The sequence below is a fragment of the Pelmatolapia mariae genome, linkage group LG23 (genome assembly GCF_036321145.2).
Source record: "Pelmatolapia mariae isolate MD_Pm_ZW linkage group LG23, Pm_UMD_F_2, whole genome shotgun sequence".
NCBI lineage: Eukaryota > Metazoa > Chordata > Actinopteri > Cichliformes > Cichlidae > Pelmatolapia > Pelmatolapia mariae.
This window is the reverse complement of record NC_086246.1, coordinates 43294427-43581124: the sequence shown is the minus strand read 5'-3', so window position 1 is coordinate 43581124 and position 286698 is coordinate 43294427. Positions and strand designations below refer to the sequence as shown.

At 40.1% G+C, this 286698-nt stretch overlaps 16 protein-coding genes and 1 pseudogene across 28 annotated transcripts; 7 read left to right on the top strand and 10 right to left on the bottom strand.

The window, feature by feature from the left end:
- Positions 1–20676: 20676 nt before the first annotated feature.
- On the bottom strand, positions 20677–32404 carry LOC134620689 (protein-glutamine gamma-glutamyltransferase K-like). The gene is made up of 13 exons (XM_063466953.1): positions 32122–32404; positions 31817–32008; positions 27675–27926; positions 26075–26193; positions 25875–25982; positions 25398–25575; positions 25166–25304; positions 24611–24803; positions 24258–24411; positions 23839–24123; positions 22048–22208; positions 21814–21950; positions 20677–21718 (listed from the first exon to the last, which is right to left on the bottom strand). Exons 1-13 carry the CDS (start codon positions 32402–32404, stop codon positions 21559–21561), a joined length of 2361 nt encoding a protein of 786 aa, XP_063323023.1. The 3' UTR covers positions 20677–21558.
- A 10646-nt stretch (positions 32405–43050) lies between these two features.
- rabggta (Rab geranylgeranyltransferase subunit alpha) lies at positions 43051–52342 on the bottom strand. Its single transcript, XM_063466899.1, has 17 exons — positions 52230–52342; positions 51857–51893; positions 51599–51709; positions 50774–50898; positions 50483–50670; positions 50079–50336; positions 49861–49944; positions 49682–49764; positions 48132–48227; positions 46494–46599; positions 46355–46406; positions 46181–46269; positions 45119–45207; positions 44896–45012; positions 44688–44801; positions 44449–44536; positions 43051–43759 (listed from the first exon to the last, which is right to left on the bottom strand). Exons 2-17 carry the CDS (start codon positions 51857–51859, stop codon positions 43611–43613), a joined length of 1752 nt encoding a protein of 583 aa, XP_063322969.1. The 5' UTR covers positions 51860–51893; positions 52230–52342; the 3' UTR covers positions 43051–43610.
- Positions 52343–58164: 5822 nt separating this feature from the next.
- Positions 58165–65508, bottom strand: LOC134621270 (GTPase IMAP family member 8-like; annotated as a pseudogene).
- Positions 65509–69405: 3897 nt separating this feature from the next.
- On the bottom strand, positions 69406–70264 carry LOC134621267 (putative monooxygenase p33MONOX). Its single transcript, XM_063467696.1, has 3 exons — positions 70180–70264; positions 69790–69881; positions 69406–69594 (listed from the first exon to the last, which is right to left on the bottom strand). Exons 1-3 carry the CDS (start codon positions 70262–70264, stop codon positions 69406–69408), a joined length of 366 nt encoding a protein of 121 aa, XP_063323766.1.
- A 613-nt stretch (positions 70265–70877) lies between these two features.
- LOC134621266 (uncharacterized) lies at positions 70878–84332 on the bottom strand. The gene is made up of 10 exons (XM_063467695.1): positions 84302–84332; positions 83261–83299; positions 82904–83173; positions 81357–81659; positions 80919–81197; positions 74117–74983; positions 72646–73341; positions 71444–72223; positions 71181–71348; positions 70878–71098 (listed from the first exon to the last, which is right to left on the bottom strand). The coding sequence occupies exons 1-10, from the start codon at positions 84330–84332 to the stop codon at positions 70878–70880; spliced, it is 3654 nt and encodes a 1217-aa protein (XP_063323765.1).
- Positions 84333–86218: 1886 nt separating this feature from the next.
- LOC134620700 (capping protein, Arp2/3 and myosin-I linker protein 3-like) lies at positions 86219–132246 on the top strand. 2 transcript variants are annotated; one of them, XM_063466965.1, is made up of 40 exons: positions 86220–86461; positions 89139–89233; positions 92026–92076; positions 92166–92225; positions 94150–94271; positions 94429–94523; positions 94829–94899; positions 95015–95088; positions 95166–95241; positions 95326–95414; positions 99717–99811; positions 100110–100196; positions 100687–100796; positions 100902–100979; positions 101333–101409; positions 101957–102061; positions 102212–102281; positions 103717–103798; positions 103931–104027; positions 104269–104323; positions 104919–105091; positions 105204–105272; positions 105698–105791; positions 106906–107004; positions 107090–107209; positions 107295–107408; positions 107488–107663; positions 107789–107876; positions 107963–108082; positions 117864–117930; positions 118261–118448; positions 118800–118879; positions 127384–127557; positions 128086–128284; positions 128366–129107; positions 129231–129337; positions 129471–129597; positions 131067–131138; positions 131285–131392; positions 131615–132244. In XM_063466965.1, exons 1-40 carry the CDS (start codon positions 86404–86406, stop codon positions 131653–131655), a joined length of 4605 nt encoding a protein of 1534 aa, XP_063323035.1. In that variant the 5' UTR covers positions 86220–86403; the 3' UTR covers positions 131656–132244. The 2 variants fall into 2 exon arrangements, with proteins under 2 accessions (XP_063323036.1, XP_063323035.1); XM_063466966.1 differs by lacking the exon at positions 131285–131392 and having other exon boundaries at positions 86219–86461; positions 131615–132246.
- Positions 132247–148273: 16027 nt separating this feature from the next.
- Positions 148274–154773, top strand: nrl (neural retina leucine zipper). Its single transcript, XM_063466826.1, has 5 exons — positions 148274–148456; positions 150128–150941; positions 151052–151339; positions 152513–152728; positions 152997–154773. The coding sequence occupies exons 2-5, from the start codon at positions 150324–150326 to the stop codon at positions 153156–153158; spliced, it is 1284 nt and encodes a 427-aa protein (XP_063322896.1). The 5' UTR covers positions 148274–148456; positions 150128–150323; the 3' UTR covers positions 153159–154773.
- Positions 154774–155348: 575 nt separating this feature from the next.
- LOC134620858 (GTP-binding protein REM 2-like) lies at positions 155349–164027 on the top strand. 2 transcript variants are annotated; one of them, XM_063467175.1, is made up of 6 exons: positions 155349–155435; positions 156041–156092; positions 159197–159506; positions 159625–159698; positions 161490–161667; positions 163457–164027. In XM_063467175.1, exons 2-6 carry the CDS (start codon positions 156048–156050, stop codon positions 163747–163749), a joined length of 900 nt encoding a protein of 299 aa, XP_063323245.1. In that variant the 5' UTR covers positions 155349–155435; positions 156041–156047; the 3' UTR covers positions 163750–164027. The 2 variants fall into 2 exon arrangements, with proteins under 2 accessions (XP_063323245.1, XP_063323244.1); XM_063467174.1 differs by lacking the exon at positions 155349–155435 and adding an exon at positions 155820–155895.
- A 2444-nt stretch (positions 164028–166471) lies between these two features.
- Positions 166472–177893, bottom strand: paics (phosphoribosylaminoimidazole carboxylase, phosphoribosylaminoimidazole succinocarboxamide synthetase). Its single transcript, XM_063466258.1, has 15 exons — positions 177427–177893; positions 176685–177182; positions 176546–176605; positions 175853–176452; positions 174964–175041; positions 174557–174714; positions 169759–169798; positions 169488–169685; positions 168302–168480; positions 168034–168213; positions 167809–167922; positions 167640–167723; positions 167255–167435; positions 167010–167168; positions 166472–166760 (listed from the first exon to the last, which is right to left on the bottom strand). The coding sequence occupies exons 1-15, from the start codon at positions 177794–177796 to the stop codon at positions 166594–166596; spliced, it is 3066 nt and encodes a 1021-aa protein (XP_063322328.1). The 5' UTR covers positions 177797–177893; the 3' UTR covers positions 166472–166593.
- ppat (phosphoribosyl pyrophosphate amidotransferase) lies at positions 170182–185132 on the top strand. 2 transcript variants are annotated; one of them, XM_063466262.1, is made up of 11 exons: positions 170182–170569; positions 178265–178331; positions 178650–178856; positions 180793–180905; positions 180999–181144; positions 181361–181433; positions 183155–183306; positions 183390–183517; positions 183614–183835; positions 184753–184873; positions 184955–185132. In XM_063466262.1, exons 1-11 carry the CDS (start codon positions 170442–170444, stop codon positions 185125–185127), a joined length of 1530 nt encoding a protein of 509 aa, XP_063322332.1. In that variant the 5' UTR covers positions 170182–170441; the 3' UTR covers positions 185128–185132. The 2 variants fall into 2 exon arrangements, with proteins under 2 accessions (XP_063322332.1, XP_063322331.1); XM_063466261.1 differs by having other exon boundaries at positions 181358–181433.
- Positions 185133–185762: 630 nt separating this feature from the next.
- Positions 185763–190748, bottom strand: si:dkeyp-117h8.4 (uncharacterized protein LOC572032 homolog). Of its 2 annotated transcripts, XM_063466259.1 has the most exons (9): positions 190617–190748; positions 190450–190513; positions 189034–189089; positions 188904–188937; positions 188780–188805; positions 188655–188703; positions 186593–188080; positions 185945–185987; positions 185763–185859 (listed from the first exon to the last, which is right to left on the bottom strand). In XM_063466259.1, the coding sequence occupies exons 1-9, from the start codon at positions 190692–190694 to the stop codon at positions 185847–185849; spliced, it is 1851 nt and encodes a 616-aa protein (XP_063322329.1). In that variant the 5' UTR covers positions 190695–190748; the 3' UTR covers positions 185763–185846. The 2 variants fall into 2 exon arrangements, with proteins under 2 accessions (XP_063322329.1, XP_063322330.1); XM_063466260.1 differs by lacking the exon at positions 190617–190748 and having other exon boundaries at positions 188780–188800; positions 190450–190462.
- A 363-nt stretch (positions 190749–191111) lies between these two features.
- aasdh (aminoadipate-semialdehyde dehydrogenase) lies at positions 191112–201025 on the top strand. Of its 2 annotated transcripts, none has more exons than XR_010092197.1 (14): positions 191112–191472; positions 195208–195328; positions 195835–196118; positions 196203–196395; positions 196472–196713; positions 196804–196910; positions 196998–197170; positions 197942–198278; positions 198375–198487; positions 198581–199280; positions 199378–199541; positions 199662–199791; positions 200198–200329; positions 200573–200684. XR_010092197.1 is itself a non-coding variant. In XM_063467896.1 (14 exons), the coding sequence occupies exons 1-14, from the start codon at positions 191162–191164 to the stop codon at positions 200966–200968; spliced, it is 3399 nt and encodes a 1132-aa protein (XP_063323966.1). In that variant the 5' UTR covers positions 191112–191161; the 3' UTR covers positions 200969–201025. The 2 variants fall into 2 exon arrangements, 1 of the variants encoding a protein (XP_063323966.1); XM_063467896.1 differs by having other exon boundaries at positions 199662–199787; positions 200573–201025.
- An 802-nt stretch (positions 201026–201827) lies between these two features.
- cracd (capping protein inhibiting regulator of actin dynamics) lies at positions 201828–230693 on the bottom strand. Of its 2 annotated transcripts, XM_063467895.1 has the most exons (9): positions 230498–230693; positions 208748–208913; positions 208169–208301; positions 207928–208083; positions 207265–207480; positions 204669–207162; positions 203937–204127; positions 203683–203845; positions 201829–203434 (listed from the first exon to the last, which is right to left on the bottom strand). In XM_063467895.1, the coding sequence occupies exons 3-9, from the start codon at positions 208208–208210 to the stop codon at positions 203274–203276; spliced, it is 3423 nt and encodes a 1140-aa protein (XP_063323965.1). In that variant the 5' UTR covers positions 208211–208301; positions 208748–208913; positions 230498–230693; the 3' UTR covers positions 201829–203273. The 2 variants fall into 2 exon arrangements, with proteins under 2 accessions (XP_063323964.1, XP_063323965.1); XM_063467894.1 differs by lacking the exon at positions 230498–230693 and having other exon boundaries at positions 201828–203434; positions 207265–207477.
- Positions 230694–233954: 3261 nt separating this feature from the next.
- chst14 (carbohydrate (N-acetylgalactosamine 4-0) sulfotransferase 14) lies at positions 233955–237999 on the top strand. The gene is made up of 2 exons (XM_063467059.1): positions 233955–234561; positions 236654–237999. Exons 1-2 carry the CDS (start codon positions 234265–234267, stop codon positions 237479–237481), a joined length of 1125 nt encoding a protein of 374 aa, XP_063323129.1. The 5' UTR covers positions 233955–234264; the 3' UTR covers positions 237482–237999.
- A 101-nt stretch (positions 238000–238100) lies between these two features.
- Positions 238101–247830, bottom strand: cep135 (centrosomal protein 135). Of its 3 annotated transcripts, none has more exons than XM_063467056.1 (26): positions 247587–247830; positions 246510–246661; positions 246216–246406; positions 245931–246098; positions 245686–245827; positions 245491–245575; positions 245273–245401; positions 244960–245175; positions 244795–244860; positions 244551–244701; positions 244244–244473; positions 243996–244151; positions 243771–243908; positions 243602–243679; positions 243340–243491; positions 242469–242584; positions 242228–242382; positions 241282–241337; positions 241032–241200; positions 240819–240929; positions 240522–240707; positions 240173–240382; positions 239852–240054; positions 239664–239768; positions 238642–238797; positions 238101–238484 (listed from the first exon to the last, which is right to left on the bottom strand). In XM_063467056.1, exons 2-26 carry the CDS (start codon positions 246620–246622, stop codon positions 238463–238465), a joined length of 3504 nt encoding a protein of 1167 aa, XP_063323126.1. In that variant the 5' UTR covers positions 246623–246661; positions 247587–247830; the 3' UTR covers positions 238101–238462. The 3 variants fall into 3 exon arrangements, with proteins under 3 accessions (XP_063323126.1, XP_063323127.1, XP_063323128.1); XM_063467057.1 differs by having other exon boundaries at positions 240173–240373; XM_063467058.1 differs by lacking the exon at positions 238101–238484 and having other exon boundaries at positions 238638–238797.
- Positions 247831–248681: 851 nt separating this feature from the next.
- On the bottom strand, positions 248682–261472 carry exoc1 (exocyst complex component 1). Of its 4 annotated transcripts, XM_063466828.1 has the most exons (20): positions 261408–261472; positions 259127–259258; positions 258905–259035; positions 258651–258810; positions 258323–258340; positions 256370–256557; positions 255969–256196; positions 255312–255444; positions 255092–255201; positions 253828–253977; positions 253409–253517; positions 252522–252566; positions 252032–252195; positions 251821–251934; positions 251481–251560; positions 251163–251391; positions 250074–250257; positions 249772–249971; positions 249466–249660; positions 248682–249377 (listed from the first exon to the last, which is right to left on the bottom strand). In XM_063466828.1, exons 2-20 carry the CDS (start codon positions 259248–259250, stop codon positions 249225–249227), a joined length of 2715 nt encoding a protein of 904 aa, XP_063322898.1. In that variant the 5' UTR covers positions 259251–259258; positions 261408–261472; the 3' UTR covers positions 248682–249224. The 4 variants fall into 4 exon arrangements, with proteins under 4 accessions (XP_063322898.1, XP_063322900.1, XP_063322899.1 ...); XM_063466830.1 differs by lacking the exon at positions 252522–252566; XM_063466829.1 differs by lacking the exon at positions 258323–258340.
- Positions 261473–276692: 15220 nt separating this feature from the next.
- Positions 276693–283627, top strand: nmu (neuromedin U). Of its 2 annotated transcripts, XM_063466673.1 has the most exons (9): positions 276693–276901; positions 278393–278448; positions 278525–278572; positions 278813–278866; positions 279478–279507; positions 279659–279709; positions 281605–281658; positions 281761–281803; positions 282227–283627. In XM_063466673.1, the coding sequence occupies exons 1-8, from the start codon at positions 276763–276765 to the stop codon at positions 281794–281796; spliced, it is 468 nt and encodes a 155-aa protein (XP_063322743.1). In that variant the 5' UTR covers positions 276693–276762; the 3' UTR covers positions 281797–281803; positions 282227–283627. The 2 variants fall into 2 exon arrangements, with proteins under 2 accessions (XP_063322743.1, XP_063322744.1); XM_063466674.1 differs by lacking the exon at positions 279659–279709 and having other exon boundaries at positions 276695–276901; positions 282227–283625.
- Positions 283628–286698: the final 3071 nt, after the last annotated feature.

Sequence of the window (286698 nt, the reverse complement as noted above, 5' to 3'; positions counted from 1 at the left end):
AACAAGTAATGAATGTTTTCTGTGAAGGTTTTATCACAGAACTGGCAGATTCTAGAAGTAGCAGCAGAGAGTATGCCTGAGAGTTGAATTATAATCATTTATAAACTGTACATATTGAGCACTGTAGCAGTTGAGTAGGAGTGAGAAGCCCTTTTTTAAAAAAACAAAACAGTTTCCCCCACTCTTTTTCAATGGTTACTGTAAGAGCTTCGGTTAGAGAGTTTTTCTTTGCTTTCATTTCATTTTCTGTTAAGGAAGGGTAGGGATCATTTGAAATGTTTGTTATTCTGGCATAACTCACTTCAGAAGCAAATAAAACTGCTGTGTAGCCTCTCTAATTGCTCTGTACTGGTCTTGGGGGTGGTAGGAGTAGGACTTACACCTCATGCTATGTCTAAATTATTCCTAGGCTGGGGACATAATGGTCATACATAAACTGGCAAAGCAAAGGCAAGGACAGAATGACAGAGCTGGTGTTAAAATGCAAAAGGTAGGTGATTGGTTGATTATATGCAGGTGCTCTTGGAGACCAGTAGAAAGCCACACCTCTATGATAGGAACAGAGAGATGCAATGCAGTCATACATTGGCTGTGTCCCAATCCAGCGACCGCATGCTTCGTAGTACGCGCAGTTCGCGTACTACGTACGGCGCCTACTACGAAGTACGAGAAGTGAGAGGCTTGTGAAATGGGACGGTCTGGCCTTCGTCGCGCTGCTCAGGTTGCCTAGCAACCATGATACTAACCGCGAGAAACGTTTCATACAGCATTGTTTGACAGACATGAAGGAGAAAAAATGTTTTTTTGTTCATTCATTTTTGTATGACATCACTTTGATTAGTTGAGTATCTGAGGCTGAGACCACGGGACTGTAAAAACATGATTGTTGGGCTTCATTTCTGTACTGAACAGTCATTTTAAGATTAGCTAGTAAATAACAATTAGCTAATGTTGTTCATGAGACTAAAGTCATCTCACTTTGATAATGTAAATATAATATGGCCAATATTATAGTTATTGTCAGATTACTATGAGATATTACAGCAGTGAGCTTGAACTCTGTGTCAGTCACTGGGCTTCAGTAAAGATTCAGGTTGCATGCTGCAATGTTTACATATACGTGGGACAAGAAAATGTCCGAGCTGTGATAACTGTTGCTGATAAAATGAAGAGTAGACTGATATATTAAATATTCCTTTATTGGGTGAGAAAATCATACCATGTCATAACTGTTTTAAGTTATACAGAATAGATATCAGAGCCTTAAACAGGCTGACTTCTGCTAAATGGGTCAAACTGGGCAGAAAGTATACAAACACATAACATCCTTATAGAATATGATGTTACACTATAGATCAGCTTATCTCAGAATATATAAAGCATATAAACAATTACAGCAATATGATGCGACAAACACAGCAGAACTACTAATCCAAAATACTCAAAGCTTCATGTAACTGAAACAAACATGGACATTTATTTTTAGGTCCATTCTGCTGCTGATACATACTTTAGGTTTCTGAATATTAAACTTGTTTCTGCCTTTCATAGTGTGTAACTTGAAGGCCCTGAGTACTTTCTCCCACACTGAAAACACTGGAATGATAACATTATTTGAACATTACCTAATAAGACTGATTCAGGACAGACAATTAGTTATGTTAAACTTTTCTTGCAGTCCTTCACAAACAGGGAACAGTCTGTCTATTCTCTCCATCTGTCAGCTGCTGCTGGCTCTTCCTCCTCCTCTTCCTCACACACTGCTGAGTTTGTCCTGGTGGATCATCAGGGGTGCAAAGCCTCACAGATGATGTGCAGCAGTGGGTCCCTCAGTCTGTCCTCACTCTGGACACTTGCAGTTGTCACACATGGAAATCAAATGTGTGATAAGCTGCAGGATTCAAACACAAGTGTAACTTATAAATACATGTTCATACTTTTATTACACAATCAGAGAGAAAGAAACAGAGAGAGAGTGCAGGACAGACAGACAGGTGACAGTCTCAGGTGTATACACTGCTACAAAACAGCACAAGAGAAGGAGGATTTAGTGTTTGTGTTATTACGAGTGCTAAACAAGAAGAGTTCCCAGATGGTACAGTTGACACATGTGTGACTCCTGTGATTAAAGCATCTTTCTTTCAGCTTAACGAGTGAACCGTCAGCTCGTTCAAACACACGTTAAAGTCCGTCTGGTTCGACACCACTGAACAGAGGCAGCAATATAACATAGCTAACATTAACAGTGCAGTGAATCCTGCTTGTGCCGTGATATTCAGGACTGCACACCGAGCAGCATCACTGAATTTCAGCTTGTTGTGTTTGTGGATATATGACTGACTTTAATTATCCATAAAATCATCACATTCTCTGTAAGATTAAGGTCAACTATTGTACGGTGTATATTTTACAGTAAAGGCTTTAAAACCAAGTTAGTACAAACATCGCTAATGTCATATAACTTTGCCGACATGTGGCCAACAGTAATGTTTTAATGTTCTTCATTATTACACATTCGCACATATATGAGTGACATCATATTCAGTACTTACTTTTGAAAGTTTACTCTTCGACCGCTCCGCTTCAGCCGTCTGCCGTATTTTTCGGCAAAATTATCCACACCCACCGCCACGCTATGAATTGTGGGATATATGGGACCACGAAGTGTACACCGGACCACACTTCAAATTTGGGGAAATCGACGGCGCATATGGAGACCGCCCCCGTTTCTCAATATGCGTACTTGTGCGTACTTGCGTTCTCGTGTACTCGTGATACGTCATCAGTCGGAGACCAAGTACTGTTCCAATTCGAAGTACGCATCAAGCCGAGAACGCGAAAAAGTCCCGGATGTGTTCTCGCTCCGCCCGTTTTATCGAGCATGCATCGGTGGTGACTTGTGTGGACTTGGTACAGCTAAATATCCCAGAATGCATTTCGTCCAAAACTCAACAGCGGACTCCCGGCACAACCTGAGTGAAATCCAACAAAAGTGGTATCAAACGTTTGTGCTACGTTCTACAGAGGCACCATTGAGAGTATCCTCACCAACTGCATCACTGTGTGGTATGACTCCTGCACTGGGTCCTGCAGGAAAAAAATGACAACTGGTAGTGAGAGCAGCGGAGAGGATTGTGGGGACCTCTCTTGCCTCCCTCCCCAGGAGATCTACTGCGCCTGCCTCATCCGGAAGGTCCTCTCCATTACAGGTGACTCCACTCATCCCTTCAACAGCTTCTTCAGTTTGCTGCCATCAGGAAGGATACTGAACAGCCTCCGGGCCAGAACCCGCAGACTGAGAAACAGTTTCGTCCATCAGGCTGTCAGGATGCTGACCATCTCTGAATCGAGAAGGGGTGCCCAAGGGTACATCTTTCGCCATCTTACAATGCTGTGATTGCAGCCATTCCCCAACTCTCTGTGAATGGTACTCATGGCCATTCAAGAATCTGTGTCTTTGATTAGTAGTCGTTGATCAATGGTCATAAGAATTTGCATACTAACAATCATGGAATTAACCCCCCAGCCCATTGTTCATTCAGTGGTGCTAGTTTCCTTCACTGTGCAAATGGTTGGGGAAGGTTGGGGAAGGTTGGGGAAACCTGCAGTCAGCTGAGACTGAAGAAGTCACCTGGATGAGTGACAAAACGTTTCTTCCACTGAAAATGTCCGGATGAACAGAATCAACCTTTTGGAATTTACTTCCCTAGATGATTGAGCACGCATCAGGACATTATTTTATTATTATATTTTTGAAATGATAGCAGCACAAACAAAAATGTTTGCGGCACAAACCAGCACAAACGTAGCACAAATGTTTGACATCATTTTTCTTTGATTTGGGTAATGTGGGGGGGCTGGTTGACCTTTTGACCTTTACATTTTCATTAATATCTTTAAAACAGAGGCAGCACAAACGACAATTTTAGCAGCACAAACCAGCACAAACGTAGCACAGTTGATTGACACCAGTTTTGTTTGATTCCATTAATGTGGGGGGGCTGGTTGACCTCTGATGACCCCTAGAAATTGTTATTAATATCTTTAAAATGATAGGGGCACAAACGAAAATTTTTGCAGCACAAACCAGCACAAACGTTTGATACCACTTTTGTTGGATTTGAAGAAGGTGGGGGGGCCAACTTCACTCAGGTCCCGGCACATCGTTTTCAACCCCCCCCCCTGCTCGCGGTCTTCTCACTACTCAGGTTAAAGAAACCCCAGCAGCTGTCTATAGTATTGAGTGTCCACTAAAATAAAAATAGAAGCGTTCCAACATCTCACCTGCTTGTTTTTATTAAGGTATGTACACGTATGTACATGTACACTATTTTTATTAATAGAGGTTTCACTACTGAGGTTAAAAATGATATATAAGTCACTTAGATCACTTCTAAATGTTAATGTTTGGTTTATTTCAGTGTTTTATTTGTTCCTGAGTAAACCGGTTTGGCTGTGATTAAAGTTAAGCTTCATAACATGTTACTCACAGTTAAATTAAGAGGGGACGGCAGTAGAAACTCCGGACCTGTGACATCATCATGTACGCTGGTGTTCCAATTGTACAAATCGCGAGTCCGTGCTCGCATTCTCGGCGAGTCCGTACTCACCGAGAACGCGAGTACGTACTTGCGTACTTGAGAATTGAGAAACGGCCCGCATTTGGAGTACACTTCGGATTGGGACAGCCGTCGTCGCGTCGCTGTGACGTAATAGGTCTCAAAATGCGTACTCCGGAGCGTGCGGTCGCTGGATTGGGACACAGCCAGAGAGAGAGGGGAAAAAAGACAGAGCGACAGAGAGCTCAAGGGAGAAGAAAGACAGAATAGGGGCAAGTATGGCAACACTTTTGTGCTTTGACAGGATTTATTTTGTGAGCTGAAAAAGGACAGAGGCACTTGTCACAGTCTTTCCAAGTGCAAGATACTGTATCCCAAATGTGTCATTGGTGTATATGATAGTTAAAATCACTGTGTGAATGGGTAAATGTGACTTGTAGTGTAAAGTGCCTTAAGCAGTAGATGAGAGCAGAAAAGTGCTACATAAATGCAATCGATTTATCATCTTTTAAACACCCTTGGGCAGTTGAATCGGACAATAAAAAAACAAAAAAAGCAGATCCTATCTTCCTGATGGGGAGCCGTGTGTATCAAACATTCTGGTGTGTGTATATTATCATTTGCTTTCTGTATTTAAGGAGTCCAAAATTAGTTCTGAAGGACACCAGTGTCACATTTTACCTACCAAGGCCATTTGTTAGTAGCACAATACGATTACAGCGTTTTAGATTTGCAGCAACATATTTTTGCATGGAAATACATCAAAGTAGGAAATCATGCAGCTTCTTTCCCATCCTTTTTTGTTTCAACTAAATATTGCTTTGAGGGTACGTTTGTTGATTATCTTGCCCTTAAGTGCAGAGGACGTCTCTGGTTGGAATGATTGGAATGAAAACCTGCAGACAGTTCCCCTGGGGGCACCTTACAGTGATAAACAGATCATCTGCAAGAGTATTTTTGAAAATGCCAACCATTTTGCAAACAATTTATGATCAGCATACACTAGCACCTTCCCTGTAACTAAAACTAAAGGATATTTGTATTGATTTATCTCAGTTTTAGAATACATATATTGTGGAGTCATTGATGTAGGTTTTCTTTCTTTCTTTCTTTCTTTTTTTTACAAGCTTCATTCAATCCAATTAATTGTTGATGATCTCACCAGTAACCTCTAAGTTAACTGCACCAGATTTCAGTACAATGAGTTGAAAATACCTTATGTTTATGAGGTCAAGAGGCTTTCCCCCCCCTAGAGTTTGGCATAGAGATACAGTAATTTTTTCCTCTGGGGGTGCTGTAATCGAAAATAAAAGACCAGCTGAGTGAGCGAATGCTTCTTGCCGATATAACATCTGACACAGGCTGGGAGTTCCAATGCGGGGAGTCTTCAAAAGAGGAAAATGTCAAAAAAAACAACCATTTGGAACATTGTGAAGAAGGAAACCAGAACCCCTGAAGGGACTGTATTGATTCCAAAGCAAGACACACAAAGCATAAATGTTGCTGTTTCGCTATTTGTGCAAACCTTTTATCAGTGAAGAGCATATTGCACCGTTATTGATGGGCGCTTATCACCCACTCTGTGACTCAAGCAACAGCAGGCTGAAATGACTCTATAGCTCCCATTTATCAAGATAAATGATTGCTTGACTGTGTGATAAATCAGTCATCTTCTCAGAGTTAGGATAACAATTACAATACTGACCTTTTTCCTAGTTTAAGACTTTTTCCTCTGTTGTGGTAATGTCGCTATCTTAGTTCAAAGAGAAGCCAATTATTTATAGTCTGCTTTTGAATGTGTGTCTCAGCACTCCATTCAGTTCCTTCTCAGGGAATCCATAATATGATCTAAAGTGGAGATATCAAGCTTCAGGAGCTATAAAACACGACAGGCTAATATCTGAAACACTGAGAATAATCAAAATGTCAAGTGAGCTTTGTGCAATAAAAATGTAGGAAATTCATCATCGGCTTACATGCATTTTTTCTTAATTTTACTAAGAAAGTTGACAGAACTACATTTTAGCTCTCTGTCATGCTTCGCAGCAAATCTGTTAACATACATACTGAAAGAGCAGCAAAGGTATTTGAGGAAATACACTGTTAAATATCAGTTGCATATAATAAAATCTCTTTTTAGGGGAAAATTGAGTTACATAATCTGTAAATCAGATAATTTGATGTGCATTAGGAGTTCTAACCTTTTCACTGACTGTGTTGAAAATGCAGCTTGAGCGCTGCTCTTTAATAGTGCCACACTCTGTCTCTGCAAATGCTCAGGGACGGTCTTTTATGAGAAATTGCTCTGGATAAACAGCAAGGGGTTCATCAGGTCAACAGTGTCTGTAAAAATGCCCTCAAAATACAGCGGACAGGTTTAAGTGAATTTGCTGAACAAAGTGCTACTGTTACACGGAGACAAATAACTACTGTATGTCACAGGTAAATTGATTTATTACTCAGGAGAAACATCAGACAGAAAGATGAGCATAGTGGCTATCAGAAAAAAAAAATCTAATCTGATCAAAGTGCAAGCAACCTGCCTTTTCAAATCACATCCAGTGACTGGCTGCTGTCTAAGCAGACAAAGGTACAAACCAGAGAAGTATTATACCACAGGAGTAAAACTGTATAATATATGCAGTCAGAGATCTACACTTTAAATTCAGTAAATGGAACAGCTATGAAAAAAAGCCCTCATACAAGCGCTGCAATTTAGTCACCACAATATTAGATGCACTTGTTATACCCAACAGCCTTTATTAAGAGTCACCACACCAAGTTGTTTGCTTCATATGCAGGCAGGGCCACCGAACATTTACACACATACGAATTGGCAGAATCAATTTGTTCCACCTTGAACCACTATCAACAGTTTTCCAATGTCTTCCAACTATTAAAACTTTGGCCCTGACTTCCACTTGCCTTTCACACTGTATCCAATCAAATTACTGCTACACCTAGAGGAAACTGTTAGAGACACAGAGATAGATTTCTGTTATTTCCTGTTTTATTTTCCTGTCTTTGCCCCAATCCCTAAAACTAAAACATCAAAGACTTGAATACTGTCAACAGTGTGCGCAGCTAAACTTATTGAGTGGGAGAGTTCACAGGTGCTCCAAAGAATATGAAAACTCAAGTGCAAATATAAACACATCAGGATTTTAGTTTCTTTCTTTCTTTCTTTTTTTACTTTGGTCAAGGTCAGAATCAGAGAGGATGAGAGGTAATTGCCAAATATACGATTCAGTCTTTTCTTATCCAAACAACATTATTAAAAAGGACCTGTAATTGTTATCATTCCTGGGCCTTTATTTCCTGCACCTGTTTTGGATTCCTCATTTTGGACTTTGCTCTTTCTTTCTTTCTTTCTTTCTTTCTTTAAAAAAACAACAACAACTAAATCAGCTTTCCATTGTAGCTTGTTTTTGTTTCTGCACCCTGGGTGTCTCCCTCTTGCAAGCCTGTATTTCAGTTCTCATTTCATCTTCGACTTCATAGAATAAAAATTACATAGTGATATACTGAGCCAAGCTCTCACCACGGACGCCTAAAAACACACCAGAATTGGGCCTCAGAAAACTCATGTGTAGTAATGAATAAATAAATAAAAATGCAGTATTTTTCAAGCTTTTAAATGTTGACTTTTTTCTATTATGACTTGGGGATCTCTGAATTTTAGACTAATGGTTAAAAAAAGGAGGATGAACACATTACGCTGTTCCCTTGAAACTTGTAATGGGCATTTCAATATTTGTATAACTTTTAAAGCTAATGATTTCTTAAGTGACAGATAAATTGATTATACAAAATGGTTTACAACAGTCCTAAGAAAACTAGTAATTACAACCCAGGGCTCCTCACCACTCATAAGCTTTCAATTAAAGGAAGTAGGTCTTGTCTACATTTTGTGTTGCATAACAAATGGGAAACGGGGCTGCTTTAAGTTTCAGAAACAACAATTCAAAATGGAACTTCATTATGTAAAACAGCAAACTCAATTGCACATCTCTGCGGGGGAAGCCACTCACATTAATCAGCACACATCCCATCAGCACATCTGACACACAACAGCCCAACAATGAGTGTCAGACATGAGTCGGAGTCGGGCTCCACAGACATCACTGAAACTTCCTGTATGATCAGGCAATGGGCCAAGGCAGAACGTAACGCTACAGTAACACTAGGGAAAACAATACTTGGGGTCAGTGGCACGAGTTAAATTTTTGCGGCCATCTGCAGTGAACTCTTGTTGCTTTTGGATTGGTTGCTTTAAATATAGGGACCAGGTCTGCAATCATTTGCAGTCAGCTGGCAAAGTGACTTTGATGTGTCACAAACATATCACAAACATATTGCATGCAATATGTTTGTGATTAGCTGTGATAAATTAGTGAAACCTGTTGCCATCTACACACATATTCACATTAAGTACTTAGATTCAGTCCATCCAGAACCACAGATTTACACATTCAGAAAGTCTTCTATATCCGCAGTGCTTTTATACAGGAGTAGAACCAGAAGTTCCCTGATGCAAGTTCCCTAATGCAAAGAGACACATCCCAGATGAGTTGCTCTCTGTGACAAATTGCCATTGAGCAGCAAAGGTCCAATCACTGTATGCAGGAGACAGGATTCAGCACAGCCCAAGTTTGTTATTTTTATTTATCCAAGCCTCAGTTCTACAGCTTAACAATTCTAAGCTCTTTGGAGCACTGGTAGCCTCTGCCAGCATCAAACTAAAGTCTCCCTAATTGGCAGTTGGCAGCACTTTATACCCAAGTGCTGAAAAGCCACATCCTCCTCATAACCTGGGGTGTTTCCACACCTTCCCAAAAAGACAATTGGTGATAATAATGTTTATATGTTATATTTTATATATTAAATCTATTCATCAACCTATATTTACATTTAAAACATATAATTTATTTTATTTAACATTTATTTATACAGGTAGTCCCATTGAGATCCAATGTCTCATTTGCAAGAGATCGGTTCCAAAATGACACAATCAACCTACAAATACCAAGCAACACCCCCACCCAACCCTCCTTGGTCTCTCCCAGAACTTTTAAATAGTGTTCAGACCCTCAGGGACACATTTGCCCAAACATCCTGGAGAACACAAAGGTAAGTGATTGCTACACACACACACAAAAAAAATCTGTTTGCACTAAAACTCAGCACCCATATTCACAGTAATTGCACAAAAACAATTACACTAAAACACAAAAATCAATTAATCTGGGGCCAATCTCATTGTTTTAGCATCTGTCCACCATACACTAAGTAGATGATCAAGTGCCTGGAATGCATAGAATTAAAATTTTAAGTAAATAATCAATATGTCAGAGTTTGCTGTGCGGCAGGCAGTATGAAAGACCCAAATTCAGGACTCAAGACGGAGAAATAAAGTCAAAAGGCTGCTTTTATTGCAGGAAAAAAATAAAATAAAATACAAAACTAAACTAGGAACTTCAAAACAAATCAGAAACTGTAAACCTGGCTATGGCTGGAAACACAGCATAAAAGACAAAAAGCAAAGGAAAACACAGGGCTTATATACACAAACAGGACAGCGAGAGTATGGGGAACAGGTGGTAACACAGCTGGGACAAATCAGACCTAACAAGACTAAGGAAGCAAAGCAGAATACAATGAAAAAAGACAAAAACTGTCAAAGTAAAACAGGAGCTATAACACAGAGATGCGGACTTGACCCTGAGACAGAGGCATGAACTGTGGGACAGGAAAAAAAGCACACAGTAGACATAACACGGACACAGGGAAGGCACATTGACCGAAACTAGAAGCTAGAGCAACAAAAATATAACCTGAAAAGAACTAAAACCATGAATAACAATACTTAAGAAATATAAATTAAACACAAAACACTGGGTCACTTACAAGACACAATAAGCATTTAAGAGTTGTCAGGGTGCTAACTAAAGTGTAAATGTGCCCAGAAATGCATCCAGTATTAGTTATAACAAAGATAGAAATTACTGTAAACAAGTAACGAAACACCTTTGTTACACTCCCATCGTTGCAGACTGACTCTTGTTGGCAATCTGTCTGTGTTTACAAATAACCTAAAGCTTCAGTTGGGAATATCACAAAACTGGTTATCAACTTTCTCATTAAGCTAAAATAAATATGACAAAAATATAACACTCCTACAGATAGGAAAACAGATTAATGCTGCAGAAAATCCTTAATCTTGGGCTCTTAGCACATAGATCAGTAAAATAAAGATTTTAGACTGAGTTAATTATTTTATCACTTAGTGCACTGAGTGCATTTATTTGTAATGTGACAGCTGCACATTAGAACTCTGAAACTTTTAATTGTAATTATTTAAACATTAATTTTTGCTGTCTCATAGCCGAATCAAAGAGATGTTGAAAACACTTTGTCAGCAGATCAAACTAAAATAGATTTTATTGACCGAACAGGTATTCTTCGTAAGTGTGTTCTGTGTTCTAGTAGCTGCAATTTCACCAGTGTAAAAGAGTCTCAGCAGCAGATTTACAATCAAGTACAAAGGTTTGCATTTTTACATTTTCTGCATCACCAGCTTAATTAGCAATACCATTTTGCCGTGACAATGCAGTGCTTCATTCAGTGGTTTTAATAAGGTATGGCTTAACAAAACAACTTGCACACATAAAGCATATTTCCCCAGGAGGAAAGTCGTACCGTGCTTAAAACACACTCTAAATGAAAGATTCACTTCTTGCCAATTTTAAACTGAAAGTCAGAACATAACCTGCTCCTGGCCAGGTAATGTGTTCAGAATAAGTTACCACGGTGATTTAGTAGATAAAAAGGGACCGGCTTTTGTGATACAGAAAACTTTGGCATTGAGGTCGACAAACCTTGCTCAACCATTAATCTATCTTCTTAGTACATCCCTCAGGCGATCAGTGCAGTCACCTTAAGATTGAAAATGATCACCCAGATGTTAAGGATGTTGCATGCTCCACTTCTGAGCCACTAGTTGGTTGCTGCAACTACTTGTGACTGAATGCGAAATAATTCCGTGCAATCACTGGGCAACCGCCAGTTTTTTCAGGTACAAGGAAGTTACAATCCAAGGCTTTTGGTAGGGATAGTGCCATCATGTGGCCATTTAAAAAAGTTATTTTTTTCAGCACATAAACATCAAACACTAGTGTATAAGTTAAACAAGTGTATTTATGTATGTAAAAGCTATTTTATTAGTTTGACTTGACCCTTTTGATTAGCAAGTATTTTTTACAAATAGCCACTACAATGTGTGTTTGGATATATTCACATTTGTTTTATTCTTTTTTAAATTTTTCCTTATAGTTCATCTTTTCTATAAAATTTGAGACAAATTAAATTGTCTTTGTGTGGTTTGGTTCAGCAGTCTGTTTCCCACATTAATGTGTACATTACTAATGTTGCATAGAATACCATTATTCTTGCATGTCCTTGAATGCACGGGTTCTCTACTTGTCTGGCACTACATTAAAAGATTTTTAATGGCTTAGTACAGTGGCCATGGGTTAGTCAACCTTTATGTATATTCAAAACATTTAAAGACACATTTAGAGAACTCTGCAGCCTTATTGAATGCATTTATGCTCTGAGTGCTTTTAGTTCAGTGACGTGTAGGACATTTGCTTTTACCTTTGAAGCTTTTTCCCTGGTGTTGCCCACATGCTGCATGGTCATCAGAACTAAAACACTGGTTAACCATACTATTAGTGAGTAATCATTCACAAAGTGGTGGACTAGCTGGAAAATAGATTGCACTCCTTGCACATACTCACATTTTTCTTTTCTTTTTTTTCAGACAATAGATCATGACAGACACTCAAACACTTTTCTATGCACTTATTAATTATTAACATGTACTTAGTAAAATAAAAGAAAGGGTCATGTTTGAGCCAATAAACATGAGTAGAATAGTCCAGCAAAAAATACACATTTGTATATTTGATCACAGTTGTTCAGTTTTGACGGTGTTGAGCTGATCTTAATATATTAACATGTTGCTTTTGTTTTTGTTCCTTTGTTTCAGTAGGGGTCCTGCTGACATGCATGCTGGCTTTTAGGCACACCTTACTGGCCTCCCAAGTGCAACAAAGCTACTCCTAATGTTACGGATCACCTGGGCTTGGTGACTTTGCAAATAACTACAGTGAACAAAGTGTATTTTTTGCTTTTGTGGGTATATAATCAGTCAATATAATATATGCAGTCGAAGTCCCATTTGTAAAAACCCCTGGGCCATGTGGGTACTAAGTGTATGTTTTCTTTTGTTGTGCTGTGCTTTGTCCTGCACGTGCTAATCAGAGCATGTATAGCTGCATGATCTACACCTGGGCCTGGTGTGTTCAGCTGTAAAAGCTCACTCATTCCTGCACTGTGCATCTAAAAGTCTTGTCCAGTTCTATGACAGCATGTGGTTTATTTCTTGTGCTTTCCATAAGCACTAACCACCACCCAGACCTGCTTTACGCTTCTTTTTCTTTTCTTTCTATACTTTTCCTTTTGCTGGAATCATTCAATCTTTTAGGGACATTTTACCAACTTTATGGTGATGACATTCAGTCATAAATCTCTTTCAAGCTTTGCCAGCAGAAGGTCCATCCTTGTTGATTGCTTAATCCAGGCTGGTTACTTGCAGTCTAATAATGATCTTGTTTTAAATTCCAAGAAGACTGAGACTATGATTATAGCTCCTCCTGAAATACATCCAAACATCAGTCAAGTGATTGCTTCCTGTTGCTCATCTGCAATGTCACATGTTTGTAATCTTGGTGCAATATTTGATTCCTCTCTGGGCTTTGACTTACATGTAAAATCTATTTCTCATTCCTGTTTCTTACAGTTAAGTAACATTTGCAAATTGTGAGCAATAGCCTCCTCAGTGGAACTGGAGAAAATTATTCATAAATTTGTATCATCGTACCTAGATTACTGCAATGCCCGTTACCAGCTCAAGCAAATCATCTTGTTCACACCTCCCCACTATACAAACTGCTTCTGCCAGACTATTAACACTTTCTAGTAAGTGAACTCACATTGCTTCTATTTTATATTCTTTACATTGGCTCCCAGCAGATTTCAGGGTTTGTTTTAACATTCATGTACTTAATATGCAGAGAACTAGTTCCAGTTGATTTATCTTAGCTTCTTATTAAACACACCACTGCTTCCAGTCTTTGATCGCAGGCTTGTGGTAGTCTACTTGAAGAAGATGGTGTGAGTTTTTAGCAGTGACTGTATAAAAGATGGATGACGCGACACCGCCTGGAGGCTGCCATCTTGCATTTTTGGAGCCAGAGTCTGCGCAGTAGTGACTTGAGGTGGAGCGACTGCGTCACGCTCCCGCCCACACACCCGCTGGACATGACCGCAAACACGCCCCCCTACACTTTTTACGTAGCCTGGCTGCTCCATTTTTTTGCTGATGGGCCTGTTGCTTTTACAGTATAACCAGTAGCGGTTTTAGATACGGGCGACACGGGCGGTTGCCCGGGGCGGCATTGTAGTGGGGGCGGCATCACGGGTATCGGCAAAAAAAAAAAAAAAAAATTGCTCGTACTCATGCTGCCCCGACATCAGCCAGCGCAAATCGGGAATGTCGTAGGCACCGATCGGGTTTCTATCGCCCATTTGCTGGGAGTAAGGGCGCCCTCCGTTTGCGAGGTGCGCCTCCTGCGGGGCGGCGCGGGATTCTCTGGCTGGCTGGAGCAGCATCTAATAACCAACTCGCAAAATAAAACAAAATAAAAACAAACCAACAAACACGAAAGCACCAGACATTATGATACAGACTTATAATTTGCACCGATGTTTTTTCAAAATTCTATACGCGAAAAGTGAGCGCGAGAGCCCTCGGTGCGCCTGCTTGCTGCTGAAGTCAAAGTAAACTTTATTGTCATCTCCGATACATACAGTCCAGTATATAGAGCAGTGGTTCCCAAACTTTTTTTGCTGGGCCCCCCTTGTTTTACAAGAAAAATGTTCGCGCCCCCCCCCCACCTCAAACATTTAGTGAACAATTAAGCAAATACAAGTAATCTGCAATAAATTACAGGTAGTAAGAAAATAAACTACTAACTCTTTTACGCTGCGTCCACACCTACACGGGTATGTTTGAAAACGCAGCTGTTTCGTCCACACATAAACTGCGTTTCGAATCACCGAGAACGGAGATTTTTTAAATCTCCTTTTTTGCGTTTACGTGTGGACGAGGAATACAGAGTTCGTCACGCAATGTCAAAGGTATGTGCCTTTTTTCACGTCAGGCTGTGCGCCAGGTTATTGTTTACATGAGATGAATTGCAGAATAGCAGATAGAGACTGTTAATACTGTTAATCTGACTATCTTCAGTTTTTAAACGCTTACATACACACACGCAGTTATTGTCCCTCCATTTAGAAAGGCAGAGGCGTCACGGTGTGATTATTTTACACGTAGTTGTTTTTTTCCTGTGTAATAATATTCAACATTGCTATCAATACATTTTTCAATCCCTCTGCAAAATGGGTTTAAAAACATAAACAGCTGTGGGATACTGTTTGTCCATGATTTGAACCGGGGGAACAAATTGTGGCAGGATCAGCCTGATATTATTTGTATCCCACTGTAACTTTACTGTATAAAGAGCTAACATCTCCAAAATGTCAGGAGTAGTTTGGTCATTACAACAAGTGTTTGTGAACTAAAAATCAAGAATGTGGGATACTGTTTGTCCGTGATTTGAGCAGCCCAGCGCTGCTCCCCACGCAGGGAAAACCAATTCTGCAGGGGAGACCTACCTTGGCACTTGTGCAGGTGAAACCAAAGGGAAGATCTGCTTCACCATATTTTCTAGTCTTTGGCTTAGAATGAAGTTGCTTTTGGAAACATATTCAGCGATGCTTCATCGCCTGCTTTGCGTTTGTGTGGGCGCCCCGTGCTAGCAGTGTCCAAGCGTTGTTTTGGTTTTTTTTCCCTTTTCATGCCGCGCCCCCCCTGCAATGGCTCTGCGCTCCCCCTAGGGGGCGGGCCCCACACTTTGGGAAGATCTGATATAGAGAGACGGGACGACGAGACTCCAGTTACAGCAGTGCAAGTAAACGAACAATAAATATTTAAGAGTAAAAAAATAAATATACACCTTAGGACTCGGGGTAAAGGGATCAATAACAATTTAAAATGTATATTTTGTATATTTGTCATATCATATTTTGTTGATTTAAAGTCTCACACACAACCCGTTTTTAAAGTTTAAAAAAAAGAGAAAAGAAGAGGAGGAGTGTAGCGACTTCCACAGTCACTAGAGGCCGGGGATGGAGCCTGCCTATTCGCCTGACGCGCTGTCAACTTTACGCAATAATGCGAGAGGTGGAATTGCTTGCTTGTTTATTAAAGTGCTTGAAAAGTTTACAGAGCAATGTGATCGGCTCGCGATTCAAACTCTTAAAACACCACAGCTCTAATGCAACAAGGGGAAACTCGTTGTGCTGCGGTCAACAAAAACTACGGCTACCCAGCCCTCCTCTCTGTCAAAATCAAACCAGTGAAAGACAGACTGACAACGCCCTCTTAATGTCACCGCTAGCACCCACGTGACTCCCGTTACACATCACCATAGCAACCAAACAAATGAAAACCCAGTGATCATTAAAATTCAATATATTTAATTATGGCTCCTACAAGGAGAAACGAGCAAAAGATACAGGTAAGCAGATGTGTCATTGGATAATGGCAGGTCATGTATCCTAAAACATTAAGAATCAGAATACTTTCCTAATCCCTAAGGAAATTATGTGGGTTACAGTTCCTCCAAGAAGAAATGGTAAAAATAGTAACAGTAACAGACTAAACTCCAAACAATATATACAATAATATAATATTAATTAGTCAGTGTCAATTGTTGATTTGTCCTGTTCTCATTGTATGACGAATTATGATGTCTGTTTAGTAGCCGTTTGCATACTATGCATACTCTCTCTCTCTTCATATGTATGTATGTATATGTATGTGTGTGTGTGTGTGTGTGTGTGTGTGTGTGTGTGTGTGTGTGTGTGTGGGGGGGGGGGGGGGCACAGGGAGTGTTCGCCCAGGGCGCCAAACAGGCTAGGACCGCCACTGAGTATAACACTTGTAATAAAAGTACAGTAATGGTAATTAGTGACTGAGCAGCCCGGGGCGTTTCTCTTGATTTCTTTAGTCAGGGTAAATTCATTCACCTGCACGGATTAGCTAAAAGAACTTTACAAAACAAGTTTCCCCGACAGCCGAGTGCTCATCTTAGCTAGCTAGCTAGGTCCTGAGACCTAGCTAAGGACGGTAGTTACGGATTAGCTTACAAACACGTTTAACTTACCGAAAAAGTGCAGCGGGGCCTTCTGTCGGGTAGTCCACTTTACTGAAGAACACCTCAGGCTGTCAGATTAAAACAATCAGGCGTGTTTTCGTAACGTAAACGCTGGCCGTCCTCTCAGAGCCTACGCTCTATCTGCTATTCCCGAACAGAGATACGCAAGTTTCTCCGTGACTGCAGCTGCTAGTCAAAGCTGCTATGATGACGTTACACCCCAATTTAACATCACCGCGGTAGGAATTAGAATCAAACTTATGGGAGAGGAGACCCCTTGGACATAAATCAGCGTGGTGAGAACTATTGAAAAGTTTATCTTAGGAGAATTAATTAATTTTAGTCTGACCCCAGTCCCATCCGCTAACATGGAGGAGGCGGGGTTTATGACCTATACTGCAGCCAGATACCAGGGGGCGATAGAGACGTTTTGGCTTCATTTTTGGGGTGCTGTCGCGTCGTCCATCTTTTATACAGTCATTAGTTTTTAGGATAAGCTTAGACAAATATGTCCATTCCCCTAACTGCTTACTCTAGTTGCTGTCCATGGTGCTGATCGAATCTAGAATGATGCTATGGATAATATTGACAATTGCTATATGCTATATATTGCTTTTGCACTTACTGTGTACTGTGTGTGTGTGTGTGTGTGTGTGTGTGTGTGTGTGTGTGTGTGTGCGTGCGTGTGTGTGTGCGTGCGTGTGTGTGTGTGAGAGAATAAGAGAAGCTCGATTGCTCCAGTACAACATGGTGGTAAGGGTCCAATAAGAAAATCTGCCCTGGGGCCTAACTCAGAGTTGTTACACCTGTGGAGAGAAAACTACTGGGAAAGCAAGATGAAAGTAGGCTTTTGTGAAGGAAGTAGTTTGTATACAGGAGGTAACCTTTTTTTTTTTTTTTTTAACCTGTCCCGTTTGGTTCTTTTGCCATCAGAATTATTGTCTAAAGGCGAAGAAAGATGCCCAACGGATTTACTTTACCAAATGGACCATCCCAGCCTTGCCGTAATGGTCCATTTGATTCAACTTTTTATTGTTTATTTTATTTTCACTTGCTGAATACGGGACAGACTTGACTGGAGGAGAGAATGTGGAGAAAGAAAGAGGGAAAGAAAAAAACCTGAGAAGAGGGAGGGGGAAAAAGGGCAAAAAACAAAAACCAACAGAATAAGCAGACAAAAAATACATATATCGATCACCTGGATCACCTGTTGAGAAAGAAAAAAGAAAGCAAGCAGAAGAAAACGAGAGTAATAAACAAGATCACAATGATATATGAGAATATGACAGTAAATACTAAATATTAAACATTATTGTGCAGCACGTGAGATCGACAGCGCACAGTGTGCTTTGAGGTAGGAGCCAAAAAGGGTGTAATTTGTGTGTGTGATCACCCGTGTGTACACCTGTGAGCATGAACGCGCTTGTTTTTAAAAGGTTCCTTCATGTAATGATCTGCTAGAGGGTGTGGGGGGCCACTGCCCCGACCTCCAGGGCATGAAGCAGGTATGGAGGAGATCAAGACTCCAGACATCCAGAGGCCCCCAGAACACAAGAGACCAAGGAAGACCAACAGAGGGGCAGCCGCGCCACTGTCCCAGAAAGAGCTGAGGAGAGTCCCAGATGAGGGGTCACTCAGCAGCCGCGGAGCAGAAGCCAGGGGGGGTTGCAGTGACGTGCCCGTGAGCTCCGCCGGCAGCCAGCTGTGCCTGAGTGGCCGAGCCCCGGGCCGTGAGGCCGAGGGCACCCCATCCCCAAAGTGGCCCGAGCGAGCCCCAGGCTCCAGGCCCCAATAAGCAGCCGCCAAGGAGTGAGCCGGTGGGTACCTGGGCGCCCACCCCCGGAGACAGAGAACCACCAACGCACCGATGTCTGAGGGCGTCTGCCACCGGCAGGGGAAGTGGTGGGGGGAGATGGGCCTCCAAACCTTGGAGGGCCTGAGATGTCCTCAGAGAGGTGGCGTCTGATACCCAACCTGACATATAGACACAGACAAACAGGCACACACAGATACAAACATCTATTCCCACCCTCATGCTCTCATATACAATTGCTCAACACTCACCCAACGTGGAGACAGACATAGAGAGACGCTGTACACACAATCACACAGGAGGTAACCTTAGGAAAAAGACAGGACTGGAGCCAAACACTGTACTTGATATATTTTCACACCACTGCAAACAGCACACTCCAGTAAACAAATAAAACTGGAGTGGCTGTAGGCTATGTCAACACCTACAAGTGGTTTGGCTGTGGAGAGATTCAGTTTGCTTTTACCAGTGTGTTTGGATAGTTTGATATATAAACAGATGATCTGTAACTAATAACAGCAATTTGAAAACTGCTAAATTGGAAATTGATGGAAATACTGAAGGTCTGTGAAAGCAGGGACAGCAGCACCTACACTTCCTCAGAAAACTAAGATCGTTTAATAAAGAAAGACATTGATGAAACAGTTTCATAAACAGACTCTGTCCTTCCATATTATTTGTTGATTTAGAAATTTCTATGTGAAAAGAAAAACCTTCGGAAAGAGTGAAGAACTCAGAGGAAGAGCGTCAAAGCGGGTGACCTCTTCCAACGCTTTTATGTTCACCACTTGTCTGACACATGTTAATTTTACACAGCACAGCTGTAGCTGTATGTACTTATTTCCTGTGTTGTGCCATTACTGAGTCAACAAAGCTTCACTGACTATTCTGGGTCTGTGCTAGCATTTTGTTGTAGTTAATATCAAAGCAATTGACAATGTTAAAGCAAATACACAGTTATGTTGTTGCAGTTTCTTTATGTTGCATGGTGGGATGCTCAGCAACAGCAGTAGCACCCACAGAAAAGAACTCAACAGATAGTTTGTGGGAAATTTTTTGACAGCGACAGTGAAACCCACCCAAATTGCAGCTGCTGATGCCACTGTAAAGGACAAAAGAAAAAAAATACCACACTGATGCATTGCTTCCAAGTGCACATCATCCAGTTTATTGGCAGAGATTATGCAATGCATATCCTCACCTTTATAGCTCTCTATAAGTGCAACAGCTATGTTGTGTAAATGGATTTTTGCCGAGGTTGAAGAGGTAATTTGCAAAAAGAGAAGCCAACGCTGTGTTAGACAAGGTGCTTAGGTATACAGAAGAGCTTGTATGAATGGGTGAGTGTTTGAGTGCTCAGTTAGAATGAAAAAGAGCTATATAAGTACTAGACCATTTACCATACGGGAAATCTGCTCTGGATGTATTCTCGCCAGACATTTTATTTGCTAATAGCAGGTTGGCATAGATTCGACAAGTTCTGTAAACTGCTAACTTTAGTATGGCATTGCTGGTATGAGCAGGTCTGCAGTCTGTGGTGTAAAGGCTGTAGAGCAGTGGACTCAATACACACCCTTGTGGGTGAATGTGAATGTGTGTGAATGGGTGGATGACTGGATGTGTAAAGCGCTTTGGGGTCCTTAGGGACTAGTAAAGCGCTATACAAATACAGGCCATTTACCATTTACAGAAAATTATACAAAAAATGCTAAACTCTAGAGACTGTTGTATGGGGAAAACCCAGTGGATTTTTTAAAATACACCAGCCAGCCTATTTGCCACCAACAAACAACATTCAAGCACATGCTAAATAGTTTAACACTGGCAACTGTTCCATTGAAAAAAATCATTAGCAGAGACACAGAAAACTTTTGACAGCAGCTTCATAACAATGGGCACACACTGACATTAAAATCAATAAATCACAGAATAAGACATCATTTTAATAAGTGGCATTTTATTAATATAATAGCATTTAAGTAGTGATTTGATATTTAAATTATTCTTTTGGCATTGCATAATAAACAAAATAAATATATCATATATATAAAAATAGAATCAAAGACATAAATATTAAGCCAGTCTTTACATAAGCACATCTCTTCCATTAAAGCCGGCAGATGGTCCAACTTCAGAATGTACTGTGAGTCCCCAGACTGTTTCCTAATCATAGTAAGCGCATACTTTCATATACATAGTTTTTGCATATTCCAAGAAAATGTGAGGAGCACTGGTTGGTTTAGAATAATGTTCAATACTTCTTCTATTTTGTTTTTTGCAAGTCTAGAAGCATAGAAGATGAGGAAATGTGAGTAATTGTCAGTTTAGTTCAATACATCAATACATGTCAGTGCTAGCTATAGTGCTTGATCGGCTGTCAGAGCATAATGATGACATTACAATGCTTACATAAGATTTCATAAAAAGTCATGATAAAAACTTTATTCTGGTTCCACAGGGACACCTTTGCAAGAGCAAACATGTTCCAAAGAGGTTTTATGGATGCTGCCTTGTTCACTGTATTGTAGAAGCATGTTGCAAGAGTACATTAAGATGTAAAGAAATTTTTATGCAGTTTAATACTGGTTTTCATATTGTAGAAACAGTCTATTCTCTGTAACAGCCCATAAATGCCACCATGTTATCAAATATTTCATGGTTACGGGTGGTTATAAGTAATTTCAATACTCTACTGCAAAAATAAATCAGTACTGTGCTTTGTGAAAATAAATACTGGCTTATCATATAGAAGGCAAAAAGCAGAAAAAAAGACACAATCGGTGCCTATATAAGGGAAATAACTGTCAGCATTCAGCCTCAAAGTGGCTCTATTTTCTAATCACTATAGAGGGGCGTTGCTTTTCTCCTCCACAGTGATGTCACTCACACCATGAACCTGCGTGAGCTGCTTACAGTCCAGTGAAGCTAGTAATTTTCTCGTTCCAGAAAGGGTGGGGATGAATTGCTCAGTGAGAGACACAGAAGCGTGGCTGCCAATATCTCTGAGGGTAGGACAGGAAATGACAGTAGCAATCACAAAAGAGATAGCTAGACAAGGTATTTAAAAAACAGTATAAAGTATATTATTCCTCCTTACCCATAATTTATCTTTCGAGCAGTCAGAAGGCCAAGTCCTTCCACATGGAATATCACTGCTTTCAGCGCTTGTGGCAGTGGATTAGTAAATGAAATCTCTACTGACATCTTCTCTCCTACCACAGCCTTCCCCAGTGGCTATTTGACAAAAAAATGGAACGAAAACAACTTTAGATATAGATCATATCTTAATCTTCTTTCCTGTAATAATCAGCTGATTAACTATGTGGCTTACCTTTATGATGAGGTCTGGTGTTCTGAGTCGGAAACTGAACTGAGTAGCAAGGATCTGCTGTGTTTCTTTGACCCTGCCTGATACTGTAAGCATCAGGGCAGCCTGACCCATCAATTTGTCCTTGTAGTCTTTGTATTCCAGGGCCCACTCCAGAATCTTTTCTGTAGACAACAGAAGAGTGAAGATGCACTTTATAATTAGTGCTCTATTATCCTATCCTACCCTGTCCCATATATATTTACACACACACACACACACACACATATGTATATGTGTATGTATATATATATATATATATATATATATATATATATATATATATATATATATATATATATATATTAATATATAAAATTTATTAATCCCAAAGGAAATGACTCAATTAATAGTGGCTGGTTGCTCACAAACAGAATAAAAGACATCATTCTCTCTATAAAAAGAAGAGAATAAATCAAATAATTGAAGTAATTATTGGGCGAATGTACTCCTCCTCTGTTCGAAGGCAGAATGCAGAAGGTGGGTGGTATTGTCCACAACTGACTCAAAGCTGGACAGTGATCTCTGTTCTAACATTGCCTCCACAGTGTCCAACTAGAGCCCAAGAACCTGGCCTGCCCCTTCCTGTAGACAAAGTTAGTGTTCAGAGTGTAGTCAAGTTTATTGTATACTTATAGTACATGACTATCTACAGGACATGACAGCCAACCCTATGTTGACTGGCTGATGGAAAAAAGGGATTTCTCCAGAAATCCAGCACCATCTCCTTAGTTTGTAATTATTCAAAAAATATATATTTTGGCCAAAAAAAGGCCAAAAAATATATACTTTTTTGCTTTTTTTTTTTTTTTGCTTTATTGGACAGATACAGTGAAGACTGACAGGAAAGCAGAGGGAAAAAGAGAGGGGGAGACAAGCGACAAAGGGCCGATTCGAACCCAGGCCAGCTGCCTGCTCATCCAACTGAGCTAAACTGGCGCCATCAAGCTAATCTGATAAATTTATACCATATTCCTATATGACGATCCTTACTGGTACTCCATTGGCATAGAAAAAAGCGTTTTTAATGGGTGTGAATGGGTGAATGAGGCATGTTGTATAAAACACTTTCAGTGCTCAGATTAGAAAAGCGCAACATAAGAATCGGTCCATTTATGCAGAAGTTTGCCTCATCAGTCTACATGTGTCCAGAGTTATCAGATCTGCTATAACATGTAATTCAGTTCCTGTCAAACCAGATCAAGAATTTCCTGCAGTTTGTCAGCCTCAGTCCCTCAGTTGTTACACTCACCGGGATTACACCTAGACATCATTGATGTCTTTTATAACATATATGGATACAATGTATGGGCACCGCTGAGGGCAGAAGGCATCTCCAAGTCTCAAGCCAGCTTGAAAAGACTGGATTGCCCACTGTGGGTTAGGAATGATTGAGTTCCTTTCTGGAGTGGAAGAATTCAAGTAATCTAGGGATTTGTTCACAAGTTCGAGAAGAATGGACCGTGTATTGTCAGATATTTCGGTGTCATGTCTGTGTGGTGATGCAGAGGTAACGGCAGAGATGAGCCCAAAGGCTTCCCCTCTTCATAAGTTTAAGACTATGGAGTCACGCAGTGGAAATTGGCTTCTTCATAAGTGTGTCTGCCCTTGCCCATAGAGATGGTGGTGGAGGGAAAAAGGACTACGATCCAGACTTCAGTAAGTAATAGAAAAAATATTTATTTTGCTTGTGAGATAAGCCTTGTGATGCTGCTGATGAAATAAAATTCATCCAAAATGAAATGGTCCACTCACCCTCATTAGGAAGTACTTCTATATCTGTCGTGTCCGTTCTGACTGTAGCTTTGTAGACACCGGTGTAGTACATGACTGACACCTGGCTGTGCAGACTGACACTGCGTTGCTGTGAACTGCTGTTTTTCAACGTGATCGTCAGCTCTGCATCTTTACCCATTTTAGGACCTTCACCATCTAGCGTAACTTCTAAAGAGACATCCTGAGCTGTAGGAGACGAATAAGCTTTTGCTTTGGAGCCATAGCTACATGCTGTTTCCACAGCAATGCGTTCCTCATCTGAGCCTGAGAATGACAAGAAATATTGAGATAATTGAATAAGTTATCCAACAATAATATCTCAGTTATAGCCCTTTTTACATTTTTTGTTATCTCCTTTAAGTCATTATGTAAGTGTCTGCTTTTTTGTTTGATGCTACCTTCAGGATGTTTGTAAAGGTGGGTGATATCACTGCGTTCATCAGAGCCAACTGCTTTGGTGCTGATGGAGATGCCCACAATCTTTTTCTCACTGTATATTTGAGTGAAGGTCCCATCTGCATTCTTCTGCCAGTAGATTTTATCACTGTTCACCTGAAGATATCGATGAGACAGACCATGAGAGAGAGATGGGGTTAGAAAATAAAGTCCCCACCACAAAGGAAACTGTCATGCATATAGTTAATGGGTGCCATATGAATCCTTATCAGTATACGCTAAATATGTTTCATATCTACCATAATAAATGTCTTCTACCTTCCAAAAACACAGTAAAGAAGAATATTTCACAAACCTCAGCAAACACAAAAGATGTGTCATGTTTCAGGAAGACCTGACCATAGCGCACAGCGGCGAGAGAAGCAGGGCCACAGCAATAGGTGCCCTGGCTGGTCTCTTGAGGCGTGGCGTCGACAGCCTGCCATCCTCCGTTGCCAGGAGGTAAGTCCTCACGAGCCATCCAGCAGTCATTCCACACATGGAAGTTCCTTCAGAAAACAATTATGGTTGGTAAATTAAAGTTATAGTGAAAACAACTGAGGAAATTTTAGTTCTGCATAAATCTGTCAAGTACTATGAGGTTTCTGTGGGTAATTTTTACAACCTGTCGTAACAATTTTAAAGTAAATCAACCACATACCAATGTATAAATGAAGACACATGTGCTGATGTTGCCATCTTTGTATTGTCAGACTTAAAATATTAGTCTATACCACTTATCTTTTAGTTGTTTCCAAATACTGGTTGCTTGTACCACTGAGGAGCAACTTTAGATTAAGCCACTAGAGTCATGCAACGCTTAACCTCCTTCTTTGTAACTCAAGGTAAATGTGACATGTGGTGAACATACCAGATTGAGTCTACATTGAGGTACTCTATAGGCTCCAGGTTCTCATCCAGGTACACATCTGTTGTCAGTGAAACATCTGTGTCATGTGCTGAGCTGAAGTTGGTCACAGTTCGGGTGGGAATGCCTAAACACCGTAAAACTGAAAAGAAGACAATGAGACATCAGGGTTTAATATCGTATCAGTCACTTAATTTGATCAAATAAACATATTGTAAGCTGAAAAAAGTCCAACCTGTAGTGACTACACCAGCAAAGACCCAGCATTGGCCATATTTAACAGGGGTTCCATTCTTTTTATGGTATTCCTTGAGGATTTCTACACTTCCACTCCACACAGTTGGAGAAGTTCCGTTCGAATAATCTCCTGACCAGTTTCCCTCCAAAACACCTTGGTCATCAGGGGAGTTTACCTAAGAAATAAAGGAAGTGTTTCATGCTTTCATGGTTGACTTTAAGGACAATACCCGAAATACCTTAAGTTAGCTAGGTTTTTTGTTTATTAATTCAAATCTGGACATTTGTTTTTTGCATTTAATCCATAGCAGGTGTAAGCAGAAGTGTGCAGCCACCATTTGGTCACTTTGTATCCACTCCAGCTTTCAGCCAGTGCCTGTGTTTAGGGGACTATGATATGGCATATGCGGTTTAACACATTTTACTGTTTGTTGTATGTCCGGTGATGTCGTTGTTAGTTAGGATCCCGTCTCACCATTGCTGAGATGATTCGCACCACATTAATTGGGTCACCCCAACCAGATGGAGAAGTTCCACTCTTTTCCATGACAAAGAGGCAAGCAGCCAGAATCCCGTCATTAAACTGATATCAAATGAAAGGAAAACATGAGGAGACCATGTCAGTTTCGACTGCTAAGCTTGGTCATTAAACATTAAGATTCAGAGCTCCCTCACCTGTCCGTAGTTCCATGTCCTCGCTCCAATTTGATCCTTTGTGCCATAGTAGATTCGTCCAGTGTCATTTAGGATGTACTCTTGCCTTTCATCTTCAGAATCCATGTACACAATGTCATCTGACAGAAAATAGGAAAGGCAAAATTTTTAACTGGAAATAACACAAGGTAACTCTGAAGTATAGACTCTACAAGTAGGCTTTATCTTCTAAATTTGGTTTCTTTTCTATCACAGTTTCATGGTATTTTTACCACCCTAAAATGTCTTTTATTAAACTGTCTGAGTCATTCTTGAAGGCTGTCTGTGGAGATTTATTTTGAATTGATGACAAGGGTATATCCATACTGTGCTTGTTGTATAAGAGCACCTCCTACACATATATTTGGAAATGATGGCATACGTCTGTTGTAGTCTGGTGACGCTTGTAATTTTTGTATGGGACTTTTGAGCAGTTCAGTAGTTGTCATTTTAGGGACTGTCACTGCTTTGTATAGGGCATTATTTCAGAGAAATAGTGTGGTATTTTTGGAAAGATACACTCACTACAACATAAGAAGATGAAGCTGAACAGAAGGAGGGATATGCTGGCAAGAAAAATACTCTTGCCAGCAGCATAACCTGAACATGTTATATTTAGTGATAACTGTGGGAAGATACTGCTATTTAGTACAAAAGATAGTAGCACCATAAGTGAGCATAAGTGACCATCCTACCACAAACAACAAAACCGCAAACAAAAATTAACCCTTTAAAGCCTAAACAAAAAACAAATTTGTTTAAAAAATACATTTTTTATTTTGTATTGTGTTTGGTACATCTGGCATTTTTTTCTTGTTGTGTAACTTCTTTAAAATTTTCAGGAGGAAAAATCACACTGATGATTTTGAAGTCACAAAATGCCAGTCATACACACACATCCACAAATGTGCAATAACACAAATGTGCAATAATCTTTCTGGCACCGTTGTATTTTTCACTCTGTTGTATATAGCATTTGTATTCTATTTTAATCCTATTGTATATTTTATTCTATTTTATTCTACTGTATATAGTATTCTATTTTTATTCTATTCTGTACAGTTGTGTACTGTATTTATTCTTATTTTATTTTATTCTAAGTGTCCTTCATAACTTTTGCACTGTCCACTTCCTGCTGTGACAAAACAAATTTCCCACGTGTGGGACTAATAAAGGTTATCTTATCTTATCTTATCTTATCTTACAAAAAACTCACAAGAAACTGTATGTATCAAATATGATACACTAGGTGATTTAATTAATTTTTTATTTGCCATATGAGAATTTGATTTTCTTATTTAACACTATGCCAGAGGACGAAGCACAAAAGCCTAAAATTGAGTAATTTATTATTCCAAAAAACTCCAAGTATGCAATTCAAATTCTGTATTAAATTTACACAATAACCTACACAATAGCCTGACGTGGCCCAACCTAGAAATGTAACTGCGTATCACCATCACCACAACCCACACAGGTATAAATACTGGTAATAGGGTTGGCCACTTGCATAGGCTGCATCATAGGCTCTGCATAGATTCATTCCAGAAGTATAAATTAACCATAAGGTGTTCATATTTACCTTGACACCAGGGGTTAAACAATATGTAGATGTCATTGGTAGGGTCATGTGTGGAACTGGCCGATCCATTTTGATTATTTGTTTCCACTGTGAGTTGATATCGGCCAATGACGGCTGTGGCTGGAGAATTCACCAACAGTTTTATCTTTTTGTCCTCCTGTTTCACAACAACAGCCTCCCAGCGATCACCCTCCAGCTTCGCCACCAGTGGGATGATTACATGAGTTCCCTTTGCCACTACTGCCAATGGACCTTAGTAGGTGAAAAAGAAAAGAAAAAAAGTGTTACTGGCTGTTATTCATAACATGCCCAAACAGTTACTGTGCTTTTTTTATGTTGGTTTTTTTAAGAATCACTTCCCTCAGTTAAAACCACACCTGCATTCCCAGCTTAAAGAGTATGTTTGAACAACAGAAACTAAAAAGAAGGAACACAGAAAGCTCTGTCCTGACAAGCTGTCTACACACACACACACACACACACACACACACACACACACACACACACACACACACACACACACACACCTTGTGTGACAGCATTTGATCTCAGTGCAGCTGTACTATAAAAGTCTCCGTGTTTTCAGCTTCAGTGTTACTGCACTATCTTGACGTTTGAAGTTACAGTGTGGCGTCATCATTATCGAAAGAAAGCCTGATCTTCAAAGACAACAAACAAAACAGTGTTTTCTGTAATATATAAACTCACAATTTCCCACAGTGCAAACAGCTGAAATGTTCAATTTGTTGCCACATTAAGGAGCTCTCCTTCTAAAGCGATTGTGGAAAATAACAGCTTTCCATGGCTATCACTCTCTACCCTCAGTGGGTGTGACCTTGTCTTGACTGTGTTTTCAAATGCCTTAAGAGAACTGATTTGCTTTTCTCCAATTTCACCCTGAGATGTTTATCTGATTCAGTCATGGACAGACAGGCCACTGATTGAGTGTGACAAAAAGGAATCGAAAGCGGCTCGCAAAGACATGAGGAAAATGAATGAAACGGCCATTGTTAAGAAAAAAGTAGTTGCCTCTGCATTATAGTGACCAAGAGGGAGGGAAAAAACAGACAGGAGATGCCAGGACAGCATAATGACTTACTGGCTGATGGGAAAGCAGCAGCTGTGCACCACTAGCCACGAGTGATAAAGATAGCAAGTTCATTAACATGGACAAAGACTACACCTTTACATAACCACTGAGGGACTCTAACCCAGTGACAGCTACTCTAGACTCTGAATCTGGTTCAGGGAAGACTTTATGATTTTCTGCTTTTTTAAAAAAAAAAAGAGAGCAAGAGAGAAACAGAGGGAGAGAAACATAACAGGCGCACAGCTCTGAGTGTGAACACATAAGCCCCTCCCACCTGCTGTCTAAACCTTCTGTTTTCATGAGGCTGCCAATCAGAAGAAAATTGACTTAAAGGGACGTTACCGGAAAAGGAGAAAAGTTAATACAGCTTTTTTGTTGTTGTTTTTTCCCAAACAGTGGATGAAGTGCTGGGGTTCAACATAACTCATGATAAGATAAATTAGGATATTTTAAACTAAGAATCAAGAAAGAGTTACTAAGGCCTCTGTAGTTGAGTCCAGAAATGAAAAAAATATCCTTGGAAATGAGCAAGACTCCTTTATAATTCGACAAGCTTGTTAAATCTAACAGATAAATATGTATGATAAGTGCTGTAGATATTCAAGGAGACCAGTTGATGAAGCCTTCTGTTTTCGGTGGCTATTGCTCAATAATTGGGACATAAATTATACCAGTGCACAAGAAGAATTGTAATTAGCAGATGGCCATGAAATTTTCAGACACTTCTGGGTACAAATGAGCAAAAAACAAAAAAGTCTGATAATTATTGTTGAAGAGTTTACTCCTAATTTATGATTTATACATTCTTACACTCTTGTTTTGTATCTTCAGTTTATGGTTTCCTGCTGCGCATCGCCCACATTTCTGCAAAGCAACAGCAAACAGCTGCTGGCTAAAGATTCTAAAGACAACTATTCCTAGAAATATTCAGATTTGACAGTTCCAGGGAGTATTAACCCTTTTGTTTTATAGAGTTTACTGCCAGGCCTTTTCTCTGCCTTACAGGGGGAAAAAACAGAGGAAAAAAAAACTGTCAACATGCAGTTTACTGTGCCTGACACTTTCATTTTGTCAGGTGTGACGAGAATCACCACCTTAAAATCTTTTGCAGGGCTTCCGAACCAGAAGGTCAGAGCATTCAACTGTCACTCTCTTTCACCTAAAAAATCCTATACTATTTAAAACAGTGTGTCGTTTTAGGCTGTGCTGTGATTAGCTTTTGTGCTGTGTGTCTGATGTGTGTCAGAATACAGTCTTTAGACTGAATATAGGGTAATGTAAGCATGCCTGAAAACAGTGAGTTACGGGGGGGGACACATTCCTGTTAAGCAATTTAGTTTAGTAATGCAGTGCCGTTCTGGAGAGGGGTGGCGTGGTTTTCAAAAGCATAAAAACTGGCATTATCTGCTGCTTTTGTTCTCCTGCTTATTGCTGGTATTACAGATGGCTTTTTAAATTAGTGTTCATGTTGAATGTCGCTGTTGTTTTTGTCTCAAATTATAGATAAAATAGGTTAGAAATATTTTTTGTTTCTCTAAATGCCAAATCTAGAATTCAAAATGTATATATTATTATTCTGTCACTTTACCCAATGAAAACCTTTCATTAAACAGTGCATTAAAAAACAAAAAAACAAAAAAAAAAACTGACCAGGGATTCATATTTTCATTGCTAGTATAGATGTCCACCTTTTCTGTAGCAGCAGCACTGTAATTATTCTACTTAAGTGTCCCTAACTTGCTATCACACACAGCTGTAATTGTAAGATCTATATTGGTTTTCCCTGTCTGACAGCATTCAATTCTCACAAGCAGTGTGCAGAGACAGGCATGCACAGTGGGTAAACAGGTGGCGTCCGAGGCTCATGCAGCTGGCAGTGGCAGCAGTGATAGTGAATTGTCAGTAGAAGGGATCTCTAGTATCAGCAGGACTGAAGACTGCATCTGTAAAACACTCTCCCAGGACCATAGCAACCCAAACTGTTACCATAGCAATCTGAACTAAAAAATCCCCTTCTCTCATCCACAACCTCCCCATATATCTATAAGTATCTATTTCACACATCTATGCAGCCTCAACACACAATCAGCAAAAAAACACAGCATACGATGTGAGCATAAAAGAAAAAAATGTCTTTTTTTTGTAAATTAGAGAGACTCTCCGGAGAAGCTCTCTAATTTTTGTAAATTAGAGAGCTCTCTAATTTTTGTAAATTAGAGAGCTTCTACTCTCCGGAGAGCCATTTATAATGAATGAATGGGCCCTATAAGACCTACAGTCCAAAAACTTTGATGCAATCCCCAGCGACTTCTTGAAATTGGCTCTAAAAGCGAGTCAGCATGTATGCATTCCCATGTTAAAATGCCCAATTTCAGCTGTGAGAACAAGTTTGGAGCCTGGAATTTTAAAAGAAACAACTATTGTGGTTTCTAGGGCTAACTTAACTTTACAAAGCTGTCCAGTGGATTTTTTAATTTAAATACCGTGCCTTGACTTCAGATAACACAGGAATCTGTTGCTGATAGTGATCTCCTATTTTACTGTAATTATTTGAGAAGTTATATCATCTGGTTTATGGATGCATCTTGGTGCTTAACTACTGCAGAAAAGAAATACTTCACTGACCAGGAGAATAAGAAAAACAAAATTTCACTGCATTTCATTGAGTTTCATTTCAGTTCGGGAATATAATCAATACTGTAACTACAAACAATCAAAAATGAGGCTGCTTTGTCTGGAAGTGCATGTATAAAAATTTAAAAAAAAAAAAAAGCAATTTAGCTCCATTCATTCCTATTCACAGAAGACTATATTAGAACAGGCTCCCCACTATATGCACTGTATCATGTGCTGCTCTGCACAAGATTTCAAGAAAACATGTGAGTATGCTGTGACCAGTTTGGATCCTTCCCATCACACTCTGGCTCTAAATATTTCAGGCTAGTCTTGGATGAAATTCAGTCAATTTTGAAATTTTCTGTTGCCCCATAAAACAAAACAAAACTATAATATGTGTTACTTTTATAAATGTCTCCATTCACTTCTCACAAACCTGTTTTAAGGTCGAGATGAAGCTCATCGGAGGTGGGGTTGAAAGGTCGAGACAAGGTTATCCACATCTCGAAACTCTGCCCCCTGCGGATGATTAAATTATCACTTTGGTAGAGATGAGTGTGATGCTCTGTGCGATTCTCCCCTGATTTGCTTTTCAGGAGGTCTATTGACTTCACCTTGAGAAGGACTTCTGAAGAAAAGAAAAGAAGAGAAAAGAAAGAACACAGGACATATTGAAGTATTTCATATTGTTGGCATTTCATTTTTTGGGGTAAACAGTGGATATAAGGATTCTGTAATCACCGTCAAGCTCTTTGTCACCAGGCACAGGTTTCTCACCGTTTCCCCCGTCCTCCTTACTCGGCTCATCAACCCGCGTGACCTCAGTGTCTGTGACATCATCATGCTTGGGACAGCAGCATGGGCAGACCTTACGCAGCCACTCCTGGCATGCATTTCCTTTTTTAACATTGTTTTCCTTTGGCTCTTCTTTTTCTTCCTCTGTGTCCTCCCCAAATCCAAGAGTGACAGATGGAAAGCGACCTACTGCAGATCTGCCTCTTACTGATCGCCTCTCTGCAGGCATTCTGGAGAAATAAATTATAAAGAACAACAAACGAGGAAAATTAGATAATCAATGACTTTGGTATTAATAATAGTTAACATCCCAGCCTTTACAAATGCTTCTATGCATATATTTCCTTTCACAACTGTTCATAAAATGGTCATAAATGATTAAGGCACCACAGTAAGCGATCTAAAAGGTAATCCATTGTCCAGTTACTGTGAACAAAGACAAGAAGGGTCTTTTCATCAGCTAAGTTCAGCAGTATTTTTAATCCATCAAAGCTTCAGTATCTTATGATCTAAGCTCACAGGCTCATTACTGATGGCTTCTATGCATCATGTCTTTGATTCAGTGTGAGAAATTGCTGATTTAAGTCCTTTGAAATAAATATCAAAAAACCGGAACATAATCTTGCAGTGGAACTCTATCCTAACATATTATTTCCCAGAGTGCAACATCTGGGGGGAAAAAAGAAAGAAGAAAAATCAGATTGAAAATACATTCAAATGTAGAAGTATGGTAACCTTAAGAAAGTATTATAAATATTACATATTATTCATATTAAACTGCAACCATTATAGTCAGTGATTTCAGTGTTGCTTGACTCCTTACAGATAGTCTTTCAACCATTTATTTATCTTAGCTAACCATTTCAACGACTGAATGGCTGCTTTTAAATAGAGAATATTCATTATCCATTACCATTATCCATAAGAATGTCTATTAACTGGAGAAACATGTCTGGATTTCTGCTGCAACATTTGCTGTAAACAACATGAAAACATCCATGAACTATTTTGCCTTGAAATAACAATTCATGCTGCTTTTAATAATGTCATAGTGTGCGGGATATTTCCTTAACACACTTCAGGTCCCCTTAATACTGACTGAACATTTTTTAAATGCCAGAGTCTACCTGAGCATATTGCTGACCACGATCACCTCTTTATGACTCAAATTGGACCGTGATTGGACTCATCTCGGACGGGGATGAGTCTGCCTACAGGAGGGAGGTTGAACGTCTGGTATCCTGGTGCAGCCACAACAAGCTGGTGCTGATTGCCCAGAAGACAGTGGAGATTATTGTGGACTTCAGGAAGCACACAGCCCCCCCCCCCCCCCCCCCCCCCCCCAAATCATCCTGATTGACACCCTCATCACCACTGTGGACTCATTCCACTTCCTGGGTACCACCATCACCCAGGACCTCAAGTGGGAGCCCACCATCACCTCCGTCATAAAGAAGGCCCAGCAGAGGATGTACTTCCTGAGGCAGCTGAAGAAATTCAACCTGCCATCACGGACGATGATGCAATTCTACACTGAAATCATCGAGTCCATCCTCACCTCCTCCATCACCGTGTGGTACGCTGGAGCCACTATCAGGGACAAACAGAGACTGCAGCGTGTTGTGCGCTCTGCTGAGAAGGTGATTGGCTGCAGACTCCCATCTCTGCAGGACCTTTACACCTCCAGGACACTGGGGCGTGCAGCTTGGATCACAGCTGACCCATCTCACCCTGGACACAGTCTGTTTGACCTGCTTCCCTCAGGCAGGAGGCTCCGGTCCATTCGCACCAAAACCTCTCGCCATAAGAACAGTTTCTTCCCCTCTGCTGTTGGACTCATGAACAATAACCATATGACTGTTCCCACCACAAACACATGACTCTATACTGTGTTCTCTGCATCTCTTCATTTTTGCACTGATCATCACTTATGTTTATTTAAGTGTTGTCTTACAGTATGTTTTTCACTAAGTACCGCAGCAATTTCCTAATGTTGTAAACCTGCTCAACATTTGGCAATAAAACCCTTTCTGATTCTGAAATGGAGCACCAATGGAGCACTTTGAAAATGTGGTGGAATGGGAGTTTTTAATCACATCCACAAATTTGTAGGAGCTAACGATGCTATCACGTTATTATGAACCAAAAACTATGAGGAATATTCGTTCCTTCATTTATGAATCATTGATTTGTTTTCAAGGAGAAACTCAAATGTGTGTTTTGATAATATTATACAGCCTAGTCTGTCTCTAAATCTTTAAACTACCTTGTTCAACTTAGTTCTGTATGCATTAAGAATGATTCCCCCCCGGCAAGACTCAGGAGGGCTGTTTTGACTCTGCAGTAGGCTACCCTCAGGAGACTTCTGTAGCTGATCCTCTGAAGCTGATTTATGAGTCTGTAAAGCATTTGGGTGGTCCTCTGGGGAGCTGAGCACATGTTCTTATCCACAGCTGTGCAATGACAAAGAATTTTGTCATTGCAAATTTCAAAGAACACAATCGTTTGTCACCTCTTAAGAAGAAACATTACACACAGAGTACATTTCTCAGGTGAACTACAATCATCACAACCATTTCTCTCCCTCTCTTCTCTCTGTGCTTTGCTCACTTCACTCTGATTTGTCTTGCACATTTTTCTTCCTTCAAAGAAATACTATAAACCTTCTAAAAGCCTTTCACACCCACACTTTACATTCCTCGACATCAGCGACTGTTTCATTTTCACCAAACAGGTTCAGATGAAACAATAATAAGACTGACAGTGAGTTCGGTTCTTATTCATATGCCAAGAATCCGAGGGGGTAAAATAAATTGCAAGCAGCCTCAGCATTGGTGACGAAATACCTCCACCCAGGTAGGAACTGTGTGTCATATTTATTGCTGGCAGACAGCCAACTAAAAACTGCTTAACAAAACAATGTAGAAACAAAGACACACATGTATCTACACACACAGAAACTGGTGTATTGCCTAGCAACAAAACACTTTTTAAAAATATATGTATGTATATATATATTGTACTCCACTCAGCTACATTTATTAAAGATGCAGTGGGTTTTTTCACCTTTTTTCTACAGTCAATACGGCAAATCAATTTGTTCAATCAAGGTTCAAGAGAAGTAACCAGAATACCTACAATGTTTTGCCATTACAGTTTTAACAGACTTGTATTCTACTGATCTTTTCTCTGTTTAAAGAGTTTAATTTGACACAAATAATGTAAAGCTTCAGCTGTTGAACTAATTTTCTAACTAAATAAGTACAAACATATAAAAACATAACTGTTTTCATTCTTGTTTAGAGAAACTGAAGATCCTTTTTGCCTACAGAGCATTTTAACAGCATATGCTGAAAGGCTGCAAAAAGGCTAATTCTTTTTAAAATGTTTTAAATTGTTATAAGTTAATTCAAGATGGGTCATCCATTCAAGTCATCATTTCTAGTAAAAAAAAAAAAAAAAGAATATCGACACATTTACAAATTTATAAAGTTATCTAAAAATAAGCATGCAAATAACCTAAAATAATTGCAGAAAATCCTCCTGCACTGAATAGCAGGAGCTAATGTAAATGTCAATAGCTTTGCATATATTTGTTGAAAACAAAAGAATCGAATAAGATAAAAGTTATCCATCGAGATTGGCCCACAGTGGGTACAATGGACCAGACAAAATCTATATTCTAGATGACAGCACTTACTAATTACTCTCGATACACTCGCTCTATAATAGCTGGGATAGATTACAGCCTGCCCGCGACCCTGATAAGGATAAGCAGAAGAGAATTGATGGGTGAATGGATGAATGTACTCATTGTCTATACTTTCCTTTCTTTTAGAAAACAACACATATTCTCAAAACTAGAAATTTAAGGATAATAACAAAGACGCCTTTGATAAAGAGCCCCAGAAACCTTTTATGAACTTCATATCCAGATTTGTGTGATGAACTAGACTATTGTTCTATAAAATTTAGTTAATCACGCAGCGGCACAACAACGTAAGATATGCTTAACTTGTTTTCTGGAAATAAATCCATTTGGATGTTTATCTGGTCAGAGGGCAGTAGCCCAGGGAAACTCATTTACCCTCACCTCCACATTCTCTTCCCAGTTTAGAATCACCACTTAACTGAATATTCACATCTGTGAACTTACCAAAAGAAAGAATGCATGTGCACAGAGGGAAGACTTGAACCTTGAATGTTACTGGGGTAACAGTTCTGACCAGCACACTTTTATTGTTTGTTGATTTAGTATAGTAAAAATCCCATGCCAGCAGAATGGTTAAAAATGTTAAATTAAGCTGTTTTTTCATCCTCTACTTGACACTTAATAAATTACATCTGTAATATAGGCCCTGACAAAAATATTGCAGGTTTAGGAGACACACAGAATAGATGTAGCTCGGGTTAGTTTGTTGACAGGATGATGTTATATTAAATAACCTGTCAAATGTAAAATTTTGAGATAAGGGGAACTTTCATGAAGCTGCCCATCAGTTAGAAGGAGACAGCCGATTGTCATTACTTCTTCAGCTGCTATTTTACACTCTAACTAATCAAAGCACATTTTCTCTGGCTGGCAGTGGCACATCTTAGATGACTGAACCAATGAGCAACTGAAACGGGCATTTATACAATGATAGTCAAATGTCAGATTCTTAGTTTACCCTCATGACTTTAGCAGTTGATGTAACATACCCGAGTGTTATTCATTAAAGCTGGGTATTTTTCCTTCAGGAGGGTGCTGAGCAGTAAGCATCCACAGCTGTACTCATTACCTCTTTGACCACAGGGGCGTTTGTTTTTAAACACAAGGAGAAGTTCTGATATCTATTTCGCATTACAATTAAAGTTACAGGAAATGATCACTGTATTTATTGAACTGTTATGCGTAATTTGGCAAATCTAACAGCTATTAAGGTGCTACTATGAATCATATCCAATATGCACAGCATACAGATATTTTTTGAGGAAAATCCCTGTGAAGAAAAATACATTAATATAAAAAATAGATTGACAGCAAGAGCTAATCTTGCAAGAAATAGAAATGTCAATGAACCTTTTCATTATTATTTCATTAATACACAATCCTGACATGACAACTGAGGTAGCAATACATAACTGCGTTAGAGCCATACTCCTTTTCCCTATAAATGAATTACTTGGTCAAAAAAACTAATGTTTAGAAGAACAATTGAATAAATGTGATCTAAATACAGTAAACATTGTTAGCAGCACAAAGTGTAAATCTGTCTGAGCTATATAGCAAGTGCATAGTTCAAACTCACTCAGTTCAGTTTGAGAAGAAAAGTGAAAGAAATGCAGTCTGGAGGGAGAAATCTTGTCTTCGATGTGCCTTTCTCTTTCTTAAACAAGCTCCAACTTCGGAGCTGCTTTAAATACTTGGCTAAGACTGAGGGGACACGCCTTTCTGTTGCACATGGAGCAGTCGGGCCAGATATTTCTCCAGACGCTGAAGCAACAACACAAGTTATTTAGGCATGGCACGAGGAGCTGTTTAAATATCACGAGAAAAAAGATGTTCTTCTTGTCACTCTTGCTATAAACTCTATCGGATTAGTCATGCAAAAACTGACACTGTCTCTTGTTTCAAAGATTTTATTTGGTAACAAATGTTCACCTGTGCCTCTCCCACTTTCACACAAAACAGGTTAATCCTTGGTAAGACAGTGAGGACACACCTCCCTGCTGCGCTCGCATCAATCATGTCAAATGTTTAACCAGAAGCCAACGTCAGAGCAGGTGAAATCAAACATCCACTTAAATATTTTTCCACTATTGGAAAATATGACAGTTTGAGAAACTGGGCTAGTTTCTTGTTCTCTTCAGTATTTTTCATCTTAATTATGTTAAAACGTTCATTGTTTTTTAACATATGGAAAATGAATAATCAAATATTTATATGATAATAATCCATATATAATAATAATGTGGTTAGCACTTTTGCCTCACAGCAAGAAGGTCCTGGGTTCAAATCCGCCGTCAGTTCAGGGTGGAGTTCACATGTTCTCCTTGTGTTCTCCAGTCCAATGACATGCAGTTAGTGGGCTTAGGTTAATTGGTGATTCTAAATTGCCCACAAGTTTGAATGGTTCTCTGTGTTGTTGACCCTGCGACAGGCCTCTTGCGCTATGGCCGCTGGCACCCTCGTGACCATGAATTGGATAAGAGGAGAAAACTGGATGAATGTTTTTGGACTTTTTGTTTGTTTCGGACAGTTATAGTTATATATTCTGTACCTCGTTATATTTAATGTAATTAGCTGTTCCAGTAATGTAAATAATTCTTTATATAAAGATGAATGCACAATAAAAAAGATGACATTTTCTGCTTTGACACATGACAAAAGCCCATCCTTCAGCAAAGTGGCATGATCTGAAAACCTTTGACCTACCTGATGGCACATGTGGGATGCCTGCGTCTAGGAATATGTGAGCTGGAAGGGAGTGGATGCCCACTCACTTTTATGCAACAGACATGACCACTGACTGGTTGAGTCGGTTTTCACTGATTGATAGGTAAATGAATGCTGAATAAAGCCTAATCCTATTAAGAGAGCAATTAATGAAGCGTAAAACCCCGATGAAAGTCATGTAACAATATTCTTCCTGATACCACTGGATACAAGAAATCAATAAACAGAGAAGACTTCACTATACATAGTCTGGAAAATGTTACTGACTGTGGTTCAGATGCTACAGGGTCCAGTAAACAAAGCACTGGTAATTTAGTCCCCTCCACATCCCAAGATGACCTTGGGTAAGATGGTGGACCCCCTGAAAGCTCTGCAGCCATTACTGCTTTGTGACAGTGTGTGGGCGTAAAAGGTTGAATGAGAAACACACTCTAAAGCACTTTAGACTGTCAAGCTTTAAAGGTACTTTACCAGTGAAAGGCATTTAGCATAGCATTATGGGGAAAGCAGAAACTTTTTTGCCGTGCTAAAGTAGTTCTTGAGATGATCAGTCGATGAAATTTTTCAAGAGGCTCCCAGAACTTTCCCTTCAGGAGTTTACTTTTGGGGTGTTTATTCACTGATTTCCTATTTTTTTATGGTTTCCTTGGAGATTTGGTACAGATCTCTATAGTAATGAAAAAATGAATCTACTAACTTTGACACACTCCCGACTTCACTCTCAGGTTGGCATTTGCATTTTATATGAAATGAAACTTTTCATGTTGCTCAGCAGATTAATAATAAGAACACTGACAAATGATGTCATGATTATTATCTTGATTGGCTTTAAGACACGGGAAAATGCTCATGTTAACATCTTGTGACATCATTGTATGATTGCAGAATTGTTTACATGAAGATGAAAACAACACCGTGTCCTTTAACCCTTACATAGTGTTCATATTTGATGCCTGCATTTGGTCCAGGTCAATTTTGACCCAGGATGAGAATTTTCTCATACATTTTCAGCTGCAGGTCTATTTGAACCATATACATAACCTATGTGACATTAATAAATGGATGATTAATCCTTAATTAATGTTTCAGAGACCAGGGAGAGCGTGTTTTTCTTCATTTTTATTATTATTTTTTTATTTATTTTATTTCATTTTTTGATACCTCGTCTGTCAGTTTTAGCAAGCAGACGCGTGGTCAGTTGACATCACAACTGAATGCTTAGTTGTGAATTTCAATTCACTTCTGCCTCTAAGTTGTAATTTTCAGAACACCTTCACCACTTCACTACAGTCGGGTAACATCAGATATTTAGGTATAAATCTTTCTTCCAGGCTCTCAGACTGGGTACAGGTGAAACACATTTGTCTACTTAAAATGGTAGAAGATGATCTCACATGCTGGAAAACTTTATCTATATTTTTGAAGGTGAAAATGGCATAAGCATTCTGGACCTTTTGGGACTTAGATACATGTACTACCATTACAATGATTAAAGTCTATCCTCACCACTATCATAAAAAATTGTTGTAATACCATTTATAAATAATCATAAATAAATCAACAGTAATAAACATTACATTTATATTAAAAAACACCAAACAACTAGTCTGTGCATTTAAAGAAATGATAAGAAAACGTGTGCCTCTGTAAGAAATCTGTTCCTTATGTGTAACATACATAATGACTCTATGCTGTTTTACTATTTCACTGTTGCCAATGCCAAGAATTAAAGTCCTCTTTGAACTCTGTCAGCTCTCTCCTATATAAAATAGACACAATATACAACATGTTCAATTTCTGCAGATTTTCTGAAACCATAACTGTCTTTGACTTTCCCCACACCACACTTTGACATTGGCAATTTGATAAGGGTCTTGAAACACCCTCTTAAGGTAACTAGTAGTAGAGGTAAACTAGCAGTAGAACCTTGCCCTAAACCTAACTTTAAAAGCCCGTAGCTATTGTTACATGTAACAATTAATGTCAAGTAGGCATAATGTGCAGCTATATACGTATCTTGTCTATACTTCTTAGCCAATTCAGAGACAGCTGCCAGGGAAAAAGAACAGTTGTATTGTAAGTTACAATTACAGCTTGAATGCCTAAAACTGCTTACAGGTTTTGATTTGTTTGTGATATACTGATATGATGAGTGCAGCATAACCTTCAAGAGCTGCCAGGCTGGCAGTGACTATGACAAACATTTCTTTGAGTACAAAGGTGTGCCATGTTTCTAATTCACTTTTCTCAGCTTCTTTTATTGTTTTTAGACACTCCCAAAGAAAAGTTTTCGCCTAATGCAATTCCTTCTTAAAAATGACATCAGAGTCAAACAAACCTGATGTGTTGCAAAATCCCAGCTCTTCACTCGAAAAGGCAAACAAATGAAGAATGAAGGTGGCATCAGTTAAGGGTGGACCGAGTGACACACCGCTAGTCGCTCTGGCACACCTGAGTTTGGAATCATACATAAAAGTAGATACATATTTTTTCAGGCCAGTCATATAAGCCTACTCAAAAAAAAAAAAAAAAAGATCAATGGGAGGAAGATAATATCTACTTAATTTTTCTACACCGTGCTCAGACCTCCAGTTGGGTGTGACATTTAGGTACTTCTGGATTTGAAGTTCATCCAAGCATAATACCCATAGACTCCATGTTTAAGTGCCCAGCTTTACATTAGAAAAAATATATTTGCAGCCTAGTAAAACAATTAAACAAGAGAACAACAACAACTGTTTTGGTCTCTATAGCTATTTTCCCTTTTTTATAATCTACCTGCTTTCATTTAGTTTAGTCTTAAAGTTGGCCTTGGCCACCTTGACTGACAGGTGTGGCAACACTGGCAGCTGAAGCCCAACCCTGTCTGCACCCTGTCACCTTAGCTAATTGGAGTCACAGAACTGAACTTTCTGTACCTGTGGTGCATTTTAAAGCTTCTGTAATAGAGTTAACTGACAAATAACATGCACACCCCAAGTATAGCACGTCTAAAAAGTCAAAAGCTCCAGTTCCAGTGAGTCGGATATTTCTTTTGTATGATAATTTCCACTATGCACCTGGCACTTTATAATTTATGGATACTGCTCCTAAACATGGCCACATCTGGGTAAAAAACAAAACAAAAACTAAACAACGCTGAGGCTTTAAAATGAAGATTTCAGGAGTTTAGAGTACTGTGCAAAAGTACTTTTAATCGTTAAGAACTCTATAAGCATTGCCCTCATTTCTTAATATTTTGCAAGAAATGAGAAATAGGTGCAATAATTAATATATAAACACAGTATACAGCATGTTTACACCCACATATATAGTTGAGGCAACAACAGAGATTGGAGAATTCTCAAAAGCCTTCTAAAAATCAACATTTGTTAGGACCGTCTTTATTCTTCAGCACAGTCTGAACTCTCATCTTTAACTAGTCTTCAGGACTAGTTCTCCAGGTATCTTGAAAGACATTTAAAGATCTTTTTTTGGATGTTGGCTGACTTTTGTTTCCCCATTCCTGTTAAAATGATCCCACTGCTACTGCTTTAATAATACTTGCCTGTGCCTTGGGGAGGCCAATCCATGTGTTTTTCTATTCAGGTATGATTCTACTGTTTTGGCAGTGTGTTTGGGATCACTGTCATGAATGAAGTTGTTGCCAAATAGATGCTTATTTGCATGGTGGCTTCAAATCTGACTGTAATTTTCTGCATTCATAATTCAATCAGCTGTGCATTTCAGCCACTGGCTGAAATTCAGCGCCATAACAGAGCCTCCACCATGGTTTACAGATGGTAGACACACCCTTATGCCTATTTCCTGGCCTCCTGTGTATATACTGACAAAAATTTGTCAGTCCAAAATTTTTATTCATCAATCCTTAAGACCTGCTACCAGCTATTCTCAATCCATTTCTTGTGTGATTGGTATACGACGGCCTTTTCTCCCCATTTCCCTTCATTTCTGATGAGACTTCAGCACACAGTAGATGAATCAACTAAAGGCCAGATGCACCTCTCCTGTGTCAGGTCTTTGCTGGATTTTTGGATATTTCTTAAGGACATGACTTTCATATACTCTTCACTGTAGATGTTTTTTAAGCTTCCCACTTCTTCATTCTTTACACAAAATCTTTAGGGATACCCTACACACCATCCTGATATATATGACACAAGCTTTCAGTTAATAATGTTTTTGAAATCACCTTGGTGGAGCAAAAATGTTGTTGTATACCTGCCAAACTGCATTATCGAACTACTGTTCAAGACCACTTTAACAAATTACAAGAAAGTCCGGCTGGTACTTTACATTGTAGTTGAGTTCCACCACATCCTCACCACTATTACAGAAATGAGACATTAAAGATCAAAATGTGAGTTAACCATTATGAACCTTTACTTTAAGGCATGCATTTTTCTTTCAGTGGAAAAAAGTCACAAGAGGCTTACTGGAAGGCAGTGACACAATGTGTGCTGTTTATTACTTGATCTGTGACTTACTGTGCAACAGTATAATGTCATAAATCAAATGCATTAACCAACCTTAAAAAAAAATCTGTAGAGAGTGATGCAATACTCTGATCACCCAGTATAACGTTTTCTTTAAAGTCAGCCATTAAGCTTTTGGAAGCAATAAGCCATCATCGCTGCCAATCCATAATTAGTTTACTTCATTATTAATGTTTCTGCATGCACTGGTCTGTTGCATTAAAGACATTTGTACACACACAAACAAAGAAATGCAACATTGGTTATTACGCACTCACTCATACACACACACACAGAGAAATGTTGACTTTTTGCTGAAGATGCTAGAGAGGGTTCTGACATTTGCTCCAAAGTATGAGGCTTTCAGACCAACAGGGTTCACTGTGACTGACATTTTTCCAAAACAGGTGGAACAGACACAGTCACAAGATGACACCCACTCACCACCAAAAACAGCTCAGAACGTGAAGGACAATTGAACGACAGAACAAAGATGGCAGTGATTCCTGCCCTGCGTTGGATCAGAGCAGGAGGTCTGTGACTGAGGGCAGCAGTTCGGCTAACTCCGACTCGACATTGGCCGTTTGAGTGACGGGGTTTCCACGGAGGTCAAGGCGTTTCAGCTTGGGGCAGGAGGCCAACGGCTGAAGATCTGCCAATGTAGAGATTTCTGCATGTTTGGGTTAATGAAAATCCTTTGCAGTGTGCTGTGGTAACATCAGTAACAATAAATAACAGGAGCTCTGATTCACATATTCCAAGCACAGGTGTAAAAAGTAAGATCCAAATGACAAATATGACACTGAGATATAAATTCATTTTTCTAAAAATAAAACGTGGAGCAGTCAAAACAAAAATAGCAACTGTGATTGCCAGAGGGAAAAAAAAAAGCAACTATCCTCATCATAACCTGCAAATCACATTAATTCCTCCCAAGTGTAGCAGGGGAAGTGAAGCATGAAGAGGAGGGAGTCTGTGGTGATGATGTGTTGTTAAATGTTTCTTCGCTTCTTAATGATGCTGTTTGTTTGGTGAAATTGCGGTGCTGTTTTTATTTACCAAATCAATTCAGATGTAGGTAAAATAAATTATTCATGTATTGAGCTGAAGAGTCTTGTTAAAAGTGCAATTTTCTAAACGCTGTAAACACAATCTCAGTGCGTAGCATGTCTTTTACATCAGCTGTTCGCACTCTTTACGGGATTGTTTTGAAGCACTGAGCCACTCAGAAATGATTAACACATTTCTTGAGTCACTAGTTCCCTGTGAAAAGACAGACAGACAATATAAACTGATCCCTATGACACTAATTCTGAATGATAAATAGAGATCCAGAACACACTACTAACTTAAGGATACTGTTGTTTTTCAAGAGGACTTCCTCCAGTTTGGGAAGGTGATAAACTCCCTCCAGGTTTTCTATGGCATTGTTATCAACCTCCAAGACCTGCAAGTATGAAGAAGTCATTAAACTGCAGGAGAAAAATGTCATCAATATCTGTCTTTCCTTTTCGAATCTATTGGTGCAGACACAAAAGAGGACAAGAATCACTGTCCATGCAGGAGAGCAAATTGGATTTCAATTGCAGCTTCATCACCTCGAGACACTGCAACATGGCAAACTGAGGAGGCAGCCGCTGCAGGTGATTAGAGGACAGATTGATATGGGTAACCAACAACAGCTGGTCCAGGTGGCATAAAGTGGTCAGGTTCTGTTACAAAGAAAAAAGAAGTCAAATTTAAGCACCTCCCTAATCAGCAAAAAAGGTTTCAGGGAAATCTGATGTCTTGTTATTCTGACCCAACCTTGTCAGAAATGCTGAAGACGCGCACTTCAGCATACTCCATTTTCAGGATGGTGTTTTCAATCATAAACTTGCTGCACAGGTCACTGTAATATGCAGAGCGCATGGAATCCACTTCCTAGTGAATAAAGCCAGAGCATTTAATTAGTGATTGCTGACTGCATTGTAGACAAATGCATTTATTGCCAGTCCCATATACTGTACTGTATGTGGATTATACTCACTTTGAGTGTTCTAAAATGAGCAAGCATCTCCTGTTCGTATCCCAGAGGGTCTAGTGCCCTCATCAGGAGAATAATGGTCAGTAAGCACCCTGCCGAGGTAAAGCAGTCAGTGGTTGTATAAGACTTTTATCACCAGCAACATCAAACTTCAATACTCAACCTTATCTTGTAATGGGAACAAGCACACCATCTCCCCAATAAGTTCCTTAACTCCCATCATCAAAGCTGCCTTTCATGAAAATGTCAACTACACACCTGCAAAGTTTCGCAACCACATTGCACACAGTTATAATGTCAATGTATTATGCAGTTATGCTTATAGGCCAGAGATTCTTAAAGATTTTGTGGCATTCTCCATTTCAGAAGCTGAAAAAATACTCACACCCCACAATTTTTTATCAATCAATGACAACACAAATGGATAGAAATTGACTTTAGTGACGTAAAGGTCAACCAGATAGCATCAGCAAACATTTGCTTGTCTGTTTTTCCTGCAAATCATATTTATTCTAGTTAGTTTCACTCCATAATTTTCCCCAGGTTCAGCCCAAGTAGTGTCTCTATGCCCCACCAGCGCAGTCCACTTCTTTTAGAGAACCATTGCTCAAGAGATTAGTACTTAAAAACAACAACAAAACCATATTCTTAATTATGCAGGAATCAGATTCACATTTAGCATGCTCTGATCTGTCATTCTGCACACATACATGAAAAGCCTGAGGCAGGGGATCGCTTCTGCAAGCACAAGGACATAAAGCCTGCATAAGTAGGGCACAGCGTGAAAAAGAGGGGTGAATGCAGGTCGCAAAGCAGCTTGAAGAACAAGCAGCAAGGGTAGGCAGGCTAAAACACCTAAAATAGCACACTTTATGTGATATTTCTCAGCTGGAGATCACCTGTTATCAGCTGATTGTGGGCTGTCTGAATCGAGGTTTTGCTGAGTTTTGCAAAATTCATACACATGAACACAATGTAAAAAAAAAAGAAGAAGCCACAGATCCGTTTCTGTGCGAAGCTGGTGATTTCCTGTAAACCCTGTAACATACAAGAGAAAGCACTTACATTTATTGAGCGGCTCCAATTCTTGTAGCTGCTTGACCGACTGTAGCTCCGACTGTAGCACAGAAGTCTTTTCTACTGAAAGTTCGCTCCTGCAAAAAAAGACCATATCTAGTTCCTAATCCCTAAAGAAGGCAAACTACAAAATGTTTCAGTTGTTCCAAAAAAAAAAAGTACCTGAAAAGTTCCTGATCTGTGGCAGAGTCCCTACACCAACTCTCAGTTCGACCTGTGAAAGTTAAATGTTCACAGTGTCATGAAAGTCATCATCCTGCCTTTGAAAGAACACAACATGGTAGATATGCATATGTGTCACCTGTGTAGAGAGCACAGTCCCTATGAGTGTGTTTTTCAGTCCAGTGCACAGTCAGGTTGCGTTCATTGGTGATGTCGCTAATTGTTCCAGGAGGCAGATTGCATATCTGAGCCATTGCTAAGGACAGAAAACCTCCAAACATGAATTATGTATTCCAAAAGTGAAACGGAAGTATTTGATTTGAACATAAATTAGTCACCTTAAAGCAAACCTGCCTAGGCCCACAGTGTGAGTGTGCATACTAAGTCCATGGCTGATTTCCAGGGCCAATACAGCAGCCTGGTAGAGCTGGGCATTATGACTAAAATATTAAATCTCCAGGCTTTATTGAGGCTTTAATAAGCATTTTGTTTCAGACAAAACATTTTAGAATATACCAAAGAGAGAAGCAGCCTAAGGTAAAGAAGACTCCTGTTTCTGAGCGAATGACTACATCTGGTTTAAAAAATAAAAAATTCACGTGGAACTGGAATATGGATATGGATGTGAATGACAGATATCAAGGACATTTTACTAATTACTGAGCTTGAATATCAATGAGGGTCATTTCCATGACTACTGTGCAAATGCCATCACCCTATGAAGACAGTGTTAAGTGTGCCCACTTCCACATTACTTACGACCAATGTGTTACATACTGCACACTTAGAAGAAAATCCTGATTATTACTCCAAAGTTTTTCTCCTTATATGCCACTCCCATTGCTTTTAACTGCTTACCGGGAGACATGTATCAATTTGTATGGTACTGGTATTTGCTTTTTCCCTACTCTTTACCCATTTCATTTAAAATGTCATATGTGATTATGATGACCAGAATAAAGGCCAGAGGCCAAAATGTAATGGTAACTCTACAGTCACACAAGGAAAACCAGTAGTTTGAGACTGAGACAAGACAGAGACTTGGTCTGTGACCGCTTGTTGTCAGCTGCCATCTTCAAAAAAATGTATATAAGTGATAAACTGGTAATAAGATGAAATGAGTCTGCTAACAGTTTGTGATTGAATTGGTTCACATTGGCAATTACAATGTGACTTGTTGTGGTACTAAAACTATAAATAAGGTTGCCTCACATCAAGCAACCTGTGCAAGGTTAAAGGTGCTCGACATTTAACCTCTAGGCAACCAGTTGGTACTGAATAAATCCCAGGCAACCTCCAATTTTTCCCAGTCGCCAGGAGGTTGCCATCCTAGTTTTACTCTAGTGCCAATGAAGTTGTTCTACATACTACTAATACAGTTGGAGTTTTAACCATTTTTCCATCTTGTTAGCTTGGCCTCTGAGGTCAGAAACGAAACTAATCTTAGAGATACTCTTTCCAAAAGTATTAACTTCAGCTATCAACTTTAAGAAGTCTAAACGTGATGTCATGTATTACTAAACTCTGACAAGGAACTCCCTTCACTAGTGTGCTAAAGCCAACATAACATTCCACTGCAGTGCACTGATCAAAGTTTCATGATGAAACCTTTTCTCTTGATGCACATACCACAGTCTTAGCAGCATGAGGTACGTGCAGAATAACAAGAGCAGAATGCTAAACCAGTATGCTGTTCAATCAGCAGCACACCAGGAAAAGTATTCTTATTCTCTGCAGGGGTAACCTGTCAGTTTTAAGTCACAATGGAAAAGGATACCCAGACAGGGCTGTGTTTAAAGCGCGGATGGACACTCCTCCACTCCACTCTCTGGGGCTGACCGTCAAGGACGAGGAACAAGCCGACTGACTGCGCCTGACAGGACAAAAGCAGGGAGAACGTTCACCAAGTCTAGACAGGGTACCATATGAAGGCAACTTTGGCTTTAAAATAAAAAAAAAATGGTCAGACACATCTTACCAGTCTTCACGTTTCCAAAACTGTCACAGTCTTCATGACAGCAGAGGAAAACTGTTTTCTTGCTCACACACAAACGCCACTTTGCATATGATTATATGCACATCATTAATACCTAAATCTACACTCTCCAGTCACTTCATTAGGTACACCTGCTCAGTTGCTTTTTTAGCTAATATCTAATCAGCCAATCACACGGCAGCAATTCAGTGCATGTAGACATGGTCAAGACCACCGGCTGAAGTTAAAATTGAAACATGTTTTTAAGTGACACCTATTTGAGTACCAGAGTTGTTGGTGCAAGACGGCCTGGTGTAAGTCTTTCAAAAAGAAATGGTCCACTGGGATTTTCCTGCACAGCCATCTCTAGAGTTCATAGTGAATGGTCTCAAAAATAGAAAATCCAGACAGCTTCAAGTTGATACAAAGGCAACATTAATTTGCAAAGACTCACCAAAGTTAGACAAGAGACAAATAAAAAACATGCCTGGTCTAATGAGTCTCGATATATGCTACAATATTCAGATGATAGGTTCAAATTTGACATAAACAACATGAAATCACGAATCCATTCTGCCTTGTACCAACAGTGCAGGTTGGTAATGGTGATGTAATGGTATGGGGGACATTTTCTTGGCATACCTTGGATCCCTTAGTGGAAAGGAACATTGTTAAACACCACAGGCTACCTGAGTTCATCCCATCATGTCCACAGTGTACCCATCTTGTGATGGTTGCTTGCACCAGCATAACACACCGTATCATAAAGTTGAAATCATCTCAAACTGTTTTCCTGAAGATGACAGGAGGCTCGCTGTACTGAAATGGCCTCCACAGTCACATCTCAGACCAAAACAACTTTTGAGATGTGAGGGAACAGGAGATTTATATTATTGAGGAGTGGCCAGAAAATCTGCAGCATCTACAGACTTCTTTAGACCTAAATCTTTGAGAAAGTGCTTCCAGCACCTTTTTGAATGTGTCATAAAGGCTTAATTCTGTAGGAAAAAGTACTAACAAGGTGTAGCTAAAGAAGTAGATGGTGAGTGCATATTCATACCCTTATATAGCACAAATCTACAACATCTAACTAACTAAAAAAAAAAGAGTATATAATTTTCTAAAAGGACAAATTAAAGTACTTATGTGAAAAAAATGCATAAGTCTACTTTAGAATATTGTCACATTTAATTTCTTTAGGACAATGAACCCTAAAATGCCATGGTATTTATTTAGGTCGCCTTGTTCTCAGTGACAGATTCATTGTTATTAAAAAAAGATAAAATAAAGAACAGCTCATCCTGAATTCCATTAGAGCATTTTCTAAGTGAAGAAAAAGTGAAGATACTGACATTCACAGGCCTGGAGAAGGCCACAGCCACTCTCTCCTCATCCCGATTCACATACACACAGCTTATCATCTCTTCACGCTCCGCTGTTAAAAAGACAAAGAACTTGTGTTTTACAAAGCACAGCAAAGCTGAAATGTATTCTCGTTCATACTTACAGACACTACGACCAATAGACATACCTCTGCCTAACAGCCAGCGATAGTAAAACCACGCGCTCTGGTCATTAGGGTCAGTGAAGAAAGCGTTCTGTACAAGCTCATATTCTGAAAGTAGTTAATACAATTTCACTGTAATAGGATATACAATCTGACTTCCTTTGCAAAATACCACCTTTTACTTAAGGATAATAAAGACTTACACTGCCCCCTATCGGTTGCTATTGGGAACTGCAGTTTACCTTTTAGTAGTTGCTCTTCACAGACCCGATGGGAATGGGTTTGAGGAGAAGGTGGGGGAGAGGACTGGGGAGGCTCACGGCATGGTGAAGGGGGCTCTGGAGACTCTGGGTGAAGCAGAGGCAGAAGGGTGCTACGGTAGTGCCAGCTGGAGTAGTTGGAAAAGTTGGAGCCAATAAGACGATCTGTAAATGCCAACTCCTGATCTACAGGCACGCCAGACATCTTTACAACCATTCGGCGGTAATCCCAGCAATGGACTGGGCAAGACAGAAACACAGAATATACCAGAACATGAGTACAAATAATGCAGTGAAGGACAAGTTTTGGATCGATTATTTTAAAAAATGCATTATTATCCACATCTTTAAAATTCAGCTCCTTTTAATTTTTTTCTCCCACTCACAGTTGCGGTCATCCAGGCTCAAACAGCGATCACACAAAGTCAGCTCCCGGGCCCAGTCCGGTCGAGGCAAACGGGCGGAAACCCAACCTCGGTGGTGCCAGCTGCCATAAGATTTTGGGTTCACTTTCAGGCAAGACTCAGTAAACAACAGCTCAGCCTCGTAAATCTTCTGCACTTCATCTTTGTCTCTGCAGACGACATTAGGAAACAAAATCATCATTCTCCTGTGACACCGCATATGACTTACCATTCAATAAAAAGGGGTTCAACTATGAATCTGTGAGTACTAACTTCACAGTCTCCAGGTGCATTAGGATTTCTCTTCTGTAGTTCCACAGGGTTGCAAAGTCAGGATTGGATGATAGGAGCTGCTGGGTCAGCTGAAGAGCCTCATCATCCCAGATACCCTCATTTCTCTGTCAAACAGGAGAAAGTGAGGAGGGTGAGGAAAATACATGGAGTGAAAAGCAGGCGGAGAAAAACACAACACATTTTTATCTGTTAAAGACACACACCTGAGCCACAAAAACATTTTGCATATGAATATCACATTAAGTTTAAATACTGTCCATTAGTTAACTATTTACAACTGTTAAATGATGACTACATTAGAAGACAGATGAAAATTTTAGAGCTAGAAGGGGATAAGAGGGGGCTGATATCCAAATGTGGACAAAATTGAATTTGTTTTTTCCTTGTTCTGACCAACCACCTATGGAAGGTATGGAACTCACATTTCTGTCAATGTAAAGAAGTTTAACTGCACATTTAGTTCATAAGACATTTTAACATAAAAAGCAGCAGAATTTTAACAAAATGTTTCGATTTTTGTACATGATTTAAAAAATTGCTGTTCTTTACAGAAAATTCTCTTTTTTAAAAGACCCACTGTAAAAATAAAAAAATTTAAAAGAAGAAGAAGAAGAAGAGGTGAAAAACCTTTCTGTCATTTAATTGTTTAGTTATTACTTAATCTTGGTGTAATCAAGTGGAGTACATTGGAGTCCTTGCTGGGCTGATTCTGGCCACCAGGTCTTATGTTTGACACCCCTACACTAACCCAAAGACATGCTGCAGTATTGCTATTAAAACATAAGGCACAATATAATATTCCACCTTAGAAAAACACGCATCGCGTGCTGCCACGTATATCTTGAGCTTCTTCTCTCTCTCCTTTCTTTTCTCCTCCTCCTGCTGGGCTGTAGTTTTAATTTTCACTCTGCCATGCTGTCAAAAGCAAAAAGAGAAGGATATATACCGGATACAGTTTATTCTGCTGGCTAAACGTTAGTGTAAATAATTGACCTACTGTAATTCCACATGCACTGGAAATGCCTAGATTTGAACAAGTATAGTAAATGGTTCATCTCTTACCATTGTTGCTGTTAGTGAAGGAGGCTTCTTTAAGAATCTGTTTGCATTGGCACATGAGGAGTGACAGTCATGTTTAGGCCAGAGTAATGTTCACATGACATACAGAAACAAAGTGCTGACAGACTGACACAGAAGTTTTAACAAGTTAAAGTAAAGAGCTCTCAGTATTCAGGTATACAGTGCTCAGTAATGCCAAAACACTGAATACAAGTATCACTGAATGTAAACTTAGCATGCTAATTAGCTCCGTTGTGGGCTGGGCTCATTCAGTTCAATGAAACGAGCACAGATTAAGCACAACCGGCGGTATACAACACATCTTCATTAACGCTGTACACTGAACGCAGCACAACTTATCCCATTAAATACATACCTGGTTTTTCACTGACGCTGATTGTGTGTTTTAGAATGCAGTTTGATTTGTCATGTCACCATCAGGAGTGCTAACGACTACAATTTTTTCACTTCCGTCTCATGACATCTACGTCACTGAGAGGCTCTCGCACAGCCGCGGCGCTTTGGTTGTCCTCTAGTGGCGAAAACGGCTCACAGCTGCGGAGTTACAGGGGCCACATAAGGTGGTGACACTTAAGAAGGTGACACTAGTCTCTAAGCGACTGGATGAGGCGTAAAGTCAAATAAGACAGAGGATCGGTGTAGTTCAGTTCAATTCAGGTTTATTCACAGCAAAAGTCGACTAAAGGCGCTTTACTGTGAGGTAAAAACCTACAGTTTGGGAGAAAACCCCAACAATCGAGCAACCCCCGTGAGCAAGCGCTTTGCGACGGTGGGAAGGGAAAACCCCTTTGTAACTGGGAGAAACCACCGGCAGAACCATCCCCTTCAACTGATTGGTGGTGAAGGGAAAGAGAAAGGAGAAAGGGAAAAGCGATCTTAAAGCGACTGGACAAAACACACTACGAGAGAGAGAATTTCAATGACACTCAGCAGTGGCATATTAACACCTGGAGAGAAAAATAGGTGAGTGGAGAAGAGGTGTTCAGAGTATCACAGGAAGTCCCTAAAGCAGCATAACTAACGGATAAAGGAAGGAAAGTTTAGTGTCTAATCTTAAAACTAGAGACACTGATCTGATAAGAGTGAATTTCCTCAAGTCAGCTAAAATATATTTATAAGAGTCAAAGAAACGTTTTTCTCGCCTTTAATTTTTAATTTAAAATCGTACCCATCATTGTCAATGTCCTAAACAAAACAAAATGAAACTTAAAAGAAGCTACATTTATCACAATCGACTTACGTAGTAGTGAAACATAGCTAGAATACTATATGCATTTGACTACTTTACTTACTGGAAAACTTTTAAGGTACTTCTACTTAATTGCTTTTTTTTTCATGTCACTGACCACTTTTCCTATCAGAGGGAAATACTATAGTCACCTTAAAAATGAAGATTTTTGCACATAAAACACATGAGTACATTAAAAAAAAAAAATGCGTGGATGGTTTCTTCTTCTGGCTCTGCCATCCAAATGTCACAGCAGAAATTGAGATTCAAGGTTCAAGGTTCTTTATTTGTCACATGCATAGTTATACAAGTATAACACACAGTGAAATGCAACCTGACACGCTCCTCGACATGTGCAAAAAAAAAAGGGGGGGGGGGGGGGGGTAGAGGAAGAACATTATATATATAGTATATACATTAGGTGCATGTGCAGTAGTAGCAGCAAGCAGGTGAATTCTGTACACCAAGTGAATTAAATAAGAATAGACAATCTGACTATTTTACAGAAGACAATATAAACATATTTAAAATTAAAGGAATTTGAAATGTACATTGTGCCTGGGTTTAGAGTGTCTGGAAGAGAGTCCTGTCTCAGTCAATTATAGATGATGTGAGAGGGCGGGTGTGTGTGTGTTTAGGGCCCGGATGGCTTGGGGATAGAAGCTCCTCTTGAGTCTCTCTGTCCTTGCCCGGATGATGCGGAACCTTCTACCGGATTGCAGAAGTTGGAACAGTTTGTTGCCAGGATGGGACGGGTCCTTCAGTATCTGCGCTGCTCTAGTCCGGCATCTCCTGGTGTAGGTGTCCTGAAGCGGGGGGAGAGAAATCCTGCAGCAGCGTTCTGCTGTACGGATCACTCTCTGGAGAGCTTTTTGGTCCTTAACACAGCTGTTCCCAAACCAGGATGTGATGTTCTGTGTGAGGATGCTCTCCACAGCGCCTGTATAGAAAATCCTGAGGATCTTTGGAGAGACCCTGAACTTCCTCAGTTGTCGTAGGTGGTACAGGCGCTGCCTAGCCTTTTTGGTCTGGACCTGAATGTGGGCAGACCATGTCAGGTCTGAGGAGATGTGGACACCAAGATACTTGAAGGACTGCACCCTCTCCACTGGAGCTCCATTGATGATAATGGGCTTGTAGTCTCTGTCATCAGACTAGGCAATATTTTTTCAATCTTTCCTTGTTCAGTGTTGGTAAAGCAGTGTGAATCAGTTTAACTGTTCTTAGTGGTCTGCTTTAGCATAGTTCAAGGTTTTGCATTTTGTACATACAGAGATGCTTTTCTTCATAAATTGGTTGTAATGGGTGGTTATTTATTCATTACTGCTCCCCTCTTATTAGTTTAAAAGTTTCTCTCTTTTTTGAAGATTCTCTGTAACCATAGAAATGGTTGTGAAGGAAGATTCAGTAGATCAGCAGTTTCTGAAATACCAGCCTGCCTGTCACCTACATTCAAAGTCACTACAGTCAGTTTGGTCTCCATTCTGATGCTTGGTTTGAACTTCAGCAGGTCATCAGGTCTACATGTCTAAATACACTTGAGTTGCTGCTGTGATTGGCTGATATTTGCATTAACGAGCAGTTGAACAGGTTAATGTAATAAAGTGGCCAGCGAGTGAGGACTGTCTTCCTCACTATTTAAAAGCAACTCGAAAAGGCCTCTTAAAAATGTCTCAATATATCATATCAAACTTACTCTCAATAGTGGGCGAGCGCATGGTGTGGCAGCATCAGAGTGTCTGAGTGGGTGAATGCAAAACATACTAAAAAGCACTTTGTAGAATGTAGCTAAGGTTGAAAGGTTCGTCATAAGTGCAGAGCATTTTTTTGAGGAGTAGAAAATTTACATTTTTTAAACTTACCAGAAAATGTCTCTTGATACTGGCTTGCAGAGAGGCTCTTCAGATAGAAAGGCCAATGCAATACCTCTTGCATTATTTATAAGAAACCAACCCTGAATATGACCTTTTTAAAATGTAATGCCAGAAACAAGCTCTATATACTCCAAGTGTCTCTTTAAAGTTGTTTCAAATTGTACATGGGCTGCACTATGAAGCAAACTATATAGCATGTATTGATTTTTAAGGGAAAAAATTACTGACATCTTAAGATAGTTTCAGGGCCACAGACTTGTGTCCTTTTAAGTTAGGACAGACATTCTTCAGAGAGATAGTAACTTGAGTGGAAAATTGATTTGTTATCATAAGGAGAGACTCAGACAGCTTCTCATGTCACACTTAACTGTCAAGATAGTTTTTTGTGGAATGCGGTGAATTAAATAAGCTTTCAGGATCAGAATACTTTTTTTTATTCCCAGAGGAGATTATGTAAAATTCTATTTTTTAATTATCATTTTGTAAGAAGTTTAAAAAGAAATCCATCATAACAAACTGATGGACATAACGATCTGTATCGTTTTAAACATAAGAAATAGAAAAAGGAAAATCATAATTTTGTATAACTTTGCACAACCTTTTTATTTTCATTGTGGGAAATCCCAGCATACATTCTGGAAGTGAAGTGACGATTTTTATCTTTCCTTTTATAAAGATAGGGGAAGAAAATACACCAAGATTTATATATATATATAGATAGATAGATAGATAGATAGATAGATAGATAGATAGATAGATAGATAGATAGATATTAATCTCAGCTTCTGCTAAATCGAGTGAGAAACTTTCCACATTGTTATACCTTCTCCTGAAATTACTTTTTCTAGCAAATAAAATAAAAATCCCATAACATGCTAAAATTATCATAAATATAATATTGAGAATTAGCACAGTTTTTCAGTTAATAATAATTAATGAAGACAATTATATTATTTACCTTAACAAGGAATACAGAATCATAAGATTTATTGGAGTCATTTTTAAAATATAAATATTTTATAAAACAGCTACTCTTTAAAATCACTTCTAAACTGAATCATGACATCTAACACAACAAATGGAGTTAATAAATAAATAAAAATGAAACATATGTTTGACAAGACAAACGGTATGCCTCTTTCTAAATGTTTATTAATGCTACTGAGCGATCGTGGCTCAAGAGTTGGCAGTTCGTCTTGTAATCGGAAGGTTGCCAGTTCGAGCCCCGGCTCGGACAGTCTTGGTCGTTGTGTCCTTGGGCAAGACACTTCACCCATTGCCTACTGGTGGTGGTCAGAGGGCCCGGTGGCACCAGTGTTCGGCAGCCTCGCCTCTGTCAGTGCGCCCCAGGGCGGCTGTGACTGTAGCTTGCCATCACCAATTGGTGGATCACTGAACGTGTAAAGTGCTTTGGGGTCCTTAGGGACTAATTAAAGTGCTATACAAATACAGGCCATTTACTACTGCTGAATATGATAAGGTAAAAAGCTTTTAACATGCATCTCAGATAAACTACTGTTTGTGAGGATTAATAGTATCTTTTGTACCATCTTCACAATGTGACTCCTTGGGAAAAAGAAACAAGAAATGATATAGTGTTTACCTGAAGGTCCTTTTATTCATCAGATGTAATACCTGAAATGATTTATTTAACTGAATTGAAATGATTAGGCTCTGATTACATTGAGTTCTACAATACTCCTACAAAGGGAACTGGCCATCAATAAAGGTGCAGATTTGGCTCTTATAGTGCTGAAATGTGTACACCATTACGTCTAATAATGCTTAAGCCAACATTTGCACTTGCATAGAACAACTGGCCAGAAGCACTGCGGAGGTGATTTCAAAACCTGGACAAAATTTAGCGCACTTTGAGCTCCCTCTGCTGTTTCAGGAACTCACTCTAGCCTAAGCACATAGGCTTTAAGGCATGCAGACATGGAATTGGCAACTGTTTAACTCTCAGTTCTCTAACGTCATCAAACTTCCCCTAACTTTAAAATGTATTTGGTCTTATGTTGACCCTTTAAATCTAACTCCTAGCCCCTCACAGTGGTAACTTATCCTTTTGTTTTACACAGTTTAGAATTCCCCTTCTAGATGCAGTAATGTGTAGTCTTTCAAATCTTTTTACACAGGAATTTCAATGTCTCAGTCAAACTCATAGCTGTCAGGTGATAGCACAGGTCTGTATCCTGACGTGTGATTCAGCTGTTTCTCCTCGTCTGTGTCGATCTGAACTGTAGACAACCAGCTAAGAGCTTTGTCAAAGTTGATGGCAGATGATGCTGAGCTGTCTCCTTTCACTAAAACACAAACACATTTTAATTTTGTTTATATGTGGTAATTTGGTGAAAGCTGATGAAATAATTTGTACTTGCAGTCAGGGAAAAGCTCCTTGCTTTTCCGAAGAAAATCCGTGGATATCAATAAGTCATTATCCAGCTTTCTTGGCTGATTTTTGCATCTATTTTTTCCTCTTTTTCATTTATCTTCTTATTGACCTGGTTGTGAGTTTGGTCATGTGACAGAGCTAATCAAAGCATATGATTAAAACAATATAAAAAATAACATACAACACAAAAATCAAATATACATTCGTCCAAATTAATTGCATTCTATGTGCTCAATTGTTGTGCATGCTGGACGTATTTCCCCTCTTTGTTGTGACGAGAGGTGGGGTCATTAATCAAAAAAAAGTAATCCAGTACATTGCTGAATTACTCCCAGGAGAAACTAATTTGTTTAACATTACTCTTACGTTTCTCTGTAAAATGACCTGAAACACATTGTCTCATGATTACCAGGTAACAATATAAACCTATAGGCTACAGTAACACGTGCCAACAAAAATCCCTACAGCCTGAATGCACATCACTGCTTTTACCTGTTGAACTTCCGGGTCTGGCTGCTGGGCTTGGGTCGGCATTGAACTACTAGGAGAGAACCAGTTCTCCATTCCCATCCCTAATAATTATCCCACTCTGACCTACAGCGTGGCACTACTATACAAGTGATAGAGCCAGTTTATCAAAACAATTATCTCTTCACTCTACACCCACCCACAGCCTCACTTCAACTGACATTTTTCAGTTAGTAACCCCTGATTTGTTATTCTTGTATCTTAATACTCACTCAGTGACTTGTATTTCATGCTTCTCACACATTCCTTGATGTCATTTTGCAGCTCAAGGAGTGTTTCCTTGAACCCTATCATCAGCTCCAGCTCTGTCCTCCTGTTTCGACTGCTTCCTCTTGAACTTCTCCTCATTTCTCAGGTGGATGTTGTCTCTGAATGTCAGGTCCAAAGGAATGACTAGCAGAGTAACATGAACTCCTACTGGGCTCAGTGAAAAATTTCTCTGTCTATCTCAACAATCACTGTGACTCGTCGGCCCGAAACCTCCCCCTCTTGCACTTGACATTGTTCATTCTGACTAGATGCAAAGACGTCTTTATGCAGGAGAGTATTTCCTGTTGCACTCTTTCCAACAGTCTTCTGACCAAGCAGTATTATTCTCAGTTCCTGCAGCTTATTACTGGAAACTGAGAAGAAGACAGCTGTCAGAGCAAAGTGAAATGGGAAAATGTCATGTTGCATATGATCTGAGGATGCTCTGTCACTGGTAAGATTATACACTTCTGTCTATATTGTCCATTTTGAGGGGTGAGGGGTGGTCGTTTCTGAGTTCGGTAAGATGTAATTACCTGGACATTGTGTTAAAGCCAAGTTATTTGACATGCAACAGACACTATACTGCTATCATTACTGAATAACCAGAACTACTGTGTCTACTACAGTCACTCATATCCTCTAACATTTTCAACAAAAGGTACTGCTCTTCTTTTGAAATATATTTCTGTGTTTTGTTCATCTCTAATATTTATTTATTTATATGAGGGTGTGGAAACAGCTCTGACATTGCGGCACGTTTTTACTTGTGACACTGATGCTAGGTGATAGTGAAGCATACCTCCAAGGGATTCTCGTTTGGCCTTGACTTGACTTTGCCTCAGCATTGCTCCTTCTTCCACTTTCCTTCTTCTCTCTTCGATGCTCTGAAATATCTGCTGGTCTGGAACAAAGTAGCCCCACCCATTTGCTGCCACAGTCTCAGTGATTTTCTCCAGGAGCTCTGAGATTTGTGTACCATCACTTGCATTCTTATTATCAACTACATGATATCTATTTCCACATTGTTCAACTAGAGACTGTAGGGCCTCCCCCTCTCCTTCGATGTACTGCTCTATGCTGTTTGTTCCCAGCCAGTCTCCTCTGGTAAAAACTATAATAGTGTGTCTCCACACTCCATCACCAAGAAGCTCCACATGTGATGTCACTGCATCTAAGTGTTTGGCATTAAATGATGCATCTGCATCTATCACCAGGAGGAAGACATGGGGCCCAGGAGGGCACAAAAACATGCTGCGCATCAGTTCATCTTTGATCGCTTCAGGAGTGTCGAACACAGGGAAGCCTTTCCACCAGCCTGGTGTGTCAACAAGAATGATTTCAGTTTTAGCCACAAAACCCCGGCGGGGAACAGACTTTGGCGTTCTTTTTCCATCTTCCTGGTCTTTGTACCCCAAGATAGTGTTCCCTACAGAGGTTTTCCAAACATTAGGGTTACCCAGAAGAATCATCTGCAGGAGTAGTTTTGGGATATGTTTTATCTCTTCTGCTATCGGACAAAACAGTTATTAGGCTTGGAGCTCACAGATCATGTAAGTTATTAAATTCAGATACAATGATTAAATTCCCATAGTTCCGATATATTTTAGTGGACATTTGCATTACACCATACTGACATCTATAATGACATTGAAAAAAGAAAAATCACTTTTTTTTATTCATCTTTTTTGTGGCTTCTCAAGATATTATTTAACCTGACATTTTTATAGATCAGTTTTTCATTTTCTGTGCTTTCTAAAATAGTTTTTAAGTTAAGTTTTAAGTTTTTAACATTTACAACGTTCTCCCCATGACATCTCTCCACCTGTACTTAAAAAAAAGTTTGTTATTTTACAAGACTTTCATGTGGTGGATATTTTCCTGGATTGAAACTATGTACTGTACTGCCTATGCAGTAATCTGCACAAGGATGCAAGAGCATGCAATACAGGAAGCTTTTGCTTGAGTGCACCTTCTGTCACACTCACCTGGAATGAGTGCTTTCATGTCATGTCTTTGGTCCTCGGCCTTCTTCCTTCTCTCTTCTGCCCTCTCAGCTACCTCCTTTTGCTTCTCTTTGATGACCCGGAAAATGTGCTCTTCTACCTTGTAGTAACTGCCACCATTGTACCCCACCATCTCTTCGATCTTCTGCAGCAACTTTGTGACCTGAGATAAGTTACTCTTGTCCTTGTTGTTAAATACATGGTACCTGTTCAAGCACTTTTCTGTTAACCACTTGAGTGCCTCTTCCTCGCTTTTGATGTGTTGTTCTATTGTCTTTTCCCAGAGGAAATCCCCGCAGGTGAACAGCACCATTGTGTATCGCCAAACCCGTTCACCTAAGAGCTTCATGTGCTCCCCCACACTCATCTTTTGCTCCACAGAGAAAGCTGAGTCTATTGGAATAACGAGGAGAAAAGTATTTGGTCCAGGCGGTTTAAACCTTTGATTGTCCCCCTCTGGGATCTTAGAGAGGGAAACACAACTCCTTCATCCAGAAATATCAATCACAGTGAGCTTCCTGCCTTCCACAATTTCATGTCTCACTTCAGACTGAGTTGTTCTAAATCAAATCAAATCAAATCAAATCACTTTTATTGTCACATCACATGTGCAGGTACACTGGTACAGTACATGTGAGTGAAATTCTTGTGTGCGAGCTTCACAAGCAACAGAGTTGTGCAAAATACAATAATGTAAAACAAGCAAAATATAAAAATGGCTAATCTAAAAAGTAATAAATATATGTACAATATGTAAAGGTATATACATTACTGAATGTGTATACTAAATATGTTTTTCTACGTGTGTGTGTTTGAGTGTGTATATAGTATGTATATACATGTTTTACAAATGTTTTCTACTTTGACCACACAACCTAACCCTAACCATTTAAAAGCAAAACTAAATTACCAGTTTGTCTACATCCAAACTTTTAGCTGAGAAGATCAAGAATATAACTGCAACATCAACAAGACTTAAGAATATAGAGAAAAAACAAAAATTGCTTTATTGAAGAAAGTTTTCATTGAACTGCGTAGCAGTTTTTCTCTTGTTTATGTTCAAGGTACACAAAACAGTTTGAAGTGGAATTCTTTTGAGTCATTTGATATGTGATCTGTTGCCGCACAGCAAGAATGTCCTGAGTTCAATTCCAACATCAGGCCGGGGTCTTTCTGTGTGGAGTTTGCATGTTCTCCCGGTGTTTGCGTGGGTTCTCTCCGGGTACTCCGGCTTCCTCCCACTGTCCAAAGACATGCAGCTTGTGGGGATAGGTTAATTGGATAACCCAAATTGCCACTAGGTGTGAATGTGAGTGCGAATGGTTGTCTGTCCCTGTATGTTAGCCCTGCGACAGACTGGCGACCTGTCCAGGGCGTACCCTGCCTCTCGCCCTATGATAGCTGGGATAGGCTCCAGCGCCCCCCGCGACCCTGAAAAGGATAAGCTGAAGCGAATGGATGGATGGATGGATGGAGGTATTCAGGCATATTCTACTGCCAGTTCACACAGACTGTATGAAGTGAAGCAAACCCAACAAACTCAGTGTATAGATTGGTGTAATAGTGCAGTCTAACTGGTTTGATAGATACTGTAACTTGAGAACTTAATCGTGATATCAGTCCAGACTTAAAATGATGAAACCAACACGCCAGCTACTGTAAATAAAAGAAGTTATGCTTAAGGTAATTGCTTTCAAAAGTTTTATTTTCCTATTTATAATGGTTAAGATGATTATTTATAAACTTTAGTAGAAAAAAGTCATATTTGCCTTAATGATTTTACTTGCTGTGCAGCACTTGGGTTCTAGTCTGTTTTCTTTAAATCATTTTATTTATGCTACTAAAAATAAAATGATTGACGTGAGTTAAATTGATGAACAAAACATTAATCTCATAGCACATAACAACAGCAAACACTTTCACCTGTGATTTGGCAGACTTACAGCATGAATAATTTAGATTACAGTGATTTTGTACAAGGTTTTTGGTTATCAGTATCGGTCTGCTGAGTCCTGGCACATGATACTCCTGTAGCATGAGAGTCCTGTAGAAGTAAATTTAAATAAAGTTCTCACTGTCATTACCTCCATTTAGGACATTTTTAGAAAGTGAAGCATTTGTTTTACAATGAAAAAACAGTCATTTATATATTGTTTTTTCAGCCCAAAAGAAAAGAAAAGAAGGATAACAATACTATAACAACAATACTCATCATTTGATTTAATTTGAATAACCAAGTGAAAATCAGTTATAAGCTATATATTTATTTTTTATTTTTGTCAAATTAATGTAGTACACTTTATCTTGATAAATGATGATGTAACACCTTGTCAGATTTCACACAGAGAAATTAACAACCGTTTTTAAAATGTTTTGTTTACATTTTGAGATAAACAACATAGTAAATGGCCACAAGACCAGTGTTTTGCATTTGGGTTTAAAAAGTCACACAGATTTAACAGGAGCAGCAGTACTGATTCCCCATCATCAAAGTGGCTTCAGAAGAAAAGTGTCAGATAGTATAAGTCTGCATTGTTTTGGAGTCAAATTAGGGTTTTTTTGCTAGTGTTAGAATGAGCAGGTTACAAAACAGAAAAGAAAAGACAGCCAAACACCACAAGGATTTAGGTTTATGAAATATTGTTCAGTATTGTTTAATCAAGGGAAACCGCAGTATTCATGTACCAGCAAACTCAAGAATTTAATTCAGTGAGAAGGCAGAGTGTTTATCCATAAAAATAACACATGGAGAACCAGTAGAGTTGAGAGAGATTCTGAAACACAGGCAACAGAAATGCAAACATTTCTGTTATAAAGTAGGGGAGATAAGCAAGGGGTTGGTCGCACTTACTTAAACATCTCACTGGATATTGCATCAATTTCATGAAACAGAAACAGTTCTTATTCTTATGTAATGCAAAAGGCATGAAGATGCAATAACAGTTATTGTTAGAGGAAAGCATAAATGGGTCAAAGGGAGCAGGGCTAAAAATATACTTCGTCAGTTAACTTAGTAGAGGGATGAAAATGAACTACTATTTCCAGAAACTGTAAACTAATTTGGACATCTGCGAAAATGATTAATAATCGTTAACTATTAAAAACAGAAGGAGGCAGTAATGCAAATGTAAAAGATGTGAACTGCCGTAAAAGCACAAAGAAGAAGAATTTCTCACATCTGCTGTGCTTTGTGGCTCTCTAGTGGAGGAAATGGCAAACAGCAGAAACTTTAACCCAAGATAGTTTTAGGGAGATACAAAGATGTCTGAAGTGTTTTAGTAGTTTATGGTTGAGCTGTAAAATTACATTAGAAGTTATTTACAAGGTTATTGGACAGAGAAATGAGGCACCAGGGACACACCTGAAATTTTATCTGGTTAAAAATATAAAACTACAGATCCAGTTCTAAAAATGGTTCCTTAACAATTATTAGTTCCTTAATAATTAGCTCATTAGTTGCATAAAAATAATTTTAAATCACTTGGATATTAAATGAAATTTGCATATAGGCCTACTTGTGCTTTGCTTAATTATTTTCTTTTCATGCAGTTTTCTACTTTTACTCTGCTGCAGAGACAAATATTGTGCCTCATTATATTTATCCGACAGCACAGTCATGCCATGAGTTAAAATGTCTTCATGTGAAACCTATCCAGCACTAAGTAATTCATAATGATTGTTATAAATTTAAATTACCTAACAGCATATAAAAACACAGGGGACTTAGTACTTGTGATGGAAATTATCACTATTTTCTAAATGTTTGCAAACCAAATAATTAATTAATTAAGAAAATAATAATGAAAAAAATATAATTTCGATAGCCCAGGTCTACACTATATGAGCAAAAGTACTGAGCCACCTACACATTACACCTGCAGGAGCTGCTCAGCTCTGGACAGGTAGGGGAATCCTAAGTTCATTGTAGTGGTGTAGCGTAAGAAACTGTGAGCTCCAGACTGCACTGGCTCTAAGGTCAACACTTCTCACATTATCTTATCATGTCTCCTCTGCTAAACAGGACCTAAACTGGAATTGCCCTGCACTAGTCCAGCATCCATCACTATAAACATCTACCCCAACACTGCACATTACCTAATTTAACCTGTATTTACTGTCCCGTATAACCTTTGAATAACATGAAATTATCCATTTGTTGTCAGAGACACGTCTCAATATGAAATAACTAAGTCTGTACTTTATCAAATGTCACTAACTGAGGATTAAGCACCTTCAAAAATAATATCATCTCTTCCTCACCTGTCCTCTCTTTTTCACATCTTTGTCTCTCTGAGTGTCACACATTTCATTATTACTTCTGCCTGGAAATCTGTACTTTTGTGTGTTTGCAGATATTTGATGAGGTCTTTGAAACTTTATAACCACCACTGGGCCGTACTTCTAAATGCAAAAAGAGAAGGCTCTGTAGAAGACTGTGGGAAAATATCTCTAGGACTTGACCTCTGTAAACTCCAAATCCAATGTATTTATATAGCACATTTAAAAAAAAACCCAGAAAGTTTGCCCAAAGTGCTGCACAAAAACAAAACAAGAGATAAAACAAAAGATAAAACCTCTCACGTTAAAACACTTACATAAAATAAAACAAAGAGAATAAAAAGAGCATATCAACTCACATGTCCAAACGCTATTGAAAAAAGATGTGTTTTCAAAAGAACTTAAAAACAGGAAGTGAAGATGCCTGTCTAATATTTAAAGGCAGTATATTCTAGAGTTTGGGTGCCACAGTTGAAAAAGCTCATTCTCCTCTAAGTTTTAGCTTCATTTTTGGGACAACCAAAAGCAGCTGGTTGGCTGATCTAAGGGCCCAAGAGGGAATATAAGGCTGAAGTTCATCAGGAAGGTATGGAGGAGCAAGCCCATTTAGGCATTTATAGGCCAACATTAGGACTTTGAAATTAATTCTGTGATTAACAGGAAGCCAATGAATACAGGACAGGATAGGTTAGATATATTCATGCCTGTGTGTACCAGTTAAGAGACGAGCAGCAGCATTTTGAACAAGCTGAAGACGTGAGAGGGATGCTTGGCTGACTCCAGCATAATGTGCATTGCAATAGTCAAGCCGAGTTGAGATAAAGGCATGTATTATTTTCTCTAAGTCATACCTTGACAAAACTGGCTTAAGCTTTTTCTATTTTCCTTAACCGGAAAAAGCTTTTTGCAACACAGAACTGATTTGTTTATTAAATTTAAAACCCGAGTCCATAATGACTCCCAGACTTGTGACATGCTGTTTAATATGTTGTTGGCTTGTATGACCCAAGCCAACCATAATTAATAAGTGGGTTGCATAATTACCTCCGATTGAAGCTCAAAAGGTTCAGAGCCATCCAAGCCTTGACATCTTCAAGGCAGTTTAAAACGAGTTGGATGGGGCCTGGATTATTAGGTGCTAAAGGCAGGTAAATTTGGAAGTTGTCAGCAGTGAAGGGATATCTCATGTTTTCTAAGAATAGAGCCCAAAGGGAGCAAGTACAAAAAAACAGAAGAGGACCTAGCATTGACCCTGAGGAACCCCACAAGAAAGGGGGGCTGAGGTGGACAAAACATTTTCAATGTTAACACTGAACGTTCTGTCACTCAAACAGGAACGAAGCCAATCCAGTGCTGCACCTTTAAGCACAAGAATCACAGAGCTTCCAGAATCGTTTGCTATACGGATGTCATTAAAAACCCGTAAAAGTGCTGTTTCAGTGGAATGTAAATGTTTAAAACCAGACTGAAAAACCTCCATAATGTCATTGGTATCCAAAAATGTATTGAATTGGGTAAAAACTATTTTTTCCAATAACTTTGAAAGGAATGGGAGTTTCGAGATCAGTCTAAAATTTGAGCGGGGAATAAACATGGATGGGTCATATGCAGGAAGTACTATTGCTGACCTGATACACTCAACCTTGTTTACGAAGAAAGAAAGGAACTGATTACATATGTCAGCAGAGGCTTTCGGGGTGGTAGCATGAGGCACATTTAGAATAGAGCTGATGAGGGATTATGACAATTTCACGCAATGATTTGAGAAAAATATTAGTTTTTCTCATTTTTCACTGTATTCTGATAAAATTTCCAACAGTAAGCTGTTGCAGTTTATAGGCTCAGTTGCTCAGTGTCATGTTATATTGACTACAACTTGTACATTTTGGTCATTCAAGTTTCAGAAAGCATGATTTAGTGTTAGTTGGCTAAAGATGTGTCGAACCAAAGCCTTCAGCCAGTGTGCAGCTAATGAAAAAAATCTGCATGACAGCATGTTGTAACCAACTGTAGTATCAGATTTAACAGACTACGAAATGAAAGTAACAGAAAGCTATTCCTGATCATTAATTTTAAACCCTGCTCATGAACTAACTGCAGGGTGTGACAGATAAATTTGCTTTGAAGTGTACTAGGGGATGGCACTGAAACCCACACTGTTTCCATCAGCAGGCAATGGGCGAGCACCTTGCATAGCAGCATTGCTGCCACTGGAGTGAGCACAATTGGAGTGACAGGGTAGTCTCTTCAACAGTGAAAGGTCACTACAATGCCTCTGGGGCTCTGTTGCATTATGGATAGGAGAGCAGCTCTGAGCTTTTTCACACACAAACCATCTGCACATCCAACAGGAAGGGAAAGGGGTTTTATTATGTTTTGATTAAGAGTCTCTTTAAAGTTGTTATAGTTAATATATTTTTTTGTAATGATAGAAAAGCGGACGGCCACACTGTACACTAGTGTTGCGTAATGCGTCTGTGAGTAAACAAGCGAATGAGGCTCATAATAGTGATTTATGAAGGGAAACTGCTCTTGAAGCACACTGGTATATGAAACTTTGCAGGAAATGTGGTTTAATCTTGGTGGATTTTTTTTTTTTTTTTTAAGAAGAAGAAGACAGCAAAGGTGAGACAGAATTCATGCTAATGTTATTCAAACATGAAGCGTAACTTTGGTCTTCTTTTGCTGCTGGTTAACACTTCCAATTTTGAAATCTGTGAGATCTATCCTTTCATCAGAGACATTGTCTGTCTGTGTATATGCTGTGGGGTGAACAGGGGAATCTGATCTTTGTTTACATCTTTTTGTAGAATCTGTTTACCTGCTCTTTCATTCCTCGTTGTTTTAGCTGTATCTGGTGGACATGTAAATGGTTTAATGAGTATTAAGCTGAGATTCTCATGTTTCTGTAAATGCCATACATGTCTATATTTAAATAACAGGTCTGGTGCCTCAGCCCGTCAAACCAGATGTTCCGCCCAGAAAGTGTCATCCCACAGCTGCTTACAACCTCCACATATCCCTCTTTCTTTCTCATCTCTGTCATGTTTTCATGCTGCACATGTCATAGAAGTTACAATCATTGTCAGCGTCTATAAGTCAAGCTAAAGGCATAGCTCTGTGTGATATCCTCACTCAGAAAGAGGACAGGAGAGGAAAACAAGGTTATTTTTAAGGGTAAGGGCTTCTCAACAAATAACTTTTTTTAAATGTAATTTTTTTAACAAAGTAACAGTAGCACAAACAAGGACACGCAACAAGGAAATTGGCAGGAAGATTATATTTGATTAAAGTTTACATGTAATGCCCTAGTTTGTGTTAGTTTCGTACACAGACTTTGATTCCTAAATTCATGTAATTATGTGTGTTGTATGACAATCCTAGGCAATCAGGCAAACTAGGCAGTTTATCTTAGACTTAACTGGTTAGTTAGAAGTGTTGTGGTACAGGTTACAATGATGCAGGAGTGGCGCAGAGCACTCTGCAGTGTTCATCTCCACTGTTAAGTTAGCTCGAGAGTAGTCATTTTAAATTAATCTACCTTTCAGTGATACCCTTTATAGCAGCTTTATACATATAAGGATTGGAAATCAGCCATAATCCCTCATGTAACATCTCCTTATCTTGTTGAATTCAGATGACTAAAACTACAAAGAGCAGCAGCAGCTAGTCAGCTGATCATACCCTGAACACATAGAAATACATACATACAATACAAGACAAAGTATTATATGACTTATTTCTAAGTGATTCTTTCCTCACTCTGCGCCGCCCACTTAAATCTCAGGCTTCCTCCAGCTAACAAATCCCAATAATCCCTGCCTGCATCCTGGCATTTCCTAGTTAAAAATATTATAATGTTTCAAGGTGTCGTCTTGCTTGGCTATTAGATGTAATACCAGAAATTCTTTTTTTTTTTTATCATCATCTTTGACAGTTAGGTCCTTGTGACTCTCATCTTTCACCTGCTTACATCAGGTGGTAAAGTTTTATTGTTGAGAATAAAAATGTTTTATCTCCATCATTATTACTTTATTTTGTTTAGCCCATCATACCTCAAGTGTCAATTTCTGGACCATTTTTATTCTTTTTATTATATTATTTGGAGTCATTTTAATCTTTTGTTTGTTTGTTTGGTTTATTTTCACTTGTTATAATGAGATTTATTTACAGATGAAAGTGGGAGAGCTCTCTTGTGCATTGACTTAGCAGAATTCATCAGTTTTCCCAAACAAAACAGCAGGAAATCAGCAGGGAAAAAAAGTTGAAAAATTGGGCACTTCAGTGTCACATAAAAAAAAGAAAGAAAAAAGTTGCAAACCCAACAAACTGTACTAATTACAATTTAGAAACCTTGATTTAAAGCAGAACATAAAAAAAGAAATCACTTCAGGTCAGCAGGCACATAGCCACAGATGTTCTTTTACATAATGAAAAAAAGCTGAAATGTCATGCCAAAAGCAAACCCATTGCAGGCTTGGGCACAATATCAGACATATATCGCGATACTCTGCATGCTGATGGAAAAAAGCACTACATAATTTTAAACCTATAAAGACAGGAACCTGAGATATAGACTGAAACACCTTGCCACTTTAGCATCCCCAACAATCTTAAAATAAACTTTTGCAAAAAGCTGGCAAGATATTTGAACTTTAATCTCAAGCCATCGCTGACAATGGAACGGGGACATCTAGGCGATGCATACCAATGCACCCATTACCAATGTTAGGGTAACAAATGAAGTTAATGCATTTGCGAGATGGGGAGGAGTAGCAGTGCAGTCTGGTGCTAGTGAGCTAATACTGTAGGTACTATAGGTCGTCATACCCCCCACTCTGCAGCTTGATTTAAATTGCATGGAGGCGGAGGGAACAGAGGTAGAAAGCGAGGCAAATGTGGAACCAGAGGACAAAATAACCCATTGAAAATGTGGAATCGGAAAAATACAAAGCTAGATAGCTGGTCTGTTTTCAGAAGCCCGATGGTGTCAAAACATTAATGTCCCAGGGTTTGAGTTTATGTGGCCATGAGGTTTGCCACTTGGCTTCAGTGTCTGAGATTTCAATCTTGGGTGGTATAAGTTTTGCAGGGTCATCCACCTTGAGGTTGACCTGGGTGTTGGTGCCATCCATGGTTGAGGATTTCTGCAGGCTGCAATCCTATTTTGGCCTGCAGAAATCCTCAGGAGTCCCCCACCGGCCCTGGCTCTGAAAGACTTCTGTACCACAGATCGGAGCACGAAGAAATGCCACCTTTCTCTTCCTCCCTCATTTCCTCCCATGTCTGCGCTTGGGTTGGGTCTGTGGGTCTCGGGTGCAGCAAAGAGAGGTGCAGGATGCAGATGAAACCAGTGCCTGCAATGGGGGTGGGGGGGTGACGTTAGGGGTAATGGAAGGGGTGCTACCTGGGGTGGATGATGCTGATGTTGTAAGCCTGTCATCTTTAACCTCCTAGGACCTGGCGTCCACATATGTGGACATCACATTTTGCGTTATTTAGACCAAATACTCAATTTTGCTCTACAAGGGCCTGATATCCACTTACAAGGATATTATACTGCTACTGGTCTATCAAAATTTTAAACGAATATCCTCATATGTGGCTCTAATTTTTCTTAGAAACAAAAAATCAGGTAAAAAAAAAAAATCTGGTAATTCTTTGTTTTTACATTCATCAGGTGCCAATATGCCCAAATATCAAAGAGAAATTAAAAATTCATGCCGTGGAAGAGTTCGGGTCTTAGGAAGTTCCACTTGGCATTCTCAACTTCTTTTTTATGATATCTTTTCTTTGATGCCTCGGTCCGACAGTTTCTTTCACTTTGTCCATAAATTCCAGTTTAATTGATGATTTTTTTTTCTTTCTTCATGTCATGACCGGCACTGCAATTAGAATTATTACCTGAAGGCCAAGAAAAATGCCCAACAGATTTATTTTCTCAAGTAGAAAATTACAGCTTTTGCTATACTATCCACTTGATTGTCATATTTTGTTGAACCTTTATTATTTTTTATTTATTTATTTTTCTTTTCATTTTGAGTTATTACATTCAGAACGGACAGGACCGCGGTCAGTGAAGGGAAATAAAGAGAAATAAATAGAGGTTCCAGGTTCTGGAACACCTTACTCAAGGATGTAGACTGAGTTCGTGATATATATCATATTTAAGAGACGTGCCCCCTGGGCACCGGTTTAGCTCAGTGGGTGAGCAGTCGATCACATTCCCCATAGTCACTGTTCCTTGTTTGCTCAAAAGCAAACAGTGCTAATGAGGCTGGGACAAGCAATGGTAGCTTATTTTTCAAATTAAGCTACCTGAGCCAATTCTCCAACAGTTCTCCAACATGAGGGGCGCTGCTACCCCATAAATTCACAGTATTGTTGGACTCTTTTTCTCTACATTTTTAAATTCACTACAGAATGCAGTAATCTTTTAATTTGTTCACTCGGGAACTTCAACTTCTCCGTCAAAGTCAAAGGTGTCTGATGACACCATAGATCTGTAGCCTGATGTTTGAGAGAAGTTGAGAGTCAGCTGGTTCTCCACATTTGTGCCGATATGAAGATTCGATAACCAACCCAGAACTTTCTCAAAGTTGCCAGTTGATTGTTTGCGCTCTAAGAAAGACTCAGGAATAGAAGGTGCTGGACTGCTTCCTTTAACTGAAAACAAAACACACATTTAGACTTATTTTGTGCTTGATAATACTTGAAATGCTAGGAATGATAATATAATTGGACTTACAATCAGGGATCAAAAATTCCTTGCTGTTTCCAAGAAAATGTGATGATCTCTCTATATCTTCATCCAGCTTTTTAATTTTTTGGCTGATTTTTGTATCTAGTTTTTCCTCCTTGCCATCTCTCTTCCCCTGACCAGTAGACCTGGTTGTTAGTTTCACCCTGTCACCAACTAATAATAATCATCAAAACATGTTAATAAAAAAATCATCATTTACAAAATAGGATGAATAGAAACATATTTATTATCTTCCTCAAAATACTCACCCAGTGACTTGGATTTTGTGCCTGTCGCACCTCCCCTAATGTCATTTTGCAGCTCATGGAGTGTTTCCTTGAACCCTTTCATTAGCTCCAGCTCTCTCCTCCTGTACTCCCGCACTAGTCTTTGCTTCAGCACATGTTTCAGCTGCTTCCTCTTGAACTTCTCTTCGATTCTCAGGTGCATTTCATTCATGTTTGGACAGAAGAGCTTGCCACTGTTTCCTGCTACTATGTCCTCTATCTTCTCAAACAGCTCTGTCACCTGATTCATATCCATTTTTTTCATATTGTTAATGGCATGGTACCTGTTCTCACACTTCTCAATCAACCAGCGCAGGGCACAATGCTCCCTTTCAATGTGCTCCTCCAAAGATTTATCTGCTAGTTTGTCTCCATATGTGAACAGAACCATTGCGTGTTTCCATACAGTGGCATGAAAAAGGTTCATGTGATCCTCCAGAGTGACTCGTTGAGAATCTCTGAATGTCAGGTCCAAAGGAATGACCAACAGAATAACATGAACTCCTACTGGGCTCAGTGAAAAACCTCGGGCTATTTCTTTGTCCATCTCATCTGTGCAGCACGAGGAGTCCTGCCACCAGCCCGGGGTGTCGATCACTGTGACTCGTCGGCCAACAACCTCCCCCTCTTGCATTTGACATTTTTCATTCTGACTAGATGCAAAGACGTCTTTATGCAGGAGAGTATTTCCTGTTGCACTCTTTCCAACAGTCTTCTGACCAAGCAGTATTATTCTCAGTTCCTGCAGCTTATTACTGGAAACTGAGAAGAAAACAGCTGTCAGAGCAAAGTGAAATGGGAAAATGTCATGTTGCATATGATCTGAATGAGAATGCTCGGTCACTGGTAAGATTGTACATTTATATTTTCTTTTTTAAAACTTTTTATACAGCTCCACATTTTCTTTGGGAACGGATTTCTGCATTTGGTAAGATGTAATTACCTGGACATTGCCAAGTTATTTGACATGTGACAGACACTAAACTGCTATCATTACTGAATAACCAGAAACATTGTATCTATTACAGTCACTGATATCCTCTAGCATTTTCAACAAATTTTGAAGTATACTTCTGTATTTTGTCCATCTCTGCTATCTATTTAATATGAGGGTGTGGAAACAGCTCTGACATTGCGGCACGTTTTTACTTGTGACACTGATGCTAGGTGATAGTGAAGCATACCTCCAAGGGATTCTCGTTTGGCCTTGACTTGACTTTGCCTCAGCGTTGCTCCTTCTTCCACTTTCCTTCTTCTCTCTTCGATGCTCTGAAATATCTGCTGGTCTGGAACAAAGTAGCCCCACCCATTTGCTGCCACAGTCTCAGTGATTTTCTCCAGCAGCTCTGAGATTTGTGTACCATCACTTGCATTCTTATTATCAGCTACATGATATCTATTTCCACATTGTTCAACTAGAGACTGTAGGGCCTCCCCCTCTCCTTCGATGTACTGCTCTATGCTGTTTGTTCCCAGCCAGTCTCCTCTGGTAAAAACTATAATAGTGTGTCTCCACACTCCATCACCAAGAAGCTCCACATGTGATGTCACTGCATCTAAGTGTTTGGCATTAAATGATGCATCTGCATCTATCACCAGGAGGAAGACATGGGGCCCAGGAGGGCACAAAAACATGCTGCGCATCAGTTCATCTTTGATCGCTTCAGGAGTGTCGAACACAGGGAAGCCTTTCCACCAGCCTGGTGTGTCAACAAGAATGATTTCAGTTTTAGCCACAAAACCCCGGCGGGGAACAGACTTTGGCGTTCTTTTTCCATCTTCCTGGTCTTTGTACCCCAAGATCGTGTTCCCTACAGAGGTTTTCCCAACATTTCGGCTTCCCAGAAGAATCATCTGGAGTTTTGGGATATGTTTCATCTCTTCTGTTATCGGACAAAACAACGATTGGTTAGGCTTGGAGCTCACAGCAGCTTATACTGAGATAAAATTATCAAGGCATATGCAGGCCTGTAAAATTATTGAATTGCAAAGGGCAATGGAAGTATGTGGTAATAGAATTCATTAACATATTCAACACATTAAAATAGTGGACTTTAAAAAATGGAAATGTTTGTTATTGTAAAGGCGTTTTAACAAAGAATTTTATGAGAATTTTTGAGGTATAATTTATTCATTTTTTTTCTAGATGCATGTATTTGTTTGTAAAATATCCATTTATTCAGTCTTTCTTTGTATTAAATGTCACTTTTTTCCAGGTTCTCCCTGCACATAATGCTAAAATAAATAGTTTGACATTTTCAGATGCTTATGTCTAGTCTAGTCATAAGTTAGACTGGCATTGCTTTCATTTCTGTATGCTTAACGTGCAGTTTTAACAACCTGATTTTGTTTGGCTTTTGCAAAATCCACCTAACGTACTACCATGTGAACCTCGTTTAATCCAGTCTTTATTTTAATGCACACATCAATCCAGTTGTAGTAACAAATATTTTTACAGGAAGTTGTGTGGTGGATTATTTCCTGAATGGGCACAGTTATGATTCTGGGAAGTTGTATGTCCCATAAAGTGGCAAAACAGTCCTTTAATTTTGATGTTTGCATTGATTGAATAAATATGGTACCATGATTTGCTGCCATTATGTCATAACATATAATACAGGGGATGTGTTTGAGTGCTCCTTCTGTCACACTCACCTGGAATGAGTGTTTTCATGTGTTGTCTTTGGTCCTCGGCCTTCTTCCTTCTCTCTTCTGCCCTCTCAGCTACCTCCTTTTGCTTCTCTTTGATGACTTGGAAAATGTGCTCTTCTACCTTGTAGTAACTGCCACCATTGTACCACACCATCTCTTCGATCTTCTGCAGCAACTTTGTGACCTGAGATAAGTTACTCTTGTCCTTGTTATTAAAAACATGGTACCTATTCAAACACTTTTCTGTTAACCACTTGAGTGCCTGTCCTTCACTTTCAATGTGTTCTTCTATTGTCTTTTCCCCGAGGTAATCCCCGCAGGTGAACAGCACCATCGTGTATCGCCAAACCCGTTCACCTAAGAGCTTCATGTGTTCCTCCACACTCGTCTTTTGCTCCACAGAGAAAGCTGAGTCTATTGGAATAACGAGGAGAAAAGCATTTGGTCCAGGCGGACACTTGGATGCATTGAGCTTAAACCTTTGCTTGTCCCCCTCTGGGATCTCAGCAAGGGAGAGGGAGCTGCTCCAACCGGGAGCATCAATCACAGTGAGCTTCCTGCCGTCCACCAATCCATGTCTCACTTCAGACTGAGCTGTTCTTGTTCGGCCACACTCAAACCTCTCCTTTCTCAGAATGGTGTTACCAGATGAACTCTTGCCAGCCCATCTACTACCTATGAGTATGACCCTGATCTCAGTCTCCTCTGAAAAACAAAGAAAATATTGAAACTTTTTTGTTGCAGATAAAAAGAAATAATATTGTGTTCTTATTAGGATTGTGAAACAACTTATTTGGATTGATGATAATGCAGCTTGTTGTGACCAGATTGGCACAGAAGCTTTAAAATAGAAGGCGGGCTTATCTCCTCAAAATGAGGAGCAGAATAGAATCATTCAGTGTGACATTGTTATCACCACAGTTGTCTCCACTGCTTTAGATGATTGACACAAGAAGAATGTTCTAAGAAATTTGTGCATGGGAGAGTTATTTCTGACCCTTTCATTTCTGTCTGAGGAATAAAAAGTCAAAACTAAAATAGTGAAACATTTTTAGAATGACCCTGAACCAAAATGAATAAGTGATCAGAAGCTACAAGGGGAAAAAGAGAAATTATTAATTTAGATAAGAATGCCTCAGTGCCTCTTATTGACAAAATATTCAGTTGAAACAGCTGAAAAGCTTAGGTTATATGATGCAATGCAGTGAAACACACAAATTATCTTTTCTGGCATCAAATCTATAAGCTCAGATGATACTATAGAAGGCAAAACAGAAAGCTGCAGTGTCAAAACACGATTAAGAAGTTAACCAAAAGCATAATTTTGCACGGCTGTTTTTCTTAGGAAAGTTTTTCTCTCAACTGTGTTGACATATACAAAGCTTCTTGGGCGGAGCTCTCATAAGGAGGAATGTTTGTCAAATGGTTGCTGGGAACTCAAGCTGTTCTTTCCTTCCTGGCAAAAAAGGAAATTCTGGCATAACTGGTTTAGTGGTATGTCTCCTGTCTAAAAGCAAATGCCCAGACTGGTGTTTTTGGTTTTGTTTCTGTTTTTGTTAGCTAGTGGCTAACAGGGCTCTCAAACCTACAACTACATGCTCCAATTGCAAACACATGAATTTTGTCTATGACCTCTAGTTATTGAATCCAAATCCAAACAGAACATTTAATAACAATTTAGGAATGTGTTGACAGATTTCTTTCTTTCACATCATTGCTTCTGACTAACTGGTATTCACAATCTGCAGTGAAAAATTAGCAAACAACAAAAAAGCATTGTGGAGAGACTTTATAAGTTGTTTCGCCTTGTGAAAGCCTCAAGTACATTTTGCAGCTCCATGCTGATTCATTTTTATTCAAATTGCTTCAAAAAAAGTAAACAATATTTCGCAATTAACTTACCAAGATTGGCTTCCATTTTTCCTACTTCTGTTTTAAAAGTGCCCGTGAATGGTCCCAAGCTCTGTATAAAGTCTGTATTCAGGCATATTTTAGTACGAGTTCTTGCAGCCTTGACTGCATAAAGTGTGACTGAGAGGGCAAAGTGTTCACATCTAAATCATCACAGCAGTGCAGAAATCCAGACTAACTGGTTTCAGACAGGTAGTGAGCGGTAAATGTTATGTCAGTTTAGCCACAGTAAAGCTACATAACTACACTACATCATTCAATAGAAATCATTACATTTGCTTTAAAAAAAAAAAAAAAAAAAAAAAAACTTACTATAGCTGATGCAAATAATGAGTGTAGTGGGTGTTTTAGCACCAAAGGCCACAAATAAAAAATAAATACATAAAAATACATTAATTTTAAATTGAAGAAATTAATTTAATCAAATCCAAAGATAAGTTTGTCTACATATACAGTATATACATGTATTTTCCAGTGATGTACTTTCAAATTGCAAAACCATTGCATCTTCAAGGATGAGTCATCCAATGTGCCGTGCTCTTGTAATTATCCTGACAGACACATAATGATGTTGGGTCTCCACAAAAAAGAGCATCATTCAAATCCAGAGCATAAATGAGCCTCTAGGGGATTGTGAAATTATAAACCTGACTTTCACTAAGTCAGCTGAAATGGAATAGACTATTATTTGTATGCAGCATAGGCTAAAGAGTGGCCATGATAACTTTATGGTTTCCATTTGTAGTTGTTATCCGTCTTTAAATCATTAAAGTCAGGCATAAGACAATCAAAAATACACGAGTTGTAGAAAACAAAAGGTAATTTGGAATAGAATACAACAAAGAAAATGACACCATCTAAAAGTATTTTAAAGTGAGAGACCTGTAAAATTTAAATTACTGAAATAATAATTTGATACCATATGGTGGACTTATACGAATAAGAAACAAGCCAAAACAGATGCTTTTGGCTCTTTATCACTCTCTGTTAATATTTATTTGGCACTAAGAAAGTTCTGTTTGTTTTGAAATGACTGGCAATAGCTAAACAACTGTTCTTACATCATGCTAGCGGCGTTATGTTGACTGAACTACCACAGGGGATCACCTTATGCTGGAGCTTACAGAAAATACTAAACTTGGTGTAAACTCTAAGTTCCAGGGTATATTTGCTTATCCAACAGATTGGACATCTCCATCCACGACAGGTCCCACTGCACTTCCGTCACGTCCTGCTTAGTTGCAGGAACCGGCACTGCTGGCACGTCTTCTTTGGAAAATGGCCAACGTTTCCAAGTACCCAACATCTGGTACCTTAAAAAAATAAACAAATGATAATACCTGAAGCATTTGACAGCTTGTCTGATTTTTGAGTCATGCTAAGACATCATCTGTCTAACAACATATATACAACAGCAAGTTGGCTGAAGAGCTCCTGGGTACTGTAACTTACCTGTGGCGATAAAAAAGCCAGACAGATAGAGGAATAAGAAACAGAAATACAAGTCCAACAGACAGGATAATCCATTTCCAGTAGCCTGTTGACAAGAACAAATAGTATTTGTTTCAGTGCAAAAAGCCTCAACCAGGTTGTACCTGAAAATACATTACTGTTTCACATCATTTAGTCTGATTTCTCATTAACAGCTGAAGAAACCTGCTAATGGGGTGCAAAGTAATGTGATTCACAGGGTGCTTTTTTTCATTGCTTGCATACCTTGAATTACTGTTACACCTACTACAATAATCAGTCAAAAAAAAGGACACAGTTGAATAAGTAGGCAAATTAATACTCGAATTATATTTTTAAATAGCACTTAATGTTTTGGGTTTTCATTTATGACTTTCTGTGATGCATGTGGAACACAGAACAAAGGTGGGCTCACTTCATTCAGAAATGTGGCTAACCCAATCAATTATGGCAAATAGCACAAACATTACCAGTACTGTTTCTAGCTTATGATTGGGTGAACAGGCTAATGTTGCCCAGTGTTAAGCGAGAAATACAGAGCTCTGAAGCAGACCAACTCTAATCTTAGATAGAGGATGAGATGCCAGCATCTGGCCTCAAACTTGCAATTTTTATACTAATAGTTTGTCTAACCTCTGGCTTATGGTTACTTTCTAATGGTTGTTGCTTCTACTAAGTCATCCCGATATAAAAGGCTAAAACTTGGCTGAAGGGATATCACTAGCATAGGGATATCACAACAAGTAAACTTTAGATATTTTTGCCAGCGTTATTATCATAATTTGTCTTATGCTGAAAACCTTTTATAAGGTTTAAACTATGAAGGAAATTATTCACAGCCAGGCTTTCTTTGCAATAGCTGGCTTGAGAAAACTTAAAATCCCAGTCAGGCTTACTGGATATCACAATGGCACTTTTAATCCTTCTCTGTTAAGTCCAGCTTGCATTTCACATGAAATATTCTTCTTCTGCTGCACAAAATGATCCATATGAGTGCTACCTACTCCAGTCAGAGACATTATTGGATGATGATGATGATGATGATAAAATGGTGATAAAAATGTATAAAGAACATAAAAAACATCTAGGCATAAAATCCAATACCAGTGCAAAAAAAAAAAAGTAAAGCAGCAGAAAATTATTAATCTTGTAATTTTGCGCACAGAGCAATAAAACAAACATTTTAAGTTGAATTAATTATTTTAATCCTGCTGTTAATTTCTAACTTGATGGCTGCAAATTAAAGCTCTGAAACTGTAAACATTTCACGTTTAAAGATTAAAGGTTAGTGTTCCGTAGCCTCTAAAGGGAGCTGTGGAAATCATTTCAGTTTGTAGCCTTATCAACATGAAATTAATTTTTTACTGCTTGAGTGGGTATTCTTGGTGATAAATACCCTGATCACTTTTCTAATATCTAGCTATGTTTCAAGCAGTGTAAAACAGACTTTAACACTTTGACAAAGGTTGCTAACTGATCTTAATCTCCCTTCGTAGTACACCTCTCTGATGGCTCATTAGGAAATGACAAAGTTGGCCTGGTATCGTCCCGGGTACTTGTCATTTATTTGTAGTGTTTTGGTTCTGAGGAAATCCCAAAGTTTTATTTGACATTATTAGAAACATTCTTGTGACTCTATCTCCTGCTCCGACTGTTCACTCAAATAAAGAGTGTAAAAACTTTCTTTGCTTCTTTGCTAATAAGATCCAACATTTCAGAGCAAACATTACCCATCCTTCCTCTCTTCTCACCGCTTGCCTTAACCGCCCATGTGTCTTTGAGAGCTTTGCACTGATATCCTTGAATGCTCTCATCAATTTAGTTGATAAAATGAAACCTCACTGCTGCCCACTTGACATTTTACCAACCCCACTATTAGGTAGTGTGTTCTCAGGATAATTAACATCTCATTTAGCTCTGCCAGTATCCCTTCCTATTTTAAACAAGCTATTAGAGACCCTCTTAGAAAGAAAAAAAGTGACCTTTTCCTCCATCACAATTTTAGACTGTTTTCAAAATTGCCTTTTATTTCCAAATTTTTAGGAAAGCTGGATTCCAGCCAGCTTACGGATGCATAGAGATGCAGGTGAACATTTAGCCCTTGTTCTGTCAGATATCTGTGTTGCCTTTGACACAGTTTATCACAGTATCCTGATTGAGAGAGTCAGTCATGAGTGAGCATCTATGGGTCAGCTCTAGATTTGTTTTCCTCTTATTTGTCTTGAGCTGCTTCTGCTAACATTCTGTCTTCTCCGGCCATTTTATCTTGTGGTGCACCCCAAGGTTTGCTTGTGGGAACTATTTTATTTACCCTGTGCCTTCCACTAGGACATATCCTGAATGACTCTGAAGATAGTCCATACCATTGTTATGCAGATGATATTCAGTTGTACATATCAAACTCAAAATTATAGCCAAATCAATGTTCTAAAAAACATAATGGAACTGAAAACTGTTCTTATTTGTGCCCCTGATAACTTTGTCCCCAGGGTAATTGAGAATCATGGACCCATTTCATCTTCACTTCTGCCCACAGTGAGAAATCTGAGGACACTTTTGATCAGGCATTCAGTTTTAAAAAGATCTTGGCTGTCTTGTGCAAATGTATTTTTATCATCATTGCCTGTCTCAGATATATTGTGTCTCAGTGTGAATTGAAAATGATCATTCATCTTTTTATATCAACATGATTCGATTATTGTGATTCATTATTCCTACTCTGAGCAAATCCTTCCTGGATCGCCTGGAAATGGTCCAAAAGGCTGCTGTGAGGCTGAATGCTCTAAAAGCTCTCATCAGAGTCCAATTCTTCTTCTTCTTCTTTATTGTTCTTAAATGTCAGATGCCTCCCTTTATTCATGAACTACTGTTTAATAGTTTTATCTTATATTATATTGTACCTGTAAAGCACTTTTGGACTTTTGTTCTTGAAAAACTCTATATAAATAAACTTCATTACTTACTTATTGTGTTTCTATATCAATTTTTTCCTAGTGACTTTGGTGATTGTGTTATCTCTTTTGTCTTCTTTAACCACTTTTTTGAGTTTTGGTGACTGCTCTTCCTTGCGTGCATCAAACCCTTAACCTCCTCCTTTGCCTTCCTACTGATGGCCTGATTGTTCCCACTGTCTTGTTCCCACCTGTGATTGTTCCCACCTGTGATTGTTCCTACCCTGGAGTCAGCCTTCTGTGTGCATGCAAAGGCTTGGATTTGCCTTTTTTTACTTCGCCTGTTCATTCCATGGGTTTTTATTTCTTCCCCCTTCTTGTGAATCCACATTTCTACCTTTTGGAGCTTATCTTGGGACTTTTGTTCAGCCAAAAAAGGCTGTATAGGCTTGATGCTTCTGTTACCTAAAAGGCATTTGAACAAAATGTAAAAATATAAACACAAATCATTACGTTGAGATTATACGCCTGACCTCGGGTGTCGCTCTTGGGCCTCACTGATAACCAGCTCTCTGTACTCTCCATCTTTAGGGCCAGGGATGCACACTTGTAGGAACCTTCGTCTTTCTTTGTCACGGTCTCAATAGTCATGTTTATCTCATTGTTTGGACTCGAAGGCATCACAGAGACGACTGCTCCGTTTTTGAAGAAGGTTGTGTCGTTGTAGTTTGTTGTTTTGTACTGACAGTACAAAATTACTTTATCCCCCTCAAATACAGGGAAGGCTGGAGTCTTCATGATGATATTGTCATCTGTGGGATAAAGATAGTACACATAAATAACTCCTTACTTTTTTTGTCACACATAAAACAAAAAATGCTCTCCCTCATAAATCACATCTAAAACCCCACCGTGTTATTATTTGTCTCTGGTGTGTTTTCCCCATTTTGTCCAGAGGTAGTAATACTCACAACTTGCTGAGATCCTGACTGAGTTGCTGCGACCCTCAGGTCCCTCACACCAGTATAGCCCACTGTTCCCAATGGTAGCATTGAAGACACACGCATCAGTCCTGTTTGTGATAACAGCACACTCTAGTGGTGAACATTGGTCACCTTGGACAGCTTTTCTCCTCCGTATACAGTCTGGAGAGTAATGCCTCAGTTTCCAGCCTTTGGCGTTCGTCTGAGATGAGGGGCACTGCATACTGAATCTCTCCCCACTAAAGATGTATCTCGTGCTAGGAGTCAGAATCAGCGAGGGAGGGGTCAGCTCTGGAGTTGAAAGACGCAAAAAGATTAGAAGAAGAACCAGAGCACTTTCATACTGTAGCAACTGGCAAATTTTTCCATGTTAAAGTTTTACTCATGAATATCATTATCATAAATGCACTTGCGGGCCTTGTTTGGCTGCAGAAAAAGTGGCTCACATGGGAACACAACCGATATAACTACATATCTCTGGAAATTACATTATAATTATTGCACAATTATATTTCATGCACTGCAGCAATGTGCAGTAATGAAAGAAGAAATCATATTCTGAAGTTCAGCTGCAGCAGGGACACGGGAATCCACAGATGACTGGTACATTTTGTCCTATTGAGGTAATTGACTTTTCTTATGAAACCCAACTTAATTTTCATACCACTAAAAATTTGATACAGGCATTCACGTGTCCCTTATGATCAGTTTGGTGATTCCCTCAGCTTTTCTTATTGGAATCTAAAGCATACAAAACTTATTACTTACTGATCTGCCTTAGCTTTCCTTTGTGCAGAGAATACTGAATGTTTGCATGCTGCTAAGTAAGAACATTATGCATGGTTGGCACAAGCATGATACCAATGTCAGCATCTGCATGTTAGCACCAAGGTCAGACTCACTGAGCATCCAGAATGAACATGACAGGTAAAGTGGGCTTACTTTGCATTTCCTAATTTTCTGTCATATAAATAATGTAACAGTGGTAGATGCTCATAATAAAGGTTTGAAGAATGGTTCAACATTGAAATCAGAGTGTGTCCGTATAATCTTTGTGAAGCAGAATCTTAGCCTGCAGACTACCTGAAATGCTAGCGGATCTTTATAATATCACAGAGAGTGGATATCATTAATATGGTCATGTCAGACACACAGCTTGGGCTGAACCAAAATCACACCCACATTCTGGTTTAACATTATGTTTTCAAGAGGCAGCCAATCAGAAGAAAGTTGGCAAAGAGGGAAGGTGTTCTTTAGGAGAAGAGAAGATAAAACAGCATAATTTAGTTGAAGTGAGGGGTTGCACTAAGGCCCAGTATATGATAAATAAGGATTATTTTGAACTGTAAACAATCCAAAGATTCTTGAATATAAATATAAGGGGCTAGAAATTAGCAGAATTTTTTCCCTTGTAAAAGTTTGTTTTTTAATTAATTTAAATATTTTGAACATTATGATCTTAATCTCGGTTAAACCGGCAAGAAGATTTGGGCACACAAACAATACACAACACAGCAGAGGTTGTAGCTGCTCACCTGACACGATGAGCTCCACCGGCTGGCTGGATGTTTGTCCTGCTTTGCACCTGTAGCTGCCTGCATCCTCCCTTGTTACAGCGGTGATGAAGTAGCTGTCATTTGAGACCAGATGCCTGGGGTTCAGGGTCAGAACAGTTTTTGGTTTGTCCCACTCAAAGTCCCACTGAGCAGTGGAGTTTGACTCAACTGTGCACTTCAGCAGCACAGATTCTCCGAGGTAGACCTTTGACCGTGGGGGCCACACGGACACAACAGTCTTTAGAAGACCTGCAGGAGAACGATAACTCCGTTGGCATCTTTCTTCTGCTTATGACAGACATATTGTATCATGTGTGATGATAACATCTGCCGTACCTTGAAGCGAATCAGCTTGGAGAACAAATGCAGCTAGACCTGAAATACGGACAAAGTGTTTCACAGAAACAGTCGATTTTTAAAAATATATATATATTCTACCACAGATTGTTCCTGTCACATCAGTGACATTTTGGGTACAGTATGTTTTCTCTATTCTCTGTCATTCATGAGTAAAATGTATCAGCATGAACACCACAGGCAGCTCAGATGGCTTATTCCCACATGGCTGCATGCCAGAGAGTCAGTCATGGTCCACTGCTGTTTTTTATATTATATAATCAAGACATAAAATAAAAAAAAAATTTAAAAGTAAGTGTCTACAAGTAAATTTAAAACATCTAGAAGCAGTAAACCTGTGCCTATAAGGCATAACAATCTTTCGCTCTTCTAAGGCGTTGCTTTGAAGACCATCTGAGCCACATCTCTTTGCTAACACTCGCAGTCACAGGACTGCCACACAGTTTGACAGAGAGCAGAGCTTCCTATGCCTTAATGAGCAAACTCTTTAGACAGTTATCATCCCCACGGGAACAGAAGGAATGTACACAGATTTGCTGTATTTTCCTGTTACACGCCCACGCTATACACGCACATATACAACAGTGTCACATAGTGCTACTACGACCATATAGTTTTAAAATATAACTCATGGCTGCCTGGGATGGAATAGCTAGCACAACAATTTGACAGCTCAGTCCAAATCATTTCCATTAGCCCTATTCAGATTCTGGCTGGTGCACATCATTTTAATTTAACACTGTCTGAAAGTCCCTGCTGCAGGCTAACAGCCTAGTAAAATTTATAACCCCGCATACCATACTACTGATATCTGCATCAAATAAGAGTGCTCGGCTTTGGCTCTGTGTCAGCACTACTCTGACAGCAGAGTGCAGATGCCTCTTAAACTGCTGGGACATGGTTTTGTCCACCGGTACCAAGAGTTTTGTCATGACAACGCTCGTTTTTTTGGAATTCTGCCCAGCAGAGGTGTGACAGAAGGTGTGTGACAGTCAATCAAGTGTTATCTGTGATACTCACCCAGCAGCAGGAAGATATGGATGAGCTTCATTCTGTCAAGAATTGAATGTCCAGAATTAATGTACAACTCCCCTCCTGTTCTTTGGAAAAGAAAAAGGAAAAAGCTTTTGAGATTTCCACAGTTAAAATGATGTATATTTCAGAAGTCCCTGTTATTTTACGGAGCCTGTTTTATTTCAGAGGCTATAAGACAGAGACTAATTGGATCTCATAGGAGGGGTTTCACCCAACTCTCACAGCAAACCACAGACAGAGATTATCATCTTGGTGGAGATATTTCCTTCCTCTGTCAACTAGTTAACAGGTGGAGCCTTTAGGCAGACAAAAAGGCAGAGAGGTGAAGATTTAAAACCACAGCACGTCCAATTTATTATCAGCAAGGAGCTTAATTTTCCCTTTCTTCTTTTTTATCTTCTGTTGTTGTGGTATGACCTTACAAACTTGCTGCAGAGGTGAAAGTATTTCTAATTTCCTCCCCTTCTTTGATCTGTCTTAAATCATGGTGTGGCTTTTTTGGGCCTCCTGCCAATGCTAAAAACCTGCATTTTCACATTTTTATTTACTCATTCAGGTTATTTTTTGTTATCTTTTGTTTGCTCTATTTATAGCCTCCTTTTCAGTCCACTGCTTACGGCTGTGGATGCTCATTTTCCCTTTTGGTGAACATTTCTTTATAGTCCCTGTAATCCAGTCAGTTACAGTGCGATAAAGTTTAGTAAATTGATTGAGGGAAATCTCAATCCCCCAGTCTGCAAGTTTATAGTCAGCCCACGGCACAGACCAGAACATTGGTTCGGGATGAAATATCTCAACAAATACGAGATTGTTGTGGATATCCACGGAGCCCACAGGATGAATCATAATGACTTTGGTTTGGTTTGGTTAATGAATTTGGATCCCTAGAGTTTTAGATCGTACCTGTTATGCCATTGCTTATTTTCTGCCATATTCATACTATTACCGTGGTGCTCATATTAAACACCTTTCATTTTTCAAATAATGAGATCAGTGTATGTGCAAGTAAAACATGTGAGCCAAAAGCTCAGGCTTCAGACTGCTTTGAATGTTCAGTTACTAGCAGTCTTCAGCAACAATGATTGTCCCTAACATGCATCTCAGGGCCACATCTGGCTATAACCCAGCTACTGTTCAACCCAGACAATCAAAGTGAGGTTGGCCTTAAAGGGAGAATGGCTTGTCTCAGTAAGTGAATGAACTGGGGCGGCCGCACCGAGGCCCAGGCAATATAAAACACTTTAAACTGCAGCTCATGCATTGTCTAAAGAATAAAAACGTAAATACACCTAAGACTACTGACACTTGGAGGTTAGTCCTGTGGAACATTTGCAGAGCTATTCCATTCATATTTCCTGGAGGGTGATTGACTCTAATAATTTCATGAATTTCATGTTTTTCACCTGAAATGCCTCGAGCTCTCAGACTTAGACTCAGCTTGACCCCTTCAGAATAAATTGTGATAATTTCAGAGACCTCAAGATTTCCATATTGGAATCACGTTTTATTACCATTTACTGACTTTCCCATCAGCTGCAACTGTCCAGTTCGGAAACGTAAGTTAACTGAAGAATAGCTCTACCTGGATGAATCTGATAAGCAATGTTCACTGTTTAGAATCGTTGACAAGCTCCACCTACACCCATCCCGTTTCCTGCCTCTTCTGTGGAGTCCCAGGGACAACCAACCGTGACACCCGCAGGGTAAATCTTTTCTTATTTTTTAAGTGGCAATCTCTATTTTGGGTGTAACATTTGTTTCTGCTGCTTTGCATCTTCTGATTTCTAACTTGGGCGTGCTCTCACAGGTAGCCTAACCACAGCCTCATTATCCCAGAGTGATCCCCGCCTCCTCCTCCTCAACATCATCACTCCCTCCACCTCCCGTCTCTCCCACCATCCAGCCTCCCGACATCCAAACGGTTTCTTCCAGGAAGCGCGTCGGGCAGTCGGGTGCTCTGCTGGAATGCCTGGGAGAGAGAGCATCCTTTCTGTCCATTTCTAAGAGAGAGAGGGAGAGGGAGACATTGGGGAGGAGGTGGAGGAGAGGAAGAGGAGGAGGGGTGGCGATAGGAGAGAGGAACAGACATGGCTTCTAAAGAGATCACTGCCTCTGGTTTCGTGAGTGTGAGCAAGGATATCACAGGTGGGTAAAGACCGCCGCTTGGTTATTTTGCTCCCGGTCCTGTGTCGGTGTGCTCGCGGTCGCCCCGGGCGCGTGTGTGGTCAGGCTCCTGATGCTTTTTTCTCCGCGCGGCTGTCGGAGGCTGCGACCGTACAGACGCATTGGATGCTTGTCATGAGCTACACCTTTGCAATCAGTCCTGAACCTTGCCGGGGCGGCTTTTTTTCTTTCTTCTTCTTTCCCCGCGCATGTGAATTAGTTAATCTGCAAATTAATTATTTACAGTGCAGGGAAATTAGCTTTAAGCCTGCCCTCTCTGGGTGGATCAGGTAATAAAAAACCCCAGCCCTAGGCCAAAGAGGAAAAGGGGCGTTGTGGAAAATAATGGTGTGTACTCGTGGGGTCTGGTACCGTCTTGTTCCCTGCACGTTTCTTTTTCTTTTTTTAAAAAACCAACACACCCATTTCACAGTGAGATTTCCCCCTCTCTAACCCTCAACTCTTGAGTATTTCATCTTTGTTTTTCTGCAGCCTAACCAGCCAGAGAGCTGCTGCTGATTGCACGCGTGCATGCGTGTGTACGCGTGCGTGGGAAAGTGAAGAGAGGGGCACTGATACAGGCAGATGTTCACCGTATCTTGCCAACAAAAATGCATGAGCTATACAAACTCAACAGCGCGACAGAATGCACAAATATTTACTCCCCTTTTCTCAAACAGCAACAGCTTACATATGTCAAAGTCACAGCATTGCCTCGATTTCAATATCATACACGCGCGCAAAAGCACTGACACATGCACCAGCAGCACACATGCTCAGGGTAGCAGGGACTCTGCTGCTGTGTTAATTACTCCTAATGGCTCTATTAGGCTCACTGTGATGATTAATCCAGTGGAATCCCTGCCTCTTCATTCAGCCACCTGCCGGGCGGCTGCACCACCTCATCCCGCCTTTCCTGCACTGATTGACAGGTGGAGAACCTGGTGGTCTGCCTGCATGCACTAGGTCACTTGAAGGAGCCTTCCTAACAGCTGGATTGACTTAAATTATCAGGTCTCAATTCTTGGTTCGCATAGCTCTTATTAATATAGTGCAAAATGTACTAAAAGTGTCAAAAACTAGTCCTCTTGTTCCAGGAAGGATCCTGTAAGTGTCATCATGTTATTTGATTATTAATTGTCCATGCAAAAAGGTATGAGCGTCATTTCCGTGTTGTGTCTGGTTAGGGTGATGATAATTAAATGATTTATTTAGGAAAATGTGGCTTCATCACAGGTCATTCATATAAGAGTTGAGATGTAGTAAAGTTAAAAGTGCTGTATTTTTGCTGAAATTTGATAGATTAGAAGTGTAATGGGACATTAAATCCAAATATTCGAGTAAAGTATGTACATAATCTGACCAAATGTACATAACTGCAATTGAACCTGTTCCCCTTAAGACTTATGAGCACCTAAAAATAGAAATAAATAGCGCCAGGGAAAGAAATGTTTGCATCACTGTCCATTGTGACTGTATCAACTCCACTGCCCAATCCCAGCAACCCAGCCTCTGTATCGATTTCCTCATAAACTTGTCAGTTGGAAGCTCTGGAGCCAGAGTAATTGAGATGCTGAATCATGTAATTTCTGCTAGCGACTGTATGTTTCTGCGATAGTGTGTCAGTGCTATGTGTTCCCAAACTGTGAGTAAGATGCTTCTTTTGGCGCATCACGGACGTTATGTGCTGTATATACAAGTCAGGGGTCACAACACCGACAGTGACACTGTTTGACAGGAACAGTTCTCAGTGAATCATAGACACTGATGCTCAAATGTGTTATATTGCTCCTGTGAGTAAGAAAATAACACTGAAGCATATTGTGACTACCTCAAAGGAAATACCTCGGAGGCAAAACATTGTTATGTATCACAGTCATTCAGTAATTAATCCACGAAATCTTGTAACTTCCCACTGAGTGCCTTTGTGTTTTGGAGCACAACCTAAAACCCTGTCAATCGTTCTGCTTCAGTGTTACGTGCAGATTATATGATTTTGCATATAAGAGGTTTGTTTCTCACGTATAATCATGATCCTGTCATCGCGGTTATTTTTATCATCTAAAATGCCACGACAGGTCAGCTTACATTGCAAGTCTGACATATCCCTCAGCTAATGTTGAGCTGGGATATTTGTACAGTTAAAGGATCCTGCCATTTGTTTGCATGTTGTTTTTTGGGCACACTGTGTTCCATTTAATTTGAATTTCTGCCACACTACTCCTTATTACTTTAGGTTTCTGAATGTGATTTTTCTACTGTATCCCTTTAGGCAATGTTAACTTTGCAAAAATCAATGTTTAGAGACAAGAGGTCCTGCAAATAATCCTGCACAGTGAACATTATGTCTCATTTTATGTCCTTCAAAATTATATTATTGTTGTAGGATTTTGCTTTGCCTGTATTTTAGTATTACTGTACAATAATAACAGACAACAGCATAATTTAAAAAAATAAATAAATGTAGAGAATATTTTTGAGGTCTCTCTGCAAATTTGGAAGAGTGAAAAAGGATTCACAAATCTAAGACACAACAGCTTGCAAACTGTTCTTTTTATATGAAAAACTATCAAATTTGCACAAATGGTTGTTTGTTCCTTTAGAAGACTGAAACAGAGAGAGATTATGTTGTAACATATGTTAATGTTGTCATCCACAGAAAGCATCAGGAAGATTATCGATAAATCATCTATAAAGTTTGTTCGTGGCATTAAGCTTGACACTAAAAATGGCAAAACAGAGGACAAAATTCTGGTAAGTTGCTGATTTCTGTTTCCTCACTGCGGGCTTGGCTGGTTTAATGGGTTCTGTCTTAGCACTGGTCTGCTGATGTAGAAGAAAAAGAATGCCATAAGCCTGCTACATAAGCAGCCTGAGACATGCATCATGTATGTACTGTCTTTGATGTTTACTTCCCCTGCAGTGTTAATGGATCTCTGTCACAATGTTGATTTCTGTGACAGCAGAAGCAGAAGATCCTCATTATTTAACAGCGACAGCAAACATCTTGCTTCTTTGGTCACTTGCTAACTGCATTACGGCTGCTGCCCCTCTTCTGTGACTGCTGTTGGCGGCTTGGCAGGATGAATATTGGATAGACAGGATCTGCGAGAGTGGCTGTGGATCCCTCTGTGCCTGTGGAGGCAGTGGGGGGCCGAACAGCTCACAGCCTTTGATTCTGGGGTGCTTTCATCAGAGAATATAGGACAGAGATATGAAATTTGTATTTGACTGTGCGAAACTCAGCCAGCTATCTGAATAAAATCTGGGGCAATCAGCTTGTACACGGTGGACAGGAAATCAGACTGGACCCTGTATGAATGCCAGTGTTAGCAAATGTGGAACACTTCCACTGTGTTTGCAGAAAAGGACACAACTCATGCATGGGTAACACACACTGCAGAGCAGGTATAATTGATTGAGTGCACCATTAAGTGCAGCAAGGCAACCGTACATCTTTATAAGCATAATATAAAACAATTCCTTGTCCAACTAGTGTAGTTTTTATACTGTTTCGACACACTGGTTATTTCTGCCGCCCCTTCTGCAATTCCCCCAGTGAGTGAATGAGCTTTTAAAAAAGGTCCGTTTTTGCCTCGACAGTGCAGAATTCCACTCATTGGATGCTGTAATGATTCATCATGTGGCGAGGATGGGCAGTTAGGAGAGTTTCTGCATGTACAGCCTTTGATATTAAGACACTTTGATATGTCTATCTGCCAGAAACATCTTTCCAATAATCTCTTTCCAATCCATGTCTCATTTACCGCTTCCTCTTAAAAGCTGAACTGGAACGCAAGGGTTCTCTCTCCTGCTGGGTGCACATAGAAGACGGAAAAATAGATTGGAGGTTGATCAAATGCAACCGGGTTAGCATTTGGCAGGAGAGAGGAGAGTTTAAATGTGCTAACTTTTGTTTTCCTGTTTCACTGGAAGTTCAGGGTCGGAAGTAAGCAGTTGAAAGCTTGCTTGAGGTTGTGATTGGTGGTTTTGCTTTGTCACTACGGTTTACATGAATTTATCTGCAGAGGCCTCACCCAAACTGTCAAACAAAACAGAATTTGAATATCTGTTATCTAGCTGCATAATTAACCCACAATATGTGTGTTGTGTGTCTGGTCTCCCTTTGAAGTGGAATACTCGATAACTTTCTCTCTCTCCTGCTGCATCAGCATGATTTACTTCTGTTTACTTGCATGCACTCTCTTAACTACCACCCGTAACCCAGACTCATCACCGTAATGCGATACAATCTGGTCCTTCTAATCAACTCCTTCAGACAGTCTTTGAAGTGAAGCGCAGATCTTCACCTCTCTCTTGCACTCTCTCCATCTCACATGCACATTTTGAATTTTGAATGATTTCATTTTCGACACCTCACTTGCTGTGTGGGTGTAAGAGGCTGTCAATGTGTGCTTCAGACAGGCCTGTGTCAAGCTCCCTTCTCCAAAAAACATAACAGTGGAATAAGAGAGCTGTAATTTAATTACTTATTTCATTGGGGAGAGACACATGGGCATGGGGTGGGCGGAGGGGGGAGACTTTGTCCTCGGGGAGTGTTTTAGCAGGCCCATCAGAGAGAATGGAGTAAATGATTGGAAGCGACGGAGCAGAAGAGGAGAAGAAAAAGAGCAGAGGGCAGTACTTAGGGGCTGGTGGAGAGCTGCAAAATGCCAAAGAATCACTATTCTTTGTTTGCCTTGATGGATCGAGACACTGACTTTTTTCTTCTTCTTTTTTTAGAGTGTGTGTTTGCAAGAAAAACAAAAAGAAAGAAACTGTTTCTCAAGAAGAAGAATCAGGGGCAGAATCAGATTTACGCAAAAGCTGCATGACACAAATGTCTCCAAGCCAAAAATAAGTGGGTGCACGCACACAAATGGTGCGTGTGCTCCTTCAGATGGAGATGCACAAACAGGCTCTGAGTTTGCTTTCAAATTTCCAGTCACGTCCAAACTCCCATCAAGTTTGCATTGAACTAAAAATGATCCAACACGCCTCTGACCGCAGATACCAAATTAGCAAAGATGGCAAAGCAAAAAAGCTAATTTGATGTCCTGACCCACCATGACCTGCATTTCTGTGTTTAGAACAGATCCTATGATGCGAACGGTAGAGAAGACATCTATTAGCCCTGAAATTTGGCGGTTCTCATATTAAAGACCTGGAGCGATGCTAAATGACCAGAAGAGATTGCTCGCTGGGCCCAGAGGCGCACTGCGTGTCTCGAACTAAATGTATGAGCCACTGTCATGTTTACCCACAGCAGAAGTAATAGAATGATAATGAAATTACGTTTTATGTTTGTGTCATTGTGATTAAAACATTGCAGCATGTCACCATTTCTCAGACTTGAAGATGTTAATCTGTTAATGCTTGACGTTATCGCTGACACAGATAGCAATTTGCTGGATCAGTAGATGAATAGACCCTCTCATCATTACCATGGAAACTCCTGGGACTGTTTTCTCCCTGGGGAGTATGACTGTGCAGTGAACTTTTCAAGAGTCTTCATTCAATTTGCTTTATTTCCTTTTTTTTCCCAGGTGCTCACAACATGGCGTCTCTATTTCCTGGCGCCAAAAATTCCCACAAAGGTACTTTCTGCCACCCTCTCAAGTTAATGTGCAGTGTGAGGCTTTTAGATTCGTGCCAGCTGAAATGTCAACTATGTCTCTGACAACAGGTAGAAACCACATTCAACTTCTTGGAGATTCGAGCTTTGAATTCTCAACCTGAACATCAGGTGAAATTTTACATTAACTCTGTATGCACTCCTCTCCACTGCAACAACAAAGTTGTCTGCACAGTTGTATAATGGTGTAGTTACATCACTATGGCCTTCAAGGCAGGATAAAAGCATTTTGGACATTTATTAAAACAGCCACTGTGACAGTAAGAGCTCTCTTATTAACTTATTCTCTTCTGCTGTTGATGTAATGCCAACAAGGAAAAACTTACTGCAAGAATTTTTAATTATTTTTCACAGTTTTTATTTAAGCCTTTGCTTGTGAGATTAAAAGGCTTTTTTCCTACTACAGGAAATTAATAACCTGTAACCAGAAAATTATTGTCAGGTCTGCTTTTTTTCTTCCAAGTTCTTCCACTACCTTGCTTTGCAGGCAGGTCCCTGGACCTTGAAAGTGTGTTGTTATTTCTAGGGATAAGGTATTAAAGCTTGCAGTATTGGAGATCCTGGATGGCCCCCCTGTTTATTTTATATCAGGCCTCAGAGAAAAGTGTCTCCCCTCTTTCCACTCTCACAAGGACCAGTGCCACAACAGATTCAATTCATAGATATCAATCTAGGGACTCTAATAGCCGTGGTCAGAATGAGGTGCAAGGAAGGAGGTGGAGTGAAGTCATCAGGAACCAATGTAAACAACTCTTTGCTAGGCTCAAGTTCAATCAGCAGCTGCTAACTAACATAGAACTGAGTCAACAACAGGGAGAGAGAAACTACACTGATGCTCAGTTTGAATAATCAGTTTGAATAATCAAGCATAACTTTAGTTTAGGCAAGCGAGCTCAGCTGTAATCTCGGCAGATCAGCCGATCTCATTGCCAGCTCATATCAACGGAGATGAGATCGGCTGAGATGATACCCCTCTATGTATCCAATTAGCTACCCAAGCTTCTTTGGCTGGCCCACAGTTGTTGCTCTGCAAGCTGCTTCATAGCCCAGCTCCATGTTTTGTTTTTTTTTCGGACTAATTTAACGAATATTAATACCCGCTCTGGAGTCTTGCTACTGGTCTCTTTGTCTTTTCTATGTATGTGAATGGAAGGGCTGGTAGCTCTAAGAACCGAGCTATGGCACCAAACATAAATGACTGCAGATGGAAATAATCTTCTTTTGACTGTAGTGTAGTGGCCTTAACTAAAATGCAAATTGCCACCCAGGTAATATCAGTTTTTTACACTGAATTCTTGACAATGGGACCAGAATCATGTCTGTACATACAAATTTGTGCCACATGCAGCACACAACAGAAGATTTTCCAATTCGCGCCTATTTTCACTACTACAGGTATTTTCTGTAGTAAGGTTGCAATGACTTCTACTTACTGTTCTCACATTGGTTCAATTTTTACATTATGCAGACTATATACTTGGTAGCTGGCAGGGCAAAATCCAGTCTGACTGATTCAGACATTTGCTTTCTCACATGTGTAGAAAGGTTTAGAGATGCAGTGGGTGTGTGAAAACAGCTGTGGAGAAAAACAAGGAAGATCTTTCAATCTAGACCTCAGGGGCTCTTAAAGGTTCAGCTCATAGAAATCTCCGGGTCAGTGGCTGTTGTGGAAAAGAGCTACAGCATAACAGAGATTAAGGTCCAGTATAAGTTATCAAGGTAAACCTGGCTATGTGCTTATGTAAGGGATAAATCTTTCCTATCATAGTCAAGTACCTGATATAGCTCTGATATACTCGCATTTATACTTGCAGTTGTTTGCTCCTTCACTTTAGTGTTTATTATAACAGACAGATAATCTACAAAGTTGTGTCATCATTCCATTTAACAAGTCCAGTGGTTTCATATATAATTCATATAATTTAATTGCAAGTAATTAAAAAATAGATACATTAGTTTGTTTAATAAATGAAATTTAAGATTCAACTGCCACAATATTTTTCAGTCTTTTACGGATATTTTCTTTTATGCGCAGGTTGTTATCGACACTGACAAGTCCAGTTACTCCCTGAGGTTTGAGTCACGGGAACAGCTCAATCATGTGGTCAGCCATATAAATTTCGCTCTGTCTCGAATATTCAACAACTCCATTTTTGCGTAAGTGTCAGTGTCTCTCAAGATAAAATGAGAATAAATAGTCACGTCTGTGCAGTGGTGAAAAATTGGAAAGTTTAAAGAAGGATGACCTTTATTTGCGCAATTATCAAAAGATAAATGATTCCTTACAGTATCTGTGTTTCTTTTATGTTTGCAGCCCTTCCATCTGTCATTCAGACAGTGACCTTTCGGAGGGCAGCAGGAAGTATTCACCCAGCTCCGAGACTTCAGTGGAGACACAGAGGGCCTGCGGTAAAAGAGACATTATCATCAAAGATGGGAATTTGCACGCATGCATACACAGGCAGTCACACACAGATATGAGCATGTGTACACCACTTGGCAGACTCAAGAGGAAGTTGGCACACGTACTTTACAAATGCTCTCCCAGATGTTCTTTTTAGTGCTGTCACACATATAAAAGATTGATAATTTGGACAAATGTTTCTGTGTGCATTTTCCTCCCTTTTTTGCCCTTTACTGCTGAAGGAAGCAGCTGTTCTCATCATCTCTTTTTTTCCCCTCTTCTGTTTGTTCCTCCCCCTTTCCTTTCTCAGGAGGCTTCTCAGAGACTTACGCTGCTCTGTGCGACTATAATGGCATCAGCTGCAAGGAGGAAGTGCAGTGGGTAAGAGCTGTGGGGCTGTGCCTGTGTTACTGTGAGTGTGTTTGAATGTTACATATATATGACTGTGCACAATATGAGGGGGGTGTCATGCACTCATGGATAATGTTTCTCCTAGGATGTGGACACCATCTATCACTCTCAGGACAACAGGGAGTTTAATCTGCTGGACTTCAGCCACCTGGAGAGCAGGTCAGGAACGAATTTCGGTCGGGCAATATTACAGCCAAATTACAGTTCCTCATTTATCCAGTTTTTCCCTTTTACAGAGATTTGGCTGTCATTGTTGCATCAATGGCTTACAACACCTGGTTCACTAAACTGTACTGCAAAGACCTGCGCATTGTAAGTATAAACCTGTGTGCTACACCTTACAGTATTTCTCAAGGGTCACCGACCAAGGTTTTAAATATGTCTTTCATGAATCAGGGCTCAGAGGTCACTGAGCAGGTCCTGCACACAGTCAGCAAATCCTCCAGCCTTGAAGAGATCACTCTGGAGAATGCTGGGTTAAAATCGTGAGTAGAGGTCTTCATTTACTTTTTATGCTTTGACTATTATAGAAACTCTGAATCCTGAAATGGGCTCTCTAGGACGTTCACACACAAGGAGAGCATTAATTTTATCCTGGCTTGATTTTTTAATGCAAATGACAACATTTACCAAATGGTTTTAAGTGTATTTTGTGAACCTTAGTGGTGTTTTTCTTTTAATGATTGACCCATGCTAAGAACTTGGTCAGATTATCTGAGAATGCTGCTTCTAGGAGTCAGTTGTTGGCCTTATTTTGATTAACTTGTATGTCCTTGAACAAGGCTAAATCTCTGTACTACTGAATTATATATATATATGTATTGTATGCGTAAGTGCTTGTCTGTGAATGTCGTGTAAGTTCATAGAGTTTTACTTCATAGTGACACCACAGTCTTTGTCAGTTGTTTCAATCACTTCATTGAATGACATCAAATATCTTTGTGTTTTATGCTGTTAAGCTGTGTTCATGCTTTGGTGAAAAAGTGTCTCGCTACAAATACAATGAGGGCCAAAAGTTGTTGGATTTTATAGAATTTTTGCCTCTATAACACTGAAACATTTTTATAAACAGTCAAGATGTGATTAAATTTCAGACTTTCAGTTTTAATTTAAGTGGTTTTATAAACTTTTTCTTTAACAGTTTAGGAATTGTGTTTTTATACAGAATCTCCCATTTTCAGAGGCTCAAAAATAATTTGACCATTGGCTGACAAGCAGTTTCCTGAGCAGGTGAGGTCTGTTCCCTCATTACTGTATGACAAATTAGCCAGGTAAAAGAAGATAAAAGGATCAGGAGTTGGACTTGTTTTGGTAGCTGTTCACTGGAATTCTTTATGTGAGGTTGGCAGAGATGCCACTGCAAATAAGGAAGACGATCAGATATAGCAAAAACTTTGAATGGTCAAATGAACAATATACTGGATCTTTTAAAAGAATCCAATCCAATCCAATCCAATTTTATTTATAAAGCACTTTAAAATACCCAGCACAGGAACAAAGTGCTGTACAGAACATAAGTTAAAACAATAAAATAACAGAAAGCAGCAAAAATAAATAAATAAAACACATAATACATAAAATTAAAACAGCCCTATATTAAAACAAAAACAAGATAAAACAGCATCGAATCACCTAAAAGCACGTGGTGTCAAAGGCCAGGGTAAAGAGGTGGGTTTTCAAGAGTGATTTAAAAACAGGTAAAGAACTGGCCTGTCTAATCTCTAAAGGAAGCTCGTTCCACAGTTTTGGAGCTGCTACAGCAAAAGCACGATCTCCTCTAAGTTTACGCCCAGTCCTGCGTACATTCAGGAGCAACTGATCAGCTGACCTGAGAGAGCGGGTGGGTGTATAAGGCTGTAGCAGCTCAGAGAGATAAGATGGGGCGAGGCCATGGAGAGCTTTAAAAGCAAATAAAAGAATTTTAAAATGAATCCTAAAAGAAATGGGCAGCCAGTGAAGTGAAGCTAAAACAGGGGAAATGTGCTCAAACTTTCAAGTGCCAGTTAAAAGACGAGCTGCGACATTTTGCACCCTCTGTAGTTGGGTAATATATGACGCGCTGACCCCAATATAAAGTGCATTACAGTAATCCAGCCGAGTGCTAACAAAGGCGTGGATCACTGTCTCAAAGTGCTGCCGTGAAAGAATTGGCTTTATTTTTGCCAGCTGCCTGAGGTGAAAGAAGCTAGATTTTACCACTGTCTTAATTTGATTATTAAACTTCAGATCACAGTCCACTTTGACCCCCAGGTTTGTGACAGTTGGCTTAACGTACTGGGCCAGGGAATCTAAATACACATTGGGGGTCTCAGTGGGGCTACCAAAAACCATCACCTCTGTCTTTTTATCATTGAATTTTAAAAAGTTGACAGACATCCAAGCCTTAATGTCATCGAGACACTGGAGTAATGGCTGTGTGAGGTATCTGCCTTTTTTCTTTAGAGGGACATAGATCTGACAGTCATCAGCATAAAAGTGGAAAGCAATGCCGTGCTTTCTCAGTACGGAACCAAGAGGAAGCAGATATAAAGAGAAGAGGAGGGGGCCTAGAACTGAGCCCTGTGGGACACCACACAAGAGGGGAGTGGAGGACGACACATAGTCACCGAGACTGACACAGAAAGTTCGCCCCGCCAAGTAAGACCTGAACCACTCCAGTGCTGTGCCCCTAATGCCCACCCAGTGCTCCAAACGAGAGAATAAAATGGCATGATCCACTGTATCAAACGCAGCTGTCAAATCTAAAAGCACAAGAACAACACAATCCCCAGCATCAGTAGCTAAAAATATGTCATTAAAAACTTTTAAAAGGGCTGATTCAGTGCTGTGAAAGGGTTTAAAACCAGATTGGAAAACCTCTAACACATTTTGCTTTTCCAGGAAGGTCATTATTTGGCTGTAAACTACCTTTTCAAGAATTTTGGAGAGAAAAGGTAGTTTGGAGATAGGCCTGTAATTTGCAAAAAGAATGAGCATTAGAAAGCCGACAAGACTATAGAAGACAGCTGAAACAGATGATTTTAGAAGCGCCTTGACTACATTCTTGAGACACCATCATGAATAGAAACACAGAGGGGCCACAACAAGGTGCAAACCACTGATTACATTCAAGAACAACAAGGTCAGATTAGATTTTGTGAGAAAACTTCTCTTCCTGCACAGTTCTGGAAAAATACTAGTTGGTGTATTGAAAGCAAGATGAACTTGTACCAGAATGATGGAAAGACAAAAGTATGGAAAAAGAGAGAAACTGCTCATGATCTGAAGCATACCACATCATCTGTCAAACATGGTGAACGCAATGTTTTGTCGTGGTCATGTATAGATGCCAGTGGATCCGGGTCACAAGTGTTTATTGATGGTGTGACTGCTGATAAAAGTACCTTAACCTAATGGACCATTCCTTTAAAGTAACTGAAGACAAACCTGAATGCAGAGAGAACCACAAGCAATCAATAACCGAAATCTGGTTGCAGTAAAGGCCTGGCTGAGAATCTAAAGGGAAGAAAGGCAGCATTTGGTGATATCCATGGGTTCTAGACTTCAGACAGTCACTGGCTGCGAATTTTTATCCAAGTATTAAAAATAATCCTCGTATTTTTTTTTTTTATTTTTTTTTTTTTTAATCCTCGTATTTAAAATTGTTAGTTTTTCCAATTAATTTTGAGCCTCTGAAAATGAGCTACTATGTATAAAAATGGCTGTATTTCCTAAATAATGCAGTACTGAGTTTTAAAAACGTCTTTAATTAAAGCTGAAAGTTTGCAATTTAATCACATTTTGACTGTTTGACTTAAAATTCATTCATTACAAAATACATATATATAACTGCAAAAGATGAGCTGGCCTCAACTTTTTCAGCTCTGCAGCGATTTATTTAAGAGTCAGCTATGGTATGCTTTTATGTTCCCTCTCAAACACAGAAGCTCAGAGAACATGTCAACAAGTAACTAGAGCAAAGATGTCAAACTCATTTTACACTGTGGGCCACATAGCAGCCCACTTTGATCTTGGGTGGGCTGGATCAGTGAAACTCCTGCTTCCATCAGTGTAAAGTTTCACTACACATTTAACAGATGGCACTTCTTTTTCTACATGATAGAGAAATATTGATTTAATAAATGAAAGAAATTTGTCAGGATGACAGTTTGAGCTTAAATTGTAAGAAATAAATATGTAAAATTACAGACAAAGTTCTGGTAGCTTAAATCCCAGACTGTCCTGTAATGAAACCACAGAAACATTTTGTTAATTCACATAAAATGTCCTTTTTAAAAAATGTGAGCATATTGTAAAAAATGACATTTCCGTAGTAGATAGTTGAAAAAAGAGTTTTCTCTCATGTCATTGTTTATCTTTTCTATCTTTATCTGTAACTTATTTACTCTAGTGTAGTATGAATGGTTTTGAGGGATGTCTTTGTCAGTAGCCAAAGCTGTAAAACCTTTAAAAATACAGCTAAAAGTTCAAATTTATGCCCTCCTTCACATTTTTCAAAACTATCCAGTGGGCCAGATTGGAGTCTTTGCCAGGCCGGTTCCAGCCCATGGGCCCTATGTTTGACACCCCTGAACTGCAGCAAAACTATGAAAACTGTGTTTCTGGCCACACGTGGCTGTTGTAACTGTGTCACTTGTAGTGGCAATGCAGCAAAAGTCACACAAAAAGCATATATCAGTACATCATAATGGGCACTCAACATTTATAAACCAAGAGATTTATAATGAACCTGATACTACAAATGCAGTTGCAGCTCTCTGTAGGTAACTGCACACCCACTTTTGCAGTGACTTCCCACAGAAGATGTCAGTAGCTCTTTCAGAGAACCCTGCATCTGTCATCCATTCCCTCAACTTGGCGCACAACTCACTGGATAACCAAGGTATTGTAAATTATCTCCTTTTTTTTTTTTCTAATTTAATCTTTGGGTCTGGAGAAAAACTCAAGCTTGTGTTTGATGTGATGAAGAAAGACAGTTCTATTTTCATTGTTCTATATCTAAATATTACCTGAAAGGGTCTGTTGAGTCCATTAGTAAAAGAAAATAGTGGCTTATTTTGGCTTATCTGGTCCCTGATCCGTTAACTCAGAAGCAGGTACATCTGTTACAGTGAAAATTACTTTCAAGTGACAAGAAATTCTGCGACTCACTTTTTATATCTGCTGTGTTCATGCTGCAGGTGTGTCCAACTTAATCCAGCAAGTGTGTCGCCTCAGCAAGGGGCTTCGTCTCCTCAACCTCTCCAAGACCTCACTCACCTCCAAAGGTTAGGACTTGCCTCTCCTTGTTTTTTTCCTTATTTACCCCTGTCTGTGAGTTAAATAAAAGTATGGCACAGGTGTTACTCACCAAAATCAGAAGGAGAACAAGTTGGATCACCTGCAGCTTTCAGAGCTCGGGTTAGATCATACTGTGGGTGAGGGGATATAATGTTTTCAGGGCTTTGTTTTATGCTTTCGCCCCGCTATGACTCCATATTGACTTACAATGTCGTGTGCTGCCCTGCAGGCAGCATGCCTTCTGCTACTGTCTCATCGTACAGGGTACCCAGCGGAGAATTTAAATATTACATTGAATTGCGCTACTTCCCATAACATCCACTGATACCTGCTGCTCCAAGATGTCTATGAATAATTTAAAGACACAAAATGTTTTGAGAGCATTCTCTTTCTCCTTTTTAATATTGTACAACTACCAGCTCTCATTTTTCTCATTTTTCATTTCATCTCTCTGCGCTCTACTCCCCTTTCTCTCAGGAGTGGTGTCTCTCTCTCAGGCTTTGTGCTCCAGCGATGAGTACTCTAACTCCCTGCTGCACCTGGACCTGAGCAAGAACCCCGGGGTCCTCTCGGGGGAGGATGCATCGGTCAGAAAGCACAAGCCATCTGGAAACACAAATACACGCTGCCCCATTTATTCTCCACTTTTTCAGCCTAATACGATGTTTCTCCTCTTCTCGACCTATTCGCAGAACCTTTATCTCTTCTTGTCTCAACCCAACTGCCTGGTCCACTTGGATCTGTCGGGCACAGACTGCTGTGTTGACTCAGTGAGTATTTAATGGGTGGGTGTGATCAAATGTGTGTCTTTGGGATGCACTTTGATATCGCCTGAAGAGCAGTAAGGGCTTATTGGTAACTAAGATTACATTTTTTGGATAGCACTTGCCAACGTTTGTCTGCTGCTAAATGTTCAAAGAGTGCGTGACGACAAGCTAAAAGTCAGTGAAGTTGTTTTTTTTATAATTGAGATTTCTTCAACAAAACAAAAATAAACACAAAAAAGCAACATTGCCATCACTATCTGCGCATCCCTAATGCATGTGCAATAAAAAAAAATGCATTTCTCTCTGCGTGCAATTCTAAGCTCAAATTAACCGTTTCCACCCTGTGTGTCATGCAGCTATTTGGGGCTCTTCTGAGGGGGTGTTGCGCTGATCTCTCCTTTCTGAATCTTTCCAAAAATTCCTTCTCCCACAGGTTAGTCATATCTTTAAGATTACCAAAACAATAAATGGAGCTCCAAATCCAAATCTGAGAAGACATCATCCCTATTTCACCTTAAAGAAGGCATCATCTTTCCGCTCATGTCATTCCGTCTCCATCTTTTTTTCTTTTTTTTTTTGTCGTTATCTTCATTTCTTGCTTAATGGGAAATCAGAAATGTGCTTTGTGGGAATCTCTGGAACATTGTGTTTCCTCTGTGGGGGTGTGTCTACTGCCGTTTAAAAGCAGAACTTTCGGCACAGTCTGCATAGATAAGACTCATGAATATTTAAGCAGAGCTATCTATCATTTGACCCCACTCGCTCCCTCCTCTTACACCAAAGCAATATTCACTCATATTTCTCATTCTTTGTCAGTAGTCTACACTCAGCTCTGCACTCAAATTTACCTGGCATGTCAACAGTGTGACTTCATCTCCTGTGTGTGGTTGGTTTCATCCCATCCCACTCTCTGTATTATCTCTTCACCTCTACATCTTCTCGCTTTGATCCTCTGTGGGGGGGGTTTTCTAATCCAATAGGAAAGTGAAGGATACGCTGCCGTTGTTCCGTCAGTTTTTCAGCTCAGCTTTCAGCCTCACTCATGTCAGCCTGGCCTCTATGAAGCTGCCCCCTGATGTTCTGAGGTACCTACCATGTCACTTCTAATTCTCTATCCAAATATGCTCCCTTTTATCTGAACTCCTCTGCAATAAAGGCTGTGCCAGCGAGACCTTTAATATTCCCTCTGCTTGTCTTTTCCTTGTCCGTCATTTCTCTTCTTTCTGTCTCCGCAGGGCTCTCCTCACAGGGTTAACCTCCAATCCTCATATCAATGACCTTCATCTGGACATCAGCGGCTGTGAGGTGAGAGCTCATCTTCACACCTACACCGGATTTCAACACAGGAGGTGTCCAGGCGGAGTATTGAGCTATAGGTCACCTGTGTTTTCGAATCACTCTGAACCAAATGCACAGTGCAGATGTGAGCTTTAACTTGTGCTTTCGGTTTCATTGACAGGTTTATAGTGCAAGAAAATAGCAAGCTTTCGTGGCCTCCATATGCAGCTGATTTTATTTAAACTGGAGTGTATCAGATGAGTGTATCTTGCATCAGATGCGGTTGAGATAAACCGAAAAGTTTTATTTTCAAATTGGACTTTAAAAGCATTTTGAAAGGGAGTTTGACCAAGGTTAACTTAGTAAAAGTGTTCAGATTATTTACTGCAAGCAGCCATTATCAGTATTTTTAGACTAAAAATTGATCAAATGACCATGCATGTAATTTGACACTTGGTCTCTTGATGGCAAACCAACAAAGAGTTATCAACTTCCCAGCAAAGTTAGTTGGGAGAGTTAGACACTGGTTAACACAGCATAGCACTTAAATGTATTTCCCACAGAAGGGAAGATGGGAGAATGGCAGAATGTAAATATTAGCTTTGCAATTGCCTGGCAGTAGCTAGAAAAATAATAGTGTTTCTGCTGGTTATGTAAATAGACATCTCATAAGTCAGTCTCTTAGGTTCAGCTCACAGTTTTATAGATTTACAGTCGGCAGTTAGAAACTTTACTTTTAAAATGACTTTCTTTTTTTAAAAATTCATCTTTTTTTTGTGCGGGGATGGGGGGGGGGGGGGGGGGGGGTGCTTTTAATGTTTACCCCCTGTCACCATCATAAGCTTCTCCTCACAGGTAGATGTATGCGTCCTGCTGCCAAATGATGTGATTGAAGGAAAGAAATTAATATCACTGTAAATGTAAAAGAATTAAGTTATATTTTAGATTTGTAGCCTTTCAGTATTTGTCAAATTTATAGTGATATCTGTTGATATATGTCAAAGCACCCCAAACACAAATACCTCTAAATTATATTTATGTACTTGTAATTGTAGTTCATTCCAACACTAAATACTGTAAGGGCAGAAGTGTCAGTTATATTAGAATACGACTGTCAACTGCCAAAAATCTGTTAATTTAAAACTGTAAATCTGTTATGCTTTTACTTATTTTACTAGATTTAAAGAGCTTACTAATGATAATCCTATATATTTTAAGTAAATCAAAAAAAGAGCTAAGCTAAACAGTACAGAGGATTGTGTACTGAAGCGTAAAGGGTTTCCCCTCTCTTTGAGCTGAACTGCTGCAGATCGCAAACAAAGCAAAGCTTGCAGGGACATAAATCCATAAATTTGCCCCACTGTGGAAAAATGGAACAATTCCCCAAAGACTGAAGTTAAAATGACTCTGATTCATAGCTGTGCACATGTTAGTTTTCCCATCTGTCTCTATCTCTCTCCAGCTAAGGTCTGCAGCAGCTGCTGTAATCCAGGAACTCTTCCCTAGAGTCTCCTCCATCGCCACTCTCGATATCTCCGACAACGGTACAGTGGCACGCTGCAGAACATCCCACCGTGACCTTGACTTTTTGTCCTCGGGCAGCTGAGGTTGGCGTGGGCTGCTAATGGGTCGTACCATGTCGAGCTGTGTGTGTGTGTGTGTGTGTGTTTTGACAGGTCTTGACGCAGACTTACTCACAGTCCTGCCAGCCCTCTCTAGACACCCTTCCCTCAAACACCTTCATCTGGGCAAGAACTTCAACATCAAAAACAGGTGCTGTCAGTGCTCTCTGTCACGCTTTACTGCAGTTATTTATGGATATACCCTATGCGCATGACTGTGTGTGTATCTGAGCACAAACATGCTTGCACTGCATATGCCAGCTTGAATATACACATTTGTTCTTGTAGTTCTGTTTTCATAAGTAGCTGCCATTCCTCAGGCAGCAGGAGATGACTCGACCCAGCTCATCCTGCTTTGTTTCCGTGTTTGTCTCCATGGTTTGTGTCTGCAGGGTTCTGGATGAAGTGTTGCAGAAGCTAGTTCAACTCATACAAGAAGAAGAATGTGTGAGTAACTAGAATAGATATACAAAAATTAAAGGGCAATGTGCTTTGATTGCAAACAGTAGAAATAGAAAAAACATAAATCAGCTGCAGAGACAATAAAATTCATCATATTCTGCAAAGATAAACTTAATTGACTTTTAGTTAATTAAATTATTAAAATGATAAATAATGTTTTTTTCAGAAGACTGAATGATTACATATATTTGTTTGTGTCAAATTCAAAATGAGAATAGATTTTGTACATCTATTTTTTCCCATATGTCAACTTTCTTTATACTGCTTTAAATTAAAATTAGGGTTCTGCTTACAGTTAAAATACTGCTCAGATTCCTGGGCACATAATTTTTGCATTATGTTTCACTGGAGATGTGTCACCGTTTCATCAATTATTACTGTTCCTCTGTTAACATTGTGGGCGCAGTGTCTATATCACTACACATATTGTGAATAATTCATGCAAACAGCATGTAAAGTCAAGTCAAAGCACTATTTACTAAATGTCACCTCCTGGCTTCTCGTGCTTCTTTTCTTTTTCCTGAACAGTCTTCTCCGCTTCGTTTATTAACTCACATGCTTGTAACCCCTCCCTCTATAGGCCCTTCAGTCTTTGTCCCTCTGTGACTCACGCCTTCGTTCTCGGGGCACTGTGCTAGTCAACGCCCTGGGTAGCAACACCTGCTTGAGAAAAGTGGATCTGAGCGGGAATAGCATGGAAGACATTGGAGCCAAGATGCTGAGCAAAGCCCTTCAAATCAACACAACACTCAGGTGAAGGAAAGACTAAGTGCAAAGTTTTTTTCCTGCGTTTCTGCAGTCTTTGCAGTGACTTGCGCTCTGTATGGAAGTTTGTATTCTATGCAACTCTGACCTTGCCCTGCAGGAGTGTGACATGGGATCGCAACAACACCTCCGCAGCAGGATTTCTCGATGTGGCCCGAGCACTTGAACAGTAAGAGTGTTAAAAAATATATATTATCAACATCTATTCTGTATGTATGCCCACTGGACTCTAATCAATAAATAAGAGCATGTCTTACACATCTACTGCTAGAACTATTTTTAAGAAATGTTATTAAAGAATGTTTGAGAACATTTAACCATGTTGCTGAGCTGAGCAAATTGTTGTTTTCCACTTTGCTATCTTAAATGGTCCAGACTTGCCTTTAGGCAAAAGATGACATGGTTGCAAGGATCAAAGTATTACTCAGTCACTGAATGGCACAGGAAAAATATTTTAGGATGAGCTCTGTCCAGTGGGGATATTAACCTTAACTAACCCTGGAATCTGTAACCCACTTTATTTTCTCTTTTTAGTCTCTTACTGTCTCCCTTAATAACTTGTCCCTTCCCTCGTTTTCTGCTTTTTCCTCTCAGTAATTTCACCTTACAGTACATGCCTCTACCCCTAAGTGACATCAGCCAGGCGTACCGCAGTGCCCCTGAGAGGACAGAGCAGGCGTTGACCAAGGTTGGGACGGTTGGAGTAAAGCCACCAATACAGTTATTACAGTACTACTTAAAACTGGGAAGATTAAAAAAGCTTAATAGCTTCTTCATCAGTGGCCTGGGGACCGTTGGGGTAACTCAAAAACAGAGATAAAGAGCCCTACCTAACAACCGTAATCCCTAAAAGCTTTCAACCTGCAGGAAACGCTAGAGGGATTTAATTAAATTCTTCTAGTTCACAACAAAACACCTTGGTGTTGACTCTTCAAAATTAATTTCTGCCCTTTTTATAAATTCATCAAATGCTTTGAGGTCATAAATGACCAGATGTTTATGACTGTAGACAAAGACATTATCCGAAGCAAATGAAAACAAATATGAGATATTTTAATGAAAACTTTGTGTGCTCAAAGAAGCATGTTGTGCAAAAATTTGGACCTCTGGAGGAATCTGTGTAGTTTCGCACAAAACAGTGAAATTCATCAAGAGATGACGAGGTTTATCTAAAAGCTTCATATGTCTGAGATGAAGCTGTACTACAGGCTTGTTGGGAAAGCAAGTTCATCTTAAGCCTAACTTTGAAAGAATGTTTTCTTCATATGTTCTTAAGTTTCTGCAGCACTTAAGACTGAGTGTAAGCGCCTACCGTAAAGAGCCTCTTAACATATTCTGTTTGCGGTGCCGACAAACAGACAGTGGCGAATAAATGTGCAATCATTTTGTTCATTTATTTTTCTGTTTACTTGTTTATGAATACATATGTAAACTCAAACAGCATCGGGAAAGTGGCATTTTAGGAGATTGGTAAATTAGACTTAACAAGCAAATTCTAGTTATTACTGTAATTATTTCTCTCTTGAGGAAAGAAGAGGGACAAGGGCTTTGGATAAAGGCTGTGTTAATTTCTAAGAGCTTTAGGGAGCCACCTCTAAAGCTTTAACAAGGATTCTACAGTCATCTTAGTCTTAAGATGCTTTTGTTGCTTGTTGTAAAATGACAGCACCCTCTACTTGGCTCTTTGCACTTTCTTCCTTCTGCTGAAATCTACTTCTTGCATTGCCACCTCTTATGTTCTGTTTGTGCTCTTCATGTTTTCATGGTGAGAGTATAATCGTGATAATCGCTTTGCCGCACAGATCCAGCGTGCTCTGGTGAGGAACAACCAGACTCAGCGCTTCTCTCAGAGACAGGCTTTGCGGCTCCATCAGGGCCTGGTCACCAGCACCGCCGAACAGGTAGGGCTTGTCAGCGTGCGCTTACATCTGCGTCTGTTTGTGAGTGTTTGCACTTGTAACACTCCCCCGCCTGTCTGTTTCCAAGGTGATGGAGCGCCTCTGTGTGCGTGTCCAGCAGCAGGTGTGTTTATTACGGGGCGTCGGAGAGATGGAGGAGATTCAAGCTGCAAAACAAGTGCTAAAAGAGGCGAGGAACTCTCGCGCTGTGAGTGATGTGAAATGTGCAAGCGTAGTATTTGCATTTTTGTCACACTGAATATGAATGAATCCTTTCTCTATGGTGCTCCAAGCTCTACCCTTCACTGTGTGAGCTCGCTCATGTGCTGTCTGTGGATGGGCCGGTGCGGCAGAGACTCGACTCCTTGGCTGGCGAACTTGCCAAAGCTGCTGACAAGGAGCTGCAGGTACATCTAGCAGCCTCTTTTTTTGACACTGTGATATGTAACAGATGACAGAGTCACCGATCGCTGGCATCCATTGCAGGTGATTGTCGACTCCATGGTGTCTCTGTGCCGCGAGCTCTGCCCTCTATCTTCTTCTGCAGCAGAGAGATTAAGCCCACCCCTCTCATCTGTCTCTGAGCGTGTGTCCATCCCTCGCTCTGCCATTCGCACTGCCCTTATGGAAAGAGCAGCACAGGACATTCACAGAGCCTTGGAGTAAGTGAGACGATGAAGCAGCAACAATAAGTCTGAATTTGATAAGAGGAATATTGATTTGCTCTCACTTTTACCAAGCTTCTTCCCGTCAGTCTCTCCCTTTCCTCTAACCCAATCTTCTGCAGAGAAGTAAAGCTGTCAGTGGTTTCCTATCTCACCAACTCCATCGTGGACCAGATCCTTCAGGAGCTCTATGCCACCCATAAGAACCTGGTAAACACAAAGCATTTACTGTGAAACTGTAAAGGATAAACAGGTTTTGTTTGGAGCAAAAAGTTTAGGAGTGCTGTCTTTCTCAGACTCGGCAGGTCTCTCATCTTAAATGCTGGGAGGGGACGTGTGAAGATGGGACAGGCTGGAGGTTTAACAGGCACAGGGACTCTCTGGACATCACAGATGAAGAGCTCAGCACCAGCATAGTGAGTGAACTTACGTGTGTTTTGGGACCCATATACGAAAAATATTCAATTAAATATTTAAAGTCAATTCAGTTTTATTGATATAATGCTAAATCGCAAAAACAGCCAAGAAGCAAAACCCCAACAGTCAAACAACCCCCTGTAAGAAAGCACTTGGCAATAGTGGAAAGGAAAAACTCCCTTTTAACAGGAACAAAACCTCCAGCAGAACCAGGCTCAGGGAGTGGGAGCCATCTGCCGCCACCAGTTGGAGGGTGAAGGGAGTACACCTCACAAATTGGGAATTTGTGATTTTCTACATGCCTTCAATTGTGGTCGCTACCACAATCGCTATCAAATTTTCCAGAAAATTCAACCTCCCAGAATTTTTTGTTGAACTTCAGCTACACTTTTGAAATTGCATATTCCTGAAGTCATAGCAGCAGAGCGTTACCCAGGGTTCATGTGCTCCGATGTTAAATGAGCGGTTGCGAGAGGCACAGAGTTTAATTTTTCAATTTCTTTGTTTACTTTAAATCATTCATTTTTTGTAACTGTTTATCCAATTCAAACTGGGCTGGAGCCGGTGGGCCAGTCTAGTCACCAGTCCATCACAGGGCCAACACAGAGAGATGGATAAACATCCACACTCAGGGCCAGTTTCAAATTTTCAAATTGCCATTTAACCTAACACCAATGTCTTTGAACTAAGGGAGGAAGTCACAGTACCTTGAGGAAGCATCCAAGCTCCAGAACACACAGAAAGACCCATTTGAACCAGGTGGTTGAGACTACAAACCCTCTAATTGTAAAGCAGTAATAGTAAACACTGCACCAACATGCCATCTACATGAAATGAGATAAGGATGCCATTAGCAAATATGAAATGATAACTAAATGTAAATGTTTACAGGAAATGTTTTACTTTTTTTTAGTATGCTCAATTTTATCAACACAAACGGGCTGAGGGGGCTTTTTTACGTGTAGCCCTCTCCATTTGATCTTTTCTTGCTATCAAACAAAATCATTTCAGAGATTTGAATTAATTTTATCCCATCTAACATTACCTCTTAGCAATCTTTAGCAAATTGAAAAAGCCCAGGAAGTAGGGGTCCCCCCCCCACCTCATTGCCTTCAGCATTTATTTTGCCTCTGAGCAGCTAGCTGTAGAAACTGAATTCCTGGAGTTATGATAAAGTATCATGACTCTCATGAAGACCCTGAAGTAGTGTGATTTCACATATATTAGTCTAATATTTCAAGCCGTTTTCAATTTGTGTCTGACATGGAAAGGAGAATTGTTTCTCAGTTTTGTATTTTGTTGCATAATCGCAATATTTCATGTTTGTCATTGCAATCATATATGCATCAGCGAGTGTGCTGATTAAATTAGGTTTACGATCCCCTGCTTGTTTATCCCGTTATTAAACTTGAGCACTACAGCTAAGGCAAAAACAGTGTTTCAGTAGTGACAAAACTTGCAGGAATGAGGACTTTTTCCTCCGGGGTTTGACATTTGAAACATTAAGCTGACTTTCCTGACAGGAACACTACAGTTAAAGGTCAGAAATATTGAAAGGCTCCTACTCCTTCACTGGAGACGCTTTAACAATACTTGAATTGATGATGTATAGTCAGTACAATTGTGTTTTGGCCTTTAGAAGCTTCTACTGATTGTAGTGATTGAAGCACGATATTGAATGTCCATGTTTCAAAAGGCCAATAATTGCTACCCTGAAAGCCTGACTGGCATTAAACAGAAATCAAGTTATTGTTAGATACAATAGACGATGGACAATGAAGAAAAAGCAGGCTTTTTATAGATGAATATTTAAGTTTGTGGCTCTGCATGATGTTGATGCAAAAAATTCTGAAGTTATTAAAATGTTCTTATCTTCTTATGGAGCAGCTACACCTCCTTCCCTTTCCCAGTTTTAAAATGAGTTCTCAGCTATGTGCTGTATCTACATTTTCTCATTAACAGTAAATTAGAGCTTTTGTCTGTCTATTAGTTGCAGAATTCTTCTTATCATCTCTCCAAATGAGAAAAATAAACCTGAAACCAAATATTATCTGAATGTTACCAATATGGCTGAAATGTCGGGAGGCTGAATAAACCTGAAAAAAGGAAAAAAAGCTAATTTCTGCTGACGCACTAAAACAGCAGCTCAGTATCTACAAGACAGCAGGTAAAACTGCAGGAGCAAAACCGTTCCCCTGACATTATCTCAAGAATCTACTGTAAGTACGGGACTTTATACATCACAGTCTGCTCAATCATTACCTGCAAGGAATTTGAAACATTGCTATTTCATTGAGTAATACAGCTAGTGAAGATTGTTGTATTGCAAAAATGAAACCAATACCTTGCTTTCTCAACTAATACATCATGGACATTGTAGGCTTCAGTACTTTGGTGTCTCGACTTTTTAATGAAATGCATTTGATCAAGCTTCATTTCACATATTTTACACAATCACAGTCCGGGTCAATATTCTTTTTTTTTTTTTTTTTTTTTTTTTTTTTTTTTTTTTTAAACCTGTCCCGTTTGGTTCTTTTGCCATCAGAATTATTGTCTAAAGGCGAAGAAAGATGCCCAACGGATTTACTTTACCAAATGGACCATCCCAGCCTTGCCGTAATGGTCCATTTGATTTACCTTTTATTGTTTATTTTATTTTATTATTTTTTTTACTTGCTAGATACGGGACAGGGGAAAAGAAAAGGGAGAAAGAAAGAGGGGGGAAAAAACAAAAAAACAACAAAAAAAAAAAAAACAGCGGAGAAGAGGGACGGGGATAAAGGGCAAAAAACAAAAACCAACAAAATAAGCAGACAAAAAATACATATATCGATCACCTGGATCACCTGTTGAGAAAGAAAAAAGAAAACAAGCAGAAGAAAACGAGAGTAATAGAATAAACAACATCACAATGATATATGGGAATATAACACTACATACTTAATATTAAACATTATTGTGCAGCACGTAAGATCGACAGCGCACAGTGTGCTTTGAGGTAGGAGCCAAAAAGGGTGTAGTTTGTGTGTGTGATCACCTGTGTGTACACCTGTGAGCATGAGCGCGCTTGTATTTAAAAGGTTCCTTAATGTAATGATCTGCTAGAGGGTGTGGGGGGCCACTGCCCCGTCCTCCAGGGCATGAAGCAGGTATGGAGGAGATCAAAACTCCAGACATCCAGAGGCCCCCAGAACACAAGAGACCAAGGAAGACCAACAGAGGGGCAGCCGCGCCACTGTCCCAGAAAGAGCTGAGGAGAGTCCCAGATGAGGGATCACTCAGCAGCCGCGGAGCAGAAGCCAGGGGGGGTTGCAGTGACGTGCCCGTGAGCTCCGCCGGCAGCCAGCTGTGCCTGAGTGACCGAGCCCCAGGCCGAGAGGCCGAGGGCACCCCACCCCCGAAGTGGCCCGAGCGAGCCCCAGGTTCCAGGCCCCGATAAGCAGCCACCAAGGAGTGAGCCGGTGTGTACCCGGACGCCCACCCCCGGACACAAAGAACCACCAACGCATCGATGTCTGAGGGCGTCTGCCACCGGCAGGGGAAGTGGTGGGGGGAGATAGGCCTCCAAACCTTGGAGGGCCTGAGATGTCCCCAGAGAGGTGGCGTCTGATACCCAACCTGACATATAGACACAGACATACAGGCACACTCAAATACAAACATCCATTCCCACCCTCATGCTCTCATAGGCAATTACTCCACACTCAACCAACGTGGAGACAGACATAAAGAGACGCTGTACACACAATCACACTCCCCAAGCGTACTCTAAGAACCGGGTCTAGGTACCCTTGCCCCTGGAGGGGGAAACTGCACCCAGACCCAGGTGGTGTTACCCTTTTCCCTGCAGTGGGGAGAAGCAGACTGCCCCGACTCCGCAGCAGCAGGGAGGCCCCACACACCAGACCCCAGTCGGACGGCCAACTCCTCCTCCTAGCCCCCCGCTCCAGCAGGCCGCAGAGACCGGGGGTGTGAGAAGACTCCAAACCTCCCTCTACCCGCTCATATGTAGTGTTGATGTATATGTGTTCTAAGGTGCAATTAAAACCCAGGAGGGCATGGAGCTACCTGCCAGAGAGCAGCAGGTAAGCGCATAGCCCCTCCTGCTAGCCCTCAATGTCTACATGTATTTAAAATTGAGAGGTGGGCAACGACGCCAGGGGTGAGGTGTACACCCTGATGGTAATTTGGAGTCCGTGTTGTGAGCCCACCCCCAAGATCCTATATGTATGTGTTATGAGAGTGTGAGTAATGTGAATGTCTAAGTTGTGAGATAAAATTGAGGCAGAGGCAGCCAGAAGGGGACAGAGGGGGGGGATGCCTCCTCTGCACCCTGGTGACACACCCCTACCCCAAGGCCCTGCATGTGTGGGTGATTGTGGTGGAGCGGGAAGAGGGAGGCAGCTGGAGATGGGGAGGGAAGAAAGGGAGGGGCAAGTGACCCCTCCCTGGGGCCAGCTCCCCCGCTGACCCCAGTAGGCACCCCCATGCTCTGCAACCCGCCAGGGAAAGGGGGCCCAGGCCCATCCGGACCAGGGCCCAGTGCAGCAGCGCCGCCCGGCCCCACAGAGCCCGGGACAGCCCACCCGACCCCACTACAGAGAAAACTGCACCCACCCCATCATCCACTCATCTTCCAGACTACACAAGACAATAGACGCCCAGGCTGAGATCTTCCTCCACCTCTCCTATATCTCCCCCTCCTGCAGAGAGAATTCCTGAGGAGAGGAAAGCTCCTGCAAGATGTGACAACCTCCCCCACCAGTTGAAGAGTCCCCCAGGTGGCTCGATGCACTGGCGGCGCCCTGCGCCAGGACTGGGCCCCCATATACCCACCCGCCCACAACCCCAGCAACACACCAACCAGGACCCGAGCCCCCGAGGCCCGGCCAGGGCCCCAGCCCAGAGACGGAGCGCCCCCAGAACCTCACGCCCGTCCCGGACCCACCCAGGGGCAGCCAGGCTACCAGGTCAGTAACCCACGTCCGTCAGCACAGACCCTCCCCTAGCCCCGCTGCACGCAGCCACGAGGAAACCGTCACCTAAGAGCCAACAGAGCCCTTAATTGGCCATGACCGATACCCCGGGTTGAGCCCCCCAAGGAAGATGCTCCTGGGGAACCCCCCGACGCCCTAAGCCTGTCCCTACCCCCACACCAATCACAACAGTAAAGGTGGGACCAAACTATGACCCCCCACCCCCACTAGGTGATGGAGCTGATCAAAGGAGCCCAGAGCAATTGATCTGATGTGGTGGCAGTGGCTGTATCAAGACTAATGTAATCTAATAGATAATTTCTATACTGGTTAGAATTAAGATTATTTTTATTTTTCCAGTTCATGAGGACTGTTTTCTTGGCTATGCATAGGGCAGTGAAAACCATATGGGCTATATTCTTTTCTGAAGTGACATTATCTAAGCTGCCCAACAAACACACTAAAGGAGAAGTTGGAATGTTACATTTCAGACACTTCGATAAGTCTTCACATATCTCACGCCAAAACTTCTGAACTGGTGGACAGAACTAAAGAGCGTGGATATAATTGTCCAGTGAATTGGTTTGGCAGTGTGAGCAGTTGTTGGTAGACGTAAAGCCCATCTTGAACATCCGATGACCTGTATAGTGCACTATTTTGTATTGAATTAATTTTAACCAGCTGATGAAAGAAGATCCAAAACCAAATTTGTGTAAAGTTGCAAATAGAAATTTCCAGTTAACTCTGTCAAACGCTTTTTCTGCATCTAAAGAAAATATTGTAGTTTCAAGGTTTTTACTGTATGAGTAGTCTATCAAATTAAGTAATCTACGTGTATTTGTTGATGAGTGCCTACCTTTTATGAAACCAGTTTGGTCAGGATGAATTAAGAGGGGGGTTATTTTCTCTAGTCTCTTCGAGAGAGCTTTGCAGATTATTTTAAGGTCTACATTTATAAGGGATATTGGACGATAGCTTGAGGGATATACAGGGTCTTTGCCTGGTTTTAGCAGGAGATTAATGTTTGCAAAATTCATATTTGATGGGAGTCTGCCATTTTCTTTGATTTCCAACAGCGTTCTGTAAAAAATTGGGGCTAAAATCGTCCAGAATTCTTTGTAGAATTCTGCAGGAAAGCCGTCTGGACCTGGAGCCTTATTATTGGGCATACTTATCAGGGCTTCCTGGAGTTCACCTGGTGTCAGTGGCGAATCCAATGCCATTGCTTGAGAGTCTAATAATTTTGGGAGAGTTATGTTGTCTAAAAACTGATCAATTTCCTTTTTAGATGGGTTTATTTGTGGTGAATACAACGTTTTATAGAAATCCCTGAAGATGTTGTTTATTTGTTTTGGGTCATATACTGTATTCCCAGATGAGTCTTGAACAGCACATAGAGTTGTTTTTTCTTTATTTATTTTTAGCTGGTTTGCTAGAAATTGACCGGATTTATTACCATGTTCATAATTTTGTAAGCGTAGTCTTTGTACTAAGAATTTTGTTTTTTTATCAATTATCTCATTTAATTCTAGTTTTGTTTTGCGTATTTTGTTCAATGTTTCCTGATCTTGGTCGGACGCATAGGCTTCTTCTAGTGATTTGATGGTTTTTTCTAATTCCTGGATATTTTTGTTTTCTTTTTTCTTTTTATGTGATGAGAAAGAAATTATTTTACCTCTCATCACAGCTTTCCCTGCTTCCCATAGAACAGAAGCTGATGTTCCGGGAGTGTCATTAAAGTCTAAATATGAAGTCCATTCTTTTTTAAAATATTTAATAAAGTCTTCATCTTTAAGCAGTGATGTATTAAATCTCCAGTTTTTACTAGGCGTAGTATTATTCTTGTGCATTAGTGTTAAAGATACAGGAGCATGATCGCTGACAGCTATAGGGTGAATCTCAGTGTCTGAAATGTCCCTCAGCAGTGAGCTGCTGACCAAAAAATAATCCAGACGAGAGTAGGAGTGATGAACATGTGAGAAAAAAGTATATTCCTTACTGGTGGGGTGAAGGGAGCGCCATGCATCGCAAAGACCAAAGTCGCTCATATACTGTTTGATTATATTTATGGACTGCCAATTACGCTGAGTTCCTGCTGTATTGAGCCTATCCATTTCTTCATTTAGTCCAAGGTTGAGGTCGCCTCCAAGAACAAGTGTGCCATCTAAGTGTTGGACCACAAAGTGGTCAATATTCTTGAGGGAAGTAAACGGTCTTTGCATTGTCTGCTCTTGTGCCTGATTTTGGTGACGGTAACAGTAATTGCTAATATTACCTGTGGAGATCCTCAAGGATCCGTCCTGGGTCTTTGTGTTATATTTAAAATGTAATTTATTATATTTACGTCTAATTTTGCACTCATAACCTAAGATTCACTTACCTTGATGGGCTATTGATAACATTAGCAGTCTTGTGAAGCTGATGTCTAAATTATGGTACAGTTATATTGCAGATATATAAACCAAATGTTTGAGTTGGCTGACATTTTGACCCCGTTATTGTGCTACTTTCTATTTCAGTCTGGACCAAATTGATCAGACTGGCAGTGCCATCCCTAGTGCAGCACCTCTATCAAGGCCAGAAACACTTAGCCAGCTGTTTTGCTTCTTCTGAAAATCTCTCTGCAGTAATTTATTTTCAATTGGATCTTTAACTTAAAACTTTGGGTTTCCTCAGTCTGTTTTTCTTACCTTTTCAAATCTGTCTCTCCTAACTGTAGCAGGGAGACCTCTGGTTTTTGTCAGCTTATTCTAACATGCCTCATGGCTCCATACACCAACTCCGCAGTTATGGAGAGGTATGTCTACATCACTCCCTAGTGATGTAGACATATAGTGGCTTGCTAAGGTATTCGGCCCCCTTGAACTTTTCCACATTTTGTCACATTACAGCCACAAACATGAATCAATTTTATTGGAATTCCACGTGAAAGACCAATACAAAGTGGTCTACACGTGAGAAGTGGAACGAAAATCATACATGATTCCAAACATTTTAAAAATAAATAACTGCAAAGTGGGGTGTGCGTAATTATTCAGCCCCCTGAGTCAATACTTTGTAGAACCACCTTTTGCTGCAATTACAACTGCCAGTCTTTTAGGGTATGTCTCTACCAGCTTTGCACATCTACAGACTGAAATCCTTGCCCATTCTTCTTTGCAAAACAGCTCCAGCTCAGTCAGATTAGATGGACAGCGTTTGTGAACAGCAGTTTTCAGATCTTGCCACAGATTCTCGTTTGGATTCACATCTGGACTTTGACTGGACCATTCCAGCACATGGATATGTTTTGTTTTAAACCATTCCATTGTTTCCCTGGCTTTATGTTTAGGGTCGTTGTCCTGCTGGAAGGTGAACCTCCGCCCCAGTCTCAAGTCTTTTGCAGACTCCAAGAGGTTTTCTTCAAGATTGCCCTGTATTTGGCTCCATCCATCTTCCCATCAACTCTGACCAGCTTCCCTGTCCCTGCTGAAGAGAAGCACCCCCAGAGCATGATGCTGCCACCGCCATATTTGACAGTGGGGATGGTGTGTTCAGAGTGATGTGCAGTGTTAGTTTTCCGCCACACATAGCGTTTTGCATTTTGGCCAAAAAGTTCCATTTTGGTCTCATCTGACCAGAGCACCTTCTTCCACATGTTTGCTGTGTCCCCCACATGGCTTGTGGCAAACTGCAAACGGGACTTCTTATGGTTTTCTGTTAACAATGGCTTTCTTCTTGCCACTCTTCCATAAAGGCCAACTTTGTGCAGTGCACGACTAATAGTTGTCCTATGGACAGATTCCCCCACCTGAGCTGTAGATCTCTGCAGCTCGTCCAGAGTCACCATGGGCCTCTTGGCTGCATTTCTGATCAGCGCTCTCCTTGTTCGGCCTGTGAATTTAGGTGGACGGCCTTGTCTTGGTAGGTTTACAGTTGTGCCATACTCCTTCCATTTCTGAATGATCGCTTGAACAGTGCTCCGTGGGATGTTTAAGGCTTGGGAAATCTTTTTGTAGCCTAAGCCTGCTTTAAATTTCTCAATAACTTTATCCCTGACCTGTCTGGTGTGTTCTTTGGACTTCATGGTGTCGTTGCTCCCAATATTCTCTTAGACAACCTCTGAGGCCGTCACAGAGCAGCTGTATTCGTACTGACATTAGATTACACACAGGTGCACTCTATTTAGTCAATAGCACTCATCAGGCAGTGTCTATGGGCAACTGACTGCACTCAGACCAAAGGGGGCTGAATAATTACGCACACCCCACTTTGCAGTTATTTATTTGTAAAAAATGTTTGGAATCATGTATGATTTTCGTTCCACTTCTCACGTGTACACCACTTTGTATTGGTCTTTCACATGGAATTCCAATAAAATTGATTCATGTTTGTGGCTGTAATGTGACAAAATGTGGAAAAGTTCAAGGGGTCAAATACTTTTGCAAGCCACTGTACAAATGCACAACAGCACTTCTTCTGATTTGTGGTTGCCACATTTTCTCTACACACAATAAAGTCAGTCTTTTTTCATTGGGCCTACATAATACATATAAGGCCACTCAACTGGGGAAAGGCTTCACTGGGAACATTTTTGCTCTTTCTACATGTGAAATCCATAAGCTTTTGCTGGATTTTAAATAGCACCATGATCAATATGTCTAAAATTTGCGCCTTGATTTGACAAGTCTTCATTGGCAAAAGCGGTGATTGCCCTAAAGGTCGTCTTGTACAATATTTCTGTTGACCTGCTTGCCTGTTTGCATGCGTGTCTCATTCTAATTCCTTCCCTCAGCAACTTTTACTTTTTCTTTTTTCCTCCCAGGACACAATAGCCATTAAGAAGCACAGCTCTAGAACAAGACGAATACGACCTGTCTCCACCAGGCTGAGTGAGTACTGCTGTAAAGCCTATTATCCTCTCTCTTCAGTCTAGCTCTGACCCCTTCCTTGTCTCTCCCGAAGCTCCATTAGCGTTTTCTGTAGTCGGTTTTCCCCTCTTTTCCATCTCTTCTTCTCAGAAGTCTGTTAATGGCTGTTATAATCTAGCCTGAGCCAAGTCTGAGTCACTATATGTCAGAGCAGTTACTGATTGTTTTGAATTTGATGACTTTGAAGCAGAAATGATGACTCCCTGTAATCTCCCCACTCTTTGACAGTTCCTTCTCAGTTTCTTGTCCTCACATCCTCTCTATCCCTTTGTTGCTCCTTGCTGCCATCAGGCCTGTGTGATGATTCCAGCTCCTCTCCACCCCCTTCTGTGCCATCATACTCGTCACCGCTATCCCGTTCGGCATCCTGGGAGGGTCTGTCAGAGCTGCCTACGCAGGGTCTGCCCCTTCATCATGTAACGCGAGTTCGTCCAAGGCCTCCGCGGAGACACAAGGGAGGGCACATCCCGTCTGAGAGAGTAAAGCTGGCCTGATCTTGGCACTGTTTGACACATATTAAAATGTTAAATAATCTGCAGCTGCACCCAATAATTCAGTATACATCACCTTTACGCAAATCTCCAACCATTTATCTATATATCTATGCATAATTCTCCCATTTCCCAAAATATGTGCCTGCTGGCGATGACTGCTATCTTTGCAGAAGTAATCTATTCAAATTGGGTGCCTGCAACTGGATTATGTCATCTCAGTAAAGGCATTGTACTCCATTTGTTTTATTGCAAATACATAACATTCACAAATGAAACCCACTAAACTGACCTCTCGAAAAAGATTTTAAGTGTGTGTTTGTGTCTGTGTGTGCACAGCACTGCAGTGAAAATGGAGGGATAAGCCCTCTGGATGATGGACTCCCTGATTTCTACACGAAAAGAGTGCTCCCTGATAGGTAAGAGTTTGTTTTATATTTGCACTTTGACAATACTTACACTCTGTTAGCAACCTGTCAGCTGTAATTCTCTCCTGACCTTACAAAACATTCCCTGAATATTGCATTTCAAAACTGTATCTCACATTTACTTAAAATTACTGTTGTTTCCCAAAGAGCTCCTACTTTTCCCACCAGTCATCATTTTCCGTTATTTTGCTGCACTTTGAAAATCAGCAGACTTCACGACTGCTGGAGCAGGGTAATCCATCACAGTGAACATATTGTCACCTTTAAATTATTGTTGCATAGTTATGCAGGTGTTTAGTAAGCTGTCCAAGAGTTGGTTGTTTTACCGTGAGTACAAGAAGACATGTTTACACCCGGGTTGCTTTTGGGCTTCTTTATAATTTGAATACATGGGGTTGTGAATACATTTTTTGTTTTGGTTTGTGGGATTTTTTGCAGTCATCACTCTGTGTTGTCAGACTGCCTTTGAATGCGCTAACAGCAAAAAGAGACCATTTTTATTTTTAGACATCTTTGCAATGTCTTGAAAAGATGAATTTTAACTTTTACTTTTTTTTACTTTTTCAACCAAATTTAGACATACAAGGATTTATTTTTAAGGCCATGACTACCTGACAAGATTTAGCCCAGAAAACAATGTCAGTGGTCATTTAGTGCTTGGTGGGTACAGTCAGAAGAAGATTGTTTGTCAGTCTGCAGTAAGATATATTTAGCAGGCTTTGCTTTGGGACAAATCCCCACCCTTCTGTCCACATATTTGGAAAGCATAAGGCAGGGAAAAAATAGCTAGCTTTCATTTGCATACATGGTGAGCAGCAGCAAGACCCTAGCAGAGAACAGAGTAGGCATCAATGACAAAAGGCATCATATTCATTAAGGCAGACACAGAATGCAAAGAAGGAACTGTGGTGGGTTGCAAGGTGTCTTGCAGGTGTGCAGTAAGCATGTGCATGAGAAAACTCTTTAAATACGGTCTTTTTTGTGATTTGCAAACTGGATATTTACAAAGATGAGGATCAACTGAACCATCAGCCGATACGGACTGTTACTGAGATCAGCTGATTTGTTAAACTCGAGGCTGAATTTACCCGAGCTCAGCTAATGCTCTGTTCAGTTTGTGTTGGTAAAAGGAAAATGGGTACATGGGTTGAAGCAATTTTAAAATGTATGATGTGTGTAATACACATCCATGGATTGCATTAGGGGAATTACAAAATAAGAAACTCCAAGATAATTTTTCATCAATCGATATAATGATTTCCATCCGATTATGTAACAAAGAGGGTAACTGTCTCAGTGGCAAGCCAAGAAAAGAAGATAACAAAAGACACAATATGAATAGACAAATTATTGTATTGCACTGAAAGCCAGGCACTCTGAAAAATGTGTCTTTCATAGAACAAAACAGATATTTGTAGCCAAAATCAAACTGCTTATCTTGCTAAGATGCTGAGCTGTCGATTCATTTCAATTCAATTTAGTTAAACACATAGAAAAAACTAATAATGACTTGAAAGTGAACCTGTTTTGCGTTTCCTTCTTTTCTGTCTGTGTATATGGTGCTCCTGGTAATCATGGCCAAAGCTTAAAATAATGAGGTCAGTGTATGTATAAGTACAACTAATCCCTGTAAGCAAAAGGCTCAGGCTTCAAACTGCTCTAACAGCGTTTTTCTACTCTTGGCTCTGTATGGCAGAGAGAAGGGATATCCTAAATATGGTAATCCCAGGCATACATCTCCTACCACCCACTGTTTAGATGGGCTTTTTTGTAAGGGACAACCAATCAGAAGAAAGTTTCCTTAAGGGAAGGATGAAGAAAGCTCAAAAAGCTTGTTTCAGAGGATGAGCTGAGGGGTGCACCAAGGCCTGTTATAAGATGAAAGAATTAGTTTCAAAATCATGCAAAACTATTTTAGTAATGTCCAAGAATAAATATATAGAGGAAATGAGCATAGTGGGTTCCCTTTAATTCTTTGAAAACAATCTCGGGCACCACTTGTAATATCTCAAGATAAATAGGTTTAGTATTTGTTCAGTAGTGTTAGCTGGTTATTTTCCTTATAAACAACAGTAGTCCTACTGTGAAAGCCTGTTGGAAATGGTATTTTATTCTTAATTATGCCTTTTGAAAAGCTGCTTTTGTATGTGGTTACATTTTTTTGATGCACTGTGTTGAGTGTGTTTCTCCGTCAGTGCATTTGATTATATATTTAAACATCAGAATAAAAAGAATTTTTAAAACAGATACCTTCAAAGGGTTGAAAGATTTTCTACTTACTCAGGAGGGGTTTCTGCATCTCTGTTACTTACTCTTTTTTTTCTTTTTACTTTTTTTTTTTTTTTGCAGGCTATGTTTTTGATTATTATTCCTAATTAGTAAATGTGATATTTTTAACATTTCATTATGTTAGTTTGTTGACCAAGATACATTTCCGCAATCTTAGTTCACTAATCCTTCAGTCAAAATGTCTGAAGTTTAACTGACCTCGATTCAGAAGAAAACCCTGCATTTCAAGACATAAGATCAATGATTCTTCCTCCTTTGTTGTGAACCCTGCTGAGTTCTGTCAGCGTGTGTGTTCACACCTTTACTGAGCTGTTATTTTAATTGGCTTATGCTTCGTGATTTTCATAAACCAAGAAGACTGTTTCTGTGGCCAGTGTGTTGTCTGTCTTTGATGCAATCTCATGGCGAGGTTTGGCTCGCTCCTTATGTCCCGCTGTCTGCTCGAACATTCAGAGGCAGATCGAGCAAATTCCGGCAACCCTCATCTCTTCTTAATTAAATCATAAACTTAGTGATGATTAGTGGAGCTGGACTGTTTAGAGTTTGTGATTTGGTAGCAAGATGATTGGTCAGTTGGTGGTTGCATGTTGATGATCAAAGTAGTCGTCAAGGTACCTCACGGAGATCTCCAGGAGGTACTTTGTGACCTAACGTCAGATCTGGTTTGGTGGTTTTGTTCAGTGTGTAATCAGTTGCTGCAGTGTTACAAAAACAAAGACAAGGACACAGAGCATGCAGTTCAGCTTCTACATTGCATCTCATATCAGATACTGCAACAAATACAGAAAATATCTCTGCATAACTTTATTCCAGTCCTTTTAGTCCACATGTTTTCACCTTTTTTTCACAGTTACTGAGAACAAGAATGCATTTTTGCAGTAGATGTTCTACACTGTAAAAAAAAAAAATCCTAAGAAAACAGTAATATTCCGGCAGCTGGGGCGCCAAAATAATACCAGAAAATAACAGAAAACAACTTTCTCATAAAAATACGGTTATTTTCAGTAATGACAATACAGTTTGTTGCCCTAATTTTACATGGGATTTTGCCTTTTTCAAGTGCTTTTAAACATTAAATTAGGAACATTTTAATGTGATTAAACAATGAAATTACCTATAAACAAGGTCAATGAATGCGGCAATATGAATAATAATACTTAAACGTACAGAAATATACAGTTAACAGTTGGTTTAAATAATAATAATAATGGATTGCATTCATATAGCGCTTTTCGAGACCCTCAAAGCGCTTTACAATTCCTCTATTCATTCACTCTCACATTCACACACTGGTGGAGGCGAGCTACAGTTGTAGCCACAGCTGCCCTGGGACAGACTGACAGAGGCGAGGCTGCCATATCGTATCATCGGCCCCTCTGGCCATCACCAGTAGGTGGTAGGTGAAGTGTCTTGCCCAAGGACACAACGACCGAGAGTGTCCGAGCCGGGGCTCGAACCGGCAACCTTCTGATTACAAGGTGAATGTATTTTAACAATCTAAATATGCATATGTACAGACAAATACATTTAAAAATCAAGACAATTATGTTTTATTACATTTACAGTGATTTTACGTTAATTTACATTTGAAATGTAAAATCACAGTCTATTTATGTAAATTTAATGATATTCTAGAAAAACAGTACAAAAACTGTAAAATACACAGTAAAATACTTTTATATTACAATATTTTTTTACAGTGTACAATTTCACATGTATTTGATCCTCGTCTTCTCCTATTTAAATGGTGCACAGTCACGCTTGCATCAAATCATAGAGTAAAGTTAATAACCTATAGTGACTTTTTTCCAAGACGGCTCTCAGGGACATAAAATCCACCACACCACAGTGTGCCAGCTATCAGTGTTCAGCGTAAAGTTTCTGCCTGAGGCTGTCACAGGTCACTAAACTTTTATATTTCCACACAAATGATCAAAATAGATACACAAACTCATACAAATGCAGTGCATAGATCAAAACTTTAATCTTTCCACTCCACGTTATTGTTGTCACTGGGTCATACACACTGCATGTATAGAATCATCAGTGAGCCCTGATTTAAAATCTCCTCAAAAGGTCAATTTGCCTCAAGATAGGAACTGAAATATTTATTTATTTATTTATTAAACTATGCATGCGCATAATAATAATAATACAACATCGTCATTGTTAGCTTAATACAGAGCGCTGACACAATCATGCCTCACTGCAGCAACAAGTCCCTTATGTTTCCCGGTTCAGCTGTTAATTGGATCTTTGATAGCAATGAAGCAATGAAGACACAGCGCACTCCTTTTATCTTCCCGATTGTATCTGGGGAGCAGGCACAGGTCTCTCTCCCTAGTCCCCACTCTGCTCAAATGCTCTAGATGTCAATACTTTCACCTGAAGTGTACTGCAGCTCTGCTAGTGTGTCCCCTTGTCCAGCTTTATAAATCTGAAACATTACTCGCTTCTCTGAGGTGACAACAAATTCCTGAGGCTGCTAAAAATTAACAGTTAACTCTCAATTTATTTTTATCCATTTTGTTAACACAAAAGTGGCCACGCATTGCCTCAAATGCAAAACCATCATTTTAATATGTGGAGTAGATGCAGGTTTCATTTTGGTGAAGCTGAATTCATAAACAGCATCCAGAACTTATCAGAATCATTTCGCTCCTTTCCACGCGGAAGCTCGTGAGGCGAAGTCGGTGCTTTTAAAATGATTACTTTTGTAATATAAAAAGTGCACTTTGGATAAATCACTGTATACCACGAGATGTAGCTTAGCAACACACAAAACGCAGCAGCCGATGAGACAGCCAGGATGGCTGTGATGAATTCAGTGATATCCTGATGGAGGTGACTCATCTGTAGACACCAAACATGAATTTACTTTTTCTTTATTTTTTCACGAGTAGCACATGTCTCCTTGTGTACGACCGACAAACCTTACTGGACATAAAAGATGGACTTTCTCATCACTTTCCGGAGTTCAAGTTTTGCAACACGGACCCTCCGTTTGCAGACCCCCCATTCATCTCACCTGAGACGCCTTTGTTCTGGGCCCGTGGAGGCCGCAAACGCCGACGCAGAGGGAGAAGATCTGGCGTTCTGGTTCGACTGAGACGGCGCACTAACAGACCACCGTTACCCAGTTTATTACTGGCGAATGTGCAGTCTCTGGAGAACAAGCTGTGCGAGCTTCGGGCACGGATCTCATTCCAGCGAGAGATGCGGGACTGCTGCGTGATCTGCCTCACAGAAACCTGGCTATCGGACAAGGTACCGGACTCCGCAGTACAACTACCAGGGTTCTCTGTGCACCGCGCAGACAGGTCACAGGATCTTACTGGGAAAAGCAGAGGCGGTGGTGTGTGTTTCATGATCAACAACAGCTGGTGTGATTATGCGAACGTGCACCCGGTCAAATCTTTCTGCTCACCGGACCTGGAGTACCTGATGATTAAGTGCCGGCCATTCTGGCTACCGAGGGAATTCACAGCAGTGATTATTACGGCTGTTTACATTCCCCCACAAGCCGACACTGACCGAGCACTCAGGGAACTGTACAGCGCGATCAGCAGTGAGGAAACCGCACACCCAGAGGCGGCGTTTATCACGACCGGGGACTTTAATAAGGGTAACCTGAAGAAAGTCTCACCAAAACTACACCAACACATCCATTTCAACACTCGTGGAGACCGGCTTCTTGACCACTGCTACACCTCTTTCCGGGATGCGTACAAAGCCCTCCCCCGCGCACCATTCGGCCAATCAGATCACCGCTCCATCCTGCTCCTGCCCGCCTACAGGCAGAAGCTGAAACAGGAAGCTCCAACCCTGAGGGCGGTGCACCGTTGGTCGGACCAATCGGAGTCTACGCTGCGGGACTGTTTTGATCACGCGGACTGGGAAATGTTTCACGTGGCTGCTAAAGACATTGATGAGTACACAGACTCAGTCTGCGGATTTATCAGAAAATGCGTGGAAGATGTCGTCCCATCCAGAACAGTTAAATCCTTCCCAAATCAAAAACCCTGGATTAACGGAGATGTTCGCACAGCACTGGCGGCACGGAGCACCGCTTTTGCCTCCGCGAACACATCGGACTACAAACACGCACATTACCAACTCCGGAAGACGATCAAAGCAGCCAAACGTGAGTACAGGGACAAGGTGGAGCAACAGTTTGACAACCCTCGGAGTATGTGGCAGGGACTAAACACGATCACAGACTTTAGAGAGAAAACCAGCACGCCGCAGACCACGGCCTCTCTGTGTGAGGATCTAAACGTATTCTACGCTAGATTCGACACAGCGAACACCACGAGACCGGACAGTGCGCGCACCGCGGATGACGTCAGTGCGCACACTGTGTCTGAGGAGGATGTGCGGAAGTGCTTCAGGAGGGTGAACGCGCGCAAAGCTACTGGTCCGGACGGGATTCCCGGCCGCGTCCTCAAGTCATGCGCGGCTCAGCTGGCTGGAGTGTTTACACACATCTTCAACCTTTCCCTCTCTCTGTCTGTAGTCCTAGCCTGCTTCAAAATGGCCACCATCGTCCCTGTACCCAAATCCTCCACCATCTCCTCATTGAACGACTGGCGACCCGTAGCCCTGACCCCCATCGTGAGCAAATGCTTCGAGAAGCTGGTCAGGAACTTCACCTGCTCTGCACTACCCGACTCACTGGACCCTCTACAGTTCGCATACCGCCACAACAGGTCCACTGATGATGCCATAGCCCTGACACTCCATGCTGCCCTGTCACACCTGGAGAAGAGAGACACCTATGTGAGAATGCTGTTTGTAGATTACAGCTCAGCATTCAACACCATCGTTCCCTCGAAGCTGGACAGGAAACTGCAGGATCTAGGACTGAGCAGCTCCCTCGGCAGCTGGATCCTTAACTTCCTGTCTGACAGACGCCAAGTGGTCAGGCTGGGCAGCACCACCTCATCCCCCATCAAACTGAACACTGGTGCTCCACAGGGGTGTGTATTGAGCCCTCTCCTGTACTCACTCTACACCTACGACTGCACGGCCACTAGAAACTCCAACATCATTGTGAAGTTTGCGGACGACACTACAGTGGTGGGTCTTATTACCAACGGTGATGAGACGGCCTACAGGGAGGAGGTCAGCGCCCTGACCCACTGGTGTCAGGACAACCATCTCACCCTCAACGTCGCAAAGACAAAGGAGTTGATAGTGGACTTCCGGAGGTGCAGAGAAGTACACATCACCATCAACGGCGCCGCTGTGGAGAGAGTGAGCAGCTTCCGCTTTCTTGGTGTACATCTGGCTGAGGATCTTACGTGGTCAGTACACATAAACAAAACAGTGAAGAAGGCGCAGCAGCGCCTCTTCTTTCTCAGGAGACTGAAAAGATTCGGCATGAGCCCCCGCATCCTCAGGACCTTCTATCGCTGTGCCATTGAGAGCATCCTCACTGGATGCATCACCACCTGGTACGGCAACAGCACCGCTCACAACCGCAAAGCTCTCCAGAGAGTAGTGCGGTGTGCTGAACGGATAATTGGAGGTGAGCTTCCCTCCCTCCAAGACATCTACAGGAAGCGGTGCCTGAGGAAAGCGGGGAGGATCATCAAGGACTCCAGTCACCCCAGCCATAAACTGTTCAGACTACTTCCATCGGGAAGGAGGTTCTGCAGCATCCGGTCCCGTACCAGCAGACTGAGAGACAGCTTTTTCCATCAGGCCATCAGACTGCTGAACACGTCATAGACACCTCACCCTCACTACTGGAACTTCAACATTATGCACTCCATACTGTATATAAATACCACTGTTTTGCACATACCAACCTCTGTATATTTTATATATCTTATTTTATTGTTTACTTTATTTCATTTGTAAAACATGTATATACATACTATATACACACTCAAACACACACACGTAGAAAAACATATTTAGTATACACATTCAGTAATGTATATACCTTTACATATTGTACATATATTTATTACTTTTTAGATTAGCCATTTTTATATTTTGCTTGTTTTACGTTATTGTATTTTGCACAACTCTGTTGCTTGTGAAGCTCGCACACAAGAATTTCACTCACATGTACTGTACCAGTGTACCTGCACATGTGATGTGACAATAAAAGTGATGTGATTTGATTTGATTTGATTTGATTTGAATGTGCTGGAATGAACCATGTGTGTTTCATCGATCTCTCTCACCTCTTGCAGTCAGCTCTCGTCGCTGCACAAAGCGCACTCTCTGAGGAGGAAGAAGAGGAGAAACATGCTGGCCATCTTTGGTTTCCGTAAAAGCCGCAACCAAACTCTGTCCCATCCGGGGCCTGAGTCAGAAGCTGAGGTTTATGGAGATGGGAGTCACACTGTTGCTACAGCACCCACAGGGTTAGTGTATTTGCACGCATACACATGCATGAGGATTCTTCTCAAGAAAGATTTGGCCTTGAACTCACAGATGGAAATACAAAACGTCAACTAGGACTTTATCTTTCCATATTCAACTCTTCATCTTCACATCTTTTGCTTAGTATCTTGATTCTTGTGAGGACACTCCACAGCACTGAACCCTATGAATAGTTCAACAAATATCACTCTTAATCTTCCTTATTTCTTTGTTGATATAAGAAATGGCTGATAGCTGCCAAAGCGCAGGCAGGCTGATACCAGAGTGTGTACACAGATGTAGATGGCAGCCGGTGTCTCCGATTCTGGATCCAACAGTCAGCCGAGTGATTAGAAATGAACACGCTGCATGTCAAATACAGATTACAATGGTATTATATCTGATTTTTGCCAGAAAATTGATACTTTCTAAATGCCCTGTTCTAAAAATTTGTTACATTTTTGTGTATTTTGAATATGTGGGATAAATTAGGAGAAATTGTGGATATTTTTTCATCTTCCAACTTTTAGGACAGCAATGGAGAATGTATACACTCTCCTCCAGCCTCCAAGGTCTACTGCCAGAGCTGGATCTCCCAGCGAGGGGGCTGATGGGAAAATGAATGACCACCAAGGGAAAAGTACTATCGTTTTGAGTCCACCACCAGTGCCAGGCATCCCTCACACATGTGTGGGTGGAAGCAAACACCCATTTTATTCTCCAAGAGAGGTAGGGCCAGTGTAATCCACTATTGTTATTAACTGAAAGTTTGTAACGCGTCTGTAACCTCTTCTTGTTTTGTTTTGACAGAAATCTGAAGTGGATGCTGTGTTTGAACAGCCGGAGGAGACAGACAAATACTGGGCGGACGACAAACAGAGGACGGCAGAGGTGCTGCAAGCAGACAAGCAGTGGATGATAGAAGCAAGGCATGGCGATGTAGACAGACAGTGGTTTGACGACAGGCTGCAAGACAGAGATGCGAGAACGACCGACAGACAAACAGACAGGTACTGGACTGAGAGCAGGCATCCAGACAGGCACATGGACAGACAGTGGACTGTAGACAGACACACTCAGAGGCAGATTGACAGAAAAATTGAAAGACAGTGGATGGGCGGCAGACAGGTAGAAAGGTCATGGTCGGAGAACAAGCCGGCAGACATGCAAGTGGACAATCAGTGGAATGAGAGCAGACATCAGGGAAGAAAGACAGACAGACAGGTCCAAGCACTTCAACTAGCTCAAAGGCCGCTCCCTCCATACCCATCGGACAGGACGCCATCTCCAAAACATGAAACAGATCCTCTGAAAAGCATAGAGGCTTCAGCCATAGAGTGGCATCCGCAGGACACGCAGGGAGACAGACATGCGTGTCCTGATGCAGGTGGAGTTTTCTCAGAAGGCTGGAAGATGAGCGGAGGTGGAGGAGGAGGTGGCTTTTCTGCCAGCCGAGCGACATCAAAACCTGACCCCCCGCCACAAAGCAGCAAACCCAATCTGTCCAAGCTGAGGCAGAGGCATCGACTCGAGAGCTCAGATGCTCTGCCAGGTAATACACAGGTCAACCGTGTTCATTTGCTGCAGGTCAAAAAGCAGGTTTTAGCTTGCAAAGAGTTTTTGCTGCAGTCTTTGCCGCAAGTCTACATGCCACTCACTTCTCTTTTATCTATAGCTACAGAGGAGGAGGAAGATATAGAGAAGGACCCTGGAAATATGGAGAAGAAAGAGAAGGAAAAGAGACGAGATTCTGAAGGTCACCCTCCCCCGATTCCTGAAAAGGTATGAAATTTAAAGCCACACACAAGTCGGTTTGTTCTGTTTGCTCAGTTCTTTTTTGTGTATATTTAAACCAAATGTGTTCATTGATGATGTTGTCTCTGTGTTTGTTCACATGTTCTGTACTCATGCCTAGCCAAAGACCTCCTCGTTTGTGACTTTTCCAAAAGAATCAGCCAATGAAAGGAACTTACCTCCTCCTCCCGTCCCACCTCCTGTTGATAAGCCAATACATGGGTTGCCAGACAGAGCTGCAAGCCAAGGTACCTGGGCTGAAAACGATTAGCAGACATGCTTTTTTAATGTACTCAAACAATTTATTTCCACTTTTCTGAAGCAACAACCACTAGCCTGCTGATTTAGCAAATTAACGGTATTTAGACTTGCCACCCCAGAGACCTGCTTTAAACCACAATCCAGTCAGTGAGTGATGTGTTTCAGGGTAGAATTCTTGGCATTGTCTTCAGAACTCTGCAGAAGGAATGAAACAAAATCTTCCAAAGATTTTACTTCATTTGGCGAGGGTTGTTGCTTGATGGTGGTCCATGATTGATATCATAATCAACAAACCATCAGAGAGCCTTTGTGCTCTGCAGATGAATGCATTGTCATCATGGAAGAGAAAACTCCCATCAGGGCAGAAATGTTTCATTGCAGGATAAATTTCATTAATCAGAACAACTTTGCATTGATTATCAATGATTCTTCGCTCTAAGGGGACAAGTGGGTTCAAATCATGCCAACAAAACATTTGACTTCTGGGTCCAATGACCCAAGCTTTTCCTATAATTTGTCGCCCTTTAAGCAGAGCCATAGGACTGCAAAGGTTTGTCAAGGACCACAAAATGAAGAATACAAAGAGAGAAAGTTATGTTGTGTGCAGATGTCAAAATTTTAATTGAGAGAAATGTTACTGATTGAATTTTTAACAGGAATGGAAAAATTTGATAGATTTGAATTGATTAGAACACTGATGGCGGCTCTAACCTAACATTAAATGATTAACACGCAACACTGTAATCTTGTCTGTTTTCTTTATATAAAATATCCTTTGTAGAATCCTCTATCAAGGCATCAAAGCAACTGTGTGGCCACTACAGGGTCACATTTGCAGCTACTCCTATGTGCAGACATATTGCACGATTTCCTCTTGGTGAAGTGTGTTTGCAGGATCGGAAAGTCCCACATTCAGGGACTTTGGGTGATTTCTGATCCCTTCCCCTGGAGAATTGTTCCCCCGACTATAAAACTCTGGCTGAAATGATGCTGGTAATTTCAGTCTCCAGTGTAGCAGCAGAAGCAGAGTCTAGCCTTTAGAATAATAAGACGAAAGCCTCTGCAACAAACTCCCTTGGCGTATTTGATTACGCCAAAAGCAGTCCCCCACTTTAAGTCCACTTAGTTAATACTTGCCTGCTTAGCAAAATTGACTGTTTTACTGGCCCTGCTTTAACAGTAGAAAAAGAATCAGTTATTTTTTGTTTTATGTTGACATGAGAAGTGACCACACAGCCTGTTTGCTTTTCTGCATTCATATGCATACCCTTTTCTGTGTATTAGTTCACGTGATCGAGTGTTCTTTTAAAACAAATGTAACAATATTAAATGTCTCATTTAAAAAACATGAAAATGGCAGGTACAATAACATCACGGCAGAGTTTTCCTGTCCCTTGTCCGTCCAAAACAAAATTTAAAGATACCTCCTGTTGTGTGTCAATCACATGTTGTTCAGGCGACGAAGGACTCAGGCCTCAAGCACCGGTGAAGCCACAGAGGAACAGAAAAGCAATGTCCTGTGATGCAGGTATAATCGCATTATGAGCTGCAGCTATTCACCTTAGAATGTTATACGCACACTTTTGTGAATGAAACACGTTTTGTTGATCTCTGTTTGCGTGAAGCGTCTCTATCTAACTGTTAATTTGTGTCTTCTGTCCTCGCTGAACTCAGGCACTGACAGGGAAAGCCCTAATAACGTTGAGAAGCCCCCAAATCGCAAACCCCCCGTGAAAAAACCTAGACTACCCCAAAACAGAAATAAGTCACTGGACTTGTCTGGTACATGTTTCTCTGTTTTTATTTATGTGTGTGTTTGTGTGTGTGGGTGGGCGACCAGCTGTAATCACTTACTATGTGTGTGTTACCATAATGTGGAAGTATAATTAATGTCGATAAAGCATTAAACACAATTATAATACAGTGACAAATTAGGTAATGTATCTGTAGCTCTCAGCTGAACGGTACTGATCATCTATTTAATGATCCTGTTCCACCGTACAGACAGCTTCAACTCAGCACCTGGGGAAAGCGAGCTGTTGTGATACCTGAGAACTTCACCTGCCGCTGTCAAGCCAGAGTTGTCGTCCACCGAGGTCAAAGAGCGAAGAGGAGGGAAAAGGCCTAACATCAGAGCAGGACATCATAAAACACTGTTCACTTGCTTCGGTTCAAACACTTTCCTCTCGTCACTTTCCTTCCTCTTCACCCTGAGTTTCTTGTCTTTGCTTTTCTCTCACGTGAAGCTCTTTTTGTGGCTACAGTATTTTAAAAGTATTTGCTACTTTAGAAAAACCCATGAGATCATTGTCGTGTGTGTGTCCGTGGACAGTCGGCTGAGTGCTTGAGCGTTGTGGCTTCGCTAGGCAGAAGAATACAAATGTCTTTATTAGAATGTGGTTTCTTAAATCTGCAATGCATTTTTGACCGCTGATACAGTTGATTGCCTTGGTTGACACTTGAAAATGAGTTGCTTCTTATCAAATGAAACTTGATGATTTATATCTAGTTTTGCTTTCAGGAACTGAAAGTTAATATATTTTATAGAAAAAAAAAGAAATATTATGTTTGAGCTCCGTCACTGTATGAATAAAAGCCTAATGAAAAACATCCGGGACTTGTTGTGGCTGCATTCTTATTTAGATCATTAGCAGCTGAAGTAGGATGTGTTTATTGCCTGTGCAAATCCATTAAATCATATTCATAGTTTGTAGTTTATATAAACAGTGGATTAAATCCCAATTTGTATGTGAAAGGCTGTGTTTGTGTTATATGTATAGTTCCTATGGGCTGGTTTGACCTCCTGATGGACCTGGGAACAAAAAAAACAAACTTCATTATATTCCTACACACACAAACCAACAACAAAACTGTTGATCAGATGTTTTTTTATGTAATGTTAAGTAATACTTCATAACAGATAGATTTAAATAATGTCTTTTTAGAGTAAAAATTCACTGGTCCAACTTCCTAACATGTAAATACTTACTGGTTTGCTCACTTTTCTGAGTGTTAACTTGGCGTCTTTTGTGTCTATTAAATTGGCAGATATAATATTGTGTATGTGATGAGTTATTATCTTGTAAAAACAAATTAGGATTTTATAAAACAATAACTCATACATACAAGACTTAAAAAAAATATTACCACATGGTTTGTTTTTTGTCAGACAAGAATGAAAATCTGACAAAATTCTAACATTTTTCGTTCATATAGATTTTTTTATTACATTTTATACAACAAACAGTCTTAATTAGACTTAAACTTTTTAATTAGGATTGATAATGATAAATAATTGTGCACTTCAATAATATAACTCAATTATTGTTTTTTACTGTTCACTGTCAGTTTGCACACCTTTTTAATTTTGATTTTTAACTTTCATTTTAGACTTGATTTTTAATTTTGTTTTATTTTTAATTTCTTTCACTGCATGTCGTACTGTGTATGATTGTGTATGCTGTTTTGTCACTCATGTTCAGCCCAATCCTTATAAATGACCATAAGAAGATTTGGGTTTTTTATTTGTTTGTTTGTTTGTTAAGCCACTTAGTACTGAACCATGAATCATGCAAGCATAAAAAATGACCTGAACACAAGTGATGGACCAGTTTTGTGTCTACACATAACAAAAAACTAAGAACTTAGTTTAATTTAAATTGTATCTTTGGGCACTTTGTTACTAGAAGCCTGTCACAAAAACATAAGTGTTTATTTCGTGAAAATAACAGCCATGAATGAATATTTTTGCACCCACAGGGAGATTATCACTGAGCTATTACCTGAAAACTTGATATATCTCAGGATGGTGTGCAGGGGAAGAAGTCAGTCTTGCAGAAGGGAAATAGGGAAGGGCTGTGGTGTGCTAAGCTACACAAGAAGTGCACTGAAAGTCAGTGGCATGATGTCTTATGGAGTGATCAATCTAAATTTGGAAAGTTTGTCTCAGTTTGTACCGAGGAGATCAAGAAAGAGCTATAACAGTGAGCGCCTACACCCATTTGTAAAACACAATGGAGGCTCTGTCATGGTTTGGGATTGCAGCCAGTGGTGTTGCGGATCTTGTCAAATTTGATGGAATTACGAAAACAGAAAAGTGTCATCAGATTTGATCCACTGTGCAATGCTATCTGATTGACAACAGCTTCATTTTTCACCAACCAATCTACCAATGCAGTTAAAGTATAACTAGACAGAAAAAGACACAACAGGACAGTGCCAATCATGAACTGGCCCAGAAAGCTTGTCTAAAACAATTTAAGCTGTGTGAATATCCTTCCAGGTAGCAAGAAAAACAGTTTGAGATTAATGTCTTGAATATTAGATTTAAAAGGCAACCAAACTTCTTTCTATTTAACTCCTAATAAGGTTATCAGCTTGGAGGTGGTCATGAAAGTTGCTGACCAATCCTGCCATTATATGTGTCATTAGGGTCACATGATCAAGGTGTGACTGGGATTTGAAACACCTGGAAAGGGATCTCAAGATTTATGGCTGATGCTTTGTATCGTAGTCCACCTCTAATGATGGATATAAATGAACCCTTCTCCTCTCATAAAGCAGCTGTCTTCTTTGTCCAAACTGTGGATATATATGTTTAAAAAAAAAACTCCTTTAAGTGTTGTCCTGGTGAGCTGGATCTCCTGTGTTGCACCTTGTGTTGGTGGAGTGCTTGAGTTGTTTGTTTGTTCTCAAACCTATACATGGGAGAGACCAAACACCCACTTCACAGACGCCTGGTTCAAAAGAGCTTTTGGAAGATTAGAGGTGAAATGTCTTGAAGAACCTAAAAAGAGAAGTTCATTTGCCTTCAATTCAAGTGTTTTAGTCTACCATAACATGAACCTACACAGATAACTCAGGATTTCATCATATATATGTTTGTGTCTGCTGGATGTGTAATTAGGCAGCTTTTTCCAAAAGTCAACTTTAAGACAATAATGTCATTTTGGATTTGTTTTTGCTGCCCCCATGTGACCAAAATGTCAAAAAAATATGAAAAGAAATGAAGCCATGGTAGGAGGGCAGCTCCTCTGATGAGATTGTGTCAAGGCTTAAACCATGCACATGGAAACCAATTAGCAGAGACCATGAATGGCAATTCAGTGTCTTACAGTGATGACAGGCAAACTGGCCATGACAGACTTAAACTCATTTCAAGTTTGAGATAAGCAGCTGAGGTGAAAACAGAATACCACTGACTGACAGATGATGCTGTAGTAAACTTACAGCTGGAGCATCTCTGTCATAGTGACCAGCTATCAACTGCAAAGAGAAATGAATAGAGTCGTTTTCATGGAGATAGAGCCTTATGCATTATTAGTGTCATGCAGCCAGTAGAATGATCCAACAAATGATGTGAGTTGCTCTGTAATGACTTCAATTACCAACCAATCTGCACACCAGTTTTAGTGAGTGAAATTCTAGTAGTTAATTTAAATGTTACAAAGTACTAAAGACAAGGTGTGTATGTGTGTGATATCACATAAAGATGAGACATCAAACAACCTGAATTTAAATTTAGGAAAAAACTCTCTAACAGCTAACATGATGAATAACTTTGAGGGGAAAAATCTATCAGAAACTTTATTTTGGGGGCAAAGTTTGGCAGTTTTTGAGCAATTTGACTTCTGTGCATTCAGTTTTTATGTCCTAGTGACCATTTAAATTAAATAAACTGTCTGGACGCATGTTTTGTGCAAATATAGCCTGTAAAGCATCTTGCTACTAAGGATTTCTCAACTTGTAACTCTTCTAAACGACTTCTTGTCTTGGTATCTTTTATTTTTGACTCAATAAAACCAACGTGGTGGCATCCAAAATGCAACATCCCAAACTTCAAAATATGAGTTGATAAACTCATAGGCAGCCATAGCCATCTATTATGTACAGTCAATGGTCTCAACATTAAAGACTATTGTAAAACTACAAAGAATTTTAATTAGTTATTTGTTTACTTATTTATTTATTGGCATGTTATCTCAGTTAGCTCATGCGTAAATCTGTAGAACTAATACCCAACGCCAAAGCTATGGTTCTGCACTATCAAACTCTAACCGTCTGATTTTCATGATCACAGGTGGATGCTAAATTTACTTCCTGACTTCAGAAATGCCCCCCTCTGGTTGGCATGACAACCTCACATATTCGCACGTCAAAGAATGTGAAACAGCAGGGGGCGACTGATCCTTACAAATGAGGCAAACACTGGGCACACACAAACACACACACACAATCCGAGAAGAGAAGCAGTCTTGGAGGTTGTCATTAGCAACCGTGCTGTGACCTTTTTTTTTCTAAGATGCTGTAATGACTCAGATGCGAGTTACAATACTGCCACGCAGTGAGGAAATATTTCTGCAGTTTGGTGAAATGGAGATAAACAGGTTTATTTTTTTCCCACCGAGTCAGTGATTTTTAATGAGCAAACAGCCTTTGGGGGAATGCGAAAGTGTTTGGGGGGTTTTTTCAGTTGACTTAAACTAATTGCTGAGTTCATTAAATGTAACACGTGTATATTTTGCAGAGTTTATTAATGCATTTCTGCAATAGATCCCAAAACTCCCTCAGGTGGCCGGGAAATACTGGTTTTACAAGTTTGCGTTGATGAGCCCCTTGTTAATTAATCACAAACACTTTCCGGGTAAATATTTCGTTTTCCCCAAATCTACTCTGGGCTCAGCTACTCTGCCTGAGAAACAACCAGCTCTCTTAAGATTTAACATCTCAAACTCTGATTTATGGTGAGTTTGGATGGAGTGTGTTGGCAGCAGCTGTAGCAATGACTTCATGACGGTGGAGTGAAATATAACGCAGGTGCTGGTTTGAACTTTTAGACCCACTTCACCTCAAAACTGATGTGGAATCCATTTTATCATGAAATACTTCAAAATCAATGTTATGGATTAACTGTGGAGAGACCTGCTTCAGTAAGTGCAGCTTTGAGTTCCTAAAGGAAGGTAAAAAATAAAGAAGAAATTAATTAATTAAAAAACTTAATATAATATTCAACATATCACACATTTTCTTTAACATTAACACATGCAAATTTTCTTATTTTAAGAAAATGTCCTGTAAAAGACATTTACTGCATGACTTTGTATGTTGTATTGGAATCACAGTGACATTTTCCCAGTTGATTAATTGGATTAAGAGAGCTATTATTAGTACTGCAAGCTTTCTGAACAGTTTCAGTGTGCAATAAATGAGCATCATTATCTATATAATTAGGCAGTCATTTGGATAATTACTTAAACACTGGATAAAACCAGATTCAACAGAGAGAAACTTTTTTGTTTTGGGAATATGATGTTTTAAAAATTTGATTCAGCTTTGTAACAAGCCAGAATGAGTCATCTAAAGATTTGGGTCATAAAGGTATGGAAGAGGTATTTTCACCCAGGCAGGGAACTGATACTCAGTGGTTGGTTACTGTGTGTGTGTGTGTGTGTGTGTGTGTGTGTGTGTGTGTGTGTGTGTGTGTGTGTGTGTGTGTGTGTGTGTGTGTGTGTTTAATTATGAGAAAGATACATAATTTTGTGAAATATGCACCAACTGATAAAGATATCTGATAAACAAAGTGTAAAATAAACACCTAAATTAACATTTTAGAATTATTTTCCACATGTTCCACCGAACACAGACATGTTAGAAAGCAAAGCAACCAAGAAAAAAAGAACATGTAGTGTCTTGGCTTGAAGAAGTAGATTTTGCTTGGAGAGAAGTTTAATTCATCCAAAACAAACTAGAATGGCTAGATATTAAACTCAAATACAGATGAAAATAAGACACAATGTTGGGCTTGCAACATAGCAAACCAAAAAGTAATTGTCATAAGTTTTCCATTCTCACACTTTAGGGTAAGTTTCATGGCTGCAGTTATGGTGACTGTAGCTCACCATGTTTCTTACAGATGATGTGAACACATCCTACTCTTCTCCTCATCATTCTTCTGCTTGTTACCAAGCAACATGACGATCACATAAAGGCCGAGGGAAGAGAGGAGCCAGAGAGAGAACATGTGTGGGCAGAAGAGAAAGATAAGTGAAAATAAAAGGATGCAGACAATCCAAAGAAATGCGTATGAATGTGTTCATACAAAGCTCCCAACACCCCTCCAGTATAAAATTCAAATCCTCTGCTCTTCCTTCTGGAATGAGGAGGGATCCAGCCTGACTAAAGCGTCTGTGACTTATTAAAAGTGCAGAATAAAACTTAAAAATTACTTTCTTCTAAATTGAGCACATTGCCTTTTACAACTAATGCCAAAATCCTTTGTCCTGCATGTGCTGTAGTTGCATGGATAATGACTCATGAAAGCAGACAATGAAAAGATGCAGTGTAATTTAATGTAATTACAACCACGTCTGCAAAGGTCATAAGTGAGCTGTTCAGCTGGGTTGTCATGGGAACTGCCTCCCTAATGGGTGACAGAGGCTACTGCCTTTGGAGTCACCTTTTGGCCCAGCAGCCTGTTTGTCAGATGGTGTGGCTCAAACAACATCAGTCCATGGTTTGTAGCAACTAATGAAGACAACCTACAGAACTGCTGCTCACTGCTAATTATGTAATTCTGTCATATAAATACAGTAATCAGGAAGAACATGGCAGCTTCTTGCTAAAAGTGGGCTATCTCATAACAATGTGCAAAGAACAGTGAGCAAGAGTTTAAAAGAGTTATAAGCATACTAAGAGATGGGGAATGTTAATATTTTGGCAAAATGCGGCAATGCAGTAAAAGTCAACATGTGATTAAAATGCATCCTGAGGGGAACATGAATGCAATCAAAACTCTGGAATTAAAGTGCACTGTTGCTAAATTGATAGAAATTTAAAAGGGTGAGCTTTGACCTGTTCATTAAACAGTCTATAACTCCCTGCATAACCAGTTGCTCACTGATGTGTGGTTACATCTATTTTTAAATGTCTTCAGGACAGGCAGTCTATTCTGTTTGAGACTGGGATTATTTTAAGCCATGGTTCAAAAGTCAAATTCACATTTGTAGCTGTCAGTGACACGGGCCTCATGGACCGTCCATATCTAACAAGCATGCTGAAATGGCATTGCAAAAAAATACAAATAAAAACACATAAGAAGGAAAGTTGATGCTGAAACCTTGAAGACATACATTTCAAGACAGACATCATTTGCACTAACTGACAGTTGTTTTAAACAGTCACTGGATACTTGAACTAGATCTGCAAGTATTGGCTTGGAGCCCTTTTGCTTCCAGAGCTCAATTAATTATTTCTACTATAAATTCAACAAGGGCTGGAAATGTTCCTCTGAGATTTGTGCAAGGATAGCTTCATAATATTACTGCTAATTTGTCTGCTGCACACCCATGATGCAAATTTTTCATTTCACCACATCCTAAACGAGATCTATTGAGCTCTGGCAACAGCGGAGGTCATCTTAGTACAGTGGAATCATTGTGTTCAAAAAACGACTTTGAAATGATTTGAGCTTCATGACGTGACGTGTTGCCCTGCTGGAAAAACCCAAGGAGCCCGAAGTGTGCTAGGAAAAATATCCCTCACACTATTACACCACTGATCTACCATCCAAATATCACAGCAGACATGGAGGCTTTTTAGACCATGTAACGCTTTTCTCGCTAATGTTTAAGCTTCTATGGTATGCTTTTCTGCATACATTGCTTGTAACAAGTGGTTATTTGAATTACTGTTACCTTCCTATCGGCTCAAAGCAGTCTGGCCCAAAGAACCGCAGCACACTGGATATTTTGTAAACCTCAGAGACAGTAAGTGTGTGACATCTCAGTAAATCATCAGTTTCTGAAATACTCAGCCCAACCCAACTAGCACTAATAACCATACCACATTCAAAGTCACTTAAACCACCTTTCTTCCCCACTGATGCCCAGTTTGAACTTCAGCAGGACACCTGAACCACTCCTAAATGCACTGAGTTGCTGCCATGTGATTTTCTAATTCGATACGTCAGTTGAACATACCTGTGAAGGAAATCTACAACATGGTGAAGCTAACTTTTCTCTGAATCCTAATTATGGACAAATGCAATTTTTACTAGAGGAAATATACAAATCATTTTTAAACTACCCAAACCAAAAATTAGTAACCAATGAAAATGGAGGCGTATGTATATTTACTTGATACTGGGTATGTGAGTGTGTATATCTAAAAGCATAGATGAGGTGTCGAGGTACATTCATAGATGTGCATCTATGCACATACACACATACTGTCAGGTACAATATGTCCATGAAAAGTTTGTATAAAAAAATGAAAAGTATAGGTTAAAATGTAGAACATGTCATTGTTGTGCTGTTGGAGCATGGTGGCACTTGCAGGTGGATTCTGGGATAAACTGCGGTGTTTAAGAGGAACAGCTTCAACTGCTCCAGAATTTGAAATGAATTGGAAATTGTTAACAAAATCATATTTTGTCATGAATAAAAATAAACCCACACATTTAATCAAACATTAAAATTAATTAAAATGCTTGAAACACATATTGTTATAATAAGAACAAACCTTTATTACAGTTTTTAAACAATCAAAGCATAAAGGAGGTATGCTGTACAATACAGTGCAGTATGAACATAAACACAAAGAGGCAAAGCTATTTCTAAAAAAAAAAAAAACAAGGCAGTCCAAACCCACCAAAATAACCAGATTAACTCATAAATACCACAACATCCCTCTGCAGAATCTGTTTAAATGCACCAAACACAGCTGTAAATGTCCTAACAGCTAAAATAAATGGGGGTTTTTTATTCTTGCACAAATGTAGATACTGTCAAAAAGTTTGACGATCTCACTGAAAATTTTACTGCATCTGAATTATTGATAAGTGAGGCGCACTATTAACTCAGGGCATTAAAGTGCCTGAAGTGTTTGTGACATTAAGAATGACAGTAAAAATATCCTAATCCTGCAAGAGGATAACCAAGGGGGGGATAAGAATCAGAACAGCCACACGAGTGAGGATGGAGGGAGGGGCATAGAGGGGGAATGAATTAACAGATTTAGTGTCATCTCTCAGTCTGGGAGAGGAGCCAAAGTATCGACCACCTTAATCCCTTCATCCCTCTCTTCCTCATGCTCATCCTACAAAACCACCGCCTCTGTCTCTCTGTCTGTTGCCACCCCCAATTTCTATCTCTCTTCATCTTTGTTGTTTTTATTTTAAAGATTAAAGCCGTCTAATACTTTTTGTTTGCGTGTTTACTGTTGACGTGATGTTGTGCTCATAGACATGTTAAACTGTCAGATTTAGAGTTTGTCATTAATTGATTATTTTAAAAAAAACGAAAGAAAATTATGGCATTTATGGATCAAATGAAGAGTTCATTTATTAATGGATTTTATATTCTGTAAGTGCATAATTATGATGCCAGTTAAAGTGATCAGTATTCAAGCACTATGTGTATGGATAATAATAAGAACATCATAATATGTGTTATTTTCCTTTTAAGATTGTGGCTTGTTTTGTGGCAAATGTCTCCAAAGGATTAAACTCTTAAATATCAAAATATCAGTAGAAGTGTACAAATAGAGATGATAAGTGTATCCATTGATCTGAGGTGGGACTAGATGGTTGAGTCTAGGGTGGGTGAGGTAACAGAAGTGCTTCTGACAGCTTATGTGTACATTACAGATGGTTTATGTAGGCACAGGTATCTGTTAATCTGACACTAGTTTCAGAGGGAGAATCAGATCTAATCCCGTGACTAGCCTCATAATTCCATTCAGATGAGTAAAACGGTCTGGAGTGGAAATCAATAAAAGACTGTAAATAGCTTACAGGATATGAAATGTGTAAGCTTATAGGTGCACAAGTTCAAAGTCAAATTTAAATGGGCAGTTTAAAGCTTAGCAGCTGAAGTGATGGATTAGAAGCCTGTTAGAAAAACACTCGGCTTAGAGGACCCAGGAGAAGGAAGTTAAATGATAAGAAACGTCCCCAGAGGAAGAATGTATATAGAATATTTATGCAAATGGCTGTTTCCCAAAGATAATGAGCCAATGTGATGTACTCGGTCATTATGAATGCATCACAACATGCTGCATGGGTTTTCTGCTTGCTCATCATAAGGTAAAGTGTAAGCAGCCTATAGTTATACACCGATTCAGCCAAAACAATTAAACAAATCTGCAGAATATTGTGATGATCGTGCTCTGATCAGCTGGGGGATGCAAACAGGACGTCTGGAGCTGTCCTGTGCTTTGCACCAGGAATTTGGCAGCAGGGTTAGGGTTTCTAGAGGCTTACACATCTGGGTGCACCAGAAGCCACATCAGCAGAACGTTGCATCATAACAAAATGATCAATAGAATTCACTTCACTTGTCAGTGGTTTTAATATTGTGGCTGATCTGTGGATGCAGTTCAAAACGGATAAATGCTGCATATATGCCATTTTCACAAAAGGCAAATAATAATCACAGACTATATTTTAAAAACTGTATTATTTGTAATAGGCAACAGTGGGTGGCTACACAGGTTGCAAAAGAATATCCAATTCTATTCAAGTCTAAGGTAAAAATTATCCTACTTCTCCTGGGATCTATGACCTCACTAAATGCATTCGTGATGAATTTATTGGCTTAACTGCTAGTTATGCATCCTACTGAGTCCCATGTGATGTTAATTTTGTAAACCATGGTCAAACCTTGTGATTTACCAGAGAATGCAGAGCCCTTGATTCCTAAAAACATCTCCCTCTTGATGTCACATATGATTTCAAAGCAAAAACATGTTCAAAATAATTACATATAGACTTTATTAATCTAAGCCATCCGTTATATACAGTCTATGATGAGTATCATAATTACTATTATAAATAAGTCAATACCTGTGCTATAAATTAGTGAGAACTGGAATACATCCTAGTAGTATATTAATTATAATGTCGCTTTCAAGTTAAAGCCAAAATACTTGCCATCAATCATATAGACATCATATAGGAACTACTTTTTGAAGCCACTACAAATAAAATTTCAGTCAAAAAAACTCGAAATTGTGCATGTAGATGTTGTAAAACCAGGACAAAATATAAAGCGTAAATACAGTTAACAACACACTTTTTTCAACTCCCTGTTGTTTAACATTTTTGCCGTTGGCACGATGTGATTATTCTACAGGCATCATTTAACTGGTCACGTATCTTTTTTTAGTGCTGTGTTGTTTCTGTGTGTTTGCGTGTGTGCATGAAGAGTGAAGGAGACAAAGAGAGGGAGGACGAGGCAGGGAGCCCCTGTGAGGTGAGACGGGTAAGCCTGTTGCTTGTAGCAGAGTTAGTCAGGATTAGGACATGTATCTGTGGGATAAGACCGAGTTACTGGGACCCTACAGTCCTCCAGTTAACACCATCTGTCCTAACAGTCCAGGTCTATCCTCAAATCAGTCACTCTCTCATTCCCTCGGTCTTATCTGTCTGTATTCTCTTACTCATGTCTCCTACTTTTTGTCAACAAGTTGTTTCCTCCTGCTGTTTGTAGTTGGCCTCATCCTGAGTTTCTCAGTAGCTCCTGTGGTGCAGTTTTCAAGACAGAAGTAAGGGGGGAGTACAGTAACAAATAGTCCAAGTCATGACCTCTGTTGGCCTTCAGAGCCTCTAAGTAGTAATGCTGAAGGCTATGAAACCGGGTTAAGAGCTGACTGGGGGGGGGGGGTCAGTGTCACATTCAGGGGGTCAGGGCCAATAGCCTGCTCAAGTTTTCGGAGTCTGTTCTGCCATTCATCAATTTACATCTAAAAGCATGTTGCAAGGGAGTGTTTTCAGTTTTATCTGTTGTGAAGAAATGTTAGTGTAATAGTGCATGATGTATTTTCTTTCTAAATATATTGTAAGACTAATATATTTTCATCTGTATGGATGATATTAAGTCATAGCGTGCAGTCAGTAAGCTTAACATGAAGATAGGAAACAGGATACGATGTCATCACAGTTAGCCAGCCTAAGCTAAGCAAAACATTTCCTCCGCAAATCAAATCCTGACTACAAATTAGCTTAGCAAAGACAGGGCAAAGGTTTACAAAAATGTCCCCGTCTTTGTTAGTGTGTCTTTATAGTTATTTCCCTACATCATGTCATCATGTTTTACTTTGTTTTTCTTTTGTGAATTGTTGTGTTTTTTGCTTTCTGTCTTTATTCTTTTCCCCTCTTTCTCTTTGCTGTGTCTCGTAAACTAATCAGCCTGCCATCTATATTTAGTTTTTATTTACCTCTCTCATCATCTGTTTCCCCTCATGTGCATCCCCATGTTTCTTGCCTTTGTCCCCAGTGCCTAACTTTTTCTGTTAGTTTGGGGTTTTTTTCTTACCTATTGTTATTATATAACTGGGCTTTGGTTTATCAGCTTTTTAATGCAAAAGGGAGGTTTAGGTTTTGCATTAAAAAGCTTCTGTATATGGGTCAATATATCATTGTACTCTAATTAAAGTATGCCAGACATGATATGGAAAAATTATGGTAATGAAAAGAAAAATCATTGTTTTTGTTCCAACTACTTGTTGCCGATACTGTTGACCATAATATCCTATTAGAGCGATTAGAACATGCTGTAGGTATTACAGGTACTGCACTGCAGTGGTTTGTATCATATCCATCTAATAGACTCCAATTTGTACATGTAAATGGAGAGTCCTCTTCACCCACTAAGGTCAATTATGGTGTTCCACAGGGTTCGGTGCTAGGACCAATTCTGTTTACATTATACATGCTTCCCCTAGGCAGTATCATTAGAAGACATAGCATACATTTTCACTGCTATGCAGATGACACCCAGCTCTATCTATCCATGAAGCCAGATAACACACACCAATTAGTCAAACTGCAGGAATGTCTTGAAGACATAAAGACCTGGATGGCCGCTAACTTTCTGCTTCTTAATTCAGATAAAACTGAGGTTATTGTACTCGGCCCTGAAAATCTTAGAAATATGGTATCTAACCAGATTCTTACTCTGGATGGCATTACCTTGGCCTCCAGTAACGATGTGAGGAACCTTGGAGTCATTTTTGACCAGGACATGTCCTTCAACGCACATATTAAACAAATATGTAAGACTGCTTTCTTCCATTTGCGCAACATCTCTAAAGTTAGAAATATCCTGTCTCAGAGTGACGCTGAAAAACTAGTTCATGCATTTATTACTTCCAGGCTGGACTACTGCAATTCATTATTATCAGGATGTCCAAAAAACTCACTGAAAAGCCTTCAGCTAATCCAAAATGCTGCAGCATGAGTACTGACAGGGACTAGAAAGAGAGAGCATATTTCTCCTGTTTTGGCTTCCCTTCATTGGCTTCCTGTTAAATCCAGAATTGAATTCAAAATCCTGCTCCTCACATACAAGGTCTTAAATAATCAGGCCCCATCTTATCTTAATGACTTTGTAGTACCATATCACCCTATTAGAGCACTTCACTCTCGCACTGCAGGCCTACTTGTTGTTCCTAGAGTATTTAAAAGTAGAATGGGAGGGAGAGCCTTCAGTTTTCAGGCCCCTCTTCTGTGGAACCAGCTTCCAGTTTGGATTCGGGAGACAGACACTATCTTTACTTTTAAGATTAGGCTTAAAACTTTCCTTTTTGCTAAAGCATATAGTTAGGGCTGGACCAGGTGACCCTGAATCCTCCCTTAGTTATGCTGCAATAGATGTAGGCTGGCGGGGATTCCCATAATGCATTGAGTTTTTCCTTTCCAGTCACCTTTCTCACTCACTATGTGTTAATAGACCTCTCTGCATTGAATCATATCTGTTATTAATCTCTGGCTCTCTTCCGCAGCATGTCTTTATCCTGTTTTCCTTCTCCCACCCCAACCGGTCACAGCAGATGGCCGCCCCTCCCTGAGCCTGGTTCTGCCGGAGGTTTCTTCCTGTTAAAAGGGAGTTTTTCCTTCCCACTGTCGCCAAAGTGCTTGCTCATAGGGGGTCATATGATTGTTGGGCTTTTCTCTGTATCTACTGTACAATATAAAGCGCCTTGAGGCGACTTTTGTTGTGATTTGGCGCTATATAAATAAAACTGAATTGAATTGAATTGAATTGAATTGAATTGAATTGAATTGAATTGAATTGAATTGAATTGAAGTTACAGCTGGACTTTGCATACAGCATGCTCAAATATGATGCTACTCTGCTACAAGGAGTCAGAGCTTTTTGGATATATGATGACATAATTTCCTAATTATTACAAGAATCTTTTTGCTACTACTACTACTACTTTATGTAAGAAAAAAGCTTTTGTGTCACTGTGTGTTTCATGTAATAAAACAATACCAGCCAGTCAACATACTGGTCGACCTCTACTACGTCATCTTAATCACACAACCTCAAAACTTACCTTTGCCTCTGAAATAAAAGAGCAAACGAACAGTGAATCATTTGAATCAACTTTAGGTCACACCTGTGTGTAAGGCACACTGAGATGCTAAAAGATAAATGTGTGTAGATGCAGGAGGAGTGATTGTGTGTTTGTCATGAAGTATGAGGTAAGTTCCTCTGTGTCTCTCCCTCTCTTTGTCCCTCGCCCTCACAGGAGGCCCTGTTGGTTTAGCTGTTAAGCTTTCCCCGGAAACACAAATGATGGGCAGATAGAGAGGTTAAAGTAGAAAGCAGAGGAAACAGAAACTGAAAGAAGAGAACAGAAGCTTTTTACCTTTAAATTTTATTTTATTTTATTATGTCTATTAATTCTTATGTAGCTGTCAGTAACATCTCTGCTTATTAAAGATTTCTTTTTTTAATTACATAGTAAAATACTAAACTGTTTGTCAGTCTTGTGCTTTTTTTTTCCACGAGTCAGCATGTCTGCTTTCAATAAAGGTTTTGTTTACAGTCCAAATCAGATTTGTGAAGGCACTATTAACTTACTGATTCCTGAACGAGACGCTATTAAGACACTGAGAGACTCGGGATTAACAAGTTTAGCTTTTAAGGAGCATCGAGAAACGCTTGTTGTGCATTTCTCTGCAGACTTAAATGGCTTGGAAGAAAAAAAACAGAATTAGTTCACAGATTTTGATCCTAACTGTGAGAGGCACGGTAGTAAGGCGACGCGGGGGGTGGTAATTTCAAATAACGAACCCCTTTGTTGAAATGTTTCGGGTCTGTACCAATGGTGAATATCTAGCAGCTGAAAACAAACCCAGGTACTGAGATCACCGTTCACTGATACATTTTCATTCATTCATCTAAATTATCAGTCTTTTATGTTTAAAATGATATTAACTTAATCCAGACATAATGAAGCACAGAAGTGCTGTTTGCGTTTAGGGCCTGTAGGCAATACATAATTAAGACTCATTATTTTGTTTGAATAAATCCATAAATGGGATGAGCCTAATGGGTGAATCACTGCTGGTATGTATTTATTTAATATTAAACAGTGGTAATAGAAATTACACCAGAAAACATTCAATTCAGTTTTATTTATATAGCGCTAAATCACAACAACAGTCACTTCAAGGCATTTTATATTGTAAGGTAGAGACCTACAATAATGCAAAAATATTGAGAAATATTAGTTAAGTCTTTAAATGCACAAAAGCAATACTTTAAAAATTAAAGTATCAGTGGATATCATTACTTTATGTTGTAGACTGTCAACATAAAACCATGTTAGAATAAACCAACAGCCAGCTGGTTTAGATATTCAAAACCTGTGCTATATTTTTTTAATTTTCTCTGGGGAATTTAGCACAATGAATTTTAAAAAGTGAATATATTCAAGTAAGATAAACGTAACTTGAAATTGAACCATTGCACAGTACATGAGCAGATTTCACCTCTGCTGACAAGTACGTGGGTTGTTGTTGTTTTTTTGTTACCTGTATAATCTGTGAGTCTCGAGTAAGTTGTTAAACATCCAGTGACCTTAATAGTAATACTCTACAGCTGCTTCTTTTTAAAACATCTTCCATTGCAGTGAAACATTTGAACAAAAAGGCACCAATCAGATGGAAAAACAACACAATAAGTGTATGGTTTTAGACTCATTTGACCTTAAGTGGTTACAGTGACAGGGTCTGTGGGTTAGAGAGTTTTTAAAACTTTGTTTTTAACCTGGTTGACTGTAACAACTCACAGGTTCAATATTTAACAGCATTTTAGCGTTAAAGCAGAGCTGCTCTTGACTCATTTTCAGTTCAGTATATGTGACTATCCACTGTGAGGCAGCACAGAGCCTACAGTCCAACCTGCACCAACACAACTGTTAAAGTTGTTATACTCAGAGATAAATATTCAGAGATAATTGAGTAAACTTTCACGATTTTCAGAAGTGTCAGCGATACTTGTTTTGCAGAACAACAGCTTTGAAATGTAGCTGATGAATGAAGCGGTGCATTTATGAAGTGTTTTTGCTTCTTCTGCAAGAAATTTTATATCACATCAAAGGAGAGAGTTGAGAATTTGGAGGTATGTGTGTGGGGTGTATGCAAGGAAACAGAAACGTGTAAAACAAGAAGAGAAAAAGAAACAGGAGTACAAAATATGAGATGGGGTGACAGAGTGAAGCGGGGTAGACATTGCCAGAGAGCGTGAACATGCCTGTGAACCATGAGAGAGGGATGTGGAGGGGAGAGAGAGAGAGAGAGAGAGAGAGAGAGGAGGGGATTGCTGCAAACAGGGATTTGCAGCAGAGTGGACAGAAAGAAAGGGGGCAGTGGCACTCAGTAGCAGAGTGCTATACACACTCACATGCGCACGCACATGCACACACACGCTGTTTCCTCTGTGTCTCTTTCCAAACGTGTCAGTCAACCAGTCAGTCGATTATTTGTGTTTGTGTGTGTGTTCAGTGGGGACGTTGACAAGAGCTCGTAACCATCCTTCTTCTCTATGACCGACGGTAAGATTTCTTCAGTCACTTTGCCTGTTTGACCGTCTCTCACATCGGGCCTTCATCTCGGCCTGCTTTCACTCTACTTTTTTCTCTCATGTGTGTGTTTTTGCTGTAACTCTGGTCCGGAGCCAGACTGAGGCCTCCATGGAGCCCTGTCACTGTTTGCTTTCTTTTACAATCCATTTTGAGCCACAGGGGGTGGAAGTAATGAGCAGTGAAGCAGAGGCACTAGTCAAAGGTGGACTTTTTTAATTAGGTGTTCATTTTATTAATAACAACTATTAAATCTGAAGGTCTGTAATTAGTATTGGTGGAAACCACTTACAGCTTTCTTTGATGCACTTACCCCTGTAGCATAATGGAAGTGTTGAACTTTTCAGTTATATTGTGAGGAAACTACTTTTAGCCTCTTCATTTGTGTTTGAATGTTTTGACTTATTATGTTAATATTTAACTCATTTATCATCTCAAATTTTCTGTAAGTTACTCTAAAATATTTTCATGCAACTCTTTTTTGTGTAAAACAAGTTTTTGAACATGAATTTGACTGCAAATGCATAAAAAAAGGTCACATTTCACTATCTTGATATGTTACTTTTAACTTGTTATCATTTTCTGCTAAAAGTAAATTTACAGCTGTATAATAATTTTAGAAAGTCATGGTCTGTGGATTAAAGTCTGAAGTGCTCGACAATTGGATTTGCTCTCTGAGACTTGTGGATATTTCTGTCAAAAATGATTAAGCCTGTGAATTCCTGTGCTTCAACTGCTTATGAGTTCAGCGAGCAGATGTTTCTAGATATATTGCATTTCTTGAGCAACCTGGAAAGTATTTCTACATGGAAGTATTCAAAATGCAAAACCTGACATGCAGAAGAAGATGTTTTCAAAAGGCATCTGACGGCACATTTTATTCAGTTTCTTCATTTAGCCAGGAGATCTTAAAAAGAAGAAATGTGACGCTCAGTACTGATATAATTACAAGAGAGGAAATGCACTTTTAAAGTGCACGAAACTTTGTGTTTTTTATGTACACAGACTGCTTACATGTGTGGGATGCAAGAGTTGTGTGCTGCAGATTAGTGTGTTAATATACAAACACAGCCTACCTTGATGTTTACCCATTTCTAACTGAACCTTGTTTTATGGCATTGCATGATAGAATCAGTTTGATTGAAATATATATATATATATACATATTTCAGTAAAACTGAAATGGTTAAATTAAAGGGGGTCTTTAGATGTATTCATGAATGAGCTGACAGACCTTGGGAAGTACTTAAAGGAGTAGTGCAATATCTAATTTAAACTCAAGGCTGGAAATTAAGTTCAAATAAAAATAATCTGGATGTAGATGTATGTGATCTTACCACTCCTCTGCAGCCTAAGGCCTGCAACAGAACACACCTCAAATATCATTGTCAGCTTTTATTATGGGTAATGTAGGCATCCAATTTTAATAAGGAAAAAGAATGAGTGAAATTAAATAAAAAACACATGTTTCTGGTTCGCTGCATCATTTCTTAGCTTTCTTTTAATTAATTATGAGCGCTAAATCTATGCTGCACAAAATTAGTAACATTAATTACAGCTTATCAGCTCTTTATAGACAACATCAAACACCCATTACTCTTATCCCTGCCATCCAAACCCTTTTTTCCCTCTTTGTTTCTTCAGGACAAAAGAAACAGAGACAAGGAAAAGGGGACATACAGTTTCTCACAAAAGAAACTCACCAACCAGTGGACTTTCTGACATCACCACTGCCGCTGTCTATGAGCTGCACTGAGTCAGAGGACTGGACTTTTCAACAATCCTGACACACGGAAAAACCCTGTTGAAGCTCCAGCCAGCAGCAGCAGCGACGAACATCATGTCCTCTCCTTCCCTCCCCATGCCTTCTCTCCCCCCAAGCCCTCTGGCCATGGAGTACCTAAACGACTTTGACCTTCTCAAGTTTGAGGTCAAATCTGACACTCCTCCGCTCCCTCCTCCATGTGCGTACCCTAAATCTGGTATCACCCACGACCCCTCCAGCTCTCCGTACACCAGCCACCCACCGCAGGACTCCAGCTTGAGCTCCAGCCCTTACAACTCACTGCCACCTTCGCCCACATTCAGCGATGCCCACCCACCCCCTTCGGGCTCTTCTTCTCTCTCTTCATCGTCCTCCTCCATCTCCTTTCCCCTCTCCATACCCAACAGTCTCACTTCCAGCATCAGCTCCGGCTCTCAGGGGAACGTGGAAGGCAGTCCAGCCCACGGCGGCGCTCAAGGTCCGACCCCAGCCTCTCTGGAGGACCTGATCTGGCTGGCCGCACTGCAGCAACAGTTTGGAGGTGAGGTGACGGGGCCCGCCACTTTGCTGGGAGCCTTGGGAGGGGTGCCAGAGAGAGGGGACCGAGAGAGAGGGCAGGTGAATGGCTTCCTGGGGTGTGAGGATGCTGTGGAGGCTCTACTGAACTCAGCTGCAGCAGCTGTTAGTTCACAGGTACAAATTTCTTATGTTATCTCAGTGTTATTATTCATTATACATATACCCACTAAAGAGCTGACTTTATACTTCTCTCTCCCTTCATCGTTTGCACCTCCTCTCTTCAGTTCCCAGGTCTTTCTCAGAGTTCAAGCAGCAACCTGGGAGACTCAAGCAGCGACAGCGGAGGTGACATCTCCTGCGCCAAAGCAGCAGACATGTGCCATCGCCCACTCGTCTTCCTCTCATCAGGCCCTCCCTCCCTCCCCAACACTAACACTGCTTCTGCTCCATACCCCCAACCCCTCAGCCCCCAGGGCCGCCTTCATCACCACCAGCATCACCATCATCAGCATCACCCACACCACCCCATGCATGGCAACCATCACCATCATCACCACCCACAAACCAATCAGGTACAAATCTATCCAGAATTGAAGAGAGGGGCTCATTATGATTATAATATTCAGTAGGAAGTGTTAATCAGTAAATCATGAGAAATTCCTGGAGGGAAAAGAAGTGAAGCGAGAAAACAGTCGCATTAAAAGGCTGAGCGGAAGGAGGGAGGGATGGTCCAGCGAAGGATTAGGATTAGGCCATTACAACATGGTTATTAATGTCTTTGTCTCTCTGAAGTATCACTTTAAGGATTGTTTTCCACATGGCAACAATAAGGGAAGATAAATCTTTACCTAAGGGAACATTTGGGAACATTTTTTCCCAAAACAGTTTAGCAGCTGCAGGTATTCTGTAATTTAATTTAGTTATAATGTGACATCTGTAAATCTCTAAATGTTAGTATTTTAAAAGTTATACTGTAAATTTGCATTATTACAATAAAGGATGCACCAAGATTTTGGCTCAATGTTGCAGATTGTTATGTGTTATGTCATGCCAGTTTGGTGGTGACTAAATCTTGAAAGACCTAAAAAAAAAAAAAAAAAAGTTCAGCCACTTTTTCTAATTACTTTATAATGATTTCTCAGTTTTCATTACAAATAATGGGGAATAAATATAAGCAAAGGCATAGAAGCTCATGGGTGGTGCATCCCTTCATTCATTAGCTGTATATACAGCAGTCCTGTTATTGGTGCCCTCAGGAAGAAAAATGTTTGTCAATAAGTATTTCTTCTTAAAACTACATTAGTATCTTACTAATAACTCAGTTGTGAATATTCTGCTCTCCATGTTAAAGGTAAATAAACTTTGTAATCTGTGTTCTGGTTGATCAAGATGTCTGGGTGGATCTCTATATGGAACACAGTGTGAGCTTATGATAATATCTGCTATTATTGCTGTGGGTAATCCTGATAACTGTCTCCCACACTTAGTCAGATTACATGACAGATTATAGACATGTGGTGCCAGAATGTGCCCCCTGACAGCCAGGCACGCTCACACACCACACACACACACTCAGTTTGACACATCATGCGTACACCATTCATGCCATATATGAATCTAAAGCTTTGCCAGAACCAGCTTCACACTCTGCACACCCTCCCATAATTTCCTGCATGTGTCTTGTTGCCAATTAATGGTGAGAAACAGCATATTCTTTATGTGTGTCGTCTCCATCTGTTCATCAGTGCGGGGTGAACGAGCGTTTCTCTGATGAGCAGCTGGTGAGCTTGTCAGTGCGCGAGCTGAACCGACACCTGCGTGGAGTGAGCAAGGACGAGGTGGTGCGCTTGAAGCAGAAACGCCGCACGCTAAAGAACCGAGGCTATGCCCAGTCCTGCCGCTACAAGCGCTTACAGCACAGGCACGCTCTGGAGTCTGAGAAACATTTGCTTACCCAGCAGGTACACAGTCTTCCATTTCTTTCCCTAAGTGTCAAACCTGAGATTTTGCCTCTTTTTCTACACTGACATTAATCATTAATATCAGCCAGCTTTTTAATGGGAAATTCTGGTTTTAAAGTAGGTGAGGACAGCAAAAACATGCAGCATCTGACATTACTGCTGACACACTCTGCAGATAGAATAAATAATGCACTCCAAGTGAGCATCTTTGCACTTTAGCTCAGCGAAACGCAGATAAATTGCAATCTTTCTACTCCTTTCTCATCAGTTGGAACAGCTACAGTGTGAGCTGACTCGAGTGCTGAGGGAGAGAGACGCCTACAAGGCTCGCTACGAGAAGTTGCTCAGCACAAACCATGGTACCGGTGGCGACGCCCAGCCGACCCACACCAGCAACCCACCTTCCCCGCCCCCTGACTACTTCCTCTGAGTTTAATACACAGGGGTGCACAAAGAAAATAGACAAGCCAGCGTGGAGCAATCAATAATGAGTAATCAGACTTGGGGCAAAGAAACAAGAACGTGTGTGTGTGTGTGTGTGTGTGTGTGTGTGTGTGTGTGTGTGTGTGTGTGTGTGTGTGTGTGTGTGTGTGTGTGTGTGTGTGTGTGTGCATGTGTATGTATGAAAGAGAAAGTGGAAGAGAGACTTTGGAAGGCTGTTTTGGGGATCATACAACTGTGAAAACCACCCTTGAATGACTAAAGGGGAACTGACTGTTAATTAATAGTGTTAGACTCAGCCCTGGGCTGCTTCACAGGCTCAGATTTACTTAAATGTGAATCATGGTTGCACAAAAAACTGACTGAGAGTTTCCTGAGAGCTTCTGCTGGTGATATCAGTGCAACAGGTGACAAACACTACTCTGAAAATGGATTTTAAAAAACAGCTTTATCTTGCAATAAAACTATTATAGTGTCTGACATTGTTATCTATGCAATGTTACATATTTGCAATGTACTCTGCAAGTGAGTGATTGAGGCTCAGTGTAGTTGTTTTTTTTTTTCTTTTCTTTTTATATTAAGCTGCTAAAGCTGCAGAGGTCTGAGTAGTGCAGTGGTGTTGGATGTGGAGTGGTATGGGCTTGGATAAAGTATCCATGGCATGCAGTTAAGCTAATATTTCACAGTTGCCTACCAAAGTGTTTAAGCTCACCAAGACCTGGTATTCTTTGTAAGATTAATAATCATAGATTAAAGAATGTACAAGAATATCTTCCAGTGACTGTGTTAAATGAATAGTGGGGAAACTGACCTTTTGTTTTAGAAAAGAAATGTACTTTTGCCAGTTGGAATTGGCAAATTTCAGCCATTAACAGACTTGCTGTGTGCTCTCGAGAATGGGTTTTTACATACAGAGACACGGGGATGGTAGTGTGCTTAACTCAAGCAACTGCAAATGAAAAAAGAGGCAACCCATTTCAGCAAGCAAAAAGAAAAAAAGTGTGGCATGATTTGTGTGGTTGTGTCCAGTTCTTCAGACTAGGAAGCTATTTTTGGGCAGAAGGAATACCTCTGTTAAAAAAAAAGAAAGAAAGAAAGAAAAAAAAGCAAAAAACATTGCTCTGTGAAAACACAGATTATTTTCATATTACTACAACATGCAGCACCACAGAGCTGGTCACTGTGGACTCGGGTACTGTGGGCTACTGATGCAACAGAAAATTTATGGTGCAGGGATGAAAAAAAATGCAAAAAAAGATTTAAAAGAAAATCTTCATGGAGACACATTCTTAATTGTCCTATGAATTTATTGCCAGGGTTAATGCATTAGAGTTATTTATTTTGTTTGGGTATAGGTTACATAAATTGTTGTTTTATTTATTCACTTATTTATTTGGTATTTATTGTTTATTTATGTACTGATTCTAATTATTTTTCTGGTTTTATTCCATTAGCGTGTATTTTTACTTTCCTACAGTTTATTCTTTTATTCATTTGTGATTAGAATTAACATTATTTTACAACAAAGGCCCTTATCATGGTTTCCTGCTCCTGTTGTAGTGTGGTTTCATATGCATATACAATAAACCAATTACTTTACCATCGCTGTGATGTGTCAGGGTTTTTTTAACACCTTGCACACAGGTTTAAACCTCATCTCTCTATTCACCTATCCTAGCATCTCCCACTGTCAATCTCCTGGAAGCCTTTTCTCTGCAGCACCATGTCCGGCTCCATCTCTCTCTTTATCTCTGCCCCTCTATAGTGAGGCAGTGACCCTGGGTGTGTGCTGTTTGGGATGACCTCATCTTCAGCTCTACCTCACTCTCTGTGTCTCTCGCTCTCTCTCTGGCCTGTATAATAGGAGCAGGATTAGGGCTATAATAGCGCCCTGGCTGCTCACTGCCGGAGTCTATTGTGGCTTTGTGTGGGAGGGACACACCACTGCTCATGGCCATGTTCGCACTCTGACAGAAAACATGTTCATATACACTCCTTCGATAACAGACTAGAAAATACTTTGGTGAACTGGAAATGAATCTGTCAAATAAAATATTGTGTGTCTTCAAAGAAAATAAAAAATAGGGCTATTAAACTTTGTAAGCAAATGGGTAGGCAATCAAGTCTCTGCTTTGCAGCGAGGATAACCTAATAACACATTTTAAACATTCTCACACACAAAAAAAAAAAGTCAATTAGGAATGTGATTACTTGTGTTATAATGCCCTCTAGCGGCCGCTTCCTGCATCGCCTCCATCTACCAAAGGTCAGTGAATGCTTCGTGACTCTGAGCATCTTCCTACAGCACTGCTCCCTACCTGCATGCATGCATGCATCCCGCTTCACTGCTATCACCGGGCTGCATGCACCTGCAGTAAACATTTCCAGCACGTGGTAGTGGTGTCATCTCTCCTCTCTCTGCACTAAATCAAGATCTGGAGAGCTTTTTAGGCGTCAAGTCAGTGAGTCACAGTAGTCAGTCTGGGGAGTGCTGATGATGAATGGCAGTACTGACTTACCGATCTGGCCCTGGACCCTAACCTGAGAACACAGAATGACAGCGAAGAGCGAGAGGAAGAGAGAGAGAGGGGGGGGGGGGGGGGGGAGAGAGAGAGAGAGAGAGAGAGAGAGAGAGAGAGAGCGCGCGCTAGGGAGGGAAGATTGAGAAAGAGAGAGAGAGACCGTGCTTAGTGCTTACTTTTTAGTAGCTGATAACCACCTGACAGGTGAGAGATCATACCGGGCTGCTTGATAAGGGGTTCATAAAGTGAGAGTGGTGGGTGGGGGTGGCATGGGTGAGGAGGAAGAATGGTGATGATGCTCTTCCCTGTATATCTTCTGGAGTCCTCATTTCCGATCGCTTGATTTCAGTTTGCAGATGCCGACAGATGTGCCCGAAGACAGCGAGGAGAATGCGGCCACGGTAAGGTGCAGGAGCCCGAATGGAAAAGAAAAAAAAGAAGGGAACTGAGGTTATGTGGTGACGATGTATGGTATTGTTGCTGAATCTGTGTGTGTGTGAGTGTTGTAGGTAGGTAGGTGGTGGTGGTGCAGGGAGGGGGTGTCCTGCATTACAAAATACTAGGAGTCAGTTTCTAATGGAGTTACGGCTACAATGACTAATTTTACCCACAATGCAATAAACAACCGATTATAATGTTGCTCAATAATTAACTCAGTCGGTGGCTTAGTGCAGCTCAAACTTTAAATGTCATTTCAGCCCTCCAAGAACTTTATGTCGCCTTTCGACTGATTTTGGTTTTCATTAAACCTTTACTCTCAGGTTAATTGTCACCACTTCTCACTTTATTGTTACATGCAGGGAGGGGGTGATCTGCTATGTTATGGTTGTTGCTCAGTTCCAAGAACTGAAGGTTAGCCTTTAAGCAACAGGTTTACCCCATTAATTAACATTAATCCTCAGAAATCCTACCAATAAATCGATTTATTAATTTCTGAAAATATATGCATTTTCAAAAATTACTTATTAAGTTGCCATTGTTGTCAAGGCAGCCGCTAAAAATGAAAAAAAAAATTATACCACTCAGTAGACAAAATAATTTGGTGTGTTTTAAAACACCCTCTGGCTAAATAATCGACACAGTAGAATTTAGAAGCTAAAATGCCAAATTTTTCTCTTTAAGAGTTACAAAAACAACTAAAACAAGAATAAATATTGTCAGATGGACATAAATCTAGACTCTATATTAGAGGTGAGAGAACTGATCCAAATACCAATAGTTTATCGATATACGTACGGTGCTATCGGTATCTGATCGATACTAGCGCAATAGAAATGATACTTTGTTTCTAACCGCTAGGATTCAGTATGCAGCACACATTTACATTTCAGGTCTCCAAAAAAAGAAATCCAGTTTCAAAATACATGAAAAGCTGAAAGGCCTGTTTTGTTGTGTTAACTAATTATTATGGAAAACAAAAACCACAGGGATTTAGAGGTGATCTCATAAATCATGACATACTGATCTCACCTACATAAGCTGCCTTTATAGGTTAAAGTTATCAGTATCGCTATTGGTATCAGCAAAACTGACCCTCTATTTACTTGGTATTGGATCCATGCAATATCACAAATATATCTAAAAGACTGACGTAGGTTCTAAATGGACTGAGATTTAAGCCAGTTGCAGTGCCTTAGACCTGCATTATTTCCAAACACCAGCAGGGGTTGAGTCTTCTGGTTGCCATTGAAAAGAAGTCTGTAGGAAATAGACCCTAATGCTCTCTTGCTCTATGGTCCCATTTAAGATGTTTCTGGTGAGTTATGGTCCCAGTCGCTTGTCTCAAGTCATGTTAAATACACCAGGATCTTCGTTTTTTAAATAATGGCTCTGATTAGATACAGAAAGACAATTAAGCAGAGCTTTAGGGCCGGTCTACCTTATGACTGAGAGGTCGCTTACAGTGTTTTTTGGTTTCTCCATTGAATTCCACCCTCACTCATCACATCTGGTTCAAAGTGCTAATTTGGGATGAATTCACAGGACTTCATAAACCAAAAGGCAATGCCAGGATAGCTTTTATAGACAATCTATAGCACAAACACAATGCCAAATTTGATCCCAGCTGATTCAATGTGTAACAAGTTTATTGATGTCAGAATAACTTGGCATTGCATTTAAACCCACCCAACATTTTGAAAAGGGTGTCTTATAACACAACTCTCAATTTTTGCTCAAAGGTAAATAAATAAATAGTAGCAGGAGAAGAAAAGCTAAGATTACAACACCTGCTACCTAACCCGGATACCCATGTGTAATCATCTGATGACTCAGCCTTTGGGACAACAAAGCCTATTTGGGCCAAGAATTCCTGTTCTGTGCACCTGTAATTGTTTGATAATGAAGATAAATTTGTTTTTAAAAAACCTAATAAAGACATAAATCTTCATCACATGACAGCTGATGGTCTTGAAATTTAATCTAAGCAAATATAATCTCTCTTTTGCTCTTTGCAGGGTTTGTTTATTTCCATGCAACCCAAATCTACTCAAACATGATTGCTCAGCACTGCAAACAAAAACCAAAAAGCTTTCAGTACCAAAGCTCTTGCCCACAGAATCTGCATATTTATATCCAGAGTCTATTTATTGTGAGGCCACATTGCTTGCCTCCTTTCGCTGACCTTCGTCTGTAGTCTGTTGTCAGGTTGACACTAAACAGTTTCTCTAGGTGTTAAAACGTGAACCCAAGCTTCACAGGATGAGTGTGTTGATAATGTGAGAAACATTTTCACAGAATATAATGAAGAATATGATGGACTGGATCAATTTGAAATAGTATCATCACATAGTTTGACTACTTTGGGGATTTTGCTGCACAAATAGCAGACTATGTATTACAGTTAAGCAAACTTGTCTTTGTGTAGGCTATTTCACTACTTAATCAAATGCATTGCTAAAAAGTCTATAAACAATAGCCCTGTCATTATTCATTATATATGTAATGTGTTCCCCTTGGGCTGCTTGCAAAGAGTAATATCAGGTCCAGCGGTTAGTCAGGTTCTACTCCATCCTACTATTGCTGTGTTGATAGGCCACTGAGGAGCTTTTTGTTCATTATGAGATTTATTGAAGCAAGGATTTCCAATGCTTCACTTATGTTAGTGACTAATAAGTATATCTCCCTGTGCACTCTTTGAATTTTCAGGGTTTTAAAAAGAAGTTCTTTCTGTCTTTGAAGTCCATTTAAGGGGAACTGCTCATTTTTAAAACTACATTCTTTCCAGTTCAGAATAATCCTTATTTATTTTTATCCCGAACCTTAGGGCAAAGCCACAGCCAGTGCTGTGTGCCTGAGATGATCCTATCAGGGATATCTACAACCTAGAGCCTGAGCTTTATGATCACAAACATTTTTGCACATAGAATCCACAACAGTAATAATATAGGGAAAAAATAAGGAGAGGTTCATGTAGATCAGGTTTTGGGATTTGCTCTGGTTGGCATGTGGGAATCACTATTTCACGAGTGTTACACTGTCTATCTATGTTCTTCTTTCCCACCAGTGTGACAATATGACTCTGCCCAGCACTCCAACCGTTCGCAGAGGAAGCACTCCTCTGCCAATTAAGCACCAGCTCAGGCGAGAAGAAGCCGTCCACGATGAATGCGACTGGACGTCAGGTGCGGCCGGGCCTTCGGTGTCCCCCAACAGTTTCAGCCCTGCCTTGGATGATACTCCAACCGTGACTGTGGAGGGCAGACCTGACGGGCCACTAAGGATTGCTCTCCTGGGGCAGAATGGCGTCGGGAAGTCCTCTCTGGCCCTGGCCCTCGCGGGAGACATGGACAGGACTGCGTCTGTGGATTCTGATGGTACAGTGCTGTTTGTATGCAAAGCAATGTATTGCAGTGGAGTAAGTGAGCAGCAAGTAAATAAATCGCAGTGCCCATTTCCCTCCTGAGACCTAACTGCTGCTCCCTTTGTCCTTAGGGGAGGGTTATGTGCACACAGTTACCGTGGATGATGAGGAGAGCACCATCATTATCTATGACAACTGGAGACAGGTGAGCCAAACAACACTTCATAGCTCCCACTCCACTTCCTGCTCCCTCATTAGGCCAGTGAGCCCTCTGTGCAGCTGTATACAGTGTGTTCAGCTGCTCTTCTGTGCTGAATACTAGGACTGCTTTAAGAAGAAGAAGCTTAAATTGCTCCTTTACAGTTTAGATTTTACAGCACTTGGTTTCATTTGCTTTTCAGTATTTGAAGAACTCTGTGTGCTGGGAGGGATAAAGCTTCGCTGTATTAAGAGATTAACTAGGGTAATAGAAAAAGAGTTTGAAAGAGCGTGTAGAGAAATTTGCAAGCAGAACTGACAGCATATTAATGCATGAACATGAGTATATCACAGCACTCGTGGGCAAAATTTTATTGGTGGGGGCAGGGTAGACTGCCTCTGATAGATTACTAATACAGCTTACATTTGACATAAAAAATGGTTCAGTTACAACATATAAACAAATGCTTACTGCATATTTAGCATTTGATCTGCTCACAGTGTGCACAGTATTTGGAGCACCCTGCATTGTTTATTGCCATCACTGTAACAAAAACTGTCAAGCTCAGAGAACTGTTGGACAAAAAGGGGACAGTCAATCTGCAGCATCTGCATCTGGTCAACTGAAGGAAAGCTCATTATCAGGTTGTTTTCCGCACTTTCTTCTTTTCCCGTGAGTGCAGCTCTGCGGCATCAGCGTGTGGATGTGAATAGGAGAGAGAGAAACATACAGAAGGACAGAGAAGGAGTCGCCCACAGAGCTGGTGTGCCAAATGACTGCACTAATGTTTCTGATTTAGGTGCATGTGCGAAAACGCTGAAGCTACACTCTTGTGGCACAATCTGTCTTTTCTGATGTGGGGGATTATAATGTGTTACTCCTTGTGCTACCAGATGTGAGAAATGCTAAAACACACTAAAACTGTGGCTTTATAAGGAATCTCCATCCGTCCATCCTTCTAACTACTTGTCCAATTTAGGGTTGTGGCAGGAGCTTACCCCAGTTGTTGTGGGGCAAGAGTCATAACAGCTTGGACAGGTCACCAGTCTGTTGTAGATTTTACACAGCGAGACAAATTAACTATTTATGCTCGCATTAACACCTACAGTCAATTTAGAAATGCCAATTATGTCTTTGAACCCTGGGAGGAAGCTGGAGTACCTTGTGAGAACCCACGCAGGCATGGGGACAACATGCAAACGCCGCACAGAAAGGCCTCAGTTGGCACGTGGACTGAAATCTGCCGTGAGGTTGCAGCGCTAACTACCACACCAAGGAATCTACTTATCTAATTTCCCAGTTACACCATTAGGGTTCATGCGTTCCTTTTGGTCTGTGCTCAGTTGTAGACTTAATTAAAATTTAATGAAAACTCAGTGGACCATGGCAGCACTGACTAAAGACAAAGTGATGGTGAGTTCATTTTGTGTGAAGAAATCACTCAGGAATTTGATATTTTTGGAGTCCCTTTGCTGCTCGAAAAGGAGTGTGCAGCTGTTGACTAACAAGGGTTTCAGGTAATTTTAAAAAGACAGATCGGCCACCTGCTGGTTCTTCAAACACAATCTTTCTCTTTTCTGTATTTTTAGGGTTGGTGGAAATATTAATCAGAGCACTGGAAATTAAAACATTATGAAGGAAAAAGACTTTGATTCATATGCAAAATACTACATCAGTTTGAATTAGAACCTTTGAGTTTGTTTTGGGTTTTTTTTTTAATTTCATTTCTATTTTAGTGTCTTATATTTCACAAAGGACAAAAATGCATCATCCTCTGTCCCTGTGCTTGTCATTAAGGACCTGTCGGCTCTGCAGTGTGAGGTGTGCGTCTTGGTGTTTTCGGTGACTGACAGGCGTAGCTTCCACCGTACCGCCCAACTTCGGCTTCTCCTGAGAGAGACTCAGCCCCAGACTCCAATAATCCTCGTTGGTAATAAGAGTGACCTCGTTCGTACGCGCGAGGTCACCTCTCAAGGTGAGACGATTATCTTTTCCAAGTCACCTAGAAAAATTTTTTTTTGATACATTACACTTTACATTACTCTTTCATATAAAGTATAAACATTTCCTTTGGGAGCAGATTCTTTTCACAGTTTAGTTCTGTTTTGGCTTTCTTCATTACACTTGACGTTGACATTTTACGCTCTTTCTTTCTCTCCATAAACAACGTAAATGTGAATGTCATGCTTTATTGCAGTGTGGGAGTTTAATTACAGTTAAAGCAAAAGCCTGTTCACCGTGACTACGCTGCTTGTCTACACGCCACAGTTTTGTATCACACAGGCTATGAAACTACATACTTTTCAACCCAGTGTCATACTTCCTCATTTAAATGACCCTGCAGACCAATACTGCAGAGGGAGATCATGGCCTGCAGTGAAGATGAAACTAAAGACAAATGTGCTACAGAACTATATAAAGAAATTAAAGTAAACCAAAGCAAAAAATTCCAGCTTGATTTAGCTTACTTTATACAAGCTCTGTCCTTGTTTACTTAATCAGTAAATATTAACTATCACTATCACAGGCGATCCAGTCGTTGTATAAACCTCTTGATGACATACTTCGTATTGCGTGTTTTGCACAGTTGGAAAACTATGAAAGATATCTCACTTAGCATGCAGACATCTTCCCTCCAGCACAGTTTTCATTACCAAGAGATAAAAGCTTGCTCTTGCTGTTTTAGTTATCTTTTTGAGACTTTAACCCTGAAAATTTCACTTTTAAAGGGTAATTGCTCCTTTGAGCAGAAGAGCCTTCCATAACCCCAGCTACAAGAATTAGATGAAACACAACATAGCATGGTTGCTAATGACCTACTGTGTAGTCACAATATTTACAGCTACCTGTCCTTATTGATTCAGCTGTGTACACACAGATCTATTTCATTTATTCAGCCATACTTTACAGTGTGTTTTACGATGTGCTGACTGGAAATAAGGGTGGGCCTGGGATAATTGGGCACCCTTTTGTTGCTTAAGGCCAGGTTTGTGTGATGGTTTATGTTATTATAATGGCCTTTTTCTGTACTCTGAACACCGATTAAGGCACGGATCATAAACCTGCAACATACTGCTCGACATTTTAAAAAAAAATTGTGACCATAATATTTGTGACAGTATATATATTTTTTAAACTGAGCATTTTCTTAATGCTTGCATCTTGCAGACCTGCAAGCATTAATTGAGCACATAAATCAAACGTTAACGCTAAAGTATCCTTAACAAGTGTTTATAACACATTAACAGTAACAAAAGTAATTTAACCTTGAAACTCATTAGAAGCTGCACGACAGATAGTAAAACGGAAATTTATTTTCTACCTGAGATATTGTAGAGAAACCTGTCATATGGAGTGCATGTACTGAGTGCAGCTAGTGAATCTCAGTGGAGTCGCTCATTTGTTTTTGTGTTGGACATCACCAGCTGCTGGTATCTCCTCTTTAAAAGCCTGGTTGTATTCCCTGGTGTGTTTTTGCCATGGTGAAACATGTTTGTTGTTTCCACCTTAAGCGGGAACATTTTTATTGCATATTTCCCAAGTATTGTGCTTTGTTAGAGTAGCCTTCTTAGTCGTCACTGAAGGCTGACATGCAGCTCTTCCTCTTAGACATGCCCAGGCTTGGAACCTCTACTACCAACAATCTATTACAGGTGAAGGAGTATCAAAAGGTTTATAATGGATGAAAAGACTGTGGCTCTGAATGTAAGCTGTGACAGCTGCCTTTTTTCTGATTTCCTCCGTCTCCTGTTTTCCTCTCACAGAGGCCATGTCTAGCGCTGCCCTTTTCAACTGTCTGTATCTGGAGATCTCCGCCTCTCTGGATCACCGTACCGTGGAGCTCCTGGAGTGCGCGGTGCGACTAGCCAGGGGCCAGTCTCCCTGGCCTCCGGGGACAAGCGCTGAGGACATGAGCGGAGGAGGGCAACGTGAAAGCATCACATCTCGTGCCAAACGTTTCCTGTCCAGTCTGGTGCCTCGGTACCCTCGAGAGCGAGAGGTGGGGAAGTTCCTGAGGCAGAAGTCCCGCTCCTGCCACGATCTGGGGGCGCTGTGATGGTGCCCCATGGGGCCCACGTGGTTAGATTATTAACAGGGATAGCTGGAAGGGATGTATTATACCAACAAAGAGAAGAAGATGTAGTGATGCAAATGAGTAGACAAGACAGGAGGAGTTGAGTGACTAAGAAAATGTGAAGGAAACAGTGATAACAGGACAATGTTTTGAGGCTCACCCATCAGAGGATGATTGTTGATAGGATGATATAGAAACTCTGTACACAGAAAAGGAGATGATAAAATACCGTTGTAGAAACATGTAAATAAACTGTAGTAGTGACATTTAACTGCAACCTTCACAGCTTTGAGAACTAAATAAATTGCTTTTTTGAGTCTTGAGAAAGTGAGTGCACAGTGGCCTTGAGGTCTGTTATTTTACTATCTGCCACGTGTTTTATACACTGAATAGGAAATCACATTAAAAACAGTCCAAGCCCCAGATAAAGTCATGACCACACATTTTCATAACTCATTTACAGGTTATGCTTTTCTGATGATTCATTTACTGTTCGTGAGCTATTGTAGTACGCAGTAAAACAGTGAAAGGCCAGTGATGACAGGCGGGAATTAAAGAGCTTTCCTTTTAAAAAATGGGCTCAAAGAGCCCAGCATGAGAATAAGAGAAGGAGCAGAAAAAGGAAAGGGAGATTATTGTATATGGAGTGATTGTTGCCATGTTACGGTTGTCAAGGAAACCTGGAGTCGTTGAGACTTACACATTATGTCCATTTCAGCTCTGTGACTGCACCTCTACCCTTTCTGGTGCATGTCGACTGCGAGAGAAGAAGGATGATTCGTGCAGCAAATCATATTTTTAAGTATGGAATTCGATCCAAATTAAAATGCAAAGACTTTTTATTATTATTATTATTATCAGATATCAGCCTCCATGCACTCATGTGAACCACGCTCGGAATCCTCAGCACTTCCATCCTCCCACTGACACCCACACGTGAACAAAGATTTAGCACATCACAGGTCATTATACCCATCATTTGTTATCAAAGGGAGAACTGGGCTATAATACAAGTAAAAAATAAAATGGTGGCATGATATTCTGACTCATTCCCTTGGCTGCAAACTACTGGAACGAAATAAAAGGTTAAGCTTTTGGATCGTGAACATGGGGTGCAGGCTCCCTCGTGTGGCTGATTTCAGGTCCTGCAGCATGTAGAACATGAAGTAAGGCATAAGAATGAGATGCAAACATAAGGTGAAGGTTTAGTAATAGAAAAGAAGCTCTGCATCCCAGTTCATGACTTGCTTGCAAGCCACTTAGCTTAGATGAAAAGCAGCTATCTTGCATGCCTCCATGCAACAAATCACCATATTTACTACATGCAGATTCACACGGAAATCCTTTTGATTTTTAAAAATAAATACAAGTACAGATGCATTAAGTGCTTAGACTGATATTGTAGGTATAAAAAAAGGATGCAGCAAATATGTAAGGAGCACATGAAGATTTTGCACCTGAGCCAACAGTAGTCTTTTATACCATGCCCAACATTTTGCTTATTTTTAACTTGACCTCTGTTGAAATTATCCATATTTAGCAAAGCTACTCCACAGTATCTCTTAAGATGAAATCCTGCTCATGGTGATAAAACCATTGGCCAAGTATCTGCAGAAAAACTGTCTTTCTTCTGGTTTTAAACTGAGGTAGAAATCCTCCTCATCTCCCTACATTAATGATTTAAATAGCCCTAAAGTTATCTGACTGTTCCCAAATGTATAGATTTGTTGAACTATTTCTTCATATTTTGGGGTATTTTTGGACATGACATTAAATGTCTTGGTAATTTATTCATTTTCCAAGGTTGAATGATTGTACAACATAGATCTAAAACAGGAACTGGGTACACAATTTTCAATTTATGTTAGATTTTCATGGCTACTTCTGTTTGATTTAATGTCCCTTAGCAAGGTGCACTTTCACCAGGCTTTTGGTAGCCATCAACAAGCTTCTCACATAGTTCTGGTTGGGATATATGACCACTCTTATTGGCAGGATTGGTAGAGTTCATTTACTGGCACTAACCCAGCCTTTAAGCGTAGTCCGCACATTTTTAGTAGAGGAGAGGTCAGGGATTTGGGAAGGCCATTACACCAGTTTAATGTTGGCCTGCTTCATCTATTATTTGAACAGCTTTAATGCGTATTTGGGGTCATTGCCCTGTCGGAACATCCAATTGGGTCCAAGTTTTAACCATATAGATGTTAAATATAGCCGATGTTGAATTTTGAAGTAGTCGATTATTCCATCTCTTTTGTGCAATGTGCCAGTATTGCTGGCAGCAAAACAGACCCAGAGCATGACAGTAGCACCACAACACACAACAGTTGGTACAGTGTTAGGCTTGAAAGGCAAACGGTGACAACAATGGGAAGTGGTCTAATAAGGAGTTAACAGGCCTTGGCATTGTTAAGACATTGTAGAACCTTCAACTCCATTTTTTAAAAATACATGCATACACTCACTCATATATGTACGTATGTAGGTGAGCCAGTGTGTATAATTTAGAACCTGTGTAATTATCTCAAAGCTCTGCACCTTTTTTTTTTTTAAATCATGAAGGACATATGAAGTGCACTCCTTACAACCTTGGAAAAACAAAAGTTCAAAGAAATCATGAAAATCTCCAAACTATCATTGGATTCATGAATATGAGTATATAAACTTATAAAAATGTGTCTTAAAGAAAGAAAATGCACAGAAATACATATAAGCTTTAATCATTTGTCTCTTAATGGAATGATATGTGTGACAAACATCTACAGTTAATGGGTTTTTAATAGTAAACAAAGACAGTGTGTTAAAGTGCAAAGCACGCTGGGCTCTTCAGAGGCTGCAGGCCTGTAACTTCTTGTCAGCCAGCTTGAGAGACACCCAGGTGTTGAGCATGGATGCCCTCAGTTTGCACCACACCAGGTGGTCACTCAACCCGAAGATCTGCGCTGCAAACTGAGCAGAAGCTTCTGGAGACAATATTGTGGAGCAGCCAAGACCTGCAGGACAAATAAATAAAGTAGAGAAAGACTTGGTTACCATAAGGGGAAAAAAATGAAAATTAAAAAATTAAAACAGTATGTATGATTCACGCTGAACATGTATTTAGTGCTGCAGAAACTATGCACCCCCACCTCCCCAATCCCTTCTTCTCCCACATGTTTGCACTGAGTAGGAGATGCTCTGTATCTCATTGTACATCTGTATAGTGACAATAAAGGTATTCTATTCTAAAGAGCTCTTCTCACCACTTGGCATTCGGAGGGATGACCAGACATCTTGTGAACCCCAGTCTGGAGTGAGAGGAGGGCAGTTGATAACAGGGTAAGCCGTGTTACCAGACATCACTGGGCCAAGACCGTTACTTCTCCCAGCCACAGCCACGAATACAGTGGGTATCCCATCACCTGCAAAAAAGCATAGAGAAATTATCAGATTATCAAGAATCCCTAGATCAGTATAAAGATTGAATTATGTCAATATTAAAGCACACCTTCATATTCAGCCTTAATTCGGAGTGTCTCATCTGGACCCTTGTGTGCCGAGGTGACTCTGAGGATGCAGGGGATCCCGTAGGAGGTGCACGCCTTTCTTATCTTCTCACAATGGGCCATGTCTGAGGTGGAACCCATTAAAACCACCACCCTGCTGCTTGCCTGGGGCTCCAGCAGCAACTGTAGATGCACAGAAACCATTGAATCATCAGTTTATTTCAGTTTTTGACTGCTCAAAAGAAAAATTGTACTCGTTTTTTCCTGAATTACATAAAAAGCAGCTGCAGGCTTTTGTGATGTTAAACAATGTCTGTTAGTTAAGATATTCAAAGCACAATACTCCTACAAGATAAAGAATAGTTTAGAGTCAATTGTTTGCTGTACCTTGACCCTTTCAGAGACCCACTCAAAATTCCTCTTCACCATCTGCATTGCCTCTGGGGTAACCTCCTTCAGGTCTCTGTACACCTACAAATGGGAAGAAAAAAAACAGTTTAAGGCTTGTATCTTTTTTTCATATCAGCATGAAAATAAAGTCAAGTCAATCCATGACCTGTTTATCTTTCTGCTGGCTCCGATCTCCAGCTGGCCAAAGCCTCCATGAATCATTATCGATCACGTCAGCGAGCACAATCTCTTGAGTTCTCACATTGACACCAAATTCAATCTATAAGCAAAGAAAAAAGTCCTTAGTTGTAGTTCTGCTGTCGGTACAGAACAAAAGTGATTGCACCAAGATATGACATTAACCAGCAGGGGGAGGTGCTGCACAGCCTACCTTCATGTCCACCAGGGTGCAGTTCTGAGTGGCCCAGGCCTTCTCCAGAATCTCAAAAATGGCCACAGTGCTGCGATTCATTATGTCCACCTCACACTGACCAATAGTGAGCCCAGCCAGACAGAATTTGGCCTCCAGCAGCTGCTCCTCTGACCACTGAGGATCATTGTTGGCATCATCCTAAAAACATTATCATTGATGAGTTTGCATGCAACACTCACAGACTGCAAACGCATCGAGAGAATCACTGCACGCCTGGAAGACTCACTTTAAAGAACATCTCCATCTTTAGAGGAGAAAAGCGGTAGCCCTCTTTGACTCCTGGATTCCTCTTGAGAAAAGATCCAGTCGCCACTCTGCGACATACCCACTCAATGGGTATCATCTCACAGTGCGATGCAATGAACGCCGTGTCTGAGTGCTGCTTAACAAAGGCTGTCTTAATGCCTGGGGGGGAAAAAAAAAGGGTGGGTATTAGAGCAACCTCAAACTAATGGACAAATTCCAATATCTGCAACCACGTGAGATTAGAAAAACATATTTTATTTAATTTGTATACACTGGCACACAGGTGGCTCTTCAAGTTACCATGATTTAAACCTATATTTGATTAGGGTAAAGTGGGTGGGATGTGGTTGGTTGGATCTGGTTAATTCTAAGTGGAAACACATCAAGTCACAAGGCAGCCATTACTACAGCTTGACTGACCTACGCGTCACACACAAGATGGTTACAGATAGCCAATTGCTTATAAATTAAAGTAATATGGAAAGTAATTTTGGGATCATGTAAATCTTGCATGCCCTTCACATTTAAGTATTTTTGCAAGATTGTCATTTCTGTTCAATTCACCCCCCCAATCCATGAAACACAACATAAAATTCAGTTCTTAGTGGATTGTCATTCAGAAGGTTAAAAAAAATAAGTCATTTTTAAAAAGTTGCAAAAATGAGAAGAACCGAACTGCTTCCCATGTGTGGAAAACTGATTACCATGTACTTCTGAGATATTTAAATAAATCCCGTGGAATTTCAGAAAAATCCTGCAAACTGAATATGTGAGCCAGGGCTCTGACAAAGTGTGACAAACATTTTATATTTTCTTAACATTTAAGCCCCCACATTAACTGAAACTGAAAAGATCAATGAGTCCAAAGTTTGTTTGTTTTTTCCAGTAACTCTACTGAATCAATCTACCTTTGATGCAATCTGTTGCTCCCAAAACCTTCTGCAGAAACAATGTGCCTAGATACTGGCCAAGTGTAAGGGACTTTTTATGGAAACAAAAAGAGCTGCAGTAATTATACACATGCGCTTTAATGCGCCTACATTACCAAACATCGGTTCTCTCCATGTGGGAAAGTTGCTTCAGGGTGAGTTTGACACAACTGCCCCGACCCACTCAGACTGCAGAGTACTGTTCCCCCCCACTACAAACATTCAATAAGTCCTCACCAGACTCCTGCAGCAGCTGGAACACGCAGCTCGTAGTTTTGTTGGCAATGGCAGCTTTGCCCTCCATCTGATCTTTCCTCACGGCATTCCCAGCCGTGATCTGGTCTTTAGACTGGACTAGAACCAGTTCCGGCTGGTCCAAGAGCTCGAAAATCTGTTTTGTCTTGCCCTCATTGAGCTTTTGGCCGACTTTCAACTCTGAAAAAAAGGAAAAAGTTAAAACATGCACATCTAACTTAAGCGCTAACGTGTATTAAGGATCGTGCAGTACCTGGGGTGGATGCCATGGCGCTCGTCGATCCTGAACAGTCCTGAAAGACAAATCACAAAACACGCCAGTTAACTTATTGAGAAGCAGAAGGTGTGCAGGCAGCCGGGGAGGGGAAGTGGGCCGTGTCATACTTGCGCCGGGAGCCAATCACGGTTCTCAACTCATCCAAACAACCAATCACAGCGGCGCATTTGTTACCACGTGAAAGGGAAACGCTCAAACATCAAGACAAGACGTAAAAAAAAGAAAAAAAACTTTTGGAGGTTTTTCTACCAAAGTTCATCCTTTTACTCTTTGATGAGAATGTTGTCTTATCAAAAGCTCCACCAGGACTAAATAGTGTGGTTTTTGACCTAATCGATTAGTTTGATTAGAATTATTCGTAAAATTCCACGTATTTCATTTAATTCGTTATGATTTTAGTTATGGCGGACCGGTTAGGTTAAAACGTGTCTAGTCTGATTTAACTCTGTTACTCGTGATTTCATGCCCAATTCAGCAGTGTCAGCTGAGTTTGGTATGTTTTAACAAACCACGTTGTATCGCTGCAAGCACGTGTTTGGTCACGAACGCGTATCGGGCAAGCGCGCATACAAGCACGCGCGCGCACGGTTCTTGCTCACAGACAACTAGGCACGAGACTCCCGCAGTTTATACGAGAGGCATCGGCGACAGGCGAGCCCATGGAGTTCGAGGAGTCGGGTATTGGAGAGGAGTGCGGAGTCTTTGGGTGTGTCGCTGCGGGAGAGTGGCCCACACAGCTGGAGGTGGCTCAGGTCTTAACTTTGGGGTTGGTGGCGTTACAGCACAGGTAAGTAACGGAAAACCAGTTACTCCAACATTTGTAACGACTGAAAAGTTACCGCACCAGTTAATGACGTCCGAGCTTTGCATTTTAGATGAAATGTTTGGTTTGAATCTGACCCAAACTTGAGCAAGAAAAACAAAAATGCAAGATGTGATTTTTTTTGCAGAAAGCAACCGTTATGCATATACAGTATTGTGCAAAAATATTGACCCCCACCCCCCATTTCTTTATATTTTGCAGGAAAATTAGAAAAAAAGCGGTAGCGACGTTTTAAATATGCACAGAAATAGGCTGTATAAGACAAAAACTGAGTTTTTACTACTCTAAAGAGCGTCAAAGCAAATATTAGTATGACAACCTTTATTCTTCAACACAACCTGAATTCTCTTACGGAAACTTTCTTGTAACTTCTGTAAGTAGCCTTTGACACTAGTTCTCCAGGCTTGTTGAAGGACATTCAAAGTTTTTCTTTGGATGTTTTTTTCCCCTTGTTCTGTTTTCTGTCAGTCTGTCAATTCTGTGATCCCACATTGCTTTAAAAATGTTGAGGCTGGGCTCTGGAGAGGCCAATCCATGACTGACCATGTTTCATTGTGTGTTTTTTTTCTGTCCAGGTATGCTTTTCCTGCACTGGCAGTGTGTTTGGAATCACTGCTGTGCTGAAAAATGAGGCATCAATCAGATGCTTCCTCACCTTGCTAGATCAAAATCTGTCAGTATTTTTCTTTATTATAATTGAATCAGGTTTGACAGGTTTGAGGGGCTGAAATGGCGCTCCAAACCATGATAGAGCCTCCACTGTGTTTTAAAGATGGCTCTCTATTGTACCTCTTGCTTTTTTTGAACACACTGATGGCAGTTTGAACCAACAATTGAATATGAATTAATCACATCAGACCTGTCGCCACTGATTTTTCAGTCCAGTTCTTGTGTTATTTGGCATACCTCAGCTTTTCCTCCATGTTTCCCCTCCTTAAGAATGACGTCTTTACAGCCACCCTCCCACTGACCACGATTTCTGATCGGGATTCAGTGAGCACTACATGAAGCAGCTGAAGGACCAAATACATCTCTTAGGTCCTTTGACAGTCCCCCCCCCCCCCCCCCCCCCCACACACACACACACACACACACACCATTTCTTGTTCTTTGACATGGGTCAAACATTTGAAAAATGAAAAACACGAAGAGTGAAGAATTCTCAGTGACAAGGTCTACACTGAAAATGAGTGAAAGAGCAGCCAATGTCTAGCGAAAACTATAAAAAAAACGTATGTATGTGTAAATGCATTGCTAAGGCAAGAATAACAGCGAGCTTTGCATATTTCCTAAGGTTTAGCTATATAAATGTACATGTGCATAAGTTTAGATTCAACACTGTGGACAACAAAAAAAAATCACTTTGTATAAAACCAAAAAACATATGTATGAATTTGTTGTTCCAGTATTGGAGAGTACTCAGCCATTTGATTGCTATAGCATAATTTAACTGTATTTAATCCCTAATGTTTTGTAATAATTCTTGCAGTGTTATTGGTTTTCAAAATGGAACATTCCCTTAGCTATCTATATTAGAGGGACATGTTATTCTTAAGAGGATCCCAGGGAAGGATTGCTGTGTTAAGTGTAAAGAGCCACAGCCACGCCATGGTTCTCTACAATGTTCTGGCAACCAAGCACTCAACTCTTTCTGAGTGGGCATTGGATTACTTCATATAAAAGCACCAAATATGCCACATGCTTCTTTGCACACTAACTTTCTTTTTGGGATAACCAGCTTTTTTTGGTGGTTATGACAAAGTGCTATATATTTCTGAATGCAGCCAGGTCATCCACTTGCTCAGCGCAGTAAAGTGCCTTCCTGATTCAGAGGAGGTGAATGTTATAATAAACAACAATCTTAAACTCTGCTGCAAAACCTATATTTCTACAGGTTCTGTCCTGGGACTGAATGGGTAGTAAAGCCTGAACACGGGCAGGACTATTTCTGGATATTCATCTACCACAGAATCTATTTTTCCAATAAGCAGGGTTTTCTCCAGTTTCTAGTGTCAGTAGACCATTTTGCTGAAATGCTTTGCAAGCTGTGTGAAAAACATCAATCACTTACTTGGGTGGTTGCCTGATTTGTGGCACTGTGATCTACCACAATGGTAGATGCCTTCTCAAAAAGGCTTTGGAAAGCATCATTTGTTTTGCCTTTTTTGCCTCAGTGTGGGACTCGACAGACAGCCTGCATACCAGAGTTGGTTTGTGACGTTCTTTGGAGAGAAATATTGAGACATTGTAGCTCTCCAAACTGATCTCCTGCATCCTGACAGTTCGTTCTACATCATAGGACTGGCGTAATTCATGCTGTGTCTTTAGCCATTTCTGAAAGGCTGTCTTACCTTCTGCCTTGTGTTTAAGAAGTTGGCACAGGTTTCTGATATACCAAGCATGACCTCTTGAAGCTCAATATTCTCGGGCTAAATACTTGAAGCATACATTCTTAAGCAATGAAGGCCTCGCTTTCTTCTGTTCTTCTTGAGCACACACTGAGCAAAACACTACTCAATAGCTTTTCTTTTCATTCTTTTTTTCTTTCTTTTGTACAATTTTTGAGTCTACACTCATAAAAGCCAGATTTGATTTCCTAGCAGGTAGCAATTTTTTGTTTTCTCATCGACTCTGGTACAGTGGAAACACAAAACACCTTTTAAAGTGTCACTGTTGTTAGCAACATTTTATCAAGCAGCTTTTCTGAAAAGATATCATGATTGCCACAGTCTTGGTTCTGATGAAATATTCGATACAGTTGTTGAGACCATGCTAGTTTTAAGTTATTGAGCTGAAGGCAACTGGACTTCTTTTTTGGTTCATGAAGCTGTCCCAATTAGAATTCACACTTAGGTCTTGTGACCGAAATAACCCATCCATTTAGTCTCATGTCAGCTCAACTGATGTGACCCTTAACGACTTGCATAGAAACCGGGTGGGTCAACGATCCTCAGGACAACCTCCAAGGGCACAACCCCACTAAGGGTTAAAATACTTGGGACAGTTTTTGAAACTGAAAAAGCTTCACGCATGAGAGGTGAAATGTCTTCATGAACCAAAAAGCCTGGTTTCCTTCATCTAGCTTGCAATTTAATATATTATTCTTTTTTTCCCCAATTTAATTGAATTTAGAAAGCCAACCCGACAACCTGAGGTTAGCAGATTGCACAGCGCAGAAGAGCTAGCTCATCAGGCCAGGGCTGTTTACACCTACAGGCCAGTGGCCACTCTTTCAGTGACAATGTGCACATCCTGGTTTGAGTGGGGAGCCGTTATGTGAAAAGGGGATGACATCTTTGATCTATTGTTCATCATCTTGGAGTGATGTGATTGCAGCCAATTCCTAACACTCTCTAAATGGTACTCATGCTACCAATGGTCATGACAGTTTGCATACTAACAACCATGAAACTGAATTTGTGGCTCATTGTTAGTCGATGGTGCTGGTTTCGGTTGTTATGCAGCTGTACTGCTCAAGTACTGTACTGTTAAAGTTGTGGGAAACTGCAGTCAGCCGATACTGAAGAAGTCACTTGGATAAGCGATGAAACATTTCCATTGAAAATGCTGTGACCAGATGAAGAAAATCAACTTTCTGGGATTTTCTGACATGGATTAGTGAATAACCCTTAAGACATAACAGTTTTCATTCATAAAAGCATAGAGCTGCAGCTTTTGTTTTTTATGATATATGCATTAATCAATTAATCTTTGTTTTTGCAATCTGAAACAATCTAAAATCTAAACATGTTCAAGTTTGCAATCATAATTTTAATTTTTGGCATTTTTATTTGAAAAATGATTAACTTGATTATCACAATGGTCGCCAAATAATCTGTCACTCGATTTATCAAGTAGTTGGAGTAGCTTTTAAAAAGTTGCCACAACAGCTTTTATTATTTCAAAAATACCTCAGTTTTGTAATGGTCACATGAGATCAGTATATGTTACCTGTAATTCTGGCGACGAAGCAGGGGTGGCCATTGAACAGACTGAGTTGATCTTTATTATTGGAATATGGTCCTGCTCTTCTTTACACTGGGTGTGGAGTCTTTCAGCAACGAGAGGCACAATGTTCAGCTTTTTTAGTGGTGTGTGCAGTCCAGGGTCTGGAAATAAGAAGGACAAAGGTTTACATTAACTTACTTTTTAAGTACTACTAGTGTAACATGTTAGCTCCTAATAGGGTTATGTGAGTTGTGCATTTTATTAGCAGTCATGACCATATCCTTATCCATAATTTAATTATGAGGCGCCATGGCACATCATGGGACTTAGACAAAGATTACAAAAGCTTCAGTCAATTGCGGATGTCATGTGACATTAAAAGTGATTACAGAAGGAGACATATTTCAGACCTTCATCCACAGCTTTCCTCTTGATTCTTCTGTGTGTTGAAGTAATATCCTGTCTTTCCAGCACACTCTCAGAAGCACCTGCAAAAATATAATATTAAAGGCAGATACAAAAATATAAATATGCTTTTTTTGCTACAAAAGAAAAGAATTGTCTTGCTACTAAACATAGTAAGACTGGCTTAAGACTACCTCGGGACTCCTTTTTAAATAAAATTTTTAAAATATAATAATAATAATTATAATATATTTTAAAACTGCTTCCTGCGTGGCTGTAGCTCAAGTTGGACCAAGTTGTCTACTAATTGGAAAGTTGTTGGTTTGATGTCCGAATTCTCTCATCTGCACATTGAAGTATCCTTGGGCAAGATACTGAACCTCAAGTTCAGCCGATGCATTGATTGATTTCTAATAAAATGGTTAGAAATCTGTGCATTTTCTATCACATTTGGTAACAGACTCAGTGCCTGGACTTTGCTGGGGCTAATCTTGCATACATGTGTCATAAACCAAGAAAAGTCTATTGTGAGCCAGGGAGAACCCTGAACTAAATGTCATTGGTTTGTTTTGTGTTTTTGAAAAATTGCATTGATTTCCCTCTACCTTCAAGTCTATTCAGCATTAAAGGGTCAGGTTACTGAACCACATTTTCTTTATAGATTTTAAGGGTTTAGGTAGAATACTAAGTAATATATATATATATTTTTATATATAAGGTTATGGAAAAAATTTTAAGAGATAATGTTTAAAAAACAAAAAAACATTTGTTTTTGGCTATCCATGGTGGTCCTGCTTGATTATCTTACTCATGGTAACTGGCCACTGAAAGCATTATGTAATCTTTTTCATCTAATTCATGCTGATAATAATGATGATTAAATGATCAGCTCACTCATCAACATGTGTTCTTGATCCAGATAATGCTCCTTAATTTTATGTCGCTTCGACTCATAAGTATTTGATGTAGCCTCGATGGTTACTGATAAGTCTGAATCAGAGGTGCAGGTTTTGTCCTCCACAGCTCTCCTCGTGTTTGTCAAATTGCCGTCCACGTGATTTTTCTCATCACAGTTGTCAGATATAGTAAGTCCGCCTGAATCTGCAGACTCGGCTGCGCCTGTGTCTCGCAGAGAGTCGTTAGCCGTGCGATTCATAATGGAGTCCACTTCTTCATAGAACCTCATGAGGCGTCTCGGGTCAGCTTCGTCAGTCTTGCCCCTTTGAAGGGACCTGTAGAGATACTTGAGGTTCTTGTACTTGGTGTGGCACTGTTTCCAGTCACGTTCAATGCCTTGCTGCATTAATCTGTTCGAGATCTGGACAAAGATGTCCCTCTTTCTGGTTGAGCTCTCCAGCTGCCTGCGTATGCGCTCATCCGACCAGACTTGGATCAGGGCTCGCACCTCTTGGTCGCTCCAGTTTCGACCCGTGTCCGACACTGTGACTACTTGGAACTGGTCAGAGCTGGAGTCTGTGTGTGCTAGATGGGCGTCTGGGATAAAAGAAGAACAGATACGGAAGGAAAAGTTTAATTATGCTGCTAAACTCCACGGGTGATTTGGCAGATTTTTCTTTTTTGGCATACCTGTACTTCTCCATTTTACTTCCATTTCTCCATCCATGTCGTAATCGTCACTGTTGTCATCTTAAATGATAAATACATAAGAAAATTATTTTCACGAAGCCTTGAATCTAAAACAACTGCTTGCAAACTCGATGCTTACCATCATCAATTTCGATGACCACCTCACTCTCAGAGCCCGTTATCTGCCCTGTGTGGCCTGCTGCCGTTTGTAGCCTCCCTGCTTCCATTTCACCATCATATAGTCTCTTCTGCATTTCCCTGGTTCCATTTTCCAGTCCTTTGTCCAGTAGAATGGCCTCCACTTCATCAAAAAACTTCATGTATTTCCCCGGGCTTCCTGCACTGCTGCCTCCCGCAGCGTGTGCACTTTTAGCAGTCTTATAGTCATATTTCAAATTCTTGTATTTTGTACGGCATTGTTTCCAGTTCCGTATCACCCCAAAGTTTTTCTGCATTTGACGAGCCATCTCTTGGAATATGGATTTGTTGCGCAGCGTGCATTTCAAACGTTCCCGAATGTTGCGGTCAGCCCAGACGCACAGCAGCGCTCTAACCTCGTCATCCGTCCAGTGGCGGCCTCCCTCTTCAGCCACATTAGTAGAGTAAGAAACAGCTGAATGAAATCGAGTCTTCATTCCTGTGCACACATGAAAACATTGTAAATTTTGGCTAAATGTTGATTTGGAAAAAACCCAAAGAAAAACAAGATGACTTTTATGTAAGTGTTTGAATTAGTTTTTAGCACAAGCAAGCTAAAAATAGTTTTAACTAGCATGTCTGTTTATCCTTGGATGCCAGTTTTTGTTTTGTTTTGTTTTTTCCCAAGGTGAAAAAGTCATGTTGTTATCATCAATAGTACAGTTGGTGTTGAACATGTTTACCTTCTTGGACTGGGTAGATTCTTCTTTGATTATCCACATCTTCTTCCTCCCATGGCCTTTCAAGCGGCCTTTCTTCCACTCCTTGGCTGTAGTTTGCCGATGTGCCTGCGTCAGCCTTCCTGCTCTGAAGTCTCATGCTTCTGCATTTGGCCTGACACTCCCTCCAGCTGCGCACAACACTGAGCCTCCTCAGACGCTCTGAAATCACCTCAAATGTGCTTCTGCTCTCTACTACGTGCTGAGCTCCAACCTGGTCCCACACTGAGAGTAGAGCCAGCACTTCTGCTTCCCCCCACTGCCTCTCCACTGAGCCTTTTTCCTCCCCCACCTCACTATCACCTCCTCTTTGTCTCTCTGCTCCTCTCTCCATGTTTGAGCTGACCTGGAAACGCTTTCTTTTCCCCCAGCCTGTCTGTCTCTGCTGCCCGGTTCCCTAGGCAACCAGGCGGTTAAGCCTGAAAGCAACGCCTTCATGCTGAAAAGCAGCCTCACCACTGGCTTAAGCTGTGTGCTGAGGGGGCGGGACTAAGTGTAATCTGAGAAGCAGCTTGGTAATGGATTGAAACTGCAGCAAGGCGACTCTCCATATATGGCAGCCTCACCGCAGGGAAGCAAATCTGCTTTTTCCTTTTTTTGGGGGGGATTTTGTTTCTGCTCCATTTGGCCCTCGTTAAACCAGTTTTGATTTGCCTCAAGGCAACCGTAACTGACTCAGGTTTATTCTTGCAGAGAAGAAACAGAAATCATTCATGCAAAAAACACACTTCCCACTAATACATGAAAATTTACACTGTAATGTTGGGTGTGTGTGTGTGTGTGTGTGTGTGTGTCTACTCAGGGGGCAGGAAAGTGCTGGGATTGTCACAAGTAATGGAGCCAGTCCACCCACGTACACAGCACACAAGGTAACAGTGAATCATGATCAGAAGCTTCTTGTATGATAAAACAGAAGCACAGTTTAACCCAGCTTCTCAAAAACAGACCCAGGACGTATTTGGGTTGCCTCCTGAATATATTTCCATTTGGCACAGTTACATCTAAACAACACAGCTGGTCAGAATCACACTGAGCACTTTAATATTTGGCCTTTACAGACTTGTTTTAAAGCCTTCAGACATCCTTAATGTTTGCTAATTTTCTGCTTTTTAACATCACTTTCTATTTATTTTAAAATATTTTTGTGCAAGTTAAAACCTTCACAGAGTAATGTTGTCATTTTATAGGGAATGGGATTAGTGAGCACCGCTTTTTCACCAGAGGCTCTCACTAAACTCCGCTATGGTAACCTCGGCATTTGCCACACACGCTATTCAACCACTGGGATTTCAGAGCTGCAGAACTGCCAGCCCTTTGTGGTGGATACACTGCATGGCAAGATTGCTGTAGCACACAATGGAGAGCTGGTTAATGCCCATGCCCTGCGGAAAAAGGTGAGGAGGGGGCTCTGCTTGTCCACGCTGAATGTTGCGCATATCAATGTGACATAAAAATAATGAACTGAACACACACATACACACACAGATTTTCTTTCTGCTGAAATATTTATTTGCTATATCCAATCTTAACGAAGGTTATGGGCTGGATGCCAACACTTTCACATACCAGAGCTGCATCCATCATCCAGTCAAAGGATTTGTTTGACTATTAAGTGCTTTGCGTTCTCAAAAGAATTTGTATCTGCAGTTACAAAATGAATAACTTTTTAAAATGTATATCTCTTAAGAACATTTCAGGCTGAAAATCTAACCCCCCCCCCCCCCCCCCCCCCAAAACAATCTATAAAATGTAACCTATATTAAACTGATTTTACTCATAATTTAACAAATGTGTTCCCATCCTCTCTTTTTCTCACCTTTCTCAGCAACCTCTCTTCCAATCTGAGGCTAAAATACACAGGACGTTTTGATTATATTTACGAGTATGTGCACTGAGTGAGAAGTCCACACATTATTTGCCATGAAAAATCAGTACCAAATCATTAACTGCTCTCTTAAACTTCACTCCAAATTTCAAAAGTCTTAACGCTCAAACAGGCTTTTTGAAGTTCTGCCATCACTCTGATGGTTCAGTAAATGGATTACATTTACCTTGTCAAAGGTGACTTGAGACACTTACTCATGCTGGTTGTATAAGTGGATCTTGAGAAAGCTGTATTACTATAATCTGCTCGTTTGGCACTGCCATTTCTATGATTATGCTTTCATACAAACCTGCACATTCACTGAGTGCATATTTATAACTGTCGTCTTTTTTTTTTTTTTTTTCATAAAGGAATCTTATGACAATCCATGCACTTTATATTATATTATATATCTAGTTGACCAATTACGATGAATTAATAAGATTTTTTTTTACGCAGACCTTGTCAGCTGGATTTGGTTTTTAACCAATTATACATAACTAACCTTTCAGAAAGAAATTTAAAGCTTTACATCAAATAAGTCCTATTCTTTAGGTAAATTTAGACTGCCTCCCCCTTTCCTAACAAGAAGTCAGTATCTCTATTCATAAGTGGCACTGAAACATGCTCAGTCTAGCTGGATCACATCAACGTCCCTTCTCGAATGCACTTCTTGATCACTATGTATGTATATGTTTTTTAAGACAAGCCAGACCTTTATATGGAATATGGGTACTACCTATTGAACTGGTCGGTGAAATAGATCATCAATAGACCAATGGATTAACTTCATACTCTCAGTTGTGCTTTATGCTCAGCAGCCATCTTGGAAACTGCTTCAGGTGATTATGTGGACAATTATTTTAAAAATGATTTAGTTGATAACATTCAGTTGGCAAGTAAAGGTCAATGTTTCATTTCCAGCCAGAGACACAAATCCTCTTTGTGCATCAAGGAAGTCATCCGGCATAAAACTCTGCCAACTTAAACATGTGGCGCTACCCCCTATGCCAACCTCTTGTGACAAGCCAGAATCTTAAAGTAGCTTTATCTGATCTGAAAAAGCCATAAATTTCATTTTGATGGCCGCTGAGACGTAAAAGCAGGACTGATTTAGAAAAAAAATGTAAAATACAAAAAGACAAAACACTTTTCTCCATAATCCTGACACACATTATAGATGTAATAATTGAAGGAAAAACAATAAGTAAACTTGTATGTATATCTTCGTGTCATTATATAGCAGTTAAAAGCACAGTTAAAACTATCATGAACATCAGCCGAGTCTAGACGTCAGTGCAACAACATGATTGGCCTGTGTCTCTTTCCCAGCGTGGCTGTTGAGTGGCTCTTTGAGGGCAGGGGTGTGACAACCATTTCCATTATAAAATTTTCCAAAGACTGCTATTTACACAGAAAATAACATTATTCCATAATTAATCAGTCACTATAAATGTGCCTTGTAGGTGATGCGCCATGGCGTCGGCCTCTCCACCAGCTCAGACAGCGAGCTCATCACCCAGCTGCTGGCACTGACTCCTCCTATGGAGGAGCTAGACTCACCTGACTGGGTTGCCAGGTGACTGTTGTGACCTAATGATACATAAGCATAAATATTTTTGCTTTACATTACTTTAATACTGTTTTTATTTGTTTTGTTTATTTGTTGTAGAATTAAAAACCTCATGACTGAAACGCCAACATCATACTCACTGCTGGTCATGTTCAAAGATGTAATCTACGCAGTGCGTGACCCTTATGGAAATAGGCCACTGTGCATTGGGCAGCTTGTTCCCATCTCTAAACTGCACAGTCCAGGTATCTACACATTTGTTGCATGTGACAGTTGCATCAGAATTAGTGCAACTGCAGAACACAGGCATGTTTGCTTCCAAAAGACTAGCTTTACTGATAAAAAGGACGCCTCACGAGAGGTCAATGGTTGCAGCAGAGCTTTTGGCCCTTTTGATTTTGTCAGAGGTCAGATGTGTAAGCTGGTGAATGATTAACTTGATTCTTGTTTTTTTTAAGCAGGCGCTCAAGAGGAAGACACTGAGGGGTGGGTTGTGTCATCAGAGTCGTGCAGCTTCCAGTCGATTGGTGCCAAGTAAGCATTTGTTACCTTTGCAAAAGTATTCTTTAGTATAACAGGAACCGTAATGCCAGGTGTAAATTATTTTTATAACCTTATTTTTTATTTTTCTTTCTTTCCCAAAGGTTTCATATCATTTGCCTTAGGCCACGAGTACTTTTTTTTTTTTTTCTATTTTGGCGCTTTACTCTTTTTTTTTTTTCCCATAAAGATAGCTTTCGATAACATTCCTGTAACCTAAATGACAAGTTTTGACTAGGGCTGTCAGCATTAATTGCATTAAAATTACGTTGACGGCAAAACCGCGTTAACGCAGCATATCTCCGTTAACGAGTAACACGTTTAATGCTGACAGCCCTAGTTTTGACACCTTAGTATATTCTAGTAAAGACGTGATTCAATGACCATCATAATAGTTCTGGGGTTTCCCAGCGGTAACCACATAGCTTTTGATGCACACCCAGTGATTTTGGTCTGTAATCAGGTCTAAAATATGACAGGAAAAAACTTAATGGGTTTTCTTCCAAAAATATTTTATCCTTACCAAAATGCATCTCTTCTCTTGGCTCTTGATGGATGCAGTCGCACTTTCTCCTTTTCCATTATCTTTCCTGCTTGGCTTCTCATGTCCTTTGTATAGTCTCGCTTATTCTCTAACCCTAAGAGAGTCTCCCAGACTTGTTCTCTAAAAACATAAAGAAGAATTATGGATTTGATCAACTGGTCCCTTAACGGAATTGACACCCTCCTGGGCTTGGGAGACGTTTGCTGCCGGATACTTGATGGTCGGTTGCGTCGTGTGTCTGGCGACACTCTCGATGGAGGACATTGAACAACATCTACCAATTCGGAACTACGGTAACAGAGTTCTGGCTGATTGGAGCTGGCTCGGACCTGGCTTATCGAAGAACAAGAAGCGGCTACAGCTGTTCAAAATCCCACAAGGCTGGCCGACATGATGAAGAAGCTCATGGCTCTGCTATATGGATAACATCTTGAAGAAGAACGGGAATTGAGAGACCTGGTGACCAGTGACATTAGACCAACTGTAAAATTGGATGCAGTTTGTTCGCACTAACCAAAACAGCTACCATCTTCATCTCATGTGGCCCCCCTGGTGCCAGCTGGATGCTCAAGGCAAAAGCTGACGGGAATAATAATTCTCCATTAGGTAATAAGACTGTTATGACTCTCTCCCTCCTCATTCAAGGTCTCCCGCGTCGACCGAATATTGTTGACTTTTGCTTAACCGGGTGAAGGGACACTTTCTCTCGGTTGAACACGGAACACGCACGCATACGCATGTACACTGACACAGACCTACACTCACCCACCCCCCCCCCAAACGCCTTCGAAGCTTATGTCTTCTGTGTTGTGAGATGTGATGATTAATGTGCTATGTGCTGAGGTGTTTTTTTTCTGTTCTCAAACTGATCTCCCTGTTGGAGCTCAGTCTGGGGGGAGTTCTTTTTTTCTCCTCGTCTTTCCTCATGTTGTGCATTTTCCATTGTTGTTCGGTTCCGGGTCGCTGCTCGTGCGGCTGACCGGCCAGCTACCTAGCCTGACCTGTCTCCCCAATGTGATGTTTGTGTATTTTATGTACGGTCGGCAAGGTCTGTCTCTTAATTGCCCCTTGGGGATAAATAAATTCTTCTGAATCTGAATGCATGAACAGTGAAATGGTGTTCCTTGAGTCCATCCGTTCATTATATTTCTTTGTCGTTATTGATTAACAGGTACTACAGAGAGGTCTTGCCAGGAGAGATAGTCCAGATATCCAGACATGGTGTCAAATCTCTGAGTGTTGTGCCCCGACCTGAGGGAGACCTCCCAGCCTTCTGCATTTTTGAATATGTTTATTTTGCCAGACCAGACTCTATTTTCGAAGGTATGCATATTTATTATGGGTAACACACTTACTGATTACTAATTTCTTAAATGTAGTAATACTGAAATATCAATGTACTACAGGGCAGATGGTCTATACTGTCAGACAGCGATGTGGGCGGCAGTTGGCCATCGAGTCTCCGACTGATGCAGACGTTGTCAGCACTGTGCCAGAGTCTGCAACCCCTGCTGCTCTGGGCTACGCTGAGCAGGTCTGTCTACAGTGTGTCTGCTCCACCTCAGTAATGTTATAATATACCGGGTGGACTTGCAGTCTCACTAGCTTTTCTTCTGTCTTCTTCTCACAGTCTGGTCTTCCATACATTGAGGTTCTGTGTAAAAACCGCTATGTTGGAAGAACTTTTATCCAGCCAAACACCCGCTTGAGGCAGCTAGGAGTGGCCAAGAAGTTTGGAGCACTGACGGACAACTTTGCTGGGAAACGAGTGGTGCTCATTGATGACTCCATCGTCAGAGGCAACACAATTTCCCCTATTATTAAGCTGCTGAAGGAAGCGGGTGCCAAAGAGGTTCGTTTAATAGCGTTTGGCAATAGTTGTTGATATAGCACACACAACATTTTGGCAGAGTGGCTCAGAAACTGGTTGGTTCGGATTGTCTGATAATTCAGACTGTAAGTAGACTAGAAGCACAGGAAAGTAACATAAAACTGGAGAGTTTTTTTAATGGCAGTAAGTGGAAAAAAGTGAAAAAAAGCCCATGTGTTTGTCACATTGCGTACTATATTTACATTAGGAGTTCATAGAAAATATTAGGCTCATTAACTGTCAACTCAAAAAAGCAGGCGTACCACAAGAGCAGTCTGAGACTGTATTTCCAATAAGACAGAAAATTCCCTCCACACTATGCATGAATTAAAACTCCAAATCCAGGATATCTGGATCCAAATTTTGGGGGTATTTTCTTGAACATTCCAGTTATTTCATTGATGCATGTTTATTTGGGAATATCTAATCTTGTAATACTAAAGATAGGAAGTGATTAACTTTTGGATTTTTTAAAAGTTGGGCCAAGCCCCGCGTCTGATAAAACATTTTTATGAAAATCTGTCCCTAATCAGATTTATGGCATGAGTAACATCACATACTCTCATTCATCATTTTTGGGCCTATTGGTCAATCTGATCTGAACTATAATTCACATTTTAACCAAACATTCATACAACACTTTATTGTCTCTTCTTCTATACACATCAAGTGCTTGATGTGTATAGAAGGAGAGATAAATGCTACATTTTTGCCACATTTAGTAAAGGTAAATAATCATTGTCTCCTGAGTTAACAGGAGATAAGTTTTGTTTTTTTGTTATTGCTGACCATTTGAAGAACAAATATTGCTCCTGAAAAGGGGACCTAACTGTGTGTGACCAGAATATAGTCACACACTAACTTTGTGTTTATAGTAACCTAATTATTCTTCTGGACAGGTCCACATCAGGGTGGCTTCTCCACCAATCAGGTTCCCTTGCTACATGGGCATCAACATCCCAACCAAGGAGGAGCTCATTGCCAACAAGCCGGAGTTTCAGGACATTGCTGGTTATATTGGTATTTAAAAATGCACTTCTACCATTCATTTCTTTGCCTGATCAGAACAAAAGCTTGTGTTAATGCTAACGCTGTTTACAGGTGCTGACAGTGTTAAATATCTGACTGTGGAGGGCCTCGTATCTGCTGTCCAGGAGGGTATTGCTTTCCATATTGAAAAGGACAAAATTAATTCCAATAACAAGTCCAACAGGAAAGCGGGCCACTGCACTGCCTGTCTGACTGGGAAATATCCAGTGGAGCTGGAGTGGTAACTGCTGCACCAACAGTAGCACTGTGGATGGTGCTGCAAACAAAAAAAACCTGTTCAACATATGGTTTATCTCAACATTGCCAGTCAGAACACTAAGATGTTACACAACTACAAAAGGTCAATTTGTTCAGAACCTTAGGAAGCTGAAAGTGTTGCTTTTTCTCACCTGTGGTGGCTAAGCTTTTTTCTTTTCCTGTTCCTGGATGTGACTAATTCCAGGTGTGTATTTCTTACCACACAAGTATGTTTTTGTTTTGCAGCTGCATTTATTTGAAAAGTAGATTTCCATATGTATTCCAAGCATTTACAATCAAGGTTATCAGAATTTGCCATGCCAGAAAAAGTGCACACGATAACTGACCAAAACATTAAATCATCTTTATTTCTATTATTTACTTAGAAAAACTGTTTTGTTTGGGTTTTGGGCTGTTTTCTTAAATTTGAACAATACAGGAATATGATGTATGAATAATAAACAATAACTACAATGACAACACGTACTTTTTTTTTTTTTAAATAGCTACATTCTCCCATTGACAATTTTATTTCAATAATGAATAGACATCAGAAAAATAGAACATAGTATAAAATCTAGCTACAAAATATAAGAACAATTATAATCAATTAAAAATAGTTTAAATATCAGCAGGTTTCCATCGCTGAACTAGATGGTCATACATTATATTAAATTTCATCGGCCCATCTTCTTGATGATCCGCTTCATCGCCATTTTCTGTATGTGATGGAAAAAGGTGGGTAAGAACACATCAACCCCCAGAGGCCAAAAATATCTTGTACATGGGAATTGTTTTAGTCACCTGGGAGAGTAGCCACAGGTCATTTTGCTCTCTAGTGAACTTCCTGTTGAATAAAGCATAATGATTAGGTCATCAGAAACAATACAAGAAAACTATGAAGATCAGATGTGACGGGACAGACAAACTTTACTGGTCATTTAGATGAATAGCTGTCATTTTTGTGTGAGTTGTATGCTACAGTGACCTCTGTCTGCTCCACTCAGTATGCGGAGCACACAACCACACAGGCTCTCTTTCTCTCTCTTCAAGTGGAAATTCACTCTGACAAAATACAATGGACTCTTTACATAGTGGTGATAATTAAGCTTGCATAAAATAAGTCTGACTTGTAATTTCAAACTTTAAAGGAATATTGGGGATTCTCACAAAGTAAGCTGACAATCAGTTTAGATATTTGTATCATCTTTAGTTTGCTTGTGTTGTCTGGGTGAGTGGTTCCTTAGAAAGCTGCACCCTAGAAAAAACATGCACAATCATGCATGCATGCACCCAAATTCAGTGGGTGTGTCCTCATAAAAGTCCTCTTCCCAAAATACCTGCGTGCACCTGATATGTTTAGGAGGCATCTTAACTGCACTTTTGTAGCTATGCAAAAATACATAATTTGAGCACTCTATCACTTGACTTAAAAAAAAGGATGAGGCTTACCCATGCCAGAAAAATCTGCTGCAGATTCAGCCTCCACATGTTCCTCATGTGCTGGAGACTGCTGGCTGCTGAACCTTTGAAACATGCTGTGGTTACTGTGGTTACCACGAGGCAGCTCCAGTTCAGACAAAGGGAGACCTTGCCTTAGCATCTCTCTACTGTGGCGTTTGGACCCTGGGGAGTATGTGCAATACACTTCCCTGAAGCGTTTGGACTGTGGATGGCTGCTCCAGTCTAGGTCCCTGTGGCGTTTCCTCAGGACAGACCGGTGCGGTGACAGTGCAAGAGCAGCCAGAGCTGACGAAGAGTGACCTCTGCTGGCCTCAGAGCTTCTAGCACAGAGACGGCATGGAGGGCCATTGAAGAAAGTTGACTTGTTCTGGCACACAAACTTGTGGTAAAGTTTCATGAAATCTTCATCAACTTGTTTTGGTGAGCACGAGCCAGGGGACGAAGGCAGGACGGAATCAATGGAGAGGTGTCGTACGAGCCTGCGATGACCCCCTGCTCCTGAGGCTGACTGCGGTGAGTGTGGTAGGACGGACTGCTGGGAGTTTTGAGAGTAAAGCATCTTCAGTGGCAAAACAGGCCTTTTTGTCAGGGAAAACAGTGAGGCGGTGAGTGATCTGGGCCTCATAGGCTCTCTGGAAGTCACAGAATATTCACTGGGGCTTCTGGAAAACAAATGAGGTGATCTTCCCAGGCTGGTCACCACTCTTGCTTTTAGGGGACTCCTGTCCCTAAAGCTCGGCACCTCCTGCCTGACTGGGGAGCCATAGATATCAGGTCTCTGTATTGCAGCAGTGAATTCTGGTGCAAGGATGGAGCTCCCAGCTGTCTCTAATAGAGAAAGACTTGATCTTTCCTCAGAGGCTTTAGCACAAGGTCGTGAAGGACTGACGCTATATGCAGAGGCCTGGTCTTCCAGCTGGGTTTGTTTACGAGGGGACAGCTGAGACACAGTGAAAGTCTTGTTTAATGGCATCTCTTTTGGTTTAAAGGACATAGAGGAAGCAGAGAAGTCCATTACAAGGACAGGCTTATGCTGGTGCCTGCTCATAAGGTTTTCCTCCCTATCAGGAGATTGGTGCATTTCGTGCCAGTCTCGAGGACAGGTCTCTTTCATAGGCCTGCTGGAGCTTTTCTCTGGAAATGCTTTTGTGGTCATCTTCTTTGGTTTGCTGTTTGTGTGTCTAAGTGGGACAACAAAGGTGTTGTTGAGGTTACTTCTATTTGATTGCTGACGCCATCTGCGGTACCTCCTCAGCACAGAATCAGCGGCTGTAGAGACATGCTGCCGATCCCAGGCCCTCTTTATCCGACTAATCATACTTGGATAGAGCTCCACCCAGGAACTGCCATGACTTCTAAGAGACATTTCCAGCTCCTCATCTTGGTCTTCAGGTTGAAGGTCCACATTGGAAAAGTTTCTCTGACTCTCATCCAGTGAGCTCACAGTCAGCTGAGTCACATCACTTCTAGTCATCCCTGTGTGATGCACAAGGGGAAACAAAATTGGGAATTAGACAAATAATATACTCAGTGCTTCTCTTGGATGAACAATCTTTATATATTCACTATATACACCCTCTGTTTTATTTGGAAAGTTCAAACACTACGGGCTTCCAGCTGCCTAACAGGCCAGGTTACCTAACTGGGGTAACCGGATGTACTCCAAATCTTCTATCTTGGACTGCAGCTGGCAAAAGTGGTGTTTTTTTGCTCCGAGGGTTCACTGTGAGCTGGAGGCCCACTCGAATTAACCCTCGCCAAAGCTAAGAGCAGAACAAGGACTACCTTTGCCAGCTGCTGTTCAAGGTGTTGGAGTCTAACACTTGAAACTACCACAATGGTCAACTATTCATTTATCACAAAGTACAGGGAAATCAAAATGTTTGTAGAGGCAAAACTTATTAAATATATTATTTAATAATTTATTAAAGAGAGCGTGTATGTGTAATTTAAGAAAGCAATCACGCATCTCTGTTGTGCATTTCTTTGTTGTCACAAATTTAATCCAAGACTGGAAAACACTGAAACAAAAGGATTTCCTTTTTCTTACCACTATCTTCCATAGACAGCTGGATGCTGGTATCAGATGACAAGTCCAGCTGTCAAAAATAAACCATCATTAACTCAAGTTATGCCAGATATTTTGATACAGAAGGTAACTGCAGGTATATTTACCTGAGAGCCTCCTGTGGGGTCCTGTGCTGTGTAAGAAATGTTCAAGTTGTATTAGATGAACTACACAGTGAAGCAAAGAAAAAGATGCATGTTGTCATTTAAACTTTTAATTCTGAGAAATTACCTCTTAGTGACTCCTCTCTGACATCTGTCGAGCTCTGAGGAGAAAATGTGGGTGATTAAATAGTAGTAAACACAGCTTATGGCATTTTGTGTCGTGCATGGCTGCAAAGGACATTGTTAGTAACCCAAACCTTCATTTGCAGTGAGATCACCTTCTTTTTAGATAACGTCATGTAGCTGTCAAGCTCTTGAGGACAGAAAATATACACAATGTGGTCAGACAACAAAAAAAGTGAACATTACAGATCGTCAAATATTAAGCAGTGTTTCAGGTATCAGGCCTTCACCCATTGGACACACAAATACCTATCATTGAAATCTGGTGAAGAAGATCAACAGCTGGAGGACATAACATTTTCTTCCATTAAATACAATCAAAATCACAAATCATGCAAATTGCATCAACCACTAATATTCTAATTGGAGCTGACAGAAACAGTAAAATGTAACATGTGACATGGCCTTAATGTCTGAATGACACTAAAGGAAAGCTCTGCAGTTGTGCTTCTTTCAAATTATATCCAAACCTTTAATCCAAAATTAAAACAACACTCAAAATTAGATCTGGGAAAACAAATCATCCAGGTTTATGTTTTTTCTGGGATAGACCACCTCAAATCTCTTACTGCTGATAAAGATCTCACCTTCAACTAATTAAAAACACAGCAGCTAGGCTTAGCACAAGATATTTTGCAGAAATATTATCTTTTTTGTTCTTCTTTCAGCTGCTCTCTTTAGGGATTGCCACAGCAGATTATCTACCTTCATCTCAGCCAATCTTTCTACTCTATCACATCAACCCTCTGCATGTCCTCCTTCAACACATCCTCTGTCCAGTACATCCACTATACCTCCTCTGCACATGTCCAAACCATCTCAGCCTCTTTAAATAATGCCCAAACCACTAAACCAGAGCTGTCCCTCTGACGTTCTCATTTCAAATAATGTTTATCCAGGTGACTCCCAATGACAATCTTAACATCTTCAAATCAGCCACCTCCAGCTGTGCTTCCCGTCTTTTTGTCAGTGTCACCACCTCTAAAGTACACATTGCAAATCTCACTCACCCCAAGATATTTAAACTCCTCTACCTTCCTTAACTCTACTCGTTGCATCTTCATCCACACACATTCTATCTTGCTTCTGACTTTTAATCCTCTCCTCTCCAGAGAATACCTCCACCTTTTCAGGCTCTCTTCCACCAACTCCCTACTATTATCTCACTTTATTGTCCTCTCATCTCAATTTTTGTTTTCCGTTTTTCACTGTTTCTGAATTTAGCATTCTGCTTTTGCTTGTCTGTCAAACTGCTTTGCAAACTCAAAACACTTTTCAAAGGTTTATAATTAAAGTCTATTGTTTTTATTGTAATAAAAGGCCCTTCGGGCGACTATTGCTGTGAATTAATATATAAATAATACTGAACTTCATTATTCCAGAAAGAAAACAAGTCCTGTGGTTGATCTAGCTTACAAACGCATCTAATTAGTTAGTGTCCGGTTACCTTTACTAACACAGACGATGTTATTAAAACATTTCAGGCTTACCTGTGGGGCTTATGTCGTCGAGATCAACCTCTATCCCCGCGTCCTGGTACTGAAATTTTGAATACTATCAGAAGGAAACACAGAGGTTGGTTAATTCTGTTGCTTTCATTTGCAAAACTCGCTGATACTTAGCTTCATGCTAACCGTCCATAGCCTTATTCACACACCTTGTCTATGATTCGATCCAGGGAAAGTTTGAACGTTGAATTGTTATTTTGCAATTGTGTCTTTACAAGCTCATCCATGTTTGCATATATATCTTTTATCAAAAAGACGACAAAGAAAGAGAACAGCTAAACGAAGAAGAAAAATGGCGCTTTCGATTTTTAAGATTCCACTGTCACAAAATAGTGGAGTGTGATTGGACAGTGGACATATGGTGCCTTCCTTGATACTAGGAAATTGCGGTTATGTCTTTATTGCGTTTAATTTGAAAGACAAAATTAAAATAGAAAACTCCGGGATGTTAGCAGTGATAACACGTAGCGGTTATTGTTCATATGAAAATGACTGCAAGTATTAATAATATTTTGTAAGCAAAAAGTTAAAACGACATTTAAGGAGAAATTGTTGTTATGGCCGAGCTTTAGGACGAGCATTTGAAATAACCGTTCTTTAGACGTCATTGCTTACTGTAAAATCTCGCGTCATCAACCCTCGACAAATGTGCTTGTAAACAAATTCAGCTTCTTCTGAAATTAGCAACACCTGAATGTTTAAAAAATTTTGGGTTTTGCCAGAATGTACACCGACAGTAGATGAGCGTTTGGTCACTAAAGGGCTTCTCAACATGTCTGCTCGGACGCTGCAGGAGCTGGTCGCCGCCGCTGCCTCCCTGCACGCCGACAGGCTGGCTGTGACACACTCGGTGTCCGGAAAACCATCGGCGTCCCTGACCTACAGAGACCTGGTTCAACTCGGCGATGAATTCTCTCGTGCTTTGCGAAATAACTGTTCTCCTAGCAGCGGGGTGATCGGGCTTTACTGCAGAGATGATTTGTTTGTACCTGTCTGGATTTTGGGGTGAGTGCAAACATTAGAGATCGACCTCTGTAGTTTATTTATGGGCGATATTAGTTATCAGCAGTGTTGGGTAAGTTACTTTAAGTTAGTACCTTAGTTACATTACTAGTTACTTCTCTAAAAAAGTAACTCAGTTACTTCAAGTTACTCGTTACTTTCAAAGTAACTAGTTACTAGGGAAAGTAACTTTGGTTTTACTCAGAATTCTCTTGTTAATGTGTTGCTTCCGTAACTGGATACCCAGCAAGATTGCCAGTCTTCTAGCTTGCTTACTTGCCACAAGTGCACTGTGCCACCTACCAATAGAAAGGAAAAAATAATGTGCACATTTCCACGAGAGAAATCACACGCCTGGACCGTCGTTGACCGCCGCCATGATTCTAGCCTGCTTTTTACATCCAACACAAAAACTGCAGTCGTGGTGCTTTTGATTGTACTCAGAACTTGGAAATTCTGCCTTCTGAATAGGAAGATGTAGGTAACACCAGACTGCAGATGAGCTGCATACAGAGCTGGACTGGGACAAAAAAATCGTCCCGGGCATTTTGACTAGAGACCGGCCCACCATTATAGGAAAAATCATAAAGCCTTTGAATGAAAACAAACACTGTTGTGACAGTGATGTACACTGTTTTGATGGTTTAAATGTATCAATCTATCAATTGTTTGTTGTAAGACTCAGATAATTATTTTTTTAAAAGCGAGACATTTTAAATGAGAATAAGAAAGAAAAGTATTTCCTTGTCCCCCCCTTTCCCTGTTAATGCCCTACCTGGCCCCCTGGCAAAACTTTGCTAGACCCGCCCCTGCACAGTTACCAGCTGTCAGCTACGTAGAAAAGGATGCTGGTGTTATTTGTCTCTCAGAAACAGTTCATAACTTCCCTTCAACTCATTCATGTGACCTAAAAGGTAAACCTGTTTCTCCATCACCTGTTCAGCTCTGATGATTCAGTAAGGACATCTCCTGGTTTCATCTTCATGTTTCCCTCTCACCAGATAACCAAACTGATATCATGACCAGCAGCTTTACAGCTGTGGCTCCAGCAAACATCAGCTGATACTAGAAATTAATAGTAAATAAATTCTAACAACAGCTGATCAAGCTTAAACGTGCTGCTGTTGTTTAGCACAACATCCGCTGGTTTCCTCTTTCTGGCGCAAAGTGGGCGATAAACAAACAAGAGAGAAAAGCCGATCAGCTGATCATTGATCAGTTTCGTGATTGAAGTAGAAACGGGAGAGAATGAGAGAAGAAGAGGCAGCTGTGCAGCTCCAGCTTTGTGTCTTTTTCATTGTAGCTGAAGTCCGGGACAAACTGTGTTCCTTTTCACCTCATTACGAAACGCGTAATATTTTCTCTGAATACCAGACGATTCTGTTTTTTAGGGGACGGTTGGAAACTCTAATAATTAACCGTATGAACAAAATAAAGTTCAACATCAGTAACATCATAGCACCCACCCAGCTGTATAGAAACTCCGTCATGCTAGCTAGCACGCAGTACGAAAATGTCAGCATACCGAAAATAAACTCCACCTAAACTTGGTTTAAATCTGACTCCGATAGACTGCAGGTCATAACTTCTTACCTGAAGTTCAGTTCACCTGACACTCGGACCGGCGGCCGCTTCGGGTCTCTACTCTTGCCTCCCTTTTCCTTCATCCACCTGCTGGCTTCCACCACTTGCTAATGTTACTGAATCTGTGGAAGCTCCGCGATAGCCACCACACTAAGTAACGAATAACGAGCCTATCTAAATCCCAGTAACGAGTAACGCGTTCCTGGTTTTCGCATAATAACTAGTTACCGTGCTCGTTACCACAATAATAACGTAGTTACTGTAACGCGTTACTTAATAACGCGTTAGTCCCAACACTGGTTATCAGAATTAAGGAGACGGAAATTGAGGCCAAAAACACAAAAAGGAAAGTTGTCATTCCAAGCTACGATAATTTATATCAAAATATATACAGTGAATTCTTATTTATGTGACAGGTACAATGCATGTTAATAAAAGAGAGTACACAGAAGATTCAAGGATGTAGTAGAGTAGATTTTGCAGGTGACAGATAAGATAAGATAACCTTTATTAGTCCCACACGTGGAAAGTTTGTTTTGTTACAGCAGAAAGTGGACAGTGCAAAGTTACATAGCAAAACTTAGAAAAACACTTCAATAGAATAAGATACTGTACACAATAGAATAGAATAAAATTAAAAATAAAGAATAAAATAAAACAAATGCTATATACAACTGAGTATAATACAACGATGTCAGAAAAGAGTATTGCACTTAGTTTAATTGCTATTGCACATGTGTGTGTTTGGTCATTTGGAAGTCTTTTTTTGTGGTGTCTGACAGCAGTGGGGAGGAAAGACCTGCAAATCTCTCTGTCCCACATCGTGGGTGCCGCAGCCTGCCACTGAAGGAGCTGCTCAGTGCTGTCAGAGTCTCCTGCATGGGGTGGGAGATGTTGTCCAGCAGGGATGACAGCTTAGCCACCATTCTCCTGTCACTCACCACCTCCACTGGGTCCAGAGGGCATCCTAGAACAGAGCTGGCCCTCCGGATCAGCCTGTTCAGTCTTTTCCTGTCCCCAGCAGAGATGCTGCCGCCTCAGCAGACCACACTGTAAAAGGTGGCTGAGGCCACCACAGAGGTCTTCAGGAGTGGGCCCTTCACTCCAAAAGACCTGAGTCTCCGCAGCAGGTACAGCCTGCTCTGCCCTTTCCTGTAGAGGGCGTCTGAATTATGAGTCCAGTCCAGTTTATTGTTTAGATGAACACCAAGGTACCTGTACTCAATGTCCATACCTTGGATGTTCAGTGGTTGCAGTGGAGGGTGTTTGTGCCTGCGGAAGTCTACCACCAGCTCCTTGGTTTTACTAGTGTTGATCATAAGGTAGTTCTGCTGGCACCAGTCCACAAAGACGACAAGGAGTACAGTCCTCTGTACTCCTTGTCGTCCCCATCAGTGATGAGGCTGACTATTGCAGAGTCATCAGAGAACTTCTGCAGGAAGCACTGGGCGGAGTTGTGGGAGAACTCTGCAGTGTAGCTGGTGAAGAGGAACGGAGCCAGAACCGTTCCCTGTGGGGCTCCCGTACTGCAGACGACCCAGTCCGACACACAGCCCTGAGTTCTCACATACTGTGGTCGATCAGTGAGGTAGTCCAGAATCCATGTAGTGAGGTGATGGTCCACTCCTGCGCTCTCCAGCTTGTCCTTTAGGACTGTGGGAAGAACAGTGTTGAAGGCACTGGAGAAATCAAAGAACATGATTCTCACAGTGCTCCCAGTGGCCTCCAGGTGAGAGAGGGAACGATGTAGGCGGTGAATGACGACATCATTGGTTCCAATGCCAGACTGGTAGGAAAACTGAAGTGGGACAGAGGAGGATCCTAGGGACAGGGTGAGATGGAGGCGGAAGATCTGTTGTAATGACCCCTAAAGGGATCAGCCAACAGAAGCGAGATTTTAGGAAAACTACAAATTTGCATCTGACATCCACAAAACATAAATATATAAGACAAAGAAAACACAGAAACAAACATTACATCAGTATGACAGCATTTGTACTTATCTTGATGTGTGCATGCTGTCATATTCAGAAGTAACTTCTCATTATTTTAATATTTGTCAGTGTCTATGTGCTTGTTGTGTGTTATGGCTGCATGTGACTCACTGCTCTATAACAAATCATAACTCACAAATGACTCTGCTTTGTTTGTCAGGATCTTGCAATCCTCTGCTGCTTACGTCCCACTGGACCCAGAATCTCCTGGACTTCTCTCTGCCAGAGTCATGAACCAATGTGGCCTCAAGTACTGTGCTGTACAGACCGACCTCCTGCAGGTTGAATTTTGTCATATTTTATCAGCATTAATACAACAGCTGTGAGTAATTTTGCAAATGTAATACTCAGGCCTCACTTAAAAGATTAAACCATCCAGACGATGAAAACACACGAGAAAGGCCATGGTCTTATTTATTTATTAAGGCCAACACCCACCTTGGTCTTTCCAGATTTAGTACATAAAAATACACACAGCCATGGAGACAACCTGAGAAAGAACCCCCCCAAAAGACATGCAAATATAAAACAATGATAAAATGAGATATTCACAAAGCTGACACTGACCTATTACAACAAGGGCTCCACAGTTTGCAAAACCCAATTCAAGATCCCCTCCTGTGCAGTAACAAAAAAATATACTAAGTGTATATTTCCTACAGATGACTCGTCTGTATATTAAGAGGTTTTTTTTAATGCAATATCAGAACACCTTTGTAAATTCTTTGTTAATGAATTCTGTTTTTTTGTGAATATTTATATTGCTATTGTTTTTTTCAACTTAAAGCAATTTCAGGCAGCTCTCATCAAACACGTAACTGTGAAAGTTTGTGTGGAGCTGCTCAAGTTCAAACTGACTCTGATTCACATCGAGCCGCTGCGAGTCGCTGAGCGTGAACGAGGAGCAGGACAAACTTTATCAGTAAATGATCTCAGCGGTTCAGCTGTGCAGCAAGACGATGCTGGGCGCAGGGAGTTGGCGTATGTGCTGCACACATCGGGAACAACAGGCTTTCCAAAGACTGTGAGGGTACCACACAGGTGTATACTTCCCAACATACTGCATCTGAGGTCAGTAAGGAATCATTTATGCCTTTGCCTGTTGTAGAGTGGCATATTTTTAATCCAAGACAAATCCCTTCTCTTTCTGCTCAGATCTTTGTTTCAGATGAGGCCGGATGATGTGGTTTTCCTCGCCTCACCTTTAACCTTTGATCCCTCAGTAGTGGACATTTTTCTCGCCTTATCATCTGGGGCTCAACTCCTCATTGTCCCTAATGTGATTAAAAAAATGCCCAATCGACTAGCTGAACTATTGTTCAACGATCACAAGACAAGTGTCCTCCAGGCAAGTGTAGAGCCATTTGTGTCTGTGAGGCAGTATTCCCTGTTTGTGCAATGCTTCATTTTCACTGTTGTCACAGGTCACGCCCACTCTGCTGTTGCGCTTCGGCCATCGTATTCTAAAACAGGACGTGCTGTCGTGCGGCTCTTCACTGCGGGTGTTGGCTCTGGGTGGAGAAGCCTGCCCGTCGCCCGCTCTGCTGGGGAGCTGGAGACATGAGGACAATAAAACTAAAATCTACAACATCTACGGGATCACTGAGGTTTCCTGCTGGGCCAGCTGTTACAGAATACCAGAGTCTCTGCTGCAGTCAAGCAACCTGTGAGTGGACCCCCGTTTTAAAATGTTCATGACTTCTACAAGTTTGTTCTACAGATGTTGGAGTTATCTAACATTACAAACATCTCACAGCACGGTGTCTTCTGTGCCTCTCGGGACTCCTCTGATGGGCACAGTGGTGGAAGTCAGAGATGAACATGGCTGTGTTGTTTCAGAGGGTGAAGGACAGATCTTCATAGGTAGGAAAAAAAACCTGAGAGTTCTCTGCAAATTAATCACATTGAGATGAAGAAAAACCTCATGAATTCATATGATCGTTTGTGCAGGTGGAGAGGACCGAGTGTGTCTCTTGGATGATGAAGACACTGTTGTCCCTGGGACGATGAGAGCTACAGGAGACTGGGTGAATGTTAAAGATGGACAGCTGCACTACCTGGGACGGAGAGACCGAATGATCAAACGCAATGGAAAACGAGTGAACTTAGACAGCATGCAGCAAGTAAGATGTTTTCTGATGAATGAATTATAAGTCGTGTGATTGATTCAAAAAGAAATAATTCCACTGGCTTAGCCTCATGTTAGACCAAGACTGACACATGAAGGAACACACATCACTCGTGAGTTTAACAGCCACCAACTTCTACGTCTTATCCAGGTGACAGGGTCAACAGTGTCAGCAGAGTCTGAGGGATGAGCTTGACCACCTCCCCAGAATACCCTCCCCAAGCTCAGTCAGAGTTGTAGCAACGTGTTTCCAAGCTAGCCAAGAAATATAATCTCTCTGCCTGGCCTGGGTCTGCTCCAGGGCCTGTTCTTGGTAGAACATGCCTGGAATACCTCACCTAGGAGGCGTCTTAGTCAGTTTCTCGAGCCACTTCAACTGAATCTTTTTTTTTTAACATACTGAAGGCAAAGCTGATGTACTGATTGTGGTAAATTAAAGGAAAGATTTGAATCCTTAACCCCCACCTTAAAGAAATCTGGTGTCTCTGTTATGAACCAGTTTCCTCACTCAGATTCACTGTTACTAAAAACAATTAAAGCCTTTTTTTCAATTTATTGTCACATACACACAGCAATAAGAAAAAAAGAGAAAACAAGAAAAAAAGAAGTTTTAGCTGATTAATAATTACATTTTTAAACTGGTGGTACCCTTTCTTAATGCTGTACTTTAATGTGGATACTTTTCATTAATTCTTTGTAAACAAAATACCTTTTCAACATCTTTTTAACACCTTTATGATTTTGATTTACATCTCCCCTCCTGCAGGTCCTGCTGAGTCTCCCTCAGGTGGAAGCCTGTGCTGTGGGTCTGCACCAAGGATTTCGACTTCTCGCCTTTGTCGTGGCATCCACATCTGGACACCAGAAGGCAGCTTCCACCTCCGCGTCTGTACAGCAACGTGCAGAACAAATTCCCTCTGCTTGTGCTATTGGTGAGCATGCTGAGAACCTACCCTCTTCTGTCAACCCCCACCTGGAGGAGTCAGGCGGTGCAGACGGAGATCTGAAGAAGCTCATTCTGAGCCAGCTGTCTCTGCTGCTGCCTGCTCACAGCGTTCCTGACACGCTGGTGCTCGTCCCGGCTTTATGCCTGACTGCTCATGGTGAGCTTTAGACACACTGTCACTGCTGAGGAGAAACCGCAGCTAATTCATTCACCACTTTATCCATTCACCTTTCTAACTGTCATTTTTTGATAGGCAAAGTCAACATGGAGGCATTAGTCAGAGTATATGAAAAACAGAGACAGTGTTTAGAGTCTTCACAGAGAAATTGCAGTGAACTGAGGCAAATTCTTCAGACTCTGTGGCGGGTATTTTCATTTTTGATGACAACATTCATGCTCTAAATTTAAATAAACTGTTGTCTCCTTATGTTCATTCTCTTTTAAACTATCTATCAACAGGATACTTTAAATCTTGCTGTAGATGTTACCATTGACGAGAAGTCCAAGTTCCTGTTCAGTGGAGGAGATTCTCTGAAGGCTCTGCATCTCTGTGAAGACATCTTCACTGCTGTGGGAGTGACCTCACCAGAGCTCCTGGAGGTTATACTTGATGGGACCTTCTCTGACATCATGAATCATGTTGCCAGAGCAAGAGGAATCTTGGAGCATGAGAACAGCCAGTCAGCGCCATCTCAGGCCAAGAGACGGCACGTCGAATCCACGTCTCAGGTACTAGAAAAGAGAGTGCGCAAAGACTGGACAGCAGCTGAGAGTCTGCAGGTGGAGAAACAGGCTGTGAAAGTCATAAGAAGAGGGGGCGAGGTGATAGAGATGAACATCAGATATACAGAAGATGATAAAACAGTGCAGAATCAACTCCTTAGAGAAAGGGAGTCTTGTGGAGAAGCTGATTTGGGCCTCAGTCTGAGCTGGTCCTCAGACACAGGCAGATGTGTGGACGCCTCCCCGGTGCTTCTAGTACAAAACAGAGCTGATCACAGGTCAGATTTGTTCAAAGCAACAGTGTTTATCGGCTCACACTCCCACAGGATCCAGGCTTTAGACGTCGCCACCGGAAACCTAATGTGGGAGCGAGTTCTTGGAGACAGAATCGAGGCCTCTGCTGCCGTGTCTCACTGTGGTGCCCTTGTTGTAATAGGTAAGTGTCAGCTTTGTGAATACCTAATGTTCAGGAGGTTTTATTACTTTATATTTCTATATCTTTTTTTGGGGGGGGTGGGGGGGTTCTTTCTCAGGATGTTATGACGGCTGTGTGTATTTTTTATGCACTGAAACTGGAAAGACACAGTGGGTGTTTGAGACAGGAGATGCTGTGAAGAGCTGTCCTGCTGTGGATCCTCTTACTGGTCTGGTGGTAGTGGGCTCACACGATGGGTATGTTTACGCCCTAAACTCAGAGGTGAGTGCTTGATGCAAAGAGACACAAGGACTCGAATGATTCAGAAAAATCACAGATTGATGGTTGCACTGGATACCTGTCTGACGTGTTTGAAGCAGATGCTCTGTTTTCTGTTTTCAGGTTCAGAAGTGTGTTTGGAAGTGTCACTGTGGTGGAGGAGCTGTGTTTTCTTCTCCACGTCTTCACGCATCACGCCGTCAGGTGTACGCGGCTTCACTGGGAGGACGCCTGCTCTGTCTCAGCATCGTAAGTAAGCATAGTTTTGCCATTTGGTGCACAAGTGGAAATAAGAAAGGAAGAGGCACGAGTCTGTTTGAATCATACATTTTTGTAAAAATATTTCTATGATGACTTTTGAGTGTGTTAGCTTAATCTTTAAAATGAGAAAGTTCTTCATTTTTCAGCTGTTCCCTTTAGGAGTCGCCACGGCAGATCATCTGTCTCCATCTCATACTATCGCTAGCATCCTCCTCTGTCACGTCAACCCTCTGCATGTCCATTTCCACTACATTCATGAACTTTCTCTGTGGCCTTCCTCTTTCCCTTATGTGCACATTTGTCTCAAAAGAGAAATCTGCTACTGATTCTAAAAAATTAAAAACGAGAATAATAAGAGTGATCGCCCTATATGTCTCACGTGTGTTTCTCTTTCCCAGGACAGTGGAGATGTCTTGTGGTCTTACTGCAGAGACACTCCTTTTTTCTCCTCACCAAACTGCTTCTCTGAGCACGTTGTGATCGGCTCGGTTGATGGACACATCTGCTGCTTCAGCAACACAGGGAAACTTGTAAGGAGCTCACTTTTTGTTATAATATTTTCCAGTTACTATATATATACAAAACCTGATTTGCTGAAGATTTTGCATTTTGTAAATGAGCGATTTTGGGTTTTTTTTAAACATTAAAGTCACAAACATTCATTACGACAGCATTTGAATGTACCGGTATGGTGAAAAGGGGGGAAGGGGCCTGGCTATTTTCTGAATCCTCTCTGTAATTCATAACTGTATAACCCTTGTGTGTATTTGCAGCTGTGGCAGTTTCTAACAAAGGGTCCAGTTTTCTCCTGTCCATGCATCACGTCAGACCAGCAGAGACTTCTGTGTGGATCACATGACGGTTGCCTGTACTGTTTGAATTGTGCAGATGGCTCTTTGGTTTGGACTTTTCAGACGACAGGCAAGGTGTACTCCACCCCATTTGTGTTTGACGGCTCAGCTGTAGGGAGCAGGGGTTCACTGGTGGGCCTGGCCTCCACTGACGGCACAGTCTGGATCCTGGATGGAAAAGACGGACGACTGTTGGCCTCGCATACCTTTCCCGGGGAGCTGTTTTCATCCCCGGTGGTGTGGGAAAGGTCACTCCTAGTTGGATGTCGTAATGACTATGTGTATTGTCTGAGGCTGAGTGTAAAAGAGGAAACATAGAAGGATATAATTTATTTTTGTACCTTTTTTTAAAAAAAACAATAAACACAACTTGTGTGTCAGTGAAGTGAGGTGTTTTGGGAAATAGGATTTTATGTAAATTTTACTTGTTTTCTGAGATCCATGTCTTGTTACATGTTACAAGCTTAGTTGAGGCATTTTTTTTAAAAACTCATCAATCTTTATCATTTCAAAGTGAGTCCACATCCCTGATGTGACCATCTCAGGCATGCACTCTGCCCCACCCACTTTCCGTTTAAACCAGGGTGGTGTTGGGGCCCGCCAAAACACACAGAGCTGTAAATGGAAACAGCTGTGCTGATTTCTGTATGTCGCAGGTCACTGGGTTATACTTACACTGGGACAAATCTAGTGAACATACACTATATTGCCAAAAGTATTTGCTCATCTGCCTTCACATGCATATAAATGTTGGAGGAGAAGCCCTAGTTCACAGTGTCCACTCTGATTCATCCCAAAGGTGTTCTGTCGGGTGGAGGTCAGGCTTCTGTGCACCATGCATGCCTAGATGCTTGATTTTATGCACCTGTGGCCATGGAAGTAATCGAAACACCCGAATTCAGTGGTTTGGATGGGTGAGTAAATACTTTTGATGATATAGTTTACCAAAACTATATCAAAACCATTTTTAGATTATGTCCCAATTAGAATAATGTTAAACAGAGAAGGAAGCGAGCTAAAACGGCTTGTTTCATTCAAATATGAACTTAAGGGCTGCACCTGGAGACTTAGCAATAAGATGAACTGATTAATTTGAATTGTGAATCATGTAAAGTCACTTCAATAGAAATATGGAATTGGTAATGAGCATAGTACTTTCCCCTTCGTGATTTTCAACAGTATGAGACGGCAGTTCTGTGGTTCAGACATCAGTATTTAATTTACATTATTCATAACATTTTGTATCTCTTTAAGAATTTTTTTTCATATCTGTAAGTGGGACAAAAAAGTGCAAATAATACCAAACATTTTTTGTTACATACAACACTGCGTACACTACACTATTGTGCACGACCAAAGTTAGAAACAAAATGACAGTGAGTCTACCTCTTTTAGGGCCCTCTTTTTGACCGAACCTCTGGCAATGCCTTTCACTTACATACAGTACATACTTACATAGATACAGATCATTAAGTGAGTGGCAGGAAATAAGAATCAAGTTTTTTTTCTTCATAGAGGAAATGTTTACATTATGTAGGATCATATCACATTTAAGAGGAAGTGATGGCGCAAGCCTACTAAGACGAGCGTGTTACAGGAGGACAGCTATAAGAGTCGTAGGTCTACAGCTAGGAGGTGTCACATCTGTCTCCAATAAGCAAAGCCTAAAAATAAAAAATCCAAATTACATCGTCACACAGCTGTGAGGATGAGGTGCAGGTTCACCATAAATGCCCAGTAACACTTGTGGTCTTCAGTGCTGTGTTTAGGTGCACCCACCATGTTTCTTTTTTTTTTTTTTTTTTTTTTTTTTTTTTTTTTTTTAAATCATGGCAAAATTGTACAATAGCTCCTTGGACAGCTATCACAGTCGTCACGGGCACAGTGAGAATTGTTAAGCTAAGATTTTCCAGTATGTGTTAATAAAAAAAAGGCATCTCTTGTAGATGAAAAACAAGGCTCAGAGAAAAGATGCAGGAGAGAGAGAGCTGCTGCTTTACATAAATAACGCCAAGAAGGACAGAGGGGATGCCTGTAACACTTCCAGAAGCAGGTTCGTGCTGAGTTTAAACTGGTAGCCCTTAAAACATGATTCAGACAGTTACCCTCTGTTGATTAAACACTGTCATAGATCAGAGCTTCACCTCTATAATACAGAAGTGTTATATTGTGTTGAGCAAATGATTTATTTACAACCATGGTGACACAGTTGGCTACACCATTAAAAAAAAAGAAAAAAAAAGAAAAAGGTTGGCTATTGCAGTGGCCAACCATGGTTGCGATTGGCTGCAGGAGTTTAAGAGACATATAATTTATGTTTTTATACAGTATGTGCATGCTCGCATCAATTGTTTATATCTGTGCGGCTGTATCGGATTAAGTGAATGTGAAGCGCACTTTAACATGATAATAGTACCAGCCAGTGTATGTGGGGGGGTTTGGAAGAGATGGAGAGCTTTACTGGTTTCACAGTCGGGAAGAGTTTTCATTGTGAGAAGTGAGAGGTGGAGTTCTGAGAGGGGAGGGACAGTTAATGGTGACACTCCAAGTGTTTCAGAGTCTGTGGGCAGTGTACACTCTTGATGCAGGCCGGAGTGTCGTGTGTAGCTGGTGGTTTGAGGTGTTATTTGATGATCTGAGGACAGTCGCTCCAGGCTTTGGCCTTTCGTTTGGCCAGAGCAAGCCAGGCCGGCTCTGTGGAAACCTGTGGAGAGTCACTGGAGGGGAAGCGCTTTGACACCTCTTTGACAGCAGGTGGCGACGGTGTAGAGTCTGCAATCTCGACTGCAACAACAAACATGTAAAAATGTGTTACTAATCTGTTTGCTTTCTATATTACATTATTAAACTCATTTAAAAAAAAAAAGATTAATTTTGAAGAAGAGCTTCAGGAAATAAATAAATTAGCCTGACCAGTAACAGCAACTGTAATCAGAATAACCAGAAATCGTAGAAAAAGAGCTCATCCTGTTGTTTGTGACGCTAAAAGCCACTTAGCATATTCACTTTACTATGATATATGACTATTTTACCAGTGACAGAGCTCGGTAGAGTGTTGGCCTTCTTTAGGTGCTCCCGGCGTTCAAATTTTCCCAGGAGGCTCTCTGGTCTCTTGGGCTCCTCTGGCGTCTGAGGTTTAGAAGAAGGACTGGTGCTTCCACTTCCTTTGCTGTCTGTGGGGCTCACCAGTGTAACCTGCAAAAGAGATTTGGGATCCATTCAGAAGATGGACAGTATGTTACGGGGATCACGAGAAAGTGGGTAAATGTTTATCTGTGGGGCATACACTGTCTCGCTCTTTAGCTTGTTTTTCTGCCAGCTTGGCCTCTCTTTGGCTACGACGCTCCTCCCGGTTCTGCTGCTGCTCCCTGAAGCCTTTCTGCTTCTGAAGAGCCAGTGTGATCCACAAAGGTCCAGCCTCCTTCTCCTGGACCCTCGCACTGTCCAGTGAGTGCCTGCTCTGTAGGGATGGTTTTTCTGCAGATGAACACATGATAGATGTTGTTGGAAACCTTTGATACTACAAAACACGATTTTTAAATTTAACAAAACATATTCATCTCAAAATATTATTCCAAATTTTTCCACAGGACCTTTTTTTCTTTCTGTCCGACAATGCGTGCACGTTAGTAGAAAGAAAATAGCCATTTACATAAAAACTATTCACATAATTGTTTGCGGATTTATCATTTAGTCCCAGTATATTCACGAGAAGGCAGACATCTCTACTGCCAATATCACCAACTCATGCCAAAACAATCTAGATGGATAAATGGTAATTTGATTTAGGTATGGAACATCCTTTTAAGCAGTAAATGTTGCCAAGATATTGGCAAATCAAATGGATTTGCATTATGTAGATAAGAAGATCATTGCTTATGTCTCTTTACTTAAATAGGAAGCTACAGTCTGGAGATGCTTACACAATTTTGTCTAAAAGTATCAAGATAAGCTTACAAGTTCATCTAAAGCTCGTTATTTCATGTGATAATTTCAGCTAACTAACAAAGATGCTGACCTTTCCTGATGAGTTCTGTCTTTCTGTCTGCCTTTTCCCTCCAGGGTATGTTAATGGAGGGGAAGAATGATCTCTTCTCCTTCGGCTCTTCTTCCCCTTGGACATGACTTTGGCTGCTCTTGTGCAGCAGGGCCACCGCTGAAGGTTCCTCACTCCTTCCGGCTTGCTCCTGGATGGATGAATCCACACCCATTGTACTCTCCACTGAATCATCACTGGGAGACTCATGAGCTACCTTAGGTAGCGGTGATGGAGGAGGTGTTGGGGCTGCACCTGTAGGCTTAGGTGATGTCACTGGTCTGCGGTAGAGCGGTGGCTTGGAAAACACTTTCTCACCCTCACTGTGTGGAGTCGGGCTGGTAGACTTAGTCAGTTTACCCCGGGGGAATGCAGGAGAGGCAGATGCATGTAAATACTTGCTGACCGCACCCTCTTTCTGAGGTGACGTGGGGCTTGATTTGTCAGAAAAGACAGAAGAGGCATCAGAGTCTGGATCAATGGGGGTAAGAGGCGAGGGGACGCCATCAAAGCTGTCCCCAGCACTGTAGCGTTTCTTCTTTTTCTCTGTGGACTGCTCGCTGTGAAATCGCAGAGAATAGTTGGTCCTCCTCAGCTTTATGCCAAAAGGAGAAGGCTTCTCCTCATTGTCCTGGCCCTGCTCCTCTCCCTCCACTCTGCTTTCAGATGCCTCTGTTTCACTCTGAACTCTGCTCGACTCTGCCTCTTCAGATTGAATTTCAGAACTGGGAACCAGGAAAGAAGGAAGGTCTTTGGCAAACATACACTCATCTGACCCTCTTTCTAGGATGCGGACACTTTTACTTGTCCTGTTCTGAGGTTTACTTGATGGAGAGGGAGAGGCTACAGTGGGGCTTCCAGGTGGAGCAACCTCCTCTCCTGCTTCCTTATCTTCTGCACCAAACACCTCAGAGTTCCTATTTGAATCTCCAAACTTCTTCCTTGCAGGGGTGATGGAGAACTTGGCGCTAGCAGACATGGTCTTCCTGAGGTTCGTGTGGGCAAACAGAGGCTGTTCTTCAGCGCTGGACTGAGACTGGCTCCTGCTCGGCTCTGGGTACTCGCCGTACTTCCCCTCCTCTACCCCCTTGAATATCTTTGATCTGATGCTTGCCCATTCTGCCAGGACAGCTGCACTGGACTGATCGGTAGAGAGCGCAGACTCATTGAGTGATTTGGTTTTTCCAGACTTGCGTTCTGGGGAAGTCTTGCTCTTTGTTGGGGGTGTTCCTTGGGCTTTTCTATCCTCTCCCAAACCCAGCAGGGACTTGCAGGCGGTGTCTTTGATCTGGTCTAAATTGACAGCTGTCCCACATAGCTGGGCGCCTGTCACTAGGATGGCTGTATGGGGGACATATGGAGAGGCTGGCAGGTTGGGGGAGTCTGGTCCTTCAGAGGAGGAAGCCTTTGCTCCATCTCTTTGATAAGCGATAGCAGCGCTCTGGTGGCTGGAGGCCGGCGTAACAGGCGTCAGATTGACCTTCTGGAAGAGAATCTGTTTCTCACCAGAGGACACTTTAAAAGAAAATGGCCTCTGTCTCTCCTCCATCTCCCTCCAGCGTAGCTCTTCAGCTCTCCTCTTCATCTCTTGTGGGTCAAACTTCCCATCAGCCTCCTCCAATGACATCCTTCTTTGCTCCTCTTCCTCCTTTTTCCTCTTCTCCTCTGCTACCTTTTTCTTCTTTTCTTCCATTTCCCACAACCTCAGTTTCTCTGCTTCCTCCTCTTTCTTTCTTTCTTCTTCTTCTACCAGCTTCCTCCTCCTCTCAGCCTCAAGCTCCTGCTGCCTCCTTGCCTCTTCCTCATGTTTCCTCCTTTCCTCCTTCTCTTGCCTCTTCCTGTCCTCTTCCTCTTTCCTCCATTGTTCTTCTAGTCGTCTCCTTTCTTCCTCTTCTTCCCGCTGTCGACGCTCCTCCTCTTCTCGCATCCTCCTTTCCTCCTCCAGCCTTCTCATGCGCTCTTCCTCTTGCCTTCTTTCCTCCTCCTCCCTGATCCTCCTTTCCTCCTCCATTCTCTTTCTTTCTGCCTCCTTTAGCAGCCTCCTTGCCTCCTCTTCTTCTCTGATCCTCCTTTCCTCCTCCTCCTCCATTCTCTTTTTCTCTGCCTCCTCTAGCAGTCTCCTTGCTTCCTCTTCCTCTCTGATTCTCCTTTCCTCCTCCTCCATTCTTTTTTTCTCTGCCTCCTCGTGCAGCTTCCTTGCTTCTTCTTCCTGCTGTTGCATACGACATCTCTCCTCCTCCAGTTCACGCAGCCTCAGCTCCTCTGCTCTCCTCTTCCTCTCTTCTTCCTCCTGTCTGAACCTCAGCTCCTCAAGCTCTCTCATCCTCCTCGCCTCCTGTCTTTCCTCCTCATGGAGTCTTTGTTTCTTGAAGCTTCCAAGGGACTCAACAGACACTCTACGCTGGTCGTCTGTGGAGACGCCAGCTGCTTCGAGGTCATCTTGGACCAAACCAGGAATGGATACCTCTTGGAGGTCCTGGAATGCAAAAGTCCAAGTAGTGTCAGCTTTTTTTTTTAACAATAACAAAGGGTGTCACAGAATAAACAAACATGCAAACCCACATTAAAAGAAACTCACCTGTGTGAATCGTCTGTGCTTGCGGGAAACCCTCTGGTTTTTCGGCTTGACGGAGAGTTTATGTTTGGCGGCAGCGTTGTCTAAGCGAGGAACAGACTGAGGGACGGCATCAAGGTTGATGGACTCAATCGTGCCAGTGAGTGGAAGAACTCGTTTGGACCTTGGAGACTTCACAGGGGGGCTGTGTGGTCCAAATGGCTGACCTCCCTGCACCTGCTTATGCCACAGTAAAAGAGCAATTAAACTACGACTTAAAGAGATCTCTGTAGACACAGTACACAGAAAGCAGAGGTGTCTGTGGTGTGATAAGGTTGTTGCAAACTGAAGTGATGTGGTACCTTGACAGAATCAGGGAAATGTTTTTTCCCTCACAAATTTGTTTTATATTCTCACAGTTATCTAAATTTTTGTGTGTGTGTGTTTTCTCAAAAATATCACCCACACCCCATATTTTTGAATTCATTTATTTATTTATGTATTTATTTAATATTAATACAATCCCCTGATATAGAGTGATATACCAAAATCACAAAAGGTTCTAACCAACTTCTTCACATGTTTAGTGCTACCCAAGACTTAAACAGAACAAATTTTGTTGTGTTAAATTAATCGAATTTAAAACAAACAAACAAACAAAAAACCTACCAGTCAGTCAACTCATACCTTTGGCTCTGTTCCTGGTGGCTCCGCTTCTACCTGGGCCAAAACTTTCAGAGGGCTACGCGGAACCTCTTCCTCATCTGAGCTGCCCTCATCTCCCTCACTTCTTCTCAGAGAAGGAGGCCTTTGGCCAAACTTTATACCTTGTGCTATCTGCCTCTGTGAGGATAAAAAATAATTAATGATTACAACATATCTAGTTGGAGCAAAAAGAGAAGTGAGTGTACACCTCTGCATGGCCCACCTGCAGATTCCTAACTTTATCCGACACGTTTTCCTGGGACATGCTGTGATCCAGACCAGCCTCCTTCACCGGTTCCTCTGGAATGAAGATGCTGTCGTGTGAGAGAGCTCGAGATCCAATGGGATTCAACTCCCTGAAGGAGAAGGAGATTGTCTTCAGTGCTGCAGCGTGTCATCTCTGTCAGTCATTCATGCATTTATCACAAGCTTGCTGCAGCAAAAAACTTTACACAGTGAAATGATTGACCCCGCAGTGCTGTTACAAGTCGTTACAGGTTATAAGCTCATATTGTCAGTGAAGCCTTTTGCCTTTAAAGTCATTTCAAAGCACAGCCTAACCTTTGTCTTTACAGATTATGTCACCTTGCAGCATTTTGTAACCGCGTGATTTAACACTTTCATTTGTCTAGAAGTGAATAAGAAGCTGAGTTGCTTTTAGCAGAGAAAAAAAACAATGTACTATTTAAAAAAAGCAACAAATTCCAACCTTTGGTAGTGTAGTGAATGGACAATAAGCTCAGTTTCTGTGTGTATAGTATAGATGAATACATGTTTAAAAAAAACTGATCCATGTACTAACCTCAGATTTTGATCGGACTCGTCATCAGATGTAACGCCATTGCACACTTCCCCTGTGGAAAAACTGGTTTTTAGCTCTGCTCCATCAAAGCCCCCTCTCGCCTGTCTTTTCTTCTTCTTCCCAAACAGTCGTCTGAACGGCTGGAACTTGCCCTGTTGCCTTCTCTCTGGCGGTAGAAAGGAGAATGGATGACAACCACAGCCACATGCAATCACATCATTAATCTTTATATCTCACCCTCGGGCGAGATAACGAGCAGAACGGTGCCTATGAGCATATTCATTGTTACACGCGTGTACTTAATGAAATGCGTTTGACGGAGTTAAAAGAAAACAAAGAAAACAGCAGATGGAATGAGAAGAAAACCTTGGCTCTTTGGTTCATACTTGCATTTACAGGAAGTGTGAAAGATAGACACTACACATAAAAAATAGAGCACCAACAGCCAAAGCAATTAAAAAAAAAAAGGAGGAGGTCACTAGCTCCCCTACTTACAGACTGAAAATAAATGCACAACTGAAAGTAGGGAAAGCTCAGTTATCATCACAACTCCAAAAGCTATTACAAACTAGCCACATGTGAGCAGCACTACAGTAAATATAAAACTTCAAGGCTACACATATCACAGGTACCACTGGAAGATTCGCTAATCTATCAATCTGTGAGGTAATCACTTCAAGTGTGTCGATTTAGACACAATAAAACAGGGCAGCTGTCATAAACCCTGCTATTGCTACCAAGCTCAGTGCTGATTCATGAGGAAGTGTTTGACAAAAGCGAAGAATTTAACTTTGGACTTTCAGTAGGTATCTTTACCACCTCATCATTGTTCATGCCAGTAAGTTATAAACTCTTACACTAAACTTTCCCATGTGTAAACGCGAAAACGTGTCTGTGCGCTCTCTTCTCAGGATCCAAACAATAACATAACAATAAAAGTTTACTTGAAAACATTTAACAGAACCTCATTGAAACAGTAGCTCGTGCAATTCGCGATCCATCATAATTCAAAGCTTATTGCGCATAAAAAAACAAAACAATTATCATTCTGACCTTAAGCACAATTTGATTGAAGATGCATTAGATGACAATTGTGTTTAAGTGCGATTAAATTCTGACCACTACTGTAGCAGGAGAAGCAATTCTTGCTATTTGAACATGGATGGATGACACATTATGGCATGAGCTCATTGGGTCTTCAGCTAAAACTGTAGACAAACAATTTAATGATCTCCTCCAAGAAAATAATGTGATTCCTCCCTGTTTTTTTCCTCTCGGTTACCAGGATAGATCAAATAGTTAAAAACAAATTATGAGAGTTTTGGCTTGCTTCAACTTCTGGAGTCAATCCAGTCCCTAAAGACTTCCTGGATTCTTGCTAGATCCAGGAGGTTTTTAGTAGATTCTTTATCATTAAGACATAGAGCAAAACTTTAACATTTTATGTGATATCTTCACAAATATAAACCTAACTGAAATTGGGAGACATCCCCCGATGTTCTTAAGCTAATATCACAAACTAATCTGGATCCAGATTCTCTCTCCTGATCCAGGGATTCAGTTTGTCCACAGAGTGGAGGGAATTTTCAGCCTTGGTTGAGGTGTTTCAACAAGTACTGCAGAACATTTCTCCTTCAAAACTACAGCAGCTACCCAGCTGTGTGTCTTACTTCTGTGTGTTTGTGTAGTTGTGAAGGTCCACTCCCTGAACTAAGTGGGTGAGGTTACAAAGCTACAAAGCTACTCTACACCACTGTGCAGACAGGCATTCGCTGGGCTCTGCGGGTATCCCTTTCAGTGCTATAAGTAGAAACCGGTGTGGGATTTCACTTTGCATGCTGCTCACTAAACGAAAGGCATGATGGGAAATGATACAGTAAACTAATTTCCCCACTCCTTGACCCTGAAGAACTCGAGGGTTTTTTTGTGTATGAAAGAGAGAGGACATGTTTACACAAAAAATATTTTAGAAACTCAGGGTCAAGGGACAGATGTTTCCATCTTGTTCATCTTATATTTGACTCTGCTGAAGTCCCTCATCATTCCAAAAAAGATCTATATAAAGATCTCTATATACACCTTATCTTTTTGACCCCGTCCCCTAGCTGAAATCCTACCTAAAAAACATAACCCTCATTTTCCTTTTGAAAAATGTTCTCAAGTATCAGCCAAGATAAAAACTATTCCCATTTTTTTCTATAAAAACTTAAAACTACTGTTGTTTTTCTTCAAAACATGGACGTGACAGGGTTACCTTCCATTGTGATGCCCCAGATCCCAAAGGATTTTAGGAACAATTTTAATATTTTGATGAACATGTTCATTCCTTTTCTTGCAGAGACTTCAAGACTTTGCTACTTTCATGACTTAATATGAAGCTTAGCTTAAATCTATGGGAGAAACTGCCAGCATGGCTCTTTCCAAATTGAATAATAATAATAACTAGCAAATTTATGGCACACAAATCAACATTTTATATTTATTTGCTTCAGTCATAGTAATACTTAAGTGTAAAACCTGTAGGTAGATGTTCGGTTGTAAAGCAGTGAATCACCAGCAAATGATGAATGAGCTTACATGACTTTGTATCATATTTGTATTTTTTTTCCCAGTTTCTTATGGATATAGCACATGTAGGTGCAATCTGTCATATGTTACTCCAAAGGCCAACAGGAAGGAACAGAAAACACTTTCAAACATTGTGCTACGAAGCTTTGGATTAAACCGCCCTTCAATATAAAATAAATTTTCAACCTAAACAAATTTTTAAGTTAAGATTTGTAAAGCATTCAAGACAAAATAAGGACAAAACATTTGTAATCGAAATAAATAATTTAATTATTGTTTTAATATTGTGGCTGATCTGTGTTTCTGCTGCCTAGCGTGGTTTCTTGACATGTAATGCACCCTAAAATGACCGCAATGGAAGAAAATTGATAAAATCAATCAATCGAGACATTATGTCCACACAAGTCAAATGGATTTGGGTTTAAACTGTGCGTTTGGTAAAATGGTTAGAGTTAGATTATCTAAATCTAACTCTGAGCAATACGCAAATCTATTAAAATCGTAAACTAAAACAAGTATTAGGTATTTCTTATATTTGAGGAAGTGGAATAGGACTGCTAACTAAAATCGACAAACATCATGAGTCCCTGTATCTGCATCCAGACTGACAGCGCTGTCTTTGCTCCTGTCAACAGCTGCTGAGGTAGTTTAGATTCACAACACTGAAAAAAAAAACCTTACGAGATCTTTCGAGAGGTCACTAATGCTTTTAAGTGTTAAACAGGTCATGAATTATAAATATTAATCTTACCCGTTTAACTACTAGCAATTACCCGATAGCCACATTAGCGTGTATTACGGTAGCAGCTAGCGGCTATGGCTAAACTTTAATGTGAACGCTAGGTAGCAAGCGTTATCAGTCCTGCAGATCTGTAACGATAATAAACAGCGTGAATTTGACAAAATAACCCATTTTTTAAATCTAAAAAGTGTTATGTTTCTCTTGAAGTCAAAGATTGAAGCTGATAAAAGCCTACCAGCAAGTAGACAGAAACGTTGGCAGCCTACCTTAACAACTCTAATTGATGAGCAACGACATATGGAGGTAAGGGTCTAGAAGTACAGCACTGCCTCAAGCAAAAGTAAAATAATAATAATAAGAATATATAGTAATGCGAAACAAATTTGTTAGACCACCAAATGAAAGGTTTATTCCCAGCTGCCAGAAATTAAACAATAATTTTTAATATTTCTATTAAGGTTCAACCACCAGTATGCACAAGGTCCTCAATCAAAATTATGCATTTCAATGCTAAATTTTAATGCTGTGTTTTCCAAAAAGCTCATGTCATAAAGCACATCATCATCATTATTATTAGTATTTTTATATTTATTAGGGCTACCAAATTCTCACCTCTTCAACAAAACCTTCCTTTTTTTCTACTCTTGTGTAAAGCGCCCTTTGAAAGGCACTATACAAATCTATTATTATTATTATTATTAGTTACAGCTGTTAAGCTAGTGATTAAAACTAAATGCATTCCTGAACAGAAAAATTAGTTTTAGCGGTTGAATGTTTAATTACTTTTTGATTTCTCAAAGAAGTCCAGTGCTGGCTCAAATTTGGGTATTAAAACAAGATTTCAGTTTGCTATATGCCTAATAAAAACATGAGGTTTTTAACAGTTTTCTACAATCTTTGTGTTTTCTTGTTTTTTTATGACAAGTGGTCCAATAATTTTGTCATACCTTACAGTTAAAGTAAGCAGTAGGAGTGTGGTGGGAGCAGGTGGAAATCTGGAGAGTTGGAGGCTTGCTCCAGAGAAAAGAGGAATTAAAGACAGAATACATGTGTGTTAATGGGAGGGAGATCTGTAACAGTGGATTCAATTCCATTTAATTTTATTTATATAGTGCCAAATCACAACAACAGTCGCCTCAAGGCGCTTTATATTGTACAGTAGATCGTACAATAATAGATACAGAGAAAAACCCAACAATCATTTGACCTCCTATGAGCAAGCACTTTGGCGACAGTGGGAAGGAAAAACTCCCTTTTAACAGGAAGAAACCTCCTTCAGAACCAGGCTCAGGGAGGGGCGGCCATCTGCTGCGACCGGTTAGGGTGAGAGAAGGAAAACAGGATAAAGACATGCTGTGGAAGAGAGACAGAGATTAATAACAGATATGATTCGATGCAGAGAGGTCTATTAACACATAGTGAGTGAGAAAGGTGACTGGAAAGGAAAAACTCAGTGCATCATGGGAATCCCCTGGCAGCCTACACCTATTGCAGCATAACTAAGGGAGGATTCAGGGTCACCTGGTCCAGCCCTAACTATATGCTTTAGCAAAAAGGAAAGTTTTAAGCCTGATCTTAAAAGTAAAGATAGTGTCTGTCTCCTGAATCCAAACTGGAAGCTGGTTCCACAGAAGAGGGGCCTGAAAACTGAAGGCTCTCCCTCTCACTCTACTTTTAAATACTCTAGGAACAACAAGTAAGCCTGCAGTGCTCTAATAGGGTGATATGGTACTACAAGGTCATTAAGATATGATGGGCCCTGGTTATTTAAGACCTTGTATGTGAGGAGCAGGATTTTGAATTCAATTCTGGATTTAACAGGGAGCCAATGAAGTGAAGCCAATTTAGGAGAAATATGCTCTCTCTTTCTAGTCCCTGTCGGTACTCTTGCTGCAGCATTTTGGATTAACTGAAGGCTTTTCAGGGAGTTTTTAGGACTTCCTGATAATAATGAATTGCAGTAGTCCAGCCTGGAAGTAATAAATGCATGAACTAGTTTTTCAGCATCACTCTGAAACAGGATATTTCTAATTTTAGAGATGTTGCGCAAATGGAAGAAAGCAGTCTTACATATTTGTTTAATATGTGCGTTGAAGGACATGTCCTGGTCAAAAATGACTCCAAGGTTCCTCACAGCGTTACTGGAGGCCAAGGTAATGCCATCCAAAGTAAGAATCTGGTTAGATACCATATTTCTAAGATTTTCAATAACCTCAGTTTTATCTGAATTAAGAAGCAGAAAGTTAGCGGCCATCCAGGTCTTTATGTCTTTAAGACATTCCTGCAGTTTAACTAATTGGTGTGTGTTATCTGGCTTCATGGATTGACATAGTTGGGTGTCATCTGCATAGCAGTGAAAATGTACACTATGTCTTCTAATGATACTGCCTAAGGGAAGCATGTATAATGTAAACAGAAACCTCCAAAGGACCACTGGACTCTCCATTTACGTGCAGAAAATTGGAGTCGATTAGATAGATATGATTCAAACCACTGCAGTACCTGTAATACCTGTAATACCTACAGCGTGCTCTAGCAGGACAAGCACAGAGATGAGTCTACTGTCAGAAGCCATAAGAAGATCATTTGTAACCTTCACTAAAGCTGTTTCTGTGCTGTGATGAGCTCTGAAACCTGACTGAAACTCTTCAAATAAGCCATTCCTCTGCAGATGATCTGTTAGCTGTTTGAGCTGCCAGTAGTAGAGGAAGAAAAGGTTGATGAGTTTCAATACCCGGGGTCAAACATCAAAAGCAAGAGACATGAAGAAGAGAGTGCTATCAGGGTGGAGTGGGTGGAGTTGAGTGTCAGGGGTGATTTGTGACAGAAGGATAGCAGCAAGAATGAAAAGGAAGGGTTGCAAGGTGATAGAGACACCTGCTGTGATGTATAGTTTGGAGATGGAGGCCAAGCTGAAGATGCTAGGATTTTCGCTAAGAGTGACCAGGATGGACAAGATTAGAAATGAATATATCAGAGGGACAGCTCAGCTCAAGTGGGAGTTAAAGAGGAACGAGTGAGATGATTTGGACGTGTACAGAGGAGGGATGGTGCAAAGATGGTGGAAAAAGGATGTTGAATATCAAGGTGCCAGGCAGGAGAAAAATTAGAAAACCTGAGAGGAGGTTCATGTAGAGGGTTAGTGTGACTGTGAGATGGAGGCAGATGATCAACTGTGATGACGCATAAAGAGAGCAGCCGAAAGAATAAGATACCTTACAGTTACAGACAGCTTAAAAAGTGCTGTCACTGATGTTATCTTTTTTTTTTTTTTTTTTTGCAATACCTTATGTTTTTGTCATTTGTCCCCTGTAGTTTTTCAAAATAGAATCAAATACATTCCTTTCTATCAGTATTGAGTTTAAATTTCCAGTATTGTAACACCCTAGTTTGGAATCAGGTTAAATTTGGTAAAAACAGCTCACTGAATGACAGAATAGTGGACTGCCTAATCTGTGGATAATCTCAAAGCAGTACTTTTGGGATATATTAAAGAGTGATTATTAGGAGGTCTCTGATATTTTTCATCTTTGCTTTGTTTCTTTTCATGCCATTCTTGTGTCTCTTTTTGATCATATTGGTGGCATCAACCTGTTCACTCTCAGTGTAAGTGCAGCGACTCATATTATGGGTACGACAGTGATGCTCTGTTTCCCTGCAGCACACTCTTCCAGCATGAGGGCCAATCCAGTGGTACACAGCTCATAATACACCGCCATGGGCATGCTCACACACTCATGCATGAAACAAGGCAGGACACATTTTTTCTGCAGAGAACAAGACTGTGCAGCAGCACAACCTATTTATGAGGGTTACGTCTTGCTTCCCATGTGCTTGCAATGCAGGATGCTTTGACCCTGGTAATCCAGGACTCAAAATCTTGCTGCTTTTTCATTCTAGCCATTTGATCTGGGATTGTTTCACATCTGGTGAAGGTAAAAGACAGAAGCAGAACAAAGCAGGAGGGAGCAAGCTAAAAATAACTATTTATGCAGTATGCAGTCTGTGATCCGTGATCCATAAATGTAAGGGGAAAACCAAAACACAGCAGCTGTGTAATATTCAGGTGATAATACCTTTTAATTTAATTTAAGTGTTTATTGAAGTTAAACCTGAAATAAAATGTACATCACTTGACACATACCTTAATTTTAAGACTCGTAATCTTGGTGAATCCCGTGTTAGCCAACCTTTGGTCAGTGCCTTTTTACATGCAGCCAGCAGCACACCAAGTAAGTATTTATCTATACCCTCTATGTCTGAGGGTAAATATCCTAAAAACATGGATTTGAAATCAAAAGGTAAATATATGCTAAAGATGTTTTGGATCACTTTATGAATGTCTCTCCAGTAATTTGTAATATTCTTGCAGTCCCAAAATATATGGTAGTGGTGTGCTGCTTCATAGCCACAGTTCCTCCAACATTCGGAGCCTCCATCATCATAGTGCACCTTTAGAGCTGGAGTAATTAAAAAAAATGGGTAAGTGGTTGTTTGATTTCTAATGTTTTGAGTATAGAAGGTTCTTAACTGAAGATATCTATAAAAGTCTTGATTTTCCAAATAAAACTTTTGCTTTAAAGTTTGAAAACCATCCAACAACCAACCAACTAACAATGCACACCATTTCAATATTGTTATATCCTTCTCCAACTTATTTTCTTTTATCACCATTTTCCAAACCTCTAGTGTGGCTTTTACCCATGGATTTCCTGTTTTAACAATCAAGTCCTGTAGAGTTTTATCTGCCAGAACTCCCTATATATGCATATCGGTTATTGTTTTGCATTCAGTTTCCATCCATGCTGCTACATGGATCACACCAGTGCAGCATTGCTGAAATACAGTACTTTTTAAAAACATGGTAGGCCCGTGCCACCATTCTCTTTGAGCAGTTGTAGTGTTTTGTATTGTATTCTGGGTTGTTTTCCTTGTCATATAAATCTAGAGATGGTTTATCCCATTCAATAAAATTTTTTTGTTTTTGTCAGAGTGGGAGGGTTTGAAACAAATATAGAAATCTTGGTAACATGTTAATTTTGATGATTTCTATTCTAGAGCTTATGCTCAAACATGGGATATGATTCCATTTTGTAAGATCATCTCTGACTCTTTGATACAAGTGGTTGTAGTTTTTTATCACATAGTCCTGTTGTATCTTTAGTAAGTGTTACCCAGATAACACTTTCTAATTCCTTTACTTTTATTTCAGAGGCTAGTTGTTTATTCTGATCTTACGTCCTGACAGGTAAATTAAGTGTTCCAAGAAATATATCCATTTGGTCAATTCCAACATCTGCAGTTTTAGAAAAGAGTTGTTTATTAAAGGTTTTGGATCTTATCCTGCTTACTTTCTATTGTGTTTTTCTGAGGGTTTGTAATTTTGTGTATTGTATTGTCTGCTTGACATTTCTTAAGTTTCCGTGCCAGTAATTTTGTAAAGTTAGAGCTATTTTTGTAATATCTTTGTTTAGAGAATAGCATCTTCTTTTCAATCTCCTGAGTGTATATTAAGTGTATAATTATTTCTTAATTTCTTCTAGTGTTTTCGGGTTTTGGTTTTGTGCATTCATTATTTCATTTTTGATGATATCTTGAAGCGTTTGATAGGGTTTAGTATTCCATTCACATTGAAGGAGATGATTTTTAGTCTCCCATGTATCATATCTAGCAAGAGCCAATAAGTCTGCTACATTTAGCCTTTCTAGAAAAGGTGCCTTAATAACTCAAAGAAAGTAATTTTGTAATATGAACCAAGAACTCTTCTGGTAAACATATATTTGCCAAACAGTGGTTTCCAAAGTAAGAGTGTTTATGAACGGTCCCTTTAGCTTGCCAGATGAAATATCTGGCTTTGGAGGGAGGCCCCCTCTGTACTTTTGCAGAAGTAAGGCCCTCCATGGTGTTTTAGTCCACTGAAGACAACCCTTAAGAGCCCAGACCCATTTTTTACCGTCATAAAAACTATGGGAGAGTCAATTTTGAAACATTAACAGAAACTGTTCTCAATGTGTAAAGGGGCGGTGACACCTGTGTCACTGTGGGTGCTTAAGGGTTAAGAAAATAAAAGGTCCTCTGTTATGGGGCTTTATCTACTCAAAAAGGAAGCAAAGAGAATAATATGTTAACTCTTATATGGGATGCTCAAATGCAATCAGAAATGTAGGAGGGGAGGTAAATCAGAGTGGATAACAGTACCCTATCTTTTGTTTATAACTACTTTTTATTATTGTTATTTTGGTTCTTACTGAGGAGATTTCCTTCTGTAGACCTGGAGCTTATCTCTGATAGCTGCTACCCTTGGGTGTCTTGTCTCCTCTTCTTCTCCGATGCTCAATGCTTGCTGGGTCAGCTGCTCCATAGGATCCACTGGGGGGAGAAGAACCTTGACCGGGAACTCATTTGTAGCCTCCTGAGCTGTGTCCCCTCCTCGTAGAATTCCGGAGCCTGGATGGGTACAGTGTTTGGAAGCGGATTTTCTTCTCCCTCAGCGCCTGCTTCACATCATTGTATTCTTGTCATTTATTCAGAACGGCTGTCGGATAGTTATGACCAAAATAAGTCCTCTGATTATTCACCATTATGTCTTTTTTTTAATCCATGCTTTGTGTAGAATATCCTCTTTTGTTTCATAGTGGTGAAATTGATCACTCTCGATCTGGGTCTCTCAGTCGAGGCAGGTTTGGGGGCGAGTGCTCTTTGTGCCGTTACGATGTGTAGCTCAGTGGCCGGTGGAATGTCCAAGTTTTCTCTAAGGAGTTTCTCCACAAAGCTTATTGTCGAGTCCCCCTCTTCATTTTCTGGGACATTATATATCCTAATGTTGTCTCTCCTGGCTCTCCCCTCCTGGTCAATACATTGTTTGTTGTGCTGGGCTTGAGCTTTGCTTTGAGCACGTGTTTCATCACCTGCTCGAGTGTTTGAACTCTGGTTTCGGCTGCTTCAGTGTGGTTTATGACCTCACCGATTCTCCTGTTAGCCTAAAGAATTTTGAATTTTATATCTTCGAGCTGAGTGTTGTTCTTCTTTCAGAATTCTAGATTTTCTTGTAGGATTATCTCCATATTTACCTTAGCAGGTTCAGTGGATGTCTGCCCTGTGTTGTCTTTAGCATTAGCCCCGCACCGCGTTCCCCACAAGTCTTCATCCCTTTAGTTTAATTGCGTTGGATTTTTCTTTCTTATTTATCTTGCTTCCATCGCTATCCTGGTTTCGGAGTGTCTTTAATATCAGACAGGTTTTAGCCCTCATATGTAATACAAAGTGACAACTTTTAATGGTGAACATAATGCTCTGCAGCATTCACAGTTCACAATAATCCCTATTTATCTTATACTGGGCCTCATTCCCTTCGTTTAAGCTAACTTTCTCCTGATTGGTTGCTTCTTGCAAACAACACTTTGAAGAGCAGGCGGAAGGGGCTTATGAGCTCAAAACCAAAGATGTGGATCTGAGATGACTATATGAGGAATATCTGCTGTCACTTACATCATAGTGAGCCAAAAGTGGGGAAAAGAAACTGCGGCAGTTTGAAACTTTTAGCTGACAAGAATTACATGTAAATACACTGACCTTATTAATTCAAAACATAGTCATATTTAATATATATAAGTTTAACCACTGATGCAGGAAATAAGAAGCATCACAGGTCACCTTTAATAGTAATATTAATACTGACATGAGAATATGAAAATCTACAATGTTTCTTTTATATCGACAAACTCCTCAAGCTCCAGGTTGACAGGGCCCTGGTGACAACACTTTATCTCTCTTTTATTGAATTTGAACTCACTTTCCAAGCTGTCATTTGCGATCAGTCTCTCGATATCAAACAGAAAACATACTGAACAAGGTGATTAATATCTGCAGCAAAATAACTGGAACAGCACTGAAAACCCTGCAGTTACATAAGAAAGCAAAACCCATCATGTCTGATTGTTCCCACCCTTTACATCATCTCACACTAGTACATTCCCTAATGTCTGCAGCCATCTCCTCACTAGACCCTTAAGATGAAAAGGGTCATTTACTCACATATATAATCTAATGAGTTATTTTCCTATTTTTTTATGTTTTAAATAGTTGGTTTCTTCAGCTCAGTTTTTTTTCCTGTGCATTTCTTTTTTGTTGGTGTTGTTTTTGTTTTATCTGTAAGCTTCCAACTGCTGTAAATGAATTACCTGATTGAAGGCTGGGAGATTTAAAAAACAACAACAAAAAAAACAACAACTAGTTTCTAATCTTTTCAAATGTTTTTATGCTTTTACAACAACAGCAAAAATATGCACTGTCTATAGCTGGGCAGGTAGTATAAAGTAGAGTTTTGTAGCTTTTTTACTTAAAGCATCATCAGTACAGTGAACCATTAAAGCCATGGTTTTCATCTTACAGTCACTAATAAGCGGTATGAAACTGATGAGGAACATTTTTTAAAAATATTTCTCAGAATAAGCAACATTCAAAACTCCCAAATTGCCTATAGAGGATGGGGTTTACAGCCACTATAAACTCCTGGACATGTTATTTACAACCAGTTTCAAATCGTGATCGCTGCCAGGAAATAGTCCTTGCAAAAAGGGCATGATAATTCTTTCATTTTGTGTCCATAATATTTTATTATATGCACTTATTATGCCTTTTCAGCTCCCTTTCCCCCTCATTCTTGGACTCTACTGGAGAAGCTTTGCATAACTAAGGCTACGTTCAGACTGCAGGCGAAAGCGCATCAAATCCGATTTTTTTGACCCTATGCGACCCATATCCGATCATGGTATGACAGTGTGAACGGCACAAATCCGATATTTTCAAATCCGATCTGGGTCACTTTCGTATGTGGTCCTGAATCCGATACATATCTGATGTTTTAGAAAGCGACTGCTGTGTGAACGGTTAAGTCGCATTAAATCCGTCTTTTGCGTCACTGACACAAGACAGACGCCAATTATCAGCGCCCGAGAAGCGCCCGATAGGACATCGCGAACGATTTCTTGCCATCCGGTGAAACTGTTGGGAAGACCACGTTGGAGAAACGTGAACATTTTATTTGTACAGTATTTTCTGCAGATTCTGACAGAAATCTGCAACTATCCTTTGAAGCACCGCTCCTCTAAAACAGCAATAAGGATCATTATTAGGTCATCTACATTATTATGTAAATAACAAAATAGCTTAAAGCAAAAATTTGGAAACATAAAGTCCGAAGTCTTTATATTAAGGGCAATCAGTCAAACAATATTGTTTGCTCTGGGTCTAAACAGAGCGAGTTGTGTGTGACATCTTCTTTTGCGCATGCGGGCCGCTTTGAGGGTTCACATTAGAGCGCGTTTGATGTCGCATTTTATTTGTAGTGTGAACAAGCAGACATAAAAATCGGATTTGATCAAAAAATCGGAATTGAGCATTAAGACCTGCAGTGTGAACGTAGCCTAACAGTTCAAAATACTCCCTAATCATCTTATAATGGTCCTTGGTGCAGCTCCTTGGTTCTATCTTTGTCTGAAATGTGACATTTTATCTACTCTCACTTAAAGTCACCTGTCAGCTGACTGGCTGCCCCTCACAATTAAAAGGTTTAAACTGCATGTTTGTAAGATGACCATATTAGGGATATCCAGTCTCACTGACATCACAAAGATCCAAGAGTAAAAGTATCCACCATTTAAACAGCATATATGTGAAATAGTCACATCTATGTTAACATTATCATTAAGACAGCTATCGATTATGTCCACCAATAAATGTACAGAATCTGTACACTTGTAATTCCTGAACACAAATGTGTTTTCATGATGTTTTAACATTGATGTGTTGCTTTGTTCAATTTGCACTATGCTGTACTCACTCTTCATGAGGGTCATCGTGACCCTTGCAGGGATCACAGACAAGCAAGAAAAAGGCGATTAAAGAAGTCAGAATGTGGACACACCACACCACAAATGAAGTAAATCTCTTCTATGAAGTCAAACCCATCACCACACCATGCAGTTCTTAAAGAGACAGTTAAAAAAAAAAGGTCATGATACAATGAACCTAACATGTTTTTTTAAAAGGCCGTCTCTTTAAGATGTCTATAAAACCACTTTACCTGGGCCTTTGGATTCGGTTACCTCTAGGACCATGTCATGCTTAGTTTCCATGGCGTCCGTTGCTATGATCACTGCCCACCTTGGCTGTGATGAGAGAAAAAGGAAGTGAAGATGGGGATGCTGCTATTAAGATTTTAATTCAGGGAAAAGGAGGAAGAGGAGAGGGCCTCTGTGCTTTCCATTTTACTCCCCACTGTCTCTAGTGTGATCATCAGAAAGGTCGGCTTTGTTAGCTCTTGCAGAATGGCTCTTGTGATTGGCTTTCCTGGGGTATGATAAAAACAAGATGAGCACTCTGAAGTCTCTCTGCTGTGGCTGCAAAAATAGTGATTAAAAACCCCCCAACAAGTAACAGTTCTCAGCTAAGATGCAGGTATTATAAGTTGCCTCATAATTAGAGATCCACACAAACCACCTCTTATTTGCAACTCCTAAACTGGCAGGAACCAACACACCACAGATGGCTTCCTGAACCCTGAAACCCCAGTGTCCTCTGGTCAACACCTGTCTGCAGCACGCCGGCCGAGCCAGAGGTTTTCTGATGTACAGCAGAATGTGTGTTGTGTTGTAAAAAACCACAGTGCCCAGGATAAAACCAGAGGATGTCAGAGACAGTACTGAGAGAGCTGGAGAGAAGCCCGCTGCCTCCAGTGGGATCAGCATGTCGTGGGCTTCCTTCCTGAGTGTGACAGAGTTGCACAGACTCTCTCAGAAATGTCTCGCTCCAGAAAAAGGCTCTTTGTCCTGTCTGACTCCAGCCAGCACAGGACAAGGAGCAAACAAGCATGTTTGGAAGTAGGAGTGTGAACACAGACAGAGAGATCGTGTTTTGAGGAAAGAGACTGCATGTGTTTGTGTCTATAAACGGAGATATTGTGGAATCTTGTTTTATTGTTTGTCTGTTTGGCTGCTTGTGCCAATGTTGAGAAAGTGTCTGTGTGCTGAGAAGCTTTTATTTCGTGTTTATGTGTAGTCCGATTGCTGCAGAGGACAGAGATGAGATGAGAGAAGCACGAGGAGCAGCCATGTGCTCTACAGAAGCAGAGAAATGCCTTTGACAAGGATACAGCTGCATCATAGTATGGCGGTGGCATAACACGATGCTGCGTCTCAGCGCTTTTGAACGACTCAGCAGCTCAACATCCTTCGGGCCAGACAACTACCAGAGTCCTGATGGCATAGCTTAGAGTTGTAGCAGCTATGTGCCATAATCTCACAGCACAAGTAGCTTGCTGACAAAGCAGACAGACGAACGTGTTGGAGCCGTGTTAACAGTTTACCTATTTCAGCTGCGCAGCTCGAGATGGCTGCGCACCACTGCAGTAAAACCTTAGGGAACATCGATCTGCCCTTTTGCACAAAGCTCGTTTTACCCAGATGAATGTTCCTGCTGCCTCCGCTGTGTCTTTGGGAGAAAAACGGTGAAATAAATACAGTGCAGTGACAAAACAACAGGTCTGGGTTTGTTAGGTGTATTAGCATCAGGTGTAGACTGAAGAATGGGAGCATGGATTGGAAAGTGACATGGTAAGCGATGGATGAGGAAGGAGATGCAATCCCAAGATCTGTCAAGTGCCCTTAGGACTTCCATCGTGTCTCAGTCTATACTAATCATTGAAACAGGCAGGGCCAAAGGAGACCGAGAACGTACAGAGAACAAGTGCTTATCACTACAAACAGACTGAAATAGTTCACTAGGTGCACACCTGCATATGTGCAAACACTGCTCCTGGTTCTCCTGATGTAGTTGTTTTAAGAACAGTTGCACAGAGCAGCACAAAGTGGCAAGCAATGATAGTAAAAGGAGCATGCATGTGCACTTGCTATCTAGTGCACCCTATATTGGTTAAAATAAATATCAGTGGCAAAGCAAGTGTAATGGTGTAATCAGTTCCTCATGTTAAATGTTTCTATGAAGTGAGCCGAAAGCCACAGAAATGACAAAAACTGCAGTTTGCGGTGTGGCAATTTGCAGCCATGTTAAAATCACCAGTTTAACAGAATTAACATCACATTTACAGCCTGTTACAAAAAATAGCTTTGATCTCTATGTGTAGTTTCTCCTTTCTTAACAATTGCACTTTTCATAAAGCTTTGACAGGTGTGCCAAACAGACAGACAGCAGCTGCCTGCTAGGCCTCACCTCCACTGATCTGAATAACTAAATACCACCTCGCTATTGCGTTTGTAGCATTGGCGCCTTTTGAAGAATTTTTAATGGAACTATCAAGCAAATGTCATGGTCCACTAAGAAGTACAGCTCATCTATGAAGTTTGTGCTTTAATTTTGGTGAAGGAAATTCTTGTAATTTTATTAGTTGCTGTTACATAGTATTAATTAGCAGGTGGCTTTCCATGAACATATTTGCTGCACCCATATACAGTATGGGTGCAGCACATATGCAAATATGGTTCCAAAAAATCCAAACAGCACCAGCCAGTCAGACGTAGACTGTATAGGTGCATAACAAAAACAAAGACACCTCTTATATATGTATGCAAAGATATAATTTGCTAGGCAGTTGCATTGAAAATGCTGCAAAAGGCGCCAAAGTCATAAACTGTTGACACTTCTAGTGACTATGGCTTATCAATACCTGCTGGTGACATGTACTACAATCTTATTTTGATTTGTTATTTTTTATTTCACTCTTCTATATCTGTGGACAGAAGCACTTATACATGCTAATGCAGTGGTTTTACAGCAGCCTGGTTTTCATACAGACCATCCAGTCATCCACTGATCGATTCAGAGTTAATTACAGATCATTTGACTTCTAATGTCACAGTCAACTTTAAATTTAACCTGAAGATGATGCAAAGTATTTCATCAAATTATTTGTTAGCAGTTTCATTATTGTCAGGGCTGCACATTTTCACTTGCATTTAAAGGTGGATTAACCATTAGCTCCATGCTCTAAGCTGATTTCAGTCTTTTTAAGCTTTTTTTGCAGCTAATTTTAATGCAAATCTCCTCTCTTACAACCTTTGTACCACACTTGCTGTACAGGGCTTAAGGAAGACAAACATAAACATCAAAACACCAACATGTGCTGATGCTGTTTCTGCTGCCATGAAACCAGAGCCCCATGTGAGTTAGTGAACATACTCAGTTGTGCGAGTTAGATCTAAACCTACTTCTGCCTGAGTTAGAGCTAAGGCATAACTGCCATAAGGAAATGTTCTTATGGATGATGTAGTAGCACCAATATTTACAACCTCAGTTCCAAAAAATGTTGGGTACAAAATAAATACAGCGATTTACAAATCTCATAGACTCATATTTTATCTTTGATAGACTATAGAAAACGTACAAAATGTTTAAACTTAAGACATTTTAGTATTTAATGAAAAAATATTTAACCCATTTTGAATTTGATGGCAGCAACATGTCTCAAAAATTTTGCAACAGAGGTAACAAAAGACTAAAAAAAATGGGTATAAAAAGAGCAGCTTAGAGGGGCAGAATTTCTCAGAAGTAAAGATGGGCAGAGGTTTAATCTTCAAAAAAACTGATCTACAAATTGTGGAACTTTTTAAAAGTAACGTTGCTCAATGTAAAATTGCCACGACTTTGAACGTGTCATCGTTTACAGTACACAATATTATTAAAGTGTCTGAGAAACTGAAAAAATCTCTGCGCGTAAAGGACAAGACTGAAAGTCAATATTGGGCACTGCATTAAAAATGGACATGAACTCAGGAACACCTCCATAAATCACCTGTGAACACAGCCGTGCATTCCACTAATGCAGGTTTAAACTTGTATCATGCAAATAAGAAGCCATATCTGAACATGATCTAGAAAAACCACTGTCGGCTCTGTTAAAACTCAGTTTAATACTGCTGTGTGGTCAGATGAGTCAAAAATTAAATTTATTTTCAGACTAAAGAGGAGGAGGAACGTCCAGTTTGCTATCAGCACTCAGTTTAAAAGCCTACATCTCTGATTGTAAAGGGGTGCATTAGTCCTTGTGGAATTGCAAAGGCATCATCAATGCTGAATGCTTTTTTCTTATTCTTAAAATGGTAAATTTTCTCAAGTTGAACATTTATTATATTTTCTATGTTCTATTGTGAAAAAATATGAGGTATGCAAATCTTTGCATTCTTCTTTTATTGACATTTTATGCGCATTCTAACTTTTTTGGAACTGGAGTTGCACATTTAGAAGACTACATACAGCTTCATGAGGATGCACCTGTGCACAGTAGTGCTTGGAGCTAACATTACTGTACTGAAATTCTCATAATGCCAGTGCTGACAAACTAACATGATGCAGGTAGTCAATATCATTAACCATCTGGGGAATATAACTGCCAGTATAGCTGTTAACTGACTGTAACTGACATTTCTCCATGGACCTCATTAATGGTCTTATTATTAACTTATTGCCTGAACATCACCAGCCTCCGCAGCCATAAAGCGTAGTGTTGAAAAACCTTAACAGAAGCACTAAATGTACAGTTTGGTCAGACAGGCCTGGAGTAAACACCAGCTGCAGTGTTCTTGGTATTTGTCCCCTCCTTTGAAAGCCAAAGGCTGCGTGTGGTGTAACAATGGATTTAGGAGTCACGTGCAACATGTATCACATGACCGTGGTTATATTTTCCACATTAGGCAAGTGTTAAGTGACTATGCTTAAGTTTTGCAAATAAGCTAAAAGCCCCTTTTCTCCTGCCTGACCATCTCACACACTAACATCATGACTCAGCATATTTTATTAGACAAATAACATACAGTAACATTACCACACATAATAACCTTGTACAGCATGAGCAACATGATAGGTGTCTTTCAAACAGAGAGAGACTGTCTACACCAATCTACAGCTTAAGTCAACCATCAAACAACATAGAAGAGGCAAACCTAACTGTGTGCTCAAGATTGCTTTCTTACCCTTGTGAAGTCGCTTTGTGCGCGAGGGGATCTGCGAGTGTGTGCCTGTTCCACCTGCCTGCTGTCACTGTGGATCTAGGGCATTACCTGGAGTCAGGTGTCAAATGCGGTGAGCACTCGGTTGTGTGTGCATATATGTTCCATGTATGTGGGCACACGGGAGAATGACTCGGTAAGCATCCCTTGATATTCTTATGCTGATGAGAATATTATTGTCCCTGTAAGGTGACGTCACATGATGAAAACTCATGTCAGTTTTGGCTCATGTGTGTCAGAGAGTGGAGCGCACACACAGTCTGAAGGGAGGAGGTGTGTCGGTGGGTACAGGGGCAGTGAGAGTGCCTAGCGAAGAGAGATGGGCGTTCTCCTGTGTCTGTTAGTGCTGCTGTGCTGAGGAGGCACAAAGTGACACTTTGTTTTCCCCGCCAGATAGCCAGTGCAGGAGAACAGAGTGGCATTCAGCATTTCAACTGGATGATGCTCATAAAGACTTTCTTTGTGGGTTAACTGCAATCATGGATGCACATGTGTGATTATAAAGGTTTGTAATGCGCCCCATCACAGCTCCCTAATAGTGTTATGGTCACAAATGTCTGTAATAGACTAGTCTGTGAAGCTCACAGCCTTTAGAGCTATCCAACGCTATCCAACACACACAAGTCAGCTTGTGGAACTATTTAGTGGCTATTTTTTTAAAAAGTAAATATCCTTTTTTAGGAGAACAAAAGGAGCTAATTGCCCTCAATCCTTTTTTTTACATTTATAATAATGTGACGTGGTACCATAATGGCTGTGAGAATCACCACAGTGTTACTGTGTAATAAGGGCTATTCCCCCCACTCTCCAGTTTTGGCAGGATCACACTGCAGTCTCACAGGGATATGGTAATGATGGGGCTTTACCAACCTGGATGCCGCCTATATTACAGCAGCACAGCACTTCAAAGACAGACTGTTCTCTGACTGCCTATGTGCATAAATAGAAACCTCCCAGTAAAGCAGCACAAACACGCTCTAGTACAGATATTCACATCCTCGTGTATTCGCGCACACATGGCGAGCAGAGTGTCTTAACGATTCCACTTTGTGCGAAAAAGGCCAGGATCAAACAGCCTTCTCTATGCTAAGTGATACTGTAGCAGCCACTACACTTGCCATGTGGTAAAGCAGCCATTCAAATTTTTTATGGAAATTGGAAAGCATGCCTGAATATGTTTTTTCCGTAGCACGGAAATCTGTATAGATGCAATGTGATGTCATCTTATGATTTATAAGAAATACACAGAGGGACATTTTGAATGGATCTCATTAAATATACAAACCTACACAGATATGTGATCTACAGCCTGCTGCAATCCCTTGTCATTTTGATATATGCTAACATTTCTGTGGTGACCTAAATATATGATGCATGTCAGGAAAATAACAAGAATAACAACATAAACACAATAAACACTGTGTGGTCATATTATTTAGGTCAGAGATGTGTTACATAAACATTTCTAAGATCATCCAGGGAGGAAATTTCTAAAGAGTTGATATTAACTTGCATCACAGAGGACTGAATAATTAGGACAGGCCTCCTAAGGAACTGACTGCCAGACTGTAATTACATTTTTTTTTAGCTTTGGAGAAGAACAGCAATGATGGTAATGCAAACCTCTGTATAGAATAACAGAATTTATGCTTTAGATGGGCAGTGCGGAGCTTTGCACAACATGATTAAAACTGTGATTGATTGTTTAATCGGGTGAGGTATCTAGCAAATTCTTTATCATTTTACAGTTTTTACAGGGGCTGGTGTATTGGTTACCCTGGTGGTACAGTCATCAGTACACTGGTGTCGAATACCGATACTTTTAGAAAATCATTTAGGCAGTCTAAAAGGACCCCGGTGCATTTTGACTCACTAGAGGCAGTAGGGCCTGTATAGTGCCACATAAATAAATTAAAATGAAATACAATTGAGTTTTGTGTTAGTAACATACTGTGAGTTATACTGCTACTATTTTGAACTAAAAGAGGACAAATCGTAGTACTTGTTTCATTTCAGAATACAGAGTCAGGTGGGTCATGCAGTAAGATGCAAACTACAATCAAATGCTCGATCCGGTCAGTGCATCACACGCTGTGCACATACTCTTGGACAGTCACTCGTTTAATGAACAACCAACCTTTCTAGGTTATCATGGAGTTTTTCAGCTCTGTTTTTCCTGATATTTAAAACCCACAGAGACCAGAGTGTCAGACAGGCATTTTTACATCTTACAGAATTTCAAATTGAATCATTTTATTTTGAGGTCACAGGGCCATACATGACTCAAATAAAATAAATTCATGTCTGGCACTACAAAGACACTCAGCAGATGTCTCTGCAAAGAAAAAAAGCCAGTTAGTCACCATTGGGTGGTGATGATATGATAACAGTTTGTTGTTTACTGTGCATCAGTGGATCTGATACTCCAAAGGCTGGATATGAAGCGGCTTGTTGTTATAGCTGTTCCACTCCACTTATCTGCTATCTTCGTCTTTACTATCATATCTTTCTCCTGCGAAGCACGTGCTTCAGTCTTTCTATTGATGACCTAAAACATAAATACTACAGCAGTCTGCATCTTCATGTCAGTCAAGCACTGAATCAGCCAACCAGAAAACAGACCAGTTTACTCCACACCAGCACCATAAACCCAGCACCAGTAACCTGTGAATTAATATCTGGCAAGCTTCCATTAATATTCATGCCTGTGTGTCTCAGCCTCAAAGTCCATTGGCCACGACAGTGTTGCAGCATTGATTTAAAGGCTTTAAATGACGCGTGGAAAAATAAATCCATAATTTCCTTCATTTTTCCCCCGCACATGTAGGCCCGCACCATATGGCCTGCGCATGGTTTTCAAGCTGGCATAAACACTCTGACAATTCATACCGACTGCCCATCGTTTAGGGGAAGACAAAGTAAAGGAGAACATCAACATACACCCTAAAGGCACCGATCGATACCTAACCGTTGATTGCAGATTAGCGGATGCCGCCGCACGGGGACTACAGTCTATTAATTGCAGACTAAAAAGCGCGTGGAGAACAAAGAATGTGGCCTCTGTTTTTCTCACATTTTGTCACCGATAGCATCCAAACGGCGTTTAATTGATGAGGATTGTTTTGTGGTTTAAAAAGTAACGATTGAGCACAACCTGGCCTGTTGACATCGGCGTTTGCGCATTTCAAACCGGATCAAATTGCAAGTACCAGCCCATTTACAGCAAACACACACACATACACACATACACTGACGAACACACACGGATCTGCGATGGATGGAGCAGAAGATCTGAGCAGGTCAATGGGTAAAATGAGGGGTGGTCTACAATGACAAGGTCAATAGCGTCGTGAAAATAGAAGTCAGTAACCATAAACACAAACCGACATGGAAGAGAAGAAGGATAAAAAATCCCACCACCTTTGCTCGGAAACGCGATCCCCTCCTTCCGATCCGCGCTGAGGTAAACCCAGCTCCGGCAGTTCCGACCCTTTTGTGTTGCTGATGCTGCGGGTGCCCGACACGGAGACGCACGCACCGCCCGACGGTCACAGCTGCACGCGTGAGAGATGGAGATGAAGATGGGAGGGTGTGGCTGCCAGAGAAAGGCGAGTAACAGCGCATATATGAGCTCCGGTCACGATGCGAGCACGTTACTGTAACGTAAGCTCGTGCCTGTGGGTGGTAATGAAAGGAATGACGAACTTAATGGAAGTGAAAGCACCGAGGAGGGAAGGGAGGGCAGGGTGGTCTTCCTGCAGGTGTAAATCTTGCAAGGATGTCTTGAGTCTCTGGTTTTCTTGTATGATGCCCAGTGACAATACAACCCTGAAGCATCACAGGTTACACAGCAGACCGCTTACACCACACTGTGGGCTGCGTGTAGGATAACCGGAGGAGGGCACATATATTCACCCCCTGTTCACCCATCCAGCATATTAAGAGAAAGACTCATGTTTTGTCTCCAATCTTCAAAAGGCAAGGCATGCGAGTCTCTCAAAAATTAATTAAGTAAAAAAGATTTGAAAAGACATCTGTAATCTAATCAGCAAAGCAGCAAAGGTGTCAGCAGTTTGAAAGTTACTGCCATAGAAAAGGGAAATGCACAAGTGTACAAAGATCACAAAAAATAAACTACTTTGGCAAATTTTAACTAAGAAATTCACCACCAGGGGGCAGTGTTTTATCAGCCGGTGTGTTGAACTCTTTCCGAGGTGCTCAGCTGTTCTTTTAACTTTTGACCTCGTAGCGAATTTACTTTAGCTCATTTTGAAAGATTTTAATGAGTTTTAAAACCTAAATTTTCAATAAGTGCCTCAGAGGAAATATCGGTACAGAAATCATTGTACGATCTCTACCTTGTACAATATAGAGTGCCCTGAGGAACTGTTGTGATTTAGTGTTATTAATGAATAAATAAAACTGAACCAAAGTTTCCGGGCTATTGAGTCACATGGAAAAAAGTAAATATTTAGTTTATAGTCTCTGTTTTAAAAAAAATGTCAGCAGCTAAAATAAACAAAGAAAAAAGATTTTTAGACATAAAAAATTAATCTTAAATACTGTTTCCATGGATCATTGCGGGGGTGCCTGGGTTAGGTTAACTATGGTATGAATGTGAGCATGAATGGTTGAATGTGACAGAGTGGTGACCTCCCCAGACTTTTGCCCTATGATAGTTGGGATAGGCTGCAGCTCTTGGGCTGTACAGTTTAGAGACATTTGCGAGAACGTTGGAATACATGAGGTCTCTGAGTCTCCATCACCATGCCAGAGTGTAAACAGAAAAACTGCCTAACCATAACTGTAGCTTAGATCACAAAAAACAACCTCATAACCATGGTATTGAACCATCTTTAAAAAATGAACAACTACAACTGAATGAGGTGGGCCAGAAATGAAGATCAACAATGCTGCAATCATTTTAGTGAAATGATTCCGCAACCTCTCAGTTTTATTTTATTACCAGATGCAGTGCAGAGACTTCCAAGGGGCAGGAAGGGTTAAGTTGATATAATCTAGATCTCTATAGCTGTTAAGAGTGACAAACAGTGCCTTGGAGTCTTATCAACCATTTATTAGACACTAAAGTCATTGAGTGCTGAGGGTGATGCAGTAAAGAGTTTCATTGCCAGGAAAAGATAGGGGCTAATTAGCCGTCCAAAGGTTCAGGTGTATTTGTATCCGGGATTTAGTGGTGGATGAGTGCATTGATTGCATTGACCCATAACGTACCAAAAAAAGAGTATCCAGTACCTCCATTAAGTGGATGGCTGGGTGGAGGAGACCTTATCAGTTCATTTCTCCAAAAATTTTAATTCAGCATTTAATTCAGCATCTCTTCCACCAACAAGCTGATAGTGCCGACAAGCTTCCAGCTCTGCCTCACTGCCTTTTGAGAACCAGCCCAAATTTTGACAAATGAGACCGGAAAGTTTCGCAGGCTTCGGTAGCAGAAGCTGGAGCAGTTTAAGTGAGAACACAATGTTTGGCTGAATCTGCAGCTGCATCTCCTGCCAGTCACTGGTGAATTTCTAGCTGTAGTCTCTCTTATATACAGTGGTATCAATGATTCCAGCTTTGGGCCAGACAGTTTTGTGGAGCAGTAAGGTGCAGCTGTATTGAAAGGGTGGATAAAAACAAGGAATGCTGTACATTTTAGGCTTTGTAATGAGTGCCTAGCAGGATGTATAGTTTTGAAATATAAACAGTTTGTGTTCACAGCTGATTCATATTATATAAATGTTTTCAGTCTAAGGACCATAGATTAGGTGAGGATCTACCAAGCAATGTTTGAATGCTGAGATAAAAATCAGAAAATGCTAACTGGACTACATACACCAGCATGCATAGGGATACTTTGGTTCCCCCCCCCCCCTCTTTAAAACATAGCAGTAAGGATTTTATTTTGAAACTCTATATTCTAGTTAGCTTGATCAGTTTGCGCAGTTGAAAACCAGCGAGCAAAAGCACTTTACAGAAATTATTACATTTATTTTTCAAACAATCTAGTATGCATCATAAATAAAAAAAAATACATTTTTTGTTTTACTACAGAAATTCTACATGGGGAAAAAAACTACACAAGGTTTTGTGCCTTTCTCCTATGATCTGTAACTTGTAATGCACATGTATTCAGAGATGATGCAGACGAAGACTGGAAAATTTAAATCATCAAGACAAGGCAAGTTTATTTATATAGCACAATTCAACAACAAGGTGATTCAAAGTGCTTTACAGAGACATTAATAAACAAAAACCAATAAAAAGCATGATTTAAAATTGATTAAAAAACAGTAGATAAAATCAGAACAGTAGATAAAATCAGTAGTTAAAATGTAAGTTTTGAAATTTAAGCTTAAAAGTGTGGATTTGGTGCTTTATTCGAATGCAGCTGAGAATAGGTGAGTCTTCAACCTGGATTTAAATAAACTGAGTGTTTCAGCTGATCTGAGGCTTTCTGGGAGTTTGTTCCAGATATATGGAGCATAAAAGCTGAATGCAGCTTCTCCATGTCTGGTTCTGACTCTGGGAACTGATAAAAAACTGGATCCAGATGACCTGAGGGATCTGGAAGGTTCATACTGGGTCAGGAGGTCACTGATGTATTTTGGTCCTAAACCATTCAGAGCTTTATAGACCAGCATCAGAACTTTAAAGTCTATCCTCTGACGGACAGGCAGCCAGTGTAAAGACCTCAGAGCTGGACTGATGTGGTCCACTTTTTTGGTCTTAGTGAGGACTCGAGCAGCAGGTTTCTGAATGAGCTGTAGTTGTCTGACTGATTTTTTAGGTAGACCTGTAAAGATGCTGTTACAGTAATCAAGCCTACCAAAAATTGCTCTTATGAAATCTCAAGCAGTTTACCATCTATGTTGTAAGTATATCCTCAATAAATTAGGTTAGAAATTAACAATAAATAAAACCTTCTGTGGTTTGTTAGGCAATTTTGAGGGCTTTTTTTTTTTTTTTTTAGCAAAAAATGAGACTCCGGTTTACCCCTGGTTGAGGGGGTTTTATTCTGACAGTCAAAACAGGAAGTGCTCATATTAAAACACAAAAACACTTTTCGTGCACTTTTGAACTTAAGTATGGGTACGTGGTAGGTATCAAACGGGTTTTTACTGTAGTTAGAGAGCAACTTAGAAAACCTGGTAGGCATCAAACAGACAAGCCGGACACAAAGTATGCTCCCTCGGAGGCAAGAGTACGGCATGAAGAGGAGCGGAGGAGCGCGGAGCGGTTCGGTTATAAACTTCAGGTCAGCGATGAAGTTGAGCTCTGGCCGCCGCAGCTCCGCCGTGCTTCCGTCGCTGTTAACCTTCTTGGTCATCGTAGCATCCGGAGGCCTGCTGCTCATGATAGAGAAGGGAATGCTGAACGGCATGGAGACGCCTTCACCCCGCAGTAACGGCAGGCGACTAGACTTCCACCGGGGGCAGGCGGGGGGACGCAGCCCAGACGCGGCGGACCTGGAGTCCCAGGTAGAGGAATGTAACCCCACATGAAGATTTAGCTCGTCTGAGTATTTTAGCATTTCGTAATAGTTGCTGATCGGTCATAAGCCGGAGCCTTAAGAGCCTTAGAACAGTTTCCTCAGTGAAATGGTTGAAAGGTAGATTTTTGGTTGGTTTCCGTGAACGCTCGATTTAAACACCATCTTTGAATCCCTGCAGCCAACTTTGACATTATGATACCCCTGATCAAATGTAGTTTCACTCCACATTCATGGGCGTAACTTTGTGCTGAACATTGGGGGGGGGGGGGGGGGGGGGGGGGGGGGGGGGGCAAGATCGCTGTCTAAATAAAGAAATAAATCTGGGTAAATTCCCAAATGATTAGACATGCAACTATTTTTCTGGTAATAACTGAAATGAGTAAAGAAAATAAACAGCCTATTTATTAATAGGGGTATATTGGTTGGGTCTGATTATTGGGGGTGGGGGGGTGGGGGGGGGGATCATAACCCCCCCCTGGAAATTACGCCCCTGTCCACATTACTGCAGTTAACAATATTTAAACATCTTTACTGAACTAAAACTAAACTAAAATTAGAAATAAAAGGAGTTGATGAATGGCTGTGAATAATACACGACCACCCCTCGGTAACACTCACTGGACATGCTCTGAAAACGTTTCAGCTCCCCTGTCACAGGGACAGATGCACAAAGTGTTTACGACCTTTATACCGGCATTCACGTTAACTTTAAAGCTCCTTACTGTCATATTACATTGCAACTTATTGAGATTTTCCCGTGAAGTGTAATATTCTACATTTCTGAGCCATTTCCTTCTGAGATGTTTTTCCATACTTTATCTGCTTTAACACAGCGAACTTTTGGGATAAATAATTTAACTCAAAACAGAAATCATATTAAGCACTCAAAAGTGAACTGAAATGGAAAAATACACAGGAAATGACCTTGTCATTATCTGCCTCATGAGATTTTGGTGCAGATATTTACTGACACTCAGGAAGTCCACACAGTCTAAAGCACTGTGTATATTCTTTAAAAAAATTGGCCTTTGACAAATACGTCCATATTATTTTAAAGAAACTAAAACTGGAAACTAATGGGACTTCAAATTAAAAATTGTAATTAAATAAAGTAAAAATTAACTATAATAACAACTTAGGAAATTCATCAGTCACATCCATCTATAAAATGTATAAAGTGGCCAGAGTCTGTAACGAAAGATTAAATCGTGACATTTTTCTGCAAAAAATGTACCCAGTTAAAAGTGTGGCACTTTCACACCACTGGAGGCCTCTTAAAGGGGGTTCACACCATATACGAGCCTTTATTTGCAATTGTACAGTTGCTGAAGTGCTTTGGAAACCCACAAATACTGACATGTAACCATGAATGGGAGGAGGAGACATACAAGAAACAGCGAGAGTCAAATACCTATATAAAAAGATTTAAATGGTCCAGCTGTCCTCAAACAGCACCATTAAGGTTTCCCTGTTTATATTGGTTGTTAGAGTCGCAAGTGAAATCCAGTCTATCAGCTAATAGACACTGTCAAAATTTCTTCAGGCTGGCTTGGCAAAGTATTTTCTACTTGTGCAAACATGTATTTGCCATACCCAACTTCAGGTTTATTGCGAACACAATACGAGGAAAACAGAAGGACTGAGATATCCTGAACCTCAGTGACAAATGTTTCAGTATTTTTTTTTTATTTGATGCTTGTTCAATTAAATTCAGTTTTATTTATAGAGAGCCAAATCACAACAATTGCCTCAAGGCTCTTTGTATTGTTAGGATTGTTAGGCAAAGACCAGACAATAATACAGAGAAAACGAGATCAGATGATACTCTATGAGCAAGCACTTGGCAACAGTGGGAAGGAAAAACTCCCTTTTAACAGGAAGAAACTTGCCAAGACCGGCTGTGGCCATGGCAGATGTGAGGGGAGGGAGACATGACTAAAGACTCACAGTGGAAGAGAGCCAGAGATAAATAATAACTAATGATTAAATGCAAAGTGGTATATGAACACAGTGAGTGTTCTTACTGTGTAAAATTAATGGAACACAGCTTTAAGTCACTGATTTCTGTTCATTTTTAGATCCTCCAGGAGATCCGTAACCGGACCATCAAAACCATGTGCAGTCACAAGAACATGCCCCACAGTGTGTGGTCACTGAGCCCCCTACAGAGGAAGACGCTGCTGCAGCATGTCCTCGTGAACGACGAGTACCGCTTCCTCTACTGCTACGTCCCCAAAGTGGCCTGCTCCAACTGGAAGAGGGTTCTGAAGGTCCTAAACGGAGCCCTGGAAAACGTGGACGTCAACATCAAGATGGACCACCGCAGCGACCTGGTCTTCTTGTCCTCTCTGAAGCCCGAAGAGATCCGCTACCGCCTCAAGCATTACTTCAAGTTCATGTTTGTGCGAGAGCCCATGGAGCGCCTGCTTTCCGCGTACAGGAACAAGTTTGGCGAGATCGAGTCCTACCAGAAAAAGTACGGCGTGGAGATCATAAAGCGTTACAGAAAGGGCCGCGCTAAGGATGCAGCAATAACAGGAGATGACGTGACTTTTGCAGAGTTTGTTCGTTACTTGTTAGACGAGGACGTGGAGCGCATGAATGAGCACTGGATGCCCATATATAACTTATGCCAACCTTGTGCTGTTTCTTATGATTTTATTGGGTCCTACGAGCGCCTGGAAAGCGACGCGGAGTTTGTGCTCCAGCGTGTTGGAGCGCCTCCTCATGTTCACTTTCCAGAGAGGCAAACGTGGTACAAGCCGGTCACCATGGAAACAACACACTATTATTTATGCAGCTTACCACAGAAGCTACTGAGAGAACTCCTGCCCAAGTACATTTTAGACTTTTCTCTATTCACGTACCCTCTCCCCAACACAACCACCGCACACTGTCGGCATTAAATGAGCAATGCTTTATAGTTGTATTATTTTTTATAGAAAACTGTTTGTACTATTTTTAAGGAACAAATTGTATTTTCAGAGCTGTTACACAGGTTTACTTGATGTCTGCGTGCCTTTTAAAAGTGCTGATTATTGGACGAGAAAGACTTGACTTCAGAACCACTAAAGCTTGAAATCAAATTCAAAAGAAAAGGTCAACCAAACCATACGTTATGTCAACTGTTACAGTAATTATATCTGCTCAGTATACAACGATGGAAATATTAATATGGTTGTAAGACCAAACTCTGTTTTTATTTGTTTCTCTATACACTGTAGACCTTAGAAAAAAATTGTTCAGTGGTTTTAGTGGGCATTGAGTGGTTTAGCAGGCTAAAACACGCACCATGTTCTGGGATGGTCGAGGGTTTCATATCAAGCTTATTTAATGCTCAATCACAGCCTCTCGTTGCCAGCTCCTCTCCCTCTTTGATGTAACTGAGATTATTTACCATGTAATAAAACTGAAGTTTACCTTTTCTGATGTACGTTGTTGCAGTTTTTAATTACTTTATTTATGAATAATTTAAGCATTGTTAAAAACAATAATATACATAATACAAACCCTAACTTCACACAAAATAAACACTTGCTACATGTGGTTAAAGATGGTGGGAATCACATTCATTTTTTTGGGACTTCTTTATGAAGCTTTTGTTTTTAAATCAATAGAAAATACTTAATCTACAGTGCAAGTAACACATTCAAAAAACATTGTTAGAAATGTTAGAACAATCTTCACCTTTAGTACAAACGTTATTTATTTCAGCCCTGGTTGCCCTTTTGTTGAACGGAACAATAAAGTTTCACTGAGGTACTCCACAGGTTAAACTGTGGCTTACAGAGGCCTTCATTTTTTATGTCCAAAGTCAAGACATCACTCACAAGCTCCTAGTGGGTTCTGACTCACTTATCAGTGCCTTCATTTAATCTTTGTTCCAATCAATCCTTGAAGCTCACACTCCTGAAAATAGAAGGGAGAAAGAGAGGTTTTAAACACATGATAATAGTCATAATAATGGCAATAAATCAAGTCTCAACATTTTCAGCCTCAACTTAAAATCATATTGGTTTTAAATGTCTTTCACCTTATTTCCCAAATTGTTATGTTTATGGCTTACTTGTCTGCTGATTTATCAGTGGAGTGATCAAGAGATCGGAGGATGGAGCGTTCTGGTGAGATGTGGTGAGAGCTGCTGGAGACGCTGAGGGATGATGAGGTTTGCAGGGTTGAGAACGACAGACCCTGTCTGCGCATTTCCTGAACTGCCCTTTCACTGAGGTGAGAGAGAGAGGAGGCAACAAAACAGCATCAGAATATTTGTATCTGCGGTCACGTCCTTGTAGCTACACCAAACCCGGTCAAGCAAAACCGTATAATGATTGTGTAAAAATACTGGCGGCCACCAATGCTCCGCCTCAGCCTACTAGTTGCTGCGCCTATGGGATCAATTTGAAAAATTCAAATGATCATGTTCACAAGATTTTCAGAAAACTTGACCTCTGACCTGATGGGGTGATGACAATACCCCATCAGTCTTTTACGGCTGGGGGGTAAAAATGAAGAGTGAGGTTGTTTTGGAGAATTAAATGTTTCATCCACCTTCAAATGTATTTGACTGGCCAGTTTTCACAGCTAAAATAAAAAACCCAATGTAATTACTTTTTTTGTGGAATGTTATTTAAGACTGCTGTTACATCAGCTGTATTTACTCGTGTTATGAAGCTGCAGTAGCTGAGTGATATGATGGAATATTGCATCAAGCCTTACAGATGTGGTGCGCTCAGGGTGAAATTTTGATAACCAAACATTTTTGGTTCAGAGTTAACATTAGGTGATTACCCAAAAAAATTAATAATGACATAATTTTTTCAATGCAACACACAGGTATCACCTGCTCTGTATTAGTAAGTGGTTTCATGGGATGGATAGAGCTGCAAAAATTTTTTTTTTTTTTGGCACTTTTGAGATTTTCGATCTCATGTAATGAAAATATTGATTTCTTTTTGATTAATCTAGAAACAATTGCTGTCAGATTCATCAATAACGCCCACAGATAGACTGATAGGTTACTTTATTAATCCCAAAAGAGAAACTGCTGTTATAAGCATCACTGTAAAGACAAACAGTCGTGTAGCTCACCGTTCAAAGCGCTCAGTGGTCAGCTGCCTTTTCAGAACGTCAATCTCTGTCTGCAATTGAGAGACTTTGCCGCGGAGCTGGGACACCTCCCTGGCATGCTCTGCACTTCACACAGACACACAAGTTACCAACTTTTTCTTTAGGAAGGAGATTTCTTTTAACAAGTATAGTGAACTGGATTTATTTACGTTTTGCTGTCAGCCAAGGTGAGCCTGTCTCGTAGCACTTTCAGCTCTGACTCTCGTTCGCTGGCTGTCAGATGTGTTTGAAACTCCTTTTGCCGATTTGTGGAGAGCAGCGTCTCGAGGTTACGCACAGTCAGCCGCTCGCTGGCTAACTGCTTCTTGAGAATCTCCGCCTCTGACCGGACATCCTCCAGTTCTCCTGTAACCTAAAAACAAAAAGCAAATATCATAATTAAGTTTAAAGGAGAACAGGATGTGAACAGTTTCCTGCCAAGACCAGAAAAAACACGGTAATAAATAAGTCGGCACCACAGCAAGCCTCACCCGCTCGAGGTCCATGCTCCTGGAGGTGAGCTGACGTGCAGTGAGTTCCTTGCTCGAGTCTAGCTTGACACATAGCTCCCTAACTGAAGCCAGATCTGCGAGGAGAGCAGCCTTCTCTTCCTGTGCTTTGTGTAGCTCTTCCTCTAATCGGGACATCCCACGAACCAACGAGGAAACTTGCGCCTCATAAGCCTGGATCGCCTGCATGTGCTTGGAGAAACAGAAAAGTGAAAAAGGGTGCATTTCAGACACATTTGTTTAAAGACTGAAATGAACATTCATTTCACTTGTTTACCCAGAATAGCAGCTAGAAATGTCTCTGTAATCTTTTTCCAGTGCCACATCTCACCTGTTGGATTTCCTTTTCCTGTTGGCCGACTGCATCTCGGAGGTGTCTGCGTTCTGTGTCTGAAGAGAGCAGCTCCAGGCGGATTGAGTTGCTGAGGCCTTCAGCCTGCTGTAACTTTTGGTTCCGCTCCTCCATCTCAATGTGGGACAACCTGAACCGCTCCAACAAATCCCTGTTCTCTTGCTCCTGTGGGTCAACAGAGCTGTCAGAAGAAGGCTTCTACAAGGGCTTCCAGGTAATTATAATATGTGTAAAGCCGCAAACAAAAAATACAGGAGCACAGGGATATGTTCTTGCCTTTTTGGCAATCAGCTTCTCTACTCTGGCCACTTCAGAAATGTAAGAATGGAGCCTCAACTTGAGCTCATCCTTCTCATGTAAAGACTCTTCCATTTCTGCATGTACAGCCTGGACAAAAAAGATGCAAGTAGCTAGTGTCACTTCTATTATTTTGGTACATGACACAGAAGACTCAACATTGTTTACAGTAATTGTGATTTTTTTATTTACTTGGTTCTCCCTGGTCATTGTGGCTAGGTCATCTTGCAGTCTCCTGTTCTCTCGGATTGTAATTTCCTTCTCTCTCCTGAGTCCAGCCAGCTCCTCCTGAGACGCATCCAGCTGTCTCCTGAGGCTGTTCAACTCCCTCTCACGACTGTTTAATGCTCCTTGAAGCTGACTGAAAGAATTTAAAATATTGGTTCATTAAAATAAAAACTCAAATAAAACCGACATTGAACCCCAAGAACACAGTACTCACGCTAACGAGCTGTCCATGTTTGTGACTGTGAGTCTCACGTCTTCAAGGGTCTTTTCCTGTGTAAATATCAAGAGTTTACCTCATTAATTTTTTAAATAACATGTTTTAGATGCAAATGCAAAGTGCATTTTAATACAAAACCCATGTGTATTTAGTTACTGTATTTATTCCTTCCTCATGTGATTCCACTGTATGAGTATAACTCATCATCCAAAGCCGCCTTTTTGTACAAATCCATGGTTTGTTTCTTGAGCCACAGATTAGTTCATATAATATGTTGCAAACAATAGCTAGAGTGGACACATCTCTCCATTAGTTATGTAAAGAAAGCTTTCAGTTATAAACCGGTTCTTGTGTGACACACTCAACGTTTCTATCATGGATTCAGTCTCAGTTTCAGACACACTACTCCCATAATAAATCCATTAAGTTTATCCGGAGGGACAAAGAAGACAGAACTATTTAGTTAGATCCACTCTTCTTTTGACCCAAAAGACTGGGCCACAAAACACTGAACTGGTGTACGCATACTAGGCACAGTTGATTTACACAGCGTCCAAGCACAATTCTCCATCCAGGTCCAAGTACGCTTGTGTTTCTCTCAGCATCTCAACTCCTCTCTTGTAGTTGCTCTCATTTGCACACATGGTTTTGAAAAGTGCTCTTGTAGAGCACAAAGAGGCTCATGATTTTATTTGAAATATTTTTCTTTTGGAAGTGGTCATGGAAGTGGTTGTCTTACAAGCCTCAAAGAGTTAATTATTTGACAGCAATTTTCACAGAGACAGCTGGCACAGTATCCAGCGATCACACCCGTCACATAAACTGGACATTAAGGGTCAGATGTGAGATTTGACCTTTAAGATTTCACATATGGGCATGTGAGACATGAAATTCAATCCTTTCATAAAAGTTTGTAATCTTGAACCTTTTTAATAAATACTACCTTGTTGGATAGTTCCTCCTGAAGAGCAACCAGTTGCTCAGTCTTTTGATCCACCTCATCCTGCAGAGCATCTTTTTCTTTATCCAGGGCAGAGATTGACTTGTGAAGAACAGCTACTTCCCCTTTGTGCTTGGAACTCTGCTGACTCAGCTCCCCTGGAAGGCAAACTAAAATTCAGCAAACAGGAAACAGAGCTTTACGGAAAAAGAAAAAAGCCTAATGACTGTTTCAACATATTCACCTATTCTCTCCTCAAGTTTTTCTATCTGCACATGGGAAGCATGCAGCTCATTCATCTTCACAGATAGCCTGTGCTGAGTATCAGACAGTGACTTCTCCATCTGCTCCTGCAGCAGCCTACAGACAGGCAGGGAAAATCCCATCAGCTCTCCAACAACTGGTGACAAGTATAACAATCCCTTAGTGCAGCATCAAGAATGATGACGTTTCAGAGGAGGAAATCTAAAGAAACCAATATGTTCTATTTTTGAGCTTAATACATTTTGGGGACTTTTTGTATTTGGTGTGATTAAAAATAAACAAAAAACAAAAACGTTGCTACTCCGTCCTATAAAAATCATAAATCAAGGTCATATCTTTGTGCACGAGGACAGCTTCCAACACAGCTCCCAGAAGTTCTGTTTGGACCACTCATAGAAAACCATCTGCATTGTTAGACTTGCACACAGAGCAAACATAAACTTGGACTAGAAGTTTAATGCTAAGAATCATCACTGATGATGAAAGCTGTGCATCTGGCTATGATCCAGTCAGTGACTAATGGGCAGTTTTCTTTAGAAAACCCTGCAATCTCCAACCCCAGTGGTCAGGAGTGCCACCAAGAGAATATTTTTTAAGACATTAGATATTCACAGGGTTAGACACAAATTTACACACATTTGTATCCTCCAGGGTCGAATTTAAATAGGGTAACTTTTTGTTTTGTTAAGTGTTGAGAAACTGTTCCACTGCACCACATATATAATGTGATAAATTTGTGGTAGAATATTTAAAAGCATTTTACAGAACTGAAATATGGCACCATTAGTCGGTTACTTTATAAAGATGCCGAAGTGGAAGTGAACACCGCTGATATAACCAGCAATTCAAACCTCAGAGCATTAGACTCAGCCCTCTGCTGGGCGACCTCCTCTGCATTGTGCACCATAGCAGCAGACTGAACCTTCAGCTCCTCCTCTGCAGCCTCCTTGCTCTCCTTTAGCAGGGATACTTGTGATTGGAGATCCAGTCTCTCCCGTTCCAGCTGCACTCCAAAAATATACATGAACATTACATAATATGACAGGATAGTGAGAATTCAAGTGCTGGAAGGTTCAAATATCTAAACCTATTAAATGAAATATCCCGACTCACACTCTTTACAGCATTCTCCAGGTTAAGAATCCTCCTCTCTTCCCCTTGTCTGTCTGTTAGAGCTGAAGTCTGTGCAACCTGCAGATACATGTGCACAGCATGTGTCTGCAGAGCTGTAACGGCGCATCAGAATCACGTGCAGATTTAAAGGCTGTATTCTTCCACTGACCTTTAACCTCTCCATTAGTGTGTCTCTTTCAGTCGTCATCTGCTCGAGCTTTGCTTCTGCTCGTTTGATCTCCTCCTGTAGTTTCACAACATTACTCGACGTATCTACTCTGCGGGTCAGCTTCAGCTCATCCTGAGTCTGAATGAAACAGAATCATATCATGTAAAAACAAAAAGATTTATTCAAATGTGTTATTGGTGCAAATGTAAAGCATCTAAAACGTACTTGTTTAAAGAGGGTTTTGAAATGATCCCTCTCATTGCTCAGGGCCTTCATATTATTTTGAATGTCCTCCATGTGCTTCTCAAAATCCAAGAGAGCAACCTTCAGCTCATCTCTTTCCTGAATTACACGAAGCAGCTCCGCTTCTGCAGCACCTCCCTGAAAATTTGAAGTCATTGTTCTTTAGTATCAGTTTAACATGAAACTACCTCAATTAGAAATTTGCCAGTTTCTTTTTTATTGACTCTTACCCTGACTACTTTGGACCCAGGACTCCTGCCCCTACTTGGGCTATGGCTAGGGCTTATGTCAACACCGCCAGCTCCTCTGGCTCTTTTGTAACGCTCAGATTCTTTGCGATAGTAATCCCTCTCCTCCTCTAGACTCTTGACAAATGCATCGAGACGAGATGGAGAGCGTTCCCTTCCACAAACGCCATATTTAGTACGCATGGCCTCCAACTCCAGCACCAGCTCTTTGTCTAGGATATAACATCAAGTGCGTATATAAACACTGCAATGCATATATAGCTACTGAGGTATTTCCACTGCTGCTCACCAGCTGCCATCATTTTCTCTACTTTGTCCTGAAGCCTGTTTTTCTCATCCTCCAAGAAATTCACGAGTCCCTCCATCTTCTCATTCTGCTCTTTGAGCTCCACCAGCTGATCTCTTAGACGATCTTTTTCAAAGTCACTTTCAGATTGCTCCTGAAGTAAATAAGTAATAGCAGTTTAAGCAAAAGGTATATTATACTGTAATGTAGGAAATTTAGAGTTAGAACAGTGTATACTACTACTTACCCTTCTTGTCTTTGTGATAATAGCCTCCAGATCTTCGATCATTTTCTGCTGCCTTTGAATTTCTTTCTGTTGAGAAAACAGTTTGTTTTTTGAAGTCCATTCTTAATGGATGAATTACACTGAGTGCTTTTAAGCCAAGAACTCCAGGATCATCACATTGCTTACTTTAGTTTCTTGTAGCTCCATGTCAGCAGTTTCCAGCACGCGCTCTTTGTCCATCTCCATTCGCTTTGCGAGGTCGTCGATGTGCGTCAGCTCTTCACACAGTTCCAGGTTCTTTAAAGACAGATTGGCTACTTCGGTGGAGGCGTCCTTTTTTTTCTGCTGCAGTCCGTCTATTTTCTGCTCCAGCGTCCTGTTCGTCTCCTGTAAGTAATCAATCTGCACACAAACATATTAAGAGATTGTACTAAACTACCAGCAACCATTCAAACCAAATTTCTTTACTCCACTTTTATGCTGTGACTGTAGAGCTTGCCTGCAGGTTAAGATGGGCGATTAGTTTTTCGTTGCTGATGTTCTGAGCCTCAAGAGAAATTATGTCATGAGGTCGGCCGCCATGAAGTGCGCCATTCAGGCGGTCAATCTCTTTGTCCCTCTCCTCCACCTAACAGAAGTGCATTTTAAAAAATAGAGCTGATTACCTCTATGACAACTTAAAATATTCACAACGTAATAAGCACCCACTTAACGTACCCGAGTATTTAAATGTTTTGCAACTTCTTGAGCATTTTCAAGGTCTAGTTTCAATTTGACAACACCTTCCTGCAGCTCCTGAATTCTACACAAAAATTGGAGCGAGTCAGACAGAATAAATGCAGATACAAACATTAATAATCAACAAATTAATTAAGCAACTACAACAACTCTCAGTCACAAAAGAAAACAAACCTTCCATCTGCCAGCTGCAGTAGATCAGCTATGTATGGATCATCAGGTTGCTGCACAGGATAAGCTGATGTCGAAGACGGAGGTACTAGCTCGTCAATCTGCATTCTCTGCCGTCTGAAAGGAATACTGCGTTTTTTTCCACCTGTTAAAAGCACGAGAGGGATCAAGATTAAATATACCTAGATGTAATATCATTTTAAGTCCACTATGTAAGAGTTTAGGCCTTACCCCTCCCCTGTCAGTACCTGGTGTCTGAACAACAGCTTGCAGGTTCTTCTCCTGAAGCTGCTGAATGCGTTCAGATTTAGCCTTGCTATCCTTCTCCAGGCAGCGAACCTTGTGCACATACTGGTTATTTAAAAACTTCAGATCAGTCGTCTCATGGTCCAGTTTTCTTATGTAGGTTTTGAGTTCTGGAACCAGACAGGAAAAAAAATATTGTCTGTTGTGTATGCAGGTGATGAATATGAGGAAAATGATTCAAACTGTGCTGAAGAGGCAGTGCTTGCTTATTATAACGCAGTTATTACCACTAATGACACGCTCTTTCTCTTCCTTCAATTTTAGAAGCTCAAGATGTAGCTCATTGTTTTCCCTGACCAACCGGGCATTCTCTGTCCTGTATGGCTCCAGAAGAGAGTCAACGTTTCGGTTTTCTTTCTCAGACTTCCCTGCTGACAGTTTGGCATTGCGCAGGCTTTCAGTTGTGTGGACCAAGTCACTGTAACACAAAGAAAGACATGGCTGAACTACAATGGACCACATGGTGATATTAAGAGAATGAGGGTAACACACACAGTGCACATGGTTCAGAGGTTTCACACCTGAAGAGTTTCTCCACAAGTGGCAGTGACTCGATTCCCAGCGGTTGCCGGTAGCCCAGCTGGTCCAGACGTTTTCGCAAATTAACAAACTTCCTTTCTGCATTGCTGGTCATGGTTGGGAGCCGATATTGACCTTGGTGACTGCTATCAGCCTAATCACAAATAAGATGACGTTAAAAGGATGTCAGTATTGTCTCACATCTGTTTGTTGCTGTTCTAAAAATGAATGTAAATTTCAGGGGATACGCAGGGGACACAGGCCCCAAAAGATTTAAAACGCGTTTGCCCCTCCAATAGCTTTAATGTTACTCATCAAAGAAGCATTTTCATAGAATGGGTCATGTTTATTCCCAAAATGTGTTTAGGAATTTCAAGTTCCAGACACTTTTGTGCTTGAAAACGGGCCCTTCAGGATGATTACATATGCAAGCACAATTGATCTGCATGGAACTTACATTACCTACCTATGAAAAAAAATCCATAAGTTAATATTTTAGAATTTTCCTGCTAAACATAAAAATACAATCACTGTCTTCTAGTTTGCCAGCTACTCTGGAGGTAACATTATTGCGTTAAACAATAAGTAACTTAACCTAATACATTTTTTGAATGTGCCAGATGATTTTAACATGAGCAGACATTTTGCTGTAACACATCTGAGTTAAGACAGGTTTATTTATCACTGATCACATTTAACCAGGTTTCCTCTCCAAATAAAGTATCAAATCAAGTTAGACCACTCCAACTTTGACATTTAGCCTGTGGCAAGAACAGCCAAGAAAACAAGTTCATAAGATATTTACTAAAATGTTTATTATTCATAATTGACTATAAGGCCTGTGTTGAGTTTATAGAATGGCTAAAAGAAGTTAGCAAGTCTTTTTAATGTTTGCTAACGTTAAGCAGCAAGTTTAACGTTAAGCATGTTAGCTCATCAGAGACATTAGCCTTATGCGTTTATTAACACTGAGGTAACTTTTTGTTGTCGTTTTGTCGCCTGCAGTAGCCTGTTAGTTAGCAACGCTTGACAACTAACGAGCTAGCGTTAAATCCCAGAACGATTCCAGCTTGTCTTACCCTGGAAGTGCTTTCCTAGCGGCTAACGTTAGCTCGTCCAGCGTAATTCTACATCACCGACAGTAACTTTCCATTTCCTTTGACCAATGACTTGCACGAGCCACATTATAACGTGTCATATATGTTTTCTGGTAGCGTTAGACAATCTTCATTTCTGAGTTGACACGTTTCCGCGGTAAAGTGGTTTGAAAAGAGCGCCGATGGTCTCCGGTTTGGATTCGTCACCATGGAAGTAAGAGTCTAGGGGAAGTATTTGGAGCTGCGTGTTTTGTGCACCGGCGCTGTCCTTTCTGAAAGCGGAGGGGTGGTGTCGACACAGTTATTTAGCCCAAACAGTAACTATTAACGCAAGGGCGTTTCCAGATATTTTCGATCGGGGAAGGGGGGACTAATATCAAGCAGGGGAGGACCCAACAGGAAATCAGAACAACTGAAGAGAAGAATTGGAAAACCATTGAAAACAGTCACAGACCGCCGGGCACAAACGTTTAATAGGCCCAGCCGACCTTTTTGTTTTTTCTGTAATTTCCTTCTTTTAGTTATATTTATCCTGGACTTTCACAGAGGTTTACAAAACACACAGCTTGCATCTCTTTCTGATAAAACTGAGAAACAACATTTCTGTGGTCCTGAGTATTTATTTGCCACATTTATGTCAGGATCTTCAATTAAAAGTAAAATATCAGTTTAGCCCTGTTAACTTGTTCAACTTGGTTACTCTAATTTTAACCTTGTTACTATACAATATTTTAAATGTTTTTTTGGCTCACAAAGGTTTATCTAATAGCTTTGTAATATGAATAGTTTATTTGACCAAAAAATTGGAAATAAATACTGAAATTACCAATTAAAAAAAAAAACAAATGTTGAAAATTTGCTTAAATTAATTCTGTGTTAACTAGAGTATTCAGTAGGAGGGTGACTATTACCAACTTAAATGTAAAAAAAAATGTACCATTGATGGGTTGTTTTTCCTAAACACACTGTAGTTATCATAACCAAGTAGCCTAACAGTATAAAAGTTTTAGCATAAAAAAAAATCAATTACCTAAAGCAAAAGTAGTCACTACCAAGTGTATGTATACATCACTTTATTGATGCAGCTGGAGATGTATAACCTTTAAAGTAAATGTGCGCAGTACAAAATGCAATGTTTGCATTCAACTGTAAAGAAAAAGCAAAAATAACACAGATATACTTTAACAAAGTATATTAAAATTGTACTTCAGTAAAGTTACGCTCCACCACTGGTCCTATCCCTGCTCTAATCCAGTGTCGAGAGCAAGGACACTCCCCTGACTTAACGGTAAAACAAACAGAAATGTGCGACAAATACTAGGAGGGGTTGTGCAGATGCTAATTTATTATGTACATATGGCATCAAGAAATAATAAAAATATGACAAACAAGAAATATTTAGAGAGCTGTTGTTAAATCTCAAATAAACACACACACACAAAATGCAGTAATATCCCTAGCACTGTCTTATGTACAAATTCCCTTTCATTCAAATAAAAACACAAAGAGGAAATGTTCTTAATTCAAAAAGCATTAGATGGTACTTTGTAAATTGCTAGTGTATCTTCAGCCAGTGTGAGCCAGTAGTGAATCATTAAGGAACGGTGCATAGCAGCAAGATTAATGAGACTGAGCAATGCTGGAGAAGTACTCCAGCATGTCCTGGATTGTAAACTCCATAGTGATCCCAGAGCCAGGGTAGCACCTGCCTATGAGATCTTCAAAGTGCTTGTACTGACGGATGAACTCGTCTTGCATGGAGTGCCACACCACCTAGAGGAATAGACAGGAAGTGCAACAGTTCAGAGGCAGGAAGAGGCATGCAATGATTTTAATCCCCTGAACTGTTTTTTTTTCTCACCTGCAGCAGACTTTCTTCTTCACACAGATGTTTGTCCACCTTCTTATAAAGATTGTCGAGTCCCTTTTTCACCTCTTTACCAGGATACTCTTTGATTACTTTCCGCAGCTCTTGCTTGTTGAAGGCCAGCTGATAGCTGACCTCCTCCTCACGAACACCCTGGGCTACACGTGCTTCAACTCCTTCAAAGAAATGCTGGAAGAGAGATGACAGTTTGCCTGTTATAAAACTCTGCTTATATTCGTAATACTCCAACTCAGGCTAATAAAGATGACTGAATTTTGTGATGACTTTAACTCTTCTCACATTCAGTTTTTCTAGAGGCTGGCCCAGAGAATTGATTACGTAAGACTGTAGATGGTCTGTGTATTTGTGCTTGGCCTCTCGTCTCTCTGCATCCAGGCAGGAAATCTTTAGACGTGACAGCGTAGAAAAGATGTGGTGGAAATTCTCCATCATCACGACATCTCGTGGTGTTTTCTGGCTTTCATTGGCAACCTTCTCCACTGAGAAAACAATAAACAAGTCAGAAATTCCAGGACACCTCATCAACTCCACATGATCCTTTTTCAATAAATAAGAACTTGCTTAATGATCAGTGGTCTCACCGTTCATGAAGACGGCCCTGATAAGCTTAACATAAGCTTTGTCCAGGTCTCCTCGGCGCTCTGCATTGCGAAATATGGTTTCAGCCAGTTCAGCGAATTCCTCAAACCCAGTGACAAAAGGAAGGATACCAACTTTGCTCTTCTTGGATATTTTAAATTCCTCCATCTGTCGGATCTGATTAGACTGTAAAAAAAAGAAAAGAAAGAAAGTTCAAATTTATTCCCAAATTCAGCCTAGCAATGAATCCTTTGACTGAAAACAAAAAATAAACAACAACACTAGTAATTTCCCGCAGGCTCTGGGTAATCACAGAAAATGAATTCTGTGAGTAAAATTTACAAAACTTGCATGTTTTGCTTAGCCTTTTCACAAAATGATACCACTGTTATGATTTTTGAGGAGTAGATCGCTATAAATAAATCCTTTAACATCAGAAAACTACACTTTGTCTTTATGACTTTATTGCCACCACTAAACTCACTTGTTTTGTGTCACAACACTGAGTGCAATATCCAGGCATGAATAGCTGTGCTGCACAACCATTCCTGACCCACAGTCACCCAGCTGCAAGGCTTTCTACCACTTTAGTGACTCCAGGATTAAGGCACATCTGTGTTGACCTCACCTTTCAGACCCAGAAACTTTGTCCCTCTTTTAAACTACTTTGTGGAGTTTGCATGTTATCCCTGAGCCTTTGTGATTTTCCTTCACCTACTTTCACTTCCTCCTACAAGCCAAAGATGTGTTTGTTAAGTGGTGATTCTAAATTGGCTGGAAGTGTGGATGTCAGAGCGTGTTTCTGTCTCTGTCTGTTTGCTCTTCGATGGACTGGCGAGTGTCCAGAGTGTACCCCGCCTCTCCTCCTGTGACAGCTGGGATAATCTCCAGCCCCTCCCAACATGACCCTGAGTTGCTCGTGGGTCTGGAGTTGGATAAGCAGTTAAGAAATTAGACAGACACATAGTGTGGCAGCCTTCAATAAGCCTACATAATATTCCTGCCCAAGTGTCTGTGCGGATAACGCGCCAACCTTAACCAGACTTTAATTTAGTGATGTCAACAACAACAACAAAAAAGGCACTACTCACAATGCATTTGTCAAAGTTTCTCTTGACAGTCACCAGCACATTTCCCAAAGTTGTGCTGAGATAAGAGGCCGGGTCAACATTCTCAGCTGTCCACACATGGTGACTCATCTTCACCAACATGTACAGAGAGTGGAAGCTGTCAATCTTGTCGCCCAAAGCGATGAGGCTGTTGAGCTCTGTCTCGATGCTCTGGAAGATTTTATTCATCATCAGCCGCACTATATCTTTCCTGTAAATGAAAAAAAGAAGCGAACAATTGCATTTAAAAAAAAAATTAATTAACATCAGAAATATTAGCAATGATCTGCGAGAACTCACTCTGATGACAAGGAGTGTTTGTGTTCTGCCTGGGGAGGCTTTTTAGATGGCAAGCTTCCATCTAAATCCTCCGTCTCTGGCTGACAGGACAAAAGAGATCAAACATGACAAACCTAAACAAACATCTGTGGATGCATATATGAATGACACTGGATCTGATAACACGCTAGCATCTGTCATCACTGTTTTATTCTATGCTTTCAGGAGAGACAAACGCTCCAGTTTCAGATGCCACCACACAAGTACAAGCACTGCTATTGTTGTGAAGTATTATAATTCATTTAGATGCCATTTGATCTTTCTGTTACAGCCATTTCCAGTATGTGATAAAAAAAAATACCTGTGCGAGAGGGGGTGCAACTGTCAAATGCTGCTGCAGCTTGAAAAACTTGCTGATGAAGTCTTGTTCTGCAAGACACAAAGGCTCCAGCTCACTGAGGACCTGCTCAAATATCTGCAGAGACAAAAAAATAAATAAATAAATGTAATTTCTCAGGATGTACACACATGTAGCTTTATTTCCACTCCACTTAAACTTCTGGCAGTGTTACCTTGTCGAACTTGGTCCTGTCGGCCACATCGAGGTCAGAAGCGGACATGTTGCCCATGTCCAGTAGTGATGAAGACTGGGAACGCCGGCTGTTGGAGCCCTGCACCGTGAGCTTGTTCAGGCTTGAGGTAGAGCCTGTCAGCTTCCCAGAGCTGCCATGTAGGCCTAATGTGGCACAACAAATATGGTATGAGTTAATGGCTATGTTTCGTGGGAAGGCTAATACAAGTCAGTTTTCCAAAAATTCCACAGTGAAGGAATCCAACTTAACATTAAATTAAATGGTTAGATTTTTGGCATTTATTACAGAATGTGTGGTAATGTACTGTGATGATTTAGCCCAACCAACCAGGTACAGGGTGAGGTAATGGCTTGTATTGGAACAGCAAAGGGGTTTAATCAGAGGATTCATTTTAGTACAGTCATGTAGTGATCAGAAGCACAGTTGGAAATTAACAGTGGAACAGCTCCATTTCAAATGTCGTACTTACTTTCTGTTTCCTGTTTGAGTGCACTCTCTTTCCGCGGAAGCGTAGCTGCAGCCAGTTAGAAAGGCGGGCATCAAAGACAGACACAGGTTAGGCTTAATACATGCAGCATGGGAGGGGTAAGGCTAGATGTTAGATGTACACATATGCTGACGTGCACCACAGTGACTTAGGTAGTAGCTCGAAAAAACCTTTGGAAAACAAAATCTTTGTTTTTGTTTTCAGAAGGAAAAGCTAATAGAGTGCAGAAAGCAGAGTCCTATGAATCTGCCAAAACCCAAACTCATCCAAGGGTTCTGTGCAGATTATACATATTGAGAAACAAAGCATGTAAAGTCCCTGTGCAAAGGGAAAAGGAGACATTACTGAAAGACAAACTTTGGATGCAGGCATAAGATTATAAGATGATGCTCAAAGAATCCTGAATAGAAAAAGATGGGAGAAGCCTGCAACAGCAAAGATGGTGGTATAAGAATAATTTCAGGGGGAAAAAAGCTATTTATAATCTTATTTTAAAAGCTAAAGCACATAAATCTTCAAGTGTTTTGTTTTTTAAAATCATACTTGACTGGCAATTCTACAGATGCAGTTTTTAATGTCGCTGTGGTCATTAGATAAAGCTTCAAAATAAGTGTCCACGTAAATGTCTAGAGGGATTATCAAGAAGGCTGCCAAGGATGCAGAGCAGTGAGACCTGTTCTAAAACGACTTTGGTAATGCTTTTGGTACCAGGCATGGTGCAGAAAAGTTTGTAAAGGTGTGAGAACATAATATAAGAAGAGGATAAAACAGTCAAGAAATGCAACAAAATTCATTCCTTTTGAGTGAACTACATGATGGAAGACAAGCATAGTTCATGTTAAGTTTAACGTGGGACTCATAGCGCTTACCGAACTTGCCCTTCGGGTCTTTGGATGTACCCGCCATTTTTATTTTGGCAACTTCAAAGAACTCTTTGATTTCTCGCTCATACAGTTTGCTCATATATTCAACATATGTCTGTAAAAAATTAGAGAATATTTGTTAAGATTTATGACTTGTTACAAGCTAAGATGTGTATTAACATTTTGGAAAACATACACACATCACATTCTAGGAAAGCATTATATTATACTAAGAATCATGTGCTCTCTCCTCTTTTCTTTGCTTCTAGTTTATTTCTTAGTCTTTTTTAACCACTCTCTGCTTATTTAACTGTATTAATAATGCTCATGAATGTCTGCTGTAGTATCCAAACCCCACAAAAAGCACACTTCCCAAAATGTCAAACTGTTTCTCAAGTATTTTCGCAAAGTAACACTGCACTGACCCTCGACAGGCCTTCGTACTTCTCCCTGTGTGTGTTCTTCAGCCACTCCATGAGCTTGGCGTAGCGCAGTAAGTCCCTGTGGAGAGGGCTGTGTTTGGGCAGGGTCAGCTCAGCTGTGTGCTGTGACAGGGTTGAGCTCTGGTCATGGCCCTGAGGATCACAGTGAGAACAGATAATCATTAGCAGTATATTCACTAGAAGTATACATTACAGGAGAAAAGTTATAATATGCATTTTCCCATATATGCACGCAAACACATCTTATGCAAAAGGAAGACTTGGCCTGCTTCCTCTTACAATCATCTGAAGCATTACCTTAGTGTACTGGATATCCAGATGATGTTAAAGTAAATAATCTAAGACGTTCTTACACTCCAGAGCCACCACATTCTCAGCCAACTTCCTGAACTGCATCTCTATTGATACCGAACTGATGTTCTTCCCACCTTCCCCTAAGCTTGTTCAGTCTCTTCAAGACATGCACGCAGACAGGCACAGCATCTTATGATATGAGACTATTAGCAAAGAAGCCACGTTAGCACACAAACATAATGAGCCCTGAGCTGAGGCATTTGCCAGAGGAGGAGAAGGATGGACAGTGCCTCTTCAGCTTTGAGATCAAATGTGAGATGTTCAGTAGTTAGAAATACATCCCATGCAATACATAATGTGCTATGGTGAAAAGCTTGAGCTCTCATGGCATGTATGTTCGAGTTATATGTGAGAAGTCAAACATTAGCAAAATGGGGCACGTGGGGGTTGCTGTGAGGGTACTCACTGGAAGTGACAGACAGGAGGACCTATAGAACTGAGGGATGGTCATTTTGAAGTGACTGAAGTGGTTGAACTGACACAGAGACAAAGAGCAGAGTGGGATGATTCAAAGTGGGATACACAGAGAATCAAGGATAGGTGAAGGGAGACGATACAAGGAAGCCCAGGAAGTAAGTCTTAACTAAACAGAAAGCTCAGTAGAGGAGAAAGAGAGAGACAAAGAGCTTGAAAAAGCAAAGGATAGACTGATGTCCTCCATTTCACAGCAGACCAGGGACAAGGACACCAAACATTTCATTATTAAATCTGCTTACACCACCAAACATTTACGAAACTAACAAATTTCAATGTTATCAGTACACCTTGTTCAATTTCACAGTTCAGTAGTGCTGGAGGATTCAAGAGACATTTATTCTGATGAGATTTTCCTTCTTTAAATGTTTAGAAAAAGACAATGAAAATATATTCCTGACCAAGCTATGCCTGTTACCTGATGAACAAACACATTGTTGAGATGATTCGTGAGGCGGCGAGCAAAGGTGTCTCTCAGTTCAGCGAACAGGAGCTGTTGCTGGTTCACAGCCATAAGTTTTTCATGGCCTGCAGAAAGAAAACAACAAGACTTTAATCTCATTACTTGTTTTTTTAAAGAGCACCGGCTCATCAACCCAGTCAGCATGTAATCAAGAAAACGTAATTTTTAAACTTACCTGGTCTGAGAGCCACATTCATACACTGCAGGAGAGCCTCAGAGGCATTGATACAGGCCTCTATACCTTTAGGGGATGTCAGATCTCCCTCCTGTAAGGCCCTGATGTGTCCTTTGGATAAGTCCATGTAGTTCTACACAAGGAAAACAAAATTAAAGTCACAAATCAAAGTGTCGTTGTCTAGCAAAATCTAAATTTGGTTGAAAGTAGAACTCAAAAAAATTGCTCAACTGATCCTCAACTGGCCTTTTTAGACTGGTTCTAAAAGTGAATTTCATAAATGCAACCTTTTGAACTTTATCAAGTCCTAAACATCAGGAGTGTGTCTTCTTTGACTATGAAGTGGACATGGGTGGCGTCACCTTAATTTTACTTGCCGTGTGATTAACTGAACTAAAAAGGTGCCCCAAAAGTCTTTTTGTACGTTACTCAGCAACAATCAGTATGAAGCCATACAGTCTGGATGGATGCAGTTCACTAACCAAGCTTTGCCACCCTTTAGACCTAATACGATCACTTCTTCCTCTTAAAAACAACATGGCCATTCCCCAAAAAGTTTTAAACTTCCAATACTCTCAGATCCACTGGGGCTTAAAGTTTGCTGCTTATTTTGGTATATTTTGCTTATTTTGGAAAACATTTAAATGTGCTCCTAACCACTAAGAACTGTATCTCGTCCAGTAGTTTGCCATTGTTGGTGTTGCTGATCTGGATGAGACGATTGCTCTGTGAGATCTGGTCCATTTGCTCCTTCACACTCTGGAGCATCTCTTCATAGCTGCTCAGCTTGCCCTCGATGGTGTCCACCTCTCCCAGTGCCTCATCCAGCAGCTGCATTAGGATATTGACCTGCTTCTCTGATGCCATGATGGACTGAATGTTGGCCTTTTTGTAAGAACAGATAAAGAGATATAATTACTATTATTTTCTTTCATTATTAATGAAAGTGATTTTAGGTCACTAAACAGATGCCGCCCTTAAAAAATATATATACATATATATTTAGGCATCTCAAAGACTAGTTTTTAAGATAAGGACGATGAACTGGGTTTACTCACCCCATCTAAAACCTGAAGCTCCTTGAAGAGCTTCTCTGCAAAAGCCTCTGCATTGGAGATGGCGTACTCGCATGTCACCATCATGCTCTCAATGTCTTGCTCTTCACGGGTGCTGAGTTCCTGGTATTCATCCAGAGCATCCTCATCTCCCCCTGCAACACTCTGGCTCTCACCACTTGGCACAGACTCTAAGCCCAGGAGAAGAGAACAAAAACATGTGCAAGACATAAGTAGAATGGCAAGTTCAAAACACATGATATGGAATCTTCAGACTCAATCCAGTTTTCTTCCATTATTGAAAGAACATCTACAGGCACAATTACACTGAGTAAGGGATACCCAGATCTTTCATGCTTTTAAGAGTAGAGCTGTACTTATTTTATATGAGTGATGAAAGTGTAGCATGACTATGAGCAACAAATGAAAAACAAGAGGTGTGGCAGGAGGTTGAAAATATGAAGCATGTCTATCAGCTTCCAAGTAAAGAAATTACTGTAATAATTAATCTGTACACTGAAAAAACTGAACTAACAATGTACTTTACTTTTTTTAGCTCCAATTAAACTACAGGTGTGCATTAAATAATGTGGGATATATAACTAAGGTTATATACTGACATATCCATATGTATGAAAAGGGACAATTCACAGCAAAATCAAATATAAATATTTTCACTCTGGCCTCTAGAGTGCGACTTGCCCAGTTTTGGAGATAAACAGCTGTAGAGATGCCTTGAGGAGCTCAGGTAACAACATAAGTACATTTTAAAATTCTGCATCAATATCTTTCCATAGTATTATGATCCAGTTACTTAAAAAAATGTACCCACCAGGTTAAGAGCAGTTTCATGTAGGAACTATTTTCAACCTGCTAAACTACACCCAACAAAAGGAAGTACACATGTAGTCATGAGAAGAAGCTCATGCTCAAGGCTCAAGACAATGATACAGGATCTACACATGAAAGGAGGCCTATTATGCTTTCCTACGATTTTCAGATGTGGCTACTCATTAAGAAAGGTTTCAAACAAGTCAGTCAGTACATATACGCTAGAAAACCCGATGAACCAAAGGCTCATGCTTCAACCTGCTTGCTTTTAAGTACATTTATGCTTAATTAAGAGGTTTTTTTTAAACTCTTGTATCTCTGTGATGTCAAATAGAGGTAAGAGTGCCTTTTGCTTGGTCAGTATAGATAGCAGAAAGCAAATAGTCCCAACATCAAACTGCTTTATAACGTTTGTTTTTTTTGAATAATTGGCTCATGATTTCTGGAAAGAGGTATACTGCTGAGTGTTTCAAAAATATTCTGTGCACATCAAAGTTCACACGACATCTAGTTCAATTATAATCAAGAGAAGACTGGTTATTTCTCCAAAACTGAGTCCTTCCATCCATTTTCTTTAATTTTTTTTTAGTTCAGGGTTGTTGTGTGGCTGGAGCCTATTCCAGCTGTCATAGTGCGAGAGGTGGGATAACACATAGAGACATACAAATATTCACACTCAAATCCACACCTACGGCCAATTTAGAATCACCAATCAACTAAACATGCATGTTTTTGGACTGTGTGAAGAAATCAGAGGTACAGAGAACCTACACGGGCGCAAGGGAAACACGCAGATTTGAATCAAAGACGATCTTGCTCTAAGGCGATGGCACTCAAAACAACATAAACAGATACACAGCTACAGGCCAGAGGACAAGTATGTAAATTTGATTTTGATACAAACAGTCATTTTAATGTGGAATGAACATGGGAAACAAGGAGATTAAAAACATGATCTAAATGTCTGTAGACAAACAAAATGAATCATGTCTATTTATTTTCTAAGGACAACGAGCCAAATAGCAGCAGTTTTGAGGAGGTGAAAGTCTCTGGTGAGAATGGTGGTTTGATGTAATGAAAACACAATGGTGAGGAACGAGGAGGGGGAAGTTAAGTCCTACCAACCTTCCGCTTTAGGAAGTTCTGGCCAGAGAAAGTTAAAGAGAAAAAAGTGAGAATAAAGAAAGACTTTAACACAGAAAACCATACCACAAACCAGGAAACAGAGAAGAAGCAGAATCTTTTTGAAAACATGCCATTAAAAAATTAAATTAAAAAGAAAAATCCAGGTGGAATTCTCACTTCCATATTAGATTACCTCAAATATGTGCACTCTAGTGTCAACGGCAGTGGTTTGAGATAAACAGACACACCTTTAAGCAAATGCAATCAAATTGTAGCAAGAGGCATGCCGTCACAGGGATGGCTAATGGTGGAGTATTTATTTACGCACCTTCAAGCAGCTGAGAACTGACATTCACAAACTCCACCTTCTTCCTCAGATAACGCTGGTTCAGCTTCCAGATGCAGGAAATAAAGGAGTTTTTTTCAGCTGTACTGCTGGCCACCCACCGGTAAACTTTCTCAAAATGAAGATCAAACTCAGGATTTTCCTGAACCATAAAAGTAAAAAACAATATCAGCTTTGAAAACATGTTTTCTAAGTGAAAACACAAAAAAAGGTCAGAGAAATGTATTATTTCTCACCTTGCTTGCATCTTTGGCATCTACTTCTGTCAAGTCTCTGAGCTCCCAGGTCTGCTGTCGCTTGTAGAAGTCCCCCTTGTCCGATTTTTTCACTTTTACTACTTTAACCTGGACAGGCCTCTCTGTGGTAACTGGAAGAGCAAAAAAACGATTACTTAAAAAATTACTTCAAAAGGCTTCTTATCCTTACACATTATTTACAGCCATTTATATGGTGACTACCTGTAGCACACAAGAAGCAGTTCTTCTTCTTTTTTCCTGCCTTGCAGACGTTAACAATGCCAAGGAGACGCTCATCATTGGGTGTGAAGATGTCCCTCTGGAGAGCATGCTTTATGGCTGTCATGATGGATGCTGTCATACAGAGACCATGACATTAAAAATAAATAATAAACTTTTGATACACATACACAAATAAATGCTTCTTTCAACTTCAGGTACTTGCAAAGTTAAAGCTGGTTGTCTGTTTTAGGGAAATGGTTATTGACACCTTAATTTCATCCTGAGTGGACTACTTGAATAGATTTTATTCAAGTGTCAGTCTGTCACTGCCTGGGTGACTACAGCAGGTCCAAAACACAGCAGCTTGGCCCAAGCAAGTTTCTTTATTGGATGTTTCCTAGAAGCACACTGTTACTTTTTAGGAAAAATGCTATATAAATAAGGTTTATCATTTCCTTCATACAGAACATTTTGGTGATCGCCCCAAAGAAGTTTAGCCTTTTCCAAAGAGATTTTTATACTCTTTTGGGAAATTTTTGTGTATCAAATGGTAAGAAATAACAGGATGCACACTGCAGTTTAATAAAGTAACATCATTTCACTGCCTTAACTATAACTGATGTTCCAAAAAAATGATAAGTAGTATCATACAAAAATTATTTGATTTTGATATTATTATATTATTTTATATTTATTTCACATTTATATATCCTGTATTTCCATCCATCCATCCATTCACTTCCGCTTATCCTTTTCAGGGTCGCGGGGGGCGCTGGAGCCTATCCCAGCTGTCATAGGGCGAGAGGCAGGGTACACCCTGGACAGGTCGCCAGTCTGTCGCAGGGCCAACACACAGGGACAGACAACCATTCGCACTCACATTCATTCGCACCTAGTGACAATTTGGATTATCCAATTAACCTATCCCCACAAGCTGCATGTCTTTGGACGGTGGGAGGAAGCCGGAGTACCCGGAGAGAACCCACGCAAACACGGGGAGAACATGCAAACTCCACACAGAAAGACCCCGGCCTGATGTTGGAATTGAACTCAGGACCTTCTTGCTGTGCGGCAACAGCGCTAACCACCGTGCCACCATGCTGCTTATCAAGGTAAAAAGTATAACTGACACTAAAAATGCCTTTTCCAAGACAGTTCTATAAATATCTTTTAATGTAGAAGACGGAGTAGGTACAATAGTGCAAAGTCATCAGGATACTAGAAAAACTGATTTCTTTATTTTATATATAGTGGTGTGAAAAAGTGTTTGCCCCGTTCCTGATTTACCATTTTCTTTTAAGTTTGTCACACTTAAATGCTTCAGATCATCAAATACAATTGGACAAAGATAATATAAGTAAACAAAATTCAGTTTCTAAATGAAGGTTTTTATTATTAACTGGTTGGGCCACCCTTAGCAACAACTGCAATCAAGTGTTTGCAATAACTGGCAGCGAGTTTTACAACACTGTGGATTAATTTTGCCCCACTCATTGTTGCAGAATTGTTGTAATTCAGCCACAATCGGATTCAGTTTGACTAGACCAATCCAAAGTCTCGAGTTTGTTTTTATTAAGCCATTCAAGGGTGGACTTGCTGGTGTGTTTTGGATTGTTATCCTGCTGCAGAACCCAAGTGGACTTTAGCTTGAGGTCACGAACAGATGGTCTGACGTTCTCCTTCAGGATGTTTTGATAGAACCATGAATTCTACTGTCTATTTACCACAGCAAGTCTTCCAGATCGTGAGGCAGCAAAACATCCCCAGACCGTCCCACCACCATCACCACATTTTACTGTTGGTATGATGTTCATTTTCTGAAACGCTGTGTTATTTTAAGCCCAATTAAGATCAAAAAGAGCGGTGGTCAAAATGCACATTTAGTTTCATATTCCTGATTGAAGAGGTTACGTCAATGCACATAAATAGTCGCTTGGTGTCTTTGTGTATTTCTAACGCTGACATATTTAAAGGACGTCGATTAAAACTACAACATAGTGCCCCAAAAACTAAAATAAAGGTGCTTTAGAGGCAGCTGGTGAATACTGCAGCCCTGAACCCAGAGACATCCGGTGGCCCTTCCTGCTGTCCTCTCTGTCGGTTAGCGTCTGTTAGCTGGACAAAGCTAGCTGCTGCTGTTAGCATAAATGACGCCGGTTGCATAAACCAGGCGAAAAGAGTGCGTACACCCGCGAAATACTCGTATAAACCACTGTCAGGGTTTTTAATCAAAAGGCACTCTGTGTCCATTTTAACAGAGATCTATTATAATAGCGGTTACCTTGTTTTTTCAGCCCTCCAGCCCTACGAAGCACCGCCCTCTTACTTCCTGCTCCTCAGATGGAGCCGTCATGTGACGGCAACATCCTCCTCCACCAGCAAACGCTCAAAATAACACTACATTCAGGTCACATAGATTCTGTGCATTTGTTTAACAGTGGCCCCTCGTAATATAACAGATCTCCTCGCTACAGAAGTGTAGATTTGTTCTTTATGTTCATTATGTTGGACAACAAAGCATTTATTCTTTGAGTCCTGTCCCACATGTTGACGCAATGTCCCACGCACTTTTCTAAAGACAGGCTTTTTTTACCCAGTGCATTTGAAGGGAGGGAGTTTTATTATAGCCTACAGACGAATGTTAGTCTATCTATTGCCATACTCATCAGGGAAAATTACAAGTCAACAAAAAGTCACAAGTTTCACCTCTCATTCAAGATGGTTCTTTAGTTCTAAAAACAAAATGTGCAGAGTCCCAGGTTTTTAAGCCATAGTGGGGTGTGGGATTATAATATTATCTTGTGTATTATCAAGTGTTGTATGGAATAATAAGATTTGTATGGAATAAAAGACTATTGATTGAGCATTTATACACCGAGTATTGTCCTTCCTTCAGCCCAAAGATTAAAAGAATTGGGAGGTTTTAACAGGGGATTGTCCCCTTCGGTGATCGTCCTGAAGGTTGTAGATCCACTATTGATGTGAGTCTTCACATCAGCCAAGGTGTGAAAAAAGTATGGGTCATTATTGTGGGTTAAGGGTGAAACCACAATGGGACCTTGTCCCAGCCCAACATGCAATTTGTTCAGGTCACCTGAAAAAAGATGTTAATGGAGGTTGAAGCACCTGGGAAGAGATCTTAAGACTGCGACTCTCCACCTTTGGTTTTTACAACTAAGGAAGTTGCCTTCTTTTTTCAACCTCTTAAGACTACCATGACCTGGATGACAAAGAACCTACAAAGGCACACCACACAGACTATTTCACCCTATTTCTCGCCATCTTTATTTTAACACTAATATTTTAGCACTTAATTTAAATGCTGGAAAGTGTTTTGTTATTTTTTAAGGTTTTGTATTATTAATTTGTTTGTTCATTATTCAGCTAATGTTGGTTCATGGATCACATGGAACCCAATTTAGTGCCTTGAAAAAAAAAGTGCAGATAAATACATGTACATTTCAGGGATGGTCACCTGGGCCATAGTTTGTTTGTTTGTTTGTTGTTGTTGTTGTTTTCAATTCAATTCAATTTTATTTGTACAGCACCAAATCACAACAACAGTCACCTCAAGGTGCTTTATATTGTAAGGTAGACCCTACAATAATACATGCAGAGAAAAACCCCAAAATCATATGACCCCGCTATAGGCAAGCACTTTGGCGACAGTGGGAAAGAAAAACTCCCTTTTACCGGGAAGAAACCTCCGGCAGAACCAGGCTCAGGGAGGGGCAGCCATCTGCCATGACCAGTTGGGGAGAGAGAAGAAAGACGCGATAAAAGACATGCTGTGGAAGAGAGCCAGAGATTAATAACAAGATTCATTGAAGTGTGATTCAAGTATGATAAATGAAACCAAAATATGAAACTCTGAGATATCTGTAAAACTACTCCCCTAAAACACTGCCAGACAACAGAATGTTTTATTTTCTGTTAAATTATTTTTCTCTGATAGTGAGTATTCCCTTTGTCTTAAAAATAAATACAAAATCAAAAATATCTCAGTTTTTTCAACATTCATTGAGTCTGCTGTGATCAAGTGTCAAGCTGTGGAACACATAAGTGCAGTTTTGATAACCAAATATGTCTTTATGACTTAAACAAGTCAAATTTACCAAAGCAATAACTTTGACACCCTTGCTCAAATAAATAATCTGAATATATGTAGCTTTCATAATCTCATAACTATGTACTTTTTAATTATGGCAGGAGAAAAAAAAAAGGTTTATGCCCTAAACAGAGGAAAGAGGAAAGTTTTGCAGTGAGACATCCATTTCTGTCACTTCAATTAATTCAAGGAGGGTCAGCCATCTGCCACAGCCAGCTGAATAGAACATGATTTTACCCAGTATAGGTCAGCTGGACAACTGGAAGGGTGCATAAAATGGTTAGAACTGCCAAAGTGCAATAACCAGTTTGATATTGACTAAAATATCATGTAAATTAAAGTAACATTGCAAAGTTATATTACATTGTCTTTGAACTGAGATTCAAAAATAGGAGCCTTCCTAGCTACCAAAATATTTCATTCCTTGCTAGTGGCTCAACTTTCTTAGGCAATGACAAAATTTCACGTCATTCAAACATGATCAAACATGATAAGGACACCAGGTGGCATTAGTAAGCCACGAAATAGATGTTATTTCTATACTTTCAATGGTTTTTGTGTAATTATTTTCATAAATACACTGGCCAAACACCATGCGTTTAAGAACACAAGGTTGTTGTCAGTATTGTACAGATACATTTGGCTTTTTTTGCATCAATAAAAATTATATTTGTGGTCCAGTTTTATAGCAAAAATCCACTGAGGCCATACAGAGACCCGAAGCAAACCAATAAACAAGTCAAACGAATGTCAACACAATGAGTCAGAGATGTGACACAGATGAAGATCAAGGATTAACATTGATCTGCAGACAATGCCTTGAGGTAAATGGCTGTGTTGAAGTTATTGTGCAGAGACAATGCTGAATCTCCCAGCTGGCCTATGTAGCGTGCACTGTCACCATCAGTTAGATTCAGAGCTACTTGCTCAGTGTGATGAAATGGGGAGATTTCAAAACACGTCCAAAGTGTACGATGGGTGCTTTCATATTTTCATTTCCACCACTTGTCATGTATCATAAACTCTGCCTCATATGTCCAAGTTAAAGAAACTATAAAAGTCATGCATTATTTAGGGAAATGAATACAGCATCAGTGTAGGATGTGATGAAAACCTCTGTTGTAGCTCATTGATGTACATTGTACAGACATGAAAACATTTTATAGAGTTATGGCTTTAATATGGAAATATCCAAGGAGTATAATACATTATAGAGGAATATGTAGAGGAATTTAAGTCTTGGCCAATTGGTAAAAAAAAAAATGATGATAGTAAAATGATTATGATACTGCAGATACTTTTAAATAATCTTTAATCTGTAAATATTTTGTGACGATTACACACATTTAGTCACAGAAAAATAACTAGTGTATTTTGGGGGGTTATTTTTTGTATAAAAATAATACCTGTTTACAGCCCGTGTGTGCAATATACATCTTTTTATTTATTTACTGTTTTCTTGTCTATGGACAAGTCTGTAACATGACCCATGCCACAGCACAGCATTTAAAGGCTAACTATTTTTCCAGTTAAAAACAACTCACAGCCACACACACATTACAAAATATACACACACTGTAATTTTCTTCATTTTTTGCGACATGCCTCATTTTAACGGTTCACTCAGAGCTTCCATGTATGTCTTCCTTTTATGTGAATGTGAAAGTTTATAATGGTCGGTACTGACAGTGATTTTCCTGCAACGGAGCGATGTTTTTGCAGTCACAGGAACTTCAAACTTACTGATTTGTGATAACTGCTGAAAGCCCATTAAGTGGGCATAGCGTCAATTAAAAGTACTCAATTTAGAGGAACAAAACAAAGTGGAACCTGCAGGTAAGAAGTTTCCCCAACTCGTGTCAGGAGGCCATTTCTATGATGTGGGCGCCCCAGTGACATGCACGGGTGACATGCAGATGTGACAAAACAAAAGGGCTTTTCACGCTGGTGTTGCAGTGTCAGGGGACGGTGATTGCATCTGTGTAATCTACATTTGACATTCACACTGGTGATTAAAGGCTGATAGCATTTTCTGCTTCTGTGTCTGTTTCATTTGGTATCAGGATGACATTTTCGGCAGCCTTTAATATGCTTGAAGAAGGCATCACTGGTATTGTTTTCAAGTCAATTCAATTCAGTTTTATTTATATATTGTCAAATCACAACAACTGTTGCCGCAAGGCACTTTATATTATAAGGTAAAGGCTGTGGCGACAGTGGGAAAGAGAAACTCCTTTTTAATAGGAAGAAACCTCTGGCAGAACTGGGTTTCGGGAGGGGCAGACATCTGCCATGACTAGTTGGGGGTGAGGGGAGGGAGACAGGGCAAAAGACACACTGTGAAAGAGAGCCAGAGATTAATAATAATGAATGATTTTAATGCATAGTAGTGTATAAAAGAAGTGAGTGAAGAAGAAACTGTGTATCATGGGAAGCCCCCATCAGCCCAGGCCTATTGCAACGTAACTAAGGGATGACTCAGGGCCACCTGATCCAGCTCTAGAGTTTTAAGCCTAACCTTAAAAAAGTGTCTGTCAGCTGAATCCAAACTGGGAGCTGATTCCACAGAAGAGGGACCTTGAAAGCTGAAGGCTCTGCCTCCCATTCTACTTTGAAACACTCTTGGAACCACAAGTTCGCCTGCAGTCTGAGAGCAAAGTACTCAATTGGGGTGATATGGTTCTATGAGGTCTTTGAGATAAGACTGGACCTGAATATTCAAAATTTTGGATGGGAGGAGAAGGATTTTAAATTCAATTCTGGATTTAACAGGGAGCTAATGAAGAGAAACTAATACTAATAGTTGTTGTTTATTATTATTATTATTTTTTTAAATCAGACAGCAAGCTATAATAAACTCCTATTCAAATGGATGTTGATGGAAGTTTTCTTCTGCCACTCTTTTCCCTCTCAACTCCTATCATGTTTCTTTAGCTGTTAAATTATGGATCAAGTATGTAAATGATAGTGACACTTGACTCTTGGAGCAACACAGCAAAGCACTCACATGAAAACTTGTATGAATGGCGTCCCACTTGAGTAACCTCATCCCAACATGAGGGCTTTGGTCATCACTGGCAAATTACACATAAAGAAGAACATGCTAGTCATCCAAAGTGAAGTAAGCATGAGAGCTGCTATTACATGAGCAATGCTCCATGTAGTGCTCTTTGCTCATTATGAGGGTCAATAATGTGTGCGATTTTGTTTTGAAGTAATCATGTAATTTAAAATGTGCGCGCCTCTGTGTTACCCGGTGTGCTCTGCTGATTGTTTATGTAGCCTCCTGAAACATGGAAAAATATAAATTGGGAAATTGCTGTCATTATGACCGAAAAGTGAGTAGTTTTGCAGGAGTTAGGACCCAGACACTGAGAGGGAGAGGAAGGGCACGAAAAGCAATTCGTTTGTTTTGGGCTGTTATTGTTGGATAAATTCTTTTCTTTCTTGATTTTTTTTTAGTCTAGTCACAGATTTTTATTTTTATTTTTACTGGAATGAAAATGCTTCCATAGAACTTTGTGTGAAACAAAAACAAAAAACTTTCAAAACCATAACATTTTTTTAGGTAAATGCAAAGTGGTGTATAAACACAAAGAGTAAAAAACCCAAGTCTCAGACTACCCCCTAAGACCAAGCACCTGGCGACAGTGGGACAGAAAATCTCATTTTTAACAAGGAGGAACATCCAGCATGGAGGGACAGCCACCAGTTGGGAAAGAGTGAAAAACAAGAGAGCAGATGGTGACAGGACAAAAGACACACAGGAACGAGAGCCAGAGTTTAAAATGAATTACTAATGAAAAATAAAATATGTTGTATAAACCAATGGAGAGTGAAATTTATTATTTATTAGTCCTTTATTTATCCAGGTAAAAAATCTCATTGAGATTAAAAATCTCATTTTCAAGAGAGACCTGGCAATGAAGTGAGTGAAGAAGAAACAGTGCATGATGGGAAGCTCTCAGCATCATAAGCTTAACTAAGGGAGGATTCAGGACCACCTGATCAGCCTCAACTGTATACTTCATCAAAAAGGAAAGTTTCAAGCCTAATATGGGCTCAAAATGTGGTCATAAATATTTTGTACTTGTAAATCAGTTTTGTACTTGTAAATCAGGATTTGTATGTGTAAAAAGAATTTGTGTGTGTGTAAAAAAGATTTGTATGTGTAAAAAAGATTTGTGTGTGCGTAAAAAAGATTTGTATGTGTAAAAAAGATTTGTGTGTGCGTAAAAAAGATTTGTATGTGTAAAAAAGATTTGTGTGTGCGTAAAAAAGATTTGTATGTGTAAAAAAGATTTGTGTGTGCGTAAAAAAGATTTGTGTGTGTAAAAAAGATTTGTATGTGTAAAAAAGATTTGTGTGTGCGTAAAAAAGATTTGTATGTGTAAAAAAAGATTTGTGTGTGCGTAAAAAAGATTTGTGTGTGGACTTAGCCAAAAACCCCCTGCAAGTTACACGTACGAATTTTGACCCTATTTTTCTTCCTTTCATCTGATTGGTCAATGTCATGTCAATCACAAATGTAACAATCCAATCAGAGAACAGATGGGTTTGGCTGTCGGAGGGACGCTTTTTTTGAACTGCAGGTCCTTGAAGGGAATAAATGCCCTTTTACATGCCAACCCAGCGTTTTCCTTCATCACCACAAAGGAAAACAGTCTGTGGTCGTCTGAGTTTGGTGATTTTTGTGTCACAGGTCTACGTGCTTAATACAGGGACTTCCACAGCTTTCAACAGCGCTGCGGACCGCGGGGGGCGGGCAGTGTTTTGGAAATGACAGTCTTCATTACAAAGCTTTCTTCCTTATGAATTAGCATACATGTTTTTATTGAACATTTGAAGAACTAGCAAAAAAAAAAAAAACCAAACTCTTGTAGAGGACATAAAGTCAGAGATAGAAACGACAAGGAGCAGGTGCATCTAGTACAGGTAGAGCTGCTGCAAAAACCCACAGAGCCCAGCAGCCAGCGCAACAAATTCTGGATCCTTTGCTTTTAGTTAGCATTAGCAGCACATCCTGCGTTCGATGTGAAAGGACTTTTATGCTGCGCACTGTGACTCACAGCAATGGTCCCGGGTCAGCCCTGACTTTGTGTTAAACTAATCCTAAAGTAATGATGGTATTTCTAACCACTGACATACCACAACTTTATCCTTTCAACCTCCAAAAGTTGAATCTGTTCATCTGGACGTAGCGTTTTGTGGGAGAAACGTTTCGTCACTCATCCAAGTGACTTCTTCAGTCTCAGCTGACTGCAGGTTGGGGAAACCTGCAGTCAGCTGAGACTGAAGAAGTCACTTGGATGAGTGACGAAACGTTTCTCCCACAAAACGCTACGTCCAGATGAACAGATTCAACTTTTGGAGATTTACTTTCCTGGATGATTGAGAATGCATCAAGACGTTTATCCTTTCAACAGCTGCTGAAAGTTTGGGGACCTAGCTGCTATCGGATATTTATATAGAGATCCTCCAGCTTCAAACTGTATTACCCTTCAAGGACCTGCATTTCAAAAAAGTGCCCCTCCGACAGCCAAACCCATCTGTTCTCTGATTGGATTATTACATTTGTGATTGACATGACATTGACCAATCAGATGAAAGGAAGAAAAATAGGGTCAAAATTCGTACGTGTAACTTGCAGGGGGTTTTTGGCTAAGTCCACACACAAATCTTTTTTACGCACACACAAATCTTTTTTACACATACAAATCTTTTTTACGCACACACAAATCTTTTTTACACATACAAATCTTTTTTACGCACACACAAATCTTTTTTACACATACAAATCTTTTTTACGCACACACAAATTCTTTTTACACATACAAAACTTATTTACAAGTACAAAATATTTATGACCACATTTTGAGCCCATAGCCTAATCTTAAAAGTAAATAGGATGTCTGTCTCCTGAATCCAAACTGGGAGCTAGTTCCACAGAAGACGGGTTGGAAAGCTGAATGCCTCCCATTCTACTTATAGAAACACTGGTAACAACAAGTAAGCTAACATCCTGCAAGCAAAGTGCTTTATTTTGCCAATATGGTAATGATTTGGTATGAAGGCCCTGATTATGTAAGACCCTGTATGTGAAGAGAAGGATTTTAAATTCAATTGTGGATTTCACAGGTAGCTAAATCCACAATGAAGAGAGGCTTATATGGAAGAAATGCAGTTACTCTTTCTAGTCCCTGTCACTACTCTTGCTGCAGAATGTTATTTTTATTGCAGGACAATAAAAATCACATGATATGATAGTCCAGCGAAGAAGTACAGGAAAGAGGATAGTTCTAGTTTTAGAGATATTGCACACTACAAGAAAGTAAAAAACACCTCAATTCTCCAATTAGGAAGTATCCACATAAGGTATATTTGTCATCTGTGATCATATTAAGATAATAGATTCCGGAGCCTATCTCTGCTGACAGTGCCCAGAAGACCTTGGATAAGCTGCAAGTCCACTGCAGTGCTAATACAGAGAATCCAACAGCTACACACTCTTGCATCCACGCCCATGCGCAGTGCATAGTCGCCACCTAACCTAACATGCATGTATTTGAAATGTAACAGGACACAGGAGTATGCAGAGACAACCGTGCATGCATGGGTTGTCAAAAACCAGTAGGTTCAAACCAAGAACTGTCTTGTTCTAAGGTGACAGTGATAATCAATGAATCACCAATGTGTCTTGTGTGTGATAGAAAGTGTTTAATGAGTCCAAATTATACTGTGTATAAACCACAGTATTGGCTAACTTACAGTTATAATGGCATCATCATGTGTTGGACTTTAGGCCCTGTGATATACTAAGTCAGTCAACAGCTTGCTATTGCTTCATGTGTTAAAGATGTGATATGAGCAACATCAACTCTTGGATTAAGTTTAGGAAAATATATTTCCTTTGATTCAGTATGTGGCATTTCAGAGTTTCCCTATTATATTATTTCCAGTTAATCTGGTGGCATATAGATAAATAATAAAGTAGCTAGCTGATCATCCAATAAAATGATTTACCAAATAAGCTCAAAGTGACTATGGCAACGGGAAATCATCTGCACTCTGCAGTGTGAACAGTTTTTAAAGTTTTTTATTTTATTAGACTAGAAATATTTTTATTGTACAAAGCACAGCATTGGTTAGGCTATCAACAGAGGCTGAATTTGATTGTACTACAAACATAAACATATTGAAGGGAACAAAGGGTCTTTGTCAAAAAACTGTAATAAGTGTGGGACATTTCACATTGATTATGGTGAGGGGAAGAAGATTGCCTTCTGTTGACATTCATTTAGCAGATTCTGCCTACACAGGAAGTTGTAAATGTGCCTGGTCTGAATGCAATAGTCAGTGTAATGATAAAACATAATAATATTTATAGCCACGTGTTGAAACATGACTGCAGATAATCTCCTGTAATATGTGAAAAAATTGATTTCTGTTACTTGATATGACCAACATATGTAGCATCATTCAAAAGTAAAAATAATTAGAATCACCGTAAAGACCTCCTTTAGTTTGTTGTTTGATTAAGTTAGTTTTCTCTTTTTTGACATGTGATATCAAACCTGGTGATTTAATTTTCAGTTCAATTTAAGCTGTAGAATATTAACATGGATTGTTACATGAATAAAACTAATAATATACAAATTTTTTTAATAGTTATTCTATATATTTATTCAGAAATTTTTCTTCATAAAGCCATTGCTGAACTGGAATTACATTAACATTTTAAATAACACAATGGAAATTACTTTGTTAGTTATGTGCATATTTTAAAAGCCCATTAGTTCACTTTCACACTAGTTTGCAGGATGATTCTCACAATTTTTTTATTGCTTTGATTTTCTTCATGAGAAAACACAATAAACTTAGAGGTTTGTCATATTTTATAAAGTTAACAAATCATCTTTGATGACTTGTTAATAGGTTACGCTCCCTGCTAATTTTCCTCATTTCCAACCATGAACATCATTTAAAACATCCTGCTACTGTGTAAGAAATTGATGCGTTTTGGTGGGTCTAATTTTTTTTAATACTTTAATTGATGACACTGGGCCCAGTAGTTACAGTAAAGGTTTCTGGTTGAGCTGATGAGAATTATTATTCTTGTCATCTTAGCACAAACCGTGGACACAAGAAGAAAAGTTAGGCTGGCTCTGTCCACTTTTTTGCTGTTCACTAAGCTTTACTGTCCTATAACTTACAGTTAGGTTCATAAGTTTTTGGACAATGAAACTTTTTTGTAATTTTGCCTTCATTGACCATCTTAGAAGATTAAGATTAACAGAACCAAAAAACCTGAAAAACCATATAAGACACCTAAAGTACATAGCGACAGAATTATTACCTTAGTGAAGAAAAACCCCTTCCAAAATCTAGCCGGCTGAACAACACTCTAGAGAATGTAGGTGAATCACTACATTAAGAGATTCTTCAAATATAACAACTATACTCTCGGCTCAGATTCAGCTAAGTTGATCAGACGGTACTTCATCTCAACAGAAAATAATACTGCAAAAGCAAGTCAACGGTTTCTCAACGCAAATAAAAGACATATTATTCAATGGCCAATTACTCAAGTCAAAACTGCAGGCACAACAAGCAGTAACTGAAGATAGTTACAACTACAGTAAAACTACAGTAAAGTCCTAGCAGAGTATGTGAGTAGCTCTACATATTGTTTATGTTTTTCAACGTTGGATACCCTTCCTAATAGAATCCCCAGGAGTCTTTTACTAGTAAGGTGAATGTGTAAACCACTACACTATGAAGCCATGGATAATTTAGAAATACTGATGAAATGTTAAGATTCCAGTAAGTAAGGTAGATACTGAGTCAAACTTCCTGATTCTTTGAAATAATTATTGCACAATAAAGACTGTAATCTGTGTTTTGGCTTCAAGTAATTTGTGAATCATAGACAATAACCTTCTCTAAATACCTTTGGGTTTTAACTCCCAAAAAATATTTTACCCCAACATACGCAAATGCCAGTCAGCTTCATAACAACACAGAACTCGTTAAAGGTCGTGACATTTCAAGACTTCTCCAGAATGCTGGACCAAGGGGAGCTTTCATGAGCTCAGCAGGTGTTACTGAAGCAACTTTAGCATTCATTTCACTTCAAAAGACCGTGAAAACTTGTGTTTATCTAACAAATATCAAAAAGCAAAGAACAATATATCTTGTCATCCTGCTGTTATGCTTGCCCACTGACCTCCACTGTTTGGTCTCCATTCACAATAAGGAAAAGTGGGAGATAAAGCATGGTTAGCGAGATTAGTGTGGGAGGATGACAAGGGTGGAGATGAGTGTGATGACTCCTTGAATTGCTCCATTATCAGCACACTCCATTTGTTCCTACTTGTGCCATTAAGCAAACTCACATCAGATTTCGAAGACAAAGCTGTGAGCAGATTACAGCCCTCTGTCGAGTGCATCTCTTGTTTCCACAGCAAAAGTGACTTAAAAATGACCTTTAATCTTTTTACGGTGAATCAATATATATACATTTTATCTGGTGGCAGGTAACGAAAGTGGTAAATCAAAGCAGTATTTTAATTTCTCAAGTAGCTTTATGTGTACATGTAAGTGGCAAAAGTCTTTTTCAAATCTTGAGACAATGAATCACATATTGCTGTGTGCACAAAGTCCTTATGGAGTATCTACATGACTCCAATAAATCTTCAGAATCTTTGTTGCAGCATCTGTTTCTCATTTGTGTTTCGTGTCATGCCTTCTTAGTCAATAAATCCAAGCCCCTGCATGTAACAGTGAAGCCAATTACAGCCAAAATATACCCACCTTGCTTTGTAGTATCTCATTAATTCATCTTATATTCATATTGGGTTGAGATGAAGAAAACAGAACAGTGGCGATCATTATTTCCTTTTGTTACACTGTCTGGATCAAAATGAAATGTAGTGTTGCCAAGTGTGTCTGCTTTCACACACGCTGCTTCACACAAAGGCCAACAATTACCTGGTATTAGAAGAGATAATTCAGTAATGATCTATAATGACTCGTCCTAATAATGATGTACATTTAACTATCCACGACTGCGTGAATGCATGAAAAGTTTAACAAAAGTTGAAAAAAAAAAAGACATAATTCACTATACTATACATTATGCTCCCTGCTTACAGTGAGGGAAATAATTATTTGATCCCCTGCTGAATTTGTAAGTTTGCTCACTTACAAAGAAACGAACAGTCTCCAATTTTTAGAGTTGTTTCATTTTAATGGAGAGAGACAGAATATCAACCAAAAACCCAGAAAAAAACACATTAGATGAAATGTATAAATTTATTTGTATGTCATTGAATGAAATAAGTGTTTAAGCTACACATAAAACATTACTAAGTACTTGGTGGAGAAACCCTTGTTGGCAAGGGGGATTTTGCCTCTCTCCTCTTTACAGAAACTCTATAATTCCTTTAGGTTTCTTGGCGTCTCAAAGCTTCGGTTCCCTCCACAGGTTTTCTATATGATTGAGGTCTGGAGACTACCTACACTACTCCATGACCTTAATGTGTTTCTTCCTTAGCCAGTCCTTTGCTTCCTAATCGGTATGTTTTAGGTCATCGTCATGCTGGAAGACCCATCTACGACCCATCCTCAGTGTCCTAGTTGAGGGAAGGAGGTTCTTATCCAACGTTTTCCAGTACATGCCTAAATCTAAAGTACAGTCTCAAAGCATGATGTTTCCATCTCGGTTTTAAGGGTTGCAATGGTGCTCTTTGAGTTATACTCAGGATTTCTCTTCTTGCACTTTGGTTTCATCTGACCACAGCACTTTCCCCCCAAGGCTTCACTGAATCATTTAGATGTTCACTGGCAAACAGTTCTGTACATGTGCAGTCTTGAGCTGGGAGACGTTACAGATGTTGTAAGATTAGTGCTTAGTGTTTTACCAGCGGTGTCCTTCTTGACTATGGTCCGAACTGCTTTCATATCATTAACAAGCTCCTGTAATCTAGTTTTGGGCTGATCCACTATCTTCCTCATGATCATCCTCATCCCATGAGGCAAGATCTCGCATGGAGCTCAAGACTGATCTATAATTGATTGATTAAGTGACCGATTCTAACATCATTTGTTTTTTTCTGGATTTTTGCATATATTCTGTCTCTTTTCATTGAAATTAATAGTCATTGTTATTGTAGTTATCATTGGGAAATGTGTTTGCATTCTTAAAAGTAGCACAACAGTGTGTTGGATAACTAGCACCAGCACTAAATAATCCATGCTACAATATCATACTACATTAGTGTTTACCACTGATTATTATAGTGGGTCTCAAGCGTGAAATAACATTTTCCATCTCACAGGTGAGGTGATGTTTTGCTGATGACCACATAAAATGAAACCAGAACCAATTTCAAGCTTTAGGAACAAGGTGAAAAGTCATAAACAGTAACTGGGATATAGCTCTGCTTATGTCTTCCCAGCAAACTCTCAGTCCTTTCAACTTTTTGTTTTGATTTTCCTGAGTGTGTGTGTGTGTGTGTGTTTTTTTTTTACCCCTTTAAAACCTCTCTTATATCACTTACCATCTTTCTTGTTTTTTACTGGCACCTGTGTTCAAACACACAATGAAAGTGTGACTTAGCATAAAAATATGATTAAAAATAACTACAATCATGTGAAAAACAAAGTTTTCATAGGACTTAATGGTGCACAGTCCATGTTTTGGTAGTTTATAGAACAATTTTTAACAGCAATAATTTGAAGTTAAAATTTTCAGTATGACCTTATTGGTCTCTCACATCACTGTAAGGGAATTTTTGCTTAAAACATTGCTTCAGTCCATTGACCTCTCTAATGCACTTACCACAGGATTTTGTTCAGGCTGAGGTCTGGACATTGAGCCATGACACGCACATTCTTGTATTTTTCAACCATTCTGTTGCAGATTTGCTCTTGTGCTTAGGATCATTGTCCTGTTGCATGACCCAATTTTAGTGAAGTATTGGCCACCTGGTGTTAGCTGTTTAACAATAGTTAGTTTAGAGGTTATAAACTGTGAGCTGAGTGTACAGGTCTGTGTCAAAATGTTTTTTTTTTAGTATTTTCCTTTAAGAACATTTTACTTGTGGAAGAAATACAAACAAGTGCTTTGATGCACATTAATACATGCACAGTGGATATACAGATAACTAAAACAAAAACATGTTTGCTGTTAATATGAAGATCTTTTGTTTGCTGGGTTTGACCTTATTGGGTTTGATTTATTTTGATTTCTTTGTGTTTTCTACTTCCTTCTGTCTCCCCTGGCTCCTTCATGGTGTTATGTTTAAGTAATATTTTACTTTTCATAACATAGCCTTTGCCATAACGGGATGGGCACCTTACTAGTAATGTAACTACACAATGTGGCGGCATAGACGTCAGCAACCTTGATAAGTCTGTTTGGTGGCAATATGTAGTGTAAACATCATATATTGAATAGCACAAGGACACTACCTCAGTGAAACAAAATGTAAAAGACTGCAGTTAACATGCTCATTATGCTAATAAAATAGATTGTGTTTTGCCAGTGTGAACATATGCAGTTTTTGTTGCTTGCGTAACTCTGCTCTGAAGTCAAACGATGACCTTGCCCACCATGGATTCAACACAGTACTATAAATCGCCCTTTAGTCTTTATGTGTAAATGTTAATGTTGTGTGTTTCTTGTGCTTTAGGTGTATTGTTTTATTTATTTATTTATTTATTTATTTTTGCCAAGGAAGGATCAAATCTGTTGTTTACTTCAGCTGAACCTGAATCTTGTGACCTCTCTCCAAGACCACACCTGAAAAAGTTTGCATAGCATAAGTGATTTTAAAACGCTAACGCTGCTAATATTAGATTTCTGAGCTCATGTGATGCAATAACAACAAGAGTGCAAATTGATTATTATTAATGTAAAGACCGAATACTAACTTATTTTGGGAAAAATAAGTTATTAATGATATTAATAACAAAAAATAAATAAATAAAATCCACAGGTAGTGGAGGAAATTTCTCAAGATTTTCAGGATTACACGTTTAGTTGATAATAAAATTGTACTTTGTTATGATATAAATACTTTAAAATTTGTATACCTTACAATAATTCATGTGGGGATTTTTACAATTCTAAAAGAAGATAGGCACCGATGTGAATCTAGATATCGATTCAAAGACATGAGTAATACTGTAGCCTACTTATTCGTATTTTTCAAGTTCGAATTAACGAAAAAAAAACATGTTTATCTTATTTACTGATGATTTTCTGATGGACGTGATACAATTTTACTCACTTCCTGCTTTACATCCATCCTTCATCAGCCTGCCCGAAGCACCTCGTTCCGCCAACCTGTTGCGGCAATCAAACAACTTTTACGCGCGCCGAGCTCCAGTGACGCAGTCAAGTGTCAGCACGAGAGGCGGGTGTTTGACACGAGCCTTCATATTTCTCTGACGTGAGATACAAGCTGTCAGAAGAGCAAGAAGTCAAAAGACAAAAGACACCAAAGGCCAGCCAAAGAGAGAGATGAGAACCTTTCAGAGCCAAAGTCAGCGCGGAGCCTTCAGCACCCTGCACAGCCTCAGCAGCAGCGCCATGAGTCCACTCAGCACGGCCAGCATCACCTTCGCAGCCCTCCTCATCTTCACCATACCAGTCTGCCAAAGTAAGTCAGCTTATTTCCTTATAAGCAGGTTTATTCCTAATTAAAGAAGCTAAAGAATAACGTCTAAATCTATCTATCTATCTATCTATCTATCTATCTATCTATCTATCTATCTATCTATCTATCTATCTATCTATCTATCTATCATTTCTGTATTTCTGCAAGGATAAAGGAAATCATTAATCATAAATAAATATGATTAATGATTTTTTAGACAAAAATGTAAAACTTACCAAGTAAGCTAAGAAAGAACAAAATAAAAATGATTTGTGATAAAGAAATTTAAATATCAACTTTAATATGAACTTCTTATCTATGTTCTGTATCAATATTACCTAGATTTAGTTTATGTTATTATAAATGCTTTAATCCAATAAAGTGTTGGGGTAAATGAAAAGATAAAATAAATAGGTCAATATCTAAACTGCATTTTCAGTCAATCCGTTCATCAGTCTGTCCATCATTGTCATTTATAACTGATATGATATCAAACTGTACAAGACAGTTTGGTGAAAGGAAAAAAATCTTAAACCCCTGACTTTTTGCGTTTACTAGCTCACAGAAAGTAACAAATGACCGAGATGTACTTAGATGTAGATTGACAGTCAGTTCTCCAGCTGTCGGAGTGATCTGTGAGTTTGCGCGTAATCTTTTGGAGTCTGTGTCAGTGCTGGAAAATGTTGACTTATTGTCTTCTGCAAAAGTCATTCTCCAAGGTGAAGGAGTTTACAAAAGATTTTATTTTGTAGAACAAAAATAGACTTACATTTATATGTGTTGTGAGGAGTTGGGTTTGTTTTACCTTTATTGTAAGGGCAACATAAGAGGTAAAAATAAATACATAAATAATAAGCAAGAGCTGCTTCATATAAGCTCTGTAAATTTATTTTCTGCTACTCATGAATTACACCGCGGATAGTGTAAGATTATGTGTGCATGATTCTATGTGACCACTTACACAGTAAAATAATGCTGAGATAGTAATGAGCATAAAATTAGTCAAGTGAGAAAAAGTCAAATTGATTTTCATCATAAAAACACGTTCAATTAATTTATAATTTCTTCAGAATATAGAAAAGTGTTCTCAGCTATTTGCCTAATGTGGTAAAACATTTTAAATGTCAGTTTTTTAATTAAAATTGTATTTGATGGGGATAATACAGTTTAACATACTTCAGTACAGAGAGTTTATTATTACTCCTAGTTGAACATTTATATACATGTATTTGAATACATTTAAAGATTTTAGTCTCATAAATATAGTCTAAAGGACTAACACATACATAATACATATTATTATTATTATTATTATTATTAATAATAATAATAATAATAATAATAATAATAATAATAGTTCCTGTTCTTCCTTGGTTTTAGCTGACCCCTGAATCATACATATGACAAATTGGGCAAGGGAGAAAAACTGTAAATCGGTCATGTCACTTTCTGTATTAACTGTATATTGTATGTGTTTCTGTATGAAACAAAAAGGTGCTCCAGCAGATCTTCAGCAGGCAACAGCAGATCAGGGGCAGCTACTCAGAGAGGTAAAGCACACTGATTTATTCTTTTTAATCATTTCTGCTGCTGCACTCCTCCACCATTCTCTGTGTTGCTTTGCAGATTGATGCCATATGCTCATCCTACCTCTCTGAAGACCTGAGGTTTTTGGTGAGTTTAATCCTAAACAAGTCAAATTATATAGTTTATTTTGACATATATTCTATCTATCTATCTATCTATCTATCTATCTATCTATCTATCTATCTATCTATCTATCTATCTATCTATCTATCTATCTATCTATCTATCTATCTATCTATCTATCTATCTATCTATCTATCTATCTATCTATCTATCTATCTATCTAATAACCTGAAACATTTAAACAATTCTCTGGTCTCTTTCCAGGCATCTGATGTCTTAGGAGAACTCTGTGTCTTGATGCTGGTTCAGAAATCAAAGGTACTTCAGAGTTGTTTACATGAAAAGTAACATGAAACACGTTTGTTTTGCAGAATTTGGTACACAACATTAATTATGGCAATTATGGCATTATGCCAGAATTCACAAAGAATGACCAAACCATAACTCAGAGAATTCACAGTATGAAGACTTTGGACGAAGATACCCTGCTTTCCCTATCCAGTGCAAAACACTATGAAAACTATACGTGGAACTATAAAGACACAAATACTGTGCAACAGTCATAATTTTTAAAGGACCGATTATGCTCTTTCTCCAGTCTGATGTCTTTAATCTTGGACTCTACAAGAGCAGCTATGCATAATTCATGATTTAAAAGGATCTTATACTGGGATTTGGTGCTGGCTCACAAGCAGTTTCATATTCCACCGCCTTCCTGTTTATCGAGATGTTTCTGATTGGCTGCTCCTCGTAAGCAACAGGTGTGAACAGCATGTGGGTGGAGCTTCAGTGCTCACAGCTACAAATGCATGAGATGACCATTTAAGGATATCATCTCCCACTAACACCATATAATGTCAACGGTAAAAAAAAAGACATGCAAAAAACCAAAGACTAATTTAGTTGTCAATATTTCATTGTGTGTTCAGGAGCTGAATGTGAGAGAAAATAGCAAAAGGGTAAGTAAATGTTTTCTCACACTTTAATGCTTTGCCTTATATGGCTATCATTATAGATTAAACATTGCATGTGTTGTGTTGGTTTTTGAGTGGGTTTGGTTGTTATTTTATTTTATTTTTTTTAATATATATTCCTGCCCTCTATGTGCAGTTTTTGTTTCATTACTCTAGACCACAAGGTTCTGTCTTGTCAAAGGGAGGGGTAAGTTAAAAGATTGAACTGGATTGCTGCAGAATGCTGCTTGACCTAAAAAAAAACCACGTTCTGTTTTACAACTGAATCTGCACTTCTTGTTGTGACGCCTCTTAATCGACTGAATTTAGGCCTATCAGAGCTATTAACACCAGCAATTAAAAGTACCTGCACGTCATGCCCTTAACCACAAATGCATGCCAGACCAACACTTGGAAATGTAAACATGCATGGTCCTAATATATCTAAATATGTACATATGTATGATAAAATATTTCCCTGTGTTTGCTCTGCATGTGAAATACCTATAGATCATAGATTAGTAGGAGGCTGTGCTTCATGATCGCACGAGAACCTGGATGTATTAGGGTTAGCGATCCTTCCTGTCTGCCCTTCATACCTGACACCTCACACAAATGTTGTATCAAAAGCAAAGGGGATTGTGTCTGAAGTTGCAGATGATATTTTAGCGCACAATTTTATACTTAACTATAAGGAAAATATGTCATTATTTATTTGTTTGTATGTTTGTTTTTGATGAAGATGAATCCTTGTTCACGTTGTTTCTGTATGCAAAAGACTTTCTGGCCATTTACCACATAACAGAACTCAAGCTAGATGATGCAGGGAGTCTTTTTCAACAGCTAATGTAAAATAGAATGATACATTTACATTGTCAAATATTATACTCAGTGGGAAAAACAGATGTCATTATTTACAAACATCATATTTATTTTCCTTGTCGTGCATTTATGGTTATTGAAGCCAGCACAGACAGGAAATATCCTTTAATGCACATGCAGCAACTTTTACTGAAATAACACAGCATTTTCCTTCGGTGACGTATGATGCTGTTCGCTTTCTCACTCCACCATCTCTGTGATACAGAATGAGACACAGAATGTGATCTATTTATACAGGCAACACACTTTGCTGCAGTGAGGAAGCATTTGTACGTTTGTATTTCTGTGTAGCATGCGTTGAGGAGAGAAAAAAACGTGTTTTTCTCTTTGCCTTTGCACATTCCATAGTCTGTACTTTCTTTTTTGCTGTTATTCATGTGTGTGTATCTGCCTGTATCTATCTATGTGTCTGTATATGTGTATGTTTGTCAGTCCCCTCAGTTGCACCCTCTTCTGCGTCTAGTTTCCCAACTAAATACTAGAAGAGAGAGAGGACTCACAATGCACGTATGTACCACTCGCATCTGTTCTCCACAGCCACTGACTGATAAAACAAAGAGAAATACTTTGTTTTTTGAATACAAAATGCAATCAGTGGCTCAAACTGTCATTAAATCCTGTGTTGTTTAATATCCCCCTACACAGTGTGACAGCAATTATGCAAAGTTAATTCTTAAACGTATATATTTGGATATCTCAAGAGCAACAGGATGGTATAGAAAGAGCTGATGAATAGACGATCATAATTGCAGTAGGCACGATGAAAGCAGCTCCACTTCTATGCGTTTGCTGCAAATGTTTATAGTGAAATGTGTGTGCTCCATTCTGTAATTGATTTCAGTGTGTTTATCCACATCCTGAGCATCCATGTCAATCATGCTGTTGCATATCTGAGAGCTCTCCTCACTCTGTGCAAACTCACTCTACATTAGCTGTTCTTTCCCAAGCTGAGAGTTATTATGGTCTATAATTGGTGTGGCAGGCCAGGTGAATTCCTCCCCCACTTACTATCAAGCACTGACAAACACAAAGTGGACGCCGATAAAACGTGAGCAAGAAACGTGGAGAGTGTTTCTTTTCAAATCCAGATGTGAGTCTTTGAGTGGGTACATGTTGGTGGCTTTGCTGGTGAAGAGGCGCTGTAGGCAACACTAAGAGCAAAAACTCAGAAACTCTTTTTTGTAGGTGGCTAAATTGTGTATTTTTTAAATGTTTTTACAGGCCGACCTCCAGGGACCTGGAGGAATCCAGAGCAGAGGCTACTTTCTCTATCGGGTATGTTTACGTTTGTGCCACTAAAAAAGGAATTAAAAAGCCTACAAAATAGGCAGAATTTGAAATTAAATTAAAAATTAAAAATTGTGTTTACACTTACAGCCACGGAATGGGAGAAGATCCTTAGAGTATGAATGAACTAAAGGTAATAATTCGGTTATAGTTTTTTTCCTGCCTTCATGTTATGTTTGAAAGATTAAGTAAATGTACATGAAATTTAGAGTAGAAGAAAAAGCTCTAGGAGTTTATTAATGATTATGTGACTGTGCTAAAATAAGCTAAACTATCAAAAACCCAAAGGCACTTTCATGTACAGTGCATTTTGGCATATACGTCTTCAACAATTAAAAAACAATATCCATTCCATAAAGGCATTTTAATTTTACATGAAAAGAGAGTGCTTTGGAGTTTTTGTGATATTTATCCTCTTGACTTTTGTACTAGGCTCGTAGGACCGTGTTTATATGCAGTTTATATGGAAACTGCATATGGAAAATGGAATTTATATTTATATGGAAAATGCATGTATCTGTATCTTCTAATCATACACATCCTGCATGTGTTTTAGAGTCTCCACCTCTGAAGCTTAGTGTACAGAGACAAAACAGACCCTGAGACCCAGGCTGCTGCACCGCCACTGAGTGATCCAGACATCAAACACATCCCTCTGCCTCTGCTTTATAGTGATGTTTGAATGTAGACAATGGATATTAATTAAAACACTATTAATTTATCCATATTTTTTTTGTGTTATTAAAACTGCTATCTGTGGCTGGGTGTAGTTGTGTAATTTTGTTTCAGTGTGATTAGTCCTATTTCAGTACATTTGAAAACAGTGTAAAATAGAGTGAAGGAGTGAATCAGTGAATTAAGCTTTTACATAAAATAGTAAGAGTAATTTAAACATTTGTTTGATGTACAGTTGTATAATGTGTAATTTTACTAATAATAAAGTTACAGATGGTAAAGTAAGTTCCTCCTACTGCAGAAGCCTCAGGTGTTGAGGCTCTGATAATAAACCAGCACTCTATCTGCTTGGTTATCTGGGGGGTTGGCTGGGATATTTTCTTTGTTGTTCTCCACCTTTTGTGGTGATTTTTCATGTGTGTGACATCAGACAATTTATTAAGTACATCTGGAACTCCACCACCAGCCTGAACCACTGATAACAACGCAGGTTGGAACCATGCTTTCATGTTATTTACACCAAATTCTGACTCTACTCTCTAGATGTTCAGCAGAAATCAAGACTCATCAGACCAGACAATGGCTTTCCAATTTTTATTGTCCAGTTTTTGGCCACCTGTGTGATTGTAGATGACAGCAGGTGTGGTCATCTGCCGATATCATATGCTTCAATATTCAACACGTGCATTAAGAGATCTTCTTCTGCATTCCTTGGTTGGAATGAGTAGCCATTTGACTTAGTATTGCCTTCCTATCATCTGAAGGCGGTCTGGTCATTCTCCTCTAATCTCTGACATCAACAAGGCATTTCAACCCAGAGAGTTGCTGATCATTGGATATTTTCTCTTTTACAGATAATCCTTGGTTTACAGAGGAAGGTGTGGTTAAAATCCCAGTGGATCAGCTGTTTATGAAATACTCATTCCAGCCCATTTGGAAATAATAACCGTGCCACATTTAAAGTAACCTGAATTCCCCGTTATTCCCATTCTGATGCACAACATAAACAAATAACACGACCATGTCTACGTTCCTAAATACATTGAGTTGCAATTGACTGATTAGATATTTGGATATAAGATATTAGATAATTACTGGCAGGATTTTATTCAATTACTTATTTGGTCAATTAAAAGTGCAAATTACCAACCACGGAACACGAATGTGTAATTACTATTATCAACAGTAGATGTCGCTATCATCAGCCAGTTAAAGCCTCTTTCTTTGTATTCTGTTTTCGATGCTGGTGTGTCGCTTTAAAGAGGAAGGAAATGTATATAATGATTTTTACGCACTGTATAGATCTATAAATAAGTACATTCCGATTATTTCACAGAGAGTTACTCACCTTTACCGGTGAGATAAGTGAATGAATTTAAAAGTGTTCAAATTCCTTCAGTTCATCGTTATTGTTATGGCCTATCTTTATCCAGGCAAGTCTCACTGAGATGAAAAAAACAACAACAACTCTTTTTCAAGAATGACCTCACTATAATGATCGAGGGCAAACACTGTAATCAGTCTTTTGGGTATAAACAGTGACAGCACCATAAACAAGAATGTTTTCACCTTTAAGGCTTAATTAGTGTGAGAACCTAAAAAACAGAAAGAGCAGTTGTGTAAAATACCACAGGACCTCTTGCCAAGTCAATAAAATAAAATCCAACTGCAGCATTTCACACAGGACACCAATCAATAGCCTGCAGAAAGGCTATTTCTTCTGTGTACTCAGTGGGTGCCGACCAGACTGAAGACTATCATCACATAACTGGAAAAACGAAAAACGTTTTTTGACCAAATTGCCCGTCTGCCATCCTTCCTTAGAGATGAGTACATGTGAGTAAGAAATCATATAATAGCCTTTTTAATTGTTTTTGTAGCTTTTAAATTGTAAATAAAGCTCTGTGGTGATTTTTCTTATTGCTGCGTCTGTATGTTTGCTTAAATTTAAGACGCTTGCAGGGGAGGCTTGAAGAAGACGCAGACTGTGATAAGGTGATAATGCTGTAATTTATAGGGTTTATAAATTACAGCATTATTCTTTGTCCCTGGCTTTTCATAATTAATCTTAAAACCGTTTTAAAGATAATTTACTATGTAAAATCTGTTTGTTTTATCCTGAATAGTTAAATTTCTAAACCATTAATACTTGTGGTCCAGGACAAACTGAATGCTCTGCTATAGACTGAGTTTTAAATGTTATAATTTGTTGGGGTTTGCAGTAGCCTAGGTATGACAAACTTAGGCGAAGTGTCACCTCTTTCTAATAAGTTTTGCAATTATTATTTTTTTCCTATTTAAGTTAGAATCGTTTGGTGTACTATTTCATGTTTATTGCGTACAATTTCGGAAAGATTGGTTGTTTCTAATTCCTAAAGATCAGAAAAAACTGTAATATCGCCCTCAAAGTAACGGAAAAGCGCCACACATCCTTAACGTGGCCAAAAGTGGCAGTGCAGGGTTTGCTACTTCCTGTTGTCATGGAGATGAGTACCCCGGAGTTGGCCGATAAACATAAAGACACACGTCCAAAGGGCAGACAGAGATAATTTATCGACAAATAATCCTGTCTTCAAACAAACTTGACACAAAGAACAACAACGATAAATAAGATATAAAACAATGACATATAAAATTACAACAATAGCTTTTATTTTGTCCCCTGGCTGTGAATTACGGCAAAAGTAACATGTGAGTCTGCTTGAGAAAACTTAGAAAGCGTAGGCCAAATGCAAGCGGAATTTATATTCTTTAAACAAACAAACAAAAAACACTCCTATGCATGCAGATCTTCTTTGGACATCAAACTAAAGAAGGAAAATTATTCAAATGACTAGTTTTGAAGTATGCACAATCTGAGTTATTACTTTTATTAGTTTAGTCACAGTTTTTTTCCAAGTGTGGTCGTTTTAGTTTAGGTTTCATTGTTCCATAATGTGCTTTTTTGAGTTTCAGTTTCAATTTTAGGCTATAGTCTTAAAATGAGGGGTATGTGTCAAGTGCAAGATGTAATAAATTCAGTACTAACATTTTAAGACCTTTGACTCATAGTAATATAAAGACCTCAGTCTCAGTAAAAACACACACACACACACACACACACACACACACACACACACACACACATATATATAATACCTTCATTTTACAACCTATTTAAACTGATTATGTTTGATTGAACTGATTTGCATATTAAGTAAGCTTCACTTAAAAGTGTAGTTTCACAGTACTCATTTCTATTGTTTCAGGTTGAGTGTGAGGCCAACATTGTGATGAGAGTGATGGGAATGCATCAGTGTGAGAAAAGCTGCTAGTTGTTAGCTGAATATTGTGCATTTCTTTCTGTTTCTGTTAAACTGTGTCCACAGGTTTTGTTTTATTACCATCAGCCACGTCATGAATGTTGGCTGGTTGGTGGCTATCACTGTGTTGGTACAGAGGCTTACATGCTTGATGTAAAAATAAAGCCAGATAGTCGTCAAGCTCTTGACATTCAAATTTTGCAAAGCAAAAGTAATGCAGAGACCTGGTTTTAATTTTGTAATAGGGTCACTCTATCTCAGCTCATCAAAAAAAAAAGGGGGGGGGGGAAGAAAATTTCCTACAAGTTTTCCTGAAAATGACAAAAAGAATGCAGGGGAAAGATTTTAGGGTTAGAGGAGGTGTTTATAGATGTCTTTCTAGCTCTGTGTAATATGGGCTTAGGCTATGTGTAATAAAGGTATATCAAAAATTCACAATGGGAAAATGAGAGTGATCATCAAATGGCAATTAGCAGAAATTTGCTCTTCTTTCTAAAAAAGATGATTTGGAAGTGACAGGGTGTCATACCTGGGGAGTAACACTGAAGATAGATGAATTTCTTTTTCATCCTTAAGCTTGAATATCTGGGTAATATCATACTATTTTTATTTTCAAGGTTCAATGTCTGTAAAACTAATCACCTGTTTTGGATTGATTTAAAGAATACTACGTGCTTTCCATATGAGAAGCTGTAAATCAAATAACAATTGTCTACCTGCAGAATTACGACTGTCACAGACTTTCAAGTCTGCTGTCAGAGGCTGGACATCTTAGGGACTGTGTTAGCTTGAGCTAGAGAGTTGAGTCATCATAGTAACATTAAATCATGGTAACAGATATTTACCATTTACCATTAGATAATGGAATTTAAAAGTGTCCTGCTGTAAAAACAAACAAACAAAAAAAAAAAAAAAAATAGGAAGGACTGGAAACTCTGCAATATTCCAAAGTGTCGCTTACTCCTGGAAATTTTTTTTCCCGGTAAGTCTTAAAAGTTCAATGTGGGAGGAATTTGATGGACTGACAGGGAATAATTGCATAATGATCTTA

Coding starts and splice junctions, on each gene's coding strand:
- LOC134620689 (XM_063466953.1), bottom strand. CDS start 32,404: ATGCCTGCAGAGAGGCGATCAGTAAGAGGCAGATCTGCAGTAGGTCGC. Junction 25,983..26,074: donor GGACATGGAACTACGGACAG/GTGAGGGAGCTC, acceptor ATTTGATATCAG/TTTAATGACGGGATTCTGGC. Junction 24,124..24,257: donor CCTTTACAAACATCCTGAAG/GTAGCATCAAAC, acceptor TGTCATTCTCAG/GCTCAGATGAGGAACGCATT.
- rabggta (XM_063466899.1), bottom strand. Junction 50,899..51,598: donor GCGATGCGTGTTTTTCTAAG/GTGGAATATTAT, acceptor CCTGTTTGACAG/AGAAATGAGGGTATCTGGGA. Junction 46,407..46,493: donor GGACTGTGCTCTCTACACAG/GTGACACATATG, acceptor TAACTTTCACAG/GTCGAACTGAGAGTTGGTGT.
- LOC134621267 (XM_063467696.1), bottom strand. CDS start 70,264: ATGGACAAAGTGAAAGAAACTGTCGGACCGAGGCATCAAAGAAAAGAT. Junction 69,882..70,179: donor GAGAATGCCAAGTGGAACTT/CCTAAGACCCGA, acceptor GGTCCTAGGAGG/TTAAAGATGACAGGCTTACA. Junction 69,595..69,789: donor CCCCCCCACCCCCATTGCAG/GCACTGGTTTCA, acceptor AGGCCAAAATAG/GATTGCAGCCTGCAGAAATC.
- LOC134621266 (XM_063467695.1), bottom strand. CDS start 84,332: ATGAAGCTCATCCATATCTTCCTGCTGCTGG. Junction 83,300..84,301: donor CCATATCTTCCTGCTGCTGG/GTGAGTATCACA, acceptor TCCGTATTTCAG/GTCTAGCTGCATTTGTTCTC. Junction 74,984..80,918: donor GCCCAAGAGCGACACCCGAG/GTCAGGCGTATA, acceptor GCTCCTCATTTT/GAGGAGATAAGCCCGCCTTC.
- LOC134620700 (XM_063466965.1), top strand. CDS start 86,404: ATGGCTTCTAAAGAGATCACTGCCTCTGGTTTCGTGAGTGTGAGCAAG. Junction 94,900..95,014: donor GCAAGGAGGAAGTGCAGTGG/GTAAGAGCTGTG, acceptor TGTTTCTCCTAG/GATGTGGACACCATCTATCA. Junction 104,028..104,268: donor AACTTCAACATCAAAAACAG/GTGCTGTCAGTG, acceptor TTGTGTCTGCAG/GGTTCTGGATGAAGTGTTGC.
- nrl (XM_063466826.1), top strand. CDS start 150,324: ATGTCCTCTCCTTCCCTCCCCATGCCTTCTCTCCCCCCAAGCCCTCTG. Junction 151,340..152,512: donor ACCACCCACAAACCAATCAG/GTACAAATCTAT, acceptor TCTGTTCATCAG/TGCGGGGTGAACGAGCGTTT. Junction 152,729..152,996: donor AACATTTGCTTACCCAGCAG/GTACACAGTCTT, acceptor CTTTCTCATCAG/TTGGAACAGCTACAGTGTGA.
- LOC134620858 (XM_063467175.1), top strand. CDS start 156,048: ATGCCGACAGATGTGCCCGAAGACAGCGAGGAGAATGCGGCCACG. Junction 159,507..159,624: donor TGCGTCTGTGGATTCTGATG/GTACAGTGCTGT, acceptor CTTTGTCCTTAG/GGGAGGGTTATGTGCACACA. Junction 159,699..161,489: donor TCTATGACAACTGGAGACAG/GTGAGCCAAACA, acceptor CTTGTCATTAAG/GACCTGTCGGCTCTGCAGTG.
- ppat (XM_063466261.1), top strand. CDS start 170,442: ATGGAGTTCGAGGAGTCGGGTATTGGAGAGGAGTGCGGAGTCTTTGGG. Junction 181,145..181,357: donor CTCTAAACTGCACAGTCCAG/GTATCTACACAT, acceptor GTTTTTTTTAAG/CAGGCGCTCAAGAGGAAGAC. Junction 184,874..184,954: donor GGACATTGCTGGTTATATTG/GTATTTAAAAAT, acceptor CGCTGTTTACAG/GTGCTGACAGTGTTAAATAT.
- paics (XM_063466258.1), bottom strand. CDS start 177,796: ATGGAGAGAGGAGCAGAGAGACAAAGAGGAGGTGATAGTGAGGTGGGG. Junction 176,606..176,684: donor GGTCATCGAAATTGATGATG/GTAAGCATCGAG, acceptor TTATCATTTAAG/ATGACAACAGTGACGATTAC. Junction 167,169..167,254: donor AATTAAGGCTGAATATGAAG/GTGTGCTTTAAT, acceptor GCTTTTTTGCAG/GTGATGGGATACCCACTGTA.
- si:dkeyp-117h8.4 (XM_063466259.1), bottom strand. CDS start 190,694: ATGGATGAGCTTGTAAAGACACAATTGCAAAATAACAATTCAACGTTC. Junction 188,938..189,033: donor TGATCTCACTGCAAATGAAG/GTTTGGGTTACT, acceptor TTTTCTCCTCAG/AGCTCGACAGATGTCAGAGA. Junction 185,988..186,592: donor AGCAGATTTTTCTGGCATGG/GTAAGCCTCATC, acceptor TTTATTCAACAG/GAAGTTCACTAGAGAGCAAA.
- aasdh (XM_063467896.1), top strand. CDS start 191,162: ATGTTTAAAAAATTTTGGGTTTTGCCAGAATGTACACCGACAGTAGAT. Junction 196,911..196,997: donor TGAAGGACAGATCTTCATAG/GTAGGAAAAAAA, acceptor TCGTTTGTGCAG/GTGGAGAGGACCGAGTGTGT. Junction 199,788..200,197: donor GCCTGCTCTGTCTCAGCATC/GTAAGTAAGCAT, acceptor TCTCTTTCCCAG/GACAGTGGAGATGTCTTGTG.
- cracd (XM_063467895.1), bottom strand. CDS start 208,210: ATGTCCCAGGAAAACGTGTCGGATAAAGTTAGGAATCTGCAG. Junction 207,163..207,264: donor AGCACAGACGATTCACACAG/GTGAGTTTCTTT, acceptor TTTGCATTCCAG/GACCTCCAAGAGGTATCCAT. Junction 203,435..203,682: donor TCTACCGAGCTCTGTCACTG/GTAAAATAGTCA, acceptor TTGTTGTTGCAG/TCGAGATTGCAGACTCTACA.
- chst14 (XM_063467059.1), top strand. CDS start 234,265: ATGCTCCCTCGGAGGCAAGAGTACGGCATGAAGAGGAGCGGAGGAGCG. Junction 234,562..236,653: donor CGGCGGACCTGGAGTCCCAG/GTAGAGGAATGT, acceptor GTTCATTTTTAG/ATCCTCCAGGAGATCCGTAA.
- cep135 (XM_063467056.1), bottom strand. CDS start 246,622: ATGACCAGCAATGCAGAAAGGAAGTTTGTTAATTTGCGAAAACGTCTG. Junction 244,861..244,959: donor TGGAGCTACAAGAAACTAAA/GTAAGCAATGTG, acceptor TTTTCTCAACAG/AAAGAAATTCAAAGGCAGCA. Junction 238,485..238,641: donor ACTGATAAATCAGCAGACAA/GTAAGCCATAAA, acceptor TTCTATTTTCAG/GAGTGTGAGCTTCAAGGATT.
- exoc1 (XM_063466828.1), bottom strand. CDS start 259,250: ATGACAGCCATAAAGCATGCTCTCCAGAGGGACATCTTCACACCCAAT. Junction 253,978..255,091: donor ACAATGTGTTTGTTCATCAG/GTAACAGGCATA, acceptor TGTGATCCTCAG/GGCCATGACCAGAGCTCAAC. Junction 249,972..250,073: donor CAGGGCCGTCTTCATGAACG/GTGAGACCACTG, acceptor TTGTTTTCTCAG/TGGAGAAGGTTGCCAATGAA.
- nmu (XM_063466673.1), top strand. CDS start 276,763: ATGAGAACCTTTCAGAGCCAAAGTCAGCGCGGAGCCTTCAGCACCCTG. Junction 278,867..279,477: donor TGCTGGTTCAGAAATCAAAG/GTACTTCAGAGT, acceptor TTGTGTGTTCAG/GAGCTGAATGTGAGAGAAAA. Junction 279,710..281,604: donor CTGTCTTGTCAAAGGGAGGG/GTAAGTTAAAAG, acceptor ATGTTTTTACAG/GCCGACCTCCAGGGACCTGG.